At 44.0% G+C, this 284,784-nt stretch overlaps 9 protein-coding genes and 1 long non-coding RNA gene across 80 annotated transcripts; 6 read left to right on the forward strand and 4 right to left on the reverse strand.

The window, feature by feature from the left end:
* The first annotated feature begins 276 nt into the window (after positions 1–276).
* Positions 277–30,231, forward strand: Sp1 (Sp1 transcription factor). Of its 2 annotated transcripts, none has more exons than XM_052749084.1 (6): positions 277–369; positions 1,747–1,907; positions 2,194–3,703; positions 18,268–18,436; positions 23,889–24,088; positions 24,533–30,231. In XM_052749084.1, exons 1-6 carry the CDS (start codon positions 363–365, stop codon positions 24,844–24,846), a joined length of 2,361 nt encoding a protein of 786 aa, XP_052605044.1. In that variant the 5' UTR covers positions 277–362; the 3' UTR covers positions 24,847–30,231. The 2 variants fall into 2 exon arrangements, with proteins under 2 accessions (XP_052605044.1, XP_052605045.1); XM_052749085.1 differs by lacking the exon at positions 277–369 and adding an exon at positions 848–952.
* Positions 30,232–39,200: 8,969 nt separating this feature from the next.
* On the forward strand, positions 39,201–48,976 carry Amhr2 (anti-Mullerian hormone receptor type 2). Of its 3 annotated transcripts, none has more exons than XM_052749086.1 (11): positions 39,213–40,238; positions 40,512–40,694; positions 40,913–41,104; positions 41,352–41,423; positions 41,585–41,697; positions 41,812–42,042; positions 46,672–46,786; positions 46,884–47,056; positions 47,259–47,406; positions 47,551–47,687; positions 48,538–48,976. In XM_052749086.1, exons 1-11 carry the CDS (start codon positions 40,190–40,192, stop codon positions 48,832–48,834), a joined length of 1,710 nt encoding a protein of 569 aa, XP_052605046.1. In that variant the 5' UTR covers positions 39,213–40,189; the 3' UTR covers positions 48,835–48,976. The 3 variants fall into 3 exon arrangements, with proteins under 3 accessions (XP_052605048.1, XP_052605046.1, XP_052605047.1); XM_052749087.1 differs by having other exon boundaries at positions 39,215–40,238; positions 40,913–40,939; XM_052749088.1 differs by lacking the exons at positions 47,259–47,406; positions 47,551–47,687 and having other exon boundaries at positions 39,201–40,238.
* Positions 48,977–56,473: 7,497 nt separating this feature from the next.
* On the forward strand, positions 56,474–59,783 carry Prr13 (proline rich 13). Of its 3 annotated transcripts, none has more exons than XM_052749090.1 (4): positions 56,474–56,559; positions 57,156–57,198; positions 57,602–57,954; positions 59,192–59,783. In XM_052749090.1, exons 2-4 carry the CDS (start codon positions 57,180–57,182, stop codon positions 59,234–59,236), a joined length of 417 nt encoding a protein of 138 aa, XP_052605050.1. In that variant the 5' UTR covers positions 56,474–56,559; positions 57,156–57,179; the 3' UTR covers positions 59,237–59,783. The 3 variants fall into 3 exon arrangements, with proteins under 3 accessions (XP_052605050.1, XP_052605049.1, XP_052605051.1); XM_052749089.1 differs by having other exon boundaries at positions 56,497–56,586; XM_052749091.1 differs by having other exon boundaries at positions 56,554–56,578.
* A 7,626-nt stretch (positions 59,784–67,409) lies between these two features.
* Pcbp2 (poly(rC) binding protein 2) lies at positions 67,410–96,430 on the forward strand. Of its 39 annotated transcripts, none has more exons than XM_052749114.1 (15): positions 67,410–68,602; positions 71,574–71,691; positions 72,276–72,314; positions 72,403–72,435; positions 72,757–72,873; positions 76,227–76,358; positions 80,562–80,689; positions 81,560–81,647; positions 83,365–83,457; positions 84,489–84,530; positions 85,679–85,751; positions 86,253–86,291; positions 87,204–87,259; positions 87,812–87,981; positions 91,151–91,836. In XM_052749114.1, the coding sequence occupies exons 2-15, from the start codon at positions 71,623–71,625 to the stop codon at positions 91,500–91,502; spliced, it is 1,431 nt and encodes a 476-aa protein (XP_052605074.1). In that variant the 5' UTR covers positions 67,410–68,602; positions 71,574–71,622; the 3' UTR covers positions 91,503–91,836. The 39 variants fall into 39 exon arrangements, with proteins under 39 accessions (XP_052605074.1, XP_052605070.1, XP_052605075.1 ...); XM_052749110.1 differs by lacking the exon at positions 67,410–68,602 and adding an exon at positions 68,784–68,909; XM_052749115.1 differs by lacking the exon at positions 67,410–68,602 and adding an exon at positions 68,784–68,909 and having other exon boundaries at positions 87,207–87,259.
* Positions 96,431–97,057: 627 nt separating this feature from the next.
* Map3k12 (mitogen-activated protein kinase kinase kinase 12) lies at positions 97,058–115,082 on the reverse strand. 9 transcript variants are annotated; one of them, XM_052749100.1, is made up of 16 exons: positions 114,194–114,307; positions 107,402–107,490; positions 106,639–106,724; positions 102,698–103,176; positions 102,085–102,268; positions 101,712–101,903; positions 101,328–101,486; positions 101,057–101,215; positions 100,308–100,416; positions 99,997–100,106; positions 99,785–99,901; positions 99,562–99,699; positions 98,818–99,442; positions 98,574–98,644; positions 98,220–98,493; positions 97,058–97,820 (listed from the first exon to the last, which is right to left on the reverse strand). In XM_052749100.1, the coding sequence occupies exons 4-16, from the start codon at positions 103,140–103,142 to the stop codon at positions 97,725–97,727; spliced, it is 2,679 nt and encodes an 892-aa protein (XP_052605060.1). In that variant the 5' UTR covers positions 103,143–103,176; positions 106,639–106,724; positions 107,402–107,490; positions 114,194–114,307; the 3' UTR covers positions 97,058–97,724. The 9 variants fall into 9 exon arrangements, with proteins under 9 accessions (XP_052605060.1, XP_052605061.1, XP_052605058.1 ...); XM_052749101.1 differs by lacking the exon at positions 114,194–114,307 and adding an exon at positions 108,133–108,249; XM_052749098.1 differs by lacking the exon at positions 114,194–114,307 and adding an exon at positions 108,092–108,205.
* Positions 115,083–115,132: 50 nt separating this feature from the next.
* Positions 115,133–120,948, forward strand: Tarbp2 (TARBP2 subunit of RISC loading complex). 2 transcript variants are annotated; one of them, XM_052749151.1, is made up of 10 exons: positions 115,133–115,246; positions 115,427–115,995; positions 116,501–116,670; positions 117,800–117,902; positions 118,405–118,497; positions 118,987–119,059; positions 119,246–119,363; positions 119,667–119,794; positions 120,110–120,311; positions 120,445–120,948. In XM_052749151.1, the coding sequence occupies exons 2-10, from the start codon at positions 115,943–115,945 to the stop codon at positions 120,600–120,602; spliced, it is 1,098 nt and encodes a 365-aa protein (XP_052605111.1). In that variant the 5' UTR covers positions 115,133–115,246; positions 115,427–115,942; the 3' UTR covers positions 120,603–120,948. The 2 variants fall into 2 exon arrangements, with proteins under 2 accessions (XP_052605111.1, XP_052605112.1); XM_052749152.1 differs by lacking the exons at positions 115,133–115,246; positions 115,427–115,995 and adding an exon at positions 116,080–116,237.
* A 160-nt stretch (positions 120,949–121,108) lies between these two features.
* On the reverse strand, positions 121,109–122,909 carry Npff (neuropeptide FF-amide peptide precursor). Its single transcript, XM_052749153.1, has 3 exons — positions 121,718–122,909; positions 121,401–121,522; positions 121,109–121,298 (listed from the first exon to the last, which is right to left on the reverse strand). The coding sequence occupies exons 1-3, from the start codon at positions 121,817–121,819 to the stop codon at positions 121,196–121,198; spliced, it is 327 nt and encodes a 108-aa protein (XP_052605113.1). The 5' UTR covers positions 121,820–122,909; the 3' UTR covers positions 121,109–121,195.
* A 2,481-nt stretch (positions 122,910–125,390) lies between these two features.
* Positions 125,391–231,513, reverse strand: Atf7 (activating transcription factor 7). 8 transcript variants are annotated; one of them, XM_052749103.1, is made up of 12 exons: positions 231,366–231,477; positions 205,840–205,908; positions 159,601–159,697; positions 154,138–154,256; positions 149,830–149,967; positions 145,371–145,528; positions 144,196–144,295; positions 143,397–143,510; positions 142,657–142,809; positions 139,835–140,032; positions 136,059–136,167; positions 125,391–132,245 (listed from the first exon to the last, which is right to left on the reverse strand). In XM_052749103.1, the coding sequence occupies exons 2-12, from the start codon at positions 205,885–205,887 to the stop codon at positions 132,028–132,030; spliced, it is 1,452 nt and encodes a 483-aa protein (XP_052605063.1). In that variant the 5' UTR covers positions 205,888–205,908; positions 231,366–231,477; the 3' UTR covers positions 125,391–132,027. The 8 variants fall into 8 exon arrangements, with proteins under 8 accessions (XP_052605063.1, XP_052605064.1, XP_052605067.1 ...); XM_052749104.1 differs by lacking the exon at positions 231,366–231,477 and adding an exon at positions 231,041–231,351; XM_052749107.1 differs by lacking the exon at positions 231,366–231,477 and adding an exon at positions 230,914–230,936.
* A 37,963-nt stretch (positions 231,514–269,476) lies between these two features.
* Positions 269,477–281,352, reverse strand: Atp5mc2 (ATP synthase membrane subunit c locus 2). Of its 12 annotated transcripts, none has more exons than XM_052749158.1 (5): positions 281,031–281,352; positions 276,625–276,693; positions 273,914–273,991; positions 272,648–272,841; positions 269,477–269,751 (listed from the first exon to the last, which is right to left on the reverse strand). In XM_052749158.1, exons 2-5 carry the CDS (start codon positions 276,661–276,663, stop codon positions 269,637–269,639), a joined length of 426 nt encoding a protein of 141 aa, XP_052605118.1. In that variant the 5' UTR covers positions 276,664–276,693; positions 281,031–281,352; the 3' UTR covers positions 269,477–269,636. The 12 variants fall into 12 exon arrangements, with proteins under 12 accessions (XP_052605118.1, XP_052605120.1, XP_052605115.1 ...); XM_052749160.1 differs by lacking the exon at positions 281,031–281,352 and adding an exon at positions 280,540–280,658 and having other exon boundaries at positions 273,914–273,986; XM_052749155.1 differs by lacking the exon at positions 281,031–281,352 and adding an exon at positions 280,540–280,658.
* Positions 280,984–281,483, forward strand: LOC128117176 (uncharacterized). Its single transcript, XR_008220723.1, has 2 exons — positions 280,984–281,096; positions 281,346–281,483. It is a non-coding gene; the product is annotated as an uncharacterized LOC128117176 (long non-coding RNA).
* Positions 281,484–284,784: the final 3,301 nt, after the last annotated feature.

Here is a 284,784-nt window from a genome sequence, read left to right on the forward strand (position 1 = left end):
GTCCCGCCCACCCTTACTTCCTGAATCTCCCATTGGTTGTTAAAACCGAGGGGGCGGCCTTTCTGGGCGGACACCAGACACGCAACTCGGCCTTACACGCCTTAGCGAGGGAACGGGTCTTCCCATTGGGTAGGCTGCCCGCCTCTCTCCCGCAAGTCCCGCCTTTCTCCCTCCCTCATTGGGCGGGGCAGCAGATAAGGGGCGGGGACTAGGCCGGGCTTGTGGCGCGCTGCTCCCTCCTCCTTACCCCCCCCCTCCCTGTCCGGTCCGGGTTCGCTTGCCTCGTCAGCGTCCGCGTTTTTCCCGGCCCCCCCCAACCCCCCCGGACAGGACCCCCTTGAGCTCGCCCCTCAGCGGCCACCATGAGCGGTAAGGAGGAGTCCACTCCGAGTCGAGGGGTGGGACGGGAGTGAGGGGGCGCGCGCGAGGGCCGACCGGGCGGTCCCCGCTGTGAGGGGGGGCGGGCGGGAGGCGGCGGCGGCGGCCTTGGTCCCGCCCGGGGCGGAGGGAAGGGAGGGAGAAGGGGCAGTGGCGGGGCCTCGGAGGAGGAGGGGGATGGGCCACCCGCCCCGGGGGAGGGGGCAGCGTGGCCTCGCCCGCCCCCTGCCCGCCCCGGCCACGGGGGACGGGCCTTACCCCCCACTCCTCGGCCGGCCGCCGGAGGCTCCTCCCGTCGGGGGCCGGCGCCGCGGGGGCGGCCCGACCAGTGCAGGCCCCGCCTGGGCCAACCGCCTCCCCGGTCCGCCCTCCGGTCGCCGCCTGCCCCGGGCCCTCCCCCGCACCCCCGTACACTTCCCTTCCCCCATCTGACCCGCCCTTTCCACGCCCCTCACCCCGATACCGCCCCTTCCTCCTAGGGCCCGCCCTCTCAGACCCAAACCTGGATTCTGAGCCTAGACCACTTTAGACCCTTACCTGTGTTCTCAGATGTCTCCCCATCGGCACTGACGGGGTACTCTTTTCCTCTCCCTTCCTGTTTTGTTATTTTTTTTACACTTGCTCTTTCCCCATCTCTCTTAATCCTAATTTTAGCACATTTTCCATCCACCCACATGTTGGGTCTCCTCTTCCTCCCAGAATGCTTTTTTTCCCTTTTGAGACAGGGTCTGTGTGGTACTCGTTGGCTTGGAAGTTACTATGAAGATCAGACTTGTCTCAAACTTTTAGCTATCCTCCTGCCTCTTCTTCCTGAGTGATGGGATTACAGAGTGTCCCATCACTAAGGGCAACTTTTTATTATTCCTGAGACACTGCCCTCAAGTTCCCTTTCTCAGAAGTGTTATTAGTCTTGTTTAAGAGCAGGTCTCACTTTGTAACCTAGACAGACCTAGAACTGCTGAACCACCTACCTCATCCTTCCAAGTGCTGGGATTACAGGTGTGAGTCACCATGCCCGGCTCCTGAAGCCCTTTTTGAGTGATTTCTGGCTTTAATTTTGTGCATGGGAAAATAGTGACCCATCTTGGACACCATTGAGCCATGTGCCTGTCCTGCATGCCTAGGGCACTGGCATCCCAATATGTAGCTGAAAATTACTTTGAACTCTTGCTTCTGTTAATCTCCACTTCCAAATTCTGGGATTTCAGGCCTACCACCATATCCAGCCCTATTTTCTGTGATCTGCTTTTAACCATTCTATTAGTCATTGCTGCTTGTCAAAGCTGTATTTGAAACCTTAGGGAGGTGTTTTGTTGTTGTTGTTTTTTTTCCTCCCAACTTAAATTACTGTTTTATAATTATTTTTAGACCAAGATCACTCCATGGATGAAGTTACAGCCGTGGTGAAGATTGAAAAAGGTGTTGGTGGCAATAATGGGGGTAACGGTAATGGTGGTGGTGCGGCCTTTTCTCAGACTCGAAGCAGCAGCACAGGCAGTAGCAGCAGCAGTGGAGGCGGAGGAGGGCAGGTGAGTGATCAATCAAAGATGGGGAAGGTGTTGAGAGGGTCTAAATATCCTTAGAAAATTCCTTAATCAAATACACTGGGAAAAAAATACCGTAGAGAAGTACACACAGAAAGATAGGTGATCTAGAGGGTCCCCAAATATGAAAGTTGGAACAATACACAAAAGTCAGCATTTTGTTTCTGGATTTTGCTCTTTATATGCCTGCATTGTTGCTGTCTGTCTGTTGAATACTGCCCCCTAGGCCGGCTATTGGGTGCCACTAACTCCTTTCCTCTCTTCTGGCCAGGAATCCCAGCCATCTCCTTTGGCTCTGCTGGCAGCAACCTGCAGCAGAATTGAGTCACCCAATGAGAACAGCAACTCCCAGGGTCCGAGTCAGTCAGGGGGCACAGGTGAACTTGACCTCACAGCCACACAACTTTCACAGGGTGCCAATGGCTGGCAGATCATCTCTTCCTCCTCTGGGGCTACCCCTACCTCAAAGGAACAGAGTGGCAACAGTACCAATGGCAGCAATGGCAGTGAGTCTTCCAAGAATCGCACAGTCTCTGGTGGGCAGTATGTTGTGGCTGCTACCCCCAACTTACAAAACCAGCAAGTTCTGACAGGTCTACCTGGAGTAATGCCTAACATTCAGTATCAAGTAATCCCACAGTTCCAGACTGTTGATGGGCAGCAGCTGCAGTTTGCTGCCACTGGGGCCCAAGTGCAGCAGGATGGTTCTGGTCAAATACAGATCATACCGGGTGCAAACCAACAGATCATCACAAACAGAGGAAGTGGGGGCAACATAATTGCTGCTATGCCAAATCTACTCCAGCAGGCTGTCCCCCTCCAAGGCCTTGCTAATAATGTGCTCTCAGGACAGACTCAGTATGTGACCAATGTACCAGTGGCCCTGAATGGGAACATCACCTTGCTACCTGTCAACAGCGTTTCTGCAGCTACCTTGACTCCCAGCTCTCAGGCAGTCACGATCAGCAGTTCTGGATCCCAGGAGAGCGGCTCACAGCCTGTCACCTCAGGGACTGCCATCAGTTCTGCCAGCTTGGTGTCATCACAAGCTAGTTCCAGCTCCTTTTTCACCAATGCCAATAGCTACTCAACAACTACTACCACCAGCAACATGGGAATTATGAACTTTACCACCAGCGGATCATCAGGGACCAGTTCTCAAGGCCAGACACCCCAGAGGGTTGGTGGGCTGCAAGGGTCTGATTCTCTCAACATCCAGCAGAACCAGACATCAGGAGGCTCCCTGCAAGGAAGTCAGCAAAAAGAGGGGGAGCAGAGTCAGCAGACACAGCAACAACAAATTCTTATTCAGCCTCAGCTAGTTCAAGGGGGACAAGCTCTTCAGGCCCTCCAAGCAGCACCATTGTCAGGGCAGACTTTCACAACTCAAGCTATCTCCCAGGAAACCCTTCAGAACCTCCAGCTTCAGGCTGTGCAAAACTCTGGTCCCATCATCATTCGGACACCAACAGTGGGACCCAATGGACAGGTCAGCTGGCAGACCCTTCAGCTGCAGAATCTTCAAGTTCAGAATCCACAAGCCCAGACAATCACCTTGGCCCCTATGCAGGGCGTTTCATTGGGGCAGACTAGCAGCAGCAATACCACCCTTACACCCATTGCCTCAGCTTCCTCCATTCCTGCTGGCACAGTCACTGTGAATGCTGCTCAACTTTCCTCCATGCCAGGCCTCCAGACCATTAACCTCAGTGCATTGGGTACTTCAGGGATCCAGGTGCACCAGCTTCCAGGCCTGCCTTTGGCTATAGCAAATGCCCCAGGTAAGATATCCATTCTTCTGTATTTATTACAAACTAACTCTAATACTTCCCTGAAACTGTTGAATCTGAAGGAGGAAGTAGAGCTTTCTGAGATGTTTCCTCAAGGACTAATCAGTCAGGCAAGTGTAAAATGTTTCGTTCAAGACATTTTGAGCTGATTCAATAGCATTTTTTTTTTTCAGTTGATCTGATGAGAAAGGAGCATTTCTGAGTAGTGTCCTGTGGTCTCTACTTCCCAGTGTCTTGGTACCACAAAATAAAGTTTGGCGAGCTTTCTGTTTAGGGTCAGGTAGTAAACATTTTAGGCCTTGAGATCCACATATATTCTCAGTCATATTTCATATTCTTTTGGGTTTTCCCCTTACCCAGCAGTGATAGGGATTGCAAATAGGGCCTTCTGACTCTCCTGCATACTAGCCTGATATACCCCCAGCCACATGGTTTGCAATTTATTTTTCAAAAATACCCTTTGAAGAACTGAGGCAGTCGGATGGTGGTGGCTTATGTCTTTAATCCCAGCATTCGGGAGGCAGAGGCAGGCAGAGCTCCTCATTTACAAAGTGAGTTCCAGGACAGCCAGAGCTGTTACACAGAGAAACTCTGTCTCAAAAACAAACAAAAAAGAATGTAAAACTGGATCCTGGCCTGAAGGTGTTCACTTTTAATCCCAGCACTCAGGAGGGAGAGGCAGGTGGATCTTTGTGAGCTCAAAGCCAACCTGATCTACACAGTTCCAGGGCTATGTAGAGAGACCCTGTCTCAAAACAAACAAAGATTGTAAAACTGGGATTGGAGAGAAGGATGGTTCAGCAATTAAAAGCCCTGGCTACTGTTACAAAGGACCTGAGTTCAGTTCCCGGCATCCATGAGATGACTGACAACTCTGACTCCAGTCCCCGGGGATCCAACGCCCCCTCCTCTGGCCTACTTCTAGCACTGTAGAATGTGGAGTACAGACATTCAGGCAAACGCTAACACACCAAATAAAATTTAAACTAAATAGAATGTGAAAGACTAAATTTGCTAAGTAGTAAAGTGCTTGTTAGCAAGTGTCTGAACTCTGGATTCATCTCAGGACCATACCAATTTTTTGGGGGGGTTTTTGTGTAGCTTTGCGCCTTACCTGGATCTCTCTCTGTAGACCAGGCTGGCCTCAGTTTTTTGATTTTGTTTTCATTTTGTGAGTATGGGTGTTTCGCATGCATGTCCGTGGACCACGTAAGTTTGTGGTGCTCTTGGAGGCCAGAAAAGGGAGTCATCAAATACTCTGGAATTAGAGTTAGCCTGCCAGGTGGGTTCTGGGAGTCAAACCTGGTTCCTCTGAAAAAGCAGCCAGTGCTTTTTTTTTTGGCTGTCCTGGAACTCACCATGTAGAGCAGGCTGACCTTGAACTCACGAAGATCTGCCTGCCTCCATCCTTTAAAGAAGAGGTTTATTTTGACTGACAGTTTTGGTGATTAAATGTGTTGAATATACTACATTTTGGTGGAAAAGGCATGGTAACTGGGTTAGTACCTCCTTCCTTTAGTGACAAGAGCAGGAGGCAAGCAGCTCCCTCACATCTTGGTTCAGGAAACTAACTCAATAGCCTTCTTTTGGTCTGTGGATCTCATAGATTCCAGATTGTGATGATTCAACTTGAACAGTTTTCTCATGGGTTGTAACTCATAATTGAGGGGAAAATTACTTAATGGATTCCAGAAAGATTTTTCTTTTCTTTCTTTCTTTCTTTCTTTTTTTTTTTTTAAATTTTTACTTATGTATATGTGTTTCCGTCTGTCTGTATGTTTATGCAGTTTGAATGGGTGGGTGCCCCAGGAAGCTGGCAGGGGTCCTCAGATTCCCTAGAACTGGAATTCCAGGTATTTGTGAGCCACCTGGTGTGGGTGCTGGGATCCAAACACTTGTCCTCTGGAAGAGCAGCCAGTGCTCTTAACCACTGAGCCATCTCTCCAGCCCCTAGAAAATTTTCCACCAAGAAGAGTTTCTTGGTTTTGGTATTTTTTTTGTATTGTTTTGTTTTGTTTGTTCATTTGTTTGAGGCAGGATCTTACTAAGTAACCTTGGCTGTCCTGGAACTCTATGTAGACCAGGCTGACCTTGAACTCTGCCTCCTAGTGTTGGGATTAGCAGTGTGCACCAGCATACCTGACTTTCCTAGTTAGTCTTTAACACCCTGCCTTCTGTGCAAACTGAGTAATCATTGGCCATATAGTTATGGTGACCCATTCTTTTTTTTTTTTTTTTTGGTTTTTCGAGACAGGGTTTCTCTGTGTAGCTTTGCGCCTCTCCTGGAACTCACTTGGTAGCCCAGGCTGGCCTCGAACTCACAGAGATCCGCCTGGCTCTGCCTCCCGAGTGCTGGGATTAAAGGCGTGCGCCACCACCGCCCGGCTGGTGACCCATTCTTGTAATTTCACTACTTGGGAGACTGAGTAGGAGAATCCTGAGTTCAAAGACCAGACAGTTGCCAAGCAGTGGTAGCACATGCCTTTCTTTATTCCCAGCACTTGGGAGGCAGAGGCAGGTGAATCTCTTGAGTTTGAGGCTAGCCTCGTTTACAGAATGAGTTCCAGAACAGCCAGGGTTACACAGAAAAATCCTGCCTCAACAACACTTCCCTGACAAATCGAACAAAACAAAACACACACACACACAATCAATCAATCAATCAAATCAGTCATTCAAAGACTATGGGCTGCTGGCTATATAGAGAGGCCCTGTCTCAAAAAAGCAGTACAAAAAAAAAAAACTATGAAAAACAACAAAATGATTTTAGAAAGCCAAAAATCAGAACCACTAAATAAAAATGAAGCCTTTTTAGAATTTGTTATTTTACAATACATTGTGAGTCTGGTGTGTATCCTTGTCAGGGGAGGTTGAGGCAAGAGGATCAGTGCCAATTCGAGCTACATAGTGATTCCTTGTCTCCCTCCAAAGTAGTTTTGTTTGTTTGTGTTTTCTTCAAGACAGGGTTTCTCTGTGTAGCTTTGGAGCCTGTCCTGGATCTCACTATGTAGACCAGGCTGGCCTCGAACTCACAGAGATCCACCTGGCTCTGCCTCCTGAGTGCTGGGATTAAAGGCATGCGCCACCACTGCCTGGCCCAAAATAAGTTTTTAAAAAGTTATCATGTAGATCAACATGGAGGTAATACATTTTGGGGAAATTGGAATCGAGGTCTTTGGGGTTTTTTTTTTTTTTTTTTTTTTTTTTGGTTTTTCGAGACAGGGTTTCTCTGTGTAGCTTTGCGCCTTTCCTGGAACTCACTTGGTAGCCCAGGCTGGCCTCGAACTCACAGAGATCCTCCTGGCTCTGCCTCCCGAGTGCTGGGATTAAAGGCGTGCGCCACCACTGCCCAGCCTTGTTTGTTTGTTTTTGTTTTGTTTGTTTTTTCGAGACAGGGTTTTTCTGTGTAGCTCTGGCTGTCCTGGAACTTCCTTTGTAGAGGAGGCTGATCTCCAACTCACAGAGCTCTGCCTGCCTCTTGCTCCATGGTGTTGGGATTAAAAGAGTGTGCCACCACCACTCAGCATGGCACAGGGTCTTACTCTGTAGCCCAGACTAACATCATTCATTTATATGTGTGAGCCACTAACACTTAGAACTAATTTATAATAAAATACACACACACAAAAAAGCCGGGCTGTGGTAGTGAACACCTTTAATCCCAGCACTTCGGGAGGCAGAGGCAGGCGGATCTCTGTGATTTCTAGGCCAGCCTGATTTACAGTGTTCCAAGACAGCTAGAGCTACACAGAGAAACCTTGTCTTGAGAAACCAAAATGAAAAACAGAAACATTAATAAATAAGAAGATCATACCCCCCCCCCCAAGATAGGCGTTTCACTGTTACATTTCTTGGGGTGGCCTCAAATATTAGGCTCAAGTGATTCACCTGCTTCAACTTTCCTTAACTCCTGAATAGTTAGGACTATAGGTGCCACTGTTATATTTTTGAGACAGGGTTTTCCTATGTAGATCAGGCTGGCCTTGAACTCAAAAGGCTCCTCCTGTCTCTGCATCCAGAGTGTTGGGATTAAAGGCATGTGCTACCATGAACTGCTAGGCTAAAAATTTATGAGGGTAAGTTTTACAAAAGCTGACTTGAACAGCCTGGAAAATGAGACTCTCAGTAGGTAATCCATACCAGCATGCTTGTTTTCTCTTGTTTTTGAGCTTTATTTAGGAATTTCAATATTTAGAGGAGAGCAAGATCATGGAATTGTTCCAGCTAGTTTGTAGTTCCAGCTAGTTGAATCTCTGCAGTTTCTAAAAGGTTTGTTGTATTTTAGACTCTAGAGAGCAGTTATGAGGCATTTCCATTGCTCAATCATGCTTTGGGGGAACTTCGCCATTTAATATGTCAATAGGTTACAGCTACCTAGTTTATCGATGATCTTGAACTCTAGAAAATGCATGGTATATGCAATCTATCAGCAGTTTGACGGATGTGAGACACGGCCGGGCGGTGGTGGTGCACGCCTTTAATCCCAGCACTGGGGGGCAGAGCCAGGTGAATCTCTGTGAGTTCGAGGCCAGCCTGGTCTGCAGAGCGAGTTCCAGGAAAGGCGCAAAGCTACACAGAGAAACCCTGTCTCGAAAAACAAAAAAAAAAAAAAAAAAAAAGAGAATGAGATACTGAAACCTTAAAAAAAGAGAAATGTGAGCCGGGCGGTGGTGGCACACGCCTTTAATCCCAGCACTCGGGAGGCAGAGCCAGGCGGATCTCTGTGAGTTCGAGGCCAGCCTGGGCTACCAAGTGAGTCCCAGGAAAGGCGCAAAGCTACACAGAGAAACCCTGTCTCGAAAAACCGAAAAAGAAAAAAAAAAAAAAAAAGAGAAATGTGTGTGTGCAGATGACTGTGGAGTCAGGACAGCTTCATGGAATTGATTCTTTTTCACCTTTAAGTAAGCTCCAGGTGTTGAACTCAGATGGCTAGGCTTTTGCTTCACAAGCACCTTTACTGAGGAGCCATCTGGTTGAACTGGAAAAGTCGTTTTTTAAATTAAGATTGTTTTCTTCATTAACATGCATTTGAAGACACTTGATTTTTTTTTTTCCCCCTAAGACCTGATCTCTTGCAGTGTGTCTGAGGGGCTCCTTGAACTTGTGGTCTCCTTAACTTGCACCTCCAGGTGTGTACTACTGTACCTGGTTTTACTAGGTGCTGCCAGCCTTGAACCCAGAGTCTCATGAGTGCTAGGCAGGCACTCTACCAACTGAGCTACATTCCTAGTTTATAACTTAACTTTTTTATTTGTTGTTAAACTGGGCATAATTTTGTAGTACCCCCTTCCTTCCTTCCTTCTTTTTTTTTTTTTTTTTTTTTTTTTGCTTTTTGAGACAGGGTTTCACTGTGTAGCTTTGGAGCCTTTCCTAGAACTCACTCTGTAACCCAGGCTGGCCTCGAACTCACAGAGATCTGCCTGCCTCTGCCTCCTGAGTGCTGGGATTAAAGGGGTGCACTACCATGGCTGGCTCTTTTTTCTTTTTAATTGCATAGGTTTTATTTATTTATTTTTTGTTTGTTTTTGTTTTTTGAAACAGGCTTTCTCTGTGTAACATTCCTGGCTGTCCTGGAACATCCTCTCTAGACCAGGCTGACCTCAAACTCACAGAGGTCCTCCTGCCTCTGCCTCACAAGTGCTGGGATTAAAGTGGTACACCACCACTGCTTGGCTAGATTTTGTTTTGTTTTTTTTTTTTTTGTTTTTTTCGAGACAGGGTTTCTCTGTGTAGCTTTGCGCCTCTCCTGGAACTCACTTGGTAGCCTAGGCTGGCCTCGAACTCACAGAGATCTGCCTGGCTCTGCCTCCCGAGTGCTGGGATTAAAGGCGTGCATCACCACCGCCCGGCTAGATTTTATCTTTAATTAAAGATATAGTTCCCTGGAGACTTAGACTTCTAGCTGTTTAGTTGTTACAAAATTTTTTTTTTTTTTTTTTTTTTTTGGTTTTTCGAGACAGGGTTTCTCTGTGTAGCTTTGCACCTTTCCTGGAACTCACTTGGTAGTCTAGGCTGGCCTCGAACTCACAGAGATCCGCCTGGCTCTGCCTCCCGAGTGCTGGGATTAAAGGCGTGCATCACCACCGCCCGGCAGTTACAAAATATTTTACCCTCTTTTCTGATACAGTATTACTTATGTACTGGAAAATTCAAACATTAACAATACTTAAACCTGTGAAACAATCTTAATGTTCTAAGATGAAGTAGCCTTAGAAACTACAGCTTTGGGCCAAGTTTGGTGACTCAGACCTTTAATTACAGTTCTCTGGACTCATAGGCAGGCTAATCTTGCAGTTGGAGGTTAAGCTGGAGCTATATGCCCCAAGCTAGCCAGGGCACCAAACTGTTCTTAAAAGAGAAAAAGCCGGCCGCATGCCTTTAATCCTAGCATTTGGAAGGCAGAGGCAGGTGAATCTCTGTGAGTTTGAGGCCAGCCTAGGCTATAGAGTGAGTTCCAGGACAGCCAAAGCTACATACACAGAGAAACCCTGTCTCGGAAACCCACCCCCCCAAAAAAAAAGAAAAGAAAAAGAAAAAGCCAGACTGTGGTGGCACTCCTTTAGTCCCGGCACTGGGGAGGCAGAGGCAGGCAATCTCTGTGAGTTCGAAACCAGCCTGGTCTACAGAGTGAATTCCAGGACAGCCAAAGCAACACAGAGAAACCCTGTCTTGAACAACAAAACAAGTGAGAGACAGACTATTTACTATAGTGTTCTTCATGCTCATTCATTTAGTCTGTTTACATTGAACGTAAAAGATATTTTTAAAATGCTTGCTTAAGGTTTCTTGTTGATTTTTACTCTTTACTTTTGTGCTGAATACACAAGCAAAGGCATAAATCTAGAACCAAGATAAACCCCATATTTCTGTGTCCCATGTTTTTCAGGCTTTGCTCCTGGTGGGTGGTAGTGAGGGAGGGGACCACCCTGCTAACTGAGGTTAGTTTCCAAAAGTGAAATGATACTTAAGTTCCTAGAGTTGTTTTTTTTTTTTTTTTTACTTGTTTTTAAATAATCCATATCCTCTTTGTATTTTAATCAACACCTTTGTCTTTTTAGCAGTAACCTTTTCTCTCATTTTGTAGTCTTAATTTTCAAATCTCTCCCCTCTCGGCCTCTGTCAAACACTGAAAACTTGCCTTCTTGGGTGTGCATGGGGGCAGCTTTGAACAATTGAGTTTGGTTGACTCCTTGGGAGTTCTAATAGAGAATGCAGGGCTGGGCTTTGGCATGAGAATAGAACAGATTATCTTGATGTCTATAATTCACTCATGAAGAAAATTTCAGGCACTAAAAATAAAAATTCTACATCTGCTAAGTTTTATTGGGGTCAGGAAAATGTTTTGTCTTACAGTTCGGTTGAATGTGATACTGGGATTGGTTTACCAGCAGTCTCACTAAAGTTGGGGTCAGATTGCCGAGACCTAATATGTTTAAAAAAAAAAAAAAGTTGTGTTTTCGCCTAGTGCATGTGAACATTAGAATTCATTGTTTAGATTGGAAAAATGTCTTAAAAAATTAGCATTTTCTGCAAAAAGTCATGAGAAATATTTCTTTTTTTTTTTTGGTTTTTTGAGACAGGGCTTCTCTGTGTAGCTTTGCGCCTTTCCTGGGACTCACTTGGTAGTCCAGGCTGGCCTCGAACTTACAGAGATCCGCCTGGCTCTGCCTCCCGAGTGCTGGGATTAAAGGCGTGCGCCACCACCGCCCGGCCCGAAATATTTCTATTTTAAGATAATATAGTTTATGAAATGAAACATGTTTCTGAATCTTTTCCACTAATAGTACACTTTGGTTTTTTTCGAGACAGGGTTTCTTTTTGTAGTTTTGGTGCCTGTCCTGGATCTCGCTCTGTAGCCCAGGCTGGCCTCGAACTCACAGAGATCCGCCTGGCTCTGCCTCCCGAGTGCTGGGATTAAAGGCGTGCGCCACCACCGCCCGGCCCAATGGCTTTTTCTAAATGACAACATTGTTAAGTCATGCTGCCTTATGCATTCAGTGTGGCCATTTTAACTCAAGTAACTGAGTAGGGATATGGTAGCACCAGCCTTAAATCCAAAGCACTTGGGAGGCAGGAGGATTTGGAGTTTAAAATCGTCTTCAGCTGAGTTGTTAGAGACCAGCCCGTTTTCAACAACAACAAAACTAAACAAAACCTTGTATAGAATTTTCCCCTTTGAAGACCAGAAAATGTTCTTTCTGTTCTCTCCTCTCCCCTTCTAGTTCCAGGGTGTTATGTAACACAGGTTGGCCTCTAGCTGTGTAGTGAGAGGCTGAACTTCAAAGCCTGATCCTACAGCCTCTACTTCTCAAGTTTCTGTGATTATGGGTGTGGCCTCAACACCCAATGAAAACTGTTTCTGTGTAAAGCTTTTTCTTCTTTTTTTTACTTTATGTGCACAAGTGTTTTGTCTGTCTGTGTGAGGGTGTCAGATTCCCCAGAACTGGAGTTGCAGGGTTGTGAGTTGCTATGTGGGTGCTGAGAACCCAGATCCTCTAAAAGTACTTAGATTTTAAGACAGCTCTTAACCATGGAGCTGTCTCTCCATCCCCCTTGTAGAAAGTTTTTAAGTGAACTTGGAGAATTGGTTGCAAATCTGGATTTTAACTTGTTTTTTTACATGTGCATTCCTGTTTTTTAGGCTGGGTGGTATTACTTGTTATACAAGTTTGGATTTGCATATCTAATTTTTGTGTGCTTACCTTCTTACCTGTGTGCAAAAGAAATGATAGCTGAACTACTTTGAAGTTGTTTTTTAAAACAGGAAATACCTAGGTAACTTTTATAAGATTTATTTTTATTATTTTATGTGTATGAGTGTTTTGCCTGCATGTGTGCCTATGTGCCACATACGTGTTTGGAACTCACTCTGTAGACCAGGCTGGCCTCTAACTCAGTGATCCGCTTGCCTTTGTCTCCTGAGTGTTGCTTTGTTTTTTTAATGTGTATGGGTGTGTTTTGCCTGCATGTATATCTGTGCACTTACATGCCTGGTGTACACAGAAGTCAAAAGAAGATGTCAGATCCTTCAGAACTGGAGTTTCAGATGGTTGTGAGCTGCCATGTGGGAGTTGGGAGTTGAATCCAGGTCTTCTGGAAGAGCAGCCAGTATTCTTAACTACTGAGCCATCTCTCTTGCCTTTGACTTTTTGTGTTATTTTATTTTATTTCTTTCATGTAGTCCAGACTAGCCTTAAACTCACTGTGTAGCTGATAAAGACCTTGAACTTTGTGTGTGTGTTAAGTGAACCTACACTCACGTGCCTGCATGCAGAGGTCCTAATAAGACCTCAGGTGTCTTTATCTCTGTCAGCTCTATTGTCTTGAGACAGGGTCTCTCTCTGAACTAGAAGTTCATATTTTCAGCTAAGCTGGCTGGCTGGCCATTTTGTTTCTAGGATCTGCCTGCCTCTGCCCACCTCCCTCATTGCTGGGGCTACACAAATATTGTGTAGTCATGCACAGCTGTCATATGGGTACTGGAGATTTGAACTCAGTTACTTAGGTTTATATAACAATCATTCTTACCTAATGAGCTATCTTTCTAGCACCAGAACCTTAAATTTCTGATATTCTTCTATTATCTACCCAGTGCTGAGTTTATAAATACCTACTGCTGTACCCAATTTATGCAGTACTGAGGATCAAACGCAGGACTTAATGTATGCTAGGTAAGCACTCTGCATTCCAACCTCTGACTGCCTTTCTTATTTTTTCTCTGAGAAGCTATTGTTAACAACAAACTTACCTTATTGTTCTTAATCTGTTCCATGTGATTCTGGATATTGCCTTCAGGTCTCCTTTTTCCTAATTTTTGAGGCTATATAGTAAAGGATGACCTTGAATTCTTGATCTGCCTGCTCTTATCTCCCAGGTATATATCTCCACAAGTTATAGGTATATATCACCACACTGAGTGTTTATTGTTGTTTTTGAGACTGATATTATGCTATAGCCCAGACTAACTTAGAACTAACTAGAGCCTGGCCTGAAACTAGCTCTGTAGACCAGGCTGGCCTCAAACTCACAGAGATCCACCTGCCTCTGCCTCCTGAGTGCTGGGATTAAAGGCGTGCACCACTACCACACGGCAAAAAAGTTTTTAAAAATAATTTAAAAACGATTTCATTTTTTAAAAAATTTTTATGTATGCCTCTGTACTGTGTGCTTATGTCCACAGAAGCCATAAGAGGTTGGCAGATCCCCTAAACTGGAGTTAAAAGATAGTTATGAGAGACCGTGTAGGTGCTTGGAATCTAGACTGAGTCCTCTGGAAGGAAAGTCAGTGTTCTTAACCATCTCCCTAGATTTTGATTCTGCAAGCCTACATGCTATAGCTACTATCTGACATGCTGGAGGTTATGAATGAAACCTAGAGTACTTGGCTTGAATGGTTTTATTTCTGTATTTACTTATTTATTTATTTATTTATATTTACTTATTTTAAATTTTTTATTTATTTGTATTTTATGTATGAGTGCTCTGCATGCCAGAAGAGGGCATCAGATCCTATTATAGATAGTTGTGAGCCACCATGTGGTTGTTGGGAATTGAACTCAAGACCTCTAGAAGAGCAGCCAGTGCTCTTAACCGCTGAGCCATCTCTCCAGCCTCTTGTTTATTTACTTATTTGGGTTTTTGAGACAGGGTTTCTCTGTGTAGCTTTGGTGCCTGTCCTGGATCTCTCTCTGTAGACCAGGCTGACCTCTAATTCACAGAGATCCGCTCTGCCTCCCAAGTGCTGGGATTAAAGGCGTGCGCCACCACCGCCCAGCTTTATTTTATTTTTTTAAAATGTTTTTATTTTTATTTTATGTGCATTAGTGTTTTGCTTGCATGTATGTCTGGGTGAGGGTGATAGGTCCCCTGGAACTGGAGTTACAGACAACTGTGAGCCGTTATGTGGGTACTGGGAATTGAACTTGGGATCCTCTGGAAGGACAGTCAGTGCTAGAGCCATCTCTGAGCCATCTCTCCAGCTCCTGTGTATTTAATTTTGAGGCAGGATTTTATTATGTAGCCCAGACTGGCTTCAATGTTTATCCTCTTGCTCTATCTCTTCAGTAATGAAAATGGTTTGGTTTTTATTGTTATTATTATTATTGTTGTTGTTATTATTTTTTTAGGTTTTTTTTGTTTTTTAAGATTTATTATTATGTATACAGTGTTCTGCCTGTATGCCAAAAGAGGGTGTCAGATCTCATTACAGATGGTTGTGAGCTACCATGTGGTTGATGGGAATAGAACTCAGGTCCTCTGCAAGAACAGCCAGTGCTCTTAACCTCTGAGCCATCTCTCCAGCCCCCTTTTTAGTTTTGGTTTTTTTTTGTTTTTTTTTTTTTTTTGGTTTTTCGAGACAGGGTTTCTCTGTGTAGCTTTGCGCCTTTCCTGGAACTCACTTGGTAGCCCAGGCTGGCCTCGAACTCACAGAGATCCGCCTGGCTCTGCCTCCCGAGTGCTGGGATTAAAGGCGTGCGCCACCACCGCCCGGCCCCTTTTTAGTTTTTTGAGACAGGATTTCTCTGTTTAGTTTTCGAGCTGTCTTGTATCTTGCTGTGTACACCAGGCTGGTTTGTTTTTGAGGCAGGGTTTCTTTGGAGCACTGGCTGTCCCAGAACTTGCTATGTAGACAAGAGTGGTCTTGAACTCACAGAGATCCCACCTGCCTCTGCCTCTTGAGTGCTGGGAGTAAAGGCGAGTGTCACCACACCTGGCTTTGATACTATTGTGCTGCTGTTGTGATTGAGAATGAATTGATGCTGAAAGTACACAATAGCCAGGAATGGTGGCTTGTGTCTATAATCCTAGCAGTTGGGAAGTTGAGTCAGGTTGTTGCTTTGTTTTATTTTGTTTTGTTATGACACAATCTGTGTAGCTCAGGCTGTCATTGAATTCATTATGCAACAGAGACCTGAAGACTGGCCATGTTCCTGCCACTGCACTGTCTTGAGTGCTGGAATTATAGGCATTCAGCATCATGACTTGCCCTACCCTTTGATTCTTGATGAATGAGAAAATTCAAGCCTTAGTTGGGAACATAACCAAAATTGAAATTATTATTTAGATTTGATGGAGAGACTTCCAAAATTCCTTCTATATTCCTAAAATTTGTGCAGGCCCTTTCTCTTTTCTCCTTTTTGTCTTAAGCCTGTAGAGAAGGGTAGTATAATAGTCACAGTGACATCTAGTGGGGATAGCCATTAACACCGTTTTACTGATTGCTTAGCTCTATGGAAAACTACCCATTTTCTGGGGCAGTTTTAAATCTCTGTGGGGTGGGGAAGAAATGATAATATACTGAAGAGAGAGTTACACAGTCTAAACTTTTGGTTCTGTAGATATTTTCACTGATAAAAAATTTTAACTACATACAGAAATCAGAAAATATAAAGGGGAGGGGAAAAGTAAGGCTTCCCATCACAGTCACCGATTAGACTATGTTTATAGCCCAGGCTGGTCTCGGTTTCCCCCGTCGTCCTGCATCTGCCTGCTGGTGCTGAGATTACTGCCATGCTCCACTATTCTGTTCCCGGTGTGAATGGTCAGAGGTTTTCTTGTGTAATTGGATAATTGGATTTTCTTTTTCTTTATATGTTTTTTGGGTCCGGGTTTCTCTCTCTAGTCCTGGCTGTCTTGGAACTTGCTTTGTAGACTAGGTGAAAAGCTCAGAGATTCGCCTGCCTCTGCCTCCAAAGCGCTGTAATTAAAGGCATTCCCCACCACACCTGGCCAAGAGAACCAGTTTTAAGTAGATGTAAAATACATTTAAGTCTGTGCATCACATGCATGCCTAAGGCCTATAGAGATCAGAAGACAATGTCAAATGCCCTGGAACTGGAGTTACAGACAATGGTGAGCACTCATTACACTTATCTGCTGAGCCATCTTTCCAGCATCCATGCCTAGCTTTTTTCTTCCTAGGATGCCCAGGGTTTTCTTCTTTGCTTTTCCTAGTGCTCTGTGCTTGATCTGCCATATATCTTCAGCCCTCTTCACATTTTGGGGTTGGGGGGAGGGGAGAGGAGGTTCTCATTAAGTTGCCCATGTTATCTTCTGATTTCTCAGGCACCCCAAATGCATGCAATACACTTCTACACATAAATGAATCTAAAATAAAAATAACCTTCATCAGATTGCTTGTAGATAAGTCTGTAGGCCATTTTCCTGATTAATTGTTTCATAGGAGGACCCAGCACACGGAGGGCTGGGTCTCTCTGAGGTAGGTTGTCCTAGATGGTATAAGAAACCAGGATAAGCAAGTCTTGGAGATTAAGCCAATTCTGCCCCTTGATTCTTGCCTCAAGTTCCTGCTCTGATTTCCCTCATGATGGAGTATAACTGAAGAGTTGTAAGATGAAATAAACACTTTGCTTCTCAAGTTGGTTATTTTTATGCTTATCACAGCAAGATGACAGATAGGAAACCAAAAGCCCAAGCAGAGTCTTTGGAAATCTATAGAAACTAGCCTTTGGACTGGTAGAACGTTTGTCTACTGTTTAGAAGCCCTGGGCTCAGTCCCTAGAATGGTGATTTGTTTTGTTTTAGTTGCTGACATTTTAATTTCATCATGCTTTAGTAATTCCCAAGGTTTTGACTCTTTGTGATCTTCTTGGAAGGTCATGGCTTTAGCCACACTTCTTTACTTTGAAGAAACTGAAAAGATTTAACATTTATAGTTGTTTCAGAAATTGATGCTAGAGGCAACAACTGGGTTTGCCCGAGACTGTCATTAAACTATGCCTCTGGTTTCCTAGTTATTTTCATCATAGGAAGGCCAATCTCTAATTTATCTCAGTGCATAACTATACCATGTTTTAAGATTAAACTGTTCTTTTCTAAAACTGTTAGTTACTAAAGGGGGTAGGGCACAAATTCCAATATGATGGTGATGTCATGTTGGCCTTTGTATTTGACATGGTCTTAACTCTTTAGCCAAGGTTAACTTGGAACTACTGTATAAACTTGAACCTGTAGTCCTTTGGAAGTCCCTCAGGTACTTATTTGAGAGGTTGAGTCAGAAGATTGCTTGAGCCTAGGAGTTCAAGGCCAACCTGGGCAAATACAGCAAGACCTTACGTCAGAATTAAAAAAAGAGATCTTGAAGAAATCTTGCCACATGAGTTAGTGAGATGACATTGTATGTAAAGGCACTCACTGTCAAGGCTGACAGCCTGAGATTAATTCCTGGAACCCATGTGGTGGAAGAGAACTGATTTCTAAAGGTTGTCCTCTGGCTTGGACAAGCATACTACACATTCCGCTCATGGAAGAAAGAACTGTAAATAAAAGTTGGTACTGTGAATGTGATCTGTCAGTGAGTTTTCTTTTCTTTCTGTTTTTGTTTTTTTCTTTCAAGACAGGGTTTCTCTGTCTACCAGCCCTGGCTGTCCTGGATCTCACTCTGTAGACCAGGCTGGCCTCACAGAGATCCACTTGCCTCTGCCTCCCGAGTGCTGGGATTGCAGGTGTGCACCACGACCGCCCAGCTTCAGTGCGGTTTCTAGAGCTGCTCTGTCCTACTCACTGCCACCATTCTCCTTTTCTTTTTCTTTTAGGTGATCATGGAGCTCAGCTTGGCCTCCATGGATCTGGTGGTGATGGGATGCATGATGAGACAGCAGGTGGAGAAGAAGGAGAGAACAGCCCTGATCCCCAACCCCAAGCTGGTCGGAGGACTCGGCGGGAAGCATGTACATGCCCCTACTGTAAAGACAGTGAAGGAAGGTGAGTTCATTTTCTTGGCTATAGGATTTGTTTTGTTTTTTGAATATAAATAAGTAATGGACTTAGAAGTAAGAAGAAAAGGGTATATTTTTATTATTTAAGACAGGAGGGAGCCAAGCATGGTGGCTGACGCCTTTAGTTCTAGCACTTGGAAGGCAGAGGCAGGTTTAGTCTACAAAGTGAGTTCTGGGATAGCCAGCGCTTTACACAGAGAAACACTGTTTATGAAGCAACAACAACAAAAAAAAATCAAACAAACATAGAAGGGGCTGGGTGTATAGCTCAATTGGTAAAGGGTTTACCTAGCATTTATGGAGTCCCGAGTTTGAATCCCAGCACTACATAAAGCAGTTGTGGTCACACATGCCTATAATCCCATGTTGTGTGACAGACTCTTCCTGTCTGTCATGCAACACATAACACATACCTACTTAACCCCAGAATGTGTAGAGTGTATAAAGTGAGGGTTTTGACACCAGATGTATTAAGTGAGGACATGACCCCTCCAAGGTATGGTTGAGGGGAAGTTTTTATTGTAGATGTAAGGGAGAATACACCCAGAGTCCAGAGCAGGGAGAGAAAGTAAACATGGCCAGCAGATTGGACCCAGCCATGAGAGGAGAGCGAAGGGGGAAGAGAGTGAGAGAGGAGGACAAAGAGGGGAAGATGAAACGTGAGAGGCAAGAGAGTGTCTGTTGAAAATGGCAGGGTTGTGTGGAAATGAGAAGCTGGTGAGGAAAGCCTCTGATCTGGAGAAGTGTAGGGTAGGGGTGGGGTGAGAAGAGCCAGGATGAACTCTGTAACAGGTATTTGCTATGTTGAGAGAGCCTGGAGGCCAGCATGTGCTTTGGTGTGCTAATAGGCACCACAGTTAGCCATTTGTACCTAACAAGGATCCCATGACAGAACAAATATGGTACCAACAAAGCCCAACTCAGTAAACCAGGGAGTTTTATTGGGGTTAGTTAAAGGAATACGGGGCGAGGAGTAACTTACAGAGAAGGAGCAGAAGTGACTCAAAGACAACCGAATCCCCAAAGCCTACCCAGCGTGGACGACAGCTTAGAAAAGCTGGAGATCTGGAGCACACTACACTGCACAGCACGCAGGCAGCCCAGTGGGTGACGTGTACCCCTTCCATGCAGAGCAGTTGGTCTAAGCCCCTTCAAGGCAGCTCTCTGGGCTCTTGAGAGTCTTCTCTTTTGCAGCTTGGCTTGTCTGAGAGTAACTCTCAGCAGTATCTTTTACTCTTGGAAGGGGCCTTGTGAGTGTGATCAGTTTCAGGGGCTTTCTGAAACTTTTTTGAGTTGTTCATCCTCTGAGAGATAGTGTTTTAACCCCGAGGATATTGATTCCTACACCACATCCCAGCATTTGGGAGGTGGGATCAGAAATATATTTTACATCTGGTTCTCTGGCCAGGTGTGCTGGTTTATGCCTTTCATCTCAGCACTTGGAGACAGAGACAGGCCAGTCTCTAAGTTTAAGGCCAGTCTGGTCTACAGAGTGAGTTTTATGAGACAAGGTCTCACTATTCGACCTCATAGAGATCTTTTTGATTTTTCAAGACAGAGTTTCTCTCTGTAACAGTCCTGGCTGTCCTGAAACTCTGGCTTTGTAGACCAGGCTAGCCTTGAGATTCACCTGCCTCTGCCTCCCAAGTGCTGGGATTAAAGGCTATTGTAGAGATCTCTTACTTCTGCCTCCCAAGTATTGGAATGAAAGACATGTGTAACCACACTCAGTAGCCCTTATTTTATTTATTTATTTTTTTGAGACAAGGTCTTTATATAGCCCTGGCTGTTCTAGAACTCTATTCAGACCTGACTGGCCTCGAATTCGCAGAGATACTCCTGCCCCTGCCTCCCCAGTGTTTGTATTAAAGATGTGAGACACCCCACCCAGCTCCTTGTTTTATTTTACATGGACTCAGGGTCTTGCTACATATCCTTGCTTGACCTTGAATTTTTGGTTCTTGTGTCTTAGTCTCCCAAGTAGCTGAGATTATAAGGATGAACCTCCATTCCTTTCTTTTACCCTTAAGATTTAGGCCTGGAGTAATGGCTTAGGTTTTTTTGTTTTGTCTGAAGTTTGGTTTTTTTGAGATAGGATTTCTCTATGTAGTTTTGACTATCCTGGAACTTGTTCTTGCACATAAAAATAAATAAAAAGAGAGCAAGTGCTGTGGGATAATGCTCTTGTACAAATAAAAGCTCTTGTTAATAACATGCTGATTGGCCAGTAGCCAGGTAGGAAGTAGAGGTGGGGCAAACAGAAGAGGAGAAGGCTGGGAAGAGGAAGAGCAAAGTTAGGAGTCACCAGCCAGACACAGAGGAAGCAAGATGACAAGGCAGAACTGAGAAAAGGTACCAAGCCACGTGGCTAAACATAGATAAGAATTATAGGTTAATTTAAGTGTAAGAGCTGGTCAGTAATAAGCCTGAGCTAATGGCTGAGCAGTTATAATTAATATATGCTTCTGAATGGTTATTTTATTTTATTTTTTGGTTTTTCGAGACAGGGTATCTCTCTGTAGTTTTGGTGCCTGTCCTGGATCTCGCTCTGTAGACCAGGCTGGCCTCAGACTCACGGAGATCAACCTGGCTCTGCCTCCCGAGTGGTGGGATTAAAGGCATGCACCACCGCCACTCAGCTGAAGTTTCCACAGGGGGGCCAGGTGAGACCCGAGAAACATTCCAGCTGCAAACAAGGACTAGTAAGGTATAGCTTCATGGTACAACACTTGCATTTCAAAAAAGTATGTAAGAGAGTCAGTGAAGCCAGGTTTGTTAGTGATACACACCTGCTACCCTCGCACTTGCAAGGTATAGGTAGAAAATTGCAAATTTGAGGCCAATTTAGTGTAAAAGCCAGGCAGCTCAGTGGGTAAGAGTACTTGCTATGAAAATAAGAGGACCTGAGTTCAAGTCTTAGTACCTCTCACTCACCCTTTTGGAGGAGTAGGACAGGGTTTCTCTATGTAGCCCTGCCTGTCCTGCAACTTACTATGTTGACCAGACTAGCCTAGAACTGCACCACTACAAACTGGCTAGTCCCCAGTTTTTTTTTTTTTCCTTCAAGACAGGATTTCTCTATGTAGCTTTTCACCTTTCCTGGAACTCACTATGTAGCCCAGGTTGGCCTCGAACTCACAAAGATACACGCCTGTCTCTGCCTCCCGAGTGCTGGGATTAAAGGCGTGCACCACCACTGCCTGACTAGCCCCCATTTTTAAAAACATCTCTGAGGAAGGTAATCTATAAGTTGGATTTTGGAAGCTAAGAACTACAATCAGCTGAAGATTTATCATTGATGCCAAGTGTGGTGGTGGCTCATACCTATATAATTCCCGTGCTTGGAAGGTAGAAAAAAGAAGACCAAGAGATCAAAGTTAGTCTTGGCTATCTATATAGTAAGTTTGAGGCCAGCCTAAGCTATATGAGATCCAGCCTCAAAGCTCTTTTCCATCCGCCGCCCCCCCCCCCAAAAAAAAAGCGTGTACAGGGTTGGAGGGAATGCAGATTATAACTTAGTATAAGAGATCCTGGGATGGAAAGATGGCTCGGTGTTTAAGAGCACTGACTGCTCTTCCAGAGGACCCAGGTTCAATTCCTAGTACCCACATGGCAGCACACAACTGTCTGTAACTCCAGTTCCAGGGGACCTGAAACCCATGGCAAGACACTAATGCACATAAAATAAAATAATAATAAAAAGAGCTTGCCTAGCCTGCTTAATCAAGATTTCAAAGGCAGCCTGTGTGTTACATAAGATATTTTCAAAAAACAAACAAAACAAAACAAAACCACAAAGAAATAGGGGCGCGCAGAGATGGCAATAGTTAAGAACTTGCTACCTAAGCCGGGCGGTGGTGGCGCACGCCTTTAATCCCAGCACTTGGGAGGCAGAGCCAGGTGGATCTCTGTGAGTTCGAGGCCAGCCTGGGCTACCAAGTGAGTTCCAGGAAAGGCGCAAAGCTACACAGAGAAACCCTGTCTCGAGAAAGAAAAAAAAAAAAAAAGAACTTGCTACCTGAGTTCAGTTCCTGGCACCCTGCCTACGACTCCAGCTACAGGGATCTGATGCCTCTGGCTTCTTCAGGCACCTGTACTCACATGCACACACCCACACACAGACAAATACTTTCTTTCTTTTTTTTTTTTAAAGAACATTACGATTTATTTATTTATTATGTATACAGTATTCTGCCTGCATGTGTCCCTGCAGGCCAGAAGAGGGTACCAGATCTCATTACAGATGGTTGTGAGCCACCATGTGGTTGCTGGGAATTGAACTCAGGACCTCTGGAAGAGCAGTCAGTGCTCTTAACCACTGAACCATCTCTCCAGCCCTTTTCTTTCTTTTTTTAAAAGGTTTATTTGTGTATGTCCCTGCAGCTAATAGGCCAGAAGAGGGCTTTAGATTCTCTGAATCTGGAGGTGTGAGCTACCCGGTGTAGTTTCTAAGAATCAAACCTCAGTTCTCTGGAAGAGCAAAAGCACCACTGGACCATCTTCCAGCTCCCAATGAAAATAAATGTCTAAGCCGGCCAGTGGTGGCACATGCCTTTAATCCCAGCACTCAGAAGGCACAGCCAGGAGGATCTCTGTGAGTTCGAGGTCAGCCTGGTCTACAAAGTGAGATCCAGGACAGGCACCAAAACTATATGGAGAAACCCTATCTTGGAAAAGCAAAAAAAAAAAGAAGCACAAGCTGGATGTGGTAGTGCACACCTTTAATCCTAGTACTGAGGCAGAGAGCTCTCTGAGTTCTAGGATAGCCAGGGCTCCACAGAGAAACCCTGTCTAAAAACAAACAAACAAACAAAACTATAGGGTCTAGAGCAATGGCTCATTGGCTAAGAGCACTGGCTGTTCTTCCAGAGGATTGGTTTCAATTCCCAGCACCCACATGGTAGCTCACAACCATCTCTAACTACAGTTCCAGGAGATCTCACATTTTCTTCTAACCTCCTTCGGTACCAGGCCTGCTGTGGTGCACATACATATGTGCAGACAAAATACTCATAAAATAAATAAAGGTTAAAAAATATTTTTTAAAAAAGTAAATCTTAGTGGCAGGTATGGTGGCACACACACTTTTTTGGTTTTTGTTTTTTTTTTTTCAAGACAGAGTTTCTCTGTGTAGCTTTGGAGCCTGTCCTGGAACGAACTCTGTAGACCAGGCTGGCCTCGAACTCAGAGAGATCTGCCTGCTTCTGCCTCCCGAGTGTTGGGATTAAAGGTGGGTGGCACAGCAAGCAGAGGCAGGTGAATTTGAGAGTTCAAAGGCAGCCTGGTCAACTTAATGGAGTTCCAGGACAGCCAGAGCTACATAGAGACCCTGTATCCAAAACAAACAAAAGAAGAATGGGTTAGGTAATGCTGCTGACACTTCTTGGTTCCTTAATGTCTGTCTCCAGAGTGATCAATCACTATGTTCTCATTCTTAGAGCCTCTGGAGATCCTGGTAAAAAGAAACAGCACATTTGTCACATCCAAGGATGTGGCAAAGTATATGGCAAGACCTCACATCTCCGTGCACACTTGCGCTGGCATACAGGGGAGAGGCCGTTCATGTGTAACTGGTCATACTGTGGGAAGCGCTTCACACGTTCAGATGAGCTTCAGAGACATAAACGCACACATACAGGTGAGTAAGACCCAAGGAAGAGAAGAAGAGAAATAGACAAAAAGGGAAGACAGGATACGCCTATGAAGTGAATGCAAATCCTGAACAACTTACATGTGAAACTGAGTGTGTCTCAAAGAGCACTTGGATTAATCTGGGAGGTTTTAAGAAGAAGCTCCATTTTAACTGGGATTTTTTTAAAGATTTATCTATTTATTATGTATACAGTGTTCTGCCTGCATGTATACATGCATGACAGAAGAGGGCACCAGATCTCATTACAGGTGGTTGTGAGCCATCATGTAGGTGCTAGAAATTGAACTCAGGACCTCTGGAAGAGCAGCCTGTGCTCTTAACCACTGAGCCATCCCTCCAGTCCCCCTTAAGTGAGATTTTGAAGGACATATCAACCCCATCTTTGTTCTGACTGTTTTTGGGTTAAGTTATCTTTTGCTTTTTATCTAGGTGAGAAGAAATTTGCCTGCCCTGAGTGCCCTAAGCGTTTCATGAGGAGTGATCACCTGTCAAAGCATATCAAGACCCACCAGAACAAAAAGGGAGGCCCAGGGGTCGCCCTGAGTGTGGGCACTTTGCCCCTGGACAGTGGGGCAGGTTCGGAAGGCAGTGGCACTGCCACTCCTTCAGCCCTTATTACCACCAATATGGTAGCCATGGAGGCCATCTGTCCAGAGGGTATTGCCCGTCTTGCCAATAGTGGCATCAACGTCATGCAGGTGACAGAGCTACAGTCCATTAATATCAGTGGCAATGGTTTCTGAGATTAGACACCTAGGGCCAGAGACATATGGGCCAATACTCACCAAGCCTGGGATGCAAGATAGCATGGGTCCAAGAGACATGTGGAGGAGAGAGCCATGAGGCATTAATGTGCTTGGTGGTGGGAAGAATTGGGGGAGGGTACAAGAGAAGAGATGGGATTGTGGCACCCATCTGTCACTGGTGACTCCTTGAAAATGGAAAATATTAGTGAAAATTCTGTTGGTGCCACCCTTTGATAAGCATTTATTTCATCCCAGGTTCTTCTTATACTTCTTACCCCAGCCTCCCCTTCCTGCGTTTCCCCTCTGAGCTCTCCCATGATGGATCCCCACCCCACCCCCAAAGCCATCATGCCTTGATAAATATATATGATCATTGAAATACTTTTTAACAAAAACAGATTCTATATTATATATATATATATAAAAATATATAGAGATGCTTTCACAGGGGTTGGCTGGGAGGAGGAAAAAGACCATTCTGTGACCAAAAATACCCTGGTCATTGTCTTTTTTTTTTTTTTTTAAATATTGCCTTATTTCTCAATGGCTGAGCCTTATCATGACACATCAAGCTTTTCTATAAATGTTGTCCTGGCATCCCACCAGAGTAAGCATCGATATGCTCTGCTTTTAGTTCATATATACATATATAATGTGTCTTCTTTCTTAATTTTGTTGTTTTATTTGGGATCAGCTTCTTGCGCTCCTTTCCTGACTCTTTTTTTTCTCCCCTTCTCTCACATGATCACTTCCTGTGTTGTTTTTGACAGTGATCCCCGGATTAGGCACTTTGGTCAATATTTTAAAGAGCTTAGTTTCAACAGCAGAATGGTAAAGCCTTGAAGTGCAGTCTGATGCTTGAAGTAGCTATGGAGGGAGTTTCAAATTACTACTGACGCAGGCACCTTCTCAGTGCTGGAGAGTCAAAATCATCTCCCTCTATTAGTAGCTCTAAACATCAGGAGTCAGAAGTCTCTCTGTGGAATTGGATAAGAGACCCTTTGAGGGAGATAATCTGGGATTGTTGTATATAAACTGTCAAAAAATGGTCAAATAGTAGGCAGCAGCTTTCAGTTGGAAGAAGATGTTCTCAGAAAAGGAAATAGCTCATAGTCTCGGTTAGTGGAATCATTTGGATTTCAGTTATCGTCTTCCAAATAGCTTTAAGCCTTAATGTATGGGCTTCTGAGTTCACACACTGAAAGGAAGTACACTTCCTCTTTTGAACATTTCTGTAGTTCCTTCCTGTTAATGTTTTAATGTTAAGGAGCATCAGCCAGTGAATCTGTTCTGACTTTTCATTCTGTAGAATGCAAAATTTGTGCCAGTGGCAAAAGAGTAGTTCTTAAAAAAAAAAATTCCCCTTAACTCTTCCTTGTATGTACTTGGGTGGTTCCTAAGGGAAAAGGAAGCACACAATCATGGGGACTATAGCCCAGAACAAAAAGAAATCTTGTCTTACCACTGTGGATTATAGGAGAGATTGGGAGAAATTATCCTGCTTTTTCCACGGCCTGATTCCAGAAGAGACTGATCCAAACATTATATCGGCAGGGAAACTCAGTGCCTTTGACACTGAGACTTAAATGCAACCAGAATTGTCCTCAAGGCCCAGCCATTAAAGCATTGTCTCTCTTGACCTTCTGGTATCTTGTCAGAGAGCTTTTCACTGTGAGGAAGTATGGAAGTGGTTGTGTGTATGTGTGTAATCTATTAGGTTGGGGATAGGTTTTCTGTTAGCCAATATTTAAAGAGATCTGCAATAAAAAAAATTACCCTGATCTGATAGAGAAAGTAAACTGTTTGTGTATGACTGTGCGTGTGCATGGGTGTTTGTGCCTGTATATATCTACGTGCAGATGAGAACTTATATTTGAAATTGTTGGAAAATAAATTCAGATTAAAATGCCTTTCAGGCCTGTTACCTAGAAATTGGTTATAAAACTTGGGTATGTTCCTGAGGTCAGTTCTCTGCTTATGCTAAATCAGTTACAATTATGAATGGGGTGGGGGGATATCCTAGTGCACTTTCTAAAGAAGAAACTATTTTTGTGTTTGAAAATGAAATCAACATCCAAATCTATAGCGGAGTCCTTGTTCTAAACTTTCTTTATCTTGGCTACAAATAGATTATACTATTATACATTTTATGTAAATTCCATCTAAACTAGATTCTTGGTAAGTTTGTGGAGGTATTAGTCTGAAATACAAGAGCCTTTAATTCTCTAACATTAGTCTATTCCATTTGGTCCTTTCTGTGCTGACTTAATTCTGTTATCAAGACTCAGGAAATATTTCAAGGGATTTTCCCCAGATCACGTTATTAATGTTGAAGTAAAAGTTATCCGTCCTCAGTCACCATGACACCTTTTATTCTCACAGAAAAGCAGAACTTAAACCTTGTTACTTTATGTCTATAATCATGTACTATGGCATCTCTGGAGGAAGGGGCAGGATAACTCACTGGAATGTGCAGTATTTTGCTAGATCATTTCAAGGAATAGAATCTTCTTCAGTATGAGGTGATTAGATACAAGCTGACATAATGATGCCAAGGACTATAAGCTTTTAGATAAGTTATTTGTTGTTTTCTCTCTTGGGTGAAAAGCTGATGATTTACCCTCAACATCTGCTTCATTAACATTACCATGAATTCTTTCTGCTTTTCCTGTTTCCTTCTCCAGTGTCTTATTTGACCCTAAAATGGAAGCAGTTTCTGTTTCTGTCTTCCTGTCTAGGAGCCACTTGGCCTTCACAGATAGTTAAGAGACTACATTCCTCCAGTCAGGGTCTCATTACTGAAAAATAACCTTTCCCCAAACTTTTGGCCATCAGAATTTAACATAATTGACCTGTGCATTGATTCTGAAATTCTTTTTTTTTTTTTTTTCCTGAAATTCTTTTCATTACCTTTTTGTTGTTTGGTTTGGAATTTTTTTGTCTGTTTTCTTTTTTTGAGACAGGGTTTTTTTCTGTAGCTCAGGCTAGCCTGGAACTCACTATGTAACTCAGACTGGCCTTGAATTTTGGATAATTTTTCTGCCTCCTTAGTGCTGGGATTACAGGTATATGTCACCATGCCCAGCCTTCATGATCTTTTACTTCTTTTTTTTTTTTTTTTAAATGACTATACCTTGCAGGGTGGTGGGTGACCACATCTGTAGTAATCTTGTTAGGTCTGTCTGTATAATCTTGGCTGGTCTGAACTTATTACATCCAGGCTGACCTTGAACTCAGATCTACCCACCTCTGCCTTTCAAGTGCTGGGGTTACAGATGTGTGCCACCATGCCCAGCAGAAATAGTAAAGTATTCATCCCCTTTTTCTGGGTTGCCCATTCATATTCATCTGCATAATATTTTTCCTAGAAAGGACCAACCCACCATCTTGCTTTGGGGACCTCCTAGCAGGCACTCTTTTTGGGGGTGCTATTCAAAATGCAATATAATGGATATTTCTCAGTCTGGTTTCAGAATAAATAGAACCTTTAATTGCAGAAAGTATAGACTGAAGTATGGGGTGAAGGTGTTATAATTTGGGGAGGGTTGGAGACTAAAGCTGTAAATTACTATGGCTGATTTATTTCTACTATATACATATATATTTTTTGCTTTTGTATATCCTATATAGAAAACTAAGCATTGTATTTTTTTAACAAATCTGAGGAAGCACTATGAACTGCAGGTGTTTGACTTTCAGGATATATTTTGTATTGTTAATACTTCACATTATGTGAATACTGGAAGCTGCAGATCTTTGTTAGGCCGCAATAAATTTGGATACTTTTTGAGGGGTTCTTTTGGGGGTGCTAATCAGGCCTCTGTTATACTTTGAGGGAGCCCTGGTGCTACATGATTCAAGTTTTCATTCAGTTTTAAGTGCCCTAATGTCTTTTGGACCTTGGGATTAGATCAGAATTGGTTTAGAGATCAGGTACCAAGGAAAGGAGGATAGTGTAGCTGCCTCAGTCTTTGCCTGGTTTTGCTTTCTCGATACAAAGTTGGGTAGCCTCTTGGGGTTGGAAGGAGAAATGTTTGAAATCTCAGAGTTTCGACTTCTCTTAGAAGAGCCAATAACTTACAAGGATAACGGTAGCAGCAGTTGCTTTGGGGAGAGGAGGGTATGGCACTTTTCCAATCCCGGAAAACACTGCTTTGAAAGCTGCTGATAAAACATGGGCAGGTTATTACTTTGGTGTAGAAGACTGTTCTCTTTAGTTCCTCTCTTGGCTCTGCTCCGGGGGTACAGATCTCATCTAGGAGGATGAGTAGCCCAGCTTTGAGGTTGACCTGTTTCTTTTCTTTGTCTGCCTTCCCTAAACACCATCCCCCAGAAAGACATTAAGCAGCCTTTAGCTTAAGTTCTTACTCCCTCTTCCAGACTTGGCTCATGTGCTATAGATGGAAGACTGGGAAAGGGAGAAGAAGGGCAGTCCTTGGCTCCATTCCTTCCCTGAGTCATTTCTGCTCTGACTTCCTAAACCCAAAAGGATTTCTCCACAGAGCTCATCTGAAAAAGTCAAGTATTTTTTTCTCATCTGCCCCTTCCTTATCAAACAGCCCAACCTTCCTTCTCTTGGCTAAGAAAATACAGGGACTCATCTGTTCTTCAGCTCCTCTTAAGTCCCAGCTCATGGGGATTGAGCGTGACAAATTAGGCTGGGGCTTCAGGTAGAGAAGACTGTTGGTACATCTGCTTGGTTGTGTGCTTTCCTATTTCTTGCCTTCAGGAATCACACTGTGCCTTCTCCACTAGGGAATTGATTTTATCTACCTAGCTTTTCCAGTAACTGCGCTTAAAAAATGCAGATAATGGCAGTTCTTCATATTTCTGATGATTCATTTCTCCCAGTAACATCCTAACAGCCCTTACCTAGCTAACGACTAGGCATGAAGTCTGAAGAGAATATGCTGAAACTGATCTGAGGAAACCAAAGGCAGCTGTCCTAGGGCCTGCTTCCCTCTCCCAAGTCTGTCATCCCAGGGCAGAGGAGTAGTGCTCCAATTTGGTGCCTAAAACAAATTTATCTTTCTTAATACTGGCAATAACCAGTCTCCATACCACTGTTGCCTTTAAACCTTAAGCTGTGTTTGTTGTGGGTTCCAATCCAATTACCACCAGGGCTGTGGGTAAATACTTCTGAACAGTCACTCACCTTGTTCTCTACCCTCACTCTTGTGTATGTACGATGTTAATATCTTGTCTTCCTGCTCCTTTTGTATCTTCCTTATCTCTCCCCCTAACTTTGTCCCTGGGTGTTTTGGGGAATCTCAATATCTTTTTCTCTATATCTCTATCTTAATCTCTCTGCCTTTTGTACAAAGATTAGTTTCAATGTAGTCTGTAGCTCCTTTGTAAACCAATTAAAATTTTTTTAATAAATCATGTCTCTGGTGTATTGAGAGGGTTGGGAATGGGGAGTATGTGGTAAACTTCCTATTTTGAATTCAACTAATGTTGTAGCTCTACTACATTATGCTCCCATACATTTTCATCAGTGTATTTACTCTACATTTTAATCTTAGATGAGGTTTCATGAGCAGATCAGTGTGCTTTGACTATCTAGAAATGTGGGAGACTTCCAGGTTTGGTAGTTCATGCCTATAATCCCAGCACTGGGAAAGCTGAGTAGGTTGGGTTAGTGTGAACTTGAGAGGCCAGACTGGTCTACATAGGGAGTTCCAGGTCAGGTTGGAAATCTGTCTCAAAAAATTAAAAAATGGGGTTAGGGAGTTGACAACAATGGTTAGGCTTCATAGCTCAATGATGAAGTACTTTCATACCATGCATGATGCTCTGAGTTTGATTCCCAGCACCCCTCAAAAGATGACTGAAGACCATGAGGAATAGGGGCCGCCCCAACTTCTGTGATTTTTTTCCTGCACTTGTGTTAGGTGTGGTACATGTTTGCCACAGTGCATGTAGAGGTCAGAGGGCAATTTGCAGGAGTTGATTCTTCTACCAGGTGGTACCAGGGCTTAGACTCAGCACAAGCCATATCAACACCACCCTTTTGTTTTTTGAGAAGAGTGGGTCTATGTAGCCTTGGCTGTTTGGAACTCACTGTGTAGACCAGGCAGAGCTGTAAGGGATAGAGATCTACCTGCCTTCTGCTGGCCACTGCCTCCTCCAGGTGCTGGTACTTAAGATTTATTTTTATTTTAACATGTATGGGTGTTTCGTCTGCATCCATGTCTGTACATTACTTCATGGAGGCTGGAGGGTCAGATTTTCCTGGAACTGGAGTTTCAGATGGTTGTAAGCTGCCATGTGTGTGCTGGGAAACAAACCTGGGTCCTGTGGACCAGAAGTCAGTGCTCTTAACTGCTGGCTGAACCATCCCTCCAGCTCCCAATGTGCCCACCACTACCACCGCACCCTGCATTTTAGATAGTCTCTAGCAGAGAGGATGGGCTTCCAACCCCAGATGTCGCTCAGGATCCTGAACTTTCGTATTTTTGCTTCCACTTCTTAGTGCGAGGTTTGCAAGTATGTACCTGTGGCCCTATGTGTAGGTAGGAAAGCACACTACCAACTGAACTATATATCTACCCACCTTTGAAATAAGCTGTTTATTTTGGAATAGTGTCTTTTAGGGGGAAAAGATAATTTTAGATTTATAGAAAAGTTGCAAAGGATTTTTAGATAGCTCAGTTCGCCCCTCATTTTTCTTTTCTTTTTTACATAAAGTCTCTAGCCCAGGTTGGCCTTGAACTCAAGGCAATCTTCCTGCCTGATTCCCAAGTACTCTCATTACAGGTATGTACTTAGAAATCCATCTAAACAACTCTGCATGTGAATGCAGGTGCTCATGTGTCAGTGCACGTGGAGGTCATAGGACAACCTTGGTTGTCCAATTCTCTTCCACCTTGTTTTGAGATGTGCACACATATTTAACGAAATGCTTGGTGGTGGTGCATGCCTTTAATCCCAGCACTTGGGAGGCAGAGGCCTGTAGATCACCAAGTTCAAGGCCAGCCTGGTCTATAGAGCCGAGTTTCAGGATAGCCAGGGCTACACAGAGAAACTCTGTCTCGAGAAACAAAACAAAAAATGAAAAAAAAGTTAATACATTTATTTGTGTATGTGTGTGTGTGGGTGAGTGAATATGCCATAGTGTGAACGTGGAGATCAGAGAACAACTTGTAGAAGTCTGTTCTCTTACCTGTGTATCCCCAGGGATTGAACTGGGGTTGTCAGGCCTGGTGGCAAGTGCCTATACCCACTAAGGCATCTCAGCAGCCTGCCATAACATTTTACATTTATGTAACACTAGCCTGTATCTAACATTAAATGTGGACTGTGTGTCTTTCTGAATAGATGTTATCTCCTTAATATTCTAACCCACTGGTTTTATTTCCTCTTAAAACTTTCAAAGAAATCTTTGGTCAGCTGTTTATACTATAGTTAACAGCTTTCTAGTTATCCTTCTTACTTCTTGTACCCACCTGCTTATCAATACTTAATCATGGGTTAACTCAGTCATTTTTATTGCCTCGTGTAGCCATTAAAATATAACATTTTAACATTTGGCTTTATTGAAAGTTCACCCCTCTGGGTATGCATGATACCTGTGTGCAGTGAATGCAGGGTACACAACCATTTTTATTTTTGAAGATAGGGTTGCTGGACCTCAGTAACTCAGCAAGACTAGATGATAGAGCTCCAGATACCCTCCTGCCTCTCCAGCTTTTACATTTACATTACAGCATGGATTACAAGCACATGCTACCACATCCAGCTTTTTTTTTTTTTTTTTTTTTTTTTTTTTTTTTGGTTTTTCGAGACAGGGTTTCTCTGTGTAGCTTTGCGCCTTTCCTGGAACTCGCTTTGGAGACCAGGCTGGCCTCGAACTCACAGAGATCCGCCTGGCTCTGCCTCCCAAGTGCTGGGATTAAAGGCGTGCGCCACCACCGCCCGGCTCACATCCAGCTTTTTAACTGGATGCTGAAGAATTTTAAGTCAGTTCCTCATGCTATTGTGGTGAGCATGTTAGTGACCAAGCCATCTTCTCAGATGTGTGCTCTATTTATTTATTTATTTATTTACTTTATCATTTTTGAGGCAAGGTCTCCCTGTATAGCCCTGCCTAGCCTGGAACTCTCTGTAGACTAGGATAGTATCAACTCTCAGAGATCTGCCTGCCTCTGCCTCCACAGTGCTGAGATTTAAGGCGAGTGCCACCACTACCCAGCCAGATGTGTGTTTTGACAGCCTGAAAACTGAGCTTAGAGTAGTGTCATCTGTTCATTCAATAAATGTTTTTTGAGCCTTTACTGTTTATCTGGTACTAAAGCTAAGGCAAAGGGCCTTCCTGCCAAGGCCTCTGTGGTGGGGCACGTGAGACAGATGCCACCAGTTGCTGTTTCTTCCCTCTTGACCTCATTTTCAGCTTTGTGCTTCATGGAGAAAATGGAAGCTGAAATTTCTTCAAACTGACCCTCACCTCATCACAAATGTATTTTTCCACCAGTTTGCCTCATCTCGTCTTTCTAGGAAAGAAATGCTGTTTTTTTTTTTTTTTTCTCCGTTTGAGGAACACCCATTTTGCTCCCATTCGACTGCTCTTTGTTCTTTGTTTTGATGATTTTCTCCTTTCATCTTCAGGCTCCCTTTGGTTCCCTCCTTAGCTTATGAGCATGTTCCTGATCTCCCTCTCCCCCAGCCCCGTTCTGAAAAAAATCTGCTTCCTTTTCAGGTTGCTGATCTAATTATTATCATTCCCAAAGTTAGTGGAAGCAATTTACACCCATTTTCCTCTTCTTTATTCACCTCAGACCATTTTGTTAGCACCCATCCTTTCAGAAATTTTCAGGTTACTGTCAGCCACCTGGTTGCCGCACCAGTGACCTCTCTCTGCAGCAGTGTGCTCCTGATTGGTGACTGCTGCATCATTCAATGTTCTTGTGGCAGAGTGTGATGCTGATGGGTCAGTGAGATGCCTCAAGGGGTGAAGGTCCTCGCTGCAGAGCATGACAGCTTGAGTTCAACCCATGGGACCCGTGTGGTTGAAGGAGAGAACAGACTCCCTGCAAGTGGTTCTCTGACCTCCACAAATGCAATACATCAGTAGAATGCATATCAAACAAACAAACAAACAAACAAAACAGTACTTTAATTCCAGCACTCAGGAGGTAGAGCCAAGTGGATCTCTGTGAGTTCGAGGCCAGCCTGGTCTACAAACTACACAGAAACCCTCTCGAAAAACCAAAAAAAAAAAGAGCCAAAGGTTTCAGTGAGGGATGAGGGATGAATGTGGACATGCACACCTTAATCACAGCACTCCGGAGGCAAAGGTAGGTAGATATTTGTGAATTCAAAGGCAGCTAGGGCTACACAGTGAGACCTTGCTTCAAACAGAACAAGCCACAAGAGGCCAGGGAGACAGTAGTTAAGAATGCTTGCTGCTCTTTCAGAGGACCCAAGTTTAGTTCCCAGCATCCACATCTGGCAGCTCACAACTGCCTGTAACTCCAGCTCCAGATCAGTGCCCTCTTCTGGCCTCTGAAGACCCTGTGCACAGGAGGACATACACATATAAACATAATTTAAAAATGATATCTAAGGCTACATAGTGAGACTGTCTCTAAATTTTAAAAAGTAAATAAAATGTAAAAAGGGGCTGGCTAGCAGGGCCAAGGACACCATGGGAAAACGTCAACTGACCTGGGTTCATGTGGCTCATGAAGGCCGGATTGCCAACCAGAGAACTTGCATGGGGTCTCTGCACATGAGTTACAGTTGTGTGACTTGGTCTTCTTGTAGGACTTCTGGCAGAGTGATGTGTGGGCAGCTGTTGCCTGCTCTTAGGACCCTTTTCTGCTGGGTTGCCTCACCCAGCCTTACAGGAGAGGAGGTGGCTAGTCTTGCTGCAACTTGGTATGCCATGGCTGGCTCATACACACGGGGAGGCCTGAATTTTTCCCAAGGGAAGGGAGGAGTGAATGAGGTGGGGGAAGAGGGGGTTGGGAGAAGGAAGGAGGGTAAACTGATCGGGCTGGGAAGAAGTTAATTGGTTAATAAAGTCAAAAAGACTTTCTGTTGGCTTAAAAAAGGGTGTGTATGTGGCTAGATACCTTAACAAATAAAGGTGCTTTAGGGGGACCTGTAGGGCCCTGGTCCCCGTTTTGGGTAACTGTTGCCTTGCTTGCTGACCTTGACCTTGATATCCTCCCTATGCTAATTCCCTGCCGGGTTCCACCCTCCTGAATGCTCAAGGGAAGTTCCTTATCTGTGTATCCTGCATAATGGGTGTTAACAGCTTAGATGCAAGATTGTAAAACATCAGTAGCGAACTGCCCTCTGGGGTTCTCCCATTGTGCTGTAAGCCTGTATTTAAGACCTCTTCCCTCCTTCAATCAACAGCATTCAGCATAAATAAATAAATAGATAGATAGATAGACAAATAGATAAATAAATAAAAATTAAAAATAAATAAAGGTGCTTTCCCCACAGCCTGACAGCCGAGTTTGAAACTGGGATCCAAGTGGTGGAAAGAGAACCAGCTCCTGAGGGTTGGCGTCTGACTTCCACATGTGTGCTCACCACAACACTCAAATAGGTGTAAAGAATAAATATAAGACAAGTGTGACTGGGCAGTGGTGGCACACGCCTTTAATCCCAGCACTGAGGAGGCAGAGGCAGGCAGATCTCTGAGTTCCAGGACAGCTGGGACTACACAAATAAAGCCCGTCTCAAAAAAATAAACAAAAAAAGACAAATGTGTTGGCTTCCGTTTGTAATCTCGGCACTCGGGGCAGAGGCAGGCGGACCTCTGTTAGAGGGCAACCTGGTCTACATAGTGTTTGCTCGCTCGCTCTCTCTCTCTCTCTCTCTCTCTCTCTCTCTCTCTCTCTCTCTCTCTCTCTCTCTTCTCTCTCTCTCTGTATCATGGTGAAAAATTAAGGAAGTCAGCCAACACTGGAAAAACAAAGTGACACTGAGACACTCTTGTGTCTTCTCCAGCCTTTCTAGGCTCCGTCAGAGACACTGCTTGGACGCTTAAGCATTGTGTTCCGTTTTAGGCCCTTTCCATCTGTCTCCCCCATCCACCCACACACCTGTCTGTCTCCACAGGTAAATACACCCTTACTGCCTGTGCCTCCTAAATCCTGGGATTACTGGTGTGTGCCACCATACCTGACTGCCCACTAGCTATTTTCGTACATACTGATGACCCCCAAATATTTTGTGTGGGGGGAGGGCTGTATACATGCATATGGATGTGGAGAACAGAGGAGGACATCAGGTATATTTCTCTATCACACTCTGCCTTATTCTCTTAAGAATCTCGCAAAGCTGGAGAGCTGGAGAGATGGCTCAGCAGTTAAAAACACTGGCTGCTCGTCCAGCTGACCCAGGTTGAATTCCCAGCACCCACATGGCAGCTCTCAATTGTCTGTAACTCCAGTTTCAGGGGATCTCACAACCTAACACAGGCCATCTAGACAAAACACCAATGCATATAAAATAAGTAAATCATTAAAAATAAAAGAGTCTCCCACTGACCCAGAAGCTTACCATTTCAGTTGTGCAGGGCCAGTGAGCTTCCAGATTCTGCCTGAGGGAGTGGAGCTCCCACAGTGCTGGGATTACAGGTGCAAACAGCCATGTTCAGCTTTTTACATGCATGTTGCAGATTTAAAAGTCATGCTTGCACATCTTCAGCCTGAACTTTTCTTTTGACCTGGAATCCTCTATGCTGGACAGTTATATCTAAGTGTTCTGTAGATAAAGGGGAAATAACCCTTTGTGTTCTCTCTCTTTTCTTTTTTGTTTGGTTTTGGTTTTTTGAGACAGGGTTTCTTGTAGCTTTGGAGCCTGTCCTGGAACTCTGTACACCAGGCTGGTCTCGCACTCACAGAGATTTCCCCTGCCTCTCCCTGCCTCCTGAGTGCTGGAATCAAAGGTGTGTGCTACTGTATCTGGTTTGTTTGTTTGTTTCCTAAATTGTATAGGATGGCCTTGAACTCTCTGTATCCCAGCAGACCTTGAGATTGTAATCCTCCTGCCTCAGCCAAGTAACTGAGATTACAGGCCTGTGTCACCAGCCCAGACTCTTTACACACACACACACACACACACACACACACACACACGTATATGTGTGTGTGCATGTGTGCATGCACAGGCATGCAGGTGTCTAAGGAGGCCAGAAGAAAGTGTTGGCTCCTTTGGAGCTATAGTTACAGGTGTTTGTGAACTGGAAACTGAACTGGGATCCTCTATAAAAGCAGTAAGCACCCTTAATAAGCCTGGGTTCTGTGTGTTCACAGCCACACACAGTTTTCTCTGTCAGTGCTTGGGATTCCAACTCAGGCATCAGATTCTGTCTCTCCAGCCGGCTGGGGTGGGGGTGGGGCTTTCTCTTTGAGACAGTGTCTCACTCTGGTCCGTGATGGCCTGGGATTGACCATATAGCCCAAGATGGCCTCAGACTTGCAGCAGACTTCCTGCCTCAGACTTCCAAATGCTGAGCCTACAGGAATGAGCCATACCTGACTTTTGGGTTGTTTCTGTCTCTGAAAGAAGTAGTGACCCAAGGCTTTGGCTGAGGAGATGGCCTTGCTGCTGCATCCCTACCCTGCTCCCAGTCTGGAGGAAAGGGTCTCCAGAGACATTGCAGACAGAGAAGCCATTTGTTCTTCAACTACACAGATGCCCACTTACCTGGTCTGGAAGCTGGTGAAGGCAGAACCGGGAACTGAACAGTACCCCACCTTGCTAGCACAGCCTGCAGACTTCCAGAAGGGCCCAAGGAAGGGTGTGGGTGGGCTCTAGCCCTGTCTTTTCTCCAGCTGCTGTTTTGCAGCGATTGTCTCCTTTCATGTATGCTCCCCGGGAGAAAGACCCTCCACGAGCTGGTACCGTCATGTCTGATCTAAGATTGGTCGTTCTGAGCAAAGGTTTCCAGTCAGCTATCACAGGGACAGAAACTAGGGGACCAGGGGGACCAGTCCCCTTTGACCAGTTCTCTTTGAAGCCAGCGGCTCACAGGTGCAGAATGAAATGATTATTAAGACTGGTTTCCTACTCTGGGAAAAATGATGTTGCATTCCTGTCTCTATTGCAACACAAGCCACAGACCTCTTTGTTTACACAGACATGGCCTCTACACACCCGATGGGCCTCCCCTTATACTTTATAGTATTGAAGCTTAGGACATTCTGGAGTGTACTGTGATTATTAGTCATCTGAGGAGGCCCTCTTGACAGGGACCGATTCCTCCTATGTCTGCTGACCCCTGTTGGTGAGATTTTGAACTGTACTCTCCCTTCCCAGTTGGTAGCCTGCTGACATGTTAGGCTGGTCCACACTTTTCAGCAATCCAAATTCAAATATTGAAATATTGTAAACAGTATATATATTTTGTGACACAGTCTATATAACCATGACTATCCTGGAACTGGCTGGCCTTGAACTCACAGAGATCCACCTGCCTCTGCCTCCTGAGTGCTGGGATTAAAGGTTTGTGCCACCATGCCCAGTATGGAAACATTTCTCCAATTGCTGAAGTTTGGATTTGTTTTAAGGCAACATTGTATAATGCAGAGAAGAGAGCCCCTGCTTTGGAGTCATACATACCTAGGTTCAAATCTCAGCTCTGCTCTATTTTTAATTTTATTTTTTACATCAGAATAACCACAGACAGCTCATCTATGCTGAATTTTCTTACCTATAAAGTGGAGATAATAATAAATATCTCAGCAAAAAAAATTAGATGGCTTAAAGTGCATAGCTCTAGCTTTTCTCTATGTCATAGTAGATGCTCAGTAGAAGTTATCTTCTCTGGGCTGGAGAGACGGCTCAGAGTTTAGAGCACTGGCTGCTCTTCCAGAGGACCTGAGTTCAATTCCCAGCTACCACATGGTGGCTCACAACCATCTATAATGGGATCTGGTGCCCTCTTCTGGCCTGCAGTCATACATGCAGGCAGAACACTATGCATAATAAATAAATAAATCTTTAAAAAAAAGTTATCTTCTCAATGGTAATTTCCTTAGTGTTTGAATCCTTAGGAGTGTGTGCATGTGTTCTTTGTATTCCTTATGCTAGGGCTCTCTGTATACTCCAGGCAGCTGTCCACTACCGCTATGTTATCTGTTTTCTTGCTTCGTTATGGCAAAATACAGAACAAAATTACCATTCTAACAATTTCTTCTTCTTTTTTGAGACAGGGTCTCTGGCTAACCAGGCTGTCCTCAGACTCATAGATCCACCTGCTTCTGCCTCCTGAGTGCTGGAATTCTAAAAATTTTCTTTTTTTTTTTTCTTGAGGCAGGGTTTCTCTGTGTAACAACTCTGGCTGTCCTGGAACTCCCTTTGTAGCCCAGGCTGGCCTCGAACTCACAGAGATCCGCCTGCTTCTGCCTCCTGAGTGCTAGGATCAAAGGCCGCCACCACTGCCTGGCTACCGTTTTCAATTTTAAAGCTTTATTTTGGATGGCTGGAGAGATGGCTCAGCAGTTAGGAGCGCTTGCTGTTCTTGTTTTATTTTGTCTGCCTGGGTGTTCTGGCTGCATGTGTGTCTGCACCATGTGCGTGCCTGGTGTCCATGGAAGACAGAAAAGGGCGTCGGATCTTCTGGAACTAGTTACAGTTGTGAGCTACCATGTGGGTGCTGGTAACCAAACCTGGGCCTTCTACAAGAACGGGAAGTATTTTTGACCCCTGTGCCATCTCACCAACCCTACAATGTGATTTTGTTGTTGTTACTTGTTTGTTTTTCGAGACAGGGTTTCTCTGTGTAAGCCTCTGCCTCCAGAGTGCTGGGATCAAAGGTGTGTGCCACCACCACCCAGCCTGAGATTTTTTTTTTAACTCTGAAATTTTTTATATCCTTTCTGATTCTCAAGTTTGGAAAATGAGAGCAACTGTGGTATGGACTGTGGAATCTTCCTCTGTTCAGAATGCTACCGATCTGAGCTCCCAATAGTAGATTAGGAAGGATCTTGGGCATAGTGGAGTAGCTCTAAACACTTGACCTCTGTCTGAGAAAGGCTGAAGGTCCCACACCTTCTCCCAAGGTCAGCGAAGGGTAGAGATTTTGAAGTTAGTTATCACAGGGTTCTCAGCCAGGCAGCCAAGGTCCCTTCCTCCCACTCTGCAGAGAAAAGAGGAGGTGGTTGAAGAAAGGATATGAGATTGGTTCTCTGCTCCTCCCTTTCTCTCGTTTTCTCCCCCACAGCAGCCTTCTCCCCCACAGAGCCTGGGATAGGATGGAGGGGGGCGGAGTTGGGGATTGAGGGCTTGGAAGCCCTACGGTGCCCTGTATCTGTAGGAAGCCTTGGCTGGGATAGCTGTGCTGGTTTATGCTGTCCTGCTGCCATCCTTTGGCAGGATGCTGGGGACACTGGGGCTTTGGACACTGCTTCCTGCAGTTACACAAGGTAAGTGTCTACAGGTAGGGCTTTACACTGCCCAGGAAGGGAAAAGGCGTACCTGAAGCAGCAGCTACCCATTTGGAAGAGGAAGAGGTGAGTGAGCTGGATGAATGAAGATGAAGGGCAGAGCCACATGTTCCCAGGATGGGGATCCGACCTCAGACCTCTGCTGACCCTCTGCCATGCTGACCCTGGGGTCATAATTGGCTTCTCGTTTGGCGGCTGTGTGTCCTGCCTTCCCTCCCTTCTTGACTCCCCTTTCTTCACCTTGGACTCCAGTGTCCCCAGACAGGAGGACCTGTGTGTTCTTTGAGGCTCCTGGAGTTCGGGGAAGCACAAAGACTCTGGGGGAAGTGCTGGATACAAGACCAGGCCCCCCCAAGAGCATCCGCTGCCTCTATAGTCATTGCTGCTTTGCCATCTGGAATCTGACCCGTGGCCGGGCACACGTGGAGATGCAAGGTGAATGGCAAAATACATGGTGTGTGAGAGCTCGGGTAGGGGAGAGGCATGTCCAGGGAGACAGCCAAGAGGGAAAGGGAGAAGTGGAATGTGTAGAGGAGAAAGAAAGCATGTCAGATGGACGGGATGCCTTTGATAGAGAAGGGATTTGTTCTCTGGCCCCAAACCTCATTGTGCTCTCTCTCCTTTCTCTCCTTCCCCTAATCCCATCCTCTCAGGATGCCGGGACAGTGATGAGCCAGGCTGTGAGTCCCTGCACTGTGACCCAATGCCCCGAGCCCACCCAAGCCCCAGCTCCACTCTCTTCACGTGCTCCTGTAGCACTGACTTCTGCAATGCCAATTACAGCCTTCTGCCTCCTTCAGGGAACCAAGGGGCTCCTGGCCCCCAGGGTCCCCAGCCTACCCCAGGTAGTTGCCTTCTCCAGGATACTAGAGCCCAGAGGGGGCAGGAGCATAGGTCAGGATGAGAACCAGGGCCAGTTCTCAACCCACCCCCACCCAAAGTTTTCCTCCTCCTGGCCTTGGGAAGTTGGTTGCCCTGGTGACTGGGAGATAAGGGGGCTTGTGACCAGCATGGGGGTGGTTTGGAAAGAATCTCTTGGAAGAGGGGAGAGGCTCAGTGCTCACCCACATGTCTTCTTGCCTTGCTGTCCAGGTGGGCCCATCTGGATGGCGCTGCTGCTGCTGGGGATGTTCCTTGTGCTGCTGCTGGGCAGCATCATCTTGGGTACTAATCTCTCCCACTCCTCCCTGTGATAGCAAGATGCTTCCCCAAAGCCCCAAGCCTTCTCTAGGCTCCGTTGACCTCCCCAGTTCTGGGATCCCCACATAGGCCCCTCGGCTGCCTCCATCCTGTGCGCCCTACCCTAAGGTTCTTCCCTGCTTCAGCCCTGCTACAACGAAAGACCTATGGAGTACGTAGTGGGTCAGACCCGGAGCCAGACTCAGGAGGAGACTGCAGTGAGGACCTGCCGGAGCTGGCCGAGCTATGCTTCTCCCAGGTGCTTCAGGGAAGGAGGGTGGGTTCCTCTGGTACTCCTGGAGGTTCCGCTGGGAAGGAAGCCTGGCTCTGAGGCTAGCTCAGGGGTTCACACTCAGTGCAGTGTTTCCACCAGGTCATCCAAGAAGGAGGTCACGCAGTCGTGTGGGCCGGGAGGCTTCAGGGTGAGATGGTAGCCATCAAGGCCTTTCCCAAAAGGGCTGTGGCCCAGTTCCGAGCTGAGAGAGCTGTGTACCAGCTGCCGGGCCTGCAGCATGATCACATTGTGCGCTTTATCACTGCTGGCCAGGGGGGCCCTGGCCCCCTGCCCTCTGTGCCTTTACTGGTACTGGAACTGTACCCTAAGGTGAGCACCAAGAAATGTCCATAATGTGTACTATGCCTGTGTGTGTGCTCATGGAGGTGCTATGTAGTAGTGGGACCTCACCCATGCCTACTCTCCTGCTTCATACTTTCCTTAAAGCACTTTTTTTTCTTTTCTTTTCTTTCTTTCTTTTTTTTTGTGTGTGTGGGACTTTTTTTTTTTTTTTTTTTTTTTTTTTTGATTTTTTGAGACAGAGTTTCTCTGTGTAGCTTTGTTGCGCCTTTCCTGGAACTCACTCGGTAGCCCAGGCTGGCCTCGAACTCAAAGAGATCTGCCTGCCTCTGCCTCCCGAGTGCTGGGATTAAAGGCATGTGCCACCACCGCCCGGCTGTGGGGGCTTTTTGAGACAGTTTCTCTGTGTGTCCCTGGCTGTCCTGGAACTTACTCTGTAGAGCAGGCTGGCCTCAAACTTAGGAAGATCTGCCTGATCCTCTGCCTCCTGAGTGCTGGGACTAAAGGTGTGCACCACCACCACCCAGCTGGAAGCGAGCCATTGTTCAATACGTATCCAGGCATAGCTGTCCACTTCATTCACCTGTTCCTTCAGCCAATATTTATAAACAGTATGGCAAGCACTGCTACATGCTGAAAAAGCACACATGGTCCCTAATTTTGCAGACTTTATAGACTAACGGGTGGGTCTCAGAAACGGGTAAACACAAAAAGAAGTACCGCATGCCGAGTGTGCTAGACTGAAAGGAAAGGGCACTGGAAACTATAAGAAATAATAATCCGATTTGACCCGAGGGGAAGGTGCGATGGCTCAGCTGTAAAGATGCTTGCTGTGCAAGCCTTGGGGACCTGAGTTCAGTCCCCACCCCACCAAGTTGACCTCTGACCTCCACATATGCAGCATGGCCTGTGCTCCCAAACTAACAATAAAAAATATGTATACATTTGTTTGGCCTGCATGTATGTCTGTACACCAAGTGTATGCCTGGTGCCTGTGGAAGCCAGGAGAGGGCACTGGATCTCCTGGGGCTGGAGTTTCAGAGGAGCTGCTGTGTGGGTACTGGGAATTAAACCCCAGTCCTCCGGAAGGGCAGGCAGTGTATCTGCTGAGCCATTGCTCCAGTCCCTTAGATTTTTTATTTTAATAAAAAGAAAGGATGGGCCGGGCGGTGGTGGCGCACGCCTTTAATCCCAGCACTCGGGAGGCAGAGCCAGGCGGATCTCTGTGAGTTCGAGGCCAGCCTGGGCTACCAAGTGAGTTCCAGGAAAAGGCGCAAAGCTACACAGAGAAACCCTGTCTCGAAAAACCAAAAAAAAAAAAAAAAAAAAAAAAAAAAGAAAGGATGTGTGTGGCCTGAGGTAGGAAACAAACAGAGTGGAGAGAAGAAAGCTGGAGGGAGTGGTGCTTGACTGCTGTCCCAGCACTCGGGAGGCTGAAACAGGGGGACAGAAGTGAATTCCAGGCTAGCCTGGGCTACAAAACCCTGACTCAAGAAAATAAAACAAGCCTGAGTGCAGTGGTACAACCCTAAACCCCAGTATCTGGGAGTCGGAGGCAGGTAGATCTATATGAGTTCGAGGCCAGCCAAGGTTACATAGTAAGACCCTATCCAAAAACAAACAAAAAACCAAAACAGCCCCCCTCAAAAGAAAACAAACCCCAAAAATAGTGAAGAGGAAGAATTAGGCAAAGGTGAGGGCACCTGGAGCCTGGGCCTGTGGAAGACATTTTAAATTCTATGCACTGCTCTAGGCACTTTGAACACATTTGCATGCTTTATCTTTACGAGCATACTGTGAGGTAGAAATTACTATCCACAGATGAGAAAAGGAAAGCCGTTTGCCCAAGATCTGTGACTCGAGAGTCTGGCTCCTCACTGCAGCTACTGTCTCCTGTTTATCCCCTGTCAGCACTGTCAGTCCGTCTCTTTAGGTGAGACCCCTTCCCACTCCTTTGCCCTAATTGTACTTCAGCTCCTAACCTGCTACAGCGCTTAAATCCAGCAATTTTTCCCCCAGATTTTATCAACCTTTACAACTCAGTGCTGAGTCCTTGAGGTCTGGAAAGTTCCCTTTTTTTTATTTTTTATTTTTATTTTTTGTTTATTTCTAGCCAGGCCGTGGTGGCTTATGCCTTTAATTCTAGCACTTGGGAGGCAGAGGTAGGTAGATCTCTGAGTTCAAGATCATCCTGGTCTACAGAGCTAGCTCCAGAACAGTCAGGGCTACACAGAGAAACCCTGTCTTTTTTGTTTGTTTGTTTGTTTGTTTGTTTGTTTTTCGAGATAGGGTTTCTCTGTATAGTCCTGGCTGTCCTGGAATTCGCTTCATAGACCAGGCTGGCCTCGAAATCACAGAGATCCATCTGCTTCTGCCTCTCAAGTGCTGGGACTAAAGGTGTGCACCACCACTGCCTGTCGAAACCCTGTCTTGAAAAACAAAAACAAAATTATTTTTATTTATGGGTTTGTGTTCCTGTCTGCATGTGGGTACTCTCAGAGATTAAAGGCATCAGATCCCCTGGAGCTGGAGTTATAGGCAGTTAACTGACTGATGTTGGTGCTGATTGAACTCAGGCTCACTAAAAGAGCAGTCACTCTAGCCCAAAAGTAAAATACATTTTTGTTTGTTCCTTTGAGACAGGGTCTCTCTATGAAGCCCTGGCTGTCCTGGAACTCACTCTGTAGACCAGGCTGGCTTCAGACTCACAGAGATCCACCTGACTCTGCCTCCAGAGTGCTGGAATTAAAGGCATGTGCCACCATGTCTGGCTGAAAGTAAAATAAATGTTAAAAAAGAAAGAAAAAGACAAAAGGGACAAAAATAAATGTTAAAAAGGAAAGAAAAAGACAAAAGAGAGCCAGGTGTGGTGCACACCTGTAATGCCAAGAAAAAGAAAAAGAAGAAGAAGAAAAATCCTGGCATGGTGGTTTGTGTGTGTAATCACAGTACAACAGAGATGGAGATAGACAGGTCTCTGGGGCTTATTATGGCCAGCCTGGCCTATTGAGTGAGCTCCAGTTAGTAAGAGAACCTGTCTCAAAAATACGTGTACAGATATGCAATTCCTTCTTGTTTGCTTAGCTTCCTCTGACTTCACGAGCACTGCAGTCATGGCTGCTTTACAGCCATGGCATTTAGCTCATCGTTATATTGCGGCCTTTATTGTATTCTCTGCTTATATCATAATCTCACTCCTGAGGCACGGAGCTGCCTGGGCACAGCTGTTGGCACACCCAAAGACGCTCAGCATGTTAATGAATGGCCTGTTCCCTGTTGTTCCTCCTCCATTAGCTCTACCCACCCATGCCTATGCAGGCCTGATACCCTAGGCAGGAGGTTTGAGGGACGCCCTTAACTACCTTTGTCCTGAACCCTCTGAGTCACCCTGTGATGGTGACTCCTGACTCAGACTGCTTGGATGTGATCTCCACTCCTGTCTTATCATTTGACCTCAAGCAAGCTTAGTCAGCACCCTCTAAAGCTCCGACTCTAACCAGGTGTGGTAGTTTGTGCCTGTAATGCTGGCACTCGGGAGGTAGAGGCAGGAGGATCACTGCAAGCTCGATGGCAGCCTCATCCTCATCGTGACTTCCATGTCAGCCAGGGTTACAGACATACATAGTGAGACCCTGCCAAAAACAAAGTGGCTTGTAAGGGTGCGGGGCTGGCTGGGAGGGACTGAGGGAAAGAAGGTAAAAGGTCCAGCAAGATGGTTCGGTGGGTAAAGGCGCTTCCACCAAACCTGAAGACCCGAGTTCAATCCCTGGAGCCCATGAAGTGAAAGGAGAGAACCAACTCCAGGACGTTGTCTTCCACCCCCCGACATGTAGCATGTGGGTACCCACATACAGACACATACACCACACACAAATAAGAAAGTGTCCTAATATTTTAAAGAAAGGCAAGAAAGAGAGCAAAAGAGAAAAAAATACCCACAAAAATCAGGGTGATCAGAATTGCTTTGCGCTGGCGTCCTCATGAGGACTATAGAAAACCCTGTTCAAAGGGCCCGTGTCATTGTAAGTATTCAGTACCCCTGAATTAAGCCACACACCCTGCCCCAAATTGGGCCTTAAATGTAGGAGCTTCCTGCTTTAGCCTCTTGAGTGCTGAGATTACATGCACACGCTACCATATCTGGCTCAAATTATTAGTGTGTGTGTGTGTGTGTGTGTGTGTGTGTGTGTGTGTGTGTGTGCTTTCAGGCAGGGTCTCCTGTAACCCAGACTGGCTTGTTGTGTGTGTGTGTGTGTGTGTGTGTGTGTGTGTGTGTGTGCTTTCAGGCAGGGTCTCCTGTAACCCAGAATGGCTTGTTGTGTGTGTGTGTGTGTGTGTGTGTGTGTGTGTGTGTGTGTGTGTGTGCTTTCAGGCAGGGTCTCCTGTAACCCAGACTGGCTTGTTCCTGATCCTCCTCCTCCTACTTCCCAGGCGCTGGGGCGGCAGGCGTACAGTATCACATGCTACTGGAGCTGCTTTTTTCCCTTGTCACTTTGACTGATGCATACTCTCATGCCTCTACGGTCTGCAGTGTCTGACCTGGTTCTGTCAGGGTGTCTCCGTCTGCTGGGGAGGTGCGGGCTGGTGTGTGTGGGGTCTGTGAGTAGATCGCTGCCTCCCCTAGTTCCCTGTGCTCTGCTCTCCGTGGCTTTTCTGCAGGGCTCCCTGCGTCACTACTTGACGCAGTATACCAGCGATTGGGGAAGTTCCCTGAGGATGGCTCTGTCCCTGGCTGAGGGCCTGGCGTTCCTCCATGAAGAGCGCTGGCGGGATGGTGAGTGAGCCGGCCACAGGGAGGCAGGACAGTCAGAAGGACTGCGTCAAGGGAAACTAGAAGACCTGTGTTCCTCAAGCCTTGGATTTCTCCACAGGCCAATATAAACCAGGTATTGCTCACCGAGACCTGAGCAGCCAGAATGTGCTCATTCGGGAAGACAGGTCATGTGCCATTGGAGACCTGGGCCTTGCCTTGGTGCTCCCTGGCCTTGCTCGGCCCCCTGCCTCAGCACCCACTCAACCCCGAGGCCCAGCTGCCATTTTGGAGGTGAGTGTTTTTTGGTAAGTGTGAGGCCTGAGATGATGGTGGTGCCGATGAGCACACAACCATTGCTGTGGTAACATCCCAGCTTTGCCGGTCGGTGGGACATGGCTGAGTCTGTAATTGGGGGCACTGTGGGCCAGAGCTCAGAGCCGTAGGGCCAGTTTCCATAGAGGTAATTCTTGGCATTCCACTTCTTATTCTCCAGGCTGGCACCCAGAGGTACATGGCTCCAGAGCTCTTGGACAAGACTCTAGACCTACAGGACTGGGGCACAGCCCTCCAGAGAGCAGACATTTACTCCCTGGCTCTGCTCCTGTGGGAGATCCTGAGCCGCTGTTCAGATTTGAGGCCTGGTAAGGTCTCCACCCCAGTGTCCCACCTGCCAAAGGCTGACCTCCCTCCTGGCCTGACTGTAGAAGGCTATGGCTGTCCCTAGTTTTTCTACCTGGGAGCCCCCTAACCAGGCCAGGTTGACATAGTGCCTATACTTTTCCCAGACCGCAGACCGCCACCTTTTCAATTGGCCTATGAGGCAGAACTGGGCAGCAATCCCAGTGCCTGTGAGCTCTGGGCCTTGGCAGTAGAGGAGAGGAGGCGCCCCAACATCCCACCCTCCTGGAGCGACTCTGCCACAGTAAGAAGCCACAGGCTCCCCAACTGGGGACCAGGAGAGGGGGCTGGGTATGGATTTCAAGGACTTGCCTGCTACAACCAGACCTTTTACTCCTGTACTTGCCCTCAGTTTACCTTTTCTTCTCTAAGTCTCACACAACTGACTCAACCCACCTGAGACACATGCCTGCCTACCCCCTCATCCCCCCAGTTAGCTCTTTGTTCAATACCCCCCTCCAGGAAGTCCTCTCTGGCTTTTCTCCCACTTGGAGCTCTGCCCCTGTGACAGTGCCTCTTCCAGTACCATGGGCCCCAAATTCAATCCAGTGACCCGTCATTTTGTACTATACAGCTGTGTTTCTGCTGTGGACCAATTAAAGCCAATTCTAGGTGTAACAAGGTTCTAGGTGTAACAAGGTTCTAGGTGTAACAAGGTCAGAAGAGTTGCCTGACAGGGAAAGTGCAGAGCTCTTCACAAATGATTTCCTGAGATGCCCTTTCTCCTGCTGTCCTGCCTGAAATTTCTATCATACAGATGTCTGTTGGGTTAGCCAACGGAAGCCACACTGGCTGACTGAGAGGGAGGAGAGTAACTTTCGATTAGCATGCAAGTTGTCAGCCTGAATTATCCTCAGAGGAAAAGGTAGACCCTTTGGAAGGTATCCAGGGATTCTGTCATAGGGAACAAACCTCTTGGGCCTGGACTTTGGGGGATGGGCCTGGGGGTGCTCCACAAGTGGAGTGTGGAGTCAGGGGTGGTGGAGCTTGGCAAGGGCTCTGTGCCAGTGAGGCGGGGGAGAAGTGGGAGAAGTGAACACTGAAGACGTCCACTCTGGGGTTGGGTCAGGCCTGCCACTAGTCTTTCTCTCCAGGACCCCAGGGGGCTGAAGGAGCTCCTGGAAGACTGCTGGGATGCAGACCCAGAAGCACGGCTCACGGCTGAGTGTGTGCAGCAGCGCCTGGCAGCCCTGGCTTACCCTCAGGGGGCTTCCTCCTTTCCAGAGAGCTGTCCACAGGCCTGCACACCTCTCTGCCCAGAAAACTCTCCTTCAGCAACTGCCTCTCCCACTGTCCCCTGCAGGCCTCAGCAGGGTTCCTGCTACCTCAGTGTTCAACAAGGCCCTGGCTCTAGGAGTCCTCAGCCTGTCAGTACCAGTGTTCATGTATAAACGAGCAGTTTGTGTGAACTCTCTATACAGTTAACATACATGTGGCGATCACATGCCTGTTGCTGTCCTTCTCTGTGGGGTTCTATCCCAAGGGGTACATTTGCTCAGGAAAGAGAGTAAAGATTTCCCACTGTTGGCCTTGGGCTTGTCTCCTTTATTTTCTTATTTTTCACTAATGTGTTTGTATGAATGTATGTATGTATGTATGTATGTATGTATGTATGTATGTATGTATGTATTCTTTGGTTTTTCCAGACAGGGTTTCTCTATGTAACAGTCCTGGTTGTCCTGGAACTCACTCTGTAGACCAGGCTGGCCTCAGACTCAGAGATCCACCTGCCTCTGCCTCCTTAGTGCTGGGATTAAAGGTGTGTGCCACCACCACCCAGCTTATTTATTTATTTTAAGATCTGTTTATTTGTAGTATGTGTGTCTGTAAGTTTATGTGTACCACATGCATGCATGAGCCCATGGAGGCCAGAAGAGGGCATCAGATCCCCTGGGACTGGAGTTACAGGTAGGTAGTTGTGAGGCACCATGTGGATGCTGGGAACAGATCCTTTGTGAAAGCAGTAATTGTTCTAAGCCCCTAAGCCATCTCTTTAGCCCTTTATTTATTGGGTTGCCTTGGCTGACCTACTACTCAATATGTAGCCCAGGCTAGTCTCAAACTTGCAACTATCCTCTTGCCTCAGTATCTCAAGTATTGGGATTACAGGTTTGAGGCACTAGCATTTATGTATATATATACATACACACATAATATAATATATATATATATATACACACACACATACATGCACACATATATATTAGACAAGGTCTCACTATGTAGCCCTGGCTGGCCTGGAACTCACTTTGTAGACCAAGTTGACCTTGAACTTACAGAAGTCTACTGCCTCTCTCTCTCAAGTGCTAGGATGAAGGGTGTGTGCCACCATGCCAGGCACCAACATACAGACACACAAAGAGCACATATAGCTGCTTCAGCCGCACATACACCAAAATTACAGTGATACCAAGATCACCATGGTCTTTGTGCAAGGATGACACACGAATTTGTGGAGCATTCCATATATTTTCAAAAGGGCCTCTTTTAAAATATACACGTTTTCCTTCAGATTCTGTACATTAAGAGTAAAATTTCCGCCGGGCGGTGGTGGCACACGCCTTTAATCCCAGCACTCGGGAGGCAGAGCCAGGCGGATCTCTGTGAGTTTGAGGCCAGCCTGGGCTACAGAGTGAGTTCCAGAACAGCCAGGGATACACAGAGAAACCCTGTCTCAAAAAAGAAAGAAAAAGAAAAAGAAAAGAAAAGATAAAATTTCCTTTTACCCTAGTGTATTAGTCAAGGTTCTGTAGTGTAGTAGGACTTATAGAAAGAAGTCATCCATCCATCCATCCATCTCTCTCTTTTTTTTTTAAGATTTATTTATTTATTGTGTATACAGTGTTCTGCCTGCACATATTCCTGCAGGCCAGAAGAGGGCACCAGATCTCATTACAGATGGTTGTGAGCCACCATGTGGTTGCTGGGAATTGAACTCAGGTCCTCTGGAAGAGCAGCCAGTGCCCTTAATCACTGAGCCATCTCTCCAGCCCTCTCTCTCTCTTTTTGTTTTGGGTTTTTTTTTTTTTTTTTTTTTTTGAGACAGAGTTTCACTGTGTAGCTTTGCGCCTTTCCTGGATCTCACTCTGTAGACCAGGCTGGCCTCCAACTCACAGAGATCCGCCTGCCTCTGCCTCCCGAGTGCTGGGATTAAAGGCGTGCGCCGCTGCCACCACCGCCCGACCTCTCTCTCTCCTCTCTCTCTCTCTCTCTCTCTCTCTCTCTCTCTCTCTCTCTCTCTCTATATATATATATATATATATATATATATATAAAAGAAAATTTATTACAATGACTTACAGGCTACTGTCCAGCTAATCCAACAATGGCTGGCTGTGAACAGAGAGTCTAAGAATCTAGTAGTTGCTCAGTCCACAAGGCTGGATGTCTCCACTGGTCTTCAGTACACACTGGAGTCCTGAAGAACTAGGCTGTAATGCCAGGAAGGAATGGACTTGCTGGCAAGGTGAGGGCAAACAGGCAAAGATCAAGAGCTCCCTTCCTTCTCCCATGTCCTTACCTGTTTCCAGCAGGTGTGGCCCAGATTCAAGGTGTGTCTTCCCACCTCAAGATCTGGATTAGACATGGATCTACCTAATTCAAATGAAGCAAAACTCTCTCATAGGTGTGCCCACCATTTTTGGATTTTAGATAATTCCAGATGTAGTCGTTGACAACCAAGAATAGTCATCACACCTAATAAAATTCATTTTAAATATTTATAAAAGTTCAAGATCTCCAGGACAGGCACCAAAACTACAAAGGTTAAACCTGTCTCAAAAACAAACAAACAAAATAAATAATAATAATAATAATAATAATAATAATAATAATAATAATAAGGCCGGGCAGTGTTGGCACATGCCTTTAATCCCAGCACTTGGGAGGCAGAGCCAGGCAGATCTCTGTGAGTGTGAGGCCAGCCTGGTCTACAAGAGCGAGATCCAGGACAGGCACCAAAACTACAAAGGGAAACCCTGTTTCAAAAAACAATAAATAAACAAATAAATGAATAAAAGTTCAAGGTCACCTTGGCTTCATAACAAGCTTGAAGCCATTATTGTGAGAAATCCAAGGGAGTCTGCTTAAGGGATATAGCGAGTGTATTAGAACATAAATTAGAGAAAACAGCTCATTAGACAGATAGGCAAATCCTTGCAGGGTCCTGGAAGGCTGATGTCCAGTCCCATGCTGCTCCTGCTGCCTGAGTCAGTCAGCACCATCCAAGCCCAGATGGGAGAGAAGAGGCCAGGTGTACATGCCCCTCAGCTTAAGCTAGCTCCAAGGCCACACCCTAGGGGCTGGTGCTTCAAGGCCATAGGTGGAACAGGTACCCACTACAGGGCATCCTAGGCTAAGTGTAAGGCCCTGTCTCAAAAAAAGAGTGTAGAAGGGGTAAGGTGACAGGGGGAGGGGGTATGGAGAACCGAGGGCCAGGCCTTGTGCGCCTTGCTGTGAAGTTCTTCATTTATTTATCATTTTATTTATGGACAGGGTTTCATGATGTAGTCCAGGGTGGCCTCAGACTCCCTGTGTAGTCAAAGATGACTTTGAACTCCTCCTGATTCTTCAGCCTTTACCTCCAAAGTGCTGGGATTACAGGCTTGAGTCACCATACCTACTTTCTTCTTCTTCTCCTTCTCCCTCTCCTTCTCCTTCTCCTCCTCCTCCTCCTCTTTCTCCTCCCTCCTCTTTCTCCTACTTTTTGGTGATAGCTAGATAAATCCCTTTATTTCACGATTTTTCCTTCCCTAAGTTAAACACCACTTGTTTTTTATTTATTTATTTATTGTGAAACAAAAATCTCACTCTGTAGCCTGGATTGCTTCGTGGCTCAGTAGTCCAGGTTGACCTCAATTTCAGTTCCTCCTGCCTTGGCCTTTCAAGTGCAAGAATTATAGGTGTGAGCATGTCAGAGGAGAATTTTCAGGAGTCTGTTCTCTCCATTCCTGTGGGTCCTGGTGATTGGACTGAGGTAGGTTGTCTGGCTTGGTAGTATGTGCCTTTACCTGCTAGGCCACCTTGCCAGTCCCTTTCAGGATAATCTTTAAAATCTCATTGTACCATGCATCTGCTCAGTCTGCTTCTGTTTCCCATCACACTTCTCTTGCCCCCTGTACACAGGAGGAAACCAGACCGGAAAAGTTCAGAATGTGTGTAAAGTTGAATAGCTTTTAAATAATGATGAAAGGTTTCCAGTCATTGAAAGTGTTTATGGAGACTGGAGTGATGATTCAGCAGTTAAGAGCAACAGTTGCTCTTCCAGAAGACCAGAAGACCCAGGTTTAATTCCAGTACCCACATGGCAACTCACAATTCCTGTCCCAGGGGAATCTGATGCCCTCTTTTGACTAGTAGAAATACTACAGTGTGGTGGCCCACGCCTTTAGTTCCAGCTCTAAGCAGAGGCAGGTGGATCTCGGTGAGTTCAAGGCCAGCGTGGTCTAGGAGCGTGTTCCAGGACAGCTAGGGATACACAGAGAAACTTCTCTCGAAAAACCAAAACAATAAAATAAACAATTCCTTCCTCTTTCCAGGCCCTAGTACTACTCTAGCCCAGGGTCAAAACCACAGGGATTCTATTCCCAGGGCCCCTCCCACTTTCTCTACCTCAAGTCACACCTGGAGGCGGCTAACTCTCCCCATCACTCATTTCCCTCTGCCTGGACAGGAACTGGAGGTCTTTAACATCCGCAGAGCCAGAGGGAACCTATAAACCACCTAAACTCTCCACAGCCCCAGGACACCCGGGGCACCCCACACCCGGACCTTAGAAAAGGACCCCGCCCTGGAGCAGCAAGAAGAAGGAAGCTCCAGTTCCTCAAACTCTTAGATAAGGACACACTCACACACACAGTTACAAACAGTCCCCTGGCCCCAGCTAAGAGGAAAGGAGGGAATTAGGGAGGCAGGTACCCTGTCACCTTCCAAAGACCGCCGGACCTGCTGCCATCCTCCTTTCCAGTCTGAATTCACAAATGAAATGATTTACATTGCTATGGATTTTAGTTTATTGATACAAATTTAAAGTTAATTTTGTTATACTGTATGTATATTTCTACTCTTGTTTAAGATATTGTTTGTACAACTTATTTGAAATTGTAATGTATAATTAGGAAATACAGATTAATAATTAGTCTTCTATGATAGTCAAACTTATAGTCATGTTAGTTAAGTTTTCTAGATATACATAGATATATTTCAATTAGGTAGGTAATCTTCAAACACTTCAAAGACCTACAGAATATGGCATTTAAAATTTTTTTAAAAGATTTATTATTTATTTATTATGTATACAGTATTCTGCTTGCATGTATCCCTTCAGGCCAGAAGAGGGAGCCAGACCTCATTACAGATGGTTGTGAGCCACCATGTGGTTGCTGAGAATTGAACTCAGATCCTCTGGAATAACAGCCAGTGCTCTTAACCTCTGAGCCATCTCTCCAGCCCTAAAATGTTTTCAAAACTTAAAACTTTCTGGACAGTGAGACACGTCTGCTCCTGGCAGCACTGATTTACTTCAAAGAGAAAGATGGGTGTTGAAGACACTCTATATGGAGTTTATCTTCTTCTTGGCAATAATAGCCATTTGGGCAAGAAACTGCTCTTGCCTGGACTGCTGATAATATGTTTTATAAACTGGACAAGCGGGACCCATAGGAAGGTGACCACTGAACTTTGCAAGGCAAAATGGTTCTTCAGGTTCCTGTTTCACAGAGGAGAATGCCAAATATTTTACAGGACACAGGGAGAAGCTACTAAAAAACTTTAGGCCTAGAGGCTGAAGAAGGATGCCCCATGTTGCAGAGGAATTTTGGATGACTGTCCAGGCAGCCAGCTGTCTCTATCATTCTAGATTTTTGGAAGTTGCTTACAATGCATTTCCTGTTTACTTAGGTAATATTATATCCTTCTGGAGTTTTTGATGTAGTGAAGACTAGATAGTTATAATTTTCCTTGGTTATGATAAAAGATAAATTAGATATGAAACTTTAGACTCACAAATATAGAACAGATGATAGAAGATTTTCTTTAATTTTGCCAAATACAAATAGACTAGATATTGTAACTGTAATTCTTGCCCGTTAACTGTTCTAGTATATGTAATTTTACTACATTAAAGTTAAAACTTTTTGATTAGACAGAAAAGGGGAAATGCTTTGGGATAATGCTCTTGTACACTGGCTTAATAAAACGCTGATTGGCCAGTAGCCAGGCAGGAAGTATAGGTGGGGTGAGCAGACTAAAAGAATTCTGGGAAGAGGAAGAGCAGAGTCAGAAGTCGCCAGCCATACATAGAGGAAGCAAGATGACGAGGCAGAACTGAGAAAAGGTACCAAGCCACGTGGTTAAACACAGTTAAGAATGATGGGTTAATTTAAGTGTAAGAGCTAGCCAGTAATAAGCCTGAGCTAATGCCCAAGCAGTTATAAATAATATTAAGCCTCTGAGTGATTATTTTATAAGTGGCTGCGGGTCCACAGGGGGCCAGGTGGGACCTGAGAAACCTTCGACTTCATCTCCCCTCCCCTATAAGGTCTCATATAGCCCAGGCCAATCTTGAACTTGAAGTGAGTAGTAGACAGGTGACTTTGAACTCCACATCCCTCTACCTACACCTGCTTAACCCCTGTTAAGGTTACTGGGAAGTGCCACCATGTATGGCTCCATAACTCATCTTAGAAACATTCCCAATATGCTTAAGAAAAATGAGCGATCCTTAAATGTTGTGTGCTGCACAGGGCTAACCCAAACGAATCAGACAACAAAACAACCACCAAACAAGAACGGGGCAATGGTGGCAATCCAGGGGCTTACAGCAGGCTGGGCAGGGAAGACAGAAGTGGAGGAATTCCAGATGTATCCAGGATACCAAAAGAGAGCGTGTGTTGCATTGGGGTTAGGGTGAAAGGGCAGGGTGTAAGGGGCATGGTGGGTGACCTAGAGCATAATGGGGTGGCTGAGTGAGGAGAGTTTGAGGCTGGCTGGCCTGGGCTACAGAGTGAAACCCAATCTCAACAACAACAACAAGACAACAAAAGGAAGACCTAGGTTTTTGTTTCAAACCACCCCACAGATGAAAGCATAATGAAGCAGCAAGGAGAGGAGTTTTGTGAGAGACTAGGGCATCTGTCTTTCCCTCAAGAATGTGTCTTTGCTTTTCACAGGCTGGGAATATTGAGGCTTGGGGCTGGGACACAGCAGCACTCTACCCCCACCCGTCCCTGAAGGAGTTTCTTTGTGTAACCTGGGTCATCCTAGAACTTGAACTCTGAGATCTGCCTGCCTCTGCCTCCAGATTAAAGGTGTGGGCCACCACTGCTCCGCTTCCCTCTGTGGTTTCATGCAGGATTGGCTGGCCTCAGACTCCACCAGAAGCTACCCTTGGCCTTGAATTATGACTCTCCTCCTCCACTTTCCAAGCGCTAGGTTACAGACAAGTGCCACTAGGCTAGGCTTGCACCAACTTTTTTTATTTTTTTATTTTTATTTTTTAACAACACCTAATATACTCACTGACTTGTAACCTCAAACCAATGACAGGGACTGGAGAGATGGCTCAACAGTTAAGAGCACTTGCTTCTCATTCATACATAGTACCTGGGTTCAGTTCCCAACACCCACGTAGCCGCTCACAACCATCAGCAGTTCCAGGGAATTTGGTGACCTCTTCTGACCTCCGCTGTCATCAAGCAGGCACTTGGTGCACATACATACATTCAGGCAAAATACTCATACGCATGAAAAAATAAATTAAAAAAATTTAAAACAAATCAGTAACCCAATGAGAGTTTATCTTGGTGGTTCCGGGTCTTTGTTGGCCGCTGGCCCTGCCCGGGCTCCGCCCTAAGGAGCGTTTCTGCTGTGTTTGTGTATTTCACCTGCGTGTCTGTATTTCATCACGCAATGCTTCCCCCAAAGGCTCCGCCTCGCGGCTAGAGCAGCCCTTTCCTCCCAGTTTAGTTGGACCACAGCGATTGACAAGTCAGTTCTCCAATCATCACGCCGAGGGACCACACACTTGTCGACTAGGTCACAGGGGCGGTGCGGAAGCGTAGAATGAATAGGGGTGACCAGGAAGTGCGAACTCAGACTGGAAAGGAGGACGGCAGCAGGTCCGGCGGTCTTTGGGAGGTGACAGGGTACCTGCCTCCCTAATTCCCTCCTTTCCTCTTAGCTGGGGCCAGGGGACTGTTTGTAACTGTGTGTGTGTGTGAGTGTGTCCTTATCTAAGAGTTTGAGGAACTGGAGCTTCCTTCTTCTTGCTGCTCCAGGGCGGGGTCCTTTTCTAAGGTCCGGGTGTGGGGTGCCCCGGGTGTCCTGGGGCTGTGGAGAGTTTAGGTGGTTTATAGGTTCCCTCTGGCTCTGCGGATGTTAAAGACCTCCAGTTCCTGTCCAGGCAGAGGGAAATGAGTGATGGGGAGAGTTAGCCGCCTCCAGGTGTGACTTGAGGTAGAGAAAGTGGGAGGGGCCCTGGGAATAGAATCCCTGTGGTTTTGACCCTGGGCTAGAGTAGTACTAGGGCCTGGAAAGAGGAAGGAATTATTTATTTCATTGTTTTGTTTTTTTTCGCGACTAAAGGCGTGGGCCACCCTAGTAGTTCTATTAGTCAGAACCTTTGTAAGGCAGAGGTTAGAGGGTGGGGCTCAGACTCTAGAAAGTCCTCTTCCTCTCCTGGGACCTTCAGATTTTTGCCTCTTTTCCTTCTTAGGCTGGAGCTAACTAACATCTAGACATGTGGAATCCTAATGCTGGTAAGTTACCTGGGGGCTCTCCTCTGCCCCACCCAGCCCATTTTGCAATGGAACAGTCAGTTTCTGTATCTACAACGCCCCTCCCTCCCCCACAAGCAAAAGCGAAGTCTTGGACCACTGCTACCAAGTTTTCCCTTTCCCCAAGTGTTAATAAAAGCAGCAAGGCTGGGTGGCGGTGGCGCACGCCTTTAATCCCAGCACTCGGGAGGCAGAGCTAGGCGGATATCTGTGAGTTCGAGGCCAGCCTGGCTACAGAGTGAGTTCCAGGACAGGCCAAAACTACACGGAGAAACGTTGTCTCGAAAAACCAAAAAAAAAAAAAAAAAAAAGAAAAAGAAAAGCAGCAATTTTTGTTATTTGTTGACAGAGGTTTCTAATCTTTATTTGCTGGTTCTTTTTCCAGGGCCTAATCCATATCCACCCCATGTCGTATGCCCAGGAGGTCCCAATCCTGCCTGTCCACCACCTGTCAATCATCCTGCCTTTCCTCCTGGCCCCTGTCCTCCAGGAGTTCCCCAGGGAAACCCAGCTTTCCCTCCATGTCGACCCCCTTATCCTGTACCACAACCAGGATGTCCAGGATACCCACCCTCAGGTCCCTACCCTCCCCCATGCCCACCACCTGCTCCTGGCATGTGCCCTGTGAATCCTTTGGCTCCTGGCGTGGTATGCCCGGGAACAGTGGTAGACAAGAAAATGCGGAAGAAGATGAAGAAAGCTCATAAAAAGATGCACAAACACCACAAGCATGGAAAGGTCTGTGTCCTCTGGAGCCCGGCTGGGGAAGGAGTGTCCATCAGAGGGACTGGGGGCAGGGGCGGGGAGGGGCTCATGGTTTGTGGGAGTGGGAGATGGCAATCACGTTATTTTGGCAGATGACTTTTCCTTTATGTGAAGGAATCCTTCTGAGAGGAATTTAATAATATTGAGGCATCAGATTTCTCCTCTTTTCTGAAAAGGAAAAGTGAAGTATTGGAGGGTATCAGAACCCAAAGCCCCCTCCTTTCTCTGCCTAATTCTTTCTCAGACCGCCCCCCAACTCGAGCCCTGCAGGTGTATCCTTTGGCAAGTTGGACACACCCCCTGAGGTTGTCTAATTGTCAACTGAGTCAGTCTTTTACCAAAACCACATATAATAATTAACAGAATGGTAAACATGGCCTTAGTCCCAGGGTTTCCTTTATCTCCTTCAGCATTCCCAGGATGCTGTTAGTTACCTAGGAGTTCCTTCTGTGACTCAGCCTCCAGCAGAGCCTGGGGTAAAAGGGGATTTTTAATCTTCCTTCCACCGGAATGCTAATTATTATTAGGGAGGGTGGGAGTTTCCTTGAGGATCTAGGTCTCCAAGCTTCAGTTAGATTTCTATGCCTAATGTTGTGGATTCAGGCTCCAGTTCCTGATTCTAGGTCTTCGGTAGAAATGTGAGGAGTAAAGAAGGAAAAGGAGAGACTGAATGAAGGAGAGAACCCTGGAGAGTCTAAAAGTGTTTTTAGTGGTAGTTGGTGGAGGTGTGTCTGTATGGATCCTTGGATGGGATTCCTCCAGCCATCTGCATCTCCACCTTTCCCACTTTTCCCCCTGGTGGGGCTTAGAGGTACCGCATCACCCACACAGGGGCCCTGAGGTACTTAGATTCTAATTTGTGATTGTCCTTACTTGCAGCTAATAAACAGGGATTTATACAGCAGCAGCTGTTTTCCAAAGCTGTGCTGTGTTTATGTATTCAATATTCCTGGCCTTGCCTAGGTGAGGGTAGTGAGAAACTCGATCTGAAGAAAACATGTTCAGTTCTGTGCAGTGGTTGAGGACAATTTAATCCATTCCTGTATGCTCACTGCTGAAGGAGACCCTTGATTTTGTTGGTTATGAAGCAGGAGGGGATAAGACCCCTGCCCAAACCAGATCCTTGGGGTGGAAGGGTGGGGCATCAAGAATGGCCCTTGGAGTGATCGAAGGTCGTTTGGAGCTGATGCTATGTCCTTTCCCCTTGCAGCATTCTTCCTCTTCCTCCTCCTCTTCCAGCAGTGACTCTGACTGAATGCAGGGCCCGACCCGCCTCCCCTCAAGTCTCACCAGCTCCGCCCTCCCATCAAGCTCCAGCTGTCATCTGAGGGCGCTTAGCCCTCTGCCCCCACTCCTGCCTGTGCCTCCCCTGCTCTTTAGCCCTGGCTGTCTAGGGAGAATGGGAAGAAGATTGCCATGGGCTAAGCAAACGCTGCCCTTCTCCCTGTGAGATACGGTCCTAGTTGATGAGGTCAGCAGGGGAAATGTCTTTCGAAGATGGTGAGACTTCTGGGCTCAGTGGTGAAGACAGTTTTAAGATCTGCACCAAGCCATCTCTTTCATTTTCTTTTGTGATGCTGGTGACTAGGGTCTGTGAAAATTTATGGTGAAAGACTGTACTTTTGTAATGGTGGCATGTTAGGGTGATTCAGTGGCGACTGTGTTCCCGGCAGGCCTCTTATTGATCGCAGTAACTGCTAAGCTGCTGGGAAGTAGGGTCCCCGTACTTGATGAGCTCTTTTGGAACCTTAAATCAAAATGTTATCTCATGGCTCTAAATCCAAATAAAAGCTACTCTCCCAGCCTCTGCTCACCTGTGCCATGACCTTGATTGGGCTCAGGACCTTGGGTGGCTTTTGCTGCTCTTGGTCACATCCTTTGAAGTGTGTCGCTTTTTTTTTCCTTCCTCAGAGTCTCACACCACCCAGGCTTCGCTATGTAGTCAAAGATCACCTTGATGTACCGATCCTCCTGTTTCTAACTTTGGAGTGCTAGGATCACAAGCTTGAGCCCCCATGCCCTGCTTATGGGCTTCAGTTCAGCCTGTGCCTGCTGGGCAGGCGCTTTACCAACTGGGTTACATCCCCAGCTTGGTGCCATTTTAGGAAGGAGCCAGCACACAAGTGGGGAGGACACTACACTCATCTTTTATTTTGAGACATGGTTTCTCTATGTAGCCCTGACTGTCTTGGAACTTGCCCTGTACCACCAGGCTGGCCTCAGATTGAGGGATTTGCCTGCCTCTGCCTACTCAGTGCTGGGATCACAGGTGTGTCCCACTACCGCCCAACAATAGCATATATTTTCATTTGCTACAGAGGTTTTCTTCAAGACAGGGTCTCAGTATGTATCCATGGCTGGCCTGAACTCAACAATGCGTATACCAGGCTAGACTTGAACACACAGAGATCTACCTGTCTCTGCCGCCCGAGGCTGGGATTAAAGGAGTATGCCACCATGCCCAGACTGCTACAGAGGTCTTCAATCTTTGGCTGCTCATCAACTTTAAGGGAACAATTTGGAATTCTGCTCTTGATCTACTGAATCAGAAACTTTAAAAATTATATGTATATAAATTTAATGTGTACAGGTGTTGGGTCTTCATGTATGTGTGTGTGTGTGTGTGTGTGTGTGTGTTTGTGTACCATGTGCATGCAGTTCCGCTGGTGGCCAGAAGAGGGCATGGGCTCCCCTGATACTGGAGTTACAGATCATTGTGAGTCTCTGGGAATGAAATTTAGACCCTTTGGAAGAGCAGCCTGTGCTCTTAACCACAGAGCCATCTCTCCATCACCACACTTTTTGTTTGGTTTTTGAGACGGGTTTCTCTGTGTAGCCCTGGCTCTTGGAACTTGTTCTATAGACCAGATTCAGAGATTCACCTGCCTCTGCCTCCTGAGTGGTGGGATTAGAGGCGTGCATCACCACTGCCTGGCTTAATTTTCAACAACAACAACAAAAACTAGTTTATAGTCCCATGTAGCCCAGACCTCAAACTCACTATGTAGCTAGACTGACATCTTCCTGACCTTCCTATGTCCACGCAGGGCTGGGATTACAGATATATGCCAGCATGCCTGGTTTTATATAGTGCTGGGGCCTAAACCCAGGGCCTTGTGCATGGTAGGTAAACATTCTAATAACTGGGCTACATGCTCAGTCTAGGTTTGTTTGTTTGTTTTCTTTTTGTTTAGAAAATAATTTATAGAGAGGAGAGAGATGTCTCAGTGGTTAAGAGCACTGACTGATGTTCCAGAGGACCCAGGTACAATTCCCAGGTCGTCCGGTGTCTGATCACGCCAGGATATAGAAAAAGAAGAAGAAAGTATTTTATTAGTGTATTAGTCAGGGTTCGCTAGACGAACAGAACTTACAGAAAAAAAATATGACATATATGGGATTTATTAGAATGGCTTACAGGCTGTGGTCCAGCTAGTCTGTAGCCCAACAATGGCTGTCTACCAACAGAAGATCCCAAGAATCCAGTAGTTGTTCAGTCCATGAGGCTGCATGGTCTTCAGTATACACCAAAATCCCTAAGAAGTAGGCTCTAATGCCAGTGAAGGTATGGACTTGACGGAGGGCAACCAGGCAGAGAGTGAGACCTTCCTTGTTCCATGTCCTGTATAGAGGCCACTACCAGAAGGTGTGACCCGGATTAAAAGTGGATCTTTCTGCCTCAAAAGATCTAGATTAGGGGTTGGGGATTTAGCTCCGTGGTAGAGTGCTTGCCTAGCAAGCACAAGGCCCTGGGTTCAGTCCTCAGCTCCAGGGGAGAAAAAAAAAGATGTAGATTAAAAGTGGGTCTTGCTGGGTATGGAGCTGGTAACACAGAGCTTTTATCCCAGCACTTGGGAGGCAGAGGCAGGTTGGATCTCTGAGTTTGAGGCCATCCTGGGGCAGAAAAAAAAATAAGTCTTCCCATTTCCAATGATTTAATTAAGAAAAAAAATCCCTTACAGGTGTACCCAACTGCTTGGGTTTTAGTTAATCCCAGACGTAGTAAAGTTGACAACCAATAGGCATCACATACAAGGAGCTTAAGAGAGAGAAGGCATCTGGGTGGTGGTGGCTCACGCCTTTAATCCCAGCACTCTGGATCTCTGTGAGTTCGAGGTCAGCCTAGGCTACAGAGTGAGAGCCAGGACAGGCACCAAAACTACATAGAGAAATCCTGTCTCGAAAAAGCAAAATAAAAAAAAAAAGAAAGAAAAAGAGAGAGAGAAGGCAGTGTTCCTGTTTGGCAGGAAATGAGGCTACTTGTTTTTATTTTTCTAATGGTCTATGTAGCTCTTGATGGCCTTGAACTCACTATGTAGGCCAGGCAGGTCTCAAACAGATCTGCCTGCCACTGTCTCCAGAGTGCTGGAATTACAGGCATGGGTTATCATGCCTGGCTGCGGGGTTGGTTTTTTGGGACAAGGTATTCTTATATAATCTAGGCTGACCTTGAACTCGTGCTCTGTCTCCGCTCCTTGGATGCAGGGACTAAAGTGAAACGCTGCTACAGTCAGTTCAACCGATCTCTCTTTGTAAACTGCGTTTATTTATCTTTATGTGGCTTTGGCCTTCTGGCTTACACGTGCATGTAGTGCCCTCGTAGTCTCTGTGTGTGTGTATGTGTGTGTACATCTGGACTTCAGGTGTCTTCCTCTAATACTCTCTGTCTTATTCCCTTGAAAATGTCTCACTGACCCTGAAGCCCACATTGTGGCTAGGTTGGCCCGCTATTGAGCTGTCGGGATCCAATTGTTTTTTGTTTTTTGTTTTTTGTTTTTGTTTTTTTTTTTTTTTTGCTTGTTTGTTTTTGTTTGTCGAGACAGGGTTTCTCTGTGTAGCTTTGCGCCTTTCCTGGAACTCACTCTGTAGCCCAGGCTGGCCTCGAACTCACAGAGATCCGAGTGCTGGGACTAAAGGCATGCGCTACTATTGCCTGGCATGTTTTCATTTTTTAAAAATAAGATTTCAGTTTCAAATCGTGTGTGTGTATGTGTGTGTGTGTGTGTGTGTGTGTGTGTGTGTGTGTGTGTGTGTATGAATTCAGGTGCCCTTGGCATCAGATCCCCTGGAGCTGGAGCTACAGGTAATTGTGAATCACCTGATGTGGGTGCTGAGAATTGAACTCTGATCCTCTGCAGAAACAGTATGAGCTCTTAACTGCTGAGCCATCTCTAGCTTCTGAACTTGTATTTTTTTTTTAAAGGTTTATTTATTATGTACAGTGTTCTGCCTGCATGTATCCCTGCAGGCCAGAAGAGGGCACCAGATCTCGTTATGGATGGTTGTGAGCCACCATGTGGTTGCTGGGAATTGAACTCAGGACCTCTGGAAGAGCAGCTGATGCTCTTAACCTTTGAGCCATCTCTCCAGCCCCCTGAACTTGTATTTTTAGATCTTGTGAGTTTCTTATCCTTTTTCATACTCATTTAGTGTAAATCTTACTATACCTACTGTCTAGTAAGAAGACTATAGCAAGACCTTTTTTTAAAACCAGCACACTGTAGGCAGAGGCAGGTAGATCTCTGTGAGTTCGAGGCCAGCCTGGTCTACAGTGTGAGTTCCAGGACAGCCAGGGCTACACTATCCTGTCTCAAAACAAACAATAAAATCAATATCAGAGTCTCTGATGGTCTTGTAGACACAAGGCATGAAGTACACACACACATAACCCCCCCCCATAAAGATTAATTTACATAAAAGAAAATCAAATCTTAAAAATGATACAAGATGACAATTTAGTTTTTTTTTTGTTTGTTTGTTTTTTTTTTGTTTTGTTTTTTTGAGACAGGGTTTCTCTGTGTAGCTTTGCACCTTTCCTGGAACTCACTTGGTAGTCCAGGCTGGCCTCGAACTCACAGAGATCCGCCTGGCTCTGCCTCCCGAGTGCTGGGATTAAAGGCGTGCGCCACCACCGCCCGGCTGACAATTTAGTTTTAGGGACCATGAGTAATGGTATAAATCTTCAGTTTGCTAGCTTATTGAAATTTCCATAGATAAAAATGTTTTGTGATTCTAGGCAAATTCATTCATTTCTTCTTTGGGGAATTTCTTGATCCATAATCAGATACTGCTATTAGATTCTCTTTTCTCTTGCTCCCTCTCTTTATCACCTGTCCCTCCTTATCTCTCTTACTTTAAATGTATTTTGTTTATGTGCCTGCATAAATTTATGTACACCCCTTGCATGCTGTGAAGGCCAAAAGGCATTAGATCCCCTAGAACTGAATTGCAGGTGATTTGTAGCCTGCCTGATGTCTAAGAACAGAAACTGGGACCTGTGCAAGAGTAGTAAGTACTCTTTCAAAAGAAAAAAAAAACACTTTTTATTATTTTGTTTGTATGGGTGTTTTGCCTGCATGTATTTCTGTGTACCGTATACATCCTTGGTGCCTACAGAGTCCAGAAAACCGTGTATGATCCTCTGATACTGTAGTTACAGATGATTATGAGCCTCCATGTTGGTGCTGGGGATGGAAACCTGGTCCTCTGGAAGATCAGCCAGTGCTTTTAACGATGGAACTACCTTTCCATCCCATTCCTCTCTTTAAAAAATTACATTTATTTTTATTTTATTATTGTGTGTGTATGCATGCCGTGGTACAAGTGTGGCCGTCAGGATAATAAGTGATGGTTGGTTCTCTCATTCTACCATGTAGGACCCAGGAATCAAACCTAAGCATGCTAAGCAAGGTTCTTCCTCCAACCCCAGGCCTCCACCTCAAAGCCCTGATTCAACTATTTGATCTTTGTTTTGCCCTATGCAAGGCCGATGTCCTCATGGACAGCACTGGAGTTGTTGGACTCACCAGGTTGACTGGTCCACCTGCAAAATCTTGAGGCTAAGCTTCCAGTTTAGGTCTGACAGTAAACTTGCTCCTTAATTGACCTTTTTTTTCTGGGGTTTTTAATATTTCCCTGATTCCCTTCTGCGCTTAACCCTTGGCCAAATGGCAAGTTTTCATTTATTTATTTAATTATTTATTCTGTTTGTTTTGAGACAGGGTCTCTCCCTACAGAGCTCTGTTCTGGAACTATAGACAAAGCTGGTCTTGAACTCACAGAGATCTACCTGCCTCTGCCTCCTGAGTGCTGGGATTAAAGGTATGCACCACCATGTCTGACTTTCATTTATTTGTTATTTAATGTGCATTGGTGTTTTGCTGTGGATGTCAGGTCCCCTGGAACTGGAATTACAGACCGTTGTGAGCTGCCCTGTGGGTGGTGGGACTTGAACCTGAGTCCTCCAGAAGAGCAGTCAGTGCTCTTAACCACTGAGCCATCTCTCCAGCCCCTTATTTATTTTTTTAAAAACAGTGTTTCACTATATAGCCCTGGCTGGCCTGGAACTCCATGTGTAGACCACACTGGCCTTGAACTCACAGATCTGCCTTCCTCTGCCTCGAAAGTGCTGGGACTAAAAGCCACTTTAGAAATGACAAAAGCCAGGGGCAGGAGAGATGGCTCAGCAGTTAAGAGCACTGGCTGCTCTTCCAGAGGACCTGAGTTCAATTCTCAGCTACTACAGGGTGGCTCATAGCCATCTATTAATGAGATCTGGTGCCCTCTTCAGGCATGCAGGCAGAACAACACTGTATACATTAAAAAAAAAAAAGGGTTGGGCATTTAGCTCAGTGGTAGAGCGCTTGAGAAGAAGAAGAAGAAGAAGAAGAAGAAGAAGAAGAAGAAGAAGAAGAAGAAGAAGAAGAAGAACAAGAAGAAGAACAAGAAGAAGAACAAGAAGAAGAACAAGAAGAAGAAGAAGAACCAGCAGCAGCAGCATAGGGTCGCGGTCCAGGTTTGAACCTGAAAATTAAAAAAAAAAAAAAGTTGATCTCAGCACTCGGGAGGCAGAGGCAGGTGAATCTCTGAGTTTGAGGCCAGCCTGGTCTACAGGATGAGTTTCAGGACAGCCAGGGCTACACAGAGAAACCTGCCTCAAAAAAAGAAAGAAAAAGATATTCAAATTTATGTGCGTGTGTGTGTGTGTGTGTGTGTGTGTGCGTGTATGTGTGTGTGTGCGTGTGTGTGTGTGTGTGTGTGTGTGTGTGTGTGTGTGTGTGTGCGTGTGTGTGTGTGTGCGTGCGTGTGTGTGTCTGTATGGTGGTTAGAGTATTAGGTGCCCGAGGAGTCCAGAAGAGGGTGTCAGAACCCTGAAGTTGGGAGTTTCAGGGAATCGTGAGCCATCTACTGGGAACTCGAACTTATTTTTGTTTGTTTGTTTGTTTTGGTTTTTCGAGACAGGGTTTCTCTGTGTAGCTTTGCGCCTCTCCTGGAACTCACCTGGTAGCCCAGGCTGGCCTTGAACTCACAGAGATCCACCTGGCTCTGCCTCCCGAGTGCTGGGATTAAAGGCGTGCGCCACCACTGCCAGGCTCTTGTTTGTTTTTTGAGAGTGGATCTCACTATGTACCTCTGACTGTCCTCAAACTTGCTATGTAGACCAGGCTGACTTCAATCAGATCTGCCTGCCTCTGCCTCCAGAGTGCTGAATTAAAGGCGTGTGCCTGCACTCTTGACAGATTTATCTTTTTTTTTTTTCATTGTGTATGTTTTTTGCCTGCCTTGTTTGTGTATCACTTGCATGTGGTGCCTGTGGGGTCCAGAAGAGGGCGATATATCCTATGTAACTGGAGTTCTAGACAGTGTTGATTTTGGAGATGGATCCCTGATCCTGTGGAAGAGCAGTCAGTGCTTTTAACTACTGAGGTATCTCTCCAGCCCTAAGTGCCAATGAGATGCCTCATCAACATTTGTCATTAAGCCAGATGTCTTGAATCTGATCTCCAGGACCCACCTGGTTGAAGGGGAACCAACTCTTCCTGAAAGTCACCCTTTGACTCCCTCATGCCTGCTGTGGTGGACACACAAACACACACACATTCAGTTTGTATGTACACATACAAGGTAATGTTCTTTAGTAAAATAATTTATTTAACTTTATTTTATGTGTATTGGTGTGAAGGGGTCAGATCTCCTGGAACTGGAATTACAGACAGTTGTCAGCTGCCATGTGGGTGCTGGGAATTGAACCCGGGTCCTCTGGAAGAGCAGTCAGTGCTCCTAACCCCTGAGCCATCTCTCTAGCCCCCCATACAAGGGTATATTAAAAAAAGTTTATTGTGGGCTGGAAAGATGGCTCAGGGGTTAAGAGCACTGGCTGCTCTTGCAGAGGACCCAAGTTCAGTTCCCAGCACCCACAGGACAACTCACGCTGATCTGTAACTCCAGTGCTGGGGCTTTGACTCCCTCCTCTAGAACGCACATATGTGGTATGCAGACAAAAATCCATACATATGAGTTAAAATAAACACTTAAAAGCATTTTTAAAAGTTTATTGCCTTTTTAAGGAAACCAGGGTAGTTGTCTTGTGGAGTGTGCAACAATATGGGTTTTCAAAAAACAAAAGTAAAGCAACAACAATAAAACAGTATTGCCATGCATTCTAGGATGTCCTGGGGGTCACCACTGTCTTCCTACCTTCCCCAGCTAGGATTATGGGCTTTCAATACTTACTGTGCTTCTTCTTCTTCTTCTTCGTCTTCTACTTCTTCTTCTGGAGACATGGTTTGGGCCTCCGACTCACAGATATCCCCCTACCTCTGCCTCACAAATTCTGGGATTAAAGGCGTGTGCAATGCCACTCGGCCAGAATATCTTCTTGTACTGATGTTTAACTTGTTCCTTTGTCCCTGCAAATGGCTAATTAGATCTAAACCGAAACGATCCTTTTTGGCAGGAATTTTATTCAAGAAGTATAGTGTAATAGTTACTTCTTTTATTTCATCAAGGATCTCATGTTATCAAAGTTGACGTAATACTAGTGATGAATTTTGATTGCTTAACTTGGTAACTTGTTAGATCTCTCCATTTAAAGTTACTTTATTGTAGAGTTTGAAAATAATCTTTGTGGTGACATTTAGCACTACCATCACACTCTATTCCCGAAGAACATCCAAGAACCTCCTCCTCCTCTTCTTTTTTTCTCTTCTTTTTAAAGACAGGGTTTCTGTGTAGCCCTGGCTGTCCTGGAACTTGCTCTGCAGTCCAGGCTGGCCTCGAACTCAAGAGGTCGGCCTGCCTCTGCCTCTCCAGTGCTGGGATCAAATGCGTGCACCACCACTGCCTGGTTTAAGAACATTCATCTTAAGTCCAATTCTTCACTATAATTTTTATTGCCTGATTCAGTATTCTGGGCTGCAGAATAGTGATGTTTTCATTTCTTCTGCACTTATTAAACGGGATCATTGTTTTTAGAGTAAGAAATCTGTGTGATACTTTCAGTCTGGCGATTAGTGTTTTCAGACAACTTGATTTTCCTTTCTTTCCCTCCCATCCCTTTTCCTCCTCTGTTCATGATCCATGGCGATGGCCACTTCAATTCGTACTTAGGCCTGAGCTTTCCAGCTCGCCCGCTAGAGGCCACTAGCTTTCTCCGCACTCCTACGCTGCCGCTCTATCACAGACTTCACCGTTGGTTACCGGCCGTTGTCTCGCTGGTGCCGACGCTGTCCAAGGAGCCGCTCTAGGCTCTGGGAAGGCCGTCCGCATTGCGTGGGGAAAGTGTGGACGACGCAGTCGACTCGCCGGCCCCCGGGGCGGTTAGCGCTTCCGGGGTCGAAGGGTGCGCGGGGTTGAAAGCGGCCCGCTCCGCCCCGTCCCCCTCCCAGACCAGCAGAGGCAGCAGCCGGAGCAGCCGCAGCCTGCGCCCTCTCCCGCCCGCCCGCCCTCCGCCCGCCCGCCCGCCCTCCGCCGCCCTCCACCCGCCCCGGGGTCTCTTTCCCCTCTCCTCCTCCTCCACCCCCCCCTCCTCCGCCCGCTAGCGGGGCCCCCCTCGCCTTCCCGCCCGCCCCTATTGTTCCGCCCCCGGCCTCCCGCCCTTCCCCTTCCCGCCCGCTCCCCTTTTCCCCTCAGTCGACTCGCGCCTCCAGGTAAGCTTAAAAATTTCTCCTCCGCCCCCGACCGTAGCTTCTGTTTCCACTCATGTCATCTTTCTTGGAGCACTCCGGTCGTAGTCTGGGGCCTCGGCCTTTCGTAGTCCCGCCTGAGCGTCCACTACTTCTCTCTTCCTGGCCGTCCATTCACGCGAGGCCCTGGCTCTGGCGCGGCCTAGTAGGCCTCGCGCACAGCCTGCCCCCCTCCCCCCGCCTCTTCCCGGTGGCGGCTGCGCAGGAGTCAGGGAGGGCGCGCGCGCGGCAGGGGGGGCGGCGGTGGATTTGTTGGTTGAGGGGGGTGGGGGAGGCGATGGCCGGCTTGCTGGCCGGGCGGGTGAGCGCGGCTCCCCGCGGGGGTCAGGCGCTGGCGCAGCCACACGAGGAGGCGCTACTTGTCCGGCCCCTCCCCCTGGGTCGCAGCGCCCCCCCCCGACCGAACCGTTTATTTCCTCCCCCTTCTAGTCAAGGGAAGGGGGGGGGCTTTTTTTTTTTTTTTTTAAAGTGGAAAATGCTTGGATGACCGGGGCGGGGGAGGGGAGTAGGGGGCTGCAGAGTTAAAGGGTAGGCGGACTCCCAGTTACCGAGTTACTCTGACGTTCTCTCGGGTAACGAATTTTGAAATTACAAAATGCCTGCCGCTATAAACCAGACCGAGCTATTTATAGAGGGGTAATTGACTGCAGGATTAGCAGCTGGATTCTCGGGATGGGGTACACTTAGCTTGACCTACTCAGGAGAGGAAGAGACAGAGGTTTCTCGGATTAGAGGGCTTGGAGTTTAAAAAAAAAAATGCATCTTCGTGTTTTACTTAAATGATTTTGTAGATAGGTTTTCGGTTTTCTTGTCCCTTTGAACTTCTATTACTGTATTTGAAAAATGATTAATATATTTGAATAGGGATACGGAGTTAAAGCTACCAGGTTTATACCGTATATTTGAGGGGAAAAAATTAGTTTTACAGACCTAATCGGTAAGCATTGTTTTCCCATAAATGAGATGTTGATTTGTGAGGTTTTTGACAGCAAGTAACTGGAAGTAGGGAACTGCTGTGCTTTGGGATACATTTATATAATCAGTTAACATGGTAAAGTAACTAGAAGACACTTAGCATGTACAGAGTGGTGTGACAGCTACTTTTTAAAGTGCTTTAAAAATGTTTAGGACTTGAGATGCAGAGGCAGATCTTTGAGTTTTGGAGGCCAACATGGTGTTAATAGACAGTTCCATTCGGTCTTGAGCTACATAGTGAGAACCTGTCTCAAAAAAAAGACCCCCCCCCAAAAAAAAAAAAAACTTAAGGTTATGGGGGATTGTGTACAGCAAAGTGAAAACTGGTGTTTTGAAGGGACAAAATTAAGAGAAATCATAGATACTGATTTGAAGGGATGAATACTTGACATGCTATTGGAGAAATTTCAGTACTATTGAAAACTTGAGACTCTTGAAACTATTAGTGTTTGGTGCTAAATGAGAAGGTTATTAAAAGCAAAAACATCAAATCCCAATTTTCAAAGTTGTTTCAGAGGATGAGTACACAGGCCATTCTGGTAATCTGTCACTGATTCTTTAAAGCAAATATGAAGTAAAATTTTACTACTATCAGTTTCATTTTTATTGTTGTATTTGAAAGAATATTTGAGTTTTAAAAGATTTTAGAAGTTTGTGAGTCGCACGCCTTTAATCCCAGCACTCGAGAGGCAGAGCCAGGTGGATCTTTGTGAGTTCGAGGCCAGCCTGGTCTACAGAGCGAGATCCAGGACAGGCCCCAAAGCTACACAGAAATAATGTCTCAAAAAAAAAAAAAAAAAAAGAAAAGGAAAAAAAGTGTGTGGTAGTCATAGTTTCAAAGTTAACATTCAAGGACAAGGAACATTTCTCAAATTGATTAGAGAGAAAGAATAAAGAGTTGAGATGTGCAGAATCAAATTTCAAAGGAAGAATATGGAATCCCATCAGTTGTGGAATGTATCTTGTATATGCTTTTTTTCAGTGAGACTCCTGGACTAAATTATTTTTCTTGTTATTTTGTGATTGTCTCAATGTGTAGTCCTGGCAGCTGACTTGGCTCTCAATACCTTGCTCAAGGTGGCCTTGAATTTACAGCAATCTTGTCAGAACCCCGAAAGTGCTGAGATTATACAGTAATCACCATACGCAGATCTGAACTAAATCATTTTAAAATCATTTGGTATCATCCATCAATATTTGAGATTGAGAAATTGTCAACACTAAGGAAATTTACATATATACTCTACCTTCACTTTCAACTGCTGCCCAGTAGGAAGCAAGTTGAATTTGCCCTCACTGTAGTAAAGTTTGTCCAGCTGTTCTTGAATCCGTTTCAAAACGTACTCAGCTAAAGTACAACTTAAGCAGTTCTCTTAGAACCATTGCCAGTGGAAGGAATGAATCTTTCTCATCCCAATCATCAGTGGAAACCCTATCATTAATGAGCAAACTGGAAACAAAACCTGATCTGTAAGTGTTATGTAGTTGTGCTGGATGTGTTTACAAGTCTGATAGGCTAACACTTAAGGAAAAGAGTCAGATAAAAGTGGAAATGTCAAAGTGAAAATAACTGGAAAAGAATTACTTTTTATTCCTCCCCCCTTCTTATTTTGGACATTCTTACATTTCAGTTTTGGCTTTCACTCCCACCAGTGACCAAAGACTTGACCACTCAAAGTCCAGCTCCCTGTAACTACTAGACATGGACACCGGTGTGATTGAAGGTGGATTAAATGTCACTCTCACCATCAGGCTACTTATGCATGGAAAGGTATGCACCAGCTTGAAAAATTGGGTCATAGTAGCTGCTACTGGAGGGGCCAGGAAAAGCAGACAAGCATCTTGGAGCTCATCAGATTAGCACTGTGGGACATCTGGCTTTAGCACTCTTCTCTAATGGAGTGTGGTGAAAAAATGGACAGCTTTTACTAGGAAGCCTCAGTGAGCAAGAAAGATTTAAGCAGTTGAAGCCAAAAAACAGTCCTCGCTGACTGGTAAATCATTCTGATGTATGTTGTAGCCTATAATTTCAGGAAGGAAGATTTTTTTGTTTTTTATTTGGTGGTATGGGAGATTGAACTGAGGGCCTCTAGATAAACACTACCATTGAGTTATATCCTCAGGCCCTATTTTGCATATTACACAGGTGTGGTATTTAATCACTCTGATGATTCTCAATTCTTTGGTAGCTTCAATATGAAATTTTGTGCAAGGAAATGAATAAGTGCTTCCCCCCCATGAATTTTAAGATCTTTTTATTTCTTTGGGTTGGTAATTACCATAGTTAGCAGTTGGTTAGCTTAGAATTTTCTTTTTATAATGATGAACTCTGAATTTCCCGTTACCAATACTTAGTTTTCTTCATTGCAGGAAGTTGGCAGTATCATTGGAAAGGTAAGATTGTTCCATTTCAACGCTAATTACTATTTAGTCAGTCTGGGCTGAAATAGTTGGAGCTCATGCTTGACTTTTCCTCTTACAGAAAGGAGAATCTGTTAAGAAGATGCGCGAGGAGGTGAGTTACAAGGAACATTGGGATTTGCTAACCTTGGAAAACCCTGAAAAAGTTCTGTATGAGAGAAGCAGGATAGAGCTCAAAGGGGGAAACATTTTCTGGTTAATTTGTAATGACAAATAGTATGATAGGAAATGGGTTTTGTGAAAAGTCCCCAAAACATAAGATACAGTAAGTTGTTTGAAGACAAGTGGATTAGTATTTCAAATTGTGTTATGTAGGCAGCTTCTTGCCTGTGTTATCTAGGACAGGCTATCCTGTACAATTTCAGTTCTTTTTATCTTTTAAAACTACTTGTTTCTTTTTTCTTTTTTTATCCAGAGTGGTGCACGTATCAACATCTCAGAAGGGAATTGTCCTGAGAGAATTATCACTTTGGCTGGACCGACTAATGCCATCTTCAAAGCCTTTGCTATGATCATTGACAAACTGGAAGAGGTTTGTTGTTCATTTAAGATTGCCCCATACCAGACATAAAGCAAAACCAAGGTCAAAACCTTGTTAAATAATTGAACTATACCCTCAGCCACTGCCGGTTTTTTTATGTATAATTTTTTATGTTCATTGATGTTTTGCCCAAGTTTACATCTGTTTGAGGGTGTCAGAAGCCTTGTAGCTGGAGTTACAGATAGGTGTGAGCTGTCAATGTGGGCTCTGGGCAATTGAACTAGGGTCCTCTGGAAGAGCAGCCAGTGCTCTTAACTGCTGAGCCATCTCTCCAGCCTCCCTTCCCCTTTGGAGGTTTTTATTTTGGTATTTTTATTTATTGAGAAAGTGTCTAGTTTTGTAAGTCTGGCACTACTAGTAGTCCAAGATGCCGTTCAGCACTGAGTCACCTTCCTGAGTGTTGGGATTGCATAGAAATGTGTATCACCCTTTCCACCTCTGTCATTTAAAATTTTCTCACTGATTGTTTTGAAGGTGTGCCTTTGCTTCCTTGATAGTTTCACAGCTGAATGAACTTAATGTGGTTTTTATTAGGGTCCTGCCAAACACCGGTACATTTTGATTTTAAACAGGCAGATACTGATAATATTGTATTAAAAGTTAGAGGTAAAGCCCTCGGTTTCTTTTTTTCCCTCCTTGGTTTTTCAAGACAGGGTTTCTCTGTGTAGTTTTGGTGCCTGTCCTGGATCTCACTCTGTAGACCAGGCTGGCCTCGAACTCACAGACATATACCTGACTCTGTCTCCTGAGTGCTGGGTTAAAGGCGTGTGCCACCACTGCCCAGCCAAGCCCTGGGTTTCTAAAAGCAAAATAAGAATTACTGATTTTGTTGGAAGGAAGTTCTTTTTTCTTACCAACATTCAGGGGCTGAACAACTGCTATCCTAGGTCATGTGTTCAGTTTCCTCCTTCTCCTTGGCAGTAATGCCACTTCATTGTGCATTTGATGCCATAGGCAGAAGAGTGCTGTTTGGTTGGTACTTACTGCTCCTTGAAATCTTACCCTTGCCTGGGTCAGAAATGTTACATTTTGAACTGCAGGACCCTGTTCTGTTACTGCAGAGTTTGCAGCTTAAAAGAATGTTTAGAAATACATGCTATTATTCTTAAAGTAATAAGCTCTTAGCTTGGTGTGGTGATATACACCTTTAATTCTACCAGTACTGGGAAGGCAAATGACCAGCTCTGACTTCATATTTGAGACCCTGTGTCAAAAGGAAAAAAAAAAAGATTCTTGACTTCATAGGCTTGTATAAAAATAAGCAATATATACAACTCATTGGTTGGTACATGTAGATTAGACAGAGAAGGCCTTTTTAAAAAAATTTTATTTATATTTTACGCATGAGTGCTCTGCATGTATACTTGCATGCCAGAAGAGAGCATCTGATCCTATTGTAGATGGCTGTGAGTCACTGTAGTTGCTGGAATTGAACTCGGGACCTTTGGAAGAGCAGCCAGTGACCGCTGAGATTTAGAGCCCCTGCTTAGTGTCTTAACTCACTGATTTCATCAGAAAGCTAAACTGCCTTATGTACATAGTGAGTTCTAGGCCAGTCTGGACTACATAGTGAGACCCTGTCTTTATAGAAATTTTGAAGCTAGGTGGTGGTGGTGCACCTTTAATCCCAGCACAGGAGGCAGAAGCAGGCGAATCTCTTGAGTTTGAGGCCAGCCTCAGAGTGACAGGATAGCCAGGGCTACACAGAAAAACTCTCAAAAATATTTTTAAAAGTGAATAAATTAAAATAAATAAATTAAAATTTTTTTGGAGGGGCTGGTGAGCTGGCTCAGCAGGTAAAGGCACTTGCCCCCACACCTGATAGTATTGGTTTAGTCCTTGGGACCCACATTGTGGAAGGAGAGAACCAATTTCCACAAACTGTTTTCTGACCTGCACATATACACTGTAAGCTAAAGGTGATAACAATAGACAATCGTGTGGTTTTGGATACAGTGTATTAGGAAGCCTTTGATCAATACAGGGTTTTTGTTTGTTTTGTTTTGCTTTGTTTGCTTGAGTAGAACCATGCTTATTGTGGACAGCTTCTTTTTTCTTTGCTTTTGAGGCAGAGTTTTTTCTCTGTGTAGCCCTGGCTGTCCTGGAACTTGCTCTGTAAACCAGGCTGGCCTCAAACTCAAGAGATCTGCTGCCTCTGTCCCCCAGCGCTGGGATTAAAGGGTGCACCACAGTGCCTGGCATGGACTCCTCCTATAATTGGTCTCTTGCCAACCCCTCAATGCCATTTCAAAGCATTTTAGATATAATACTTGGTTTCATTGTTTTTATAGTGCTTTATATTTATATTTTCAATAAAATGGCTATGGGAGAAGTTGAAATCTTGAGATTGAGTGTAGCTCATGGCAGAGTGTTTGGTAAGCATATAGGAGTTCTAGCTCTGAAAAAACAAAATACAGACATTAACTCATTTTAACTTTCTAGTATTGATTTTGTAAGAGGACATTCAGGTTGAATTTGGTTGCATTGTTTCGTGTATTCATATTTGATTTAATTTTGACAATTTCCCCCTCTTGCTTTTTTGGGTATATGTAGATGCATGTGAGTGTGATTGTGCATGCTGCAGGGCCAAAGAGAGGATATCAGATATCTTCTATTGCATTCTTCCTTACAGCTTTGATACCTGTCTCTCACTGAACTGGAATCTTGTCAGCTTTCCAGTTTCTTGGGTACTTCTGTTTCCAAACCCAATGGTGGGATTATAGGCATGCACAGCCATACCCAGCATTTTATGTGGGTGCTGGGGATCTGAACTGATTCAGGTCCTTATTGATCATATAGCAAGCTTTCTTTACCCGATGAGCCATCGCCCCAGTCCTTTTGGTTTCATGCATACTAGACAGATGCTTTCCCACTAAATTACATTTGTAATCCAAATGGAAGGAAGGTCAGCTTGGCTTGTTAGAAGTGTTGCTTTTCTCTGTACTGTTGTGGTAAAGAAAAATAGGGCTATGGTTGCTTCTGCAGTTCTTTTTCTGTTTTGTGTTGCTGCAAGGGATCCATACCAGGGTAAGCATTCTGTCCATGACAAGTTCCTCAGTCCTGTTAGATTTGGAAAGATGGGTGAACATGTTGTGGTTTTGTGTCTCCTGCTGGCCTGTAACTCTGGCTCTTACTTACCTTTTCTTTCTGAGTGCTGGATTATAGGCAGTGCTACCACATTGGGCTCAGAAATTGTAATCTTCACTTAGTTTGGTATAGTTAGGATACATGTATGTCCATTACAAGTCCAGGAGTGATTCTTCTATGTACTTTGAACTGTGTTTATATGCTTATTTATCTTTTTGGTGTTCTGAGCAATTTTCTTTTTTTTTTTTCTTTTACAGGACATAAGCAGCTCTATGACCAATAGCACAGCTGCCAGTAGACCTCCAGTCACCTTACGGCTGGTGGTCCCTGCTAGTCAGTGTGGCTCTCTCATTGGAAAAGGGGGGTGCAAGATCAAGGAAATAAGAGAGGTTGGTGCCCCTCCCCCCATGTCTGTTAAGTCTGTTAAGAACTTCTTTCTTTTTTTTTTTTTTTTAAAGTCTTGTTTGGCCTATTTAGACCAGGATCTCTGAGAGCCTCCAGCCTCTGTCTCCTGAATGGGTGCATCATCATACCCATACCAGATTGTGTTATAACTAGAAAAGGTTAGCATTTGATATAAAGGTTTAAGCTGGGCTTGGTGGTGGTTCAGGTCTGTAATCTCAGCTACATAGGAGACTGCAAGTTCAGGTCTTGTCTTTGCTGTAAAGTCCAAGGCCAGCTTACTGGGGCAATTTAGGAGAGATCTAAAAAATACAAGATGGAGCCAGGTGTGGTGGTGCTTGCCTTTAATCCCAGCATTTGGGAATCAGGCAAAAGGGTCTTCTTGAAGTCAGCATGATCTACATAATAAGTTCCAGGCCAGCCTGGGATACATGGTGAGACTCAGTTTTTTTTTTTTTTTTTTTTTTTTTTTAAAAGTGGGATTAAAAAGGGGTATTTGGATTTGGGTCTAGTGTTTAGTAGTTGCTTAGCATGTCTGTGGCCCTAGGTTTAACCTCTGATTACAGTCCATGAAGACTGTAATGTGATGATAATTTTTTAAAAATTCAATTCTTATATTTCATTTTTGTGGTGTCCAAGGTAGATACCCAGGGCCTCACAAATGCTAGGTGGATGCTGTTCCATTGAGCTACATCCTAGTGCACTATTCCCTACTCTCCTTACTTTTTATGTTTTTTTGATTTTTGTTTTGTTTTTTCAAGACAGGCTTTCTTTGTGTAGCTTTGGAGCCTGTCCTGGAACTCACTCTGTAGACCAGACTGGCGTCGAACTCACAGAGATCCTTCTGCCTCTGCCTCCCAAGTACTGGGATCAAAGGGATGTGCCACCATCAGCTGACATCCCCTTTATTTTTAACATAGTAACTCCTGTGTTACTAGCCTGGAACTTCTAAATTTATTAGTAATCTTGCCTCAGCCTCCCAAGTACCTTGGACTACCATACAGCCTTTGCCTGGTTCAGTAATGAGAATATGAGAGTGTTAATTAGAATTTCTAGCTTTTTGCATATAGTTACCATTTTATTTTTTGGGGATTTTTTTTGGGGGGAGGGGGCTTTGAGATAGTGTTTCTCTGTATAGCCCTGGCTGTCCTGAAACTTTATCTGTAGACCAGGCTAGCTTCAAATTCAAGGAGATCTGTCTGTCACTGCCTCCCGAGTGCTGGGATTAAAGGCATGTGCCACCAAGCATGGCTCATTCATTATTTTTTGAGATAAGGTCTGTCTAGCTGTGATTGGTCTGGAATCGAGGGATCTGTCTGTTTCTGTTTTTTGATTGCTGGGATTAAAAATGGGTGTCACCGCAGGGCACTGGTGGTGCACACCTTAATACCAGCACTCGGGAGGCAGAGCGAGATCCAGGATAGGCACCAAAGCTACACAGAGAAACCCGTCTCAACCCCCCCCCCAAAAAAAAATGGGTTTTACCACATCCCATTTAGTGTGCCACTACCCCCCCCCTCCGCCCCCCACTTTTTCCCATGAGACAGATTTTTCTGGCCCAGCTGTTAAGTTAAGCCTCCAAGGATTCTCCTGTCCCATCTCCCTAGCTTTTTTTATACATGTTCTTGGGGTTCCCCCCCCAAGACAGTGTTTCTGTGTAGCTTTGGAACCTGTCCTGGATCTCGCACTGTAGACCAGGCTGGTCACGAACTCACAGAGATCCTCCAGCCTCTGCCTCTCGAGTACTGAGATTAAAGGCGTGTGCCACCACTGCCCAGCATGTTCTTGGTTTTGTGCTGGAAAGCACTGTTATAGACTGAGCCATTTTCCTTAGGCTACCCCCCCACCTCCATTAATTGTATTTAGTACATAAGTTCACATGCATGCATACTCGTCAGAGGACATGAGGTGAGGGGGTCACTTCTTTATATTCTGCCGTGTGGGTTCACTGGGATAGGTTGGTAGATTTAGTGGCAATTGCCTTTACCTACTGAACCACTAAACTTTTTTTTTTGTAATTATTTATTTTGATTTTTTTGAGGCAAGGTTCCTGGAACTCACTCTGTAGACAAGGCTGACCTCGAATTTAGACCCTCCTGCCTCTGTCTCCTGAGTGTTGGGATTAAAGTCACAAGCCGCTGAGCCTGGGTTGTAGATTTATTTTAATTATGTATACGTCTCTGTGTGACTGTTTGCATGAAAGTGAAGGTGCCCTGGAGCCTAGAAGACAGTTCTGCATTCCCTGGGGCTGGAGTTTCATTTGGTTGTGAACAGACTTACGTGGGTGCTAGGAACTGAATTCAGATTATCTGTAAAAACAATAGAAGCTGTAAACAGCAGAGCCATTTCTCTAGTCCTGAAATAATAATAAAAAAAGATTTATATGTATGAGGTTTTTGTTTGCATGTATGTATGTACACCACATATATGGCAGTTGTCAGCGGAATTCAGAAGAGAGTAGAATCTCTTAAAATGGAGTTACAGAGAGTTGTGACTGACATGATGATGGGAACTAAATCCAGGTCCTCAGCAAGAGCAATAGATGCTCTTAACTATTCAGCCATTTTTCTTTTTTTTTTTTTTTTTGGTTTTTTCGAGACAGGGTTTCTCTGTGTAGCTTTGCGCCTTTCCTGGATCTCGCGCTGTAGACCAGGCTGGCTTCGAACTCACAGAGATCCGCCTGCCTCTGCCTCCCGAGTGCTGGGATTAAAGGCGTGCGCCACCACCGCCCAGCTCAACTATTCAGCCATTTTTCTAATAAGAGTTTTTCAGACTAGGTCTTGCTGTGTAGCTCTGGCTGTCCTGGAAACTCACTCTGTAGACAAGGCTGGTCTTGAACTCAGAGATCCCCCTGCCTCTCGTAACTAAAGGTATGCACAACTATACCTGGCTGAAACAATTTTTAAATCACATTTTATCTATTTGTGTTTGTGTATGTTCATGTGTGCTTTCAGAGGACAACTTGTAGGTCTCGGTTCTCTTTTTCTACCAAGTGAGTCCCCCAGGGATTGACTTTAGGTTGTTAGGCTTGGCAGCAGGCATTTTTGCCTCCTGAGCCATCTTGCTGGCCTCTAGTTTTTTTTTGTTTTTTTTTTAAAAAACAGTCTCTTTCCCATTTCTTTATCAACTTTTTCTTTCTTTTTGTTGGGGAGGGGGATGCTCTTGAGACAGAATTTCTCTGTGTATCTGGCTCTGCTGAAACTCTGTAGATCAGTCTGGTCTTGAACTCACAGAGATCTACCTACCTCTGCCTCCCAAGTACTGGGTTTAAAGGGATATACCACCAACATCTGGCTTTTTTTTTCTTTAATTCCCCCCCAAAATAATTTATTTATTATTATTTATGTGTATTGGTGTTTTGCCTGCAGGTATGTCTGTATGAGGGAGCCAGATCCCCTAGAATGGAGTTACAGACAGTTGTGAGCTGCCATGTGGGTGCTGGGACTTGAACCCGGTTCCAGTAGAAGTGCCGCCAAGTGCTCTCAATGTCTAAGCCATCTCCTCAGTCCCCACCCAACTTCTTTGTCAACTTTTCATGAAGTTTTTTCATGTCTAAACAAAATGTTACTAAATAGTTCCAAAAGGGAAACTAGTTTGAATTTTTTGAGTCTTTATACAGGATGGTTAGGAGTTTTAGGTGCAGGAGCATGTGTTTTTGTAGGTCATGGGAAGTGGTTTTGGTTTAAGTTTTTTTGTGACAGTGTCTTGCTGTATCCCAGGCTGGCCACAAACGTGTCAGATGGTTCTCCTGGTTTAGCTTCAGAGACTAGGTATGAGCAGCCAATTTCAGGGTTTGTTTTGATGATATATTTTAAGTACTTGGAATGGTGCCTGACACGGAATAGGATTGATGAAAATACTTGTTCAATAAGAATATGAAAGGTGAGTGTATTTATGAGAATTTTGTTTGGCCCACAAAGTTGTCATTATTAGGTAAGAGGAAATTGTTTCAAAGGGACTTTTTCCTGAGTGCAGGTTAAATGTAGGCCATTACTCAGTTTTATTCTTGTCTTTAGAGGTAATTTATTTTTAACTTTAGTAAGCAATTGTGTCTGGAATAAGGGAAGAAAGGGAAAAGAGAAAGAAAGGGGATAATAAGTATTGACTGAACATCACATTCTAAAGTTGCTGTTGTGAAGGTTTTAAGAACATAGTTTTTCTCTGATTTTTAATTTCCTTTTACCTTAAAGAGTACAGGGGCTCAGGTCCAGGTGGCAGGGGATATGCTCCCCAACTCAACTGAGCGGGCAATCACTATTGCTGGCATTCCGCAATCCATCATTGAGTGTGTCAAACAGATCTGCGTGGTCATGTTGGAGGTAAGCCCTCAGGCTCATGCTGGAGGTGGGGCTGATTGTGGGAACGGAGGAACTGATCTATATTTAGTGAGACTAGAATTAGGTGAAGCTGGGAGGCTATCAGTGGGGGTGGGTAAGAAGTTCTCTTGAGTTCATACTTGCCTTTTCCCAGTTTTGACTTATCTGTGGGCAAAAACAGGATCTATTAAGTAGTCTTGTGGTTCAGAACAATTCTAGTATCATGGATAGGATAAGATAGACTACAAGGACTTCAGATTTCTGAAACACTAACTGACCTTTTTAATTGCCTGACATTGACACGTTCTTTTATTTTTCATTTTGAAACAGGATATAGTCAAAACAATAGTTATGTGTCATAGAAAAAGTATCAATGGTGGTGTTTCTGAGTGAATTATGAAGTCCTGCTATATATTCTGTTGCAAAAAAAATGGAAATTAAATTTCTTTTGAGTTACATGGAGTTGAATCAAAAGAAAATGATCTTGCTTGTGTCTTTGAAACATATATAACATTTAGAAATTTCATATCCAACTTTGGTTTTTATTATTTATAAAAAAATGTGAGATCCTAAATATTATCAGCTAAAGTATATCTACAGATTGTGTGTGAGTTAAATTTATTTACAAGTGTGGAAATCATGACTAAAATTATTTCAGGACATCTTTGGTGAGAATTAGTATGAGCCATAATGCATGAAGTTTTTTGTTGCTTTAAAGACAAATAACGTCAGATATTTGAGATTATGTCTAATCAAGTACAACTTGATAATGGAGGGGATGGAAATATTTTTATTTAACTGACCTGTGTGTGCTATAGCCACACAGCTGAAGCAGCTTTGAAACCTTATCTCTTTTTGTTTTTTTCCCCTCTGACTCTCTCCCAGTCCCCCCCGAAGGGCGTGACCATCCCGTACCGGCCCAAGCCCTCGAGTTCTCCAGTCATCTTTGCAGGTGGTCAGGTAAGAGAATTCTTATTGGTGGGCTATAATGAACGAAGATTATATTTTAAATATCTACTTTGCCAGCAGCACACCAAGCTACTTTGCATGCTTGCTGAAAACCTGTACTTTTGGCCATAGTTTGATTTGCTTTTTTTTTTTTTTTTTTTTTGTACTGGAGAAAAATTTGAATGCCAAGACCTTTTTTTTTAGCAGGCAGTGGAAGTTTTGTAGACACTCAGAAGAGTAATTTAATTGATTTGGTAATTTAAGGTGGTTTGGGTTAGAGTTAAATTCCTTCAGTGTCATTATTTCTCTCCCTATGTCACCCTCCCATCCATGCTTTTTGTATGTGTGGGATGTTAGAGGTCTGAGTAATGATAGCAAAGAAGTTGGACCTCTGGAGATTCTGGAGGGTAGTCTCCAGTGGCATTGGGGGCATGAGGTGGCAGGGTCCTGAATTTGAGTGTCCTACAAACTTTCCCTCCCCTTCACCTCACCTCCCCTACTCCTACCCTTTCACCCCCAAACTCCAGTGTGTTATCCCCCAGACTCTTAACCTCATAAACACTGGTTTGAAACCCCATGGCATAATTGAAATCAACTGGAGTAAGAGGAGCATACAAGGATAGGATGGGGAGAGCATGCCGGACTCAAGTCTGAGAACACAACCAGAGCATTCTCTTGGTGCCTCTTCCTCACCAACCTAAACCTTTGACACATGGTTTATTCTAAAGTTAGGGCTGTGTGAGAAGACCACTGATAATGTCATGGTACTAGTGTATTTTGATGGTTAGTGTTTACTTTGAGTAATAATAGGCTTTTAGAATACTAGAATTCAGGTTGAAATAGTCACCTTCATTTTGGCAGGTGAAGGTACGTTGCTTAAAGTACCTTTCCCACTTGGAGCTGTCCTATTTAAAAACATCTATATTACACTATTACATTTATGTGTATTTGGTCTGAAAGTCATTTGAGAGGGGAAGTATCAACTTGGAGTCCATCTCATGTTTTATTGTTAATGTCTTGCTGAGAGCTTTCACAGGTAGTTACATTTCAGTCTTGTCTTGATGTGTTAGAACTTTGTTTAAACAGGTTTGTCACAGGGCTTTGACTACAAATAGTTGGCAGGATAAGCAGCAGCTCAGTCATTGTAGCCAGAGGGTTAGTCTCAGGAGGTCTCCCTTTTCCTGTGGGTGCTAGGCTGTGTCACCAGTCCTCTATTGCAATGTCTCCTTCCTCGTCACTCCTCTCCCTTTGGACCTCTCTGATTCCTTTCCCTCCCTCCCTCCCCTTACTCAGTTAACTGCCATCTAAAAGCTTGCAGCTTCTTCCATGAGTTGCCCTGTCATGGGTCATTCCCAAGGGCCTTTTTATAAACGGACAGTTCATACAGTGTCCACAGATGAACCTCTGTCTTTTGTGGCAAAGTGGGCTCTGTAGGGTTCAACTTCATCCTACAGTGACCACGACCTGGCATCAGCTGTTTCCTCACCCCTCACCTTACTGAAAAGAATCCAATTGTGCAGTGTCATCTGCCACTAGGTAACCTTTTTTTTTTTTTTAAATTCACTGATTACAGCTCGTTTCAAATCTGTGTTGTGAGCTCCCTTTTAAGGAAAAAAGAAAAAAAATAAACAACTTTTTTTTTTTTTTTTTTTTTTGGTGTGAATTTCATGCTGGTGACAAGGTGCCGGATTGACAGCCCTGGAGACTGAAACCCTCTATTTATCCACAGGACAGGTACAGCACAGGCAGCGACAGTGCGAGCTTTCCCCACACCACCCCGTCCATGTGCCTCAACCCTGACCTGGAGGGACCACCTCTAGAGGTGAGAGGGGATGTTCAGTCTCCAAGGCTCACTCAATCCTTCCGCCTCAGCCGAGACTGCCAACACACGGGGGGCCAGTGGCGCTGGTGATTTTTGTGCTGTGGACACCACCTGTCCACGGGGACCTGGACTGACCTCCCCACCTCATTTCACACAGGCCGCGTAGCCCACCAGATGGTAACACCAACTTTTTTTTTTTTTTTTCATTTTTTTTTTTTTTTTTTTTGTTGTTGTTCAATCCCTCTTTTCCCTCTCCCACTCCTCCCATCCCATTTTCACCTTCCCACCCCCACCTGGATGTGCTTTTGGGGGAATTAGCCCCTGTGACTGATGTGAGAAACTTCACATTCTATTAAGTAACCAGCCACTCCTTCCTTCCATCCCTTCTTTTTTTCCTTTCCTCCTTGTCCCCCCTCCCCCTCCCCATTACCTTGAAGACCCAGCTCCCTTTTGGGAGGATATGGTGTGGGGAGGAGGGCATAGTGGGGGCTGCAAGTGCCTTCATGCAGGGTGGGGGAGGGGAGACAGGACTAGTAAATTGATACCCCTCCACCCCCCAGTGCTTCTGTGGTCAGATCCCTAGTGTTAGAGACCTAGCTAGCTTCTAGTGAACTTAAGGTCTGAGGCAGTGTTTGAATACATGTGGTGCAGGTTTGTGTAGATACAAATCCTTCATATTAGCCAGTTTATCTTGAATTGAATACATGGGTGGGAAATTGGTCAGTTGAGTCATTGCTTTTATTTCATTTTCCATATTTTTGTTAAAAAACAGATATGTATATTTTGCCTTAATCAAAGAAAACTTGTATACCCTTTTAAGAGGATCCCTGGAATAAAGTTACTATATTTAGGGTTCAAAGAAGGCCAGGTCAGGTCTGACCATTTGTGAGATTCCCTCTACTGCCTCAATCTCCCTCCCCTTGTCTAGTTCAACTCTGGCTTCCTGGCTAGTTGAAAACTTGTCATCCCCACCACACTGGGTGGCTGTCCGTGATTGGTTTTTAATAGGAATTGTTTTCCTCCTTTTGTAGGCCTATACCATTCAAGGACAGTATGCCATTCCACAGCCAGATGTAAGTTTTGATTTTATTTCTTGTTTGAAAAACTCCCTCTCCATCCAAAATTGTCTTGATTCCTTTCTCCCTAGTAGACAGGAGTAAGTTGGGTCTTGAACATTTGCAGTGTTGTTACGGCTTACAAGGTGAACCACACATTATCAACTTGTTTGCCTTTGACTGTAACCCCTAGAAATGATCAGTTTATTAGTTTCTTTACCGTATTTCAGATTACTCTAAAAGAAATGTTCCATGGTGCACTACAATATCTTGGACCAATTCAAACTGTCAGTAAAGTGTGCTTCCCATTGCAGGATCGGGAGGTTGGGTTTGCCTTTCAACACTCCTCAGTCTGAGGTTACAAATTAGAAAAAGCATTGAGGGTTTATTTACATAGGGAAGCTAGAAAACTGATTGTTGGAATTCAACTCAAACTTTACTAAGAATCTCCTACTTAAAAGTACTGGTATTTAGATTTTTGTCCAATGACATTTTTTTCTGTATGCTTTCATCCTTACAAAATCCTTTCAGGTGCTGAGATTAGACTTGGAAAGTTGAGTTTGGTTCTTGGTTAGTGGTAGCCCCTAGGAGAGGTGTGAAGTAGACTGGAAGAGGGATTATTTTGTTACCAGCTAGGACAATTATCTATGTGTATTACAAATAAGATAGTTGGGAAAATATTTGTTGGGGATGAAGCCCAGTTTGGTTTCTTGTTAAGCTTCTCTCCTCCTTGCAGTCTCCCTGCCCCCCTCGTCTCCTTCCCTTTTCCCAGTTCTGGTGGACCCTGCATGGTGTGTTTCCCTTAGCACCACTGCACAGCTTGTTTATCTAGCCTGTCTGTGCTTGTCCCTGGGGGAACCGTTGGCAATGGCTGCGTACACCTTCATTAAACAGTCCACAGGGGATGGTCATTGGGGTGGTGTTACTGCTTTCCTTTTCATATACCCCAAATGCATTCATTCTTGTATACTGACATCCTTTCTATTTCTAACCCTTACCTATCATACTCTGCCTCTCCTTTGGATTGTACTGTAAGCCCCAATCTTACTCTGTGTTACAGTTGGAGTAGTAGAGTCAACTTTGGGGGTCAGGAGCTGTGTACATTTCACGTCTGGATGTGCTTAAGTTACCCTTCTAATGCTCCTCTCCTGTTTTCCTTCCTGTAGTTGACCAAGCTGCACCAGTTGGCAATGCAACAGTCTCATTTTCCCATGACCCATGGCAACACTGGATTCAGTGGTATGGACATCTCAGTGTTTATTTTTGTAAGGTGTAGTACAAGATAGAGGCCAGTGCCAAGGTCTCAGCTTGACAAGTGTTTAAAACAAACTTCATTGTCATCCAGCATCTGCTGGTATAAACTTGACCTACTATGGCTAAAGGAGGTAATGTGTTTGTTAACAAGATTTTCATTTGGGGTGAGTTAATTACAAAAGAATAAAAAGCCCTGGAAGATTTGGGGTGAGGTCTGGGGATGCTAGTGAGGAAAGGGGTAGGCTGATATTTCTAGTAACCCTTCCTTATAGTGGCCACCTTGATCTGATTAGCATCCCCTTTCTCTCCACCAGGTGTTCATAAGACTTGGGTAGAGACAATCCATTTGTTCCAAATTATGTAGTGTATTTTTGTTTTTGTTTTTGTTTTGTTTTGGGGCTTTTTTTTTTTTTCTGTATAAGGAATAACTTGTCCGATAGGGTTAGAATGAGACCACCAAACTCATTTTCACTTGTATCTTAACAGGCATTGAATCCAGCTCTCCAGAGGTGAAAGGCTATTGGGGTAATGATTAAAAAAAAAAATCTGTAGTATTCTACTGTTATATTAATAAACTGGTGGGAGTCATGTTTCACTGCCCATAAACCATACCAGCAACATGCACATGGCAGAGAGGAGCTGAGATAGCAAAGGGGTGGGCATGGTGCCCCTGAGGGTCCCTTGATGGATCTGGCCAACCACCTTCTAAAATGTAGTTGAGAGCAGGACTAGAATTGTTAAGGGTTAGCCAGTTGGAATGGCCCAATCCTGATGTTCTTATGGATGGGTAGGGGTGTTTATGGTGGGATTTTTTTTCTTTTTCTTTTTTTCTTTGGAAAACCAAATAAAAGCCAGAACAATTAGAACAAAAGACAGAATAAATCTGGAGAAATAAACTTCCCTCAAACTGATTGCCATTTTATCTATTTGATCTTTAAGTCTAGCTTGGTAGGATAGAGGTGGAGGGTGTTACTCTGATACAGGTATAATTAAAGCAACTCAGTGTATGTGCCAAGAGTCTATGATACCCGGTAACAGGAATGAAACTGGCACTGATTCTAGTGAGCATTGGATGAAGTAAAATCAGGACACAGCAGTAATCTTAATCAGAACAGGGGTAGATGTATAGAAGCTTTGGTGTTTAGATTTTGCTCCTGTTTAAGAATACCACTCTTTGCCCCTTGTTGTCTCCCTACCTGTTAGTCTGGGCTTTGCAGGAAATGGCATGAAATCAGCTCTTCTGATTGTGTAGAAGAATCTTTCCAGCATTATTCCAATACCCGCTCCCATCTTTCCTCCTTGGAGGCTTCAGAGTTAGTGATGAAACCCAACAGCCAATGCTGTGTTTCCAGTTTATTTCCTTCTGTTAGTTTAATGTGCAAATCACTGATTCTGAATTCTGTGCATTAAACTTTCTTGCTCTTTTCTGTCTTTTAGCAGGTTTGGATGCATCTGCTCAAACTACTTCTCATGAACTCACCATTCCAAACGATGTAAGTATGAAGTATGTTAGAATTCTGAGGAAATCCTTGCTAGAGAGAATTGATAGAATTAACTGTTACACTTTTCAAACACAGAACCTCCTACTATCCTGTAGAAATTATTTGCCTTTCTCTTAAAGCATCTAGAGACCTGTTTCCCCCAAAAGAGCATCCAACTTAACCGTGCTTTGGGAGCAGAGATGATGTCGGGATGAATTTTCATGACCCAACACTTTTATTTATTCCTAGCTATCTCGTTAGATTCATTATCAGTATTGTTCTGGTTAATTTTTCTTTGGAGTGGAGGCAGTACTATGGGAATAGAAACAAAAACTAATGGGCTGAGAAATTGGCTTGGAGTTGACCTTGATTTGTAGTTAATCACATGAATGGTTCAGGAATTGAAGTGGGAACCCATAATTGAAGGTTTTGATAGCAGTATATCAGAAGATCACAGAGTGCAATTTAGGTACAAAGTGTAGAAATTGGTTGGTGTGTATGTAGACTTGTGTGTACCTGTTCAACTCTTAATTTGGTGTGCTTTTTTGTTGTTTGTTTCTCAAGTTAATTGGCTGCATAATCGGGCGTCAGGGCGCCAAAATCAATGAGATCCGTCAGATGTCTGGGGCGCAGATCAAAATTGCAAACCCAGTGGAAGGATCTACTGATAGGCAGGTCACCATCACTGGATCTGCTGCCAGCATTAGCCTGGCTCAGTATCTAATCAATGTCAGGTAAGCTAGACCTGTCTTTACCTTCATTAATGTCAACACAGTAGTGAGGGAGGTTGTTGCCATCTAGAAATAAGTGTGGGTTTACTTGAGGTGGATACAGATTGCAAAAGTTACCCGCCCCCCCTTTTTTTTTTCTCTTGAGCTCTGCTTCTGTCTTTAGCAGAGAAAAATAGCCAGATTGGGGTTTTATAGATTGCTTGCTTTTTGCTTTTGATGTTTTGGACAGTGGAAAGGGTGGCAGTATATGTTTTTGCTGAACAGGACAGTGCCCTAGCAATAGCAGATACACTGAAACACAGTTGTATTTATTTTACTCGTTTCACAAATCTTGTAGACAGGTCATTTCAGTTCAAAGCACCTTGAATTTTAGGGATAATGAGACATCTAAATAGCTTCTTGGAGGTAGCTGTTACCATTTACTCTGCAAACATTTCTCAGGTGACAAGTGTGTCCCTTCATTTGTGGGGAAACAAGAAGTGCAGGCTCCAGATACTGCAGGCATATTTTTATCTCCTGTTCCTCACCCCATTCTCATACATCTGCAAGTGACTTCCTAAGGTTTTATCTCCCTATCCGTGGGTACTGTTGCTGCACTTTCAGTTGTAGGGCAATTGTGTGTAGTCAAATGAGCATCCTATTGGGTGTTTGCTTTCCTAGCTCTGCCTCAGTCACATTGTTGATAGCAGTCCATTTGCAAAGGGACTCAGTCTATCTTTTTATGGGAAGAAGGCTTTCTCTGTCTTGTATTTATTCTCTTGCACATTAAAATTAACAATTCTTGAATCTAGTACTTAAGAAAGGAATTCATGAATATGAAGTCTATATTCATGTTATACATGTACCTATGTATTTATACCAACCAGAGTTTTCAACCCTAGTTGAAAACATTGTCAATTCCCCTTGAGCTACTGCAGTTCTTCATATAGAAAGGACTGTATCTAGACATTTTTGTTTTACTACTACACCAAGTTTTTATGTTGAGTAAAATAGTAGTTAATCTTATAGACCCTGTTAGTTAAAGACTTTTGTTTCTAGTTCCTATTGGAGGGAAATTTTATATGGCAGAAACAATGCTCTTGGAATCTAGAAGTTGTTAGCTTCTGCTTGGGGTAAGGTTACCTTGAATGAGATAGTTCAAATTACAACTTTAAATTTGAACTTCCTGACTGGTGTTTTTAATAAATTCATGTCTACATTGTAAGGAAGCAGAACTTCACTACTTGAAGTAACTGCAGAATTGTTTTAAATTAAACTGGTGAGTGAAACTATCTGAACTATGGATTTGGATCAGAACTTTTTTTTTATTAATAAAGCAGAGCTTTATTAACCAATCATAGCAACACATATTCACAGTGCATAGAAAGATATCCCACAGCACTTCCGCTTTTCTGTCTAATCAAAAAGGAAGGTTTCAACTTTAGCATAGTAAAATTACATATAACAAAACAGTTATCAAGCAAAAATTACAATTACAGTATCTAGTCTATTTGTATTTGGCAAAATTAAAGAAAATATTTTTGGATCAGAACTTTTTGTTTTTTTTTTTTTTGGTTTTTTTTTTTTTTTTGTTTTTTTTTCGAGACAGGGTTTCTCTGTGTAGCTTTGGAGACCAGGCTGGCCTCGAACTCACAGAGATCCGCCTGGCTCTGCCTCCCGAGTGCTGGGATTAAAGGCGTGCGCCACCACGGCCCGGCTGGATCAGAACTTTTTAAAGCCTTATCACCAGTGCCAGGATATGTACAAATTTTATTTATTTATTTATTTATTTAACCTTCTCTTCTTGGCTCAGTTTGAATGAAAAAAACCAAACTGATTTTGTTTTCATTATTGGCTCCAAAGCATTTCTGCTGGGCCGGCTGAGCTTTTTTCATAGGGTTCTTTGTCTTTGTGGCTCATTGCTGTGGTAATTCCTTACGGACTGAAATGGCCCTGAACAAGCTAGACAAAATGGAGTTAGGAGGAGTTTCCTGCCCTTGGAAGTGGCCATGCGGGAGTTTGTCTCATCTCAGTAAATATCTGATCCTGGCTTAGATAAGGAGGGGGGGAGCACTGTAGGAATAGCAGTGCATTATTTTTGTTTTTAAACACAAAGGATAGTAGTACTTGAGTTTTTACAACTTTAAAGACTAGGAATGATCATTTAAAATGAGACAACTCCCCACCAGGAAAGTTTCCCTGAGTCTTATCCACATTTGTTTTTAGCATTTTTTTGAAAATGCTACATTCTTTCAGTTTGTCTAGGCAGTGACCTGCTTTGGACTCTGCCTCCTTCCATTGTAATATTTTGGTTCATTTGCTGTGAAGATATAAATAGACTTTAATATTTAATAACTACAGGAAAAAATGCTCTTTTTAGGCATGCATGGTGATTCTTAACAGTAATCCTAGCACTGAGGAGGCTGAGGCAAGAGGCTCTAGTTCCAAGCCAGTCTGAGCTACACAGGAAGACCCTGTTTGAAATTTTTTCAATAGCTACAATGTAACATGTAATGTTTCTTAAGTAATTGTTGAATAATTGATCCTTCATTTAAACTGAAAACTAGTAATTTGGTTGTATGAAATTTTTTTGTTTACAAGGTTAACTCTTTGAAATTACAAGTTTTTTTTTCTTTTACTTTTTCTTTTTTTCTTTCTTTTTTTTTTTTTTTTTTTAATAAAACACTTATAGGGGCTGAACTAAAAGTTCTTTGTGTATGTTAGGTAATTCCCAGCCATCTTGGTCTTCTTTTCTTTTGAAAGAGGATCTTAAAGTTGCCCTTTAAACTCTCTATGTAGCCCAGGCAGGCTGTGGACTTCTGATGGTTTCCCCCAGCCTCCATAGTTAGCTGGGCCACCAGGCCTGGCCTCTTGATTCTGGTTTCTGGGTTGGGTCAGTAGATGACACTTGGAAGTATGTGCTCTATATGATTCCTTTCCTCAGTCTTGCCAGCTGGGTCTTTACCAAAGTAGTTTTAAATAGCAGTGTATGTGGGAGGGAAGGTGATAGACAGATATTTAGAGGGGTGGGCCACAAACTAAAAGAGTTTGTTTAAATTGATATTAGAGTTCCTAGTTGGCAAACAAAGGCACTTACTGATAGAACTGAAGCGGATTTGTCCTGTACTTTGTCCCTATTGTGGTCTTCCCTTCCACCCACCCTTTTTTTTGTTCCTTTTTTCCTCTGTTACAGTTTAGAAAACGCTAAACCCTCCTCCCAGGCAGCCTCCGTCACGATCCCTGATCACCTCAGCATCAACCTCTCTCAACCCTCCACCCCTTCTTCTTCTTCTTCCTCCTCCACCACCACCCCCTCGCTCGCCACAGCGGGGACTTCCGACGCACCCTCCAGCCTCCCCAACCCTCTTCCGACCGCCCCTTGTGTCTCCAGTCTGCTTGGCATGAAACCCATCCCTCTCCTGGCTCTAAATGTTGTGTCTGCTGCTAAGGGTACCGGGGCTTCAGCTACCACCACCACCACCTCTACTGTGCCATGTGTAACTAACAAACTGAAAGGGGAGAAACAGAGATTCTCTCCCTACTGAGTGCATATCTTGGCACCTCCTCAAATGTTGGTTCATTTTGTTTTTCTTTGTTAACATTGATGAGAACCAAACTATTGTGAGCTTGTGACCATTTTCTTTTTACTACTTTGGGGGATGACTGGGTGGGGGTGGGGATGGGTAATTCTTGTTTAGGTTTAGGTCTTTACAGCTCAGTGCCTGTTTCAGAGTCTGACCTGTTGATTGAAATCTTTATCTAGAGCCACAGTTCTTTCTCTCTCTCATTCTGTTATACTTTTTTGTAGCTTTATTCTGCCTTGCAATATATAAACAATGTGTTAGGCTCTGTGTTGATGAATAAAAGCTTCTCCGTTAAGCCTTTCTTTTTTTTTTTAACCTTTAAATTACTTAATGGTTAAGCTGTCAGCTGGCCTTCTTGGCCAGATCTGTGTCTCTAGTTATAATAAAGTTGCCACAGTAAGAACCGTAGCTCACCGTGTGATGTGACGGGAGAAGGGGTGTGGGGACTTGTGATCTGTGCCTTGTAGGCTTGGATGGCTGTACAGCCTACTTGGGCCTTTTTGTATCCCACATGAATTTTGTAACCCTTTGTCCATATTCCCAAATAGAAGGAAGGTCCTTCAGTAGTTTCAGTACTGATGAGTCTTCATGATTACCCAGAAGCTTTTAGTCTAGCACAGCTTTCTTTATATTAACACCAGTCAGGAACAAGGGTGTCCTTGTCTAGCTCTTTTCCCCTGGTGAGAGTGGTTATTTCACAGGCAGACATAGAATTGACTTCTGTACCCATAATAATGGGCAATGGTCAGTGTCAAAAGTTAGGTAACTTTTGTCTATTTCTTTAATGGGTTCATTAAATATCCTTCTGTGATATTAGGAAGGACTAATAGATCTGAGTGTGTTGAATCAACTACTAATTGATTGGGCAAGTTTGCTTATCTTCTATTTCCGGCCTACCCTTCTCTCTCACTAGCAACACTATCACGAGTGAGGGGTAATATGCTTAGATTTGAATGATAAAACTGTTCTGTATCAGGAAAGAAAAAAGAAGCCCCAAGAGAATATAAACTTTATGACGTGGGTGATTAGCTGTGCTGTGCTTTTACACAGTGGTGTGCTTAGTTCCTGATGTTTACCTTTTTCTTTTTTACTGGGGCTTGATCCCAGGACCTTGTATGGTGGGGTTTACCAGAGGTAAATCCCAACCATTTGTTTTTTGTTTTGTTTTTTAATCAAAATGAGCTACAGGTCTTTTCCACAAAAGAGAGAAATGATGTGCTAGGGCTGAGGATTCCAGCTTAGGCAGTGGTAAGATATTTGCTGCACCCTACCACTAAAGAACAAAAGGGAAGAGAAATGTATTTCATATAGTGAAATCATATTTGATTTTTTCCCAGTCAACCAAGGTTCATATCTTCACTGGTGGCAGTGGCGATTTTAGATATATTTTTTTTCCCTTGATGGCCTTTCCCAACATCCTTAGAGTGAAATTGAACAACATCAACATCATCAGAAAGACATTGCTGCTCGTGCTTATTACATTACCTTTCAGTCTCTAGTGTTATTGTGGCTGCTTTATTCCAGATTGGCCTTACACATTTGTGTTCACCATACCCAGATCTGGGTCTGGATGTTAGCTATGTCCTATGTTGTGTGGTTCAACTCTTTCTATAGTTGAAATTTACCATGCTGATAATTGTCTCCATTGGGATTTTATTTTATTTTATTTTTATTTTTATTTTTTTTTTGGTTTTTCGAGACAGGGTTTCTCTGTGTAGCTTTGCGCCTTTCCTGGAACTCACTTGGTAGCCCAGGCTGGCCTCGAACTCACAGAGATCCGCCTGGCTCTGCCTCCCGAGTGCTGGGATTAAAGGCGTGCGCCACCACCGCCCGGCGGGATTTTATTTTTAACTTGATCTTGTCTGTTGGAAGGCCTCTTTTTGAGACAGGGTTTCTCTCTGTAACAGCCCCTGGCTGGCCTGGAACTAGCTCACACTCTGTAGATCAGGCTGGCCTTGAACTCACAGACATCCGCCTGCATCTGAGTGCTGGGATTAAAGGCATGTGCCACCACCACTGGACTGGAAGGCCCTTTAATCTAACAAATATCTCTGATAAAGAATTGCTGGGAAGGAATCCAGATGTTCAAGGGGCTTGACTACCATGAGTTAGATGTGTTTGTGTTCAGATTTCCCTTCTGTGCCTCATTCACTGCATCTTGCCCTTTAAAGTCTTGCTTAGGCTTTAGAGTGAATATTGGACAGTTCTTAAGCTGTTTATATGGCCACAGTGCTGCCACCATATATGGTAGGGTTTTTTTTTGTTGTTGCTGTTTAAGATACTAGACTTAAACTAACCACTTCCTTTGAACCTTTGTTTCTACTGAGTACTATCATTCAGAGTTTATTGTTTTACTTGTTTGTGTGAGTGTTTTGTGTGTGTATGCCTGTGCACCATGTTTGTGCAGGGCCCTCGGAGGTGTGAAAATGTCATATTCCATGAAACTGGTGTCACAGACATTTGTGGACCAAATCCACGTTCCCTGCAAGAGTAGCAAGCACTTCTACCCGTGGGCCGTCTCGAGTCCCTACAGCTCGTTGTTTACCTTACCCTAGGGTCATCCTATTTTGAGATTGTCAAGAATCTGTGTGTGTGTGTGTCTGTATCTGTGTGTCTGTGTGTGTCTGTCTGTCGGTCTGTCTGTCTTTGTGTCCGTCCATTGGTCCTTGTGGTGTGCGCAGGTGCATGTGTACCATAGTGGGCAGGTGCAGGTTATTGTCTTCCACCCTGTTTCAGATGATATTGTTGATTCTTGCTAAGAGCTGCCTTTCCAGCTTCTAGGGATTCTTTCTTGCTTCTCATCTGTAGGTGTGCTGGGACTACATAGAGATGCACTGGACTGTCTGCTGTGTCTGTTTTAACATGGCTGCAGAGGCCAGGGGCATTAAAGTCAGGTCTTTATGCTTGTATGACAAACGCTGTATCCACTGAGCCATCTCCACAGCCCATGTGTTCCTGTTTTGTGTGTGTACATCATGTGAATGCATGTGGACATGTGCAGGTATATGGAGGCCAAAACATGTTTGTTTTCCTCATTCTCCAACTTATGTTTTGAGATGAGATCTTTGACTGAACCTGGCTCACTGATTTGGCTAGACTGTCTACCTAGAGAGCATCACAGATGTGTCCTCCTCTAACTCCACAGCACTGGTATTACAGGTGTGCACTGCCACTTCTGGCATTTGTTTTCATGGGAGCTAGGTTCTCACTGCTTGATCAGGGAACACACTTGGCCATCTCTAGCCCCTTTCTTTTTACTTTTTCAAGACGGGGTTTCTCTGTGTAGTTTTGGTGCCTGGCTGATCTTGCTCTGTGGACCAGGCTGGCCTCGAACTCCACAGAGATCCGCCTGGCTCTGCCTCCTGAGCGCTGGGATTAAAGGCGTGTGCCACCGCCACTCTGCTCTTTTTTTCAAAGAATGCAATATTCCCCTTCATGCTGAATTTTCACCTATGAGCGCACTAAGCAGGCCTGACTCTAGCTTCAGAGATCTCACATTGTAATGTTTAGGCATATTCGGGGTAGTAAAGTAGACAGAGAAATCATTTCTCACTTTAAAGAAAACATAATCTAAAGGATGACCTTTCTGATTTCTGGGAAAACCCCTCCCTCCCTCTATGATATTCGTATGTTAGTGCACACAGTGTTACTCAAACACCACAAGTGGATGTCAGTGAGCTCCTTTTAAAAGAAGTGAAGCTTATGATGTGGAACTGACACTAAACCATTAGTTATCTTCAAAATGAGGTATTTTGCTACCTACCTAATTTCAGTGAAGTGTACTGTGGATGCCTTTCCCTCAAAGTTTAATTGGTCCCAGGACCTCAGATGACCCATTTATGACAGAAGTATAAAGGCTCTGAGCTCGGTATGGTTACAAGGAGGATTTGGCACAGAGTAAGAAGGCTTTGGGTTTTGAAGAGTGAGCTAAAGAACTGAAGCCTGCTGCCTGTTTTCTTGTTCATTTTTGTACTGAAATGTGAGCTTTAAAACAATAATTGAATTCTTCACTGCAGTTTCTATAGTTGGTTCCTCCCTTTAACATCCGTTAATATTTAAAATTACTTTGTAATTCCTTCACATTGATAGAGCTACATAGGCTGTAAACACATGATAGTATTAACTTTCTGAAGGCTGGTGTTCTCCCCAGACTTGTATTTGTATCTGAAGGAGCTAAGGGAAACAATAAAGCAGCAGCTTGTCCTCCCAACAAGTGTTGTGACCTCACAATGGTGAATGGTGTATCTCTAGAAACACTTCAGTTTCCAAAGTATAAAACATGAAGAGACAGTGTCACCAGCATGACATGCTTTGTTAAACCTCTCCTGAGAATGCTTCAGGAAGCTTGGTTGTACTGGTATTACACACCCACACCCACATAACAGATTATAATACTAGTTAATTTAGAAACCTTGAAATGCCCTGCTAGTAAACTTCCGGTGTAACTGGGTAAACTGACTTACTCTTGTTTCTGTTTTACAGGCTTTCCTCGGAGACAGGTGGCATGGGGAGCAGCTAGAACAGTGCAGATTCATCCATAATCCCTTTCTGCTGTTCACCACCACCCATGATCCATCTGTGTAGTTTCTGAACAGTCAGCGATTCCAGGTTTTAAATAGTTTGTAAATTTTCAGTTTCTACACACTTTATCATCCACTCATGATTTTTTAATTAAAAGCGTTTTAATTCCTTTCTCTGTTCAGCAGTTACGCTGAGATATCCATATTTAGTTTTATAAGCTTCTCCCCTTTTTTCCATTTTTTTGGGTTTTTTTTTGGCTCATGAATTTTTGTTTGTCATGGAAATGTAAGAGTGGAATATTAATACATTTCAGTTTAGTTCTGTAATGTCAGGAATTTTTCAAAAAAAAAATTAAAAGATGGACTGGAGCTTTTTCTTTGTGAATAGAAACTGGATGCCACAGTGACTTATGTGGGTGTTATTCCTGTCTTGATGTTATTTTTATACCTTTAAACCTTCACATAGCCCTGGTTGGGTTTCAATAGAATTAAGATATTTTCTTCTGTTTTACCACTCCATATTTTTTTCTGTTGTTTTGCTTTTTTAATTGCCCTTGATCTTTCCCCGCCATGATTTTGGGTGGCCTTTAGAAAATTTGTTCGTGAAGAATGGCAATTACACCGCACTAGGATTGTAGAGCAACAGATGTGTCTATGGAGCTGGGTCAGGAAGATGTGTGTACATGTATTTTACACACACATACACACACATATATCTGGTGATAGTAAGTTTGGGAGTGACTGCCCCTTATTCTCTAGCTCATACTTTAATCTTATGTTCTAGTGACTGTTTACTGATAGTCTTTTCCCTGGATGTTTTGAAACCCATTGATATTCTCGTCCTGAAATAATTTAGAAAAGTTAACTTAGAAACTTGGAGTTTGACATGTTTAGAAAAAGTAGAAAGTAACCTGTCCAAATCCCTCAAACTCTTAAAACCAAGGTTGTGAACCGTGTATTCCACTCCATTCATTCACCAAGAAAACCCTCGACAGCTGGGCCTGCATGGAGTGGTTATATTTCAAGGTTGTTCACAGGGGTTACAATATGACAGTCCCCACCCCTACCAGGCACCAGGATAACAGTAGGGACTTAAACAGCACCCCAGTTCTCCAGCTCTTCAGCCTGAGCCATCACATGCTATCAGTCTTCTAACTTGCCTCTGGGCCCTAAGCCAGGGCTTGGGCAGAAAGACAGAGGAACAAAGAAATGGGTTACATTGCCACCTGAGAAACCTCAGAGGGGAGGACCCAGCCCCAGTTTCCCTCCTCTCAAGTGCAAAATGTGTAAACAGTAAACGGAAAATAAAAGTGCAGTCTTAAGTGGATCCTCTCCTGCCCCCCAGTGTTCAGGGGTAGACAGTGCAGAGACAAGCCTGGCTTTTCTATTGCCTAGTTGCTTGCTGAACATAAGGAATGGGGTGAAGCAAGAAGGGACCAATTTCCTTTCCTCATAGCTCTAGGGTAGTACTTGGAATCATTTGTTTCCACAGCTGCCAGTGCCCCTAGAACTTATTCGGTAATTGGTCGGGGGGGGGGGGGGGGGGTCCTTCACTCTCAAGCCTGACTTAAGGCTAAGAAAGCCCCATCTATCTGTTGATTATGTGGCGCATATATATTATTTATATAAATATTTCTCTATGTACAAGGAATAAGAGTGTCTTTCATGGAGGAAGGAAGGCTGGGGGCCGCAAGGCATCAATGCTGTTGGAGTTGTCCAATTCAGTGCTGTCACAGTCTGAGTCCTCAGGATTGAGGCCCTGTGAGGAAGAGTAGAAATGCAGTGAGGTGAGGGAGCTCAGCATCTCAGCATTACAGATTCCTTCAGGGCCCCTCAGTGGGGTGCTTTTTATCAGGTCATGCTCCAAGGCACTACTATCCAGACAGGCTCTTTTGAGATACTTTGCTGACAGGAGTTCATAGCTGCCTTAAAGTTGAACATCAGGTACAATGTTGGATGCTCTGGAACTGTAGGCCTCAAATTCCATTTCCATGGATATCTCTTTTCATTGCTATGGAAGAAACTGGCTTTGAAACTTGAGTGGCTTGAAGGCTAAATACTAAATGTGTCTTGCAAGCCTGTCTTCCTAACAGATTTTCAAATGACTGAGTATTTGTTCCCAGTTTGTGTCAGTGTCTGGCAGCTTTGCTTCACTCACCTGCTCCCCTCTAAGTAGATCCTGGTGTTGCATGGGCAAGGAGCTGGTTTCAGGGTCAGGACCCACCTCTGAAGCAGGTGGGTCCAGTGGGATCTCTGAGCCCTGGGAGCACATGTCATCAGACCTTTCATCTGGCCGCTCATCAGTGTTGGTACTGCCAACTTCTGGTGTGCCACTGGGGGAAGGCTCACTAGCTGTACCTTCCTCCACGTCTGATGGGTTCTCTGAGCTGAAGGTAGATAGTGACTGACGCATGTTCGGGCCCTGAGGCCACCTAAACGTTGAGGCATGGTTACAGCTTGTGTGGTCCTTTACAGTTCCCAAAGCAAAAGATGCCATTATCCCACCACTTACCTCTGACTTGGGGGCAGCTCTACTTCACTATCAACCTCTCCTTCCTCCTCTTCAGATGAGATACCACGTTTCTACAGTAGAGATGGGTGTGTGTATGTGTGTGTGTGTAAACCAGTCAAAAATGGCAAGAAGTCATTAAGAATTGGGGAGGGGTTCATGGTTGGGTGGGTTATAGCACTCAGACCCCCTAGGGAGATTAAGGAGAAGGGGAAAGGAGAGAGGACCCCCCACCCCCATACTTTACCTGACTCCGAGTCACAGCAGCCCTGTACAGCAGTGCAGCTGGGGTCAAATGCTGGGACCCAGCCCGACTTCCTCCCCGGCCTGCAGTCCCTTCCCTTCCAGTTCCCAGCAGCCCCGCGCCTTCACCAGGTCCTACTGGTGGAGGTGGTTCCCCTTTGGCCCCCCCAGGTGAATCTGGGCTGGTGGAACCAGGAGCTGATCCCTCACTTGGAGGAGTATCGCCCTGGGGTGGAGGAGGTGAGCCAGGATCCCGAACTCCCCCAGTGGCCCCTCGGCCTCTGGCTCCCAATGCTGCTGATAGTAGATCCGGGGAGGACGATGACATCTTTCGCAGTAGAAGGTCATGGTGGAGTCCACGGAGAGCAGGGGGGCAGGCCTCCCAAGCTGAAGGGCCCACTCCCAGGCCTCCTGGGCTTCCTAGTCCTCCAGGCTCATGGGGTGGTAATGCTGCTCGAAGCCCAGGCAGGTCTCCACAGCTGCCCTTGGCACTGGCCTTTCGGTGACGGGTCTTGCCACGACGACTCCTTCCTGGTGAGGGGGGGCCCTTAGGACACCCAGGAAGCCCTACCCCACTTAGGGCTGCATCTAGTTTAGGTAGCAAAGACTCTGTCTTGAGAATATCTGGCCTGGTAGGGGAGGGAAAGTACAAGGTTGAGATGAGTGTTACAAACCGTCCCCCACTAAAGACACATGTCTTGCCAGTGTCCCTCCTGCTATAGGCAGGCCTCAGCCCTCGGAACCCCACCTTTTGCTGTGGGGTGACAGTTTCTGTGGCACATTCCTTTTCTTGATGAGCTTCTCCATGGTGTTTCCGTGTAGGAGGCCGCGGGAAGGGTGTGACTTCAGGAGACCCGGGCACCTCCTTTCTAAAGCCTGCTCTCGCCTAAAAATCGGGACACTTTGTTGGGTCTCCCAAGTTGGGTAGCTTCATGACAAGCAGGGATGTAGTGTTGAAGGGAGTTAGTTACCTGAGCAGTTCCCGCTCTTTGAGTTCTAGCTGCAGCATGAGGGCGTTCAGTTCCATGTACAGGTTGTTGGCTCTCTCCAGCTTCCGTTCATAGTGCTCCCTGATGTCCAGGGCATGTCTGAAAGAACAGATGGTTTTCGCACTTTGAACTGGGTTCACCTGCTGCCGGATGGACCCTGCTGTTTAGAGGCTCCCTCCTGAGTGGGCACACACCTGAGCTCCTCCCTTCTCCGCATCACCAGCTCCTCCTCCAGGCGGTGCAGACAGGTCCCTTCTGACTTTATCTTTTCAAAGTGCAGTTTTACTTCTTCCCGCCACTCTGCCTAGGGATGGAGAGACATGGGGTGAGCACCATGTCCCCGTCACCTCACAGACCTGTGCTCTTGGAAGGTTGCCTGTGCCACTGTTAGGAGTTGGAGTAAGAGGGAATGGGATACATCTATTCAGTCAACATTTTCTGGCCTCATCAAAGGCTCTGCCATGTCTAAGGGTCAAGGATTCATTGTTTTCCACCCACAGCACACCTGGGACTTAAAGTAAGTCTCCTGGGGTGTGGAGAGCACGTCAGCTGAGGCAATGTCCAGGTGCAGCAAGATCTGTCGGAATGATGGACGGTTTCGTGGTTTGCTGTTCCTATAAGGAATGGAGTTGGTAAAATTTCAGGGGTGGAGAGGGATTAGAAAGGAACTAAAGCTCCTTTCCCAGTGAGTCATGTCACCACCTGTCAACATCAAAATACTACCTAAGGGAACTATTTGACCTAATATTTTCTGTATGCCCAAATAAAACCTTTTGATGACAGAGGGTGGTGGCATACATCTTTAATTCTGGTCTATATAGCAACTTCCAGACCAGCAAGTATGCACCTCCAAAAATAAGCCCACAAGTTTTAAATTATCCCATCAAAGCAAACATTTTGGGAATGGCACTGGCAGTTCAGTCTTCCTTGCTATCCCAAGCTAGTTCTGCTCAGTGATGATGCCTTTCTGCTTTGCAGCAACCTGGTATAATAGATACTGTTCATATTTTATCAGCTAGGAAACAAGGTTCAAAGAGGACACCATGATGCAACTCTTTGAATCTGAGGTTTCGTGTTTGTCCATGGATCCTGTTCTCACTTGTAGTTCCCTTGGAACACATCCTGGATCCTGGACCTTGGAGACACTGGGGAGCTTTTGCAGTGGGTTTCAAGCCTAGATATCTGGGTTCTTTGTAGGTGCTGGCTTTCCTTCAGTTGCTAGCTCCTTGAGTTTGTCAGCCAGGCCATCCTTACCAGCACTGGCGAAGCAGAATTTTAAAGCCATCTGGGCAGCTGGAGGGCACAGGCAGGTGGAGACTGTTGCTTCCTACACCCCAGATGATGGCTGAGGAATCTACGTCTTTGTAGGGAATTTCGCCAGTCAGTAGTTCCCATAGCACCACCCCAAAGGACCTGAGGACAAAAGAGGACATCATTTGGGAGGGTTCCCACCAGAGGTCCTGGTTGCTGCAGACCTGTATGACCTCTGTCATAAAAGTCCTAAAAGTACCACCCAGGTGCTTACCAGATGTCGACCTTCTCAGACACAGGCTCATTGCGTATCACCTCAGGGGCCATCCAGGCCACTGTCCCTGCAAAGGACATCTTGGTGCTCTTGTCACTCAGCTCCTTGGAAGTGCCAAAATCTGATATCTTCACCACATCGTCATATGTGATTAGCATGCTGGTAAAGAATGCAGTCAGCCAGGATCCATACCCCTCCACACCCCACTTCACTGCTGTCATTGTCTTTAGGATACTGTTGGGGATACCTCATGTTGAGAGGCTCACCACAGCCCTCCAAAGGACTGTCAGATGGACTTAGGGTGGGACCTAAAAATGCAGGGATGTGCTCCTCACTGCCACGGGTAGGTCACCTGCATGCACATCAGCTTGCTTGCCTACTCACTTGGGAGATTTAAGGTCTCTGTGGATGATCTTGTGCAGGTGCAGGTAATTCATGCCACCAGCAATGCCCATGGACCAGTCAACCAGCAAGGAAGGGGTGACAGGACGGCCAGCTCTAAGCACCTCGTATAGCTGGCCTTGGGCGCAGAATTCCATAAGGATGCAGTAGCAGGGAGCCTGTGTGCAAACACCCCTGGGGGCCAGAAAGGGGTAAAGCCTTTGATTAGTTTAACATCTACCTTAACGTACCTGGGACCTACATTCCCACCCAGACCATTGGGGGTCTCCTTTGAGAAAGAATGGGAGATCTATTCCCAGGTGAGTGGAGTCCTGGGGCTTAGCATGGTGTTCCCAGCCCCTGCCCTGGACCTCACTTGAAAGTGATGATGTTGGGGTGCTTCAGCTTTCGCAGATGCTTGATGTCGGTTTCCTTGAGGTCTCGAACCTTCTTCACAGCTACTTCCTCCCCATGGAAGCGTCCCAGGAAAACAGCACCCTGAGCCCCTGAGCCTACCCACTGCAGGTCCAGGATTTCCTCAAAGGGGACTTCCCAAAGGTCTGTAGGTAGGAGGCATAGTGCCACAGGTTCAGAAAGGTCTGCACTGAAGGCCCTGTGAGACACTCAAGGGTTGGGTGGATATGTCAGTGATGAGACAATGTAGGCCAGAAAGGAAATAATTGGGGTGGCCTTGTAGGAAGCTGGGTGGACCTAGGGGTGTAGCTCATTTGTAGAGCTAGCATGTTTTGTAAAACCTAAATTCCTGGGTTCAATTTCTCAGCACTGTGGGAGAAAATAATGTACTGAGGATTCAGCTGTGCAGTAAAGCACTTGTCTAGCATGTAGTGTTCGTTTAATCACAGCACTGGAAAAAAATGGGAAGGGAAATAAAGCTGGTTAGGTGGGTAGGGGAGAAGGTAAGGGTGGTTGGTAAGTTTGGTAGTTCTGTTGAAGGAAATAGAGGGTGTTCCTACAGGGATCTGGCCTACCTTCCTGCTGTTGCTTATGTTCTGTGGAGTAGGCTTTGCCAATCATTGTCCAGACAGGGCGCAGGCAGCCAAAGAGACCTTCCAGGAAGCCACTGCCACTCTGGCACTGCAGTCGTACCTCATCGGCCCGAACTCTGGATGCTCGACTCTCCGGTGACCCAGTGGCTCCCCCTGGCCCACCGGTGTCCGGCTCATGTAGCTGCAGGACACTATTGGCAAAAGGCTCTGGGGGAGGCTCTCCACCTGGGGAGGGGCTGGGTCCTCCCCCGCCCTGCCCACCCAGAGGCACAACATCTCGAAGTACACATTGGGTAGGTGTTAGGTCCTTCTCAGGGGTGCAGTCTGAAGTGTCTGGATCCAGCTTTCGCATGGAAGCCTCACTTAGAGTAGACACAAAACCCCCAAAGGAAGGGGAGGGTGTTCGGGTCTCATGGAGGCAAGCCATGGCCTCTGGAGCCAGGTGTGCTGAGCAGCGGGCCCTGTGGGGAATTAAGGAGGGAGGGGCCATCAGCCACAGTCACTGCAAAGAGCTCACAGTACCTAGCTGGAGTTGGTCTGAGTGTCACTCAGTACCCTATGGGAAACCTGATTCAGCTGAGCTTCCTCTTGGTATCTATTAGTGATGCAAGCAATACTCTGGTATACAAGTAATATACTTGAGTATCATCAGGCAAAGAGAAGTAATAAACCCACTCAGGTGCTGGTTAAAGAAATGGTTCAGTAGGAAAAAATATTTGCTGTGCAAGCCTGGAGACCTAAGATAAATCACTGAATTCCTCAGTGGAAGGAGACAACTCCCAAAAGTTGACCTGGCTTCCACTTTAAGTATTAAACTCAAGTACAAAGGCTACAGTAATAGAATATAAAGATCTCAGCATGTGCAAGGTACTAGACCCAGCTCACTACTGTGAGAAAAGGTGGTGGTGGTGGTGGTGGAATCCAGGTTTCATCATACAAAATTTAACTATGTACTTGAATCCCTGGGGTTCATGCCCAGCATGGCAAAATCAAAAACAAAAGCAAGGGTTGGAGAGATGGCTCAGCAGTTAAGAACACGTGCTGGTTTTTTTTTTTTTTTTTTTGGTTTTTTTCAAGACAGGGTTTCTCTGTGTAGCTTTGCGCCTTTCCTGGGACTCACTTGGTAGCCCAGGCTGGCCTCGAACTCACAGAGATCTGCCTGCCTCTGCCTCCCGAGTGCTGGGATTAAAGGCGTGCACCACCACCGCCCGGCGGTGCTGGTCTTATAGAGGACCTGCCTTTCGTTCTTAGAACCTACTCCATGGCTCACAATCATCTGAAATTCCAGTTCCAGGGGATCCAACACCCTCTTGTGGCCTCTCTAGTCATTCACTGTACATACATGGTGCACTCACATATATGCACACACTACATCAATACAATAATTAAAATTAATGAAAAAAACGGGCCTGGTGTGGTGGTGCACACCTTTATCCCAGCACTGGGGAGGTGAGGCTGGTGGGTCTGAGCACCCGGTTTGTACAGTGAGACCTTGCCTAAAGCAGCTGCTTTAAGGGTTCCTCTTTGTTGTGTGACTGCTGTCATTAACCCCTGCAGCACCCATTCTTGTCAGCTGAGGTTCAGTCACACATGTCCTATGAGTCACTTTTTTTCCCACTGCTTTTGGATACAGTGTCTCTCAATGTAGGTCTGGCTGTCCTGGAACTTACAGAGATATGCCCACCTCTGTCTCCCTAGTGTTAAGATTAAAGGTGTGCACTACTAAAACCAGCCTGGGTATCAGACACTTTTACCTGGATCTCAATCTCAGAACACACCTAGACCTCCCTCATGTTGAATCATACATGGTACTAGCGGGCTTTTCCACTCAGACACTCAGATAATGTTCCTGGGCTTCCCCAGTTAAAAGTCACTGAAGCCTTCTCAGGAACAGTCAATTCAGGACTTACATCTGGGCCCTTCTCTCTTCTCTGCGTATGTGATCATGTCCAGAACCATAACCACAGAGCTGTGCTATCCCCTCATCATAGTTGGCAAAAGGGGCCGGGGCTTATCCAATGGGGTTGGTGTGAAGCTCTGACCATCAGCTTTATTCTCCTGAGGTCTCCCTTCATCTTCTGCTTTCTGGAGGTCAAAAGAGGACTCATCTCTTTTTTTCTTTTCCTTATCATCCCACTCCTAGCTCCCCAAACCAAGATTCAGCTTTCCAGGCAATAGAAATATGTCCCAGTTCATAGCTGTGTGCTATTTAAAGATCACTATTAAAATGACAAGTCTAGGCCAGGTGATGGCGCACACCTTTAGTCTCAGCACTTGGGAGGCAGAGGCAGGTGGATCTCTGTGAGTTCAAGGCCAGCCTGGCCTACAGAGTGAGTTCCACGACAGCCAGGGCTGCACAGAGAAATCCTGTCTCAAAAAAGCAAACAAACAAATGTATTGAGGATGTGACTTAGTGTGGTAGAGTGCTTGCCTATATGCAAAAGACTCTGGATTGCATAACCCTGGGCATGGTACACAGGCCTGGAACTCTAGTACTTGGTGGGTAGAGGCAATAGATCAGACATTCAAGGTCATCCTTGGCTAAGTAGTGAATCTGAGGCCAGCCTAAGCTACATAAGACTCTGTCTCCAAAAATAAATAACCACAAATCCAGCTGGGCCTAGTAGTACATACCCCATATTCCAGCAGTTGAGAGGCAGAGGCAACAGGATCCTGAACTTGAAGCCAACATGGGCGACACTAGAGCCTACCTCAGAGAAAGAAAGAAACAAACCAAAAAATGCCATATAAATAGGCACAGGTCCTGGGTCTGGTCCCTAGCTGGCACTATGAAAGCAATAGCAACAAACTCTAAAGTTTACATTTGATTCAGGCAAATTATAGCTGAGTGCCAATTTCCCCAGAAAGAGCGGACTAGTCAGCATTCAGGCACAGCAAACTCTCCCAACTCTTCAGACTTAACTTCAGAACTTGACATCAAGAGTCATACTATTCTCCCAGCCCCATGTTTTGTTGGGTACCAAAGGATAAGATATGGTGTTTCCTGATAATGATCCCTGTGAGGCAAGTCCTTCTTCAGCCCCTGAAGTCATCTGGGAATGAACTACAGTGTGTAGGGGATGCTGTGGAGGTTTATGCTCAGAGCATGATGTAGAAATAAAGGACATTTGGGAAACTGACAATCTCAGCTCGCTTAATACCATTTGCAGCCCTTTTTCTTGAAGACTGTCACTGTGTATGGGATAGGTTCAGGATCTGCATAGGTAACAAGCACTTCCGTTTATCCTGTGACTAGCACATCTGAAAATCCTACCTACTGGGCTGGGCTCAGTGGTTAAGAGTTGCTAGTCGCTCTTGCAGAGGATCTGGGTTCAATTCCCACATCCACATGGTGGCTCACAACCATCTGTAACCCCAGTTCCAGGGAATCCAACAGGCACCCACATAGTGAACAGCCATGTATGTAGGTAAAACATTCATACACATGAAGTACAATAAATGCAAAAATAAAATTTTAAATTAAATATTACACATTATCATTCTGTTTTCTCTAGTCCTGTCACTGCTTTAGCTGAAGCTTCACTAGCTGTCACAACCTGGCCTAGGACAAATGCCTCTTAAGGTCTCTTAATTTTCCATTCAGCTTCTGAAAGATCCAAAACATAAAACTCACCAGCCCTCTTTGCTTCAGATCCCTTGTGGTTCCCTTAAGAGGATAGCTAGGCCACCCTGGGCACCAAGCTATATCAAGGTTCTGAATTAGGATGTCCACAATGTGAGCCTTTCCAAAGGTTATTCTGTATGTCAGCCTTTAGTATAAATGTACTGCTGCCATGAACCCTGAATACAATGTAACACTGTAAGGAAGGAGGGCTGGGGAATACAGCTGGAGTGCATGCACAGCAAGGAAGAGGCCGAGTCCAGTCTCCAACAGCACATAAACTGGGCATAACAACACATACCAGTAGTCCTAGCATGGAATGGAGGTGACAGGGTCAGAGGTTCAAGGTCATCTCTGGCTTCACAGTGAGTTTCAGGCCAGCTTGGGCTACAGAGTGAAACTTTGTCTTAAACCAACAGCTGGGCATGGTGGCATACTCCTTTAATGCCAGCACTTGGGAGGCAGAGGCGGGCAGTTATCTGTGATTTTGAGGCCAGCCTGGTCTACAAACTGAGTTCCAGGGCAGCCAGGACTGTTACACAGAGAAACCTTCTGTCTGGAAAAACAAAACCCAAAACAAAAGCAAACAAACAAAACCCCCCATAAACTATAGGGATATTGTGATTGATTATTAGCATAAGACCAGCACAATATTGGATATGTCAACATGCAGTCTTAGGGTATGGAGGGCTCACCACACCACCCTTTCCTTCCCTCTAGCCCTCTTTTACTGAGACTACAAATGCAGCTAGTGGGAAAGGAAGGACCTTTTCTTTGATGGTACAGCCACTGATAAGGTGCTCGTGCTACTGTAAATTAACTCGAATTCAGGCTCCTATTAGCAAACCTAATTAAACTCTGTGGGTCACAAAAAAATGTGACAATGGGTATTGGTTGGGAAGGGGATAAGTGGATGTGGGGGGAAATGTGACCAGGGTTATGGGGAATATGAGTGATCAAATACATTATATACAAATATTAAAATGTCATAATGAAACCCATTATTATGTATAATTAATATATGCCAAGGGGCTGGAGAGATGGCTGGGGTTAAGAGTGCTTACTGTTGTTGTAGACGATTGACGTTCCGTTCCCAGCATCCACATGGTGGCTCACAACCCCCTGTAACTCCAGTTCCAGGGGATCCAAGGCCCTGCACACGCGAAGTGCCATAAGCTCATGCAGGCTCCCACACACACATTAAAAAATATGAAATTAAGAAACTAAAAATTATACAAATACAGTTGGCATTATTAGCCCTACAAAAGCACAGATGCAGATGCATTAACCTATTGGTGGTGCCACAGCCACCAAGGTTACCCCTAGGTGTGCTGTTTATCCCTTCTTGTCATCCAAGACTCACTTCTACCGTCAGTCAGTCTTCGGTGAAGTACCAACCCTGTCTGGTTAATGCCCTTCTAAGTGGACAGGCCCTGAGCTTCCAGGTGGCTCGGAGCCACCTGAGTTGGAAACACTGCTCTACCCACCCAGGGCCGCACATGCCCCGTGCATCTCTCAGTTCCCTGAATCCTCAGAACAGCCTAGCAAATAAGGCATTATTGGTCCTCTTATGGTCTAGAGAAAACCGAGGTCAAGAAATCAGGAACCACAGCCTCTGAATTGCCAACACATCCCACGAAATCCGCGGCTTCGAGAGCGAAGGTGTCTATGATAACGTAAATTAACAACACAGACCAGCCTGCCAACACAGGAGAATTTCCTGCAAACGACCCCAAGGCTTCCGCCTCCCTCACCGCGGCCTCAAGGCTGGGGCGCTCGCACGCTCTCGGCCCACCTGCTGGACCGCCCGGCCACCACGGCCGCACGGCCGCAGGCGGAGTGGAAGGGGTTACGGCCACAGCTCCCTCCCCTGCCGACCTCCTTCCCGACAGTCACGTGGTGCGGGGCTGGGGGCGCGGCTGTGGGAGGGGTCCAGGAGGGGAGAAGAGAGCAGAGCCGGCGGGGGGAGGGCTGGGCGCTGCGGCGTAACCATGACGACTGGGCCCGTGAAGTCACCGGGACAAGATTAGCCTAGGGTCACGTGAACGCGAGGCGGGGGCGGGGCTCCACCGGAGCCCGCCTCTGACCTGGGCGGGCTCAGGCGTGGAGGCTCTCCCTGTAGGCTGCCCGCAGGCAGGTGCGGACCCCGCGGAGGGTCCCGCCCGGGTCCCCGAGGCCCACCTTCCTCCGACCCCCGCATGCCAGATACTTGGGCTGGGCATCTGGTGGAGGGAAAGGGAACGGGCGGGAGGACTCGCAGGGTTGCCTGGGGTGCAGTACCACACAGAAGTTAAGAAATGGAGATGGGGACTGGGTGAAGAGACTGGACAACCAGCGCCAAACCTGGAGGATGGCCTGAAAAGATGGTTCTGAAAAACAGAGAACCCTGGGAAGATGGAGACGAAAGGGAATGAAAAACACAGACCACCTTTCCCTTTCCTAGTTTGTTTCCTATCTAGAAGCTGAGTTTTAGGTATCAAACCACACACCATCAGGTTTTTAAAATGGTTTTGGCATCATCCGGCCTGCAAACCAGGTACAGTCATCCTCAGAACCAGTTTGCAGTTCTTCCTCCCTCGGATCGCACAGGCAGCCCCAGAGGGCCCTGTGGTATCCAGGGCCAGCAGCTGGGGAGAGCCGAGAATCCATATTCCACCTGCTCGCCTTTCAGGGCAGTGGGAACAGCTGGGAAAGCAGGAGATGAGACCCAGGGAAAGGTAGGGCATTTAGCCATGCTCTGGGTGCTCTACCACCCCTCAGGCTAATGACAGCTCTTCTAGACTGACCTGAAAGAACACAGGGAGAGTTGAGGGTCCCCAGGGAGCCATGGTAAACTGGAGAGTCCTCTTTCCCAGCAAATGTCCCCCTTTCTGCTTCCTTTATTCCTGCCCACCAGCTGAGTCTCACGGTCCCCCCAGCTGGGTCTTGGCGCCGGAGCTTTGGGGGTGGTAGACTAGAAGCCCCAAGCCCAGACATTCGGTCACCCTGGGGGAGGGGACCTGTCTCCCTGGCCATCAATTATGCAGTGCCTGGGGGGGCACAGAGGAGGGGTTTCTGTCAGTCACTGTAAACCACAGGACCAAAGGTGGACTGTGCATGTGTTCAGTTCATTCAGGGCTCCACAGGAAGGCTCTAGAGTTGGGACCTGGAAGTTGCCTTCACTGATTCCTCATTCTTCCTAGGCTTTCCTGCATGAGGAGACTGTAAGGCTGTGGTCAGTGAACTCTAGTTCTTTCTAGCTCCCTCCTGCTCTAACAGCAGAATCCAGTGGCTTGTCTGGTGGCCAGTCCTGGAGATTCTGCTCAGAGGTGTGGCCATCTGTCTCTGCCTTGAGTTCTCACACTGAACTCTCTCTTCCTGCCTGACCCTCATTTTCCTCGGAAGCTGAGAGGTTACACTTTTGAGGAGAGGAGCTGCAGAGGGAAGGCTTTGAGACCCTTGAAGGATGGATGTTTTTGATGGAGTGCAGCTGTGCCTCTGCTCGGCCTACAGTTTACTTTTCCTTTTGACAGGACCCACGGCCCCTACCTCAGAGTCCTTCCAAGATGGAAAGGATTCCCACTCTTTTAGGATCCTTGAAAAGGGAGATGCCTTTTGAGAACTGGGGGATCACAGACCCTCAGGTTCTTGCCAGTCAGGCCCTGAGGCCCCCTTTTATCATCCTTTTGCTGGTAAGGTAGGAAGTGAAGGGTCTGGCTTCAGTAGGGAAAGAGTAATTTGTGGATTTAGAGGGAAAAGAGTCACTGTAACAGCCTTGCCCTGGGCCCTTGAAGGTTGAGTCTCACAGATTCCTACCTGGCGTTAAGGGCTGAGGAGGGTAGGAAGAGGAGGTAGGGGGACAGTGAGCCATGCCTACCACTTTCCTGGCTCTACTGTCTTCCACCTAGCTAAACACCAGGTCTGTCTTTGTGGATTCCAGGGAGGCCAGCTCTCCTCTCCAACCAGAAAAAACTTGGTCTCGGATCTTCTGCTACCCCAGGACCAATGATGATTTCAGGTTTCAGTGGCCACATGACAGTGGCCATTCTGGAGGCTCCAGACCTGCTGTCTTGCATCTGCAAACTTCAGGGAAGGCCTGGAGCCCTGCACCTCATCCTTATCCTCTAGCTGGTTCCCGCTGGGGTCTGCTCAACTAAGTAGTGATCTCTCTCCTGATCGGCCTTGCTCAGGAAGATCACAGAAGCAGGAGCAGCATGGCATGGGTCACAGGGTCCCCTACAGTGAGTCAGGCCTGAAAGAAGCTGCATGTGATGATATATAGCACCAAGGCTGAATTTGCATTTTTAAAATATCTGAAAGGAACTATGTGAGCTGTAAACTCAGAGGCTAAGACCAACCTAAGCTACACAATGAGACCCTGTCTTAAAAAAAGGTGACAGGTGAAAGTATGGATATTTCAACTTTTTTCTTTTTTAAAAAAGGCAAGGTCTCATATAGCCCAAGCTGGACTTGAATTCCTGTCTCTCCCAAGTGCTGAGATTATAGGCATGCATCAGCACACATAGTATATCACTCTTCTTTTGGCTTATCTATATTATTTCAGTAATAATTTTGAGTTTTCTTAATATAAAACGTGATGGTTTTGTTTTTACATGGTTTTTTTTTTAATTTATTTATTTTTATTTTATGTGAATTGGTGTTTTGTCTGCATGTATGTCTGTGTGAGGGTTCTCTGGAACTGGAGTTACAGACAGTTGTGAGCTGCTATGTGGGTGCTGGGAATTGAACCCAGGTCCTCTGGAAGAGCAGTCAATGCTCTTAACCGCTGAGCCATCTCTCCAGCCCCTTACATGGTTTTTTAAATTGCAAAAAAGAAATAAAACTTGTGTAATGCCTATCCATCGCTGTCCCCGGCCTAGGCATGGGGGACTCACAGGCCTCAGGGACAGCAGAGGTTGGGATGCCATTTCTGCTTCTGATCGACTGGGTGACCTACAGTGTGAGATCTGCTAACAAAGCTGTTTCTGTATCTAAGGGGCAGTGGCACCCATGTCAGTCTTACAAGGTGTGTGGGTAAGACACAGGCCAGTTGTTGTTGTTGTTTTCTGAGAGAGAGAGAGAGGCTCTCACTATGTAGCCCTGGCTAGCCTGGAGCTCTCTGTGTAGACCAGGCTATTCATAAACTTAGAGATCTGCCAACCTCTGCATCCTGAGTCCTAGGATTAACGGTGTTTGCGTTCATGCTGTACTTGGCCTCAAACTCTCAATCTTCCTTGCACTATTGATTATTTGGCTCATTGATTACTGAAATGTGCCACCAAGACTGGCCAACTGGTCTTGAATACCTAACTCATTGCAGTCTCCTCATACCTAAAGCTGAGATGATGATAAAGTAACTTAATGATGCTATACGAATTACTGAGGTAACTAAAAGTTCTTGGCCCAGTACCTGGTACACAGGATGCTCTCTATAAACAGCAGTCATGATGTTTCACACAAAGTACCAAGAAAAATTTTTTCTTATGTCACCCAGACTAGCCTTGAACTTGCTATGTAGTTAAATATGACTATGAACTCCTGATACTCCTGCCTCTGCTACCCCAGTGTAAGATAAGAGACGTGAACCACCACATCAAGCTTTATACAGCGACAGGCACCAAACCCAGGGCTCTGTTCATGGCTTCTTGCATGCATGTTTGTTAGGCACTGTACCAACTGAGCCACACCCTCAGACAAAGTTGTTTTTTCTTTTTAGTTTTTTGAGACAGACTCTATATGTAGCCCCGGCTGCCCTGAAACTTGCTATGTAGACCAGGCTGGTTTTGAACTGACCAAGATCCACTTGTCTCCACCTGCCTCCACTGTGCTGAGATTAAAGGCTTGCACCAGCCACTATACTTGCTTCTTGCTTCCTTTACCTCCTCAAAATGAGAGGCAATACTGAGACACAGGGAGAAAGGGAGGTGGAGAAAAGGAGCTGAAAAAAAAATAGCACAAGAAAACGCAGCCTGCCAGGCCTCCTGGCACAGGCCTCAAAGGTCCAGCTATTTAGGAGGCCTAGGCAGGAGGATTTAAAGTTCAAGCCCTGCCTGGGCAACTTAGTGGTACTGTGTCTCAAAATAAAATTTGTAAAAAAAGAAGTTGAAGCTGGGCGGTGGTGGCGCACGCCTTTGATCCCAGCACTTGGGAGGCAGAGGCAGGTGGATCTCTGTGAGTTCGAGGCCAGCCTGGGCTACAGAGTAAGTTCTAGGAAAGGTGCAAAGCTACAAGAGAAACCCTGTCTCGAAAAACCAAAAATAAATAAAATAAATAAAAAAAAAAAAAGTTGATGATGTAGTTTGGTGGTAGAGAGCTTGCCCAGTATAAGGCCCTGGGATCAATTCCTAATACCATAAATAAATAAAACGAAGAGCAGGGGTTCTTCCCTGGAGCTCCTCAGAACAGTGTTGCCATTCTCCTAATGCACACATGACCAGGCTTTCTCGGGGCAAGTGGACAGACTCTCCTAAAGCCACCATGTCCTCTGCTGGCATCCTGTCAACAGATTACTTGCACCCATTCAAGGACTCCCAGAAAAGCTGCACCCCCAATTCTCTTACTCTTTAGGCATGGACAGGAAAGAAGCAGAAGTGGATGCTAGAATTTAGGGTCCTCTATCACCTTACCACTACCCCTCCCCCGGAATCTCAGAGCAGTAACTGCCATTTAGAGGGTTTTCGATATTGTGAAGACGTCTAGGAAATCCTGACCCACACCTTCCACCTCTGTCCACCAATGATGGGGGATTTCATGAGTGTTGGACCTTGGGGTCTTCCTGAAGCCAACAGTTGGCTGTGGCTTAGCTTGAGGCCCAGATCCATTCCTCTCCTTAAATGTGAGACAAGAGGGGGCAGGGCTCTTGAACCTGGAAACTCCAGTGTCTGGACAGCAAGACCCAGAGGGCACTTGGGCTCTTTCTTTCCCAAATGCTTGCTGCTGGTGAGCTTGGGTGACCCTTTGGCTGGAAATCAAAGCTCCCAGAACCACGGAGGCAACCCGGAGGACTGGAAGAGAGGAGGTTTAGAGTGAGACACCCACTGTGGGTGCGGGGCCTGTGGTGTGTGAGACCTCATGTGCATGCTCTCCTGGTTGAAAGCCAAGAGGCAACGAACAGAGAGCGGCAAGGCTCCTCCCTCCACTCCTACCACTGCCCATGGAGCCCACCATCAGCCAAAGCCTTGACTATCAAGGTTGTAAGCCAAGGAGTTTGGTGAGTGTGTGAGAAAAGGGAGGGGTTTTCTGAAGCGCCTGACCTGGGAAATGGGTTAGGGAAGCCAGAGGAGAGAGGGCTGGAGAGAGAGAAAGCCACATACTAATGGGGGAAGGGTGCAACAGCTGGATGATAGGGAATGCCACAGCTGGAGATTATAGGCATTACAGATGGAGGGGAGAGGAACCCCGCCAGGGCATGCAGGAATAGGTGCAGCCTAATTTTCAGGTGGAGCCTGATAGGTGCAGGTGTGGGGGAGGGGGGCAGTGGGTACATTAGGCCTTGCCCTTCCTTCCCTTCCCTGGAGAGGGCCACAACTCTCCCTTCTCCTCTCTTGGTCTTGAGGGTGAGGAGAAAAGAGGACGCGCTCTTGCCCGCTGTCCTTTAGTCTTTCCCTGGCCACCTGCACCCCCACATAATCCACCACAGCTCTGGAGGCTTTTGGTCTCCAAGCTTGGCCGCCGCATCCCTCAGCTTCGCCCCGCTCCTTCCTATCTCCAGGCGTCGGGTCCAGGTCCCCAGTTCCTCCATCCCACGTCCTCAGCATCCTCGAGTCACCTCCTCCCCCACCACGGAAAAATTGTATCCCGACCCTCCCTCCACACCAGGATCCCAGGACCCGAACCCATTTCTGCCCCCCACCCCCACAACTCGCCCAGGCTCTCACCTCGGGGGCTCCGCGGCCGCAGCACAAAAGGCGGCGCTGCTGCAGCTCCGCTCCGGATGCTGCTCCCGCCTCCTCCTCCTCCTTCCCTCCTCCCCCCGTTGCCCTCCACCGGACCCGGGGCGCTGTCACCGGCGACGCTCGTGCGGAGCTCAGGTGCACCGGTGTCAGCCCCAGCTTTGGGCCCCCACCCCCTACGCTAAGCCCCGTCCCCACTCGACTTGAACTCCCGCTCCTTCCAAGGCCCCCGCCCCTGGCCCCCCGGGACGGACACGCCCTGAGCGGAGGATGCTGCGCTGGAGCCGCCGGCCTCTTAAAGGAGCCCGCGGCTGCCATCCGGCGCGCTCCAGCTCGTTCCTGGCTCGCCCAGGCTCTGCCTCCTTCGTGGAGGTGTCCTACGGCAGCCCCACTTTGGGCCTCATGCGGATTCTGTAGGAGCCCCTGTGACCTGTCTACAGACTCTTTTCTATACCCCGAGAGGGCAGCTCCTCAGATCGCACACACGCTCTGGCGTTGGCCCCTTCTCATACCAGTCTCGCCAGCTGGTCTTCTCGTCACTGCTCCAGTTTCACCCAATTGGAATCCACCCTGTCGGAGGTCCTTTCCCACTTCAGAGCTCCTGGGTGACCCCTCGCTATCATTCCAGGATTCCTCTACCTCCACCCTCATTCCCTTCTTGGCAAGACATCGCTTCCCAGACCCATTCTTAAAACACTCTTTGAATCACGTTTTTCGGGGTGTCTCTTTCTTCCTCTGTCCAAGGTCACAAGATCTCCCCTACATCCTTCACTCTGGTGGTGTCAAGACGTTGGGGATCCGAAAGAACTTGTTCAGGCCTGCGGGCATTTTAGTTCGTCAATTACTCTCGTGCTTTGTTTTCGTTTTCAGTCGAGACTAAAGAAGACTAGAGCAGAAGGTCCATCTAATGATTCTCGGGCCAGATTCCCGGACAGTTAAAGGAAGGTTCACTGGGACCTATCCAAAGAGTCGCCAACCCTGCCAGGCTGCTGCGTGCCGCTAATGAAGAGAGGCAAAGGACAAGCCGCAAAAAAGCAGGTTTTAGACACGGAGGCCCGGGGCGCTAAGGGACGTATACTGGTGGCTGGGGAGGCAGTTCCTGAAAAAACTTACAACCCCAGAGCTCCCGGGTGGAGGCGGCCGGGGAAGGCCCACCCTTTGGGGCAGCAAAAGAACCACGCCAGCGGCCTCCCCGGCCAATCACAACCCTCCCTACAGGTGACCAATCGGCACGCGCCTAGAAGAGGTCGCTCTCAACGTAGCCAATGAGGCCGCGAAGCCTGCCGTGGCGGCCGGATGACGCGCGGGCACCTGGGCTCTGTAGTTCCGTGAGTGATGCGTCCCTTACCGCCCCGCCCCCAGCCGCCTTCACCCCGCTAGTGCGCATGCTCACAGTCTCGGCCTGGGAGGAGGCCGTGCGCAAGGAAGAAGGCGGGACGACAGTAGAAAACAAAAACCGCTGGTAGGTTGGGGAGCTTCCGTGGAGGGCCCGCTCCTCCCAGAGGGCGGCGCAGGCGCCCGGGCGAGCCACGCGGAGAGTTGTGGGGCGGGTAGCTCGACTCCTGATGAAGACACAAGGAGTCGGATGGGTGGGGGACTCCAGATCCCAGCATGCCCCGCGGCGGGCCCTACCGGCCGCGACTCCGGGCTTGGCCCCGGCCCTAGCTCGTCGGCGGTGTACTGGGGCGCGTGGAGGCTGTAGTCACGGTGGCGCCCGCGGGGACGGAGGAGGGAATGAGTGAAGAGGAGCAGGGCTCCGGCACTACCACAGGCTGCGGGCTGCCCAGGTGAGCTGCCTCATTTCGATCCCTGCAGGACGAAAAGTGCGAGGCGGTGCGGAGGGATAGCGGCGCAGCCCCAGCATGCACCTGGCCTGAGGGTTGTTCCCAGCAAGCACTGGGGTAGTGGGCAGAGGTTCCCGGCATGCACTGGGTCAGTGGCCACCGCCTCCAGCTCTAGTTTGGGGTTGGCTTGATTCCCAGACTGCACTGGAGCCTTAGGCTTTATGCCCCGATGTTCAGTGCTTTTGGTGGGTACTGGGTTCCCGAATTGAGTTGTGCCAGGGGGTAATGCACGTCCAACCAGCACTACGGCACAGTACATCCTCCACCTGCCTTGGGATAGAGGACCTTGCTTTCCCTCCTGCACCTTAACTCTTAACCCAGTCAATGGATGCTATACTGCCTGGGGATCCATGGACTCTGTAATGTGGCTAGGTCTAATGTGACAGTGCTTGGTCAGGTGGGTGCCGAAAGGGGAAGTGTGATATTGGTCTGTGCCCCTCCCTCCCAGCATAGAGCAAATGCTGGCCGCCAACCCGGGCAAGACCCCGATCAGCCTTCTTCAGGAGTATGGGACCAGAATAGGAAAGACGCCCGTGTACGACCTTCTCAAAGCCGAGGGCCAAGCCCATCAGCCCAATTTCACCTTCCGGGTCACCGTTGGCGACACCAGCTGCACTGGTGAGGAAGGCTTGGGCAGCCTGGCTGGGGTGTGCATTCACAGGGCCTGTGGTTTAATATCGTGAAATCGCTTCACAGTCCTCTTCCTTAAGGCCAGGGAGGGATGGAGAGATTTCAAGGGGAAAGCCATCGTCTGGATTGGAAGAACAGGACTGTGAGAAGGTGGATAGGACTTGAGAGACTCACTAGTGAGAACAAGAAGTGTCACAGAGATCTGCTGCTCTTATCACCTTGGAGGAAAAGTAGATGAGACACTAAACTCCCTGCGGGAGCAAGCACACACTCTGCTGGCCTTCATGTCCCATGTTGAACATGAAGAGCTTAGTATCAGAAATTAAACGTCTGGCACACGATCACATGCCTAGTAAGTGGCAAAGGAGAGCTTTGACTTCGAACCAATCCTTTGTTGTCTCTATTGACTATTTATTGAGGGAAAAGGAAGTGCTTTTGCAGAGGAAAGGAAACCCCTGCCCAATGTTGGAGCTCAGAAGTCCTGCCTGGCATGGCTTAATTATGGGAGCTAATTGAAAGATACGGGCTGTTCTAGGCCTATTTATATTGTTGTGATAAAACTCCTTAACTAAAAGCAGCTTAGGGGAGGAAAGGGTTGGTTTATAGTCATCATTGTGGGGAAGGTAGAAACTCACATCCACAGTCAAGAGCAAAAAGAATGAACTCATCCTTGCTGCCTGCTTGCTGTTCTACACCATTACATCTGACCAAGGAACTCACTCCAAAGCCACAGAAGCACAGCAGGAACCATGGCAGAAACTCCATGTTCCACATTCAGGACCACCTGCCTAGGGATGGTACCACAGAAGTGGGCTGGGCATTTCTACCTCAGTTAGCAAAAAAGACCCTCCCCTTCCATGTCCACAGGCCAGTCTGATCTAGGCAGTTCCTCAAGTAAGGCTCTTCCTTTAGATGATCCTAGGTTGTGCCAAGTTGACAGTTAAAGCTAACTAGGACAAAGACTACTCCAGCAATCATCAGAACCCTTCCAGTCTTGGCAGGGAGGTTGGTCAGAGGGTTGTTCGCTCCCTCTGGCTGTGAGGAGAGAGGCCGTGGGAGCTGGTTTCTCTGCTGTCCTGCTGGTGACCTCCAGTATTGCCCACACCCCTTTTCTTAGGTCAGGGCCCCAGCAAGAAGGCAGCCAAGCACAAGGCAGCTGAGGTGGCCCTCAGACACCTCAAAGGGGGGAGCGTGCTGGAGCCAGCCCTGGAGGACAGCAGGTGAGGGCGGAGCAGCCAAGGCACACTGGACACCCTGCTGAGAACGCAGCCCCGCACTACCTGCTTCTCTCCCTGAGCCCAGCCTGGTGACTCTGGTGACCTTGACCTGGCCCCTTCCTGAGAATTTCCTCTAGAGCATTGGAACAGGGTGTTTCTAGGGTGCCTCAGGGTAACAACCCCTTTGATGGGTGGTGGCTGCTCTGGGGCGGGGGTAGGGCATGGGGTGGAGGCTAAGGCTGGTAAGTTGGTCACAACATGCCCCTCTCTAGCAGCATGACTTGACCTCTTCCACACTCAGGCTGCAGCTGCTTGTTGGGTAGGAAGAGACTCTCTTCTGAGCCCCCTACCCCAGCCTCAGTGCTCTTGAGCCATTGTGGGTCAGCAGAGGACCTCTGGATTAGGGGGAAGGAATTCTCTCAGGGGATGGAAAGGTCAGAAGGACCTCTCACCCCCGTTCCCTTCTACATGGGTGTGAATCCAAGGCTCCCTTCCCCTCGGGAAGTTCTTTCTCTCTCCTAGACTCTTCACTGCCTGAGGACTCGCCTGTCATTGCTGCAGAAGCTGCTGCCCCTGTCCCATCTGCTATACTAACCAGGTATCTTGAGTTTCCTGACATCTCAGAGAGAGGGAAGGTGTTAGCTGCTTAGCCCTGTACCCAGGCAGGTTCAGTAAATACATAATGGAATAATTGAAAAATTTGCACCAGCTCGTAGGTAAGCTTGAGATAGGAGGTTAATTTATGATGTTTAAATAGCATGTAAAGGATCTTAGATTTTACAGGCTCCATTTTCTGAGGTGGCCACAGCAGGTACGTACCATGTTTGAGACCCAGAAGGACTGGCTGTATGGCCCCTTTACCTCCGTCATAAGGTTGCTGCTGAAGTATTTCCATATTGAAATGCTCCTGGGAATTAGCAGGGGCTAGCGTGATGGGGGTGGGTGGGAAGCAAGGCTGGATGTTTGGACAGATAGCTGCATGCTTGATGAGAAACTGGGAGATGGCAGCAGTGGCTGATACTGAGCCCATGACCAGCCCAGAAGGAACCATTTTCCTCAGCATTGGCCTGGGCCCTTTTTCCTTCAGGAGCCCTCCCATGGAGATGCAGCCCCCTGTCTCCCCTCCGCAGTCTGAGTGCAACCCTGTTGGAGCTCTGCAGGTGTGGCCCATCTTCATTTTCACATGTGCTGTCTTCTCTGCACTAGGGCTGTGAGGCAGGGGTGTGTGTACTGTGGGAAGGGTGGTTATCCTTCTCACCCAAAGGCTGAGGCTCCTGGGTAGAAGGCCACGTGGCTAAGGGGCCTCTCCTCACTCATCCTTGGGCTCCCTGTGTCTCCTTTTCAAGGAACTTGTGGTGCAAAAAGGCTGGCGTTTGCCAGAATACATGGTGACCCAGGAGTCTGGGCCTGCTCATCGCAAAGAATTCACCATGACATGCCGGGTGGAGCGCTTCATTGAGATTGGTAACTAGGGAAGGGGGTTCACTCATCCTCTGATTCTGCCCCATTCTGACCCTGGGCACAGGTGGCTCTTTGCCTGGCTGTGCTCTCTCCTGGCTTGATTTGCTTTTGGCTCCTTGCTCAGCTCTTACCCGTGCAGTCCTTGCCCCTGCCCATCTTTCTCCCTCTCTTCTGGTACACCAGCTGCTCAGTTACAAGGACAGACCTTCAGCTCCTCTTTGCAGTGACGTCCCATTGAGGGACCCTCAATCCAAGTATAATCTGGAGGGAAATCCCCAAATCCAGGAATCTCTTCCCCACACTCAGGCAGTGGCACTTCCAAAAAGCTGGCAAAGCGTAATGCAGCAGCTAAAATGCTGCTTCGAGTGCACACAGTTCCTCTGGATGCCCGGGATGGCAACGAGGCAGAACCTGATGACGATCATTTCTCCATTGTAAGTAGTCTGTGTGGGCTTGCCATGTGGTTCTCACTGCAGGATACGCTGGGGAATTGGGTTGGAAGTGAGTCTGGACCTGCTTCTCTTCCAGTTTTCTTACCAAACCCCAGGGCTTCTTGAACTTGTGAGCCCAGCAGCCCCTCAGCCTGTGCTGTGCTCACTGGTGAAAGCTCACCTAGGGAAAAGCCCTGTAGGCAGCTTTTACTGGGGTGAGGAAGGCTGCCTGGCCACCAGACCAGGTTCCAGAAGTTAGGGCATGCCAGAGGCTTAGGTCCCACAGTCATTAGGGCTTTCTCACTCTCATCTCATTAGGGTGTGAGCTCCCGCCTCGATGGACTTCGGAACCGGGGGCCAGGCTGCACCTGGGATTCCCTGCGCAATTCTGTGGGAGAAAAGATCCTGTCCCTTCGAAGTTGCTCCGTGGGTTCTCTGGGGACTCTCGGCTCTGCCTGCTGCAATGTCCTCAGTGAGCTCTCTGAGGAGCAGGCTTTCCATGTCAGCTACCTGGACATTGGTATGGCCAGCTAAGGGAATGGGGGTGGAGGGGACAGGACCAGAGCAAGTATAAAGGGGTTAGGAGATGGGTGACATACACCCTCTTTGGTACCCTCCCTGCCACTGCCTCCCTTCTCTTTTTTGGTTTCTAGAAGAACTGAGCCTGAGTGGGCTCTGCCAGTGCCTAGTGGAACTGTCCACCCAGCCAGCCACTGTGTGTCATGGTTCTGCAACTACCAGGGAGGCAGCCCGAGGTGAGGCTGCTCGCCGCGCCCTGCAGTACCTCAGGATCATGGCGGGTAGCAAGTAGTGCCCTGGCTGCAGCGATGGATGTCACATTTTACTTCTTGCTCCTCCTGACCCTGGGCCTATGCATCAACCTAGCTCTGGAACCCTCCAGAGGTGCCATCTCTACCTCTGACACAGACTGCCTGCCTTGAGACTGAGGAAGGCATAGGCAAGCAAGGAGCCATGAACCACAGGGCCCCACCCAGCACAGGATTTGTTCTCATTCTGTGGATGATGAATGAAAAGGAAATTGGAATTCTATTGGAATCCAGAATGAATGCTGCTGCTCTTTGGCTCCCGAAACCCTGCTTTCTTTGGCCAGGGGTCATGTGGCTGTCAGAGGAATAAACGTGGTGTGTTGACTCTTCTGCTGAACTCCTGTTGTTTTTGCTGCAGGCAGGAGGCTAGGTGCAGTTAGCTGGGGACCCTTCAGCAGAATGGCTGGCGTCTGATTGAGTGGAGGTGAAGGGGCTCTGCTTTTCGTCCTTGCTCCACCCATTCCCTGAAAGTCTTGTCCAAACACATGGATTCAGAAGCGAGACCATTTTATTTGGGGGCACATGTGGCACATGGGGGTGGTGATTTTGCATGCAGACATCACAGGGGATGATGCTGTTACTTCTTCCCAAAGCGCTGAGGGGCAGCCAAGCTCCAGAACTCTCTAGCCCGGGGACTTAGCTGCTCTTTGCTCCAGGACCCCCAGGCATTTCGGCCAAACCTTTGGAGAGATTCATCTTCCATTGAAGCTCCCTCTGTCTTACCTTCCTTCACCTCTTCCTCTGCCCTCCACCCTTCCCAGCCTCTGCCTGCTGAAACTCACCTTTGGGGATGAAATAGGAAGGCTGGGCTCCTGCCAGGTCTCTCCATGGCCTGGAGCAGAAAACGCAAGAGGGACCCAGGAGTCTGGGTATACTGTGCTGGGTGGGGTCCCCCATCTTCTTCCTGTGATGAGAGGGTGACAGGGAGGGAAAAAAGCAATGTCCTTCTGGACACTGAAGACACAGGAAAAAAATGGCTTCTAGGGGCAACTTGCATAGGCTAAGGAGCCATTTCCCTTAGAAGACCTTAGCAGCCTGGGAGCATCAAACCCTAGTTTCAGCTGAGGGGGAAATGGTTCGGAGAAAGGTGCTTACTCACTGCAAAGACTTGGTCTCCGTCCCGGCTCCCTGGTTCTTGAGTGTGGCCCCAGTCCACCAGCAGCAGCAGCAGCAGCAGCACAGCAGCCCGCTTGGAGTCCATGCTGCCATCCACCTCCCCACTGGCACACCATCCTCTTATACCTGCTGTCCCCACCCCCACCTCAGCAGCAGCCTGAGGGGAAATCTAGACAGGCAATAGAAATGCATGGCTCTATTAAGAGCCACCTGGGACCCCCTCCCATACCCCCCCTGGGGACTTTCTGCTCTCAGCTTCCTACCCCCAGCCTAAGCCTGGAGTTATAGACTTTATTAGATGCATAAATCCTGTCTCCAGAGCTCAGGAAGCATCATTAATTGCAGATGGTTTGTCAGAGCTAGGCCCTGGGGGAGTCTTATAAGAACCCCTAATCCTTCAACAGGTTGGAGAGCTTCAATTGATCATCTTGGTCCTGACTGGAGAAACTCCTGTCAGGACTGAGTGTTATTTCCTAGATGGGAAGGAACTAGGGTTAACAGTAGGCTAGGATGATGACCCAGCTTGGTCCCTCCCCATGCCCAAGATGGGCAGTCAGGATCGAAGCCCATTCCAATCCCCCCACTCCTTCTTAAGAGGTTAAATGAGGAATCCCTACTTTTAAGATTTACCTATGGACAGTAAAGTGAGATGATACAGGTGGTTTTTGGAGTCTTACTGAGTATAGGTGGCTGGTAAATTCTGTCGACCCGCCTGCCCATCTTTCCTAGAGAACCGGGGAATGGGATGCCACAGCTGAAGCTCTGCTGCCACCTTGTGGCCTCTAATCTTTACTGTCAGGTCCAGCCATTTCCTTTTACAAGCCTATCTAGGAGGATTTAAGGACAGTTCTTTCGGGCTGGATTGTTATGTTGTTCCACTCTCCTCTGGTCAGCACCACCTCTGCCTGGCTCTGGTTCTAATGTACTACTGGAGCTAGTGACTAGGGTCCTGCTTCAGGGAAAGACAGAACCACTCCAGGCCAGAGACGGGCCCTGCAAAGGAGCTAGTCCTAGCCTAGGGTGCCACATCTCCAGCCTAAACCAAAGAAGGCCCATGTCACGGTTCTGACTTAGCCATGAGCAAAGCAAGCCACCCACACTCAGCCTCACTTTCCTCACTTACATACGGGCAAAATAAAATGAATTACTTCCTAGGAGTAGCATTATTTGGGATGCCTTTTTTTTTTTTTTTTTTTTTTTTGGTTTTTCGAGACAGGGTTTCTCTGTGTAGCTTTGCACCTTTCCTGGGACTCACTTGGTAGTCCAGGCTGGCCTCGAACTCACAGAGATCCACCTGGCTCTGCCTCCCGAGTGCTGGGATTAAAGGCGTGCGCCACCACCGCCCTTGGGATGCCTTTTATAGCAAAGCACAGAGCTGGTATTTTCCAAATGTCAACTGTGATTACCTTTGCCTTCCTCCCCACACCAGTCCTGGGGAACTTACCATCTCCAGAGACTTTCTTTGGACACACTTCTCCCTGTGCTGAGCTTGGTGGCCTCCATCAGAGGTCTTTGCTTGTTCCATGAAGTCTCAGAACATCTCTCATCCCATATGTAAAAGCCCTTTATACATTCCATTCATCCTGTCTTTTTTGCTCAAGGGGAAGTACTTTATTGTAACTAACTTACATTTAGGCTTGCAGATAAGGTTTTTTTTTTTTTTGATTAGTTAGTTAGTTTTGGGGTGTTGGGGATCAAATCCAAATCCAGGGCCTTGTATGTGCTAGGCAAGTGCTCTACTGCAAAGGGGGCACCCTCAGTTCTAGACTGGGTTTCCATCTGGATGTTCTCTGTATCAGTGCAGCCTAGGCTCGAGAACCTTCTGTAAGCTGTCTCAGTTTCCCACAGAGCCTGTCACATTCATTACAGTCTTAACAGCTCACGCTGCTTTTTGTTTTGGGTTTTCATCTGTCTGTCTGTGTGTTTGAAACAGGGTCTCACTATTTAGCCTTGGCTGGCCTAGACCTTGCTATGTGGACCTGCCTGTCACTGCCTCCCTCATACTGGGACTGCAGGTGTGTGCCACCACACCCAGCTTGTTGTGGTTTCCTAAGATTGGGACACTGTATGTAGCCTAGTAGGCTGGCCTCTGTTCTCAGCTCCCAAGTGCTGGGATTACAGTTGGGCACCACCAACCCCTGGCAGGAGTTCAGGTTCTGTTTTTTGTTTTGTTTTCCTCGGGACAGGATCTCACTATGTATCCCTGGCTGTCTTGGAACTCATTATGTAGACCAGGCTGAACTTGAACTTGCAGAGATTGGCCTGCCTCTATCTCCCCAGTGCTGGGATTACAGGTGTGTGCCACCACAGCCAAACAGGAATTCAGTATTTTTCTCTTTGCTCTTGTAATTCCTCTGTAACTTCTGTAAACATCAATTCATCCTCAATAAAACGAACAGCTTGCATGCTGGAGGCCTGAAGTACAGTCTCCAGCCCTCAACAACAGACAACGGCTTCTGTCATTGAGAAGCTGCTGTGAACAGTAAATGGAGCGAATGCACAGCAATCCCATTGGACCACAACAGAGAAGGCACTCTGTCTACCACACTGCTGGAGTACAGAGTAGGAAGCTGCATTCAGAAAGCTCGCTGACTTCTAACTGGAGCACGCACCTCCACTACAACATAAGTTAATCCTTCTACCCTGTTACACTGTCTTGCCTTAGGATTCCCAACTCCCAGGCTTGCTTGCTTGCTTATTTAAATACAGGGTCTCAGCTGGGCAGTGGTGGCACACGCCTTCAGTCCCAGCACTGAGGAGGCAGAGGCAGGCAGATCTCTGAGTTTGAGGTCAGCCTGGTCTACAGAGTGAGTTCCAAGGCAGCCAGGGATACACAGAGAAACCCTGCCTGGAAAAACCAACCAACAATCAAACAAATAAATAAACACAGGGTCTCGCTTTGTAGCTCTGGCCTGGAACTTAATATGTAGACCAGACTGGCTTATGGCTTTTTTCAAAGACTTATTTTTATTTTTAGTTGTGTGGATGTCTGCATTCATGTATGTGAGTGCAGGTATCTGGGGAGTCCAGTCCAGAATCAGATCCCCTGGACTAGGAGTTCCAGACAGTTGTGAGCCGCCCGAGTCCTCTAAAAGAGCAGCACCTAACCACTGAGCCATCTCTTGAGCTCCTCTTCCAAACGTTCTTGAACCCCTACATGCTCCCTCCCCCCCCTTTTTTTCCATTTATTCATTTACCTGGGTGGGTTGGGGAGACACATGCCCCGAACACCTTGTCCTCTCCTTCTACCACATGGGTCCAGAGATCAAACTCAGGTCTTAAGGCTTGGCAGTAAGTACCTTTACTGCTGACCACCTTGCTAGCCCTACACAGTGAAGGCCAACAAGACTGTTTCCACTTTCCAAAGGAGGCTCCGAGTCCCTCACCAAACACCAACCTGGTGGATCTGTCCTACCAGGAGCCTCAGAGGTTCCTGCTCTGTCTTTTGTCAAGTTCTTCAGTCTGTCTCACCGTCCTCACTTTCAGTGGTAATTATAAAGGAATATATAGACACAAGAATCAGTGGCTCACCTGTCTCTCTGCTTCACCCTTGAGCATTGCTTGTTTTCCTATCAACTTTTACCTGCTTCTAAACAAAGTCTGCCTCATAGTTCCAGGCTTTTTCCTCTTTTTCATTTTTTTCTTTTCTTTTTAATTTTGTGTGTGTGTGTGTGTGTGTGTGTGTGTGTGTGTGTGTGTGTGTTGGGGAGGGGGTTGTGCAGGTGAGTGCAGTGCTTGTGGAGGCCAGAAGAGGGCATCAGATCCCCTGGTGCTGGAGTTATAGGTAGCTGTGAGGCAACCAACGTGGATGTGGGACCCAAACTCGGATCCTCTGCAAGTGCAGTGTGTGTTCCTAACCATTGAATCATCTCTCCAGCTCTCTCTCCCTCTACAGAAAGCTTGACATTGTCTGTCTCTGTGGACACTCCCTGTCTCTTTCTTTTCAATTGTTGGAAGGGAATGAGGACAAAACACTGAAAGAGAAGAGATTCCTGGTCTTCAGGCAACCCCACTTCCCATTTAAATGAAGCACACATTAAGTTCTCCAGTCAGTATTCTGGTGATGCCTTGTCTCTGAGGCAGTTCAAAGATCTGAACTCTGTGCCTTTTGTAACGCCATGTTACCTACAGAAGGCAGAGAGGAGAGCCCTGCTCTTTCTGCCCTAAGAAATGGAAGGGAGAGGATGATCAAACATCAAAGTCCAGTGGGTCTCGTGGGTCTGAGTAGGGAAGCACCAAACATACCCGTGATTCTCTTGATAGTTTAATGTTATATTTGCAGCATAAATAAGGCACAGTATATGTCAGGGCAAAGGACGGAGCGAGAAGGCAAGGCTGGGTGATAACTACTAAATGGCATGGGGGAAATAAGAAGGGACGGTTAGGGAAATGAGCTCAAAGCCCCTGCCTCAGCCCCGCCCCAGGAGATTGTGAGAGCCTGCTCACAGGGGTCATGCTGAATTGGGTGGAGGGAAAAGAGAAAAGACAGTTTTGTAACAAAACATCCCATAGCACTGTATCCTCCCACCTGTCAGGGTCTACCACTGGAGCCTGGGGAGACCCAGGCTGGGTTGAGTTCCTTGAGGATGGAGAGGTATTGCTACATGTCAAAAATATATAGGTGAACAGAGATATATTCATAGATACACATTTCTTTCTTCTCAACAGATACTCTATCAGGATGTAGCAGGCTCCACTGTGGGAGTGGAGGCTAATCTCCCTGCCTGCAAGAGGTGTGTGTCTGTGCACAAGGAGAAACTGGACAACTATGGCTCCTGATGATTTGCTTGGTTGGTTGTTTTGAGACAGGGTCTCACTGTGTAGCTTTGAACTCCCTATGTAGACCAGGTTGGCCCTGAACTCACAGAGATCTGCCTGCCTTTGCCTCCCAAGTGCTGGGATCAAAGGCGTGCGCCACCACTGCCCGGCTTTCCTGCTGGTTCTTAATGTCACCAAAAATGCAGAGTGAGAAGCCTGCAAGGAAATACGGGTAAGTCCTGCCCAGAACAATACAGGAAAAGGTTTTAGAACTAAGACTAGAAGGAAGAGAAACCTAGAATTTGAGATGAGTGATGTGGTGGTGGCTATTTTAATGGGAGTGGAGGAAGGGACTGGGGGAAATAAAAAAGTCAATGCTAAGGCAGAGTACACATTTAAAGTAATCCTTGTCATCCCAGAGCTAAGATGCTCCCAGCCTGTCCCCCAGGGACTCATGCATTAGTGTGTACTAGAAGCACAGAGTGCTTCTTAACGCTCACCTTCAGGGTGTCCAACTCGGGGGGTTGGAATGGTCAAGAGCGTGCATTTTCAGCAAGCTCCAGATGATGGTGCTGCTGACGCTGCTCTTGAACCATGTTCTGAGAACCACTGCCCTAAGGTAAGTCAATGAAACTAGTGCTCACAGCCACTTACCAGCTAAACCCTTACTCTCCAGTAGCTGGGGTATAGGGTAGCCTACCAGGTCCACATTAAAAAACAATAAAAAACCAAAGAAAACACCTAGTAGCTAAAATAGAAACTTGCATCTACAAGGACATAAGCTGCCTTAACCTGCCCTACTCTCACCAGCCTTGTTCATTCTGGAGTAGGATTTTACCTCAAAGGAACAGTGCAGAAGGTGGGAATGTTGGCCAGTAGGCACTGTGCTGTGGGGTCACCACTCCGGTCAGAGTAGGAGGATTTGTCTATGTACACGCATGCGTACTGAGAGAAACAGCATTTGTAAGAAGAATGTCTAGCTGGACTGTAGTGGGGTGGGGTCTTCTAATAGGCCTTAGGGTCCTCATCTGTCCTGCTCCTCCACACCTCTAACTCCGGACAGACACGTCTAAAGAAAGTAGGAGGAGCTCATCAACAAAGGCACGTGTGACACAGCAGGAAGATTGGAGTGTAAACAGACTGACTAGAACGTATTTATTTTTTTGTGGATATAATAGATAATATTAATGAAAATGTGATCTGGGGATGGGAAGAAAGTTATAAAAGGGACAAACTGGGAAGAGCAATCTCAGGAGTTAGCACCTTTAAGGAGCCTCTCAGGAGCCAGAGGAAGAATTCTGTGTGTGTGTGTGTGTGTGTGTGTGTGTGTGTGTGTGTGTGTGTGTGTGTGTCTGTCTTTCTCGTGGTTCAGGCTGTCAATAGGACAGGTTACAGTAAAGCACTCCATCTCTCAGGATGATGGTGCTGGAGGGCAGGTCCCTGAGGAGATGGGAGAAGTGAATCAAGAAAAGGAGTCCAGAGCTACAGAATGGAGAGGGAAGGCAGGCAGCAAGGCAAGGTTCACCAGCACAGCTCCCTTTAGTGTGTGGTCTGGTGCTTACAGCATGGACAGGAGTGGAGGAAGGAGGCAGGCCGACTTAGGGTGTTCAACCAACAGAAAAGGAGTAAGGAGCCATGTCTTTTGTAGTTCTCTTGGGTGCTGGGAGGCTTCTCAGCCTTCCCAACTCTGAACAAGCTTTGTTATATGGGAGTGGGACAGCTAGAGCACAGAGCAGGTTGTGATCGCTCAGAAGAGTCCTCAGACATCACATTCTCAGCTCCTTTCTGATAGGTTCTTAAGAAGGGCTCAGTGGACTTATGTAAAACAAAACAGAGTTGGAAAAAGATGAGTTAAAACCAGAGGACATATCCATCTTGACTGATGCATAAAATGCCACAGAGAAACACAAAGATTATGAGACAACAACCCACCAGGACACACTCCAAACCTCTCCTTAATGGAAACCAAAGGTACTGAGATGGCTGAAATGTCTGAGAAAGAATTCAGAGTCTCATTTTAAAAAAGGATACATGACTGTATAGAAATCTCAAATACACATGAATGAACTAAGGAATTACATACAAAACCTCCAAAGTGAACTAAATAGTGGGTAAGCTGGAGGAGAAAGTCAGAAATGGAGGGAAATTTTAGTGAGGGCATTCAAACATGGAAAAGGAACCAAACAGAAATTAACATGAAAGAAACAATCAAGTAAAAAAACCTCACCAGAAAGCATCACCAAGAGATAAGATCAAGCAGTTTGGGAATGGAGGACAAAGTTGAGACAATAATAATACTCAGACACAGACACACACACACACACACACACATAAATTAACATGAGCAGCATTTCCAAAAAGCTTGGGATATACTTAAAAGATCAAACAAACCTCAGAACCCATGGGGTAGAAGGAGGACCTGAGATAAATTCAAAAGTAATAGTCAAATTATTTAATGAAATTTTAGCACAAAATTTCCTAAACCTAGAGACAGAAATTGATATCCAAATACAAGAAGCATTCAGAATCCCAAATAGCCATGACCAGAGACTCCTCTATGGCACATCATAGGATGCTCAGGGTGGTGACCACTGGGAGCGATAATGTAGGACTATAAGAGAAGTGTTATTGTAAGCAGTTGCTCTGCTTTCTTTTTTTTTTTTTTTTTTTTTTTTTTTTTTTTTTTTTTTTTTTGGTTTTTCGAGACAGGGTTTCTCTGTGTAGCTTTGCGCCTTTCCTGGAACTCACTTGGTAGCCCAGGCTGGCCTCGAACTCACAGAGATTCGCCTGGCTCTGCCTCCCGAGTGCTGGGATTAAAGGCGTGCGCCACCACCGCCCGGCTTGCTCTGCTTTCTTAGAGCAGAACTGAGAACCAACTACAGAGGTATCTGGGGTTGTCCTGCCCCTAATTTCAGTGCTGCTTCCCTGCTACCATTCTGATGGTGCCCTGCATCACTCAGGTCCCCAGCACTAACTTCCTGCTAGGAAAACAAAGACTCAAGAGAAGCGGACATGAGAGTCAGGAAAGTGACAAAGAACCTCCACATACACTAGACATCCACACAGGGGCAGACTGTTCGGTACATATGAAGTGACACTGACCGATTCGCAACTTTAAAAACCCTCGACTGATGGAGGAAGAAAAATAGCCAAGGGTCTGTGAGGGCTCCTCAGGAGCCATAAACTCTTTCATGCTTTAGTGCAGGGCTGCTAGTGGGAAGTCAAGACAAAAAAAAAAAAAAAGATGCCTGGCGGTGGTGGCTCGCACTTTTAATCCTAGCACTCGGGGAGGCAGAGGCAGGTGGCTCTCTATGAGTTCAAGGCCAGCCTGGTCTACAGAGTGAGTTCAGGACAGCCAGGGCTATACAGAGAAATCCTGTCTTGAAAAGCCATTAAAAAAAAGAAAAAAGAAAAAAAAGAAAGAAAAGAAACAAAATTTATAAACAGGAAAAAAAAAAAAAAGTCCAGGAAGCAGCCATCTGAGTAAGTCCTGAGCACAAACTATGGCTGTGAGGTTCTAAAGCCAAGTGAAATCCCTGGAGATGGTGGCCTGCTCTGACCGTCTGGTGACATCTGCTAGCCTTGTCACCTCAGGGGCCGTTCCTGGTGAGACCCTGGTGGTAGAGGTTGAGGAAACCATTTTGTTTGTTCACTGGGTGTGGCCTGTTCAGCACTGATGATAGAGGAGGAGGGAACATAAAATGCGGGAGGACATGTCACAGGATGGGCTCCTCGTCTAAACTGAAGAATAATCATGTAAGACAGAACATTTTCTCATTCCTCCATGACAACGAGTTTTGGAAGATAAAATAAAAAAGAAAGCAAGCAGTTACTCTGTACATTTAAGATGGAGGCAGAAAAGAAGACTCCTGGCTTGAGCAGATGGCAGAAGGTGGCTCTGGGACAACTGGGACGGCTTTCTACTCAGAGCTGTTAAAGCTGACCTATCTATCCACAGGCCTCTGGCTCTGGAAGAGACTGCAGTGTTCAGAGCCAAGGAGAGACGAGGAAGAGGAGGGGTGTTATTTCTTTCCCTGTATCCCACCAAATAAGGGAGCCAATAGCCACAGTCAGCAATCTCCCAGACAAACAGGCCATATCCTGAGCACTATGTTGAGTTTATACATTTTCTTCTTCTCTCTCCACTCACTCATACTCAAAAGCCACTCAGGACCTTGACCACAATGTTTCAGAGTCCTGGAGCCTGTTCCTTGGACAAGCACAACATTTGTGGGGCTCAGAACAAAAAAAAAAAAAAGAGTTCAAAGAAATTTCAGAACTAGAGACACCTAGTGGCTGCTAGGCTAGGAACCTGGTGAGAGAAAGAAGGTTTCCAGAGAAGGGGATGGACACTGGCAGGAACAAGACATACCTCAGAAGAGAAGGGAGGCTGAGAGCTGTAGGAGGAACACAGAACAAGAGAACCTCCAGGAGGGCTGATTTAAAGCAGTGATGGTGGGAAAGGCAGTGATGTGGAGAGGGGAACAAAGTGGAGAGGAGGGAGCACACAGATGACCAAAGATGACAGTATGTAGACTTCAGCCAGTAAACTATTGTAAAACACCAAAGAATTAGATAATCCAGTAACCTGATGGAACGAGTTTTAAATTACACTGTTCCTGTCTGCCCTGATGATTAGAACTGGAGGGTGGGGAAGGAGACAGGGAAGCCCAGTTAGATCCCAGGCTCTCTCCCTTTTCATTGCCACTAACAATAAGGCCACAAGATGAGGTTCCCAAGCCATAGTGGGGTGGTAGGAAAGACCCCACCACTAGACTAAGGAAAGTCAAGAGACAAAATGAGGTACCCAATAGATTTGGAAATGAAAATGATTCAAACTCTCAGAGTTTTGCTTTTTTTTTTTGTTTGTGTCTGTTTTTGGTAGCAGATGGGAATAAGGAATAAAGCACAGGGAAGAGGTGGAAAATACTGCTACTTCATACATCAAAGGTATTACATTCTCAATAAGTGAATGTTTTCACTGCAATTAGGAAGAGGAGGGGGAAAGAGATAAATAAGCAGCTATTGGGAGACAAAGTCCTGAGTGCATGGGGTGGCTGGGGTCGAGACAGCAAGTAACATGCCATCAAATCTAGTCTCCCTCTATCTGGCAGGAAGTGGCATGCTAGTAAGGAATAAGAAGATAACAGCCACAGCTCAATTGGGAGGAGAGGACACTGAAAAACCCCAAACCTACAAGCGCAAGGGTTAGTGTTAAGAGACAGGTACACATGCATCAGGGCCAGGGATGACTGCTCGGACCATATGCAAAGGCCTTTGGCTGTAGGTACATAAGAAACCCCACTCTTGGGGGATGATCTGTGTGGCTTTGGGGCCAGAAGCCCCTAGCACAGGTGTCAAGCGTACATGATCATGTGGCTAAAGAGAAAAGCCCCACATCTGTCCATACTCACAACACACAATTTCCTCCTCTCCCATACTGCCACATCCAAGGCAGATGGGAGGGGTAAGTTGATCTCTCTCTTGGCTCAGGCGGGCGAGCTCTGGCTGGGGATCTCTCCATCATGGGAGGCATCATCTGCCCGCAGACTGCGACTGTGGGGTCATGATCACATGTGACTGTATGGGCATGCTCAGTTCTGTCCTTTGGCTGGCCATCTGTGTGAGGACCGAGGTGGCCACAGCTTCAGCTGCAGAGCGAACACTGAGGCCGTTGCTAGGGGCTGTTGCAGAGCTGTGCTGAATCACTGGGGCTGGAGAACCCGTCGGCTCCGAGCTTTCCTTGGGACTCTCTGCCAGGAAGGAGGGCAAACAGTAGAGAGCAAGTGGTCAGAACACAGGACAGAGGGACAGAAAGGACCATCTTTTGTCATAATTACAAATACAAAAGAAAATGAATCTTATATTTCTTCTTGGAGAATCCTGACCTCAAGTCATGAATGACTCGGAGAACAAGAAGACACAAGAAGCAAGAACTGAGCCAAAGCTGGACACAGCATCACATTTAATAGGCTCCGATAGAGGAGGTTTCTGTGTTTTCATTCCTAGGTGGGTAAAAGCTCCTTTCTAAAGCCTGTCCTCGATCTATTATCACAGTGAAAGCCACTTGTTTCCTCCAAGAAAAACTTTTAAAGGGATGTGGATTCACTGGCTACAGAAATCAACAAATCGGGGTTGGGGATTTAGCTCAGTGGCAGAGCGCTTGCCTAGCAAGCACAAGGCCCTGGGTTCGGTCCTCAGCTGCAAAAAAATTAAAAAAAAAAAAAAAAATCAACAAATCACAGGGTTTCTCTGTGTATCCCTGGCTGTCCTGGAAATTGTTCTGTAGACTAGGCTGGCCTCAAACTAGGAGATTCGCCAGCTTCTGCCACCTGAGTGCTGGGATTAAAGGTGTGCACCACCACTGCCAGATTAACAAATCACTTTTAGTGAGGAGAAGCTAAAGGTATTCTGAATTATCTAAAATTATCTTTGAACTTGTTCTGTTTATAGAAGAAAATGAATCTCTCTTCCATTACTTTTTAAAATTTTACATTTATTTTGTGTATATACATGTTTGTTATGAGTATGGTCACACACATGCCAAAGCATACATGTGGACGTCAAAGGACAACTGTCAGGAGTCTGTTCTCTCCTTCTACCACGTGGGTCCCTGAGATCAGACTCAGGTCTTCAGGCTAGGCATTGAGTGCCTTCACCTGCTGAGCCGTCTCACCAGCCGCAAAAGCAATTTAAAATAGGTTCCTTAATCTGCTCTTATTAATTCTCAAAGGAATTAAATCATTTCATTTTAAAAAATGTTCCTCTAGCATGTAGTTGGCACCACATCTAAGCCTGCTAAGTACCAATTTACAATCAAATGATGCTATAAATAGCCAAGATTAAGTTAACAGGTAAAGTACAGAAAGTCTGTCAGAGTCTCCTATCAATTAGCTATACACTGATGACGTAAAATATTTATTATGGACTATACCATTCCATCTGAAGTGGCAGTGTACATAATATCTGAGCTACATACAGAGGTATGGTAACTAGTCAAAGAGTTTTATTAAATGCTAGTTTAATATTTTAATAATTAAATTATTAAATCTCTATAGCTGACTAAACAGATATATGAAATTACAGAAAATTTCCAATTTTTTTTTTTTTTTAGTGACATTGTCTCATGTAGCTCAAGATGGCTCAAACTCTCAATCTTGCTTCTGCCTCCCAAGAGCTCTAATTATCGTTGTGTACCACCATGTCTGTGTTTGGTGTGTCTCTGACCTCTGGACGAATGCCTGAGTCATTGTTCAAATGGATTCAAGGGGATCCAACACCGCTTCTTCTGTCAACACTTCCTTGTTATCCCCAGGAGACTGTCCTGTCTTCAGCGCACACATTCATTTACTTATCAGGCATTTCCTGAGCATCATCCACATGGGAGGGCACTGGAGTATACACAGAAGCTCCAATCTAGGAGCCCATATACTGGGGTATCTGTCCTCATCTCATGCATAGGTTCACAGTGACTCATGAGTCTCTGAGAAGTAAGTACCTATATAATGTGGATGCTACAAAGTAATAATTAAACACATCTTTGTTGTAATAAATAAGTAGTTTAGTGGACTAACTACCAGTCAGAGTTACTACAGGGATTGTATAGAAAACTACGTATTGACTACATACAGAAGAACACTCAGTCTTTATCCTCTTTAGCCCATGAAGAGGATCTGAAATAGTTGATCTAGGTAGACAGCCTGTGCACCCCTGATGTCTCTAGTAGAGTATCAGATCTCTCATGTTGCACTTTCACTGTCTGCAATATAAAAGCTGAAGCCCTTTGTTATCACCAAGACGGAATGTGAAATGCTCCTGATGTTTCTCCATCTCATTCCAATGACACTGTCCCCATCCAGTCACACTAGCCCCTTTGTCTGTATTTGAGGCAGGTTCATCTGTATTCAAACCTCTGGCTGACCTGGCATTCATGGTGAGGATCAGGTTGGCCCTGAACTTGTAGTAGCGGTCTTCCCATCTCTGCCTCCTGAGTACTGGGACTACAGGTGTGGACCACAATGCCTGACCCTTCCATCCCATCTTTCTTTGTGTTTTTGAGACAAGGTCTCTCACTGTGTCGCTCAGGATGGCCTTGACTTTATGACCCTCTTGTCACAGCTTCCTCGGTGGTGGGATTACATTCTTGTAGCACCATTTCCAGCTATATTATTAAACTGATAAGACACTTGATCTTAGCCAAAAGGCCGAGAAGCGATCCAGCTATATTATTATTGTTATTATTATTCTAAGATGCTGGGTATGGCGATGTATGCTTTTAATCCCAGCACTTTGGAGGCAGAGGCAGGCAGATCTCTGTGAGTTCAAGGGCAGCCTGGTCTACGTAGAGTTTTCAAGGGCAATCAGAGATACACATACATCCATAAACCATGTATCTGCTTGGTGTCTGAGGCATCCAAAAGAAGGCATCAGATCAACTGGAAATGGAGTAACAAGCAGTTATGAGCTGCCACACTGAGTGTTGGAAACTGAACCCAGGTCTTCAGCAAGAGCAGAAATGCTCTACCCACTGAGCAACCTCTCCAGTCCCCAGCTGTATTATTTTTTGTTTTTACATTTACTACAGACCACATATTTCACTTACTTCTTTTACTTGTCTTACCTACTAAATACAAGTTTTTCAAGGACAGGATCTAACCTGATCGGTTTGGTTCCTGTTATTCCCAGTATGTGCCTGGCACAGAACAGGAACTTAGTTAGTACTTGCTTAATAAATCAATGCACCCTGGAGTACATAATAAAATTTAAATAAATAATTCAATAAAGATTCTTAAAATTTTTCTCAGAATACATTTCTGAAATGATAAAGACAATCAGTGGAAAAACTATTTGCTATATCCAACATTTCTAAGCATTTATTTAATCTATAAAGGAAAATTAGCAATTTTTAGTTTTTGTTATCTATAACAAACTGTTCATTATAATATTTACTTTAAATAGCGCTAATGCTGAACATAATTCTGTGGATATCTCTGATTACAAACTGAAACCATGATCATTATAAAGATGAAATCTGCCCTAAGTCCCTATTCTTCAATTCCTAGGCACTGTCAGCTGTTCATCTTTTCTCCAGGCCAAGACTATATTTGGGACCAGAAGACCTCTACCACTTTCCTACTGTGTGTGACTTCTGGTAAATGATCTGAGTTTTCTCACTTACAAATGGAATGGCTGCTTCAAGGGAGAACTGTGAGGATGGTCGAGTGCTTAGATAAAACAGGCCCAGGAAATACTGCTACTCCTTCTCTCCACTATTATAGATGATTATGATAACTCTGCATTACTGTCAAAGTTTTTTTTTTTTAATTTGTTTATCTGAAAGAAAGTTTCATGTAGCTCAGGCTTGCCTCAGACTTTGGCTATAATTGAGAACCTTGAACTGATCCTCTTGCTTGCTAAGATTACAGATAAGGAAAAAAATTTTTTACTTATTTATTTATTTTTTGGTAGGACTGATATGCCACAAAGAATGGCATTGTAAGGAGCCAATACACTCAATTCCTGTGGTTATCAACTGACTGGTTTTGCTTAGGTTGTGAACCACTCACCTAGGTAGCCTTGAGTTTTTTTCTGTAGTGCAGTGACAGGGCAGTCTTTATGAGCTAACAGCAGCTGTTTCAACTGAGCCACCTCATTTCGTAGTAATGTGACTTCATTCTGAAGCGGGCGGGGGGGGGGGGGAGGGGAGAAAAGATTATTAAAAATATTCATCTTCTAGTCTTAAACTCCTCAAACATTACAGCAAACATTTGGATGGACTTACTAGATTTTTTTGGTGTCTATAGCAAACCATTTATTGTAATATTAACTTTAGAACTATTCTTCTGTTGAGCATAATATTGTGACTATCTTAGTGTAAGGGCAGAATGTTGTCTAGATATTCTTCTCCAAACTGGGACATGATCTGGCAAGTCTTCAGAAAGCTCTGGGCCAGGATAGTCATGAAGTCAATGACAGAAACTGTCTACAATGAAAAGTAAGGACTCATAACAGGAAAAGAAAAATGACTGTTAATAACCTATGTAGACCAGGCTGGTTTGGAACTCACAGAGCTCCGCCTGCCTCTGCCTCCTTAGTGCTGGGATTAAAGGAATGAATCACTAAGCTGGCCTTAGAAATCTCTCTCTCTCTCTGGTTTTTTCAAGACAAGGATTCTCTGTATAGCCCTGGCTGTCCTGGAACACTCTCGGTTAGACGAGGCTGGCCTCCAACTCACAGAAATCTCCCTGCCTCTGCCTCCCAAGTGCTGGGATTAAAGGTGTGCACCACCACCACCAGACTAGAAAGCTCTTCAATGAAACTATTTACTCAAGTGCATGCAATGTCTACTGGAGCACTACTGTTCTAACGAACAATTACAACAGTGTTAGTGTCCACTGACCCATAAAACCTAACACACTCAGAATGTAATAATATATAGCTGTTTAAAAAAAAAAAAAGTAGAGGTTGGGGAATTTAGCTCAGTGGTAGAGCGCTTGCCTAGCAAGTGCAAGGCCCTGGGTTTGGTCCTCAGCTCCAAAAAAGAAAAACAAAACAAAACAAACAAACAAAAAACCAAAAAAAACAAACAAAAAAGAAAACAAGGTAAATCCTTCATCTCCTTTGCTAGGTTTCCATGAAATACTGTTAAATCAATCATGTTTGGGGGCTGGAGAGATGACTCAGAGGTTAAGAGCACTCTTCCAGAGGTCCTGAGTTCAACTCCCAGCAACCACATGGTGGCTCATAACCATCTGTAATGAGATCTGGTGCCCTCTTCTGGTCATACATGCTGTATACAAAATATATAAATCTTTAAAAAAAAAATCATTCATGTTTAAACCAACCTACAATCCCTCCAACTCTACCACAAAAACCAGAAATAAAAAAATATGTAGCCTGGGCAGTGGTTGCCTCACCCCTTTAATCCCAGCACTCGGGAGGCAGAGGTGGTGGATCTTTGTGAGTTCAAAGCCAGCCTGCTCTACAGACCTAGTTCCAGAACAGTCAGGGCTACACAGAGAAACTCTGTCTCGGGGGAAGGGAGAACCTGTAGATGTATCCAACCTTCCCATCAAACAATAAACACAGAACCAATGCAAAGAAGAAAGCCAAGAGGTCAGAGCCAAGAGCCAAAACCTTACCCTTCCTCCTGCAGTGGTCCTACCTCTCCGAACCAGAGCTACCCCTGTGTTAAAGTCTTTATATAGAGTTCCTGTCCTGCCTTCTCATTGGTTGTAAACCCAACCACATGACCGCCTCCTCACAGCCTGTCTGTATAGGCCTCCAGGTTTTCCATGATTGGTATTAAGATTAAAGGCATGTGTATCCAATAATGGCTGTATCCCTGAACACACAGAGACTTACCCAGCTCTGCCTACTAAGTGCTGGAATTACAAGCGTACGCTACCACTGCCCTGCTTTCCTATGGCTTGCTAATAGCTCTGACCCCCGGGCAACTTTATTTATTAACATACAAATAACATTTTAATACAAATAAAATATCACCATATTTCCCCTTTTCTATTTTAATAAAAAGGAAAAACTATCACCCACTATGGTGATATTTTATTTGTACTGAAATGTGATTTTAATTGTATGTTAATAAATAAAGTTGCCTGGGGGTCAGAGCTAATAGCAAGCCATAGCAGAAGCCAGGCGGTGGTGGTGCACACCTTTAATCCAGATCACATGACAGACAGATCTCTGTGTGTTCAAGGATACAGCCAGCATGGAGACACTCGCCTTTAATCTCAATACCAACCATAGAAGACCTAGAGGTCTGTATAGACAAGCAGTGATGAGAAGGACATGTGGTTGGGTTTACAACCAATGAGAAGGCAGAACAGAAAGTCAATAAAAAGACAGACACACAGGAAGTAAGTCTCTTTCTGAGGGGAAGGACGATAGTGGGAGCGAAGGGTAAGAAAGGCAGTTTTAAGTCTCAGCTCTCAGCTACTGCTCTGACCTCTTGGGCTTTTAACTCTGTATTTGGCTCTGTGTTTATTTAATAAGACAGTTACATCTATAACCCACACACACACACAAAAAAAACCCAAACCAAAACCCAAACAAAAAACCCACTATATACATGTATGAAATTGTCATACATGTATAAGATATAAGATATAAGATATCTTTTTTAAACATAGTTTACTTTGTGTGTATGTGTGTAGACGAGTGCATATCACAGAGTGTATATGTGTGTGTGAGTCTGAGGACAAGCAGTGCGATCTGAAAATCACATTCAAGTCATCAGACCTGGTGATAAGCACTTTACCACTGAGCATCCCACTGACCCCTTCTTAAATTTATTTTTTTAATGTGTAAATGTATATGGGTGGGCATGTGTGAAGATCAAAGGACAACGTTTGGGGGTAGGCTCTCTCATTTTACTATGTGAGTCCCAAGGGCAGAACTTGGGCTGTAGGCTTGATGGGAGGCAGTGACATTATCTACTGAGTCACCTCACTGGCCCATAGAAGACACTTTAAAAACAGAACCAAAGGAGGGAGAATAGTAAGAGAATGCTTGGAGTATAATTATTCTGTTTGTGTTCAAGTTTTTTTTTTTTCTCTTTTCTTTTATTAACTAACCTATTGTGGTAGTCTGAATAAAAATGGACCCCACAAGCCCACAGGGAGTGGCACCATTAGAAGGTGTGGTCTTGTTGGAAGAAGTGTGTCCGTGGGGGTGGGCTTTGAGGTTCAAAAGTTCAAGCCAGGCCTAGTGGCTCTCACTCTCTTCCTCCTGCCTGCCAATCCAGATGCAGAACTCTTGGCTCCTTCTCAGCACCATGTCTGCCTGGGTGCTGCCACGCTTCCCACCATGACAATAATAGGCTAAATCTCTGAAACCTATAAGCCAGCCCCAATTAAATGTTTTCCTTTATGAGTTGCTGTGGTCATGGTGTCTCTTCACAGCAATAGAAACGCTAAGACACCTACAATAGCTGAAGTAAATACATTTCTCATTAGGTAGTCTCTAACTCCAGTCAGGTTCTACTTATGATAGAGAACACAACATGGGGTGCTTAACCTGACTTCCTTCATCCAGATGGGTCTGTCTCCACTCCTGCCTTCTCTCCATTCTGACTGCTGAGCATTTTGTCTGGGCTATATCCCCAGCCTCCAAATGGGTCTCTGAATGACTTGTGCTAGTGGAAGATCTGGAAGGAGATAGTCTCATTCTCAATTGCTAGGAGAAGGGTTTCAATTCTGACTGTTACGGGACTCTTTACAATTCCCATCACACTTCTAGATCTAACCTAATTAAATAATACCCATCCTCTGTTCTACTGCTGCACTGTCTCCAGACTCTACAATCCTAACAGTCACCCACTCACACTCAGCTGAATGTTCTGAGAAGTAAGTTCTTCTGCCTTCTTTTCCAGGGAGGACACCCACAGCTTCCGCTTTTGGCGGCATCGGGAGGCTGCAGCTCGGTTTCGCTCTAAAAATCGCTGCCGTCGCTCATCTGGGTCTTCATCTACTGTGCGCCGCCGCCGTCCCCCAGTGCTAGGGGTGGGCTGGGCTGGAGAGACCTGTTGCCCAGAAAAGAAGAAGAATACTTTTTTCCTTTTTCTGGTCTGTCTTTGAACAGCCCAGACAGACCCTGAATTTTGGTCTTTCTGCTTAGGCACCCAGAGTGTTGGGATTCACAGGCACCAATTTCTAACTTGTCACTTGGCAGAGCAGAGAAGCACTTGATGGGAAAATAATTTTTTCTTTCCAAATCAAAGCTGAGTTAGGTAGATAAGTAAGGTCTGGTAGCTACACCAAGTCTCACCACTGTGTCTCCTAGCTTCCCGCCCTGCCTTTCATCTCCCAGTCCTCTCAGGACACATAGAGAAAAGCCACAGTTCTTATGGAGACTGACTATTTCTGAGACAGAGATGAAACTAGGATCACTAGGAGTTTGTTTGGATCTGTTTTCTTCTTTGGGGTCTGGGAACTGAACCGAGGGTTTGAGCTGCAATGCTACTCCTCTTTCTGTTGGCTGACACATGGCCTTCCACAGTCCATGCTGGCCTCCGCTCACTATGGAGCCCTGGAAAACCTTGAACTCCTGCTCCTCCTGGCTCTATCCCCAAATGCTGGAACTCTTGAGATTACCCTAAGCAGTCTGGATGACAGTGCTGTGCCACGAGGCCCACTTGCTCTCTCTTCCCTCCCTCTTTCCCTTCTTTCCTTTTTTAACACAGCATCTTTTTTTGTTTTTGTTTTTTGAGACAGGGTTTCTCTGTGTAGCCTTGGCTGTCCTGGAACTCACTCTGTAGACCAGGCTGGCCTTGAATTTACAGAGATCCACCTGCTTCTTTCTCCCAAGTGCTGGGATTAAAGGTGTGTGCCGCCGCCACAGCCACCGCCACCACCAACTGCCACCATCACCACTGGGTGGTCTTTTGTTTTTTAAGCTCCAAGTGAAATCCTTTGCACTAAAGCACTTTGGATTATCTTTCCATTCTATTAGTTGACATATATACAGAGAAGGTACATCAACTTCATGCCAAAAGTAAATTCTTTTTTAAAATTAAAAATCATACTGTTATTATCACATGTGTGTGCATGTGTGTATGCCATGGTGTCTGCAGAGGTCAGAGTACAAGTTCAAGTAGAGTCAGTTCTCTCCTTTCACCTTCATATGAGTTCAGAAGATGGAACTCAGGTTGTTAGCCTTGGTGGTAAGCATCTCTATTCACTGATCCATCTTGCTGGCCCCTAAACTAATTTTTAGTTTGAATATCTATATTAGTATTTTTCCAATGCTAGTAATCAGCTGCATAAAGATAAGCTGGAGCTACAACAACAACAAGAAAGGTGCATGACTTTAATCCCAGCACTTGGGAGGCAGAGGCAGGCGGATATCTGTGAGTTCGAGGCCAGCCTGGTCTACATAGTGAGTTATAGGACTCAGTTACATAGTGAGACCCTCCCTGTTTCAAAAAACCAAAAACCAACAAAAGGAAATCTACTTTAGGCTCTACTGAATTATGTTCTCCAGAATATCAGTAATTAAGGCTGAGGCAGGTCAGGCAGTGGATTAGCACACCTTTAATCCTAGCATTTAGGAGGCAGGGCAGGTGGATCTCTTAAGGTCGAGGCTGAGGGTAGCCTGGTTCTACAAAGTGATTTCCAGGACAGCTAGGGAAACACAGAGAAATCTTGTCTTAGATATAAAAAAGGAGAAAGAGAACTCAGCAGTGACTGACAAGAAGCCACATCCTTTCTCCAAGAGGAGAAGTCTAGCTCAGGTAAGGGTTACTACTTTATCTCCAGGACTGGCTGGCTTTGGGGAGTGAGGGGTCAGAATGGTGGGAAGCCTTAGCTTTTAAGAAGAAAACACAAATGAAAGCTCGTGTTGTTGGCCAAGGTTTGAGGCAGCATATGGCCATGAAATGTCTGGACATGTGGCAGTACTGATGAAGCAGGTGGTGACATCAGTAAAAGAGAGACTGGGCAATGAATGTAACTTCAGAAACCAATCCCAGGTCATTGTCACCTGTCCAGTGCAGACAATTATGAAAACTAAAGCAATTCAGTTCCTAAAGAATTGCATTAAAATGGAGACCTCTTTGAGAAGAGATCGGGCAACTAAATGGGACCTTCTCCTGGCTTGTAAATTTTTTTTTAAATTTTCATTTCTTTGTGGTAAAAAGGTACTATTGGATTGGTAATGAGGTTTTCTCTGTGTTTTCTTACTTTTGATGAACTATATTTTACTACTATAACATCATATTGTGTTAATATATTTTTATAATATGCTTTGTGTTGTAAAATCTAGTCAGGTAACTGCTAACTTTTTTTGGTTAAGACTTAACAGATATGCAAGAGATACAGAGGCCTCCTTTGTTTAGTGCATGATGTGGCTTAATGCGAGTCCCCATCAGCTCAGAATCTACATTAAGCTATCATTCATATATGGGAAAAAATCGAGGCTTTCTCTGCAACAGCTCTGTATACTTCATGCTGCTTGCATTTACGTCTGACACAAAGGTAGATAAAAAAATAGTCTGTTTCACTGCAGTCAACCTACCAAAAACATCCAAGGTAGCAGGACAGCCAGAAAGTTAAATTTATAAAGTTCAGTTCATGCTTCTTGAAAGACAGATATAATATAAAGAATAAGGGCAACACATCTCTTCTCTCATCCAAGGACGCAACTGACCTGTGGCTGGGCAGGGGATGGGGTATCAGGGTGCTGGATGAGGATCTGGTTCTGCTCTGGACGGGCTGTCACCATGGTGCTGGCAGTACCCACCACCATTCCACAACCTCCATTGACTGAAGAGACTTGGTGGGTCAGAGTGGCTTTTAGTCTCTGTGTGGAAAGATTGTTTAAGGGTGAGAATCTGTCAAGGATAGAAAGGATGAACTTGTATTTTATTACTGACCTTATTCTTAAAATTCTCACTCTAATTCTCTTTTAACAGAGGAACTAAAAGACAATGACAGGGAGAGAAAGTGTGCACCTGGAAGTTTGAAATGCCTGCTCCGTCCCCTGGCTACTATCCTGGGCACAGCTGGGGATGGGGGCTTGTAGAAGCAATAGGACCCAGATGAAAGCTCTCTCTTGGAACCTGGCCAGATGCTGGTTACACAGCTATTCACCACTTGGCCAGCTCCCCTGCCCACTCACCCCCTCCATCTGTCACCCTGGAACTGAAATGACAAGTGTTCCATTCCAAACAATCTGTGCTGCTTCTTCCTGTGCCATGACCTGTGCCAAGCTGCATGGGTGGGGACAGGAGACTTAGGAATCGGGGTCTTTTCTTTTCCAAGCCCCACAGCAGGATGTCTTTAGGTATGCAGCTTCAGAAGGCTCCTTTGCTCAGTTCACTTGAAAAATCCAGACTGATACTACTTCTTTTAGAAGGCCAACATTGCTCTGGGCTGGGATGTACTCACCATCTTGGCTTCTGATGGCATAGGGTGACCAGATGGAGAAATGGAGCCACTACTGTTAACTGGTGGGCCAGGTATACCAGGAATGTTGGGTACCATGGACACAGGTCTGGCCAGCTAAATCAAGAGAAGGAGACATGGTAGTATTGGTTTTCCCCAAATGAAGTTTTTTGTTTTTTGCTTTTTTTGTTTTTTGAGACAGGGTTTCTCTGTGTAGCTTTGTGCCTTTCCTGGAACTCACTCTGTAGCCCAGACTGGCCTCAAACTCACAGAGATCCACCTGGCTCTGCCTCCCCAGTGCTGGGATTAAAGGCGTGCGCCACCACCGCCCGGCTGGTTTTCCCCAAATGAAGTGTTTTTGAGATTGGCATGTCAGGGTCTGTCCTATGTAATCTGCTCACAGGTCTGCAGAACAGCCTGGGAAATACCTTCCCTAAGGAGTGTAACAGAGTAAAGAGTCTCATTCTTTAGCGTGGAGACATTTTCTGTGGGAAAGGCTGGGGGTGTATCTTCAGGAAAGTGGTGAGCAATGCTGGAGAAACTATGTGCCAAGTGAAATCAGCCAGTCCGCATGTTGGCAGGATTAGCTCCTTGACTGGAAGCCAATTGTCCAGATGAGTCTTTGTCTAGTGTTTCACAGTGTTGGACTGGCAGAGTGTAGTGAAGAGTTTGGGCAGACTGCCATACACAACTGATACAGTCCAGGCCCACATTTCCCTGGGGGTCCTCTGGTTATGACCATTCATGTGAAGGGAGGGATCAGTGTGCTGGTAGGTTTGGCTACCCCAACTACAAAGCTTACCGAAATAACAGAAGGCATCTGTACTGGAGGCCCTGGCAGCACAGGCATGGTCTGTCCATTAGCAAGATGCATGACAAGAGGGAGGGAGCCAGTAGGAGATCTGTAGGGACAGGAAGAGAAATGTCACAATCTTGACCTTTTGCCTATTGGTCTTCCTCCTATAATTAGAAGATTTTTTTTATAGTCTTCTCATTAGGGAAGGTATAGAGCAGCACTATAAAATTTTGACATCCTATTGAACATAGGAAAAACAGAGAAAAATGGCAGTGTGGTTTTTTTTTTCCCCGCTAGGGTTTTAACAAAAGTACCTTAGAACACGTCAGGCAAGTCCTAGTCTACTTGCCTTAGCCTGCAAAGATTTGGTGGTTTTTTTGGTGCTGGGATGAATAGGGCCTTAGACATGCTGAGGAAGTGCTCTACTACTGAGCTACATTTCCAGTCCCACAGTCTGGCGGAAACCTTAAACCTTTCAAATTAATCACATTTATTGGCTGGGAGGTAACTCGATTAGGAATTTGGGAAGATTAAACAAACATCTGCTCCAGCAAATAAGTTTTTTGAAAATGTTTTATTTTTGGAAACAATCTTAATAACTCATTTTCTTGGACATGTAAAAATAAATTCCTGGAGCCAGCTTCAGTAGCATATACCTATAATCCTTGCAATCAGGAGGCAGAAGTAGGATGATTGGCTACTTAGAAAGACTGTCTCAAAAAATCTGATAACAACAATAGAACAGTTTCTATTTTTATCAAAATATTTCAAAACATAGAGATTCAGAAGGGCTGGAGATGGTTCTTCATATATTACAAAAGAGATAAGTTCAGTTTACAGCATCCACATCGGGCAGCTCACAACTCCAGCTCCTAGGGATCTGACAGTGCCTCTGGTCTCTGTGGGACACCTGTAATTATGTGAACATACCCAGAGGAAGTCATACACATCTACACACAATTTTAAAAGATAATTAAAAATAAATCTTAAAAAAAAGGCCAAGTGGTGGTGGCACACACTTTAATTTCAGCACTCGGGAGGCTGAGGCGGGCGGATCTCTGAGTTCAAAGCCAGGTCAGTCTACAGAGCCAGTTTCAGGAAAGCCAGGGCTACACAGAAAAATTGTTTCCAAACACCAAAGGAAATCCAGGTTCCACAGTTTCTCTTTTTCTCCTACTTACCCCATTTGCCTGTTAGATGGTGGAGCCTGTGTGATGACAGAGGTTGGGGAAGGAAGAGTTGGATGAAGTGGATCATAACCTAAGTGGAGAGGCAAGGAGCCAGGACGTACAATGGTGGGTGTAGGGGTAGAAATCACAACAGGTTTTGTGGCAACTTCCTAGGGAGGAGAAAAGAAATTTCAAAATGCTTTAAGAACTGTGTATAGGGAAACACACAGTGGGTACTTTCATTGAAAGGGCATTAGTTATAAATAAACATGACCCAATTCCATCACAGTCAGGTACCCATACCTCACCCACTCAGGAACGATGATTTAAGATCATTTGAAATCTTTGAAGAAATGTTATATTATATAACACTATAGTATCATGTAAATCGTAGGGATTTTCTACACTATAAATACTCTCATTTTAAATAGTGCTGAAGTGTCCTGTGACCTCCAGTGAGAAAAGAAGGTATACTGGTGGTGGGACAATCCAGTGTTTCCAACAGACTTCATTAAACAAGGTCTTGAGAAGCTTACACAGCGATCAGACTGAAATAAAACACAATGCTTCTCACTGTTAACCAGTTAGGATCTTAAGACTGTCAGTGGCCATACTGGTCTTGAAAGCATTTCTAGATAGTCTCCAGAAATTAGCTGCCTATAGAAAGGGGAGGGAGAGGGAGCCGGGCGGTGGTGGCGCACGCCTTTAATCCCAGCACTCGGGAGGCAGAGCCAGGCGGATCTCTGTGAGTTCGAGGCCAGCCTGGGCTACCAAGTGAGTTCCAGGAAAGGTGCAAAGCTACACAGAGAAACCCTGTCTCGGAAAAAAAAAAAAAAAAAAAAAAAAAGAAAGGGGAGGGAGGGAGATGGCTAATGTTTATGGAGAAGGTAGCTTTGAGAACTTAAGTCAAATTTGAAGACAAGCAAGACAATGTATAGATATTCTGTATGGTGGTGCATGCCTGTAATCCCAGTAGAGGCAGAGGCAGGCAAATCTCTGAGTTTGAGGCCAGCCTGGTCTACAGAGTGAGTTCTAGGACAGCCAGGGTTACACAGAGAAACTAAACCAAACCAAAACAAAATGAGCCAGGTGTGGTGGAGGACGCCTGTATTGCAGCACTTGGAAAGCTGAGGCAGGAGCATTATTGTGAGTTGAAGTGCAGCCTGGGCTACATTATGAGACTATCTCAAAAAAAAAAAAAAGTTTAAAACAAAACAACAACCAAAAGTAAATACTCTAACAAATAATCCCTTTAAGTTATTTCCCTCTGGGAGGATTTTTTTCCTAATAGTTTAATGTCTTGTGCTGGATACTTTTATGTCAACTTGACACAAGCTAGAGTTATTTGAAAGGAGGGAATGCCTCCCTAAGATCTGGTTATAGGCAAGCCTGCACAGCATTTTTTTAAAATTAGTGATTGATGGGGGAGGGTCCGTTCCATTGTGGGTGGGGTCATCCCTGGGCTGGTGGTCCTGGGTTCTACAAGAAAGCAGGCTGAGTAAGTCATGAGGAGCAAGCCAGTGAGCAGCACTCCCCCATGGCTTCTGCATCAGTTCCTGCCTCCAGGTTCCTGCCCTGTGTGAGTTCCTGTCCTGACTTCCTTTGATGATGAACTGTGGTGTGGAGTGAAAGCCAAACACACCCTTTCCTCCCTAAGTTGCTTTGGTCGTGGTGCTTCCTCACAGCAATAGTCACCCTAACTAAATGATTAACATGTGTAACCAATGAATTACACGGTTTTATCTTTTTTTTTTTTTTTTTTTTTTTCGAGACAGGGTTTCTCTGTGTAGCTTTGTGCCTTTCCTGGAACTCGCTTTGTAGACCAGGCTGGCCTCGAACTCACAGAGATCCGCCTGGCTCTGCCTCCCGAGTGCTGGGATTAAAGACGTGCGCCACCACCGCCCGGCTGGTTTTATCTTTTTCTACTAAAAAATACATTTACTTATTTATTTGTGGTTGGAGGCTTGTGGAAATTAGAGGACAACTTACAGAAGTTAGTTCTTTCCTTGCATCATGCAGGTACTGGGGCTCAAACTCAAGTTGTCAGAAGATACCTTTACCTGCTGAGCCATCTTTGCTGGCCTTTTTATTTTTTCTTTGAGACAAGCTCTTCTGCAGCCCAATTTAGGCTGGCTTTGAACTCACCAAGAAACCAAAAATAACCCAGAACTCCTGATCTTTCTGTCTCCACCTCCCAAGTGTTGGGATGTTAGGTGTGTATCACCATGCCTAGTTTCTCTTTCTTTATTTTCTTTCTTTCTTTTTAAAAAACAAAAATGCAGGTTCTTACTACATAGCCCTGACTCAGAATTCACTATATAAAACAGGCTGGCCTTAAACTCACAGAGGTCCACCTACCTTTGACCCCCAAGTGCTGTAATTAAAAGCATGTGCAACCATACCTGACTTCTTTTTTACTTACTGAAGTACAACTACTCTAAAGTCATTACAATGAAATTACTTTTGCACAAGCAAAATCAAGATGGAGACCATTTCCAGCACCCAAGAAGACGTCCCTGTGTCTTTTCCTAATTCACACTCTTCCATCATGAGAGGTGCTCACTATTCTATTTATCCTCTTTCTCTTTTTGTCCCCTTCATGGGATCCTCTTTGTGATAGCATCTTGCTGTGTTCCCCAGGCTGGTCTCAAATTCCTGAGGCTCAAGTGATCCTCCCATCTCACCCTTGCTAGCAGTGGGCACTGCAGGTGTACACCACCACACTATTCTGAGATCTTCCATCAAATAATTTTACATCTTCTTGGACCTCCTGTAAATGGAACCATGCAGTATGTACTTTTGTGTCTTTTTTGTTATTCAATGTTTGTGAAATTTATGTATATTGCTATGTATTCCTTCCAACCATCTATCTACCCACCTTTCCTTCATTCCTCCCCGCCCCTCTCTCCTCTTTCTTTTTGTGGTACTCAGGATTGGGCCCATAACCTTACATAGGATAGGCAGATGCTCTACCACTAAATTTCATCCTCAGCCTAGTTCATCCAATGCCACATATATCATATTCCACTTTAGAAATATATCGCTATTTGTTTGTTACTGGGATAGAATCCAGGCCATTGTAAACACTAAGCAAGTGCCATCCCTGAGCTATACCATCAGCCTCTATTATTCATTGTTTTGGTTGATTGATACTTGGAATGTTCTCATCTCCCTTCTAATCTTAGTATGTACTGTGAAATATTCCTTTACACTGTGTGAATATATGTCACTGTGATTGGTTTAATAAAGAAGCTGACTGGGCCGGGCGGTGGTGGCGCACGCCTTTAATCCCAGCACTTGGGAGGCAGAGCCAGGCAGATCTCTGTGAGTTCGAGGCCAGCCTGGGCTACCAAGTGAGTTCCAGGAAAGGCGCAAAGCTACACAGAGAAACCCTGTCTCGAAAAACCAAAAAAAAAAAAAAAAAAAAAAAAGAGCTGACTGGCCAATAGCTGAACAAAATAAGTTTAGGCAGGAGAGCCAGACTAGGAGAATTCTGGGATGAAGAAGGGTGGAGTCAGGGGAGTCGCCAGAGATGCAGAGAGAGAAACAAGATGGGCATGCCACACTGAAAAAAGGTACCAAGCCATGTGGCAAAGCATAGATAAGAAATATGGGTTAACATAACTGTAAGAGCTAGCTAGTAACAAGCTTGAGCTATTAGCTGAACATTTGTAATTAATATTAAGTCTCCATGTTGGTTATTTGGGAAGTGGTGGGACAGAAACTTCTACCTACAAGTATGTATGTGGTATATGTATGTTTGTGTGTGAATGTGGTCATGTGGAGGTCAGGGGACAACTACTGGGTCTGGTCCTCCCCTTCACTCTTATTTTGAGACAGGGGCTCTTCTTTTACCACTATAAACACCAGACTAGGTAGCTTCCAGGGGTATTTTTCCATCTGTCTGTACCTGCCATCTCACACCAGGAGCACTTGAATTATAGGCACATACTACTGTACCTGGGTAGTATGTTTACCTGGATGTTCTGGATCTGAACTTGAGTTCACATGCTTGTATAACAAGCACTTTTACCTACTAAGCTCTCTCTCCAGCTCCCAGACACTTTAAAAAAAAAAATGAATAAAATTTCTATGAACATTCTTACTTATTTCTATTAGTACACATACAAACTAAACTCTTTTCAATTTAGAGTTGGAAGTATAATTGATGGATGACTGAATAGGTGTAATTTATTTACACAGCTTAACTATTTAAGATTCTTTTCAAACTATGTATAGAAATACACATCCATAATCCTAGCACTTTGAAGACTAGGGCAGGAGGTTAAGTTCACATCCAGCCTGGGCTACATCAATGAGATGCTGTTAAAAAATGGCAGGGGTAAGGGGGAGAGAAGAAACTAAAAGAGGAAAGAAAAGAACATTCATTCTTTTGAATCCAATCAGTCCTTCTCATACCATTTATAGATCAAAATGAACATTGGGGATGACTTCTGGGAGACAATTTTACCTTCTCCTTCAGTGGTGGGGAACAGGGGCTGGAGGCAGGACTGTCGGGGGGCGATGAGTCCACCTCCACCGGCTCCTCCTCCTTGATTTTGATGTCTGGGGTAGAAGGCAGAGACATGTCAAGAGGCCCAGCAGCACCCTGTTGGGAAAACAGTAAATGGGATTCAGTTTCACGATGCTTGTGAACAGATAAGGGCATTTGCCTCACCGAGTTCAGCTCTTGGTCAAAGCACTGAACTGCAAATGCCAAAGAAATGTGGACTCGTGCTTCATGTAGACTGGCCGAGTCACAAAACTACCTGACTTAACTGGAGCTATAAACGGCTTTGCAGGGGATAGTATACCATCTGAGATAACAACCCTGACGTTGTACCATGACAAAAAGGTTGGCCTTGCAGTTCAGTTTCATGTCAAAGTAGAGTCTTTGTTCTCTTCTTCCTGTATCCTAGGCTTTTTGGTTAAAGGGGAGTTTGTTCCTACCCCTTCCTTACCCAACCCCAGACATGGTCCCAACTAGGTAGCTTAGGCTAGCCTTGAACTTATGATCTCTCTACCTCCATGTCCCAAGTGCTAGGATAACAGGTGTGCACCATCACTTGCTACCTTAACCTCTGGAAGCCTCGACAGCAAACTAATTCAGTGTATTGTGCTGTGGGATGGTCTGTATGTCAAATTACTCTGATTGGTCAATAAATAAAACACTGATTGGCCAGTGGCTAGGCAGGAAGTATAGGCGGGACTAACAGAGAGGAGAAAAGAACAGGAAGGCGGAAGGAGTCACTGCCAGCTGCCGCCATGACAAGCAGCATGTGAAGATGCCGGTAAGCCACAAGCCACATGGCAAGGTATAGATTTATGGAAATGGATTAATTTAAGCTGTAAGAACAGTTAGCAAGAGGCCTGCCACGGCCATACAGTTTGTAAGCAATATAAGTCTCTGTGTTTACTTGGTTGGATCTGAGCAGCTGTGGGACTGGTGGGTGACAAAGATTTGTCCTGACTGTGGGCAAGGCAGAAAAACTCTAGCTACACAGTATTGTAATAAAGAGGTAGCAATGGTTCTGCTCCACTTGATAAGAGTGAGAAACACCAAAGAATTTTATTTCTGCTTCACTTTTTCTACATTGCTATATGTCAGAGCCAATTCAGCTCATTCTGAGAAACAATGATGGGAAGGGAAGCTGCTAAGAAAAAACAACTTTCCTTTAGAATTCCCAAGAGGCAGCCGGGCGGTGGTGGCGCACGCCTTTAATCCCAGCACTCGGGAGGCAGAGCCAGGTGGATCTCTGTGAGTTTGAGGCCAGCCTGGTCTACAAAGTGAGTTCCAGGAAAGGCGCAAAGCTACACAGAGAAACCCTGTCTCGAAAAACCAAAAAAAAAAAAAAAAAAAAAAAAAAAGAATTCCCAGGAGGCATCTCTTATAAAAATTGTGGTTCAGGCAAGTTTCAGGATCATTAAATACCCCTGGAGATAATATTCCACTACATCTGTGCTTCTCATCAAGGGGAAGTAAAGACCACCCCTGAACAGACAGAGAGAAACACCAAAGGACACTAAGGAAAGTGTCAAGTGAACTGAAAATGTCAGCAGGAAAGATAAAGCAGTGAAGCAGGAAAACTTCAAAATTTTTAAATTCTATTTCTTTCTTCATCTTATTTATTTAGTGTGTGTACAGGTCTGTGATCACGTGTGTGCTACGGTGTGCATGTGAAAGTTGTAAGACAACTTTTGAGAGTCAGTTCTCTCCTTCGTTTCTTATTTTATGTGTATGTATGTTTTGCTTGCATGCATGTTTGTGAACCATTTGTGTGCCTGGTGCCCAAGGAGGCCAGAAGAGGGTGTTGGATCCCCTGGAACTGGAGTTACAGATGGTTTTAAGCCACCAGGTGGGTGCTGGGAATCAAACCCAGCAGCAAGTGCTTTTACCTGCTAAGTCATCTCTCTACTTCCAATTATCCCCTTTCACCGTGTGGGTCTTGAGATCAAACTCAGATCATCGGTTTGGTAGTGAGTGCTTGATCTGCATCTTGCCAACCCAGGGAAGTTATTTTTCTTGAGTGTGCCTATTGAGTTTGATACGCCAGGTGTGGTGTATAAATGTAATCCCGGCACTTGGAAGGCTGACATACAAAGACCAGGAGTTGAGACAGGGTTTCTCTGTGTAGCCTTGGCTGTCCTGGAACTTGCTCTGTAGTCCAGGCTGTCCTCAAAATCACAGAGATCCGCCTGCCTCTGCCTCTCGAGTGCTGGGATTAAAGGCGTGCGCCACCACTGCCCAGCATAGAACAACCTTATTTTATTTTGAGATAGTCTCAAACTTGTGGTGATCCTCCTGCCTCAGCCTCTTCAGTGTGGCAAATATATATGTGTGCCATCACACTCAGCTAAAAACATTTTTCTTTAATGCACTAGGTCAGTGGTTCTCAACCTGTGGATCATTTGGGGATTGACAACCCTTTCACAGGAGTTGAATATTCAGACATCCTGCATACTAGATATTTACATTACATTTCACAATAGTAGCAAAATTACAGTTATGAAGTAGCAATGGAAATAGTTTTATGGCTGGGGGTCACCACAACACAAGGAACTGTACTAAAGGGTCACAGCATTAGGAAGGTTGAGAACCACTGCTCTAGGTATTATCAAGTAGCACTAGGAAGCTACTTGAATGCAAAACCACACATAGGGAAACAAAAAAGAGAGGAAATTGAACACATTAGTTGGCTGGAAAACTGAATAAAAATAACACAAGTGAGTCTTTAATCCCAGCACTCAAGAGGCAGAGGCAGGTAGATGTCTATGAATTTGAGGCCAGCCAGGGCTACATAGCAGTGAGACTCTGTCTCAAAAAAAGTGAATGGATGAATGAATGAATGAACTGTAGTGGGTAGCCATTCCAGCTTTGATCTGGAAGTTCCAACCCCCATTGAGACTTCGGCAACTGTCACGCCTATAAGGCGGGGACAAGGGAGGCGCCTGGAGACCCGAGATCTGAATGGGCCAGCGCTCTGTCTGTTCCGGGACCCTGAACGGTGGAGGTGGACCGAGCAGAGCTCCAGAGAATACCGCTGGACCGCGATACACCTTCCCCAGACCCCTCGATCTACCTATCCCTTAATTTGTAAGTTACGCCATTAAATAATCTCCTTTTAACTCTGTGGAGTGGCCTTAATAATTTCACCAATAATGAATGAATAAAAAACTGCCCAGCCGGGCGGTGGTGGCGCACGCCTTTAATCCCAGCACTGGGGAGGCAGAGCCAGGCAGATCTCTGTGAGTTCGAGGCCAGCCTGGGCTACCAAGTGAGTTCCAGGAAAAGGCGCAAAGCTACACAGAGAAACACTGTCTCGAAAAAACCAAAACCAAAAACAAACAAACAAAAAAAACAAAAAACTGCCCAATCAGTTTATAAACAGTGGTACTTGTTTTCTTAAACTGGGGTGGGGGTGTGTGAGCTCAGGCCTTTGCATGTGTTAGCACTCTACCACTGAGCTATATCTCTAGCCACCCCCAAAGAAAATTGGCAAAAAAAAAAATTACCTAATAAAATCTGAGTAACTCATACTTTTGTTTGGTTGTTTGAGTCAGTGTCTCTGTAGTTTAAGCTGACCTGGAACTTACTATATAGCACGGTCTGACTTTGAATCTTTCATAATCCTCTCTCAACCTCCCAATTCATATTCTTCAAAACTTTTGTTATTATTTATGTGTACAATATGTGTATATTCATGCTACAGGAAGCCAGAAGTGTGTGCCAGACTTCCTGGAGTGGTTGTGAGCTGCCAGCATGGCTGTTGGGAACTGAATTTGGTTCCTCTGTAAGAGCAACAAGCACTTTTAACCACTGAGCCATCTCTCTAGTCCTGTCATATTCTTTTAACATCTTCCACATACTGACAAGGGAAACAAATAGATTACTAAGGGGACTGTCAGAAAAGTAATTATGATCTGAGTTAAGACCCCAGCACCCACAACTGATGGTAGATGTTAGCATCTCCCTGATGTTAAATGTGATAGCACATGCTTGTCAGCCCAGGCCTTGATAAAATGAAGCAAGGGGATCACCATGAGCTTGAGGTCTTCCTGGACTACAAAGTGACATAGAGGCTATCCCCAATTCCATGGTGAGACCTGTCTTACCTTTGCCCCTAAGACCTGGATGAGTGGCTAGGCTTACTGAGTACTATCTAATTTTATAGAACTAATTCCATGATTTGGGATTTTAACCAGTCAAGCAAATTATCTCAAGGCACAATGAAAACAGCCTGAGTCTAACCACGACCAATATTTTTTTAGTCACACTTACCTTTTTTTCATCTTCATCTGCAGCTTTCTTAAATTCATGTTCAAAGGAACTAGCCAGTTCATTGAAGAGCCCCACCTCCTCACAGTTCTTCAGGAATCTAGTCGGAGTAGGCGTTTGATCTGTAGACATAAAAAGAAAAGGAAATGTGTTTTAGTTTTAATACAAGATTAAAATGAGAGTGCACAGAGATTGTACTTTTATTCTTCTGTTTGGAGATGAAGAGTCTATGTTGGGGTAAATGGGCTTTTTTGAGTTTTAGTGGATGGATGGTGGTTCTAAGCTACCAGAGAGTGTCTGTGTTGTGTTGTCTCGGGGCCAGCTGGGGAAAAACAGGACAATGTTCTGTGTGACTAGCCACATGCTCACCTTCTCTTAATGCTGGATTTATATCTTTCACCCCCAGTGAAAACACAACCCCAATAAAACAAAGCACTCATGAAAGTAAAGATTCGGGCCAGGCGCTGGTGGCGCACACCTTTAATCCCAACACTCGGGAGGCAGAGGCAGGCAGATCTCTGTGAGTTCGAGGCCAGCCTGGGCTACCAAGTGAGTTCCAGGAAAGGCGCAAAGCTACACAGAGAAACCCTGTCTCGAAAAAAAAAAAAAAAAAAAAAAAAAAAAATGTAAAGATTCATGAAACCTCTAGATTTGAAAATTAAAGTTAAGCAAAGTTAAGCACTGTTTCCCTTCTCAACACACACCCTGCCAGGTCTGCTGTGAGTATATAGAATCAGATGGGTGTTAAAATCTGACAGAGAGAACAAACTGAGGATTAGACTGCTGAGTTTGCTCACTAAAGCTACCGAATAAGGAACGGTGTCTGCCTTTCACTGAGGTCTGTTCCTTTCTGAAGCCATTCTAAGCAGATCTAGGGACTAGGGAGCAAGACAGTAATATCACGAGTCACAAAAGGAAACTACAAACAATAGGGCTTATTTCAGAGACACTGGCCCAGAGCAAATCCCGGAAACCGGGCTATTTGGTTTAGATTTGCTGGTCAAAATATCCCCACAGGGGCTGTGCAAAACTTTTCCTCAACACACTGCCTCTGCTTTTTCTTTTCTTTTTTTGGAGAAAAGCCCAGGTTATCCTGGAATTTACAGTCTTCTTGCCTCTACCTCCCAAGTGCTGGGATTACAGGAATGTGCCACAAAGACTGGCTTCACTGCTCTTAAGGAGGTGAAACCTCTTTATGAACTACAGGAATTTTTCAAGTAACTCAAACTTCAGATCTTAGCTTGTCTCTCTCTCCCCTGCTTTGATAAAGTTAAGCCTTGTTCCCTGGGCCCCTAATTCGATTATGATGGTTTTCTTTGATGTGTTTATTACCTTAAGAATTCATCTATTCCAAACAACTAGACTGACTGATGGAATAATGTTTCAGTTATATTTTAAGGAAAGACCTAGGGGTTAAAACTGTTCCTTTTAGCATGATTAATTGGAAATAGTCCAGTGTGATTTTTCCATGGAAACATTTTTCTTTTTAAAAACTTAAATAAAACCTCTTCTGAATCAGAGTGTTTAGAAATATTACCACTACCACCTAAAATAGTTTTAAAAGGTTCTTTGGCCACTTTGGTTGGCTAAAGATAAAGCCACTTTCCACATCAGAGTGAGGAGAGGTGGTATCCTCAGTAAGGGCACACACATATAGCACAACTCACGTGGAACACAAGGGGCAACTCGAAGTAGAGTGCTGACAGAAGAAGAACTCTGACACTTCTGGTTTGAGTCACACAAACTTCTCTTATATCCTGCTGCCCAGGCTCATTTCTTGGCTTAATTTTAAAATCTCCCCTGGCTGGGCAGTGGTGGCACACACCTTTAATCCCAGCACTTGGGAAGCAGAGACAGGTGAATCTCTGTGAGTTTGAGGCTAGCTTGGTCTACATAGTGAGTTCCAGGACAGCCAAAGCTACACAGAGAAACCCTGTCTTGAAAAACAAAACAAACAAACAAACAAAAAAAGAAATCTCCTGTGCACTAAACCTAATTCTTCATCTTCCAGGTGGCTTCTAACCTTCAACTGCTTCTGGTTCCTAAACAATCTAAAAATATATAAATAAACCTAGTCTGTTCTGATGATTCTTAAGTGTTTACTGACCACTTATGTATGTTTTAGTGTTATATCCATAAACTTGGATGCATATTTGGAGGAGATAAGGGTATAGACCAAACATAAGACATGGATCTTTCTATAGAGAATTAAGAGAATGCTTCTTAGTTAAGGAAACAAAACTAATATATGTAGCTAGCACTACACTATTTGAGATGCAGAATGAAATTATTATAAAAACAAATACACATTAACTACTAGGGTTGTTAGGAAAGATTTCAAGCAAGATTTGAGATAAGCCTTGGAAATGGTTTTGGAACTATAGAGGGAAGAGAAATTTTAAGAGCGAAGAGGAATAATGCTGGTGAGGGCATAGAGAAAGTCAAGAAATGGTCATGACACATGATTAGGAGAAAACAATATGTTCAGGTGTAAAGATCATATATATATTTTTTTTTTTCGAGACAGGGTTTCTCTATGTAACTCTGGAGCCTGTCCTGGAACTTGCTCTGTAGACCAGGCTGACCTCAAATTAACAGAGATCTGCTTGCCCCTGACTCCTTAGTGCTGGGATTAAAGGCATGTGCCATCATCATCATCTGGCTCAAGACTGTCTTTTTATGCATATAACTTGCATATGAAACTGGGTAAGTACACCAGGTGGTGGTGGCGCACGCCTTTGATCCCAGCACTCGGGAGGCAGAGCCAGGCAGATCTCTACGAGTTTGAGGCCAGTCTGGGCTACAGAGTGAGTTCCAGGAAAGGCTCCAAAGCTACACAGAGAAACCCTGTCTCTGAAAAAAAAAAAAAAATTGGGTAAGTTCCATGGGGCTAGGTTATAGAAATACTGGAAAGCCAGGTAGGTATAAGTTAACCTTAAAGAGAAAGAGAAAGCATAATGATAGATTGTGACCATAAGAACAGAATGTAAAGATTAGCTTTTTAAAAGCTTGCCAGATGGAGAAGAATGAGACCATTAAGGCCAGTGAAGCAACATCAAAGGAATACAAGCATAATGGGATTGGTGTTAGGAAGAAGAGGACTACTATGGTTTGTATGCCGCCCAAATATCCATGCGTAAACTGCTGGGTCTCAAGTCCTTGGTGGTATGGGACCTGTAAGAGATAGAATCCAATGGGAAACTTTAGGTCATTAGGAGCATTCCCTTGAAGGGAACTGTGGGCTTCTGTTCTCTTTTGTCTCTTTGATGACCTAGCCGAAAGAACAGCTTTTTCTTTCACATACTCAACAATGTAATGTGCCAACTGACCACGGACAGAAGCCTCCAAAACTGAGCCAAAGTAATCTCCCATCTCTCTGTCTCTCATTTTCTTTTTCTCTCTCCTTTTTGATATAGCCCAGGCTAGCCTTTAACTTGCTATGTAGCTGAGTATGGTCTTCAACTTCAGCTTTTCTTGCTTCTACTTCCCAAGTGCTTAAGATTGCAGGCACAGCCGGGCGGTGGTGGCGCACGCCTTTAATCCCAGCACTCGGGAGGCAGAGTCAGGCGGATCTCTGTGAGTTCGAGGCCAGCCTGGGCTACCAAGTGAGTTCCAGGAAAGGCGCAAAGCTACACAGAGAAACCCTGTCTCGAAAAACAAAAAAACAAAAAAACAAAAAAAACAAAAAAAAAAAAGATTGCAGGCATATACCACCACACCCTGCTCAAACTTTTTTTACTTACAAGATGATTTTTCTCAAGTTTTGCTCAGTGATAGGATGCTGGCTGATAAATGGAAGGACTAGAACAGAGAAGACTGAGAGAAAAAAATAAAACAACTCAGCACTGAGAACACTGGTACCAGTGAGTACCAGAGAAGGGGCTGCTTTAGGAGACATGCTCAGTCACTGCAATGAAGATATGAGTTACAGCCAACTCATGGTGTCTAATAAGGAGTTGGAATATATACGGCATACCTATACTGTGTCTTAACAGGAGATACAATCACCTGCCTACACAGGAAAGTTGAAGTCCCATGCATTGGTTTGAGCACCCCAGAACTGAATGCAAAGAGTAGAAAACATTTTCTCTGTCAAATACAGTGGCTTACACTGATAATCCCAGCTTCCAGGAAGTAAATGAAAGACAATTTCAAATTCCAGTTGAGCCTGGGCTACACAGTGAGATCCAGTTTCAAAAAGGGGTGGATGGCTAGGTGACTCAGTAGTTAAGAGTGCATACTGTTCTTCAAAAAGACCCCAGTTTGGTTCCCTATACCCACAGCAGACAGCTCACAAACAACTGTAACTCCAGCTCCAGGGGATCTGATTCCCTCTCTAGCTTCCACAGGTACCTACTCACATTCACTCCCCTTCCTCATAATATAAAATAAATACAGCAGGGTGTGGTGGCGCACGCCTTTAACCCCAGCACTCAGGAGGCAGAGGCAAGTGGTTCTCTATGAGTTCCAGGCCAACTTCATCTGCATACTGAATTCCAGGCTAGCCAAAGCTATATAGTGAGACTCTGCCTTTTAAAAAATCATTGATATTGTTCCTGCTCATATCCTTTTCCCAGGGATTACAAATCACAAATCTATAAGCTCCTAGGAAAGTAACTAGCCCATATAGCAGATGAGTAGCTATTCAATATGTGCTGAATTAATAAGGAGCTGGAGATGTAAAAGGGCAAGTCTTTGTCTAAGGTAACATTTTTGCGAGTAGTAAGTATTAAAATAATTTAACTAGTTTATTAACTGATGTAATAACCATCAACTAAATACACTACTGATTAAATATTAAGCTAAATCTGTTTGGCACAGGTTAAATTAGAAGCTCCTACAGCAGCAAGAAAAAGAGCCGACTGCACTTTGCACACTAGCTGCAAACCATACAAAAGAACTACTACAGCGCTAAGAATGCCCCTGAGTATGGTGCAAACAATATCTGCAACTGGAAAGAGGTTCCAGGTCATCCAAACTGGTTTAGGAAAGTCCCAGTGACTAAATGTCTTATTTGGGTTTTGGAAATATGCCCTCAATGGTGTCTGAGTTCACAAGGGAAGTTGATTTCTGAACTGATAATCTGCCTGCGAGAGGAAAACTGATATCCAGTGGAAGAGAAGCCGCCAGGCTAAAGCAGCTTTTTTGCCTTCTTTTGTTCACCTCTTCCACTGTGCGTAAGAAGATATGTCAATGGTGTCTTTTGTCTGTAGCTCTTCCAAACTCTTCATAAATAGAAGGCAAGGGGAGAATAGACTGAAAAGAAGTGAAGACAAAAATCTCAAAACACCTATCCTCGAAAATCACAGAACACAAGCATACTATTAAAAATAGGATGAAGGTGTAGTAGGAACCAGGGATCTGTTAGTGAGAAAGGGAGTGCGGCCCCCAGGACGTCTGGGCCCTGGAATTCATCTCAACTGTTGGGTGACAGCAAAGCATGTGACTTTCGAGGGCAGCAAATACCTGCAATAATGACTGAGTCAGTCCGGGCTGGGCCAAATTTCAGGGTCATCTCATGCTTGTGTTTATGAACTGCCAGGTGGTCCTCGTTTGTAAATCTCTGAAATGAAACAGAAATGGAGATGTGAAAAAAGGAAGGGGGAAAAACAACAATAACAAAACAAACCAACCCCTCCTCCATTCAGTGCTCTCTCAAAAGGGCCTACCAGCCGGGCGGTGGTGGCGCACGCCTTTAATCCCAGCACTCGGGAGGCAGAGCCAGGCGGATCTCTGTGAGTTCGAGGCCAGCCTGGTCTCCAAAGCGAGTTCCAGGAAAGGCCCAAAGCTACACAGAGAAACCCTGTCTCGAAAAACCAAAAAAAAAAAAAAAAAAAAAAAAGGGCCTACCAAACAGAAACATGTTACAATGACACTGGTCCCTGGAAAGAGCGAATGGAAAAAGAATACAAAGAGGAAAGATGATGGAAATGATAGAAGAGATGAAAAATAATGGCACTGAAGGCAGGGAGGAGCAGAGAGAGATCACAGCATCAACTGCTTTCTCTCCTCAGGCACAAACAAGGAGGGTGGGCAGACTGTTGCGGAGGTGCAGTCTAAGTATGGAAACATTAAGGTAAACTTGTGAACAAGGGCAAAAATGTTAATAATAACAATAAAGAGAGAAGAAGAGAAAGACTGGGAACTTGGTGGTCATCACAAAAACAGGAAATTTCAGAACGAAGCTCTCTGTGGTGGAGCTGAATTGTAGTATTTTACGAGGGGAGTAACAGGGAGATAAATTATGCAGGATTAGGAGAACCATTTAACTTCCTGGCCCCCACAGTGCTGCAGCAGGCGCCTTTGTGGCTATTTGGCTCACAGTTTTAATGAGCCAGGACGGAACTGGAGATGACAGAGGCCCAATGGCCAGCAATAATGGCACACACCAGCCCCATTGGCCAAATGCTGTCTTCCTTCATCAGGCAGTCTGCCTGGGCTCCAGAAGCCATAAAGGGGCCAGTACAATGCTGCTGGCTGTATAATGACAAAATAAAAGTGCAAGCAAAGAAGAAAAAAAATTAAGGGTAGAGAGGAGCCTGTAGGCAGGATGAAAGAGAAGGAGACATTACACTGATTTTTGTGTAGAGGTTTCAGTGACAGAACAATGAAGAGGTAAGGCAAAGTCTACCCCTGTTTATGACTAAGGCAAGGTTATTGGACAATAATTTGTGTTGCTACTCTTTTAAAGGAGGAGGTAAAGGGAACAGATGAACAGCAGTAATTCAAAGTCCCTTTGAGGCCACTGGCTCTGTTCTTTCATTAGAACATCCATGCCACAGAAACCGCCTGGACGCTGCAGGTTTCCGCAGCCCCTTAACAGAAAGGCTCTGAAAGATGGTTCTAGTTGTCTTGTTTCTAAAAATAGTGACTGCTTAGTCTCTTGTTTTTACTTTTTTCATTAGACATATAACTTAACACTATATAGCACACCTATAGCCCTTTTCCCACGGCCCTTTACAAACAGAAAGGAGCTGGTCCCATCCTAGCTCCCATGTGGTCAGGTGACAACATCAAACTGGTCTTGGCTTCCTCATTTTACCCAAATTTTAAAATTTTATTTTGTGTGTGTGTGTGTGTGTGTGTGTGTGTGTGTGTGTGTGTACACACACACACACACACACACACACACATATATATTGCATACAAGTCTGTATATCATGCATATGCCTGGTGCCCACAGAGGTCAGAAGAGGGTGAAGGGACTTTGAATTACTGCTGTTCATCTGTTCCCTTTACCTCCTCCTTTAAAAGAGTAGCAACATAAATTATTGTCAGATCTTCTGGAACAGGAGTTAACAGACAGTTGTGAACTGCCATGGGAGTGCTGAGAATTGAATTGGGGTCCTCTGGAAAAACAGCCAGTGCTCTTAACCTCTGAGCCTGCCCCTTTACCCAATTTATACCTAAATCCAGCATTAACAACTAAGATCCTTTTCCAGGTAAAGCATATCAGCCTAAGGAGCATGGTTCAAGTAAAAGAGATCTAGGACAAAATGGACATAGAAAGTTCCCTAGAGAAGCTCTGTGACCAGCCTTTTCATTATAGATTTGCCCCTAGGGGATAGGGGAGGAGAGAAATAGTTTGTTAACTGGGTTAGAAAAGTCACTGTAAGGATTTGGGCCTGCCACGTATTTGAAAAAGGAAATCAGTCTAATTTAGTTGGCAATAGAGAAAACAGCATTCTTTTATGGTGGGTATGAAGGATAACATTAAATAGGCTTGTAGGTACTAGTAATGTTATACTATAGTAATCATTTAAAAAGTATTTTTATAAGCTGGGTGTGGTAGTGCAGGCCTTTGATCAAAACACTCAGGAGGTAATAAAGGCATACATATCTCTGTGAGATGGAGGCCAGTCTGGTCTACATGCAAGTTCCAGGCTAGTCAGGGATACATAGTGAGACCCTGAATAAAAAAGTATTTTTAGAGGCACTTAAGGAAATTTCATGTATGCTGCTTGAAAAAATTGCACAATGTTCTAGAACCTGGAGGAGTAACTTTTAACCAAGAAGACCTCTTCCATTAGAAATCCTCCTCCTCTCCACTCCAAAGAAGTTGAAACATTTTAAATTTCTTTCAGATTTTGTTTTTGGTTAAGAATTTTCAGTTCTCTCCCTTATTCTCCCCTGCTTCTCCTACCCCTTTGTGTGTGTGTGTGTGTGTGTGTGTGTGTGTGTGTGTGTGTGTATGTGTTGGATTGGAGGTGAAACTCAGAGCCTTATGTAAGCTAGGAAAAGCACTTTACAGTGCTATACAGCCCTCTATGTATTTTATTCTATGGATTTAAAAACATTACTCTAAGCTCAGTGTGGTGGTGTTCGAGTTTAGTAGCAGCACTTCAGAGGCAAAGGCAGATGGATTGCCAAGTTCAAGGCCAGCCAGGTCTACATAGTGAGATGCCATCTTGAAAAAAGCAGAAGCAAACAAACAAAACATTCTTCTGTGTATAGTTTGGATATGAAGTATCCCCCAGCAGGCTCATGAATGCAGTAAAGGGAGAGGCTCTGGCTTAATCAGTGAATTAATCCACTGACAGATTCATAATTTGATGGCATTTTCTGAGAAGTGGCTGAAACGTCCAGCAGTAAGACATCACTGGAGAAAGGAGGTATGTTACTGGACTCTTTACCGTGTCACACACCTCTCCATCTTTCTGTCTCCCAGCCACGGTTGAGGTGAGCAGCTCTACTCTACGGTGCCCTGCACTATGTGTTCTTGGCCATGATTCTCTGCCTCACTACAGACCCACAGTGATGAGATCAGCTGACCAAGGACTGGAAACTCCGACACTGCAAGCCAAAACAGATCCCACTGCTCTGATGAAAACACTTAACTTACGTACTCTGAGAGACAGTTTGTAGTCTTCACCAAACTACTGAAAGATATTTAAAAAAAAAAAGCGAAACCCTGAGACATAACAAAATATAGTACACTTCAGGAAAAGGAATCTATGGGGTTAATTTTAAGAAGCAGAACTAGCTTGATGTTGACTCTGATTACCTACCTTCTTTTTTTTTTTTTTTTTTAAGACAGGGTTTCACCGTGCAGTTTTGGTGCCTGTCCTGGATCTCGCTCTGTAAACCAGGCTGGCCTCGAACTTACAGAGATTCACCTGGCTCTGCTTCCCAGTGCTGGGACTACAGGCATGCACCACCACCACCCGGCTGATTAACCTACCTTCTGCTGTTTCTGATACAGTTCTTGTCAATTATGGTAAAAGAAAGAGCAGCAGCTGACTGAAGCTTCTTGAAAGTGAGTGTCAATCTGGCTATTGTTTTATTTTATTTATTTATTTATTTTTTGAGACAGGTTCTTACTGTGTACTTTTGGCTGCTCTGGAACTTGTGATGAGACCAGCTGGCCTCCATCTCATGGAGATTTGCTCACCTTTGCCTCCCCAGTGCTGGGATTAAAGGCGTGGGCCACCGCTGCCTGGCCTGGATATTGTTTTAAATATTCTTTAACTGAGCACAGTGGTACATGCCTTTAATCCCAGCACCTGGGAATCAAAGGAGGACAGATCTCTGAAGCCAGCCTGGTTTATTTATCGAGTTCCAGGCCAGCTAGGGCTGCACAGTGAGACCCTGTCTCCACCATCATCGTTCTTTTATTTTCTCTTACTTCTAATTACTTAATTTTTATGAATATGGGTATTTCGCCTCCATGTATGTCTGTGCATCATATGTATGGGTGATGCCTGCAGAGGCCAGAAAATGGCATTATGTGCCCTGGGACTGAAATTACAGATGGTTGTAAATTGCCATCTGAGTTCTGGGAACTGAACCTGAATCCTTTGCAAGAGCAGCCACTGCTCTTAACCACTGAGCCATCTCTCCAGGCCCTCTCACTTTCCCAAAAAGTTTAAATGTTTCTATTTTATGTGTGTAAGCAATTGGCTGTGTGTGTGTGTGTGTGTGTGTGTGTGTGTGTGTGTGTGTGTGTGTGTGTGTGTGTGTGTGAGACCTGTGTCTCTGGTGCTCCTGGGGGTCAGAAGAAGGCTTCTCTGAAACTGGAGTTACAGATGGCTGTGAACTGCCACATGGGGGGTGGGAATGGAAATCCTCTGCAAGAGCAGCCAGTGTTCTTAACCACTGAAACTTCTTTCTAGCTCTATTTCCTTTCATTTATTACAAGTTAATACTTTAACAATTCTTTAGACCACAGGCTAGAGGATATAGCTTGTGGTAGAGTATTTGCCTAGAATGCATGAATCCTTGGGTTTTCTCCACCAATGAAAAAAATTCTAGGTCAGTTTGTCAACCAAAGTCCACTCCTGTCCCAGGGATTGAATTCTGAACTTCATACTTAGGAAACAATCTTTCTGAAAGCAATTTCTCAAATAGAATAGTAAAAACTATTGAGTGATTAAAAAAAATTGAGATTAATGAAAATGCTGATTATTCCACTGAATTTAAAACGAGTTGACAGGTTCCCCAAAAGATTTTCTTTTAAAATTATTTAAAAATCTACTCCCTATTCCTATTGTTAATACTCTTAGTAGTCTTCCTTTGTTCCTTTGATTAAGGTTTCAGTAAATAGCTACTCAGGAAACACTCTGACTATAGGATAATTATTTTCAATAAATGTACTATAAGTATCTCCTAGGCAGTAGAGAGCTGATATTGTTCAAAATGGGGTCTGAAGAATTTGAATCATGCTGGATTAGAAAGGCAATTTATTTGCTTAGTATATGATTTGTGTGAAAGTATAGACTTAAGTCTTACCTGCTTAAGTAATGAATGAGAGTAGTTTCTGGGCAAAAACAAGAAGGGTATTATATGCTAATTTGCACCCCATCCAGAGACCAAGATCCTTTAGATCTGATATGTACTATGCAATATAATACATGGTTACTGAACACTTGCAATGTGACTTAATTTCTGATTTTTTTTTTTTTTTTTTTAAGAAAATGTCTCATTGTGTAGCACAGGCTGGCTTCAAATTCCCAAGCCCTCTGCCTCAGAATCCTGAGTGCTGGGACCACAGGTGTATGCCAGCACACCTGGCTTTGCAATGTTGCTGATCTGAATTAAATGTACTGTTATTCAATATATAATGCCACAGTATTGTGATTTTTTTTTTTTTTTTTTTTTTTTGAGACAGGGTTTCTCTGTGTAGCTTTGGCGTCTTTCCTGGAACTCACTCTGTAGCCCATAATTTTTATACTGGTTACATGGGTGCTGGGAACTCAACTCAGGTCCTTTGCAAGAGCAGTATGTACCCTTAACACTGAGCCACCTCTATAGCCCCTTAATTACATGTTGAAATTATACTCTTTTAAATTTTTTAAGACTATATTTATTCTTATTTTATGTGTATAGTTATTTTGCCTGCATATATGTATGTCTGTGTATCATATACATGCAGTGAGTGCCCTTGGAGGCCAGAAGACATTGGATCCTCTAGAATGGGAGTTAAAGATGGTTGTAACTGGTTATGAGCTGCCATGGGGGTACTAGGAATTCAACCCTGGTCCTCTAGAAGAACAGCCAGTGGTCTTAATATGGAGCCTTCTCTCCAGTCCCTGAAATGATACTCTTTTGTATATAATGGGTTAAAAACTACATTAAAATTAATTTTACTTGCATTTCTTTCTTTTTAAAACAATATACATATATATTTATTTTTATTATTTTTAACTACATATATGTGTGTATGCCTGTGTGTGGGTATGTGTATGTGAGTACAGGTGTCTGAGGAAGCCAGAAGCTGGAGTTACACGTGGTTGGGATCTGGCTGAAGTGGATCTTGGGAACCAAACTAGGGACCTCTACAAGAGCAGCATGTGCTCTTCACTGCTGAGTCACCATCAGTTCACTGTACTTTCTGACAGTTCTGCTTTAGATAATATGCCCAAAGACACCATGACAAGACGGCATACTCCTGTAGTCCCAGCTAGCAGGGAGGCTGTAGTAGGAGGACTGTGTGGTGATATACTATGCACCCCAATAAGACTTATCTGGGGATCAGAGGACAGAGCCAGCCACTAGATTAGACAGAGGCCAGACAGTGATGGCACACACCCTTAATCCTATCCATCTGCATCTCTGTGAGTTCAAGGCCACAGAGCCAGGTATGGTGGCACACACCTTTAATCCCAACACATGAGATCTCATGCCTTTGCTTGGGAAGCACACACACCTTTAAGCCCAGGAAGTAAGATGCAAGGGCAGAGAAAGGTATATAAAGGCGTGAGGAGACAGGAACTAAGCAGCAGTTCAACTGAGACACTCAGGGTGAGGACTCAGAGGCTTTTAGTCTAAGGATTCGTAGAAACAGGATCGGCTGAGGAGTTGGAGAGGTGATGTTGGCTGTGGCTTGTTCTGCTTCTCTGATCTTTCTGCTTTCACCACAATATCCAGCTCCGTGTTTTTGTTTTTTGTTTTTTTGTTTTTTTTAATTAATAAGACCATTTAGCAATTTGTGTTACATGACTGCATGCGACCAGGATTTGATGCTAGTCCAGGCAGCACAGTGAAAACCCTTGTACACACTAGACCTTGGGTTCAAACCCCAGCACTGCAAAAACCAACCAACCAACCATAGGAATTCTAATTACATGCCAATCTTCACTCTTTTCTTTTAAAGCCTTTTTCTCTAAATGTAGCTTATATATTACAATGCTTCTCTATCAGCAACAACTGATTATGCTTCCTAGAAAAAAAAAGTAATGTTTGGAGACATATTTGCTTGTCACAACTTACAGGATGCAATTAGCTCTAAAGGATAGAGGTCTGGGATGTTGACATATACTGTATACTGTATACTGCACAAGACAGCATCCCAAAGAATTATCTAGCTTCAGATGTCTTGTGTCTCTGTTGAAAAATTCGAGGGCTAACCAGGCTGTGGCGGTGCATGCCTTTGATCCCAGCACTCAGGAGGCAAAGGCAGGGAGATCTCTGTGAGTTCCAGGCCAGCCTGGTCTACAGAGAGAGTTCTCCAGAATAGCCAGAGCTACACAGAGAAACCTTGTCTTGAAAACAAAACAAAATAAAAACAAAAAGAAAGGAAGGAAGAGAGAAAGGAAGAAATGAAGAAAAGAAAAGGAAGGAAGAAAGAAAGCAAGAAAGCAAGAGAGAAATGTTTGTGGTACAAAGACATACATGAGGCAAAACACTCATAAACACAAAATAATAAATTAAAAAAAATTCTACTCCAAAGTAATAAAGAAAGAGAGGAAGAAGAAAAAAAGGCTATTTTTTAGTTTGTCTTAACAAACTGCCAATATATATTTTTGGATATGAAACTTAGAAGAAAAAAAGTATATGCAAAAACCTCCCAAATTAATTTTGTAATCTTTAAACACTTAGGGTAGAGAAACTGGGAAGATGGATATAGAAGGGATAGTAATTAGGAAAACAGATTAAATGGGATTCTCATTCATGGCCTTGTTAGTAACAGAGATAACACAAAGTCAAAACAGTTTTGGCTGCTTTTGATTTTTTTCCCTCTCTAATGGATTTTTTTTTTTTTTTTTTTTTGGTTTTTCGAGACAGGGTTTCTCTGTGTAGCTTTGCGCCTTTCCTGGAACTCGCTTTGGAGATCAGGCTGGTCTCTAATGGATTTTAAAAAATAAAAAGCAAAAGAGAAGTTTTTTTTCTTAGTTTAAGAAATATTAGGGATGAAGAGATGGCCAGTTTTTAAGGATACTTGTTGCTCTTGTAGAGGACCCAGTTTTAGTTCCTAGTATCCACATATTGGATCCTATCCATCCCTAATTTCTCTTCTTAACTCTGCAGGCACATACATGTCAGCAAAACATTCATGCACATAAAATAAAATGTATAAATCTTAATTTTAAACAAAACTATTGTTAAAAAGTAATAGGCAGCTGGGCAGTGGTGGTGCACGCCTTTAATCCAGCGCTTGGGAGGCAGAGGCAGAGGCAGGTGGATCACAGTGAGTTCAAGGGCAGCCTGGTCTCCAAAGCAAGTTCTAAGACAGTCAGGGCTGTTACACAGAGAAACCTGAGTCTTGAAAAAAAAAATAGTAATAGGCATAAAATACAAAGTCAAGACACACTGTCATGAGGCCAATCTTAAAACTGATAGTAGACACAGAATAGACAAGGAAAACTGTTTCTTCCCTTTTTTGTCTTTCTCTTTTCTTCTTTTGAAACAAGGACTATGTAGTTCAGGCTGGCTTTGAACTCGTGATTTTTTTGTCTTAGCATTCTGAATCCTGGAACTGCAGGTGTGTGCTGCCACTATACCTGGTTGTTTCTTTTTTCTTCCCCCCAGCACCCTCCCATCTTTTTGAGACAGTGTCTTATTCTTTAGATCAGACTGGTCTTGAACTATGTAGCCAAGGCTGGCCTTGAACTAGTAGCAATCATCCTCCTTAGCTTCCAAAGTGCTGGGACTACAAGCTTACACCACCTAAACAGCTTTGGCTGGTTTCTGCTTGTTTGTTTTGAGACAGGGTCTCTCTACATAGCCCTGGCTGACCTGGAACTTGCTCTATATATCAGGCTGGACTTGAACCTATAGAGATTTGCCTGCCTCTGTCTCCCAAGTGTTGGGATTAAGGGTTAATTAATGCCAGTCCAGCTCTGACTGTTGTTCTTTTCTTGGGAAAAAAAAAAAAAAGCGTGTGTGTGTGTGTGTGTGTGTGTGTGTGTGTGTGTGTGTGTGTGTGTGTTCAGAAGAAAGCACTGGATTTCTTGAAGCTGGTGATTATAGATTATAGGAACTTAACTCTGGTCTTCTATGAGAAGAGCTAACTGCTGAGCCATTTTTCCAGTCCTGTCATGTTTTATTTCTTATTTTATTTATCTATTTATTTGTGTGTATGCAGGTGCACTCACTCACTTCTTTGTGGAAGTCAGAGGCTAACTTCAGGTATCTTTCTCTATTACTCTCCTCCTTCTTTTTGAGAAAAGAGCTCTCCATAAACCTGAAGCCCGCTGTTTCAAATAGAATGGCTGGACAGTGACATCCTGGGCTCCTCCTGTTCCTATCCCTCCAGCACTGGGTTTAAAGGCCTGTGCAACCACACCCTCCTTCTGTGTGAATACCTCAGGCTTGAGTAAAAGCACCTTTACCCACCAAGCCATCTCTTTACTCCTTGGATGTCCCTTAGGAACAGTTGTCAGGACGACAAAATGACTCCGTTGGTAAAAGTGCTTGCCATTAACCCTGACAGTCTGAGTTTGATCCCCAGATCCACATAGTAGAAGCAGGTAACTGACTCCTGAAAGTTGTCCTCTGACCTCCATGCACACACCCCCAAATAAATAAAATATAATTAATAATTTTCCATGGCACATTTTTGGTTAAAAACCTTGTGCATTTCTAGTAAGATTCCTAGTCCCCTATCTTGTAACAGGAGAATCTGAACTCTCTCTCTTAGGAAACTCAGTGAATGAAGCAGAGTGTGAAATGGCCTGAAGAACAAAGATGGTGGGAACTGTAAGGGATAATTTCAATGAATAGTCTTAAGATTTTTGTCTTGTTTGTAGCCCTGGATGGAATTTGCCATGCAGACTAGAACAGCTTTGAACTTGCAGTGATCCTCCTGCTTGTGTCTCCTGAGGGCTATGATTACATGTCTGCATCAACAAGCCAGGCTTAAGTGTACTATATAGAAAAAGCACAAGTCTTTTTTTTTTGGAACTCACTCTGTAGACCAGGCTGGCCTTGAACTCAGAGATCTACCTGCCTCTGCCTCCCAAGTGCTGGGATTAAATTCGTGCACCATCATTGCCCAGCACAAGTCTTTTTTGTTGGGAACAAATGAAGTCCTGAGTGAATGTGTATTATTGACATGAACACAACCATGCCAAGGACCCCAAGGCTCAGACTCATGGAAATGGCAAAACCTCTTCTGGGTCAGGCTCAGAGGAATAGCAAAGCACCATTCCCTGGTCCTAGTACAAATGCTGACATGTTTGCAGAAAGTACCAATCATAGCCTTCTTGGGGCAGATGACTACAACCTGAGACGATCTCCTTCAGGGAACTGTGGAGACTGGCTGACCCACAGCCCCCTCCTTAGTGTTGTACATGATGAACATGCTGCTGCGTCTCCTCAGAGGACACAGCCAGCTCTTCTATACGTGTGTCTGCTGTCTCTTCAATCTCAGAGTTGTGCAGGTCATGTAGTTTTTAAAATTATTATTATTTATTATATTGTGAGGGAGGGTGACGTGTGCACCACAGAGTGTGTATGAGGGTCAACTTTGTGAAGTTGGTTTCTCTCTTTCCATCAATTCTTGGAACCAAATTCAGGTTGCCAGGCTTTTGTAGTAAGGGCCTTTCCCCACTGAGCCATCTCTCAGGTTTGAAAAGGCATACACTGAGACAAGTGGTGTCTCAATGAAATTGTATATAAATAAACGCCTGTGTAAACACTACTCAGATCGAGATATAAAAACTTCCTTATGCTCTTCTTTACTTATGGGAAGTCACGAGAGTCTTAAAGGATCTCAAGAATTTATTAAGGTATAAAATGGTGATAATATACTGATACAGAATAAGGAAGATGCCATTGCTCATCCTGCTGGTCTGGCTGCTGCTCTCCTGTCCTTTTGCCCCAGGGGGGATGGGGATCAACTGCAAGTTGCTTCGTGACACTTGACCCGGTCCTGGCTACCCATGAGAGGGCATGACTCCTCTCTCTCCACTCTAAAGGGGTCACATATGCAGACAAAGCCACACCCTAGGGTTTGAACACCAAAGCCATTGGCTGAATGGAATGAATTCACACAACATCCTTACTTTTTTTTTCTTTTGAGACAGGGTCTCACTATGTAGCTCTGGCTGTCCTATAACTCTCTCTATGTAGACCAGGCTAGCCTCAAACTCACAGAGATCTCCTGTTTTTGCCTCCCCAGATTAAAGGGAGATTATGCTGGGATTAAAGGCATATATCATTATGCCTGGCTCCCTTACATTTTTAAGTGAAATAATTAAACAAGGTAGTGTACAGTACCTGTATGAAGCATATATTCAGTTAGTCCTCCCTTCCCTTTTCACATCTCAAGATATACATTATACTAAAAAAAAAAGTAACTTATTTGCAGAATAATTCTAAGTAAATTAGTGTTTAGCATCTGTTTCCTAATGCATTTTTTTTTAGTTTCCTCAAAGTATTTTTTAATAATTTATTTAATTTTGTTTTGTGTACATTGGTGTGAGGATGTCAGATCCTCTGGAACTGGAGTTACAGACAGTTGTGAGCTGCCATGTGGTTTCTGGGAATTAAACCTAGGTAGTCTGGAAGAGCAGCCAGTGCTCTTAACCACTTGAAGCATTTCTCCAGCCCCTCCTCAAAGTATTTTGAGTAGCATCCCTGAACAGAACTAAAACAAGGCTAACACAAGAGACATAGGCCAAACTAAAGCTAATTTTTTTGTTGTATGGCTGAGCCAGAGAAACGTATACTGGAATTAGGATTAAGAAGTCCCATGATAAATGATAAATCCTTGGTAAAGCACTTTGATTAATGAAATGCAATATTTGTGGATTTGCCAAATGGTCATATGTTTTCTTGTGTGTGTTCATGCTTGCTCTCTGTCTGTGTGACATGCTGAGAAGCACTCGCTCACATTGTGGTTGTGAGCCTAGCCTTTAGTGGCTGAGGTGAGCCTAGCCTTTAGTGGCTGAGCCGTCTCTCCAGCCCAAGAAGCACTTTCTTAATGAGCCTCATTCCTAGCCCTCATTTTACCTTTCTTTTTTTTTTTTTTTTTGGCTTATTTTTTAATTTTTAAGAACTCCTTCATCTAATCCATCTAACTAAAACTGGCAATCCTCTGACTCTTGAATAGATGGGGTTTGACACCAGGTCTACATTCTGCCTAATTTTGGAAAAGTAGACTGAAGGGAGAAGACAATCACAGCTCTTTAGTAATTAGGAAATGAGTCCTGAATACATAAACCATCAAGAAATAATGCAATGAATTGAGTTTACATTTGTAATGATCTGAAAAGCCACTTGTACTAAAATCTAACTACCTGGACAGAACAGCTCTGTTTTATTATTTTATTACAGTATCTGCACATGGGCTTATTTCGGTAAAAGAAAGTGGTAAGAAAAGCTTTGGAGACCCTGAGCAACTGGAGAACAAGTACTGAGCAAGCAGCAGAAAGCACACTACTCTCTTTTAGAGCATGATTTTGACAGGGCTTTTCACTCTTGCTGAAGTGCTTCATTTCCCAATGCACACTGACAGTGTGTGAAGTATGGAAAGGAAGAGACGGGAAGGGTCTGAACACACACACAGACACCTTGAAGCCAGAATGGCTTTCATTTTCACCTCAGTCACTCTGAGGTGCTGCTTTCTCCTTCAAGATGCTGCTATTTGCAAAGTGAGTCACACATCCTGCTCTGAATGCTTCATGGCTTTTGAATGAATCATTTCAAAGGACAGGACTGTTCAAAAAATAAATACAACCACAGCAGCAGCTGCTCACATGTGGCTTTGTAAGCAAGTAATTTATAGAGGAAAAATAAGGACAGGAAACTCCTTCCCAAAATACCCAAAGAGAAAATGGCATCAGAGACATGAAGGGGAAAAAAACCAGAGAGAATAACCCCACGAAACTGTACCTATGGCAAATTCGTTTGTCTGTGGGTGGAAGGTTACATGACAATAAGAAGGAAAAGCTAAGAGAACCTTTGCTTTGGTGACTGAGGGCAGGTTTTTTGTGGTTGTTATTGTTGGTTGGTTTTTTTTTTTTAAAGATAAGGTTTCTCTATGTACTAAGATTAAAGGTGTGTGCTACCATGCCCGGCTCTCCATTCTCCTTTTAATAACGTTATATTTTTCAGTAAGACCTAAGCTAAGCTATGTGCCCAATGAAAAGACTACTTACTGTCAAACAATGCTTTGCATAACTGGATTGCTTGGGGGTATGGCAGAGTGAGACAACAGGTTTGAGAAAAATATAATTGGTCTCTTGACCCCTTCTGAACCTTTCTTTCTTGTTTGCCGCTTCTGTAAAGGTTGAAAAGCTAGATACTCACTTTCCCAGTCTCCCACACAGAACTTCAGTGGGGGTGGGATGGAAGATAGTATTTCTGGGCAAGACTTTGTCTCCCTCATAAACAGGCAGTCCTGAGACCACACTTTCCCATTCTCTGACAGTGAAGCAATAAGCAAGAGTACTAACAAGTAAATGTTAGAAATTATTCATCAGAGAGGGGAAAGAATGGAAACTCTTGATACTTGCTTAGGTGCTCAAACTCCTATTTCTGGATTTATTGTGTTATAAATACTCACACAATTTTAAGCTATTGTTAAGTTCTTACAGGTAAAAATAATCCCTAACCAATACAAAGTAATTCTCAGGATGTACAGAGTCTTCTTCATTTTCTATTTAAAGAACTTGGAAATGAGATGTGCCAGGAAGTATATTATTTTACATCTTCATGAGTATCAACTTTATACTAATGGAAATTACATTTTCACATCTATATAACACACCGAAGACACCATCTCATCATCACTTATGACCCCAAGGTTCGTTGGAAACAATGGCTATAAACTGTTTAGACTTTGGGGAAGAACAAAACGGTGGGGGGGGGGGGGGAGAGAGAGAGAGAGAGAGAGAGAGAGAGAGAGAGAGAGAGAGAGAGAGAGAGAGAGAGACCTAATGATGTTGCTCTTAAAACTGAGGCTGTTACAGATCACTCTACACTAAAGATGGAGTTTTAAATTAGAACCCTTTTCTTATCCTTGGCCATTCCTCTCCCTTAATTTGGTTTTCTTCTCTTCTCTCTTCCTACTCCTAGAACTACGTAGCCTAGGCTGGCCTTGAACTTGAAATTCTTCCTGAGTCAGCCTCCCAAGGGCTAGGATTACAAGCATTAACTACAGCATCTGGCTGTGTCTTTTTCGTTCTTTATTAAGCTACCGAGCCTTCTTAGGAACTACACTTAAGAATTAATAAAGACAGATCCATATCTATTCTTTTTTTAAAAGAGATTTATTTATTTATTATCTATTCTTAGATGGTAGCAGTTATATGAAGAGATGAATTAGATGCTCAATCAACTTTAAAGGACCAGTTCCTAGCAGTGGAGAAATCCCTGAAGTAATTCAGTAGGGCCTGGTCCTGTGTCAGTTACATGGTTAATTGCATTCTGCACAGTTATGACAGACCTTTTAGTGTTCTACTTTCCAGATGCAGCCACTTAGTTGGGATACTATTAGAGTCCCCAAAAGGATAACTTTAGTTTTAACAAACCAAAAAAAACCCTTTTTTTGGAATCAAATTAGTCAGAGTACTATAAAAGTTCTTACTGACATTATTCAAACTATTTTCAATCTTATCTAATCCCAAATTTTTATTAGGATGTTATAAAGTCCACAGTTCTTGGAAGGTCCATCAAATACTTTACTTTTTGTCACATAGTGTGTGTTACAATCCCTGTACCTCACAAATGGACAGATAGGACAGAGATAAAGTGCTATTTTAACATTAGAGCTTGGAAAGTCTAGTACACCGTGCTTAGCCTAAGCTGATGAAAGCCGCACTATGGAGAAACAATACTGTAAGCACTTCTTCAAAATACAGGCGCTTGCAATATGCTCAGCAGAGAACAAAGTCAGTAGAAAGCCGATAATAACCAGAACTGCCTGATCTTTGAGTGTTCATACAACTAAACAAACAAACAAACAAATAAATAAGAAACTAGGAAAAGGAGAGAAAGATTATGGTGGTCTGAATGTGAATGCCCCCCACAGGCTCATATGTTTGAATATATGGCGCCACTGATGGAACTATTTGGGAAGGATTAGGAGGTGTAGCTTTGTTGGAGGAGGTGTATCACTGGGGCCCACACTAGTCCCATTCCATTTCTGTACTCTCTCTGCCTCCCGCTTATGAGGTCAAGGTGTGGGCACTCAGCTGTTTCTGCTGCCATGTCTTCATTCCACCATTAAGGATTAATCCTCTGAAACTACAAGTCCAATAAATGCTTTCTTTTATAAGCTGCCTTGATCATGGTGTTCTATCACAGTAATTGAAAAGTAACTAAGACAAAGATCCTATTCTCTACAGCCAGTCTTTAGATGGCTTTCTCAAGTTTACAAAGACCACCCCCAACTCCCTCTACACACAAAATCAGTCTCTCAGTTCCAAATGCAGCAATTTTTTTAATGTAACTTAATTGATTGAACTTGTACCTATCACATAAAGTTCTGAATTCAATCTCCAGCACCACATAAACAGGTGTGATGGGTGGTTTATTTCTGTAATCCTAGGACTCAGGAAGATGGAGGAAAAAGGGGCAGAAAATTGAAGGCCTACTAGCTATTAAGCAAGATGTGTCACTGGTTTAGCAGTGGTGTGACTACTACGGGAATAACCAGTCATTTCTGATTGGATTTGAGGTTTATTCTACAAAAGGGAATTTATGCTTGGTACTGTAAACCTGGACAAATCTGGGGAGTCTTAAGTCCTGAAGGGTAGCGTACTTCTTGTTTTGTTAAATGGACATAAGAGGAAATTGTTTTATAAATATTTATGTTTGTACCCTTAGATTAATGCTGCTCTCAACCTTTATCAGAGAAGCTTCTGTCTGTAGTATGCAGCAGTTAATGCAGACTCATAACTGGTCAATGTGCTAAGAATAAGTGACTGCTGGGTAGTCAGCCCTAAATGGGATATTTATAACACACACACACACACACACACACACACACACACACACCAAGACTCAGGGCACATCAAAGAAGACAGGGCAGAAAGGATGTAAGAGCCAGAGAAAGGGGAGGAGTACTGGAAATGTCTCCTGGATAGGACATATCCATTGTTCTCATGAACTCATAGCAGTTGTGGTTACCTGTACAAGTGTGAGTTCCTCAACATTCCAGCGTGGATGAGAGAGGAGCTCATGAGGCCCTAGCTGTGTGGTTCCTGCCAGGTAATGCCTGCTGAAGGAGGGGTCATTTTGCTTCAGCGGCCACTGGGAAATTGGCCATGCTCAAGTAAATAACTTCACACACATGCAAGCACCCTAATTAGACTCAGTGGGTTATTCAAAAGCAAACATGGAAGTAGGGGGGCACTTGCTGAGAAGAAGGGGTTCAGAGGGAGTAGGAAGTAAAAGAAATAGGACGTGTATAAATATAAAATGTATTATGTATAAAATGTATGACACTGTCAAATTTTAAAATTTAAAAATTTTTTATTTTTATGTATGTCTGTGCACCATTTGTATTTCCTGCCAGTGGAGGCCACTGGAGTCACAAATGGTTGTGAGCCACCATATGGGTGCTAAGCACTGGACTAGGGTCCTAGAAGAGCAGCCAGTGCTCTTACTTCTGAGCCATCAGTCCAGTCCAAAGAATTAAAAAAAAAAAAAAAAAAGCTAAAGTTCATCATCAGACACTTAGGGAGTCTGAGGCCAAGTAAGCTACAAGAGACTCTGTCAGACAGACAGACAGACAGATAACTCAGAGTTTAAGTGCCCAGAGATTCGGTAACCACAGAAGAGGTTGCAGGCCTAGTTTTTGTTTGTTTGTTTGTCTATAAAGCTAAAGAAAAAGATGCTCAAATAGTTCAGCAGGTTTTCAAATAAACCACAAGTATGGCAGTATAATTCTCCTTTGCCACTTTAATTACACGGAGAAAAAGAGTTACTTTGATTTACTGACATATTCATCTCATTATTTTTTGTGTTTAACCCAGGAAGGTTTTTTTTTAATTTTTAAAAATTTGGCTTTATTTATTTATTCATTCATTTATTCATTCATTCATTTTTTTGAGACAGGGTCTCACTGTATAGCTCTGGCTGTCCTAAAACTCTCTCTGTAGACCAGGCTAGCCTTGAACTCAGAGATCCACCTGCCTCTGCCTCCCAAGTGCTGGGGTTAAAGGCGTGTGCCGCCGCCACCGCCACCACCACAACCCCCCAGCTTCAAACTTCTTTTTAAAATTATTTTTATTTTGTTTTACATATGTTTTGCCTGTATGCACGTCTGTACACCGCTTGAGTGCCAGGTGCTGGTGGAGGCCAGAAGAGGGCACTGGATCCCCTGGAACTGGAGTTGCGCAGTTGTAAGCCACCATGTGGGTGCTGGGAGTCAACCCTGGGTCCTCTGGAAGAGCAGCCAGTGCTCACTGAATCATCTTTTCAGTCCTCAACAGAGAATTCTTATTTTCTGTTGTTTTGACATCAACTCTTGACTAGCCTGACACACTCTAATGTAGACTAGGCTGGCCTTAAACTCAAAGAAATTTGTCTGCCTTTGCTTTCTGAGTGCTGGAATTAAAGGCTATTGCCATCACACCAGGCTCAAATTTTCTATTTACATTTTTTTTTTTTTTTTTTTTTTTTTTTTTTTGGTTTTTCGAGACAGGGTTTCTCTGTGTAGCTTTTCGCCTTTCCTGGATCTCACTTGGTAGCCCAGGCTGGCCTCGAACTCACAGAGATCCACCTGGCTCTGCCTCCCGAGTGCTGGGATTAAAGGCGTGTGCCACCACCGCCCGGCCTATTTATCTTTCAAAAGTATCATTTTGTCCATGAAGTCTTCCCTGATATCTGCCAGACCTCCCAGGACTTGCAAATATATTACTACATTTATTATATTATGATGTAATTACATTATGGGTCTGACTATCCTGAGATAGTAAATAGGTTGATATTTTATACACCTTTCTAACTTTACTGCCTACCATAGTGCTTGGCACATTGTAGATATTCAAACTTTAGCACTGCATGAAACCAAACATGGTAGCCATCCCTGTAATCACAACACTCAGAGTAGAGGCAAGATGATTAGAAGTTTAAGGTTATCCTCGGCTATACAGTGAGTTTAAGGCCAGCCTGGGCTGCAGGAGAATTTGTCTGAAAAAACAAGAGAGAAAATTTATTTATGAGTCAGTTTCAAGAAGTCTATACCCAGGTTTCCTCAAGTTTAGGTCAGTTTCAAGAAGTCTATACCCAGGTTTCCTCAAGTTTAGAGATATCTAAAAGACTGCATTGGGCCCCTCTTTTGTCAGAGACATTGTCAAAAACCCACATTCAATTTGAAAAAAAAAAATTTTTTTTTTAAATTAAGCCAGGCATGGTAGCACACTAGAGGTAGATGCAGGTGAATCTCTGAGTTCAAGACCAGCTTGGTCTACTGATCAAGTTCCAGGACAGCCAGGACAACATGGAGATACCCTGTTTAAAAAAATTTTTTTTAAAATTATGTCATGGGGGGGTGATATGTGCATGTGAGTGCAGCTGCTCTTGGAGATCAGAAGTATTGGATCTCCCTGGAGCCTGAGTTATAGGCAGTTTTAAACTGCCAGAAGAGTGTGCTGGGAACCACACTTTGTTCCTCTGAAAGAGTTGTATGTGCTCTTTCCAATTCAATCCCATACTGAATGAAAGATTCTTTTGGATATTTATTCATTCATTTTTGCTTTATGTGTATGAATGTTTTGTCTGCATGTATATCCATCCATCACATGCATGTCTGGTACCCAGGGAGGTCAAAAGAAGGCACTGGGTCTTCTGGAACCAGAGTCACAGATATTCATGAGCTGCCATGTGGGTGCTAGGAATAGAACCCAGTTTCTCTGGAAAAGCAGCAAGTGCTCTTAATCACTGAGCTATCTCTCCAGTACCCCCATATTCAAGTTTTGGCTATGGTCTAAAGTAATAAGTTGTTTCAATTATGTAAACGATCTCATCCTATCATACTGGAATGTAGACAAACCAGGAAGTGCTAACTGCATCCTATTAACCTCTATATTACACTACCAGAACCTCCTCTGTTAGGGGAAGAAAGAAGAGGAAAGAATAAATACTAATGTCATTAAACACACTGTTGAGAATCAGAATTAAAGGGTTTGGAATTCCTAGCCATTGCTTCTGGGTAACAATATAGCAGATTGCAGATTTCACCTGTATCGTGGTAGGCTGATAAAAGCTCCCATTTGTTTGTTCGAGTTGCCCTCCCAAAGTATCATGACATGGGTGGTTTAAACAACAGTTTTATTATATCACAGTTCTAGAGGCTAGAAGTCTGAAATTAAAGTGTGTTAAACAGGTTGCTCCTTTCTGGTTTTGTTGTTGTTTTTGTTTGTTCTGTTCTGAAGTAACCCAGGCTTACTTCAATTTATAGTAATCCTATTGCTTCAGTCCCCCAAGTCCTGGATTATAGGCATGTGCCACCATACCCAGTTGGTTGCTCCCTTCCAAAGGAAGGCTCAGTGGTTAAGAGTTCTTCAGCTCTTATAGAGGACTTGAGTTCAGTTCTCAGCACTTATGTTGTTTGGCTCACAACCACCTTATAACTCCAGCTCCAGAGGATCCCATGCCACCTGCTGGCCTCTGAGGGCACTGTACTCACACCCATACACATATAAATGTAATTTAGAAAAATGTTTAAGGATGTCAAGAATATCTTTCAAGCTTCTCTTGTTGGGTTTCTGGTGGTTTGCTGGCAATGTGACTGACATGCCTTAGCTGCGGCAGCATAAACCCAACCTTCCCATGGTGTTCTCCCTGACTGCATCTGTGTCCAATTTTCTCTTTCATACAGATACCGATCATACTGGATTTGAGGCCCACTCTACTCTAATAGGACCTCATATTAATTACATCTACAATGAGGATGCTCTTGAACTTCTGGTCTTCCTTCCTCCACCTCCCTGAGTGCTGTGATTATAAGCATGCACAGCCGACACCCAGTTTATGTAGTGTTCGGAAATAAACCTAGGACTTCAAGCATACTAGGTAAGCATTCTTACAACTGAGCTATATCACCAGTTCTGACTTATTTTCTTTTTGATAGGAAGTCTTGTTGTGTTGCCCAAGCTGCTCTGGAAATGGTAAAATCCAGTGATCCTGTTGATTCAGTCTTCCAGCATCTGGGATCACAGGCATGTGCTAGGTCTAAACTGTATTTCTTCCATTCACAAACCAAAAGGATTGAAATTTCTGGATTGTAATCTAACATCTAAGGAGTTCAGATCATCATTCAATCCTAACAAGTAAAAAGCTGAACAAGTGAAAACTCAACAACTCTTAGGTCTATCCGAGAAGTAGAATCATAAGGCAAACTGCTATCCCCTGTCCCCCCAAGGCTGGCAAACACAGAAAAACACAAATTAAACATTAACCCACAAACTGAAACCTACCAGCTAAATAGCAGAAACCCATTGGCTGAAAGCCCATGAGAATCACTGCCAGGGTAGGAAAACCTGAGCTGTAACTGATGAAGCTTGGGGCTCAGTATGAACCAGCGATTCCAGGAGGACCCAGTAACAGGAGGGAGCTCTACTAGGCCCTTTCACTGAGCACCAGAGAATAATGCCCAGCTTCTGACAGGTTGGATGAGGGGAAAGTAGTAGTCTATACGTCCTCATTTTATTTAATAAAAGACTTACTTATTCATATTTTATCTATATAAGTGTTTTGCACAGTATATATGAGCACCACATAGATGTCCGGTATCTTGAGAGGCCAGAATAGGGACATCAGATACCCTGGAACTAGTGTTACAAATAGTTATAAGTTGCCACAGGGGTCCTGGGAACCAAATTAGGATCCTCTAGAGCAGCAAGTGCCCTTAATGGCTAAGCCATCTCTCCAGCCCCATGCACTTAATTTTTTAATTATATTTATTTATTGTATATGTATATGCAATATTGTGCATGTGGATGTCAAGGACAATTTGTGGGAGTTTATTCTTTTCTTTTGCCATGGGGTCCTCAAGGATTGAACACAAATTGTCAGGCCTGACTGAACTATCTCTTGGGAGAAGGGTAATACTCAACTTCAGCCCTTTCTAATCCATCCTGTCCCATCTAATGTGGCAAAACAAAACAAAACTGAGTACTAGTAACATTAATATCCCGGGGGTCTGGGTTCACCCGAAGACTGAGATCTAATCATAGTGATGCAGAACACCCCACCCCCAAATCAATGTATTTTTTTGTTTGTATTTTGGGACAGGGTTTCTCTGTGTAGTTTTGGTGCCTGTCTTGGATCTCACTCTGTAGACCAGGCTGGCCTTGAACTCACAAAGATCCACCTGACTCTGCCTCCCAAGTGCTGGGATTAAAGGCGTGTGCCACCACTGCCCGGCCCTCACTGTATTACTAAAGGCATGTTTTGTTACAGCTCCTTTTATCTAAAACATTATATCTACTTTTTGCTTTAAAAATTATTTACTTCTGGTTGAAGAGATGGCTCAATGGTTAAGAGCACTAACTGCTCTTCCTGAGGACCTGGGTTCAATTCCCAGCACCCACATGGCAGCTAACAACTGTCTGTAACTCCAAGATCTGACACCCTCACACAGACATACATGTAGGCAAAACACCAATGCAAATAAAAATAACTAAATTATTTAAAAATTATTTGTGTGTGTGTGTGTGTGTGTGTGTGTGTGTGTGTGTGTGTGTGTATGAGCAAATCATGGTCTTCATGTGGAGGTCAGAGAACAACTTGTGGGGTTCTTTCTTATTATGTGGTTCCGGGAAACAAACTCAGTATTAGGCTTGGTGGTGAGTGCCTTTACCCACTCAACCGCCTTGCAAGCCCTATGTCTACCCTTCAGTAAAGTCACAAAGCATACTAAAAGGCCAAAGCAAACAAAAAGAACACTTTAAACGCTGACTAGGTCAATAAGACAGCTCAGGGGGACAAAGCATTTGCTATCTAAGCCTGAGGAGCCTAAGTTCAGTTCTCAGAAACCACAGTTAAAGGAGAGACTGACTCTTGAAAGCTCTTCTCTGATCTCCACACACATGCTATGACATGAGTGCCCACATTCATAGACATCACACACATACAATTAAAAGAATAACAACAACAACAACAAACCCAAAACGACCAACTTACTAAGATCTTTAACAAAAAAATAAACAAAATTAATAATTAAAAAGAGAAAAGAATCAAAAAGAAATGCTTGGATATCTGCTTTGGTACAGGCCTACAATAAAGTCCAAGGTCAGCCTCAGCTATGTAGCAAATTTGAGGTCAGTATGAAGCTCAACTGAAAAAAAAAAAATCCTGGGGCTGGAGAGATGGTTCAGAGGTTAAGAGCATTGGCTCCTTGTCCAAAGGTCCTGAGTTCAGTTCCCAGCAACCACATGGTGGCTCACAACCATCTGTAATGAGATCTGGTGCCCTCTTCTGGCCTGCAGGGATACATGAAAACAGAATACTGTATGCATAATAAATAAATAATCTTAAAAAAAATATACTGGACTGCAAATTAGAAGGGGAAAAAAAAAGACAAAAGAAATTACCAGTGTGGGAAAGGAAGAACCTTCTTCACTGATGAGGAGTGTAAACTGATCCAGAAACTATGAAGATGGTATGGTGGTATGCCATGGTTTTGCTTTGTTTAAAGACAGCAGGCTCATTTTCTGCTTCTTTTTAAAGATTTATTATGTATACATTGTTTTGCCCGCATGTTTGCTGCTGTGATAAAATATCCTGACAAAAATTAATTTAGGGGATAAAGGCTTGATTTTTGCTTACAATTTTGGCTTATATCCCCTCAGTGTGGGAAATCACAGCAGCTGGAGCTTGAACCAGATACTCACATCCCACCCAGAGTCAAAAGCAGAGAAAACAAGTGCATGCAGGTTCAGTGCTCAGCTAGGTCTCTCTCCACTCTTACACAGTTCAGGGCCCATAACCTAGGAATGGTGCTATTGCTCTCAGGCTGGGTCGTGCATCATAAAGGTAACCAAGACAATACCCATAGGCCAGTTGAGACTCCCTCCCCAAGTGATCCTATTGTGTCAAGCCAACATTTAAAACTAACCATCATAGCCCTAATGTATGACCTTGCTATACCACTCCCTAAGGATTCTAGGTCCTACCACAAAGATACCTGCACATGCTCGTTTTGTTTTGTTTAAAGATAACAGGCTCATTTTGTTTGTTTTTTTAAATATTTATTTATTATGTTAATAAATATAACTCTGCTCTGCCTGCATGTATTCCTGCACACCAGAAGAGGGCACCAGATCTCATTATAGATGGCTGTGAGCCACCTTGTTGCTGGGAAATGAACTCAGGACCTCTGGAAGGACAGCCTGTGCTCTTAACCTCTGAGCCATCGCTCTAGGCCCCATTTTAAAAAATGTATTATTTTATATTTTATGTGTATATTGGTGTTTTGCTTACATGTATATATGTGCATCGCATGTATGCTGTGGAGGCCAAAAGATGTTGGATCCTTCAGGACTGGAGCTACAGGTGACTGTGAGATGCAATGTGAGTGCTGAGAAGAACCCTGGGTCCTCTGGAAGAGCAGCCAATGCTGTTTACCACTGACCCATCTCTCCAGCCCCAATGAAAAATCCTTGTTTATCGCTGTTCTATTCAGCATAGCCAGGAAATGGAATCAGTGGTCAGCCTAGGTGACCATCAACCAATAAACAGATAATGAAAATACAGTACATATAGACAATGGGATTTTATTGTTATAAAGAAAAATGAAGTTTGCCTGAAAGTAGACTAATCTGGAAATTATTTTATTAAGTAAGTATGATGTTTGATATTATCAATTTGCTGAGGCTTCGAATCATCATGGGGAAAAAAATCTTAGGCCATGTTTGTAAGGGATTATCTAGATTAGGTAAATTGAAATGGAATGATCCACTAAAGTCAAGGTACCTTTAAAATATACATTTTGGCATAACTCAACAGCTTTCGTAATCAAATGTTTTTTTTCAGTTACGAATATCAAAGAGAACATAATCCAGATTCTCTGTGTGGTAGCCATCTTTACGTGGCTTATTTTTTTTATATTGGCTTGAGCCTATTGCTTTAAACTGCAGCCTTCTAAGCCTGAAACGGCGCTGGCGCTATGGCTGCTGGCTCCGCCCACTTCAGCTTCCCAACATGGCGGTGGTACGTTTTCCGCCAGCTCTGGGAGCCATCAACTCTCAGAAATAGTGGGTCTCTATCAAAGCAGCATGTAGCCCAGAAACCTCTTTTTTTTTTTTTTGGTACTAGCAAAGGTTAAATCCACCACACAGCTTAATGTGCCACTTGCAGAGGCCTCATTCCCGCCATACTGCAGGTCGAGCATGCACGCCAGGAACCTGCCATAGTAGCTCAAACACGCAGGCTGCCGCTAGCTTAAAAGAGACAACTAGGAGCTGTTTTTAGCTCCGTTTTAGAATCTTTTTATTCAGGTTTTAGGTGGAAACTCATGCCCCACATTGGGCGCCATTTGTAGCAGAGATTTGTCCTGACTGTGGGCCAGGCAGGAAAACTCAAGCTACAATCCACTCTAAATATGGTTGGTACTAGTTGATGGGCTGAGATCCTGGACCAAATAAAAAGAGAAAGTCAGCTGAGTAATAGTACTGATCAGCTCTGCTTCCAGACTGGATACAATGTGACCAGACACCTGTCTCCATGACTCACTCCTGCTGTGACAGACTCCAGAATTGTAATCCAAAACAAATTCTTTCTTCCTTAAATTGCTTTTGTTAAGGTATCTGCCACAGCAACAAGACAAGCAACTAATATATTGAGGTAACCTAGACTTGAGAAGACAAATACTGTATGTTCTCTCTCATATACAGATCCTAACTTTTAATTTATATATTTATATGTATATATGTAGATATGAGTGTGGGTACATGTCATGAAACTAGAAAAGGGACCACAAAACAGAAGAAAGGTTTTGAGGAAAAGGAGAAAGGCAATAGAACATTAAAACAGACTACTGGGTATAAAAAGACTATAAGGGAAGGGTACAGGGATGGGGGAAAGAGATAGGGAGGAGGATCAACAAAAAAAAAATTACACATGAAAATTACATAATGAAATATTACTTTGCATGCTAACTTACAAAATAAAAAAGATACAAACAAATACATACCACAAAAAAAATCACTGGAAAAATGAGAAAGTATTTTGAGGCTCAGTAGTAAAGAGGTGCTTGCCACTAAGCTTGATGATCAGAGTTTAATTTTTTTTAAAGATTTATTTTATTTATTTATTATGTATACAATGTTCTGTCTGCATGTCACGTCAGAAGAGGGCATCGGATCTCATTATAGATGGTTGAGAGCCATCATGTGGTTGCTGGGAATTGGACTCAGGATTTCTGGAAGAGCAGTTAATGCTCTTAACCTCTGAGCCATCTCTCCAGCCCGAGTCTAACATTTGAGTTACGGCTTGAGTGACAGCTCAGCTGACAAAGTGCCTGCCCTGCAAGGGTGAGGACTCCAGCCTGGAACCCAGCACCCACGTGAAAACCAGGTGTGCAGCACCTGGCTGTGACCTCGGAGCTCGGAGGCAGTGACAGGTAGATCACTAGAACTTGCTGGCCAGTAAGTCTAGCCAAATTAGTGAGATCCAAATTGGGTGAGAGACCATCTCAGGTATTACTTCCATGGAGCCCTTCCCACTCTCAGGAGTTTGTTTTTTTTTTAATTATCTTTCCTTAATAAATATATGTTTTGGGAGAGAGGAAGAAAAGAGAAGAAGGGAGGGAGAGACAGAGAGAAAGAGTCTCAAGCACAACTCAAAAAATAAGGTGAAGTAGAAAAGAGGAAGCTACCTGATTTCAACCTCTGGCTGCTATGTACATATGTGCACACACATAAACACACAGATATACTACATATGTACACATATACACACAAAAAGGACAATACAGGATAGTGTAAGTATATTCACAAACTTGATCATCTAAATGAAATGGACCAATTAATTTCTTGAGAGATACAATCTGATAAAACTCACACAAGAAGAAATGGACATGACACTGAACAGTTCCAAAGCAGAAAGTACCAGGCCTAGAGGGCACAAAGGTAAACTCCACTAAATACTGAAGGAAGAAATCATAATAGTTTTTTACAATCTCTTCCAGAAGATAGAAGCAAAAGAAACACCGGTTAACTCATTCCATGGCACCAGAATTGTCCTAATGCCAAAATCAGACAAAAGCATTGCAAGAAAACTATAGACCAGTATCTCTCATGAACAAAAATTCAAAAGGCCACAAAACTATTAGCAAGTTGAATCCAATAGCTCATAAAAAGATGACTAAATGGAATTTATCCCAAGTATAAGGGACTGACAAGGCTGACTCAACACTTGAATATAATCTAGCATACCAATAATTTAAGGAAGAAAATTCATATCATATCAACAGATGCATAAAAAGCATTTGATCAATGCCTTTTAATAATAAAAAAAATACTTAGTACACTCAGGCTAAGGAAACAGGCTTGACGTGGAGTGTATGTTTAGCACATACTTAGCTCTAAGTTTTATACCTGGCACATATACACATGATTAACACACATGCATGCATCACACACACACACACACACACACACACACACACACACAGAGTAAGCTAAAAAAAATGGAACTTCCTTAATTTGATTATTTTTCTTTTTTCTTTCTTTTTTTTGGGGGGTGGGTGTTTCAAGACAGGGTTTCTCTGTGTAGCTTTGGAGCCTGTCCTGGATCTCGCTCTGTAGAACAGGCTGGCCTCGAACTCACAGAGATCCACCTGCTTCTGACTCCCAAGTGCTGGGATTAAAGGCATGGGCCACCACGGCCAGGCCTGATTTTTTTTAAAAAAATCTATTTAGCTAGACATGGTGATATATGCTTGTAATTCCTGCATTTAGAAGGTTGAGACAGGAGGATCATAAGTTCAATACTAGCCTGAGCTACATAGTTCAAGAACAACCACAGTAACAAAACAGAACCCTCTTTCTTTTTTTTTTTTTTTTTTTTTTTTGGTTTTTCGAGACAGGGTTTCTCTGTGTAGCTTTGCGCCTTTCCTGGAACTCACTCGGTAGCCCAGGCTGGCCTCGAACTCACAGAGATCCGCCTGGCTCTGCCTCCCGAGTGCTGGGATTAAAGGCGTGCGCCACCACCGCCCGGCAGAACTCTCTTTCAAAACAAAAACATAAGTAAAATTTTTTTAAATCTACCCAAACCCTATAATTAACATCATACTGAGTGTTAAGCAACTTGAAGTTTTCCTACTAAGATTGAGAAAAGTAGACAGCAACTGAGGAATGACACCCAAGGCTGTCCTCTGGCCTCTACACATGTGCACACACACACTAAATACACAAAAGCTCAGGAATAAATCTCACAAAATATGTACACTATCTATATGAGGAAAACTACAAAACTAATGAATAACATTTTAAAAAACTAAATGAACAAAGAGACAGTCTCTGTCTATTCACAGGAAGACTCAATACTGTTAGGCTAGTTCATCCCAACTTGATCTACAGGTTCAACACAACCTACTCAAAATCTCAGCTAGTCATCTAGTGACTGTAGATGAACTGGGCCTCAAGTTTAGAAGGACCCGATCAGATAGCTATCCAAAGAAAACAAGCATATAAAAAGATGTCCAACATCAAGTTGGAAGTGCCACATCTATATTCCTAGCACTCTAGAGGTACAGGCAAGAGGATCAAGAATTCAAGGTTATCCTCAGATATATACCAGATCAGCCTGGGCTACAAGAAATTATCTCAAAAACTGTAACAGGGGCTAGGGATAGATGGCTCAGTAATTAAGAACTCTCACTGGGAACTTGAGTTCAGTCCCTGGTACCCATGTTGGGGGCTCACAACTGCCCATAACTTCAACTTCAGGAGATCAAACACCTCTTGCCTCTGCAGGCACATGAACTCACACATAACCACATACACACAGACACACACAACACAAAGAGACACATACACATACATACAATTAAAAATAAAGTAAGTCTTAAAAACAAAACAAGCCAGGCAGTGGTGACGCATACCTTTAATCCCAGCACTTGGGAGGCTGAGGCAGGTAGATCTCTGTGAGTTCGAAGCCAGCCTGGTCTACAGATCGAGTTCCAGGACAGGCACCAAAGCTACACAGAGAAACCCTGTCTTGAAAAACCAAAAAAAAAAAAAAAAAAAAAAGCCAAAAAAAAAAAACAACAAAAAAAAGAAAAGAAAAAAAAAAACAACCTAGCATTTTGGAGGTAGAGGTAGGTGGATCTGTGAGTTCAAGGCCAGTCTTGGTCTACATATTGAGTTTCAGGCTAGCCGGAGCTATATAGTGAGACCTTGTCTCAAAAACAACAAAAGGAAGGAAAGAAGAAAAGAAGGGTGGGGGGAGAAAAAAAAAAAGAAAAAAGATGTTCAACATTGTATGCTATCAGTGAACATAAAGTTAAAAACAGGGGCTGGAGAGATGGTTCAGTTGTTAAGAATACTGGCTGCTCTTCCAGAGGACCTGGTTTCAATTCCCAGCACCTACACAGCAGCTCACAACTGTCTGTAACTCCAGTTCCAGGGGATCTGACACCCTCACACAGGCATACATGCAGGTAAAACACCAATACACATAAAATAAAAATTAGTAAATCATTAAAAATAAAAAAATAAAAAATAGAAAATTAAAAGCAACAATGAAATACTAACACACACACACACATTAGACAGGCCAAAAATCAAAAACACTCAACAATAACAAATACTGATGAAGTTGAGCATCAGGAACTCTCACTCTTTGCAAGCAGGATTGCAATATGGTACTTTGAGGACAGTTTGGCTGCTTTTTTTATGTGTGTGTATGTGACTGCGTGGTGTGTGTGTGTGTAGGCACACACATGCTATGGTATGTCAAAGTTAGAGGACAACTTTAGGGAGCCCATTTTTTCTCCTATCATGTGGGACTCAGATTATCAGGCTTAGAAGCAAGCACCTTTAACCTGCTGAGCCTTCTTGAAGGCTCCAGTTTGGCTATTTCTCAGAAATCTAAACATAATCTTTCCAAATGATCTCATGATTGTGCTCTTGAGTATATACCTAATATATATATATATATATATATATATATTATATATATGCCCATAAAAAGCCTTCACATGTTAGAAATCATAATTACACAAACCTGGAAGCAACCAAGATGTTCTTCATTAGATGAATGGATAAATAAGCTGTTACATCCCCAAACTGGGAAACTACCCAGTACTACAAAGAAAGGAGCTACCCAAGACAAGAATTGCTACAGAGGAAACATAAATGTATATTGGTAAGTAAAAGAAACTAATCTGGGGTTGGGGATTTAGCTCAGTGGTAGAGCGCTTGCCTAGCAAGCTCAAGGCCCTGGGTTCGATCCACAGATAAAAAAAAGAAAGAAAGAAACTAATCTGAAAAGGTTACAGGCTGTATGACTCCAACTATATGATGATGAAAAAGATAAAACCATGAAGATAATAAAGAACAGTGGTAGCCAGGAGAGGGAGGGGTGAACAAGCACAGCACAGAGGATTTTTAGGACAGTGAAATGAAACTATTCCATGTGATATGACGATGACATACACAAGTCATTATACATTTGTTAAAACCTATAGGATGTGCAATATCAAGCGTGAACTCTAATGTAAATTACAGACTGTGATAATGTGTCAGTGAAGGTTAATCAAATGTAGCAATGTTCCAGTGCTTCAGTGTGCTGACAGTGAGGAAGGCTGTACACTGTGCTGACAGGGGGGATATGAGGACTCTACTTCCTACTAAATTTTGTATGAACCTAAAATTGTCTTTAAATTTTTTATTAATAGGGCTGAAGATTTAGCTCAAATGGTACAGTGTTTGCTTGGCACGCAGGAGGCTCTATGTTCAATCTCCAGAACAGCATAAACTGAACATGGCGTCTCATACCTGTCATTGTTTGAGACAGGGTTTCCCTGTGTAGCTCTGGCTGTCCTAGAAACTCACTCTGTAGGCCAGGCTGGCCTTGAACTAACAGATCAGCCTATCTCTCCTCCCAGTGCAGGGATTAAAGGAATGCAACACATGCCTGGCTAGCACACTTATAATCCTAAATGGAGGTAGGAGGATCAGAAGTTCAAGGTCATCGTTAACTACGTCATGAGTTCAAAGCCAGCCTAGGCTACAGGAGACCCTATCTCAAAGTACAAAATAAAAGAAAGAAAGAAAGAAAGAAAGAAAAAAAAAAAAGAAAGAAAGAAAGAAAGAAAGAAAGAAAGAAAGAAAGAAAGAAAGAAAGAAAGAAAGAAAGAAAAGAAAAGAAAAGTATGTAGCTGAAGTTTTCCTGTGTCCCACCTGGCCCATGGTCAGGACAATCTCTCTCACCCGCCAGTCCTGCAGCCACTTGGACCCAAGTAAACACACAGAGGCTTATATTAACTAAAACTGCTCAGCCATTAGCTCAGGCTAACTATTGACTTGCTCTTACAATTAAATTAACCCATAATTCTTATTTATGTTTAGCCACGTGGCTTGGTACCTTTTCTCAGTTCTGCCTTCACATCTTGTTTCCTTTGTGTCTGGCTGGCGACTCCTGATTCTTCCCAGAATTCTCTTCTCTGCTTGTCCCGCCTATACTTCCTGCTTGGCTACTGGCCAATCAGCATTTTATTTGTTAATGATTCACAGCAACACATTCACAGCATACAGAACGATATTCACAGCAAAAGTAAAATAAACACACACACACACACACACACACACACCACCAAACCAAACTAAACCAAACCAAAAAACCTAATACAAGTTAATATAAGTTCAGAAAAATATATATATAGTGGCATACTCTTATAATCCCAGTTATTCAGGAAACTGAGGCAGAAAGAACAAAATCAGGGTCTACCTGGGTTACATATCCAGTTCAAAGCCAGCCCAGATAATTTAGTGAGATTCTGTCTCAAAATAAAAACTAAACAGGACTGGAGATATAGTTCAGTAGTAGAGTGCTTGGTCTCATATATCCAAGGTTTTGGATTTGACCCCTAGCACTATCAAAACCCCAACTAAATAGAGGTGAATAAATTGTTGTATATTTATTCTCATAGAGTACCAGAAAAGTGAAAATTAAGCTTGAAGGGGCTAGGCAAAATGGCACAAGGCCATAATCCAATAATTTGGAAGCTGAGGCAAGTAGACCAAGAGTTCAAGCCAGCCTAGATTATATGAGACCTTGGTTCAGGAATAAACAAACAGGCCAGGCAGTAGTGGTGCATGCCTTTAATCCCAGCACTCGGGAGGCAGAGGCAGGCGGATCTCTGTGAGTTCGAGGCCAGCCTGGTCTACAGAGCAGGATCCAGGACAGGCACCAAAACTACACAGAGAAACCCTGTCTCGAAAAAACTAAAAAAAAAAAAAAAAAAAAAAAAAAAAGCCGGGCGGTGGTGGCGCACGCCTTTAATCCCAGCACTCGGGAGGCAGAGCCAGGCGGATCTCTGTGAGTTCGAGGCCAGCCTGGGCTACCGAGTGAGTTCCAGGAAAAGGCGCAAAGCTACACGGAGAAACCCTGTCTCGGAAAAAAAAAAAAAAAAAAAAAAAAAAAAGCTGGTTGCAATAGTACACACTGCAATCCTAGCACCCCTACCACAAGATGGGAGGCAGAGACAGAAGAATCACCCAGAAGCTCACGAGCCAGCTAGCCTAGAATACGCAGCACAGCAGCAGAAACAATCAGAAATATACACCCTGCCTCAACAATGCAGAAAATGAGAGCTGACTCCCCAAACTGTTCTCTGACATCTACAGGTGTGCAATGGCATGTATGCACCACACTTACATGAAAACATACCCAAAAATAATTAAAAAGATAATGAAGCTCTTGCCATGTGTAGTAGGACCCACCTGTAATCCCAGCACTTGAAGGACTGAGGCCGAAGTCTCACTGCGAATCTGAAGTTAGCCTGGGATACCTGGGTATAGGAAACCCTATCTCAAAAACAAATAGGACAACAATAGGAAGGATGGATGAATGGACAGATAGACGAAAGGAAGGTAGGTAGGTTGGTCAGTCAATATCTGGGTTACACAGTGAATTGCAGGTCAGCCAGGGCTATATAGCAAGACCCTGGCTCAAAAATAAACAAACAAAGTAAAGCACATCAGAAAAACCAGTTTCTAAGAAAGAACTGTTTTTTCCTTGATAGAGCTCCAAATCAAATCATACTGTAGCCACTGATTTTTCTATCACTGTTTCTCCTTTGTTTCAGAGACAGTATTCACAGCCTTCTGTCTATGTGGTGGGAAGAAATGGCTTCCCAGAAAGGCTTATCCCACTGCATTTTATTAGATAAAAGAAAAACAAAAAGCCATTCAACCCTGACAAGCCTGGTTATTGTCTATAGAACAGCAAAATGTGTCCCTGAGGACTACAAGAATAGTCAACAAGATACAATATGTTCAAACCTTTAACCACTGCTCTGTCAAGAGCTGCTGGGTATATGTATACACAGTCCTTTCTTCCAGGCAGTCATGTGTGTAACAGAAAGCAGCCTCCATAAGGCCCTCTTTAGCTATAGTTTCAAATTCACGTGAAGAGAAAGAAGGCTAAACAAAGCCTCCCCTCTACTACTACAACTGCCTAGTAAACTTAAAGGAAGGACTGAAGATAAGAGCTGAACTGCTGAATCTAATGTGGTCTTCTACAAACATAATCAAGCATCCAGATCCCAGGAAAATGCTAAGTAAAGACTTTCATCTTCCTTTTTCAAAACAGCTTAAGGGAACTATAGTCTCTCCCTTAACTGTAAGAAGCCCACAGGAAACTGAAGTAAAATGGCAAAGGTCTGAAGTTATGAACATATCCAGTGAAAAGATTAATATACACTGATTATCACTGTGTAAAAAATGACCTCACTGGAGTGACAGACACAATTTGCCCACTTTCGCATTAGATTACCAACTACGAGTATATACCACAATCAAGATCTTTAAAACTATCCCACTTCTTTTCACTGGGTTCCAGTAACTACACACACACACACAAAAAGCCTTTTTTTTTTTTTTTTTTTTTTTTTTTTTTTTTTTGTGAGGAAGTGAGTTTGAGAGCAAAGACACAGAAAGGTAACTATGGCTTAGCATTAAAATGGAGCCTTTTGGTCTGGGGAGAGAGTTTAGCTCAGCTTTCTATAACTCCTCCAGGGGATACAGAGCCCTCTCTGCATGTGGTACACAGACCCACATACAGACAAAATACCCATAAATATAAAAATAAAAATAGGGGTTGGGGATTTAGCTCAGTGGTAGAGCGCTTGCCTAGCCAGCGCAAGGCCCTATTTTGGTCCTCAGCTCCAGGAAAAAAAAAAAAAAAAAGACAAAATAAAAATAAAAATAAACAAATTTTTAAAATACAGCCTTCAGGCCAGGCGGCGGTGGCACACACCTTTAATCCCAGCACTCAGGAGGCAGTGCCAGGTGGATCTCTGTGAGTTCAAGGCCAGCCTGGTCTACAGAGCTACAGAGCAAGATCCAGCACAGGCACCAAAACTACATGGAGAAACCCTGTTTCAAAAAACCAAAACTGGGGCTGGAGAGATGGCTCAGAGGTTAAGAGCACCAACTGCTCTTCCAGAGGTCCTGAGTTCAATTCCCAGCAACCACATGGTGGCTCACAACCATCTGTAATGAGATCTGGAATCCCTCTTCTGTATACATAATAAATAAATCTTTAAAAAAAAAAAAAACCAAACAAACAAAAAATACCCCTTCAGGAACAAGTAAGATGGCTCACTGGGTAAGGGCACTTGCTGCCAACCTCCATAATCTGAGTTCAATCTCCAGGCCCCACAAGGTGGAAGGAGAGAACTAACTCCTACAAATTATTCTCTGACCTTCATGTGCACTGTGGTTTACACACACATGCACACACAGAGTAAATAAAAAATGTTAAAAAATTTAAATAAACAAAGTAAATTGTAGTGTTCAGGTCAGCCAAATGGCTCAGCAGGCAAAGTGCTTGCTACACAAGTCTGAGTACGTCCTCAGAACCCAAAAGTTGGAAAAAAGAGAACTGGTTCCATAAAGTTCGCCTGTACTTACATATACATAGCGCGCACACACACACACACACACACACACACACACACACACACACACACACACACACATCAATAAATACATAAATAATCTTTCTTTTTCTCTGTAATCCTGGCTGTCCTCTGTACACCAGGCTGGCCTTGAACTCAGAAATCCACCTGCCTCTGCCTCCTGAGTGCTGGGATTAAAGGCATGTGCCACCTGGCTCATAAATAATCTTTCTAAATAGCCTTCAAATATCCGATTAGATGACCACTGTCTACCTGATTAACTTCTTAGGAGACAAGTTTGTAGGTTTGTTTTTTAAGTTGTTTCTCTGATTATCTTTTCTTTGTATTTAGCTTTTTTCTTTCTTTCTTTCTTTCTTTCTTTCTTTCTTTCTTTCTTTCTTTCTTTCTTTCTTTCTTTCTTTCTTTTTTTAAGATAGGGTCTCCTACAGCCGAGGATGACCTTGAATTCCTGAGGATGACTGAGTTTCTGTACTCCTGCCTCCACCTCTTAAGTGCTGAGACCTTAAGAGTGTGCCACCATGCCTGTATATGTAGTACTGCAATGCTGAGGGTCACATCCAGGGCTTCATGATGCTACATAAGCACTCTACTAATTCAGCTACAACCTTAGCTCCTTTCCTGTTTTTGAGACTTGCTATGCAGTCCAGGCCTCGAACTCACAGAGATCCACCTGCCTCTGCCTTCCAAGTGCTGGGATCAAAGGTTTGTGCCACTATGCCTGGCTCAGCTTGGCAGTCTTTAGAACAAAACTCCACCATTACTTAGTATTACACAAAGGCAAGTACCCAGATACCTTTTTTTTTTTTTTTTTTGCCTTTTGGGATCGTACAGGCTTAAAAATCAAGATAAGAAAGAAGAGAATATGAATAAGGGAGTAACCAGACCTAGCGTTCACAAAGGTGACACTACAATGTTTCTTTGGTCCTACTGACAAAGGATGGTGAAGCCCTGAACAAGACTGGTTTCACACTGTAAGCCACCATTTCCTCCCCTGTGTGTGTGTGTGTGTGTGCGCGCGCGCGTGCATGTGATAAACGTGTGTATGCATGTGTGTAGGCCAATGGACAACCTTGGGTATCACTCCTTTGCTGTGGAATAATCCTTTTGTACACTGTAAAGATTTGTCACAAATATTGGTTTAATAAAATGCTGACTGGCCAGTAGCCAGGCAGGAAGTAGTGAGGAGTTGCCAGCCAGATGCAGCGGGAGCAAGAGATGACGGTGCCATGCTAATAAAGGTACCACCATGTGGCAGAGCTTAAATAAGGAATATGGGTGAACTGAAAATGTAAGAGCTAGTTATTAATAAGCCTGAGCTATTGGCTGAGCATTTAAAATTCATATTCAGCCTCTGAGTCAGTTATTTGGGACTAGGTGGTTGGGACAGGAAACATCTGTTTACATTCCTTAGGTCTGATGCCTTTTACTCCCCCTTGTGACAAGAGTATCCCACTGGCCTAGAATTCACCAAGCAGGGTATAGTGGCTGACTAGTAAGACCAGAAATCTGCCTGTCTCCACTTCTCTTAACACTGGGATTGGATTACAAGTGCATACTATCATACCAGGCATCTAACTCAGGTCCTTAAGTACGCACACACGCACGCACGCACGCACGCACGCAAGCAATGACTGGTTATTAGGGGTACCGGAGGAGTGAGGGGGAGAATGGCGAATAGGGGATGAATGGGAGCTGGGGGTGAATTGGTGAAACAAAAGGGATTTTTTTAGGGCAGGGAAACCATTTGGTATGATATTGTAATGGAAGATATACATCCTTATACATTTGTCAAAATCCACAGAAGGTACACAGAAAGAATGAACCCTAATGAAATCCATAGACTTTCGTCAGTAACAATATATAACTATTTTCTAACCAGTTATCACAAATGTGACATATTAATTTAAGATTCTAACAAGAAACTGTGGGGAAGAGGAAGAGGAAAAAGACATATGGGAATTCTTTAAACACATTTACTGTTTCTACACACGTAGAAAATGCCCTAAAAAATAAAATCTATTAATTTAAAAAAAGGAAACACTAGTTAATAATGTCCACCCAGTACAGGGGCTAATAAGAACCAAGAAAAGAGGAATGCAAAAAAAGAAAAACTACAGCTTGTCCTCAACCTGGAAAGGACAACAACCAGAGACAAGGAATGAAGCTTGAAGAAAGGAGGAATGTGAGGGGAGCGCCTCTCACAATGACATCTTACAGTGACTAATGGGTAAACATCGAAAACTTAATTCCCTCTAAGGAAAAAAAAAGCCAAGAGGCTTACAAGGGAGACTGAGATTCTCAGCAGAAAAATCACCACCATTAAGCCTCTGGTGCCACCCTGATGCCTCTCCACGTGGCTAAGAAATCAGCTTGTCATTGTAACTTGTGCTGGTGCCAATCTCTACGGCAGATTGAGCTATTTTTCAGGAAAATCAAGGGATAATTGCTTAGTATCAAAAGATCTGGCCCTTGGGAGGATAAGGAGCTCTTCCTTTTGCCACGGTATGGTTTTTTTTTCTAGAATAGTATAAATGACTCTTCAAGACACCATGTTTTTCATAAGCAGAGCTGCAATTCTGACCGTCAATCTGCTGAAATCCGAATGGAGCACTCAGTTTTCTACAATGACTCGAAGGACAAAGCAAAACCAGGTTTACTCTGCAGAGCCACTCGGGTTTTTCAAAGGCAAAAAGGGAAAACTCCTTCCTTCTAATCTAGGGAATTATAAATTCTTCCTGGTATCTAAAGACAGCTATGCTTGCTCAAAATCTGGCATCATAGATGTGAACAAGATTTAAAAGCTGGAATGATGGCTGGCAATTTGAGCAGTTAGAACAGAAGTCGGTTCAGCACTTCAATCTGCCGGCAAAATTAGCAGCCACACAAAGCACATGGAGATGCCAGACTGAGAGCGAGCTAATCTCACAAAACTCATTTTCATTTCTCTGTACTTCATACAACTACCAACCGGCAATCCAGATTCTTATCCAAGCAGAATCTTACATAGCAAATTTTGCTGTACAAAGAAATTCTAAGTCAAAACACAAATGATGCTGTTCTCAATTTTTTTTCTTCATGATAATTTCCTTCTTAAAATTCTATCCTTAAACATGAAAATTTTGTTTGAGAAAATTAAAAAGCAAAATCTCACTAGAATAAGATATTAACAACATTTTCCCTCACAATTTCTATCATCTCTTCAGGATGAGAATTCAAGGGGGAGAAAAGCTTCCTTTCAAACACCCTAATTAGAAAATAATAGCCATGTGCTACAATTTAAAGCACAGTATACCTCTTTGGTTAAACAGATCCAACTATCAAAAGAGGAAAGAAAGTGAGGATTTAGAGGGAAGATATTCAATTTTTGATTAAAAATATTTTGATTATGTATAACATACAGACACAGAAAAATAGAACCATAAATGTAGTAATAATGAAATCTATTTTAAATTTGTAAATGTGCATTACTGTGCTGAAAACTATTCTGTAACAGTCACAGAAGCAAAGGGATCAGTAATAATGAAACACTGCACAGAAATGCAGGACAAGACTACCCCAACAAAATACAAAATATTTCCATAAAAATTAGTGGAAAGAGGATCAAAATAAAGATGTTTTGTTTTATAAATAATATTAGCAAAACAATACAAGTCTTAAGTTTAAGGCCTGAAACCAAGCTAAATCTCTATAATATTGGCCACTGTAACTCTTTCAAAAAGGTTTGTCATTTGCTGATGAAACCTCAATTAAGATCAAAACCAGGATCTAACGAAACTCCTCTTGAATGAGCTTTTCTCAAAGTATTAGAAAGTTCAATTAAAACAAAACAACAGTGTTATCAAAGTCACCGGCTAAAAAGCTTAAATCAGCCGGATTACAATCCTGTGAGCAGAATGTTGACATTTTCTTTTTTCTCTTAAGAAAGATCTTCCAGAAAGCACCTCTCACATTTGTTCATAATGCATAGTTTATCGACATTTCTTTTCCTCTCTAAATGGCCGGGAGGGAAGAAGAGCTCCACAGTCACTGTGTGTGGTTAGTAATGGCACTTTTACTTGTCATTGTACAAAGCCTGTTAAATATTTACAACACAGACAGCAATATCTAGTCCTAAACACCCAGTTGTGAGTTTGAATTTTTTTAGAAATAAATCTATGACAAGTTTTCGCCAGCAAAATGCCAGAAGACTTTACTAACAGCTTCAAGAGACCCAGCGGGTCCAGAGGAGCAGTTACAGGCCATCTGGTGATTACTTATTATTATTTATACAGCACAGTTGATGTACACACAGATGTGTTATGAATCCACATACAGAGAAGACCTAACAAGGACTTCTGATAGAATGTTGACTACTGTGCAAGTCAATATGCATTAGAAATGCATTAACCAGAAAGAGAGAAAACACCAGCTTTTTCTTTTTTAATATGACAAATTAGCTGGAATATTATTTGATTAAAGAACAATGAGTTCCACATAGTGACAGCATCCTACCAGTCAAAAACCTAGGTATATGTGGTTTTGCAATGGTGAAGGGACTATCAGATCCAGCTTGTTAAAAAAGTAATAAATAAACAAATAGTAAAAATAAATGGTTGTTGGGGAGGAGTTTAAGCTTGGAAAGAACTACTGAGATAAGAAGATACAGGACTTCATTTTATTTTATTCTACCAGGAATATGCTGAGAACAATTCCAACACTCCCATTTTGTAATATTCAGTTGTATGCAGGAAAAACAAGAGTGAATAAATGAAAATTTCACTTTAATTTCCTCATTATAGCTACAATTAGATGCATATAGCAATCTTTTGGTTTTTGTTTGTTTGTTTGGCGGGGGAACAGACTAAAGCAAGGACACTTTAATATATTCCTTTAATAAACAGCATAATAAATAATAACACAAAGAGCTAAATTAACCAATCACATGTGTTTAAGGCAAGTGTCAAGAGATCAGATCTGACATTAAGAAACCTGAGTTTTATTCCTTGTTCTTAACTCCTCTGGACATTTTTTAAATCCTAGTCCCAATTTATGTATATAATATATAACTGTGCCCTAGTTCCATTACAAGTTACATAAAACCACAGAATTCTCAAAGCGGACTGTAAGTTATTATAAAATCAACATTTTACAAAAAATAAGGTTAACACTTGGCCTAATTGTGCATAATGCAGTATATTTTCAGCTGCGTGACAGCATGCAGTCACTCTTACCAGATGGGAACTAGATGAATTATTGAATGAAATATGAATTATTAAATGAAAATTTGAGTTTTTAAAAAACTCTTAGCAGGGAGTAAGGAAAAAAGCTTATTTGTTTGCCTGAAACTGCCTTCACCTGCCGTAGCATGTAAACACAGGATACACCACCACAATGGCATTTGACTACCTGATCCATTTCTTTCCTGGTTATTTGCTCCCTAACGTAAAGCATGAGTAATCAACATCAAGTCATTCTACTTTGCTTTTCTTTTGTGTTTACGCCAGATAACAGGGAAACTTGCCAAAGGGACATAGGATGAAAGATCCGGAGTTTCATAGTACCAGTATGGCCCTTTTAATGGGAAAGCTAGGATAATAGAAATAATCTCTATAGACTTGTGTTATATAGACAATAAAACATATACCTTTGTAGTATGCCAGCATTTAACCAATCATAGGAGCTATTTGTTGCCTCATCTATTACAGAGCAATAGAGATTTAAGGGATAATGCTCATGGAGGCAAAGGACACAAAGCAATAAACAGCTTTGGAGGCTGGTTAAATGCCAAGTGAAGCCAGGACTACAACACCATAAACATCACTCCTGCTATGACAAGATATGGAGGTACGAGAAGCTGCCCTCAATCCCGCTACAACTGGAATGCCACTGTTACTTTTTTTTTTTTTTCTTCAAGATGAGCTCTCATTTAACCCAGGCTGATCTCAAACTTTCTATACAGCTGAGGCCCTGGAGGTCTGTGTACTCTAGGAGAAAAAAAGATCTTGAGAGTAGATATCTGGGGTCACAATGGACAGAGAAATGTTCATTTCCCTTAAGGACAGGACTGATAAGCATAGTTACAACAGAAACTTTCCTCGGTGGTTGACAATGAAATACTGTCCTCAGAGGAAGTGTCCTCTTCTTCAGAAACAAGCTACACAATAAACAGATATGACCAGCTTCTACTTGAAAACTTGATGATGATATCCAGAAATTCTACTTAAATCTGCATAATTTGTTCTGCAAACCAGCATACATTTCTGAGAGGGTGACATAACAGTACAAATCTGTTGATCCCTTAGGAATGAAAGTTGGGGAGACAGCTCCATTGGTAAAGTGCTTGTCATGATGGCATGAGGTTCTGAGTTTGATCCCCAGCACCCATATGAAGAGCCAGGTGTGGTGGCTCTTACTTGTAATTCCAGAGCTGAGGAAACAGAGAAATGCAGATTCCTAGGTTTTCTGGTCAGCTAACCAGTCTGGCCTAACCAGCAAGCTTTAGGTCCCAGTGAAAGATGATCCTGCATCAAGCTGTTGAACACACACTGCAGGCTTAAGATCTGCACAGGATTAAGCCACCCAACGCTCCAGCCTGGACAGGGAGGGACTCATCAAGTTCCACCCCTTGCTGAGGAGCTATTGGCAGCTGATGGCTGTCGGGGTTGAGAATCAGTGTTTGGGGAATGTGGCCCTGAAGGCTACCTGTGCTCTAGTAGATGGTCCTACACCCAAGAATACAGAGAGCAGTAAGTAAGCAGATTCAGTGGATTTAAGGGGGGGAAAAGGGCACTTGAAGTTAGGAGGGTAGAGGGGGGCAGAGAAGGAAAAGAAGGGAAGGGAAATGAAGGACAGATTTGATCAAAACACAGTACATGTATTATGAAATTATCAACAAAACAAGATGGATCATGGATCCTGATGAATGACACCCAAGGCTGATCTCTTGCCTCTACATGCAAATATACACACATGCAAGCACACACACATATATATACACAACTTACACACACACACACACACACACACACACACACCAAAATGGGCAGAAGCAACCCAAAGTAAGTTATCTATTCACACATGAAATAACATCTCAAATTCAGGATTTCTGACAATGACCTAGTATGAATAGTTGCTTCCATTCTATGGGATTTATTATAGACTTTGAAGTAAAAGTAGCACCCCAAAATATTAAAAACTTACAGGAAATAAGCAGGATAAGATGGTATATAAATGTACTCCCAGCTACTTGGGAGGCCGAGGCAAGATGATCACTTGAGCCCAGAAGTTTTAGATTAGCCTGGGCAATATAATGAAGACCCACATTTTTGTTTGTTTGTTTGTTTTTGAGACAGGGTTTCTCTGTAAAGTTTTGGTGTCTGTCCTGTATTTCATTCTGTAGACCAGGCTGGCCTCAAACTCACAGAGATGTTCCTGGCTCTACCTCCCAAGTGCTGGGATTAAAGGCATGCACCAATACCACCTGGCTAATTAGAGTGTTTTTAAACAGAAGTTTCTTTTCTTTTTTTCTGTGTCGGGGATTGAACCAGGGTCTCATTTTTTTTTCATATTTTTTTAAGATTTAGTCAGGCAGTGGTGACACATGCCTTTAATCTCAGAACTCAGGAGGCAGAGGCAAGTGGATCTTTGAGTTCGAGGCCGGCCTGATCTACAGAGTGAGTTCCAGGACAGCCAGGGTTACACAGAGAAAGAAACCCTGTCTCAAAACAAACAAACAAACAAAATTTAATTTAATTTAATTTACATGCATATATATGTATATGAATATGTTAGATTCCCTAGAGTTGGACTTATAAGTGCTTGTGAGCCACCATGTGGGTGCTGGGAACCAAACTCAGGTCCTCTGCAAGAGAAGTACATGCTCTTAACTCCTGAACCATTTCTCCAACCCCTAAACTAGAGCCTCAAGAACACTAGGCGGCCAAGCAGCGGTGGCGCACACCTTTAATCCCAGCACTCGGGAGGCAGAGCCAGGTGGATCTCTGTGAGTTCAAGCCTGGTCTACAGAGTGAGATCCAGGACAGGCACCAAAACTACACAGAGAAACCCTGTCTCGAAAAACCAGAAAAAAAAAAAAAAACAAAGCAAAAACAAACAAACAAAACACAAGGCAAGCACTCCGATACAGAGCTACATCATCTGAGGGCTTTTAGTTTTTGAGACAGGTTCTCAGAAAGTTGCTTAGGTTGTCCTTGAACTTGTGATCCTCTTTCCTTAGTGTAATAATGGCTGGGATTACAGGTATGTTTAAGTGCACAGAGCTCTTAAATAGATGCTACCTCATAATTGCTTCAAAAGCCCACACAACTCCATTCAACTAGGCCTCTGTCAAAGGGGTATCTGGGGGATTGTTGCCTTAACAACACTAACCCATTCTCAGGAGGCAGCTCAGTTCTATTAATGACTGCTTGCACCACATTCCATAGAGAGGTTTTAGCAAGAATATTGTTTTCCCCAAGTTCTTCATGAGGGTGATGAGGCCTCAGAAGAAACAGTCTCAATAGGCCAATAGGAATAAGGGGACTAAAAATCTTATCATCTGTCTTTTTACACAGGAATGCAGACAGCACAATCTTCAGTAGCCATTTTTTTTTTAAGTACATGTAGTGTATTTAGAATTCAGCTGTGTCACATCAGACTGTTGGGAAGTAGATCATGAACACAATCCAAAAATAACAGCCATTAAAAACCTAGCAACCAAAACATGTTTATGGATCCATTGAGAGGCTGGTGGTTTTGATTATATAGTGGAGGGTATAATCTACTAGTCTATTTTAGGTAAATTTTCCTTTCACCTTCCCTTAATATTAAACTACATGGTGATTTCTGAGTTTAAAGATGTATATGGTACAGTCTGCAAAAGGAACAGATACAGAAACAAAGTAGAACTCCTTTAGTTCTCTTTGCTTTTTTTCCCCAGAGCTGGACTGAACCTAGAGCCTTGCACAAATTCGTGCACATTTACCTCTATTGAGCTAAACCTCCAACCCCACAATAAAAAAGGTTTTCGTTTGTTTGTTTCTTTGTTGCCTGTGCTCTGTGTACATGCAGTTTCCATGAAGGTCAGAAGAGGGTGTTGGATCCCCTGGAATTGGAGTTACACGTGTTTGTGAGCGGCCATATAGATGCTCAGAATCAAACCTGGGTCCTCTGCAAGATCAACAGTGCTCTTAACTTCTGAGCCAACTCTTTCTCCTTACTACTGTTTTTGAGACTTCTCTAAGATTATCACAGTTTCTTCCTGGGATTTACATAGACTTTTTGTTTCTACTACACTTGGAATAAATAATTTGAGTTAATAACAAGTAGATTACAAGTAACTTAAAGTCCTGTGGGGAGTTCCAAAATGAAACTGTTCTCAAGATTTAAGGAAGTTCGGGCTGGAGAGATAGCTCAGAGGTTAAGAGCACTGACTGCTCTTCCAGAGGTCCTGAGTTCAATTCCCAGCAACCACATGGTGGCCCACAACCATCTGTAACGAGATCTGGTGCCCTCTTCTGGCCTGCAGGCATACATGCTGTATACATAATAAATAAATCTTTGAAAAAAAAAAAAAAGATTTAAGGAAGTTCAATGGCATGCCAAATGGTAGTTTGCTTTACCAAATTTGCATCTTTTGCCACACTCTCTCTATTTCACATAGCATGAGGTGATCACATGCATCTGCTGAAATCTTATTCTGGAGCTATTTGTTACCAGATCTCAGAAGAAATATGAAGAAAGGACTAACTATAAGTGGAGAACTATAATCTTACTTGAATGAACAGTTTCTGATATGCAAAGGGGGTAAAGGGATGAGTCACATCGCCACCAAACTCTTAGGATGGAGCTTTCTAACCTATTTATTAAAGAAGTGATGATGTCCTCAAGTTCCAAACTCCATATCCAACTTCCCACTAGGGGGAAAAGCTATCCAAATCTAAAGACTTTACAGTGAATCATAAATATCGACACACAATTTGTAAATGTGGGAAAAGGCTCACAAGCAAAGCCCAACAAAACAGAGAAGCCAAAGTAAAAAGTCCTTACTATTTTCCTTTTTTTTTTTTTTTTGATATAGGGTTTCTCTGTGTAACTCTGGTTGTCTTGGAACTCACTCTGTAGACCAGGCTGGCCTCGAACTCAGAGATCTGCCTGCCTCAGCCTCACAAGTATTGGGAATAAAGGAATGAGCCATGACACCAGGCATTTTAAAGCTTTTTAAATTTTTTATTTTTATTTATTAGTAGTGTGTGTGTGTGTAAGTGCAGGTGTACACATGCCAGAGTGCACATGTGGAGGTCAGAGGATAATTTCAAGACTCCACTCTTTCTTTTCACCCTTCCCCACGGGATCCGATATAAATTTAGATTGTCAGGTTTGTTCAGCAAATACTTTTATCCTTTCAACCATTTTGGCCTCACCCTTAAAAGATCACTTTTTTCTCTGCCTCTGAGTGCTGTTATTAAAAGTGTGTACCCTCATGTCTGGATCACAAAAAATTTTTTTTTGTTTGTGAGGCAAGGTCTCATGTAGCCTGGGCTGGCCAGGAATGGTGGCACAAACCTTTAACGTAGATCTTTGTGAATTTGAGGCCGCCCTGGTCTACATAGAGAGTTCCAGGGCAGCCGGGGCTACACAGTGAGATTTTGTCTTTAAAAAAAAAAAAAAGGTCACATATGAGGAAAATAAACTCACCCAAAAATTCAGATTTTTCAAATAGTACAGGGGATTACTATGTATCAGCTGCAGGAGTCACAGCAAACAGCATTATTAAATTCCCACACATAAATTTAGAGGGATCATTTTACATTTTCTACCTTAATAATGCTATTTGAAAATAGAAGCACACCTACACATTTTTAAAAATTGTAAAAAAGGAAGAAAATACACTCTAGGACGCTTAATACTGTACAACACAATGGTTTGGTTTAAGTATCTTACCAGAACATTTCAGCCTCTTATGAAATCTGGAATCTTCTTTCTATGTCTTGTCACATCATCATCTCATCTACCTTTCAAATCCCAATTCTTAGAAATGCTTAGGACTTAGCTCTCTTTTTTTTTTTTTAAAGTATTTGCAATGTGTAATGAAACCGGTCTGTGATCTCATATACCACCAGTAAGTGTCACTGGACAGTTACATGACATATTTCTAACTGAATATAGTAGAGATTCTACAAAACGAAGGCAAGTAAAACTTTTATCCATTTTTTCATCATTTGTAGAAGCATTAGAAAAAGATCTAGGGGAAAAAGTTAATATACAAAATGAGAAACAAGGCAATTTCAACAGAATTATTTTATAGGAAGTGTAGGAAACACACCTGACAGAGGAGGCACACACACACAAACCATCAGGTGGGAGCCGACCTACAGAACCACACACGTGATGGTGTCAGACAGGGACACGTGTGAGGACACTGGGTGAGGCTCCAGTCTATGGTGGGTTTGTCTGTTCCTGATGGACTGACACCTGCCGCCTTAGCTGTTAACTTGACTTTTCTGATCAGCAATCAAAAGAAACATTTCTGTTTCCTATTTGAGAAATCCACAGAGACTCAGGAATTGGAGGCTTACAATAAATGGAAACCTTAGCTGACTGTCTAAATATGTTAAGCAGACTTTTATATACCTGAAGGTCAAGAAGAAGATATTTTTAAACCTGCTTTGTGTTTAGATGGATAGCTTTAGAAAGGAAGAGCAAGTAACACATATTCTTTAACACTGTGTGTTGGAAAACAAACATCAGTAGAATAACAAGATGGAAGAAAGCAAGGCAGATTTCATTACGGTGGAGTGCCTACACTTCCTCATAACTTGGATTTACACACTGCAAATCCTCTGATCTGATTACCTCCAGTGATCACGTAAAATACCAGCTTTAAACTCTTTGCCTTAGTGATAAAACAGCCACTTTGATTCACAACAAGACATTCACAATAAAGTATATTGTAAACGTACCTGTCCACAGCCCGGGGCATTGCACACAAACGGTCTGTCGTCTCCCATATTTCATAAAGCAGAGCAGAGCTGAGCGGGGGAAGGAGTAGGGGAAAAGTTATGTTAAATACGCTGGAGAAAAAAAATGGGCTTCAAAAATATCAAGCCTAGAAACAGGTGTTCCAAGAATGCCATCTATCAAAGCTGTAAACACAGGCTACTTTGGGGAGAATCATTAGACAGGTGGCATATGATCTACTGTGCCTCAATTGAAACTTTTAATTAGGAAAATTCAGACTCAAATAGTCCAGGAATTTTAAGCCTTTGCTGGGTTTTCCCTCTTTCTGTTACAGTATATAACACATTTCTCCAGTATACTGAATTACAACCAGTGCGGCTCTCTGTGTCAATAAATTCACTGAACGCTCGATGCGGAAGCCATATTTCTGAACTAGAGAAGACCAAAATTTGTCATTTAATTAATTAAGGGATTATAGGAGGGGTGCTCCATTTTACAGGGCTATAATCTGGCTCCCTGGTGTATAAACTATGAGACTGTTGGCAAGGGTCGTTTATCCCAGATTATTGCCAAAGAAAACAAAGCACCCATCCTATTGGACTACATGGGAAATTATTTTCATTAATAAAAAAATAAAAATAAAAACTTCCCCTCCCCACTGGGAGCCTCCTCTTCCTCCCCCACCACCAATCGTCTGTGGCAAATGAAGAAATATCAGTGCCCTTCCCCCCTCTGATTCTATTTATGGCTAGGTTTTTAAAAGCAGCAATAAAACAAATGTCGACTCTTTGGGGGTTTACTGGGTGAATATGTTCCGGCTGTTTGTGCTGCTCTCAGCCAGAGTTCTTGGGCTGCTCTGTTGCAGCCAACAGATGTGTGTTGCTGCAGGGGATAAAAGAAATGCACCACCATCCATCCCCTCTATTTCTCTGAAGAATTTAACAGAATTTATACTGTTTTTTTAAACGACTAAAGCTAATCTCTTGAACTGTCTATCAAAATTCTTTGTCAAACAACAAATGCAATCTGAATGCGTCGGGGAAATTTCTCATATTCCAACTAAGAATAAAAACCAGGCAGAGATGAATAATGACTAGAAATGCAAATCACAGTAAAAATATCCCAAAATATATAAACAATACTTTGGAAGGGTCAAAGAGAAAAGTGAGAGGAAGGATAAAAGTAGTCTTATAGAACAAGGTTCTAAGGACATTTCACACAACACAGAACAATACATAAAAGAATGTGGACAAGGGAAGATCAGTGAGGGATGATTGTTGAACTACATCTGGAAATAACTTCAGAACTGTAACCAAATCTCAAATTTCATACTGGAGATAAACCAAAATGTCAGGTCAATCTCAGTCAGGCCTGCATTAAAATAAAATGCTAACATGCTAGAATGAATCTAGTAACAGAAAACCAGGCTTAAAATAGAGGGCAATAAGGTAATATCTTTCCTATTCTCTTAGGAATTACTTTTGGGTTAGAAACCAGTATTTCTGGTTGTCTAATCAGTAATTCCACAACTAATCGGTGTTTAAAAGTGTGAGGTGCCTCATAAAATAGAAGGGGCTGCTTGGTCATCTTTCAATGTGATAGGAACATGGTCTAACTATGAAGGAAACTGATGCTTCAGTCCTGCTGTAATGGAATAGACTCTGTATGTACATACGTATACACAGATTTATATCACATTTAGCCAGGATAAATTGCTTCAATAAATTCTGCTCCTAGGAGAGGCCAGCTCAAGCCGATGATTGGGTACTGGGAAATGAGAGCTTCATTCTTCCTCACATAGCCCCAGGACAACAAGGTTTTCTGGTTGGTTGGTTTGTTTTAAACACATTTAAAAAACAAAAATAATTTATTTTTTAGTACTTTCTAGAACAATAACACATTATCAAAAAATAAGTAAATAAAAGCAAATAAATATAAAAACTATGGTCATTATGGCTGAAAACGCAGATCATCTTTGGAAAGCAAATCATTGCTATATGGGAATCCCTAACTGCTGTGCTGTAGATAATTTCACTCCTACCTCCAGAGCTTGTTTTCCTAACACAACCACAGATCAGAACTTGGCTTGAAAGGTTCCTTGTGTCTACTTCTATCAAGGTAGAAGTGGACAAAAGAATTAGGCAGAAGTCCTTACTTTTATATTGATTCTGGTACTTGGAGCCAAATTTTCTCTTTTATTGATTATTAGAAGGAAAAGGTTCTTTCTGGTAAGGAGTAGAAAGTGATTACATAAATTCTGAAACAATTTTCATCAAGCCACAAATTTCAAACCTTCAAAAAATGAGGATGATTATAATTTGGAATCTTTATTAAGAATTGTATAAAAACAAAATTGTGCCTTGCTAAAAAAGAAAAAGAAAGACTTTGGGAGAAAAAGCATTAAAATCTAACAGAAGTAAGCTTTTCTTTGGTCTTGAATGTTAAACTGGCAGCCACTAATAGGATTTCCTGCTTCTGTCCCAATTTGTAAGCCTTTGTTTTACCATTTTTACCAAACAGAGATCACAATGGGAGGAAGAAGTCTTTCTTTAAATGCCTAGTTATTCTTAAATCATCTCCTATTCTCAGGTCCCTTGTCATTTCCATCATTTTTGCATCCAAGAAAATTTAAATATTTAAGAATAATAATCTCTCTCCCCATTTAAAAATTTCCACTCACACCTTTTTAATTCTTCCTTCATTCTCCATCTGCTACATCAGTTGTGACACGCAAAGAATGCTTTTGGTTATTTCTATATGACAAACAAAAAACAACACATTTCTATAGTATGAACAGATGGAGACAAAAAGTGAAATCTTGAATGATGCTGCTGCCACTCAATGTGAACTTAACTCACAGCTCATCTGTAATTCTACCGCTTGACAAGCAGATCATGTGTCTAGGCATGACACTCACAGCGTATTGTCTCCTTCCTGATCTATTTTTTAGGATGAAATGTAAGAACTTTATAGGACTAAACGATAAATGATGAGAGGAATATACAAACTGAGAGATACTACCAAGAGTAAGTGAGATGCTTAAGACAAGAAAACAAAGATGCATTAAAAGGCTGTCCTTAGATGCCCAGGTCTACAGGGAAAAAGGCTCACGTACTCAGAGCAACCAAAATGCATAAATGATACAATTAGGATTTGCCTAAAAGTGAAACTCACCTGAATGCTGAAGACTAATTAAGAAAAATCAAGGTTTAGGGCCAGTGAGATGGTCCAGCAAGTAGAAGTACTTAATCTTAACTCAATCCCTAAAACCCAAAGGTAGATGGAAAGAATCAACTCCTGAAAGTTGTCCTCTGACCACCATATGCACACCATGGACATCCATACTCAATTACACAAGTTAGTAAAAAAAAAAAAAAAAAAAAATTTAAAGCCAATGTTTAAAGAATTAAATTTTTATAATAGTGTGTGTGTGTGTGTGTGTGTGTGTGTGTGTATTTGCATGTTAGTACAGGTGTCCTCAGAGACCAGAGGTGTTAGATCCCACTGCAGGTAGAGGAATGGACAGTTATAAGCCACCCAACATGGGTGCTGGAATATTTACATACTAAATGTTTGTCATAATAATATTTATGACTAACAAAGAATAGGAATTAAATGCTGAAATTAAGATACTATGTTACAACAGACTATATTGAAGACGTTAAGAATAACATTTTGACACTATTTAATGACATGAGAAAAAAGTAGTATTTAATGACATGAGAAAGTAGTGCTCATTTAATGAAAAACAATAATATAAAATCATGGGGCCAGGGAGATGGCTTGCAGCAGGTAAAAGTATTTGGCACACAAGCCTGACAATTTGAGTTCAATCCCTAGAACTCATGTAAAAAGAGGGGGGTGGCACACATCCATAATCCCATCCTATCATAGGATGGAAAGCGGTAATAGAAAAATCTACCAGAAGCTCAAAGGTCAACTAGCCTGGAGGACACCTATACAACAGAAGAGAACAGCCTCAACAAGGTTGAAGGTGAACTCTGACTTCCACGGTGTGCTGTGACATGCAAGTGCCAGCACTCACACATATACACAAAATGAATAAATGAATAAAAATTTAGATAAATAAAATTTCATATGAATTGTGATTCTAAATGCATAAAAAGAAGTAAGCAAAAAATAATGATTAAAAAAAGATAAAGGATGGGGACTTGTTTGCAGAGGTCCCAGCATCCACATGGTACCTCACAACCATCCATAACTCTAGTTCCAATAGTCTGACACCTTTAGAACTCCTCAGGCACTAGGCATGCATGTACATGGTACACAAACATACACATAGGGAAAACATTCATATATATAAAATAAATAATACTTTTAAAAAACAGATGAAGGCCAGGCGGTGGTAGTGCACGCCTTTAATCCCAGAACTCGGGAGGCAGAGGCAGGCAGATCTCTGTGAGTTCGAGGCCAGCCTGGGCTACAGAGTGAATTCCAGGACAGGCTCCAAAGCTATACAGAGAAACCCTGTCTTGAAAAACCAAAAAAGAAATAAACACAAAATTAAATACAAAATGAATAATCATTATGTCTAAGATAACTGTTTTCTAGATTACTTTATTTTCTTCTTTGTACTATTAGTATTCCAAGTCTATAATGATCAGAAATTGCTTTTAATAAATAAAAAAAATGGGCTAACAGGTAAACTGCTTGCCATACAAGCCTGAAACTTGAATTTGAATCCTGGAACCCATGTAAAGGCAGAAGGAGAAAACCAACTTTATAGTTGTTCTCAGACCTCCACATGTGTACCATGGCACATGGGCCCCCTCAACACGTATCATACATACACATAATAATGATAAGTGAAATAGAAATAAAATTACAAATGTATAATGTAATCTAATAATAAAAAAATGCTGATATGCATGACTGAGTAAAAAATATGTCTTTGAGTTAAAAAGAAAAAAAGGTCTGTTACCTTATAAACTATTCTAAAGCACTGAAGAGTAAATTAAAGAGTCATATAAAGTTCTATAAAGCATCAGTTTCAACTGGAACAATATGTTCAAAAGGACCATAAAAAAGTTTAAAATTATATACTACCAGTTTCATACAGAAATCAACCAAGCAGTTCCAGGTAGCTCTTCCCTTTATTACCTATTTTCAGAATCCCTGGCAAGAAATATTATTTATAGTAATAACTAATAAGAAATGATTAGAAACTGTCCCTAACATGCATCTCTAAGGGAATGAAGGGAGCTAAAACTAAGCCTAACAGGTACTGAGTGAGCACCATTTAGTTTAGTTTTAAACAAGATGGAAATTTTAAAACAGGCTCCAACTCTGCACCTCCATTCCTTTATGACATTAATACAGAAAAGTATATATGCAAACAGTTATCTGAAAAAATACAACAGTATACTACGTTTCAGACAATAGAGAATTTAGCTGTTAGTAAACAGAGCATACAACACTGACATTCTTAACCTGTCTCAACAGTCTTTTTTAAATTACATATATATGCCACAATGCATGTGGGGTGGTTAGAGGACAACTTTTGGGAGTAGGTTCTCTCCTCCTTCCACGTGCATTTGTATGTATGTATGTATGTATGTATGTATGTATGTATGTATATGGCAGTTGTGTATGTCTTCTTGTGGGGTGTGTGCGTGCATGTGTGCGTGCATGTGGAAGCCAGATTTCAGTGCCAGTGAACACCAGGGATCTGCCAGTTCCCTCTGTCCCTTTCCTCCCCGACACCCTCATCCAGGTTACAGATGTGTGCCCCTTGCCTGACTTTTCAGTTTCTGGGTACACAGCGGGCACTTCACCAAATGAGGCATCTCCCCAGCCTTGTATTTGTTTGAGATAGGGTCTCCCCATTTGGCCCCAAACTTGCAATCTGTCCTGTCTCTGCCTCCCATTCACTGGGATTACAGGCTTGCACCACCACATCCTTCCTATATCAGGGTTTTGTGAAATTCTTTCCTAAGGGGGGAAGCAGAGTTATAAAAGAAATTGGCAAATAAGGAACAAAGATGTTGAGGCTAGTATGAATTCTAGTTATTTGTTTGCACACACTCCAAACAAGAACAGAATTACTTATACCTTCTGAAAGTTATATAAAACATGCATGGTATACAACTACTTACAGTTGAATTGTGTATTTCATCAATGTAGCACCTAACGGGTTTCTTATATGCTTGGTATACAAAGTGAATATCCAGAAACATGAATTTGAGGACAAGTTCTTAGATTTTTTTTTTTTCTCTACCTCCTGTCTTTTCTTTTTTGACAGGATATCATTGTGTAGCCCAAGCTGGTCTGGACTTACTCTGAAGCCCAGGCTCAGCTCAAACTCTTGTTACTCCTGCCTCAGCCTCACCAAGTGCTAGGATAACAATCATGCCCCACTACCACCAAACACCTTGAAGTATTAAGAAAATTAAATACAACAGTTCTCCCTTATAGGAAAAGATTCCAAGACTTACAGTGGAGGATGCCCAACTATAACAGCACCAAATGCTGCATACATTGCTTTTCTGTATGTTCCGCAGCATGGCCAGAGGACCAGAGGCAGCCTTTTCTTCCATGTTTTTACTGGGTTTCTTTTTTTGGGAGGGGGGTACACAGGGTCGGGGTGGGGCATGTCTGGTGGTGGTAGTGGTTGGTTTTTGAGACAGGGTCTCATTACAGTCTTGGCTGGCCTGGAACTCACTATGTAGATCAGTTTGGTCTTGAACCCATATCTTCCTGACTCTTCCTTGAGTGCTGGGGATTAAAGTCAAAGGTGTGCGCCATTACACCTGGCCTTGAGTTTTCTTTTGAGACAAGGTCTCAAGTATTCCAGGCTGGCCTCAAATTTGCTATGTAGCCAAGGATGACCTTGAACTTCTCATCCTCCTGCTTCTGCCTTCGGAGTAGTTTGATGTGGTGCTGGGGATGGAAACCAGGACTTACTAGGCAAGTATTCTACCAAGTGAGCTTCATCCTTGGCCTCAGCCCACTCTTCAGTGGGTAATGTCCTGCCGAAGTTTTTTCAAACCTCTTGCACTTTGAGACTATTATTAAGTAAAATAAGGCTTACTTAATTTAAATTTACATTTACATTGCAATAGCATGGCAATGTAAATACAATATTTAAGGCTACTGACTGGCCAACAGGCAGCATACAATATGGGTTTGAGGACTGGGTAACCAAAGGGATAATTCACATCCCAGGGTCCTAAACAGGAATGGAGTAGGACAGGCACAGATTTCCTCACACTATTAATAATAGCATGTGATTTAAAATTAATGAATTATTTCTGGAATTTTTCTTAATATATTCAAATCTCAGTTGACAGAGGTAACTGAAACAGCAAAAATCAAAATTATGAATAAGGAAACAGATACCATAATGTTCCACTTTAAGATTAAGCATAATATTTTCTTGTAATGATTTTTAAATTCAAAATCCAGCTATAGTATATATTAAATATCAGGAAATTTCAGCTCATGGACCAAATATTTCAGTTTGCCAACTACCTTTGTATGGTCTGTAAGCCAAGAATAATTTTTAAATGGCTGAAAAATCAGAAAGACTGTTTTATGACACATGAAATTTATATGAAATTCAATTTTAGTGCCTATAAAAAAGTCATAGAGCTGGGGACATATCTTAGTGGTAGAAAATTGCCCAGCCTACATAATGCTCTATATTTGATCCCTAGAAGCCCCTCCCACAAATTATATTAGAACATATCTGTGCTTATCATCAATATATCATCCATGTCTACTTTGTGTTAGAATGGCAGAGTTGAGTAAGTATAACACAGACCTCATGCCACAAAGTCTACCATATTCATTGTCTGACCTTTGTCATTCAATCCCAAATATATGGTTAAATAACATATTCTAACTAGGGAGAATATCAGAATCTATGTTAATTATTAATATATAAATACTAAGTCATTTATAATTTATCTAAGTTCTGTAAGGTTAAGGGGGCTGGAATATGGCTCAGCAGTTAAGAGCATTTGTTGCTCTTGCAGAGGTCCTAGGTTCAGTTCCCAGCACCCACATGGTGGCTCACAACCATCTGTGACTCAGTGCCATAAGATGACACCATTTTCTGAACTCCATGGGCTAGACATGCACATGTGCACATATATACATGCGGGGAAAATACTCAAATATATAAAATAAATCTAAAAATAACTAGATAAATAAAGTTACAGTAGCACAATCGCTTTTAAGCCTTGCAGAATCACTTGAGCACCTTGTAAAGAAATACAGATTCCTAGGCTTCCTGAATTGCTCTTAGCACTGAAGCCCAAGAACTTACATGGCAATTCCAACATTTAGGAGGGAACCTGAGGCGGGAGAATTAAAAGTTTGAGGCCAGTCTGCATTACAAAGTAAGACTTCAGGGCCCATGAGATGCTTCTGTGGGCAAAGGCACTTGACAGGTATTCATTCTGGTTAGTTTTAACTGTGAACTGGACAGAACCTAAAAAAATCTGAAAAGACAGTTTTAACTGAGGAATTGAATAGATCAGAATGGCCTTTGGGTATGTCTGGAGTGAGGGTTATCTCAACTGTTAATTGAATAGCTCATTGTGGGCTGTGTCATCCCTTGGCAAGTAGTCCTGAACTATGTAAGAAAATTACCTGAGTGTAAGCTGACCTGCAAGCCAGATAGCAAGCAGTGTTCTCCATGGTTCCTGCTTCACTTCTTTGGCTGTGAAATAAGTTGCTTGACTAGAGATAATGCTCTGTGAAACAGCAAACAGGCCTGCCTTCAAGTTCCTGCCTTGACTTACCTCAGCGAGTGACTATGTTATCTCCCCCTAAGTAGCTTGCAGTCAAAGTATCTATCACAGCAACAGAAATTAAACTAAAACACAGAGTAAGTTTGACAACCTGAATTCAATCCCTAGAACACATAACAGAGAGAACCAACTCCCCAAAGTTGTCCACTGACCTTCATAAATGCACTCTAGTAATGCATGTACATACACAGCATCATAATAAATACACCTTCATATCCAAAACCAAAACTGGTGAGTCTGTCTGTCTCTCTCACATGCACACACACAGTGAGGAATGTTGTTGAGAAATGTGACTCAGTTGTACTTGCCTAGCACTTATAAGGTGCTGAATTCAATCACCAATAACATACAAATTAAAATAAAATCATGTATGATTTCAATGTGGCTAATGAGCTCTAATTAGGATGGGCCCTAGCTCATTAAACCCTGTCTTGAAAAAGACCCAACTCCACTCCCACCCCACCCCCCCCCACCCCCGCCCCCAAAAAAAGATGAAACAGGGATAGTCAACTGGCAAAGTGCTTGCCTAGCATACCAAAAGCCCTGGATTCGATCCCCATAAAACCACAAACCAGATGTGGTGGCACAGCCCTGAGAGTTGGAGGCAGGAGGAACAGAAAGTTCAAATTCATCCTCAACTACATACGGGGACTTGAGGATGGCCTGGGACTACCTAAAAACAAAAATTAATTCATTAGAATAAAAATAAAAAATACTTTGGGAAATTCTGATGACCACCATTTGAGAATCATTAAGCAAGTTGGAAAGCTTCTAACTTTTCCATTTAGAAAGCAGCTATATTCTCAAATCCATACAGCAGCAATTCTCTAAGAGGCTCCAGGGTCACTTATAGATCTCCAAGACCCTTTCAGAGGGCTCATGGAAGTAAAAAAAAAAAAAAAAAAAAACTTAGAAGTAAAAGATCTACTTACAGACCAACACATTTCAGTGCAACAGTATTAGAAGTTCACAAAAGTGGTCTCAGGTCACACACTGTAACTTTTAAGAAATTTAAGAAACCAGTTTCTAGACTTTGGTACCATATCAAAGGAGGTTACAACTACCTAAAAATAATCTTTCCTTTTTCTGTCACACAAATGTATGATCATGTCCTTCATATACTTAAAGCAAAACAACATATCTTTAACAGACTGAATGCACTGTTTTCTGTGAAGCTAGATATTAAAGCAACTTGAAGGTTCTCTCTTAGATGTTTCTTTTTGTGTATGGGTGTATGGCGTATGCATGTGCCACAGCAGCAGGTGGAGGTTGGAGGACAATCTTCTACCATGTGGGCACCAGGAATCAAACTCAGGTCATCAAGCTTCTGTGGTAGGCACCTTTACCAGACGAACCATCCTCTGCCTCGCTCCCTTTTTTGGAAACAGGGTCTCTCTATGTAGCCTTGGCTGACCTGGAATTCACTATGTAGACCAGGCTAACCTTGAACTCACAGAGATCCACCTTCCTCTACCTCCCAAGTGCTGGAATTAAAGATGTGTGATACCATGCCCAGCTTTTTCTTTTTTTTTTTGAGACAGAGTCTCTAGGCCAGGTTGGCACCTCTCAAGTGCAGATTACAGGTATATGCCATCAACTTGGTTTATGCAGTGCTATGGAACTAACCTAGGGCCTAGTGTATGCTAGGCAAGCACTTTATTGAGTTTCATCTCCAGCCTTATTTTTTTTTTCTGGCAATACAGATGCAATTATTTTTGTTATAATGAGTTTGCTATTATTTTTAAAAATTATATTTTAATCTCTAATAAGGTAAACATTAATAGATATTAATTCAGATAAACCAAAGTTGTTTAAAATCCTCAATAACTCTTTTTTTGGGAGGGCAGGGACAGGGACGGGGACATGACTAAGACAAAGTCTCACTCTGTAGCCCATGATGGCCTGGAACTTACTGCATATCTCATGCTAGCCTTCAGCTCTTTTTTTTTTTTTTTTTTTTTTTTTTTTGGAAGGGGGGGTTCTTCAAGACAGGGCTTCTCTGTGTAGTACTGGCTGTCCTAGAATTCACTATGTAGACCAGGCTGGCCTGGAACCTGAGATCTGACTGCCTCTGCCTCCCAAGTGCTGGGATTTAAGGCATGCACCATCACTGAGAGCCTTTAGTTCTTGAGGCTTATCTTGCCTCAGTCTCCCAAGTGCTGGCATTATAGGCATGTACCACCATGCCCAAGTGAAGAACCATTAGTAACTTTTGAGAGTTTACCAGACAGTGCTGAGACCAAAAAAAAAAAAGTTGCAGATACACTGCTATACAAAATACAGAAGTCTCCCAAGGAGGCTCAACAGGAAACGGTACTTGTCACCAAGCCTGACAAGCTGAGTTCCATCCCCAGGACCCGCAAGGTGGAAGAAGAGAATTCCCCCAAGCTGTCCTTTGACCTCCACACTTGTGCCACGGCACATACACACTCAATAAATTAACATGTGATTTTAAAACGGAAGAGCAGTGCAGTACTGACAGACTCAACAGAATGTTTAAGTTAATGTCCGCATTTGGTTTTCAGACATGAAGGGCAGGTTTCAACAACAGCCAGCTAAGTGGACCAAACAGTTTTGTAGCAAATGACAGAAAACAGAAGCCCCCAAGAACAAGGCTGAATCAGAAGTTATATAATTCATGGCCGATGCTTACTGATCTGGAAGCAGTTTATAAAAGTCAACAACCTGAATCAAGGTTTTTTTTTTTTTGTTTTTTTTAAGTTTTCAAATTTAATCTTTAAAAACACATTTATTTTACGTATATGAGTATTTTGTCTGAGTGTATATGTCTGTGCACCATGTGTCTTTGGTATCTGCAAAGACCAGAAGAGGTCACTGTACTCCCTGGAACCGGTGTTATGGATGGTTGTGAACCAGTGCTCTTAACCTCCAAGCCATTTCTCTAGCCCTAACTGGAATCTTCAAAGATTCAAGAAACCACTTTGAGCTATTCTCAGAAATGATAATGGGAGCAGGGCTACATCTTGTTAAAATGACAGCAGGGCCTGGTGACACATATGTGGTCTACATAGCAATAGCAAGTTCCAGACCATATAGTGAGACTCTGTCTCAAAAATAGTAGTAATAATAATTAAAAAATAACAGCAAGAAGTGAAAGTAGAAATAAACATGATGTGGTGGCACACACTTTAATTCCAGCACTTGGAAGGCAGAAAAAGGCAAATCTCTTTGAGTTCAAGGCCATCTTTGTCTACATAGTAAGTTCCAGGCCAGCCAGGGTTATATGGTCATATCTTTGATTTCAATGTATATTTTAGTGTTTTGGGTTTGTTTTTTAAAATTGGTTTGACTTTTTTTTTTTAATGCATATAGGTATTTTGTATGCATGTACATTTAGTGCACCATGTACATGCCTGGTGCCTTCAGAAGCCAGAAGAGGGCATCAGCTTCCCTGGACCTAGAGTTACAGATGGTTGTGAGCCACCATGCTAGTGCTGGAAACCAAACCCAGGTCTGCCAGAAGAGGAACTAGTGCTCTTAACCACCAAGCCATCTCTCCAGTTCCCAGTTTTAATTTCTAATTTTTTTTCAGTGCTGAAGTACAAACCCAGGGTCTCAAGCATACTCAGCAAGTGCCCATTGTTTAGCTATACTTCTAGTTCTCTCAATGTGCATTGAGAAGTAGAAGAATTCCTGGAAACTGGTAAAATGTTAATAAAGGAAATACAAAGCCAAGTGTGATGGCGCAAGCCTACAATCCTAAATGGAGGTGGAGGCAAGAGGATCATAAGTTCAATGCAAGACTGGGCTACATAGTGAAATCCTTTCTCAAAAACAAACAGGCTGGGGAGATGGCTCAGTTGGTAAGGTACATGCTGGGCAAGTGTGTGGACTTGAGTGCAGATCCCCAGCGCCCACATAAAAGCAGGATGAGGCCAGGCGGTGGTGGCGCACGCCTTTAATCCCAGTACTCGGGAGGCAGAGGCAGGCGGATCTCTGTGAGTTCGAGGCCAGCCTGGGCTACCAAGTGAGTTCCAGGAAAGGCGCAAAGCTACACAGAGAAACCCTGTCTTGAAAAACCAAAAAAAAAAAAAAAAAAAAAAGCAGGATGAGGCAGTACGTGTCTGTAACCAGAGTTCTGGGAACATGGGAGAAGGGGTAACTGGGGACAACAGATTCCTGGAGCTCACTGGCCAGCCAGTCTAGACAACTGTCGAGCTCCAGTTTCAGTGAGACACATTCTTCCTCAAAATATAAAGTGGAGGGCAATAAAGGACATTGACTTTTGACCTCCACATGCACATATCCAAACATAGGAACATAAACATACACCACATATACAGACAAAACACAAATAAAAACCATACAGAAGCTTTGTCCTGTCCAGGTATGGCAGAACATGACTAACCCCAGCACTAGGGAGACAAAAGCAGAAGGATCCCAATTGAAGAGTCCAGCCTGGAATACATAGGAGGTTCCAGACTAGCTTGAGCTGGCTCCACAACATGATCCTATTTAAATAAATACTAAACAAGTAAAATTTATTTTGCTGCCCATTTTCAGATAAAGTATGATCCCTAAAACAATGATCAACACAGATTTTTTTTTCCTTTTTAGTTATTTAGTAGTTTATCTGTTCATGACAGGGTCATGTATCCCATGCTGGCCTCAAATTCATTACAAAGCCCAGGGTGGCCTCAAACCTGCCTCTACCACCTGAGATCACAGGCATCACTACCACTCCATGTTGGAGACCAAACCCAGGGCTGTTAAGCATGATAAACCATCACTCCACCAACTAAGCTACATTCCTAATGCCTCCCTCCATTCCCTTTTTTAGACTGGGTTTTGCTATATTTTCTAGACTAGTCTTGAACTTCCATTCCTCTTGAAGCATCAGCCTCCCAAGTAGCTGGGATTATATGCATGGACCACTGTGCCAGGCTCAAAACATTGATCTTTAAGGACCAATTTAAAATTCTTACGATTTAGAAAAAACAAACAGACGCACGCCTTTAATCCCAGCACTTGGGAGGCAGAGGCAGGTGGATCTCTGTGAGTTTGAGATCAGTCTGGTCTACACAGCGAGTTCCAGGACAGGCACCAAAACCACACAGAGAAACCCAGACTTGAAAAACCACAACAAACAAAACAGTTTTTGGTTTGTTTTATGTAGGGGTTGTTTTATAGAGTTTTTTTGTTTGTTTTGCTTTCTTTTCAGTTTTTTTAAGACAGGATTTTTCTGTGTAGCCCTGACTGTTCTGGAACTCACACTGTAGACTAGGCCAGCTTCAAACTCATAGCGATCCACCTGCCTCTGCTTCCCAAGTGCTGAGATTAAAGGCATGCATCACCACTGCCAGATGTAGGTTTTTTTTAAAAGATTTATTATTATGTATATATGTTTTTCTTAATTTCTATTTATTTAGTGTATGTGCGTTTTGCATGCATGTATGTACACCATATGTATTCCTGGTGTCCAGAGGGGCCCATTGGATCCCCTAAAACTGGAGTTACATTTGGTTGTAAGCCCAAGTGCTAGGAATCAAATCCAGGTTCTCTGCAAGAGCAAGTGCTCCTAACTGATGAGCCATCTCTTTAGCCCCATGTGGGTGTTTTTCCTACATGTAAGTAAGTGTACTATATGTGTGCCTGGTGTCAACAGAGGCCAAAACAGGACATCAGATCCCCTGAAACTAGAGTTACAGATTGTTTTAAGTTGCCATGTGGGTGCTAGGAATCAAACTTGGGTATTCTGGAAGTGTAGCCAATGCTCTTAATCGCTTACCATCTTTCTAGCCCTTTGTGAGTTGTTGTTTTTTTTTTTTGAGGGGGGGGGCTTTTTTTTTTTTTTTTGACAAGGTCCCAATCTGTAACACAGGATGATTTTGCACTCACTACACAGCTAGCCCAGGCTGCCTCAAAACCCACAGAATTCTTCCTGTCTGTTTCCTGAGTTAAAATTACAGGCTAAAATTACAGGCTTGAGCCATTGTGCTGGCCTGGACTTTAAGACCTCAGTATAAGTTTTGTTCTGGGTAGGAAAAAGTCGTAATATTGCACAATGAATAATTATGGGGAAGATCAGAAGTTCTAGAGAAAATGATCTAATAATATTCTCTAAGTCTACACACTCATTTGTAGCACAGGGTCTATCTGGGGGTATTCCAATATTCACTGACTGGCATGTACAAGTTTCACACAGTATTAGCAAACCACTCCTTGAGCAAAACTTTAAAAAGTAAGTTCATTAAAAATGGTGTTATTGAATCTATGTTAGTACCAGCAATTTATTAAAGTAAAACCAATGAAATATTACTCCAGTTTGATGGTTTAATAAATAATAGTGGCAGGAAATCTGGTTTCAACATAAAACCATTTTTAGCAACCCTATGTTTTATTCAATAAAGCTTGATTTTATATAGTCAAGCACGTTCTTGTTCCAAAAAGAAAGATTGTTAAGCTGAGGAGAAGCTTCAGTGGATAAGAACTGTATAATTGGGGGCTGAAGACATGGCTCAGCGGTTAAGAGCACTGACTGCTCTTCCACAGGACCCAGGTTGAATTCTCAGCACCCACATGGCAGCTCACAACTGTCTGCAACTCCAAGAGATGACACCTTCACACCAATGCACATAAAATAAAATTAAATTATATGTGTATATATATATATATATATATATATATATATATATATATATATATTTTTTTTTTTTTTTAAAGAAGAGACTGGAAAGATGGCTCATTGGTTAAGGGCATTGGCTGCTCCTAGGTTCAATTCCCAGCACCTATATGGCAACTCACAACTGTCTGTAATTCCAGATCCAGGGGACCTGGCACCTCCACACAAACATGCATGCAGGCAAAACACCGATGGACATAAAATAAAAGAATAAATCTTTAGTCAGGTGGTGGTGGCACACACCTTTGATCCCAGCACTTGGGAGGCAGAGGCAGGTGGATCTCTGTGAGTTCAAGGCCAGCCTGGTCTACAGAGTGAGTTCCAGGACAGGCTCCAAGCTACACAGAGAAACACTGTCTCAAAAAAACAAAACAAACAAACAAAAAAACAAAGAAGAGGAAGAAGGAGGACAAGGAGGAGGACGACGAGGAGGAAGAAAGAAAAACTGCCTAAGCATGAGGACCTAAGTTTGGATCTTTGGCACCCAGGCAAAAAGCTGGGTATGGCCATGAGCCTGTAACTCCTATACAAAGAGAGTGGTGAGGAGACAAACTAAGCTGGGAGAAGGGAGAGACAGGGAGATACCCAAGGCTTGCTGGTGAGCTCCTAGTACAGTGAGGCTCTGTCTGAAGGGAATAAGTCAAAGTGCCATAGAGGAGGATATCTACTGTTTACACACATACATCATGCACACACAACTTCTTAAAAGATGGCTTGTGGTGGTGGTGGTAGTTTTTGGTGCTAGAGATTGGGGCCTTGTATATGCCAAGCAATGGGTTCTTCTATTAAGATACATTCCCAGCCTTTTCTTTTTTTGTTTAATCTGAAAAAAAAAAAAATGCACTGTTTCTACTGTATCATATATTCCAAATAAAATCTGACCAGCCTAGCATATAAACCTTATTTGTCTACCTCAGAAAGAAGCACTGAGCCTAAAGAAGATCACAGCAAGCAATTCACCTCAAAGGCAAGTTAGGTTTTGTGAGGAGACACTATGGAAGAACATTGTTATCACAGAGGCCCAAATCACAAGCTCAACAACTAACTTTTAGCTTTTTAAGCTAAATCTTGGCTTCTATTAGAGTTTCATAAAAAGGCACTTATTAGGAGGAAATGCAATACTGAAGAAAAAAAAAAATTCTCCAAAGTCTGCTTTCAAATATATGATAACATGTAGGGTTGAAGTTGCCAAAAGATGGGGCTGGAGAGATGGCTCAGAGGTTAAGAGCACTGACTGCTCTTCCAGAGGTCCTGAGTTCAATTCCCAGCACCCACATGGTGGCTCACAACCATCTATAATGAGATCTGGTGCCCTCTTCTGGCCTGCAGTCATACATGCTGTATACATAATAAATACATTTAAAAAAAAAAAAAAAAAAAAAAAAAGAAGTTGCCAAAAGATGAGAAAAAGCAACAGAATTGTAAATTTGTAGTGAGTTTTGTCCTAAATACAACATTTTATAAGACTAGTATACTGACCTTGGGTTTAGTCAGAAACCTTTTCTAAATGTCAGCTTACAAAGCTTTCTCTCTTTTTTTTTTTAAATTAATTATTTTTATGTGCATTGGTGTTTGTTTTGCTTGTGGAAGGCTGTTGTGTCCCCTGGAACTGTACTTACAGACAGTTATGAGCTGCTATGTGGGTGCTGGGAATTGAACCTGGGTCCTCTCCAAGAGTAGTCAGTGCTCTTAACCAGTTGAGCCATCGCTCCAGCCCCAGCTTACAAAGTTTTAAGAATAAAATGATAACCTTCTCATATAGCAATTCTGTTTTTTTTTTAATTTGTATTTTTATTTTGCAATACAATTCAGTTCTACATATCAGCCACGGATTCCCTTGTTCTCTCCCCTATGTCTGTTTTGTTTTGACATAGGGTCTCATTTAGCCCAGGATGTACTCTCTAAGAATGACCTTGATCTTCTGACTACACCTCTCAAATTCAGGGATTATGGCATGAGTACCTTGCAGTGCTGAAGATGGAACTCAGGGCTTCGTGCATGCATGTAAGCACTCTACTAACTGAACATCCCCAGCCCTATACAACCTTCTCGAATTTTTAACATTCATCAAATCCCTCCCTAAGGATGCAAGATAGCAAATGTTTACTTTCAAAACTGAACTGGTTTTTGCTTTATCATATACAGGCAGTCATTATATATATAATGTTTGTAAATAAAAGAACAAGTAAGGGAAAGAAACAAAATACCATTTAACAGGAAAATAAAACCACCAAACATCCTTTCAAAATAAAAATGTCCACCAGGGAAATACTGAAGAGAAAATATCATGATGAAATATTTTTAAGACATGAAATGATCCAATGCAAAATCTCTGTTGTTTGTTTTGTTTTTAGTTCAAAGACACAATTATTCCTTATTATTTATGTTCCTTTTTTTTAACCACTCCCACTGGGTTAGCAGAACCATGTCAATTTCATTTTCTTTACAATCTATTTTTCTTCCTGATTCTTCAACAGTTCTTTGATCTGAGCTTCTATTTCTATGTCTGGATTAGAGAAGACCTGAAGGGTGATCGAGATCACCATGTTTTCCAGGAGAATCCAGAACTAACTGTATCCAAAGGATGAAAAGGAAGCTTATTTTCTGAAAACTTTCCCATCCCTTGTGGTATGCTATTTTAATTAGCACAAACATTTCAGTTCACTTTTTTTTTTTTTTTTTTTAAAGACAAGGTCTTACCTAGCCCAGGCTGGCCTGGAACTTGATATGTAAGCTAAGATAACCTTGAATTTCAGATCTTCCTGCTCCACCTCGAGTGCTAGGATCATAGGTGTGTACCACCATACTCTCAGTTCATGAGGTGTGGGGAAGTTAACTCAGGGATTCCTGCATGCTAGGCAAGCACTCTACCAACTGTGCTATATCCCCAGTACAATCTGCAATTTTAAATAATGAAAGTGAAAATTAAAACCCCAAAAGAGGAAGGTACTTTAAAAATATATTCATCAACTAAAATTGCTCAAACATAAATTCAACTGTCAAATCTAAAATTAACAAGCAGAAAAGTTGTTGGCTGCCAATATAAAGACTTTATTCTCTAGGTAGCCTCTGACAACACAGCTGGTGTGTAGCACCATTTCTCCTCTAGAACTCGAACTACCACACCTTGAAACTTTAACTGTGAATGGAAACTATGTATGTTTGTGCACATAGTTGGTGTTAGTTTATATTCCAAACAAAAGATGACAAGAGGTCTAAACTAGAAATTGCAAGTAACTAACTGTTCCATAGACAAAGAGTTTTAATTTTCTGCTTTCTAACTTAAAATGTCTGGGGAAATCTTTGCTTCAAGAGTTACATTTAATGACAAGGGGGGGATTTTAAAAGCTACTATAATTAACACTTTCAGACATTACACAATCAAAAAGAAACTGACACAAGGGAGGTAGAATAAAGAAACTGCAGACTGATGGAATAGGTACTATTTCCCAGGGAGAGTCTAACAAGAACTGAACAGATTGTTTGCGATCTATCAGCAAGTCATACAGTAATCTATGGACACTAGCTAGTATAAAGCCAGGCATGGTGGCACATAGACACCTTTAATTCTAGTACTCAGTAGACAGAGGCAGGTGGATCTCTATGAGTTCCAGGCCAGCCAGAACTACATCTTGAGACCCTGTCTCAAAAAAAGAAAAAAGGAAGACATTAATATAAGATAGTTAAAATCAGGAGTGATGGCTGGTATATCTGCCTGTAATCCCAGCAGTTAGAAGGCAAAGGCAGGAGGATTGTGAGTTGGGAGGCCAAAGGTCAGACTGGGCAGCATAGCCAAATCCTGCCTCAAAAGACCAAAAAGAGAGTGGGTGGGTGGGTGGAAGCAAAACCAACTAACAAACAAAAGTAAACAATAATTACAATATCTAACTTTATATTCTCATTCTCTACCTCCATCCAACGGTCATTAGCCTAGGAATTCAAGGATGTCTGAGACAGAACATATTTGAATTTCAACAAGACATTTCTTGATATTTCATAGAACATAAAGGTTATGAAGTGGGATGTTAACTCAGTGGTTTCATGGGGATATTACTCACTTGCCTACCATATCGGAGGCTCTAGATTCACTCTCCAGTCAGAAAGGGAAAGGAGGAAGGGAGGGAGAGAAAGAGAGGGGGGAAAAAAGGAAAGAAGAGAAAAGAAGGAAGAGGGGAAAAGAGAAAAGGGTAGGTTGGATCACCTAATACAGCCCTATCCTTATACATTTTAACAGTGACCTAAAATGAAAATAGTCATGATGTTTATCAAATTTATCAATAATATGAAAATGAGTAGTGGCGGCTGGTGAGATGGCTCAGTGGTTAAGAACACTGGCTGCTTTTCTAGAGGTTCTGAGTTCAATTCATAGGAACCACATGGTTGTTCACAGCAATCTCTAATAGGATCTGTACATGCAGACAGCACACACACACACACACACACACACAAGTAATGGCCAAGAAGTTAAAACATATTATCAAGCTATTAAATAAAAAGTCATAACCAGCAGGATGATAGCTAAAAAAAAAAACCAAAAAAAAAAAAAACAAAACAAAACAAAAAAAAAACGTAAAGTTTTCATTTACATTAAAAAAAAAAATCAACTCAAGAGGTCTAAGGCTATTTACATAGCTCAGTGGTAAAATGCTTTCATTTGCCCTAGGTTCAATTCCCAGTGCTGGGGAAGAGAGGAAGTCAACTACACCTTAGACTTTAAGAATACTGGCTGGGCTGGAGAGATGGTGCAGTGGTTAAGAGCACTGGCTGCTCTTCCAGAGGACCTGGGTTCAATTCCCAACACCCACATGGCAGCTCACAACTGTCTGCAATCCACTTGCAGGGGATCTGACACCCCCACACAGACAAATGTACACATAAGTAAATAAATAAAATATTAAAAAAAAAAAAAGAATACTGGCTGAGAGCTGGCAGTAGTGGCTCACGCCTTTAATCTCAGTTCTCCAGAGGCAGAGACAGAGGAATTCAAGGCCAGCCTGGTCTACAAAGTGAATTCCAAGACAACCAAGGTTATTGCACAGAGAAACCCTGTCTCAGAAAACCAAAAACCAAACAAACAAACAAACAAACAAACAAACAAATAAGTAAGCCTGAGTTGAGATTCTCAGCACCCCTTTAACAGGCCTGATATGGAATCATGTCTCTATAATCCCAGCACTGAGAAGAGTCAGATTCCTGGAGCTCACTGGCCACTCAGCCTAGCCAATGGGTGATCTCCAGACTCAGAGGACCCAGTCTAAGGGAACAAAGAAGAGTGATAGAACAAACACCCAGTGCCCTTCTCTGGCCTTGTGCACACCCCCCACCACATACACACATGCATCACACATATACACAAAAAATTAAAAATTAAAAAATGACCACCTATTAAGGATTTCTAATATGAGGTATTTTCACATATGAATACATTACCAAACAAGTCTATTAAGGAGAAGGCAACATTTGAAAATAAGGACATATCAGAGAATCTTACAAACTGTTGCTTTGGGGCTGGAAAGATGGCTCAGCAGTTAAGAGCACTGGCTGCTCTTCCAGAGGACCTAGGTTCAATTCTTAAGACCCACATAGCAGCTCACAAGTGTCTGTAACTCCAGTTCTGGAGGATCCAACACCCTCACACAGACATACATGCAGGCAAAACACCAACGCATATGAAACAGAAATAAATACTTTTTAAAATTTATAAAAAATAAAAATAAATCTTCAAGAAGAATTGTTGCTTTGGTATTTTATATGTATTTATTATTATTGTGTATCTGGATGTGTGAGGCGTATGCACAGGCACAAGTGCCACAGCGCACACACAGAGATCAGAGGACAACTATCTTAAGGTGAGGTCTGAGAACTGGTATAACTTAGGCCATCGGGCTTGCATGGTTAGACAGCAAGCACCTTTACCCTCTGAAGACATTTCACTAGCCCATCTTCAGCATGTTTTTAAATTAAAAGGACTTTTCATGAACTCCAATATCAAAGAAACATTAAAAAAAAATCTAAAGAAGTTAACATTTAAAGAATGATTAAGCATTTTTCTGTTTTAGCAAATGTCTCATTTGTTTTTCTCAAAGAAACAAAATATGCACTTTCGTGTCAGCACCTTCAACAAGGAACAGGTGCAGTTAGATTCTAGGCTGTCCCCAGAAAAGAGCTGTCTGGTTAAACACTTGAAACATAGTGCTATTTGCTCCGCCTAAAACTTCCTTGTAAGGAAAGGTCCTCCTTACCAGGCCTGGATAGGAGACAGTGGCAACACTGACTCTCCCTCCACAGTCCAGGAAAAACTCAGTCTTAACATTCACAAAACAATCTGCTGAGAGCTTCAGAGTAGCTGCATTCAGGCAGAGCCAGGGACTTTACTCAAGGCAAAAGAGTAGTCTAAGAATTGATTGAAAAAAATAACTTTTGCTTTGAAGTTAGGCAAGGAACAGCAAGTGGTGGGTCACGCCTTTAATCCCAGCACTTGGGAGGCAGAAGCAGGCAGATCTCTGTGAGTTTGTGGTCTACAAAGCAAGTTCCAGGACAGCCAGGGCTACACAGAGAAACCCTGTCTTGAAAAAAACAAAAACCAACAACAATTAAAAAAAAAGAATAAGTTAGGAAAGGAAAAAGGGCAAGATACAACATTAATGTTTTATCCCTTGTAAGCAAAAGTATTTTAAAAAATTCTATAAATTATAAAAATTTAAGATACACTATAAAGTTCAAGATATTGTTGACTTCCTCTGCCTCTATCCAATTTTCCGGGCCAAAAAAAAAAAAAAAAAAAAAGCCATTTAAATCCAACAATTCGTCTTCTCTACACACCTATACCTGCTCAGTTCAATACTAAGGGGAAAAAAAAACAACTCAATTTTGCTGACTAGTGTGACTTTAAATTTAAAAGTCATAACTTAACAATTTATTATCAATTAACAAATTATTGTCAATTAATTTTTTCTTCTTTTTCTTTTCTTTGAGACAGGGTCTCATGTTGCCCAAGCTAGACTTACACTGGTCACACAGACAAGAATGATTCTGGCTCCTGCCTTCACTTCTTGTGATGGGATTACAGGTGCTCACTACCATGCCCAGTTTTATGTAGTAACAGGGCTCACACATGCTACGCAAGCATTCTACCTACTGAGCTGCATATCTAGGCCCCAAAGTCTATCTTTCTCCCAGGTGAGAACACTGCCCAAGGGAGAAAAAACAAATCTTGCACTTAAGAGTATTCAAGTTAAAGCCATCACAAATTCTAGATTGGAAGACTGGGACTTAGCTTTCTCACTGGATTTTTTTTTGAGGGGGAAGGGGAAGACTACTGCTTGAAAAATTCTTCTGAATGTCCAGTAGCAAATGCTCCCAGTTGGAACCCAATTCAGTCCCTATTCAGTAGTTAATACTAAAGGGTCGCTAACTGATTGGTCTCAATGTTTTTATTGGGACAATTTCTAACCAGGGAAAATGCCTCAACTGTTTGCTAGAAAACAAAGGTCAATACAAAAGCACATGGTCTGGGTTTTCTTCATCAGTAGTACTTCAATTCCCAAAAGTAAAAGAGGCACTGGGCAGTGTCAGTGCGCACCTTTAATCCCAGCACTTGGGAGGCAGAGGCAGGCCAATCTGGTCTACAGAGTGAGTTCCAGGACAGGCTCTAAAGTTACACAGAGAAACTTTGTCTCCAAAAACCAAAAAAAAAAAAAAAAAAAAAAAGTCTGGGTTATAACTCAGTGGTAGAGTACTTGCCTGGCACGCACAAAGCCCAAGTCAAAGTTCCAACTCCAGCACCCTCACAACCCCCCAACACACACACACACACACACACACACACACACACACACAATTTTTGAGCACATGCCAAAAATGGAGGGGGGACGGACAGACAGAAGGAATGTAATCTGTGCATTAGCAAAGAAGTTATTGATTAACTATATGAGTCTAACTCATTATAAATGATATACAATTACTAAACAAAGGGCAATGTCCTGTCCCTTTTCTGTACAGAATTAAGAACAAACTGGTAAGACGACTTCATACAGCTGCCAAACTTTTCTTTAGCTTCTTTTCTTACAGTCATGTTAAATTTCGCAATAGCTTCCACTTACTTTACATCCCCCATGTTTAAAAACAAATTGTGTTTGAGTTCCTCAACTCTTGCCTTAAAATATTATGATAGTTCTTTAGTTTCTAAGTCTGGATGCAAAGAAAGCATAGGAAAATGTTCAATTTCCTAAACACTATGCGTCTATTTTATTTACACCATTTAAAATATTAAGAGGGAACTGGGGATGTAGCTCAGTTAGTACAGTGTTTACCTAGCATGCTCAAAGAAAGCCTTGGGTTCAATCCCCAGCACCACATAAACTGATAAACTGGGCATAGGAGTGAATGCCTGTAATTCCCGCACATGGGAGGTAGAGACAGAAGGATCAGAAAGTCAAGGTTATGAGTTCAAAGCCAGTATGGGCTACTTAACACACACACACACACACACACAGCGGCTAAGCATGTAGCCTAGATGGTAGAGTGCTTACCTAGCATGTATAAGACCCTGAGTATTCAGTCCCTAGTACCATATACAATGTATGTGGTGGCACACACCTATAATCCCAGCACTTGGGAGATGGACAAGGGAGGATCAGGAGTTCAAGGTCATCCTCAGTTACCTCAGTTTGAGGTGTACCTGGGCTGCATGAGACCCTAATCTCAATTAATAAATAACAATATATACAAGATAATTAAGACCAAGTTCAATCATCCATTAAATAACTCTTAATGAATGAAAGGGAAAAGCCACATTTAAGGAAACAAACTTTATTTGTTAGTGTTTAGAGATCTATACAGGTTCTACAGAAATCATACTGCTGAAAAATTTTAAACATAGGAAACAAGTTTTCTGAGAAAAAAATCTGCACATCTCCACAAATCTATACTTCATATGAACCCTGAGAGATATTAAAACACCCTCTGCTAAGCAGAAAACAAAGTTAGGAAAGTAGTAACACGGGACTCTGGGTAGGAGGTGCCTGGGTAGTAAACACCCCAGTGAGAGAACATAACAAGCATTTCAGAGCAACATATAAGTCCCTACGGGTCTCCAACTTGGGCGGCCAAAGTCCCAGGCCCACATCCCTGTGTTTTGAAAGAAATAAAACTTGGAAAGGGGAATGCTGGAAAAAGGAAATAAGAGCAGTGTACTACTTTCTTCTTCTCAACCCCTAAGCCAGCATTCTGACTGGCTGGTCACTAGTCTAGGTGCCATATCCACCAAAAACACCAAGCAGTATCCCGACCGACTAAAGACCCAGCCGCTGTCTCTTCTCCAAACATCCCCCTTACCTCTGGACTTCCAGACTATTACCGGGGCGACGCCTTCCAGCAACCCAACCCACCCGCACTGCCTTCCTAAACTCATCCGCTCAGTCTCGCTGAACTCATACTTTCGGAGACCATGTCTCTGCTAAGTCTTAGGAACTCCACCGAAACGCCAGGACCCCCGGCTCCAGTGCTCCACCTCGCCGTGCTTTCCGGCCAAACAACGCATGCTTTCACCTGAGCAGGGCTCTCCTTGTCACCCGGACCTACCTACTGCCCATTACCTCTGCCTTTCGCAGTGCCAAGCCCTAACCCCACTTTTAGGGAAATCTCGAGTCTTCAACCTAGTTGAGCGGTCCTCCTCTTCCTTCCATTCCAGGATCCTTCCCTCGGACTTCCACTAGACTCCGCTTCCCCCAGGATTCAACCCCCCTTTCCTCGCCACGCCCTGCGCCCCCCGGGGCTACTTACCCCAAGTTCTCCCCACACTTCAGTCCTCTGGCCCCGCCTTCCTCCAAAAGGAAGGAGGCGGGAGAAGAGAAGAGGGCGGCACTCCACAAGGCAAAGGCGATCTCCCATTAGCGCTCATGGCCGCCAATTGTGGCTTCCTTCTCTCTTATTGGCTGTCCTTAGACTACGCCCCACCCTCTTCCTCAGACAGGCCCGGCCACCGCCTCAGCGCCCCCGTCCAACACAGACTGGGAGGGGAGACCCCGGCCCGGGACGCTGGGACGGGCCGGAGCGGAAGGGGAGCCTCCTGTCAGACCACGGACCGGCTAAGGTTCACAGGACTCACCCGCTGGCAGCTCCGGCGCCTCCCGCCCGCCCGCGCTCGGTCCCACAATCTGCCTCCTGCTCCTCCTTTCCCCCCTCGGCCGAGAAGACACTTTCCTCCCGTCCGGCCAGGCGTGCTCACTTCTCGCGAGAAGCGGGGGTGAGGGCGCGATTCGTGGGGGCTGAGTTGGACCGGGACCCGGGGGCGGGGCCTGCTGCGAGCGCGGCGTGAGTGGAAGGCTGGGCGAGGGCTGTACACACGACCCGCACGTGTTCGCCCGCGGCATCGGGGCCGGTGGTGAGGGGGAGGGAGGCCGCGTCCGGGAGATCGGCCTAGGGTGTGGAGGTCCGGCGGCGAAGCCGAGGAAGGGGGCGAGGCCGCCTCCGGCGCCCTGCTACAGGAGCGCGCCGGGGCCAAGCAAACCCAGGGTCGGTCTGCAGGGCTCCAGGCCGGTGACTCAGTTGTCTGGAGCGAGTTAACCCGGGTGCCAGCGCTCCAAGCAGGTGGCTACTTCGTATCTTCTTCACGTTTCACGGAATCATCACCGGCCCTGACTTCGGTCCGGCGTCTGGCTGTATGCCGTAGGATGGGAGTATGAGGGGGAGCTGGCGATAAGAGTTCAACTCCAGAGACCACTTTAAAAATAAATATAATTCTTTCCTTACGCTTGTCCATTAGCAGGGGTGGAGTGGGGCGCCTGTGAAGGTCAGAGGACGGGAGGGCTCTCTTCCCCCTGTTGTGTGTTCAGGAGATTGAATGTAGGTCGTCCAGCTAAGACTGGTATGTTATGAGCCATCTCGTAAGGTCAGAAACAGTACACCTTTTTTCTTTTTAAAGTACCAGTTGATACTACTAGTCTTCAGGGTCAGTATTTCCTTAACATCAAAGTAGTTTTAAATGCCCTTAGCCCTGAAACTGGAGGGAATCCATTGGAAAAAGGCAATCCACCTGCTCCACACTGTCAGCGCTGCTTCTCTTCTACAAATCCAATGCCTATGGTGAGATATTTCTCTGAGCCTATACAATGGGCTAGCAACCCCATTTTACTCATATGTGTAATGACACAAAGCAAAGACTGAAAAGATAGCTGAACCGGTGGAGTGCTTATTCCAAAAGCATAAGATCTAAATTCCGTCTCCAGAACCCATGTTAAAAACATGGGTGCTCACCAGCCTAGCGCACTTGGGGCCGGCCAGTGAGAAATCCTGTGTTGAACAAATGAACAACAAAGATAAGGGGGAGAGCTCTGAGGAACCACACCTGAAGTTGTCCTCTGGTCTCTTGGACAACCACACACACATGGATCTATGAACATCACACACACACATACACACAAAGCACTGTAGGATTCTTAGTGTAGCTCAGTGGGAAGTCTTAGGTTGGAGTTTGCACAGAATGGCAGATACTTTTTTAAATCTGTGTTTATTAACCAGCAAGTATTTTTACTAAGACACCAACAGCACATACTATTGTGCGTGTGTATAAAATATAAATTTTAAATATATGTATTTAAATTAAATGTAAATAAATATATATATATATAAACACACAAAACACTCCCAGTCATGTGGAGAAGTGTAGACAGACCTGGTCCTTCTCTGACAGAATTTTTACTTCAGAAAGTGAAGAGTGCTTCAGCGTAGTAGGCAGAAGCAGCTCCAAGAGGGGAAGAAGCTACTGCTAGTTTTAAGAGAAGGCCTCTTGAGAAAGCAGGGTTGTTGTTTTTTTCTTTTATTTTGTTTCTGTTTTTTGAGATGGGTTTTACAAGCTGTCCTGGAACTCATTTTCCTGCTTCCGCCTCCTCCTAAGTACTTGAATTAATTACTGAGCTACATGTTTTGTCTGTGCACTATGTACATACATGGCACATGCCTGTGGAGGCTTCAATAGAAACAAGGTGGAAGAACAGCCAGTCCTCTTAACTGCTGAGCCATCTCTCCAGCCTGAGGAGTTTAATTAAGAGAAAACCTTGAGGAGATTTTTAGGAAAATATCAAATGTAAAAAGCTACATTAAGAAATTATCATAGCCAGGCAGTGGTGGTGGACGCCTTTAACCCCAGCACTCAGGGAGCAGAGGCAGGAGGATCTCTGAGTTTGAGGTCAGCCCTGGTCTACAGAGAGAGTTCCAGGACAGCAAGGACTACACAGAGAAACCCTGTCTGGACAAATAAATAAATAAATAAATAAAATAAATTATCATGAGGAAGAGGCAAACGGATCTCTGTGAGTTTGAGACCAGTCTGGAATAGACATAAACACACACACACACACACACACACACACACAATTATATGGTTAAGATGATAATTTTTTGTGTGTTTTACTGTGGATAAAAACTTAAGAATTGAACAGATTGTAAGTAGAGTTGACAAGTGAAGGGATTCCAGGGCTCCAGACAGATGACTAGTTGTGTTTTCTTCCTTATAGTCAACAGTACCATCGTCATGGCCATAGTCTGCTCAGCATGTGGCTAGAGTAGGGCAGAAGAATCAGGTGGTGGTGGACTCTGTTCTCCCTTTGATGCTTTCCCCCCACTTAGTGCTAGGCACTGCACCAGGGCACATCATACCACGGAGCTGAATCCTGACATCTACCCACTGCCCGCCCCCCTGTTTTTTGAGACAGGGTCTGGCTATCTAGGTGATCTAGAATGTGTGCTCCTCATGCCTCTGTCCAGAGTGCTAGGATTACAGGCACTCCTCACCAGACCTGCCCCGCCTTGCAGTTTTTTGTTACTCAGCTTTCTGAACTTCCTGTCTGTGATCTTATCTAGCCTCTTAGCATCCCCTGAACGGTAGAATAATCCAGGTGATCTCCCTAGACAGCAAAAGCAGGGAAGTAGTTTTTAAAAATACTATTATTCGTGTAAATTGAGAAACGAGAGATTGTTAGCTTCTAAACTGTCTTCTCCTAATCTTCAGATTACAGAATGCTCATTAGATAAGGAAAATTGTGTATAGCAGAGATGGCATCACAAATCAGAAGGGAAGGGATTTTACAAGTTGTACTCAAACACTTGGACATATAATAGCTAACGTTTATGAATACTATTTTCCATGTCCTATTCTAAATGTTTTATGTGTATTCATTTCCCTCCAATTTTATATCATCAATCTATAGCTCTCCTTTGAACTGCAGACTGATATCTCCAATTGCCCACTTAACAAACCCGTGAAGATGTCCACAATTATGTCACACTTACTATGTCTAAAACAAAACCCCTACTTTCTCTCCCACACATGCCCTTTTCCCAATGTTGGTGTAAAAATAAATCACTGTTCTTTTTAAATTTTATTATTAGTGGATGTGATGTGCATATGTGCTGGCAGGTTTATGCATGCCACTACATGCATGTGACATCAGAGGACATCTAATCAATTTTATCCTTCTTCCATGTGGGTCTTGGAGCTCAAAATGAAGTGATTAGGCTTGGCAGCCAGCATACTTACCTAACAAGCCATTTTATTTGCTCTCTTTCTTTGTTTTTAAGACAGAATCTTGTTTTTTGTTTTGTGTTTTTCAAGACAAGTTTTCTCTGTGTATCCCTGGCTATCCTGGAGCTCACTCAGTAGAACAGCCTGGCCTCTGACTCAGAGATCCACCTGCCTCTGCCTTCCAAGTACTGGGATTAAAGGAACGTGCCACCACCACCTGGCTGAAACAGAGTCTTATGTATCCCAGGCTGGCCCCAAACTCACTATGTGTCCAAGGAGGGCCTTGAGTATCTGATCCTCCTGTCTCTGTCTTTGGAGTGCTGTGAGAACACTGCCATTCTCTGCATCAGAAGATGGAGTGGGATGAAGTCTTCCAAGACACTTTCTTTCTAGTATTAGACTCCAGAGTGCCATGGAACTAACTGATAGCAATCATTTTTACCCTGAGGAAACTTCACTGACTGATGGCCCCAGGAATCCTTGCAGTAAGCTTGGGGCCTCCCAAACTAACCTTGACAACCAAGAACACCTACCTCTCAGGTAGACCCTCATTTTAAAGTAGCCAATTACTTATGACACGTTCTCATTCCAAAATATTTTCATTGCCCAAAAGGAAACCCTTAGTGACCTAATAGTCACTTCCTATTTAGCCCCATCAACTCCAGGCCACCACTAGTCTACTTTCTGTCTCTGTTTACCTTTTAAGCACTTTTTATATATGAATTAAATCTTGTAATATGTGGCCTTTTGAAGTTGACTTCTCTTGACATAATATTTGAAAGTTCATATGATAGTGTGTCTTGGTATCTCATTTATTTAATGACTGAATAATATTCCACTGAATGGATATGCCATAGTCTGATTATTCATTCATTCACTAGATGATAGACTTTTAGATTGCTCCCACTTCTGGCCTATTATGAACATTGCTTTGAACATTCATGTGCAACTTACTATGTTTGCTTCTAATACCTAGGAGTATAGTTGCTGGGTCATATAATAAATCTGTACTTGCAGTGGTTTAAATGGGAATGTTCCTCCACCCCCATTTTGAATACCTGATCCCCACTTGGTGGAACTGTTTGGAAAGGATTAGGAGGTATGGCCTTGTCAGAGAAGATGTGTCCCTGGAGGCAGGCCAGGTTTCAGAAGCCCATACCATTCCCAGTTAGCTTTTTCTGCCTGGTACTTGTGGACCAAGATGAAACCCCAAAGTCCACCCCCAGTGACACTTCCTCCAACAATGCCACACCTCCTAATCTATCTCAAGTAGCACCACTCCCTAATGACCAAGCATTCAAATATTTGAGCCTATGGGGGCCATTCCTTTTGTTTGTTTGTTTGTTTTTGTTTGTTTTTGAGACAGGGTTTCTCCATGTAGTTTTGATGCCTGTCCTGGATCTTGCTCTGTAGACCAGGCTGGCCTCGAACTCACAGAGATCCACCTGGCTCTGCCTCCCCAGTGCTGAGATTAAAGACGTATGCCACTACCGCCCAGCGGCCATTTCTATTCTAACCACCGCAGACGGCAAAGTACCTTTTTTTATATTTTATTCGTGTGTGTGTGTGTGTGTGTGTGTGTGTGTGTGTGTGTGAACATGAGCACCACAGCCTTCATGGAGGTCAGCGGACAAGATATAGGAGTTGTATCTCTGTGAGTGGCCACAAACTCCTGGACTCATGGCATCTTGCTTCTTCAGCTTTCCAAGTAGTTACAAGCTGAATCAACTAAAAAGCCAATCTCTGCTTTTTTAATGTCATTGGCATTTAATTGAAGGTAAGACAGTATTTTATATCTATGGTCCTGCTATGTCTTCGCTGTTTCTTGTATTTTTCTTCACATTTAGTCCACCATTCTGTTGTCTTTTGTACTAGATTTTTTTTCTATTTATCTTTAAACTCTTTTGTCATTTCTGTTTACTATGAGATTTTTTTTCTATTTATCTTTAAACTCTTTTGTCATTTCTGTTTACTATGTACTCTTTTTTAAGATTTACTTTTACTTAGCTGGGCATGGTGGCACATGCCTTTACTCTGAACACTCGGAAGGCAGAGGCAGACGGATCTCTGTGAGTTCGAGGCCAGCCTGAGCTATAGAGTGAGTTCTAGGACAGCCAGGGCTACACAGAGAAACTCTGTCTTGAAAAAAAAAAGTTATTTTTACTTATGTCTGTGTGAATAAAGAACACATATATAAGGGTGTCTGCAGAGGTCAGAAGAAGGCATCAGATCCCCTATAGCTGGAGTCAAGGGCAGTTGATATGAGTTCTGGAAAACAAATTTGAATCCTTTGGAAGAGAAGAAAGCATTCTTAACTACTGAGTGATCTCTCCAGCTCCTGTGGACTCTTTTTATTGTGGTTTTTGAGACAAGGTCCCTTGGTTATCCCAGGATAGCCTTGAACACTATCTGTAGCAGAGAATGACCTTGAATTCTTGGTCCTCTTACATCTCCTCCCCAAGAGCTAAGATTACAGTCATGTGCTCCACTCCTGACTCTTGTGTTTCTTTTTTGAGATAGGCAATGTTGCCCAGGGTGGCCACAAACTCCTGGACTCATGGCATCTTGCTTCTTCAGCTTTCCAAGTAGTTACAAGACTATAGGCATACATAACTACACATGGACACAATATACTCTTTTCAATTACCTTCCTAGTTTCCATTCATGGTTGTGATTATTTCTCTGGGTTTTTCATAAAGGGTTTCACTATATAGCCCAGGATGACCTCAAATTTATGATCCTCCCACCTTAATGTCCTAAGTATCTAAATAACAGCATTGTGTCCTAGCCTCCAACTATTCATATCCTTCACAAAATTACTCAATTCAAATCATGACTCGTTTCTGCATTTATTCAAAAATTCCAAGTTCAGAGTCTCATCTGAATCATGTAGACATATACTTCAATGTGGACAATCTCTGTAATGCTCATGTGTTGAAAGCTTGGTCCCCAGTACAGCAGTGTTGAGAGGTAGGAAGTCAAAACAAACTACTCCTTCCTTACATTGTCTACCTCAGGCACCCTGTCATGGCAACAGAAACATGACCAACCCAAAGGATGAGAACCTTTGGAATGTACATCATATCAAGTCAAATTCTTTCCCAGCTATGACCCTGACTTTTCCAAGATGGAGCTTTTAAATTAATTTAACCTAATTTTTGGTTTTTTGAGACAGGGTTTCTCTGTGAAGCAGTCCTGGCTGCCCTGGAACTCACTCTGTAGACCAGGCTGGCCTTGAACTCACAGAGACCTGCCTGCCTCTGCCTCCTGAGTGCTGAGATTAAAGGCATGTGCCACCACACACTGGATGTTCCACTGCAGCTTTTTCATACACGTGTATCATTGTCTGTTCGTGTCTCCCCTCCGGCCCCCAATAGTGCCCACCCCGTTCTGCTGCCATGTCATATGTATATCAGTGTGTTTGTAGTTAAATCTAGGTTCTGCGTATGAAAGAAACATTTGATTTTTGTCTTTCTTTCCCCGTTACCCTCTTTTGTCGCCTCCTCCTCCTCTTCTGTTCCCTTGCTTCCTGCAGTGAGTCTCCTGCCTGCCTTCATGTCATACATACATTTAAGCCCGGATTCTACAAATGAAAGGAAATGTGATCTCTTCTTTCTGAGTCTGGCATATTTTGTTTAATATGATGATCTCCAGTTCTACCCATTTTTTTTCCTGAAAATCACATAGTTTCATTCTTCTTTATGGCAGATTAGAACTCCATCATGTATGTATACCACATTTTCTTTATCCATTCATTTCTTATGTGCATCTAAATTAATTTAATATTTCAGGCTATTATAAACAGTTCCCCCAGGTCTGGAGAAATGGCTCAGCAATATAAGAGCACTGCTTGTTCTTCTAGAGGACCTGGACTTGATTTCCAGCCCACACACAGTAGCTCACAATCATCTGAAACTCCAGTTCCAGGAGATCCGATGTCCTCTTCTGCAGGCATTCCCTCTGAGGACTGGAGTTTGAACAGTAAGCCAAGAGACTTGGGTCTAGCAACAAGTACCATCAGAAGCTGTGCTACTGTCACACTTCAGGTCCCCAGTGTGCATCACGCTTACACTTATGTCTGGGAAGGAATGGTGTTGAGAGAAGGCATTCTTCAGGACATTCCTGTTTGCACACCCACAGTACTTCTGTCCCCTTTATTCCTTTGATCCTGCAGCTCTTGTTTTACACAGCGGGTGAGGAACTGTCCGCTTAGGATGAGCTGTTTCCAACAGCAGGTGCCTTTCTGCACATCTCCCTTGAAGTCTGTTCTCAAGGAGTTCACTGTACTGACCCCTGGCAGCTTTGCTTTGCACAGTCTCTGCAAAGACCTTCACTGCTTCAGTGTGTTACTTATTTTTTTTGGCATTGTGACAAGATTTGTGTCTTAACTTAAAGCAGGAAGGATTCATTCTCGTTCATGATCTCAGGGATGTCAGTTCATCATAGTTGGGAGGGCATAACAGAGCAGAACAGTTCACATTATACAGTTCACATCTCTGCCAGAAGGCAGAGAAAAGGCCCTTTAATGATTTGCTAGTGAAAAGTTGTTTCATTTTTCATTTATTTATTTATTTATTTATTTATTTATTTATTTATTTTTTCGAGACAGGGTTTCTCTGTGTAGCTTTGCGCCTTTCCTGGAACTCGCTTTGGAGACCAGGTTGGCCTCGAACTCACAGAGATCCTCCTGCCTCTGCCTCCCAAGTGCTGGGATTAAAGGTGTGCGCCATCACCGCCTGACTCATTTTTCATTTATTTAAAAATGTCTTTGGGCTCAGTTGGTCAAGTGCTTGCCCTACAAGCACAAGAACCTAAGGTCCCTATGGCCCATGTAAAAAAGTCAGGTGTGTGTCCTGCTTACAGTCTCCACACCAGAGAGTGACAGACAGGAGTCCTGGACTTGCTGGCTAACCATTGTTGTCTACTGGTGAGTTTCAACCAGTCAGAGGTCATGTCTCAAAAAACAAGGTGGAAGGCTCCTGAGGAACAACAGGCACACGCCTTTATCCCAGCACCTGGGAGGCAGAGGCAGGATTTCTGTGAGTTTGAGGCCAGCCTGATCTACAGATCTACTTCCAGGACAGTCAAGGTGTGATGATATTTTGTTTGTGCTCTAACAAATAAATCTTGCCTGGAGATCAGAGTGTGGACCTAGCCATTAGTAACCTTAGAGGCCAGGCAGTGGTGGCACACACCTTTAATCCCAGCACTTGGGAGGAAGAAGCAGAAGATCAGGAGTTCAAGGCTACCCTGGGCTACATGAGATTGATCCAGTCTAAAAGAGAAACAGAGTCAGGCAGTGGTGGCACACACCTTTGATCCCAGCACTTGGGAGGTGGAGACCAGAAGTGATAGGAAGTGATAGGAAGACTAGAGAGGAATATAAGGCAGGTAGAAACAGGAGGCGGGGCTCTTTCAGGCTGAGGAATTGGTGAGGTAAGAGGTGGTGGCTGTGGCTTGCTCTTTTGTCTCTCTGATCTTTCAGTATCTACCCCTATATCTGACTCTGGGTTTTTATTATTAAGACCAGTTAGGATTTGTGCTACACCAAGGCTATACAAAGAAAAAAAAGTCCTGTCTCAAAAAAAAAAAAAATCTACTTTAAAGACTTTGGGATTAAAATCATGTGCCACCATGCCTGGCTAATGTTTTTAATTTTTTTTAATTATGTGGGATCTACATTTTCTTTGCATGAATGTTTTCAAACATTCTATATTATTTCATGTTTATGCCCATTGAAGTCTCTGCTCAGTGAGCTTGGTGGTCAATGACTTATTTCACAGAGATTTCCTTAAATGCCTAGAACCAAAAAGTCACGCAGTCTTCGCCAAGGGACTCAGTACTTGTTGAGGCATGCTTTCAGCTTCCAGCCAGGTAGTTTATACTACTTCACTTCCTGCCTGGATAGAGCCTCATGTTTGATCAATGGTAAGAAAGTAAGAATTCCTCCTGTCTTTCCTGCCCCCACACACAGCCCTGAGGATGCACATACCTAATGTGTATGTTCTAGATTCCCAGGAACACCCAAAAACTCTCCAAAGCCCCATAAAGACACCACACTCCCTAACTCTTCCTTGTAAGCATTTTAGTTAACTAAGCCTTTGTCCCAGTTGTTATCTACCACCACAGAATGCCAACACGTTAAACAGTGGCCTCTCATGGTTTAGACAAATGTCCCTGCCATGTCCAGCGTGCCATGTCCAGGTCAGTGAGGGAATGAAAACAAGGCAGCACACACTTGGAAAATCTGGAAGCCGGTGGGTTGGGTTCTCTGACGCAAGAAGCTCAACGTGTTTATTACATACAGTTGAACAGAGGGGCGTACACAACTGAACAAGGAAGCAGAGTATCACCTGCAGATAAACAAGGAGGCAGGGTTTATGGTATACAGCTGGATCCAGGAGGAAGGTTTAGCTAATCTCTGTAGTAGCAATTTCTACAGGGAGCCGTCTTTAGGAGTTAAGTCTTGCAGGGGTTGTGAATCTAGAGTGGACATTTTCTGCAACACTGTCAGCATATACATATGGACCAGAGGAAGGCTTCCCATTCTTCTGAGCCGGGATGGGGGAGATTTTACCACGGGTGTGAGGCTATGGGGTCCTTGACATGGCTGTGCCTCATGTCAGTAACACACTCAGGACTTCCTCCACTCCCCACAGTCCCTAAACAAAATCTTTTCTCTGCAAGCTGCAAGTCAGATAAAATAAAAATGCCCTTCTCTTTTTTAGACTTCACGTGTACTCTTTTCTTTGGCTTGTTGTATTTGGATGGAGGGTACGCAGGGTTGTTGGCATGAACTGGCATGATCCTGAGTTGGTTTTGAAAGAGTTACTTCAGCAGCTGGCATGGTTACTGATCTCTGCATTCTTTTGGAACAGCTCTGCCAGCAGGGCCGGGTTCTGCCCCCATTCCAGTTTGTATTACTGTTGCCGTCCATATGGCAAGAAGAGGAAGAAAGCAATTCCACTCTAACATAGGATTGCTGGAGTTGTTATTGGAAATCAGGTGTGTATTTCTGGTGACTCTGCATTGCCACCATTTGCCAAATGCTTCCAAGTTGGAGGTAAGTGACTCAGTGCATTTTTAGCCAGTGCAAACAGCATGGAGCTGAAGACAGAAATGTGGCAGTTGAAGCTGCTGGTTTGTTGAAAAACTGTTTCAGGGCTCCATGCAAGGAACACTGAAAGGTAGCCTTATGTACGATCTTCCAAGAAGCCACTAAATGGATCAAATAATGAGTTTGCTGTGAAGGTGGCTTTGAAGGAACTTTGAGCCCATTCTATCCCTCTCAGAGCTGCCAAGCTGCTGGCTTTCATTGTATCTTCCACAGGATGTTGGTTTCCAAGGCTCCTACAGAACTTGGGAGGAAGGAAGAGGAAAGGATGTTAACCGAGCACATGCCTAATCCCAGCACTCGGGAGACAGAGCCAGGTGGATCTCAGTGAGTTCAAGGCCAGCCTGGTCTACAGAACAGATCCAGAACAGGCACCAAAACTACACAGAGACCCCAGTCTTGAAAAACCAAAAAAATAAAAAAAAAATTAAAAAGTGAAAGAGATGTTAACCTTGGCCGGTCTTCAGAATAACTTGGAATCCTGAAGAAGTAGGATTCTTCCCTCAGGAGCAGGATAAACTTGCCTTTGAGAGTGAGGGGCAAGCAATTAAAAAGAAAAAGCTTCTGTCTTAGTTAGGTTTCTATTGCTGTGAAGAGACACCATGACCACAGCAACTCTGATAAAGGAAGACATTTGACTGAGGTGCTGGCTTATAGTTCAGAGGTTTAGTCCATTATCGTCATGGTAGGGAGCAAGGCAGACATGATGCTGGCTACATCTCGATCAGAAGGCAACAGGAAATAGACTGGAACACTGGGATTGGGGAACTCTGAGACCTCAAAGCCCATCCCCACAGTGACACATTTCCTCCAACAAGGCCACACCTACTTCAAGGCCACACCTCTTATTAGTGGCACTCTCTCTGAGATTATGGGGGCCAATTTACATTCAAACTACTACACCTTCCTTTTCCTTGTCCTTTATATTGTCTGCCACCAGAAAGTGTGGCCCAGATTAAAGATTGGTCTCCTCCCCTCAAATGAGCCAATCAAGAAAAATCCCTCACAGAAGTGTCCAGATGATTGGGTTTTAGTTAATTCTAGATGTAGTCAAGTTGATAACCAAAAATGGCCATCATACCACCTCACCAAACCCTACCATTTGTTTTTAGGCTAAATCTTTTATTATCATCACCAGTGTCTATCTTTCTCAAACACTCACCATCAGCAATCTTGTAGAGGTTAGCGAACCTTTTACCCGTGGAACGTATCCAGGATCACCAGCTCGTCACTCGTCACCAGTCCTCACCACTGGTGTTGCCACCATCCTCACCTACACCACAGTTCTCTAGTCACTTAGCATTTTCAAAAGAAACCTTCCCTTCCCTCAGACTGCCCTCCGTGGTCCTTGTTATGGTTCAGTGTGGTTTGAGTACATCACAAAAAAGGTTCATGTACTAAAATCTTGGTACTTAGGGGATGTGAAGATGGTGGAAGCTTTGAGAGGAGGGGCCTTAAAGGAAGGTAATTAGGTCCTTGGGGGCATCACATCACCCTTGCAAGAGACTGATATAATGATCACGGGCTCCTTGCTAGACAGAACCTGTCTAAGCCTGACTTCCCTTCAGGTCACTGCTCTGACCTGAATGGCATTCCCTGACCACCCTACACTTCACATCTCACCACTCCATTTTCTTCATCGTGCCTCGTTATTTCCCAGCACTCACGCTATCCAACATGTTGTGTTTGCTAATGTCCATCTGTCTCCTCACGTCATAATGTAAGCTCATGAAGACACTCTGCGGTTTTATTTGTATCTACCTGGAATTCTGCCCCAGGATAGGAAAAACTGTGCCATTATCATCCCAGGTTCTCCTTAAAGACCACCCTTATATCTTTGTAAATGTATCCTTCCTGCTTGATCCTAACTTGAGAGTGACATCTATTCATTTTGAAATCTTACTTAGCATAAACAAGTAACTTTTTTTTTCTTTTTGGTTTCTCGAGACAGGCTTTCTCCATGTCGTTTTGGTGCCTGTCCTGGATCTCACTCTGCAGACCAGGCTGGCCTGGAACTCACAGAGATCCACCTGGCTCTGCCTCCTGAGTGCTGGGATTAAAGGCGTGTGCCACTGCTGCCCGGCTAAACAAATAACTTTAACATTAGCTTTGTGAGGCAACACTGTGACCATCTTTATTTTATAGAAGAGAACACTGAGGCCCAGAAAGATTGAGACATTTGCCTGAGATTGAACAGCACCTAGTTACTAACAGAGCCAAAGTTTTACCTTAAGAAAAAAAAAAAATATGTGGTAGAATATTTTAATGATAGTAGGATAGAGAAGGATCCTAAAACAAGAATAAAAAATAATATTCATGGACTGGGGCATCTAGCTCAGAGCACTAGCCTGGCATTCATGTGGACAGAGTTCCCCAGAACTACTTTTAAAAGTCATAAAGGAAAAGATGGAAAGGGTGAAGTTCTTTGCATCAAAAGGTACCAAAGGACCCCAAAGATAACTCAGTTGGTAAATACCCACCACACACGCAAGAGAGCCTGTTTCACCTAACACCTGCAGTAGTCACATAAAATAGGCATGGTGGCACATGCTTATAACACCACTGCTGGGGGCGGAGACAGGTGATACCCGGGGCAAGCCCAGGTCCCAGTCAGAAACTCTGCTTCAAAGGTGGGGGTTGGGGGAGTCAGTCGGGAGGCAGAAGACGGCTCCGTGGGTCAAGGCGCTTGCCACCAAGCCCGATGGCCTGAGTCTGTTGGAGGTCCCACAAGGGGAAAGGAGAGAACGAACTCTTGAGGGTTGTCTTCTGACCACTATGTGTGTGCTCGGTCACATGTGCACCCAAGTGCTTACACACAGACAAGTCAACGTAAAAAAGGAGGTGTGACGAGATGGCTTGTTGCCAAGCCAGAGGATGGGAATTCAAACCCCAGGAACCACCTGGTGGAACGAGAGAACTGATTCCCACAAGTTGTCCCTTAGCCTTTGCATGTATGCCATGCATGTGCAAGGGGGCTGAACATGCATGTACACCCATACACACACACACACACACACACACACACCAAACAAATGTAAAATCAAGCTTTTTTTTTGTTTGTTTTGTTTGTTTTGTTTTTCAAGACAGGGTTTCTCTGTGTAGCTTTGCGCCTTTCCTGGAACTCACTTGGTAGCCCAGGCTGGCCTCGAACTCACAGAGATCCGCCTGGCTCTGCCTCCCGAGTGCTGGGATTAAAGGCGTGCGCCACCACAGCCCGGCGTAAAATCAAGCTTTAAAGAGAGGGGAGGGGCTGGCTAGATAGTACAAGAAGAACCTGCCACTCAAGCCTGACAACCTGAGTTTGATCCCGAGGACCCACACAAAGATGAAAGGAGAGAACAACCCCCCCCAAAGTTGTCCTCTCACCTCCACTTATGTGCACAGTATGTGTGCACTTGCGCTTGTATAGACATACGCATGCTAATAGTACATAAATATATATTTTTTGAAAACCTAGATGGATGGATCCTGAACATGAGGTTGACCTCTGACCTCCACATGCCTGTCCCAACATAAGATAGAGAATTTACAGAGGAAGAAATTCATGTGGTTATATATAAAAGCTGCCTAGAGATGAATGTTTTCCACAGTACATGGTAGTAGAGTACTTGCTTGGGCATGTGCCCAGGTTCTGGGTTGGGTTCCCAGAAACCCCTAGAACTCAGTGATTAGGAAAGTGGAAGTTTAAGTACGAGATCCTACAATGTAATATTTGGTAATAAAAACTGTCAGGTATAGTAAGTGTTAGAAGGATGCAGCTAGAGGAATTATTGGTTCAGCTACTTTGTTGCTACAGAAATTAACGACAGCCCATAAAACCAATGCTACACAAACCACACATCATATTACCTAGTTATTTTCCATGGAGGAATCCTCCCCTGAGAAACATTCATATGTTCACAATCAGACATGTAGACAATGTTCATTGCTTCATTTCAGTATAATAAAGGAAATAAGAAACCATCCAATGTTTCTCACTAGGAAAATGGTCTCCCTTACATTTGCATTTATCTACTTGGATCCATCTCAAAAAAACAGCATTGAGTCAAAAAAGCAAGTTGATAAAAAACAAAATATTGGTGCTTGGTGTGCTTGGTGGGACACTTGTAGTCTCAGGTACTGGGGAGACTGAGTTGGGAGAATAATATGAACTGTGAGGTGTTGTGAACTAGAATATTTTTTTTAACTATGTAAAGATGTGTTACTGTTTCACCTTGCCTGCCTAAGGCACCTAATTGGTCTAATGAAAAGCTGAATGGTCAATAGCAAGGCAGGAGAAAGGATAGGCGGGGCTGGCAGGCAGAGAGTATAAATAGAAGGAGAATTCTGGGAAGAGAGAATTGAAAAGAAGAAGCCAGAGAAGGAGGACCCCAGTGGCCAGCCACCCAGCTACACAGCAAGCCACGGAGTAAGATTAAGATTTACAGAAGTGGGCTGGAGAGATGGCTCAGAGGTTAAGAGCACTGACTGCTCTTCCAGAGGTCCTGAGTTCAATTCCCAGCAACCACATGGTGGCTCACAACCATCTGTAATGAGATCTGGCGCCCTCTTCTGTATACATAATAAATAAATAAATCTTTAAAAAAATGCAGATTTTAAAAAAAAAAAAAAAAAAAAAAAGATTTACAGAAGTAAGAGAATGGGGAAAGCCCAGAGGCAAAAGTTAGATGGGGATAATTTAAGTAGCTGACTAGAAACAAATCAAGCTAAGGTCAGGCTGTCATAATTAAGAATAAGCCTCGCCGGGCGGTGGTGGCGCATGCCTTTAATCCCAGCACTCAGGAGGCAGAGCCAGGCGGATCTCTGTGAGTTCGAGGCCAGCCTGGGCTACCAAGTGAGTTCCAGGAAAGGCACAAAGCTACACAGAGGAACCCTGTCTCGAAAAAACAAAAACAAAAAAAAAAAAAAAAAAAAGAATAAGCCTCCATGTGTGATATATTTGGGAGCTTGGTGGCCCACCACCCCCAAAAAAAAGAGAACCAAATCCACCAACAACACAGTAAGGGTTTTTTGTTTTGTTTTGTTTTTCTCAAGAAGGGTTTCTCTGTGTACCTCTAGTTGTCCTGGAACTCCATCTGTAGACCAGGCTGACCTTCAACTCACAGAGGTCTGCCTGTCTCTGCTTCCCTAATGCTGGGATCAAAGGTGTGTGCCACCACCACCTGGCTGAGCTGTGAGCTTGAGACTAGCTTGAGACTAGTCTGAGAAAATAGCAAGACTCAAAGCAAAACAAAAATGGTATAGTTATAATTATTGAATAAATTATGCATAGTGATATGTACTTTACAGAATGGTAGTTTATGGGATTTATATATGTTGTAAAAATTGCAAAACATGCACAGCAATGGTAAACTTTAGATGTCAAAAGGAGGGGAATGATTAGTGGATAAGGCTGTGCCTAAATCTAATTAAAATTATTTATTAATATTTTTATTTTATATCCATTTAAATCCTAATCAAAGTGTAGTTTTTAGATCTGTTGAGGTGTAATTGATGTAAATTAAACCAATCTGATAGGTTTAAAAAAATTTTTAGGTTTTGAGATTATATCATTATCCTCTTCCTTTTCCTCCCTTGAAACCCTCCCATGTCTCTCTCCTTCCAAACTCATGGCCTCTTTCTCTTTCATTGTTGTTACACATATATCTTCCTAAATACATAAACATAGCCTGCTCAGCCTGTATGATGTTACCTGTATGAATGTTTACAGGGCTGACCATTTGATCTTGGATAACTATTGGTGTGCTCTTCTCTGGGGAAGACTGTCCTGCTCTCAGCTTTCCTTAGTTGCCTATAATTCTTCGTCTATGATTGACGCATCCTGGGCTCTCCCCACTTCCACTTTAGCATATTTATTGGTGTTGTCCTTGTTCAGGTCTTGTTTAGACAGCCATGTTGGTGAGTTTCTGAGATTTCTAGGAGAGACACTCTCACAGTAAACTCACTGTTCCTCTGTCTCCTTACAATTTTTCCACCCCCTCTTCTGCAATGATCCCTGACCCTCTGGAGCAGGAGCCGTGTTGTCTTAGCTGGGGCTGGGCCCCACAGCTCTTCATTTTGATCTGTTGTGGTTTGGTAGGTTTTTATGTGTGTACACTCATGGAACTTTGTTGACCATTATTTCTAGAAGTGAAATAGATAGGAAGTCTACAAAAATATCTTTTTCCATTTTATTTGTGTGTACCATGGCACACATATGGAGGTCTGAGGACAACTTTTGGAAGTTGGTTCTCTTTCTACCATGTAGGGCTGTGAGATCTCATAAGATCTAGTAGCCTACACTTCTATTTGCTAAGCCATCTTGCCAGCCTCCAAAATCCAGATCTGTATAGGTAGAAATGTTCTAGATCAAATGAACAAAAGTCTAGCCTGAGTCATTAAAAAGTCACAGCCCCCCAATTAATTCCCAGACCTGAGCCAGTTGATAGACCCAGAACCCCTTGAATGATGGAGGGTCCCCTGACACTAACAAAAATCTATGCTTTTGATTTTTTCCAGTTTTCATTAGAAAAACCTATGACCTTTGACCAGGGTAACTATATGTGGAGGAAAGGGGAATAAGAAGACCGGTAGAGAACTCTGCACACTGTTTCTGAGCTGACACTGATTGTAGGAGGACCAAATGTCACTGTGGCCCAGCAGTCAGAGTTAGGGCTTATGGAAGTCAGGTGGTCAATGGAGCTCTAGAACAGAGGTCTCATGTGTACCTAGGGTCGTTAGGCTTGGCAGCCAGCATACTTACCTAACAAGCCATTTTATTTGCTCTCTTTCTTTGTTTTTGAGACAGTCTTATTTGTTTGTTTTGTTTTGTTTTTTCAAGACAAGTTTTCTCTGTGTAGCCCTGGCTATCCTGGAGCTCACTCAGTAGAACAGACTGGTCTCTGACTCAGAGATCCACCTGCCTCTGCCTCCCAAGTACTGGGATTAAAGGACTGTGCCACCATCACTTGGCTGAGACAGAGTCTTATGTATCCCAGGCTGGCCCCAAACTCAATATGTGTCCAAGGAGGGCCTTGAGTATCTGATCCTCCTGTCTCTGTCTTTGGAGTGCTGTGAGAACACTGCCATTCTCTGCATCAGAAGATGGAGTGGGATGAAGTCTTCCAAGACACTTTCTTTCTAGTACTAGACTCCAGAGTGGGTCTCTAAAATGGTCTTCTGGTTATTTTCCCCCATTTTGAGGCTGTGTAATTAGAGCAGATATTCTTAGCAGCTGGCAGGTCAGGTTTCCTGACCTGTGAAGTGAGGACTGTTATGGTGGGAAAGGTGGAGTGGAAAAGCCGGGGATGTAGTCCAGTGATAAATCACACACTCAGAGACCCAAATTCAAACCCCAGAACACACACACACACACACACACACACACACACACACACACACACACCAAATAGAAGTCACAAGAACACAAGAACTGCTTTTGTTCTGAAAAAAATCACAAATCAAATGTAGCACCATACTTCTAGAAGGATTATAGAGATTGGTGCTGCCAATCAAAACCAGTTGGCCTCTCAGAAGAGAGTGGATGATCTTGCAGAAGGACAATGGATGGCTGCAAGTTTAACCAGGTGTTGATGCCAGTTGTAGCTGCTATACCAAATACAACTTCATTGTCTGGGAAAATGAAAACTTATCTGGAACCTGTGCAGCTACTGGCTTAGAAAGAGGATTGATTACAAGATTCGTAATATTCTCTCACTGTGCTTCCTCGGGGGTATATTGTAGGGAGCAAGTGGAGTCCTGAGTGAATGTGTGTTGTTGACATGGGCACAGTCATGTCAAGGGCTCCATTGCCTCAGCCCCATGGGAGTGGCAAATCCTTTCCCTGGGTGAACTTCAGAAAGATGGCAATGCCTTCTGGTCTGAGTGCAAATATTGACAGTGTGTGCAAAAAATGTTCACTGTAGCTTTCTCTGCCTGGATATTTGTGTCCAGAAGACTGCTGCCCTTCTGAGATTAGCTAAACCCACATCTTTGATTTCGCTGTGTACCTGAAAACCTGTCTCTTTGTTCAGCTGTATTCAATAACCCCACCTCCCTGTTTCAACTAACTGTATATGATAAGCACACCATGCTCCAGAGGGCTGCAGCTTCTCTATCAGAGAGCCTACTCCACCAGATCCCAGCTTGTCTGTATGTCCCTATGTTTTCTTTATTCCCTCATTGCCCTAGTCAGGTCCATCCCTGGAGTGCAGCAGGATGTGGTAGTAGTGTATGAACTTGTGTACTAGCTTATCGTCAGACTTTCTTTGGAGCACCAGCTACCAAATAATGACATGGAGGCTTCTTATTAAGTATGAAAGCTTGGGCTGGAGAGATGGCTCAGTGGTTAAGAGCACTGGCTGCTCTTCCAGAGGTCCTGAGTTCAATTCCCAGCAACCACATGGTGGCTCACAACCATCTGTAATGAGATCTGACACGCGGTATACATAATAAATAAATAAATCTTTAAAAAAAAAGTATGAAAGCTTGGCCTTAGCTTAGGTTTGTTCCCAAATAGCTCTTATAACTTAACCCATTTATATCAATCTACGTTCTGCTACATGGCTCCTTACTGCTCCTCTATACTGTAGGTCGGATTCCCTCTGCATTTTGCTGGCAAATTCTCTACCTCTCTTCTACCCAGAGTTCCTCTCTCTCCCCAGAATTCCAGCCTAGCCTCTCCTGCCTAGCTATTGGCTATTCAGCTCTTTATTACAGTCTCGACAATGTTTAAAAGTCCAAAGTTCAAAGTCTCTTCTGAGATTCATGCAATCTATTATGGAATAAAAATTTAAAAGCATATCAGATACTTCCAACATATAATGGCACAGGATATACATTACTGTTCCAAAATATAGGGAAGGGAGCATAGTGAAGAAATACTGTACTAAAGCAAGACCAAAAACCAGCGGGGCAAACACAAAACTCTGCATCTCCATATCTGATGTTAAAACGCTCTTCAGACCTCCAACTCCTTTCAGCTTTGTGGACTGCAACACACTTCTTTCTCTTGGGCTGGCTCCACTCCCTGTTAGCAGCTTTCCTTAGCAGATATCCCACGACTCCAGCATCTCTAACACCTTGGGGTCTCTAAGGCAATCCAGACTTCAACTTCAGAGCTTCAGGAAATGACCTCCCTAGACCTCCATTCAGGGACACCCTTGACACATGCCTGGCCTCAGGGGCTTTCCTTAGTCACAGAGGTAAATTCCATAGCCTCTTTCTTTTATCCTTAACTCCAGAACCATGTGGCCAATGCTGCCAAGTTCTGCTTCTTACTGGAGCTGTAACATGGTCCCCTTGTTCAACTACATCTTCACCAGCTTTCTGTCCTTCACTGCCTAAACTTGGCTGTCCTGAAACTGGATCTCTAGACCAGGCTGGCCTCAAACTCAGAGATCCACCAGCCTTCCAAGTGCTGGGATTAAAGGCATGCACCACTGTACCCAGCTCTAAGCTTTTCTTTAGCTCCTTTTCACAAGTTGGAAACTTAGCTGGGTGGGATCTTGCCTTGAGATCACCACTCCCTTTATTCCATTTCTTAATCCGTTTATCTCCTTGACCACAGGATTTAGCTCTATTCTACTTCCTGGTGCCCCTTTTCTCAATCTGTACATTTTGTATTTTTATTTGCTCAGCTTGCTCCTACATCTTTCAGGCAACAGGAAATGGTCTGAGGATCACACTTTGTTAAGCTTGAACAAAAGAGACCTCAAAGTCCGATCCCAAAGTGACACACTTCCTCCAACAAGGCCACACCCACTTCAACAAGGCTACACCTCCTAATAGTGCTACTCCCTGTGAGCTTATGGGGGCCAATTGCATTTATACTACCACAGGGGCCTTTTTTAAAAAATGAAGTAGAGCTAAAGGTTTAAAGGTATTTTAATATAGGCTTAAGCCTGAGGGTTACGACAAAGAGAAGTGCTGAGAAGAAAGTGAGACGTACCAGAGAGCATGGGTGTGGATTTCTCTGAGAAAGAGTCACAGAAAGTCAGACATACCCAAACGGAGGTACTGGCTCTTTAAGGGAGAGTCATCAGTCCTCAAGAATGATACCACCAACTTCCCTGGGGCTCCAAGTTGCAGATGGCAGATTGTAGGACTTCTCCGTCTCTATAATTGCATAACCTACAGCTTATTGTGTTATATTGCACAAGCTCTTGCTGGGGAGATGAGCAAATGCCTATTCACATGCCGTGACAGAGCACCAATGACAGACCAAAGAAATGATTCCACTCAAGGGTGGCTTGGTGAACCTGCGAGTTTAACCAAGGTTACTTACAGGAGCATGAGGGGTTAACCTACAAGGTGGGTATGGTGACACCACTGAAGGAGAAAGTGTCTCTGCCCTCCGGCACGTGAACTACCTCAGGAGCCCTTCTCTGCCATAAGACTTTAGAGGACTCAGCCTTGTCCAGGGGCGAGGACAGCTGTTCCACACATGCTGGGTACCTTCCTTGTTGCTGTGTTCAAACACCTGACAAAAAGTAGCTCAAGGGTGGAAGGATTCCTTTTGACTCACACTGCAGGGAAGTGAGGTCCACCTGTGTCTCAGTTAGGGTTTCTATTGCTGTAGAGACACCATGACCACGACAACACTTATAAAGAAAACACTGAATTGGGGCAGCTTGCTTACAATTCAGAGGTTCAGTTCATTATCATCATGAGCAGCATGCAGGCAGACATGGTGCTGTAGCTGTAGCTGAGAGTCCTACATCTTGCAGGCAACAGGAAGTCAACTGAGACACTGGGTGGAATCCTGAGCATAGAAAACCTCAAAGTCTGCCCTCATAGTGACACACTTCCTCCTACAAGGCCAAACCCTATGCCAACAAAGCCACACCTCCTAATAGTGCCACTCCCTATGAGATGATGGGGGCCAATGGCATTCAAACTACCACAACCTGGAAGGGAAGGCATGGCGCCAGGAGTGGGAAGTGGATCAGTACATTGTGTCTTATAGTCAGGAAACAGACGAATGCTGCTGCTCTCCGGCTTCCTTTCTTCCCTTTTTATTCAGTCTGATACCAGCTCTACTGTAGTGCCACCTACATAAGGGTGGGTCTCCCTCCTCAGATGGTTGTGAGCTGCCCGACATGAGTGCTGGGAACTGAGCCTGGGTCCTCTGCAAGAACAGCAGTTGCTCTGCTAAGCCAACCCTCCAGCCCTTTTTATCTATTATTTTTAACTATGTATGTGTATGTGGAGGGCGGGGTATGCACATGTGTGTGAGGGTGACCAAGAGGGCTAGCAGCATCAGATTCCTGGAGCTGGAGTTACAGGCAGTTGTGAGCTTCGTGACTTGGGGGTTGGAACCCAAGCTTGGGTCCTTGGCAAGAGAAGTATGTTGCTGTGGGATGTTCTGTATGGCAAATGTGTTGCTCTGATTGGTCAATAAATAAATCACTGATTGGCCAATGGCTAGGCAGGAAGTATAGGCGGGACAAGGAGGAGAATAAAGCTGGGAAGTGGAAGGCTGAGTCAGAGAGACACTGCCAGCTGCCATCATGACAAGCAGCATGTGAAGATGCCGGTAAGCCATGAGCCACGTGGCAAGGTACAGATTTATAGAAATAGATTAGTTTAAGATATAAGAACAGTGCCGGGCGGTGGTGGCGCACGCCTTTAATCCCAGCACTCGGGAGGCAGAGGCAGGCGGATCTCTGTGAGTTCGAGGCCAGCCTGGAAAGGCACAAAGCTACACAGAGAGACCCTGTCTCGAAAAACCAAAAAAAAAAAAAAAAAAAAAAAAAAAAAGATATAAGAACAGTTAGCAAGAAGCCTGCCACGGCCATACAGTTTGTAAACAATATAAGTCTCTGTGTTTACTTGGTTGGGTCTGAGCGGCAGTGGGGCTGGCGGGTGAGAGAGATTTGTCCTGACTGTGGGCCAGGCAGGAAAACTCTAGCTACAGTATGTATGCTTAACTGCTGAATCTTTTCTTGACCTTGTTTTTTGAGATAGGTTCTCTCACGGATTGGTTAGGCTGGCTAGCCATCCAGTCCAAGGACCCTCCTGTCTTTGCCTCCCCAGATCTGGGATTTAATGCATGAGTGTGCCTGGCTTTTTCTGTGGGTACAGGGGATCTGAACTTGGGTCCTTAAGTTTGTGTCACAACCACTTACTAATTGAATCATCTCCGTAGTCCTCTTGGTGTTCTCTTTAAGAGATCTTTGCCAGGGTCAGCAGTGTGGCTCAGCCATAAAGGCCCTTGATGCCAAGATGATGCCCTCTGATGACCTGAGTTATATCCCACATGGTGGAAGGAGATAACTGACTTTATAAAGTTGTCCTCTGACACTCACACATGTGCCAAATGTGTGCACATGTGTGCACACAAGCACACCTCTTCACACAAATAAATAAATAACATTACCAAACCCAGAGTTACTGAAAGTTTCAATGTTCTAGCATCTTTACAATTTAATTTTTACCTGTATTTGTGTTTAATCATTTTTGTTGTTTTGGGGGAAGGTGTGACAGTTTTTCTATGAAGCCCTGGCTGTCCTGAAACCATAACAGAGCAGGTTGGCTTTGAACTTTCAGGGATCCTGCCTCTGCCACCTAGGTCTAGGATTACAGGCATGTGCCACTGTGCCTGCACAGTCTCTTTCTTTCTCTTTCTTTTTTTTTCTCTTTTTCTTCATCTTTTAGACAGAGTCTTGATATATAGCTTAGGAAGGCCTTGAATTCAGGATCTTCCTGCCTCAGCCTCCCAAGTGCTGGGATTACAGGCATCTGTTACCACACCTGGCCCCATCTTGACACTTTGAAATAACTTTTGTATATATCATGAGTCAAACAGCAAGGTGATTTCATTTCACATATTGCTCCAGAACCATTTGTTGAGAAGTACATTCTTTGTTCTATTTTGGACAGCTCTACCCACATATAATCAATTATATTTCATCAAAGGCAATTTAAACAGAAGAAAGAGAGGGTTAGAGATGTATTATTGTTAAACACTTACCCAGCACGTGTGAGACCTTGGATTGGCTTCCCAATACCACACACACACCAGTCCAAAATAGTGTTGAATTCAGGGCTTGCTCAGCAAGTGCCTTTACCCGCTGAGTCACCTCACCAGCCTGTATTTAGGCCTTTAATGAATTACCAAGTCTTTATATATTTCATTGTGTTTTTGGTTTTTTTTTTTTTTTTTTGTCAAATTCAGTCCTAAGTACTTTGAGACAGAGTCTCATGTAGCCCCAGGGTGGCCTCAAACTGAATATGTAGCTGTTTAAGGATGACCTTTTAAGCATGACCTTAAACTCCTGGTCCTTCTGCCTCTATCTCCCAAGTGATTGGATTATAGGTAGGTAGTACCACCAGTTTGTGCCTGGTTAATTCAGTGCTGGAGACCAAACACAGACTTTGTACAAGCTAACCACACCTAGCTCAGAAGTGATGTTCTGATTATATCCTTAACACTATAAATGATTTTGATAGCTGGGCAGTGGTCACACATGCCTTTAATCCCAGCACTCTGGAGGTAGAAACAGGCAGATTTCTGTGACTTCGAAGCCAGCCTGGTCTACAGAGCGAGTTCCAGGACAGTCAGGGCTGTTACATAGAGAAACTCTGTCTCAAAAAACAAAAATAAATAAATAAATAAATTAATTAATTAAAAAAATTGATGTGTCCCGTTACTGACTTTGATCTACAAATCATGTCCAACAAGTTTCTCTGCTATAAAATTACTTTTTCCTTGGTAATCAATGAATACTTTATGATAAAGTGCTTTGAGACCCAGGTATATCCAATTTGCCATCACATTTTCACTTACTTGGTTTAATATTTGTAGGTTCTTGTGGCTTCCAAGATTATGTTATTACTATGATTATTACTAAATGATGTATCTGTGGGTAACTATGTGCCTGATGCCCACACAGGCCAAAAGTAGGCATTAGATCCCCTGGAAATGGAATTACAGCTCATGGTGAGCCGCCATGTGGTGCTGGGAATGGAACCTGGGTCCTCTGCAAGAGCACACAGTGCTCTTAACCACTGACCATCTGTCCGTCCCCTAAACGCTGTATTTGAACTCCACCGTCTCCAGTATATTATTGATTAGTTGTCACTTTAGAGGGGAAGCTTTATCTCCTTCAGTTTATCACTGTTAGAATGACTTACAGATTCCTGTGACGTCCTGTGGGTTATTATTGCTGACTGCCATTATCCCACTTGATGTTTGGATCATTCCAGGTTTGGTCAGCCCTCAGTCTGGCTCCTGTCTGGACATCACCGTTACTTTTTAAGTAAGTACTACACTGTGTGGCTCAATCAGGTGTTCCAGGTTCACCTTGTATTTCCCGCCCCCCCCCCCCGCCCCCCCACCCGTCTTGGAATCAATCTCTTTCAAGGGGCAATGTTTCTTTTTAATGGAGTAAGTTGTTTAGAAACAATACCAGGTGTGATTGATAATATTAAGGTGTTAGGATTCTTAAGCCCTCAGTAAACAGAATTAGAGGGAGGAAGTGTATATTACATAGTATATTCATTATATATCACATTGGCATTTCCAATTCTATTCTGACCTAAGAGTACATAGTTCATTCCAATTTTTTTCAATAGTTGAGACCTTTGGCAGGAAGAAATCTTATTTATTTGATCTTCAGTGTATTCAGTACCCTCTCCTGTGCAAATAGTCTCTTGATGCTCTTACTGTTGTCCCTACCCTTGCCGTAGATGTCTTTCTTTATCTCTATCTACAAAGCCACACGACCCCTACAACCCCCACATGCTGGAGCTAACCCCATAAATATTTAGAAGCCTTGCAGTCCTTCTCTGTCTCTGGTACCCACACAAGTGAGCTACTGTTGCTGCTCATCTCACTGGGCTCCTAGATCCCTGAATTTCTAATAGCTCTGTGTGTGTGTGTGTGTGTGTGTGTGTGTGTGTGTGTTACTAGGGTTTGAACCCAGAGCTTTGTACATGCTAGGCAAACACTCTACTGTGGAGCTATATCCCAGATCAACCTGACAGCTTTTAAACTGAATTATTCAGGAGGGACAAAAATAGGAGGGGATGAAAGGAAGGAGGGAAGAAAGACTAGCAGATATGTTTGAAACTATTCCTTGGTCAAAAATAAAAAAAGCCATGGCTGGCTGGAGAAATGATTCAGTGGCTAAGAGCACACGATCTTTCAGAGAATCTGGGTTCAGTTCCCAGCACCCATGTCAGGGCTGACATCTCTAACTCCAGTTCTAGAAGATGCCCTCTTCCACCCTCCTCAGGTACTGCATGAACATGGGAAAGACAACAGATCCATACACATAAAATAAAAATAAACAAATCTAAGCCAAGCGTGTTGGTGTGAGCCTGTCATCCAGTATTTGTGATGCTAAAACAGAGGGTCATGAGTTGGAGACCACTCTAGGTCCTGGGTCACACAGTGAGTTCATGCCAGCCTCAGCTGTGTAGCAAGACCATGACTTAAAACAAGAAAAAAACATCCTTTTCTTTCTTCTTCTAGGCTGGCCCTCCAAGGGCTAGGATTGAAGGCGTGTGCCACCATAGCCGGCCTCTTTTTTTTTTTTTTTTTTCTTCTTTTGAAATCTATCTGTTCAGTTCATTTGCCTAAAACACCCACTTTTTCTTTGCGATTGCCATTCATACAGTATTGTTGGCTACTGTTTTGCTTATGGAGGGGTAGAAGATCAGGGTTCATCATTAGAGCAGGTGTGGCCAATCTGTGTCCATGATAATATTTCTAGTAGCATACAGATTTGATAGAGAATAGTCAGACAAGACTGGCCTTTCATGAGGCCTACATTGAGCATGAAGTAGGGTGATGTGACCAAGTTTATATCAGTGTCTGTGTGAGAAGGCAAACCCAGGGCTTTGTGCATAATAGGAATGATATCACTGAGCTACATCCCAAGCCCCTTGTATGCTCATCCTTTCTGATTTTTCATCTGCTTGTTTTGTGGTGCTGGGGATTGAGTAGAGAGCCTTGTCCATGCCAGGCAAGCATTCCTGAGTTGCAGCCCCAGCCCTGTGTGTATCCATGCTAAACTAAATGGTAAGAGGAAGCCTTTTCTTCCTCCTTCCTTCCTTCCTTCCTTCCTTCCTTCCTTCCTTCCTTCCTTCCTTCCTTCCTTCCTCCCTCCCTCTCTTCCTCCCTCCCTCCCTCCCTCTCTTCCTCCCTCCCTCCCTCCTTCCCTCTCTTCCTCCCTCCCTCCCTCCCTCTCTTCCTCCCTCCCTCCCTCCTTCCCTCTCTTCCTCCCTCCCTCCCTCCCTCCCTCCCTCCCTCCCTCCCTTCCTTCCTTCCTTCCTTCCTTCCTTCCTTTTTTCTTATTTATTTTGTGTGCATAGGTAGGTGTGTGAGCATGTATGTACCAATGGTGCACATGGGGAAGGCAGAGGACAACTTCTTTCACTATAGGAGGACTGAGAATTGAACTCAGTCAGGCTTGGTAACAGGCATCACTGAGCCATCACTATGATCCAAAAGTCTTTCTTTTCTTTCTTAAAATTAAGTATTATTGTGAATCTGTGGATGGTATGTGTGGAGATCAACCCAAGGCCTTGTGCATGCTAGGAAAGTACTCTGTCAACTGAGGTGCATCCCTAGTTCCTCAAAATAGTTTCTAAAAAGACATGTCTTGCCGGGCGGTGGTGGCGCACGCCTTTAATCCCAGCACTCGGGAGGCAGAGGCAGGCGGATCTCTGTGAGTTCGAGGCCAGCCTGGTCTACAGCGCGAGATCCAGGAAAGGCGCAAAGCTACACAGAGAAACCCTGTCTCGAAAAACCAAAAAAAAAAAAAAAAAAGACATGTCTTAGGCCAGCAAGATGAGTCAGCAGGAAAAGGCACCCACCACCAAGTCTGGGGACCCAAACGCAATCTCTGGAACCCACACGGTGGAAGGAGAGGACCAGCTCCTGCAAGTTGCCCTGTGACATGTACACCATAGTACTCACACCTTCCCTTAACACAAAATAAACATAAGAAAAAGAAGAGTCTTGGTGGAGTCACATTACCTGATTTCAAGATTTAGAACAAAGTTATAAAAACAAAGTCAGTGTGGTGTGGGCACAGGATAAACATTTATATCAATGGATGCATGTGGAGACTTGCATCTCGACAGAGTTATCAAACTAATTCAATGGGAAAAAGACAATCTTGGCAAAAAATAGTGAAATAATTACATAACTGAACGCAAAGAAAATCTCAATTCATACTTTGTTCAACATAAAAAAGGCAACTTGAAAGTGATGATAGACTTACATATGAAATCCAAAACTACAAAACCTTTAGAAGAAAATAGAACTTAACTCTTTTTTTTTTAAAAAAAAAACTTTTGTTTTGTTTGAAACAGAGTCTCAGTAGTAGCCTTTGCTGGCCTAGAACTGTATATAGACCAGGCTTGCCCTGAACTCATAGAGATCCACCTGCCCCTGCCTCCCTAGTGCTGGGATTAAAGACATGTACTATTATGCCCAACCAAAACTAAAAATCTTTGTAATCTCCAATAAAAGAGAAATTTCTTAGAACACAAGAACATAAACCATTTTAAGAAATAGATATACATATGAAATTACTGCGCTTGAGAGACTAGGAATAACCTGGTCTACATAGTGTGTCAGACCTGTCACAAACAAACAAACAAAAAAACTATCATTACTTAATGATAAGAAGACTAGCCTTAAGTATCAACAAAAAGATTTGAATAGACACTTCACCAAATTTAAAAAAAAACAGAGTTGATAATTATCTAAGAGGCTTAGAATGGCTAAAATTTAAAATATAGACCATCTAAAGAAGTGCTAAGGAAGGACCCAGAGCAGATGGAGCTCTCACATACCAGTGGTAGGAACGCAAAGTGATATACCCCTTTTGGAAAATAGTTTGGCAATCTTTTGTAAAGGTCCACCTACACTTACCACATAAGCCAGAAATCCCAAGGGAAATAAAAACATATCCACACAAAGACTTGCACATGAATACTCATAGCAGTATTGTAACAGCTTTGAATTGTAACCTGCCTGAATACTTATCAACTGATGACCAGAACAGGCGTTATAGAGGATGGACGGTCCAGTGAGAGCATTTGTAATAAGGAGCAATGCATGCAAAAACACGGATGCATTACCTTTCCATGTATGACTTTCAAAAGCCTTTAAGAAAGCAAACGTCAGGGACAGAAATCAATCGGTGGCTACTGAAGGCTGTGATGGGTAGGCTGGGACTACTACAAAGGGCTTCAAGGGAACTTGTTGGAATAAAAATGTCTAAATCGGGGCTGGAGAGATGGCTCAGAGGTTAAGAGCACTGGCTGCTCTTCCAGAGGTCCTGAGTTCAATTTCCAGCAACCACATGGTGGCTCACAACCATCTATAATGACAGCCAGGGCTGCACAGAAAAATCCTGTTTCAAAAAGAAAACAAAATAAACAAAAAAGTCTAAATCACACAGTTGTGATGGTAATAAGACCTATGTGTATGTGTGTGTGAGTGAATGTGTGAGTGTGTACACACAGCTCTTGGATTATAGATGTGAACTGCTACCTGTCTGTCCAAAAGCAACTACCTTTGCTTATACTGTAAGCATCTTACCAAATGAGCATCTCCCCAGCCCTGTCATTGGTAGCTTTATTCTGAATAACACAATTTTGCTATAAGTGATGGTTATACTGGTGAGTAGAAATGGACAGAAGCAGGGAGACCAGGAGGGAGGTTCTTACAGAACCATGTAAGTGGGAGACGACAGTGGCTGGTAATCCACGTGGCTGGGTAGAGTGGAGGAACCAAGGGTGCCTGCCAGATTTCATTTGAATCTCTGGACTGAGATAAGTATAAGAGGAACTGACCGGGAGAAGTCATGGAGGGAAATGAGACCTGAAGGAGCATGTGGGTACAATGTGGAGGAAGGCAAGGGACTTGGGTTTTGTGGTGACTGGACAAGGGAGTGATATGAAGTAGACAGAAAAGTAGCAAGAAAGAAATCCCTTGGAACACCACTATTTCCCACTAAAAGGTATCTGGACTTTGTAGTCTATTTTGTCACTGAAACTCATTAAATGATTTTTCAGTAGGAGGGTAATTGATCAAGTTCATGTTTCCAAAGATAATTAGAAGCAGTAATATGGAGTGTGGATTGAAGAAGGGAGGCCTTAGAAGTCAGAAGACCCTGCATAGCTGTCTGGTTTTAGGAGATGGTGTAGTACAGTGGATTCAGCTAAGCTTAGACCTTCTCATAGCAGATTACCACTCATTATGGATTGAACTGCACACACTTCACAACTCATATGTTGAAGCATTAACCCTTTGTGCCTCCAAATATAAGTGTACATAGATAAGCACTCAGGAATGATCTATGCCAGACGAAGGCGTAGACCTACTTGCCAGTGTCAAGGGTGATAGCACCTAAAAATCACAGGGTGGACAAGATGATCCAGGAATCCCCCTCTTTTGTTCTTAGTTTTTTTGTGTCATGGTCTCATGGAGTCCAGGCTGGCCTCACATTCGCAATGTGAACTCCTCTTCCTTCTGTCTCTACCTCTAGTGCTAGGTATGTGACACCATGATCAGCTTAGAATTCCCTTTTATTGGTAGACTCCTTAGGGGAACCCTGACATCATTTGCTCTATCAACAGTTAGTGTTGTTTTTTGGGGGGGCAGTAGTGAGGTGGTGATGTTTGAGGCAGGGTCTCTTGCAGCTAGGCTGGCTTCAAACTCTCTAGGTAGCCAGGCCTGGCCTTGAACCTCTGATCTTCTTGCTTCTACCTCCTAAAAGCTGGGATTGCAGCCACCGTGCCCAGCAAAAACATAATTTCTTTTGGGATTGAACATTAGTAAAAGAACCAAAAGCACCCTCAAAGACAGGAAGATGGAAGTCAACTAAACTAACACACTGTACTGGGAGGAGGGTCAGAAGGACGGCAGTGGACAAAGCTGGAGAATATGCCGGAAGCCTCGGCAGGCCTCTCCCCAGCTACTTCCTTAGGTAGAGGCTTTAAATCGGGGATTGTCTTCTTCCCAGGACCACAAGGAAACCCGACAGAGGCCTCACCAGTCCTTCCAGGCAGGGAGTCCCTTGCCAAAGCAAACAATCCCAGCTCTCCGATTGTGCTCCGCCTGGGGTAGGGGAGAACAAAGATCCCTTTCTTTTCTTCTCCAGTGCTATGGCTGCAGCCAAAGGCGCTGTTTACACAATCTTCCCTGGTGAAGAATTTGTTCCCTTTCTCTCTAAGTTGCAGCTGGAAAAGATTGAGTTCCTCCCTGCCTGTTCCTTATTCCCGTGTCCCTGGGCAGGAAAAGTGCCCACACTTGACCTTTCCACCCCTAGAGATGTCAGCACGCTCAGGAATAACTCTAGGTCTTTTATGATATGATGGGGAGTTCAGTTCTAGTGGCAGAAAGCTTATCTGGCTGGAAAAGGGGGTGGGGGGAAGTCGGAGGACTCAGAAGCCCAGCTTCCTTCCCGGCATTCAGATTCTCTTTATTCCATCCTCTTCCATTCCCTAGGTTTTCTCAGGCACATTTCTACAAGAGGTCAAATCATCAAAACCCAGGGCAGATTTGGATTATTTTGAAAAGATGATTGCAGGTTGGATAAAGTGTTTTCTAGAACATTTTCTTTAGTCTGCAGCATATTACTAACTAGATCTGGGAGGGCAGATGTCTCTCCCACATCCCCTAAACAAAAGCAAGAAGGGGAAAGAGGAGTGCTCCAGTCTAATTTTAGTATTGGCAGAGAATCCTGGTGTTAAGTTACTCTTGGTAAATTGGTAACTAAGAAACAGCAGAGAGAGAGAATTTACAGTCTAGCTTTCCAACAAGTCATTTTAAAACCTAAATTTGTGCTGGGGCTGTAGCTCAGTGGTAGGACATATGCTTAGCATGGGATGCCCTGGGTTCAAGCTCCAGAACAAAAAATTAAAACAAAGCAAAATGAAAAACAGATTTAAGAAAAAAGTACTAATTTCACTTATTTCTGTGGTATCACGGGGAGGCAGATGCAACCTCATTTTACTAGGAAAGGAACACACAGCACATAAAGTTAACCAAAGCTCAGTGAGTAACCTGAACCCAGGATTCTGGAACTTTCTATCCAGACTATTCCACAGGGTCAAGCTATTTTCTGAAAATAGCGTGAGTCTTTTATGGTTTTAGTTTTCTGCATTTCTGGGGACTGAACCCAGGACCTAGTTCATGCTATATAAGCGTTCTGCTACTAGAGAACATCCCCTAGCCCTTGAGTCTTTTATCCTGAGTAAACTTCCTCGGCTGTAAACTTTCTCCCTCCCTCAAATCCCTATTGACTGTTCCCCTGTTGCTAAGGGAGCCAGGGCTAGCTGTTTGTTCCTTTGCAGCTATGTTTTGGAAACTTGAAGTTCCTGCTCCAGGTGTTGGAGATGTGGATAGAGAAGCCATAGGGAGTGTAGAGGGGCCACAGGTTGGCCTAACTCAGAAACCATCCCTTCACAGTATACAACACCTCACTCCAGCCAACCCCCTGCCTCCACCCCGCCCCCACCCCACCTCAGCAAGATGTGCAGAGTGACTGCTGTAAACGCAGCTTTGCAGTTCCTGGAAGGCCATAATCCACGAAGGTTAAAAATATCTATCACAGGGTCAGAACTGTGCCAGCTGAACTGAGCCTGTGTGGCAAAACGGATCCAGGAGCAGGAAAAATGTACCTGTTTGCAAGATAGCAGCAGGGACAGCAGTTTAAGAAAAGTTTTCACTGAGAAGCCTCAGAAACTACCCAGATTTCTCTTCCTTGCCTCCAATGACAACCGAGAGGCAGAGTTGTATAACGCAAAGACAGGCGTGTGCCATCAAGCCTAGACAAGTCTTGATTCTTGAACACCAAAGAAAAAGTACCTATGTCACACAAATGAAAAGGCTCTGAAGCATGCATGCCCCTCTGGGTTAAATGTCATTTCTGTTTGGCTTTCCTGAGCTCCATCAGATTCGATGAAGTTGGACGGACGGCAGCTTGCTGTCTGGGCTGGGCCCTTCTCTGGAGATTCTGAGAAGCAGGAATTTGATTGACGTGTTGACAGAGTCTCTTCTTGAAGTCGTGAAATGAGTTCTCTGCTTCTTCCATCTGCTAGTTAGGATGTCAGTCTAAGCAGAGACTACTTTCTGTCTTTGCAAATGACTCTCTCTAGCTACAAAGCAGCAACAGTCCATTAAATCTGTTCTCAAATCTCATTTCCTCTAACGCTCACAATATGAGAAAGCTCTCTGCTGCTGATGCCATTGGATGTGGCCCATCCAGTCTCCAGGGAGTGTCGGGTCTTACAGCAGGGCATATCTTAAGGAGTTGTTATTTATTTTGAGGTACTGGAGACTGGAACAAGGGGCCCTACATTACACACGCTGTATACTTATTCCACCTCAGAGCTCCATTTCTGAAGCAGGGTCATACTGTATACCCTAGGCAGACCTCAAACTCAAGATCCTTCCATTTCAGCCTCCCAGTGTGTGCCAGGACGCCTGGCTTAGCTCTTTTTAAAGGTTCATTTAGAAGAATTTTGCTTAGGGCCCACAAGATGACTCAGTGGTTAACCGAACACCTTTGATCCCCAGAACCCATGAGAAACAGCTGGATTCAGGAAGATGGCTCAGGGATAAAGACGCTTGCTGCCAAACAAACTTGATGACCTAAATTCCATTCTAAGGCATCACATGGTAGAAGGAGAGAACCGACCCCTTCAAGTTGTCCTCTGACTTCCACATTGGTACTATGGTACACACTTCTTCCTCACCACCGCATTAAAAAAACAAACAAACTAGTAGTAGCATGCATCTGTAATCCCAGCTCTTCTACAGCCTGGAAGCTTGAGGGCCAACCAGACTGGAGTGCAGCAGACAGAGCAGAAAAACAAAAGATATGCTGCCTCAACAAGGCGGAGGGAGAGAACCGACTCCACATGCGTGCTACAACAGCGCCTAAGTGCACATCCACACCATAAAAAATGTAAAATTTCTGCCTACCAAAGCAGTTATTCAAAAGATGAGAGAAGCAGGACAGCGGTGGCGCACGCCTTTAATCCCAGCACTCAGGAGGCAGAGGCAGGCAGAAGAGCGCTGTGCGTTCTGGCCAGCCTGGTCTACAAAGTGAGTTCCAGGACAGGCAGGGCTGTTGCACCGAGAAACCTGTCTCGAAAAACAAAACAACAACAACAACAACAAAAAGAAATGGCAAAAGCCATTTAGAATCCTAGGCATGAGGCAGGACTTGTTTGGTCTTAGTATTCTAAAATGAGTTAGAGATGCTTCATTCCCATTTCTTCCTTTCCCACAGGGATCATTCTCTCTCTTTGCCATTTCTTTTGTGGCCACTAGATCACAATGTACTAATATCCACAGTGTTTTGAAGTAAATGTTCAAAAAAATAAGGAAATTTTAAGGAATGCCTGGAAACTAAAAGGTTTTCTCAGACTTTAGTTTTCTCATACCAAATGGTGAGAATACCAGGTAAACGGACCAGTGATGTGTACTCAGAACACAGATTGGGAAAAGGCAAGGTATTTTGAGATATGGCTCAATAAAAAGTTTTATTGCTCAAAACTTGGAGGACTACAGTGAAATTCCCTAACCACAGCTGTTCTTTCCTCTTGCAGAATTCAACTAGAATGTTCTTCCTCTCAGCTCCCTGACGGAAGGCCACACACAGCTGCCCTAGCTTCCTAGCTATCAACTCAAGCTAAATCACAAGTGGTGTTAGTTGGTAGTTTTCTCATGCTGCCTACCTTGACAGGGTCTTACACTAATAAAGCCATTCTGAGAGGGGTTGGGTAGGGCTCCTCCTTACTGCTATGTAGCATTTGGATGGTTTATTACTTTCTCTCTCTTTCTCTTTCTTTCTTTTTCAAGACAGGTTTCTCTGTGTAGTCCTTGCTGTCCTGGAACTCACTCTGTAGACCGTGCTGACCTCAAACTCAGGGATCTGCTGGTCTCTGCCTACTGAGTGCTGGGATTAAAGGCATGCATCACCACAACCCAGCTTAACATTTAGGTGAGTTTCAAAGGGCATCATTTACTTCCAATTAGGAGGGCATAAAACTATGATCCTCCTCCCCTGGTGCTGAGGAAACACAACTGACTCTTGGAAAAAACAAGGCTTTAAGAACAGAAAAGCAGGTCTCTGCCTACAGCATCTCTGGGTTCACTCCAGAAGCTTTTTTGGCCAGATTAAAAATTCCCTTCCTTATGCCAACCAAAAGGGAAAACTGCTAGAAAATGGCTTAAATAGACGGAGGCCTGTGAAGAATGAGAAAACAAATTAAAATCAACATATATTGTATTTTGACAATGATGTCCTTTCTGAATACTCTGAGTATCTTTATATGTCCTTGCATAATTTCCCAGATGAGAACGGCTACTCCTGTCTACAGATGGGAAAAACAGAGTCCTGGAAAGTTACTGGTTAGAAATGGTTAAGTGTTGCAGAAAAATCGGAGTTTCTGAAGCTTCTTGATTTCAAATCATGGGCGATTTTAAAAACCAGGCCAAGCAGAAACCAAGGTTGGAAAGATCTTCAGAAAATCTGCTATTAAATGTTTCTCTACTAAGCACAACATGCCTTCACCCCAAGTTGTTGGCAAATTGGGGCGCAGATCAGTATCTCTTGGGGCCTCAGCTGAGAGGACCCCGTTGCCTTGACTCCTCCTGAATAAATCTGCTTCCAGGCGTCTTACAGAACCTTCGAAAAGCACGCATGGGCCACAAAGCTTTGCTCTCTCCAAATGGTCAGCTCAGCTCAGTTCCAGGATCAAGAAGGGAAAAAACCATATACTCAACGACCCCAAAGGGAAGGTAGGACAGGAGCTCCTCCCACCAGGGTTCTAGTTCCAGTGACCAGAGCAAAGGGAGGGCTCTTGCTCACTTCTAAATATGCAGATACTACCAGTCAACTTTTGGTTGGAGACAAAAGTCAGGTCCTATAGTGGTTTGAAAGAAAATGCCCCCCCCCCAAATGGCACTATTAGGAGGTGTGGCCTTGTTGAAGTAGGTGTGGTCTTGTTGGAGGAAGTGTGTCACTGTGGAGGCAGGCTTTGAGGTCTCATGTATGTTTAAACTATGCCCAGTGAGTCAGTCCACTTCCTGTTGCCTGAAAATCAAGATGTAGGACTCTCAGCTCCAACTCCAGCACTATGCCTGTATGCATGCCACCATGTTTCTCTGCCGTGGTGATAATGATCTAAACCTCTGAAACTCTAATCCATCCAATTAAATGTTTTCTTTTATAAGAGTTGCCAAGGGCTGGGTGGTGGTGGCGGCGGCGCCGCCGCCGCCGCACGGCGCACGCCTTTAATCCCAGTACTAGGGAGGAAGAGGCAGGCGGATCTCTGTGAGTTCGAGGCCAGCCTGGGCAACAGAGCGAGATCCAGGACAGGCTCCTGCTGTGGGATGGTCTGTATGTCAAGTGTGTTGCTGATTGGTCAATAAATAAATCACTGATCGGCCAGTGGCTAGGCAGGAAGTATAGGCAGGACAAGGAGGAGAATAAAGCTGGGAAGTGGAAGGCTGAGTCAGAGAGACACTGCCAGCCGCCATGATGACAAACAGCATGTAAAGATGCCGGTAAGCCATGAGCCATGTGGCAAGGTATAGATTTATAGAAATGGATTAATTTAAGCTGTAAGAACAGTTAGCAAGAAGCCTGCCACGGCCATACAGTTTGTAACCAATATAAGTCTCTGTGTTTACTTGGTCGGGTCTGAGCGGCTGTGGGAGAGAGATTTGTCCTGACTGTGGGCCAGGCAGGAAAACTCTAGCTACAGGCTCCAAAGCTACACAGAGAAACCCTGTCTCGAAAAAAACAAAACAAACAAACAAACAAAAAAAGAGTTGCCAAGGTCATGGTGTCTCGTCACAGCAATAGAAACCCTAAGACAGGTCCATAGCCCAGAAAATAGTCACCTGCAGTGTAGTACTCTGGAACCAATCCTGGGATAGATTGCCCTCAACTCTTGAACACAGTATCAAAGTCAAGGATGATGGGAAAGGATCTGCTGGTAGCCTTTTTGAGTACACTTGTATGTTCAAGCATGTAGAGGCCAGAAGACAACATCAAGGACTGCCCACCTTAGTTTCTGATACAGGTCTTATGTAGCTCAGGCTAACCTCAAACTCCCCACATAGCTGAAGATGGCCTTGAACTTCTGATTTTCCTACCTCAACCTTCTGAGTGCTGGGATTATGGACCTACAATACCATGCCTGGCTTTCTGCTTGTAGGGTTTAAACCAGACTAAAAAGTAAAAGCATTGTGGTCAACTAGGTTAGCATTCCTATTAAAAAATTACTTGTGTTGCATGAGCACATATGTAAGGTAAGAGTCCACATGCACACAAATCCACAACTTAGCACATACAAGTATTATAAAGGGGATGTGTGTGTTCTATAGCCCCTTATAGCGGTTCATGCTCATCTGACTAAGGGTAGATGGATAACAGGAAACAACTTCATAGAGAAGGGAGCATTCAAGCCAAGTCTTTCATAACACAGCAAGTTTGAAAAAGAGGAAATTGTGCAAAGATCCAAAAAAGCAGAGATGAGCAGAGCAAGGGCAAGGTGTGGGAAGGCCAGGAAGACATTTTAAAGCACACTTGAGTCTAGTTCAGGGCTAGCTTGGGCAATGTGGCAAGACCCACCATTGCAAAAAACTAAAACTAAAAAAAAAAAAGAGGATGGGGATGGTAGCTCACACCCACAGTCCCAGCACTCATAAGGCAGAAGTAGGACTATTATGAGTTTAAGACTAGCCTAATCTACAAAGAGTTTCAGGCCAGTGGGGTATGTGATGTGTATGAATTTTGAATTGGTTTTTGAACTGGTAAATGACAAAATTGGTCCTGTCCTGAAAGGAAGATCTACATGGTAGTCAGTATAAGTAAATGTTGGAAGAAACTGGAAGCAGGCCACCAGTTAAGAGGCTTTACACCAGGTAGGTGACAAGGAGTGCCTGAGCCAGGACTGTGGCACTGACAGGTAATGAACCCTCTAGTGATCATTTTAAGCACTGACCCCAATCCTCCAAAGTGAGAAGAAGGTTGTATCATGTGATAATTATTGAAAAGTGTACTAGTCTTTTTCTTTTTGGGCCACCAACCAGCTCCCAAATCATGATACAGAGACTTATTATTAGTTTTGAATGCTTGGCCTAGCTTAGGCTCCTTTCTGGCTAGCTCTTTTAACTTGTTTCTCTTTTACACAGTTAAAGTAATATTCGGTAGCATAAACAAATATAACAAATCTTTGCCTAGTTAAAATAATATTCCACAACAGAAAAGCACAGCTATTTTGAACAGAACTTTCCTAAAACAAAGAATTAAAGAATGAACCCAAGGACTGGAGAGATGGCTCAGCAATTAAGATCACTGGCTGCTCTTCCAGAGATCAATTCCCAGCACACACATGGTGGTTCACAAGTCTGTAACTGTAATCTCATGGGATCTCATGCCCTCTTCTGGTGTGCAGATGCACACACAGACAAAACACCCATGCACGTAAAATACATAAATAAATCTTAAAAGAACGAGCCTGTCAGATCCCTGCAGAGTTTAGGCCATTACCACTGGGCCTTGTTCTCTCACCAAGGCACTCAGCCAACTGTGGAAAAGAAATACACACAGGAGACTTAAGAAACATCTTATTAATACAGTATTTATTTGTCTTCTCTCTGTCAAACCCTGAGCCAAGCACTTTCCCCAGACTTCCTGGGGAGGTACAGGAAAAGGAACACACAGGGCAGACGGGACATGAAAGAGCTATGGGAGGTGGAAGTGGAGACAGCTGCTTCACATGGCGAAGAGGATGAGAAAGGCCACCATTAGGCAGAAGAGCCCCATGGCCTCTGAGAGGGCAAAGCCCAGAATCGCGTAGGAGAAGAGCTGTTGCTTCAGAGAAGGGTTCCTGGGGAAAGAGGAGAGAAGTCTGAATTTGTAGTCTACACAAGGAAAAGGCCAAACATCTAAGGTGGACTCTCAGAGAATTCACTTCGAGTTTATGTTATAATAAGGTCCATCTAAGAGACCCCACTGTACCCATCTTCTCCCACTAAGGTTTCAACAGGGGTAAACAAGGTAGAGGTAGACAATCTAAGATGCTCTTATAGGCCCATGTGCAAATATTACCTTCCCAATGGATCTCTCCTACCATCACAGTAACTTAAAACCATAGGCCTGGCTACTTAACATTCAGGGCCAGAAGAGGAAGGAGGGATACTCAAAGCGACAGTCTTTCTCAAGTATCAGAACTCTAACAGGACACAGAAAGCAAAACTGCAGATGTGGGGGCTGGAGAGATGGCTCAGAGGTGAAAAGCACTGGCTGCTCATCCAAAGGTCCTGAGTTCAATTCCCAGCAACCACATGATGGCTCACAACCACCTATAATGAGATCTGGTGCCCTCTTCTGGCCTGCAGGAATATATGCAGACAGAATACTATATATATAATAAATCTTAAAAAAAACAAAACAAAACAAAAAAAAAAAACTGCAGATGGGCTGTGGCTCACACACTCAGGGTCCCAGGACTCTATGGGCATAACACTGTTCCAGAAAGCAGGTATGAATCAAAACAGAACAGCATCCTAACTTTGAAAGTCAACATAAACTTTTAGCAGAATTGTGGACACAAAGTATATCAAGCTTGTTTAAAGCAGATTCTGAAGGGAAAAAAAAAAAACAAAACAAAACCTTATTTCCCCAGACATTAGTATAACTTGCTGGCCTCTAGAGGATTAATTTAGCTCTTCAGTGACTTGTCCACAGGTAGTGGAGACCAAACAGTCCCAGGTGCTCGGGACCAGGAGGGTTGGAAACAGAGGCCACTGTCCCAGGAGCAACAGAGGGAACTCCCAGAGATGGGGGAAAACATCAGTGAAGCTGCCTGAGCTCTAGCCCAGGGATGGCCAGAAGGTTTTCACCTTAGGCTTTTTGGACCACAGAGTCTGTTGTCTTAAATTTATTTGTTCTAGAGTGCAGACATAACTATGCAGACGGTGGAGCACACTGTAAGAACACAGAAAACTTCTTGCTTCTGTGAAAATACTTCTAAAGAATGTAGAAACTAGGTGGTAGTCCCATGTGTAATCCCACCACCAGGAAAGCAGGGGTTCGAGGCACCCAGGCCTATACAGTTAAGATACTGTCTCAAAAAATCAACAACAAAGTAAAAATCATTTTTAACTTAATCACAGAAAACCAGGCTGGGGTCCAAATACAGCCCTCAGGCTTAGACTTGCCAGCCCCTGCTCTGCACTACAGTGACGGGCATGTGCTGTATCTGCACTGTTAACTAAGGTTTCGTCCAGCTTCTAAGCACTAGAAATTGCAAGACAAAGGAACTGAAAACCTCAATTTTATGTTAAGACAGGGTCTCATATAGCCTAGGCTGGCCTGAACTCACCATGTAGCCCAGGCTAACCTGGAACTGATGAGTATTCTGCCTCTGTCTCATAACTGTTCGCATTATAGGTCTGTGTCATCATACCCAGCTTGTATTTTTATTTAAAAAAAAAAAATGTTAAAACAGTGTGTGTCTGTACACGCCTTTAATGTTAGCACTCGGGAGGCAGAGGCAGGCAGAGCTCTGTCCATTCCAGGCCAGCTAGGGTGACATAATGAGGAAAAAAATTAAGTATTTATTTAGGCATGGGTGTGCATGCATGTGTGCCACCTCATGCATGTGGAGGTCAGAGAACACCTTGTAGAAGCTGCTCACTCCTTCACCATGTTGTCAGGTGCCTACACCCACTAAGACATCTTACTGGCCCCAACTTTTTTTCCTTTAGTTTTTCAAGAAAGTGTTTCTCTGTGTTATCTCTGGCATCCTGGAATTAGCTGTATAGACCAGGATAACCTCAAACTCAGAGTCACTTGCCTCTGCCTCCTGGGATTAAAGGAGTGCACCACGAGGCCCAGCTTAGGTTATATATTTTTTTTATTAATTTATTTTTATTTTATTGGTACTTTGCCTGTATGCGTATCTGTGTGAGGGTGTAGGAGCCTGGAGTTATAGACAGTTGTGAGCTGTCATGGATGCTGGGAATTGAACCCCGGTCCTCTGGAAAAGCAGTCAGTGCTCTTAACTGCTAAGCCATCTCTCCAGCCCTTAGCTTGCAATTTTTTTTGTTTGTTTTTTTTTTTAAAGATTTATTTATTTATTATGTATACAGTGTTCTGTCTGCATATACACCTGCAGGTCAGAAGAGGGCGCCAGATCTCATTATGGATGGTTGTGAGCCACCATGTGGTTGCTGGGAATTGAACTCATGACCTCTGGAAGAACAGCCAGTGCTCTTAACCTCTGAGCCATCTCTCCAGCCCCTAGCTTGCATTTTTAATTAATTAAAATTTGAGGCTGGGTAGTAGTGGGGCATGCCTTTAATCCCAGCACTTGGGAGGCAGAGCCAGGCAGATCTCCGTGAGTTTGAGGCCAGCCTGGTCTACAGAGCGAGATCTAGAACAGGCACCAAAGCTACACAGAGAAACCCTGTCTCAAAAAACAAACAATTTTGAAAAAAGCCAAGCATGGTTGTATGCCTTTGATCCCACCACTCAAGAGGTAGAAGAAGCAGGTAGATCCTTGTGAGTTCGAGTCAGCCTGGTCTACACAGTAAGTTCCAGGCTAGCCAGGGCTACTTAATGAGGCTCTCTCTCAAAAAAGAAAAACAAACAAAAATCACAGAAATTTAAGTAAAAAATAACAACACACAGCTAGTGGCCTCTGTATATATAGGACATGCAGTTCTATCCCTGACCTCTGGAACATACAGCAGAACCAACAGAGGCCCAGGTAATCTTACCTGGCATACCCAATGATGAGGCTCCCAAAAACAGTCCCAATGCCAGCCCCCGACCCAGCCACCCCAACTGTGGCGGCCCCAGCCCCAATGAACTTGGCGGCTGTGTCGATGTCCCGGGAAATGACGCTGGTTTGGAAGCTGCGGCTAGGGATGACTGAGGTCAGAGGGTGAGGGATTGCCAAACTGCTGGGGCCCTGTGAAGAGGAGGCAGACAGAAGGCAGGGTTTTTGTTATCAATCTACTGTTTTGCTTTGGAAACATTTGTACTATTTCAAACTGCTGGGCCATCTAATCTGATGTTCCTCCCTCAATATAACATGATTTAATTCCTTGGAAACCTCCTAAAATGCTGGCAAAAGAACTCTTTTTTTTTTTTTGGTTTTTCGAGGCAGGGTTTCTCTGTAGCTTTGCGCCTTTCCTGGGACTCACTTGGTAGCCCAGGCTGGCCTCGAACTCACAGAGATCCGCCTGCCTCTGCCTCCCAAGTACTGGGATTAAAGGCGTGCGCCACCACCGCCCGGCTTTTTTTTTTTTTTTTGGTTTTTCGAGACAGGGTTTCTCTGTGTAGCTTTGCGCCTTTCCTGGAACTCACTTGGTAGCTCAGGCTGGCCTCGAACTCACAGAGATCCGCCTGGCTCTGCCTCCCGAGTGCTGGGATTAAAGGCGTGCGCCACCACCGCCCGGCTTTTTTTTTTTTTTTTTTTTTTTAAAGATTTATTTATTATGTATACAGTGTTCTGCCTGTATGTGTCCCTGCACTCCAGAAGAGGGCACCAGGTCTTACTATAGATGGTTGTGAACCACCATGTGGTTGCTAGGAATTGAACTCAGGTCCTCTAGAAGAGCAGCCAGTGCTCTTAACCACTGAGCCATCTCTCCAGCCCCCAAAAGAACTTTTTTAAATGTAAGAGATGGAGTTCAAATGCCTTCATGATTCAGGTATGGTCTACAAGTGTTAAGTGTGAGACATGAGCCTGTCCTTGACCCCCAACATCTGGACAGCAGACTAGGCCAAGTAAATAAATGGACCAGGATTCTATGCAAGAGCAACAAGTGCTCTTAACTGCTGAGCCAGCGCTTCCGCCCAGGCTGGGTAACGGAAATTAACAGTGGCAATTCCAAACATACAGAGCTTCAATTGCCATCCATCTCTACCTAAAGAATTTCAGTCTGTGGTGATTGTCCTCAGCACTCCCCCTACTGGTTCTGGGAGGCAACCCTCTTTACCCCTTACCAGCAAACCACAGTCCCAACTCCTCAAGGTACCTCATCTGTCCATGTCTGTGGTCGGGTCAACTGCACTGCAGACAGTGGGCGACTCAGCAGCTGAGAGGTGCTCCTGATCTAGTGGAATGACACGGGCAGGAAGGTCAAGGAAAGCTGTGGAGTGACTTTCAGAACCATGCCAAGTCACTGCACACAGCAGGACATTCTCTGATGCTCTTTCCATTCTTTCAAAACTTAGTCAGAACCTTGAATCATTCTTTTAACAAATTTCGTTCGTTTAAGAGACATGAAGAAGGCTGGGTGGTGGTGGCGGCGGCGGCACACGCCTTTGATCCCAGCACTTGGGAGGCAGAGCCAGGCGGATCTCTGTGAGTTCGAGGCCAGCCTGGTCTACAGAGCGAGATCCAAGACAGGCACCAAAACTACACAGAGAAACCCTGTCTTGAAAAACAAAACAAAAGACAGGCAGACACCTCGAATCCCAGCACTCAGGAAGCAGAGGAAGGCAGACCTCTACAAGTTCCTGGCCAGTCAGGGCGACATAGTGAGACTATCTCAAAACAATAGCAACAACAAAATAATAGAGGGACTGGAGAGATACTGCAGTGGTTAAGAACATCTGTAAAGACCTGGTTTCAATTCCCAGTACCCATGTGGTGTCTCACAATCATCCACAACTTCAGTTCCAGAGGATCCAACACCCTCTTCTGACCTCCTTGGGCACAAGGCACACATGTGGTACACATATCATACATGCAGGTAAAAAAAACATAAAATAATTTTCTACAAAAAAAAATCTTTAAAAACCCCAAAAGAAACAAAAATCTTGCTACACTGCCCGAGCTGGTCTTTGAAGTCCCAGGCTCAGCAACCCTACTGCTTTAGCATCTCTAGTCCTGGGACTTCACGCATGCAGCACCATTCCTGACTGCAGCAAGTTCTGAATTCAGGAGCCACGCCATCCTCTCTATAGGTTCTACTTTACGGAAAGACAGTGTCGGGCTGGAGAGACGGCTCAGCTGTTAAAGGCTGGGCTCACAACCACAAATATAAGGAAAGACAGTGTCCTCCCTTGTAGGAGTCCATAGGAGGCCACAACTGCTGTATTCTTTTACCCTCTTGAGAATCAGAAGCAATCTGTGCCCCAGAAGCATCTACTTCACTCAACAAGGAAGATATTTCCTGGTAATAACCAGTTCATAAGAAGAAAGCCAAGGATTAGGATAGTCTTCCCTGAACATATATACCCTTCTCTGGAAATGAACATGAAGAACCATGTTCAAAATTCACCGTATGCAGCAGGGCAGTGGTGGTGCACACCTTTAATCCCTGCACTTGGGAGGCAGAGGCAGGTGGATCTCTACGAGTTTGAGGCCAGCCTGGTCTACAAAGTGAGTTCCAGGACAGCCATGGCTGTTACATAGAGAAACACTGTTTAAAACAATTAACAACAATAAATTCACCTCCTCCTGGTAACCTTTTCTGACCAGCCCCAAGACAGTGTCTCCAAGATACATGATAGCTAACAGCCAGGCCTTTACAGACAGAATTAAGAGGCATACATACTTTTTCTTTTGACAGGATCTCACTGCAGCCCCAGATGATCTTAAATTTGTGCCAACTAGTGTTCCTGCTTCATACTCCCAGGTTCTAGATTACAGACATGTACCACTATGTCTGATTTTTTTTTTCTTTTCTTTTTTGTACTAGGGACTGAACCCTGGGCTTTGTACAGGTTAGGCAAGCATTCTCCACTGAGCTATATCCTTAGCCTTCTAACGTTAACTTTCTTTTGTATGTATTAGTGTTTTGTCTACTTGTATGTATGTATACCTGTGGGTGCCTGGTACTCAGAGGCCAGAAGACACTGGATCCCCGAAACTGGAATTATGATGTTGTGAGTTGCCACATGGATGCCAGGAACCAAACCCACGTGTTTTTGCAAGAGCAACAGTGCTCATAACTGCTGAGCCACGTTAAGCCCCAAATGCTAACTTTCTACCAGGGATGCAATGAGGATTAAGTCACTTCAAGGTTCTCAGCCTGTTTCTTCACCTGTCAAATGGGAACAATCTCTCAGGGCTCTGAGGAATAAATGGTAAATGTACAAACTGGTAAACAGTGTTAGGCACACTTTAGTAATTGGCACTTACTAAGAGCATCACACCTTTTCACTTATAGATGAACGAACTGCCTCCACTGTCTTACTAGTTTTAAATTTCTTACATCCTGCTGCTTCTAGGCCCAACACCTTTCCAGAGTGTATTTGAGCTTCTTTCCCAGACTTTTATCCCCAGAATAAAGTCCTACCAAGGCTCACTCAAGATAAGGGCCCATACACAGTGTACACTCTGTCCGAGCTATGTAACACAGTTTGTTTACCATGTCCCACTAGGTTCGAATATCACAAACACACAGTGAAATTACATGACCTAGATGAAAATTAACTGGCCTCCAGAGAATATGGGCCAGGGGAATGCCTAGCAAACATTCACTCCTGCCAGCAACCATAGCAAAAGGTCTTCTCTTCCAGAGACTCACCTTCCTCAACCCATCTGTAAAGAACAAGGTCTAACAGGCATGTCCAACCTATGGCTGGCCACAGGCTGCAGACGCCTCAGGGTAGCTATGAAGGCAGCTGATACATTTACATATGACAATGTCATGTCCCCATATCAAAAGGTTGGTACTCTCCAACACGAAGAAGCAAGGTGCCCTCCTTTTAAGATCCTTCCGTAAAATGTACTCACCAAGGAGCGAGTGGAGATGAACTTGGAGCAGGCATACATTTTCAGGGGTGAGGGGCCAAGGCAGGAGAGCTAGAAATAAGAAGCAGCATTATAAACACACTGAACTTCATCCTTATACCTAAGAAGGAGCTCTAGGAAGCTTAATTAGCTCAAAGAACAGAATGATGGGTTTCAGGCCATCACTACAGGTGATGTCAGAATCTGGAAATGAAGTGACTTTCTCATGGCCTGGACAAGCAGTCCATGCTTTAAGAACCACCATCCAAGCCAGGTGGTAGTGGTGGCGCATGCCTTTAATCTCAGCATTCAGGGGGCAGAAGAAGGCAGATCTCTGAGTTAGAGGCCAGTCTGGCCTACAGAGTAAGTTCCAGGATAGCCGGAGCTATGTAGAGAAACCATTTCAACACTCCCCTGCTTACACCCCCCCAAAAAGAACCACCATCCATTCCCACAGCCTGATGATTTGGGCTTGTCAAAATAATTTTCCCAGTGTCCTTTGCTTATGTTTCCCCCCAACCACCCCCACTCCTTCTAGGTTCAAATTCATCTCTTCCTGGTCTCAGTGTCTGGGCCTAGAAAAGACTGGAGTTCTAGCAGTGTGTGGTGGGTCTAACACCTGTAATTCCAGCGCTCGGGAGGCATGGACAAGACTTTCAAATGTTTGAGGACAGCCTGGGCTACAGAGTAACATCTTAGGCATACTAACCTAGGGCTGGCTATTAATTCCAGCCCCTAAAAACTAGAATCCCATACCTTTGGGAGAATTCTAGAAGACAAAGGCACTGGAAGTTTTCCAACAATCTTTTTATTGATTATCTGAAGGCTCTGACTGCTTAAAATACTTCTATATTAACAAGATGCAGCCAATCAATGAGGAACACTGGCATTACTCTATGAGCATCAACTATAAACTCATTTCACCACTCCATTAAGGGGTATTAAATTTTGCACCCTCAAGATCCAAAGAAAGAATAGGTGAGTTAAAGATATAGGACAATGTTTTTCCCCAAACGAAGTAAGAAGCCCACTTGAACCAGAATTACCGGAGAGGTGGTATATATATTAAAAATGCATGTCACTGGGCCAGCAAGACGGCTCAGAGGGTAAAAGCACTTGCCCTGTCAAACCTGACAAGTGTGATTCCTGGAGTACACGTGGAAGAAGGTACTTCTAAGAGCCGCCTTCGATCGCCACAAGTGCACCACAGTGCACGCTCACACACAACGAAACAGTTTAAGACTTTTTAGATTTGTAGGTATGAGTGATTTGCCTGAACGCATGTATGTGCACCACATGTATGCTTAGTGCCCAAGAAGATCAGATGAAGGGCCTAGACTCCCCAGAACTGTGGGCCTCTGGAAGAACAACAGATGCTCTTAACTGTAGAACCATCTCCCCAGCCCCTAAAAACAATTTAAAAAAAAAGTGTATTCTTGGCTCCCCCTTAGATCTCTGGTACCAATGTTTTAAACAAGTTTTCCGATCATCGTTCTATTTAAGGTATACAATGGCGTGGTCTCAACAACATTGAAGGGGCGTCAGTGGCAAAGCAAGGACTGTAACTCTGTAATTTCACGTTTGGGGAGGGCACACTGGAGGGAGAACTCAGAACCTGAGTGTACTAGGTAAGATAGTCTACCCCTGAGCTACATCCCCAGCTCTTTTTCTCAAGTTTCTTAAGTTTGAGTATTCCACAAACTGAGATACTCAGTCAAAGTATAGAGAGGCCTGTTAAACACTACTCCCTTAAGTAAACTGGACTCAACCTGTCCAAGGGTAGGTGCACTACGTACAAATCCTGAATCATATTTGTAATGTTTATCAGTCTTGTTCTACCTAAAACTTTGCTTTTTGTTGGACATGGTGGAACACACCTGTGATCCCAGCACTCAGATCTCTATTAATCCTAGGCCAGCCTGGTGTACATAGGGAATTCCAGGCTAGCTACATAGTGCGACCCTGTAACAAATAAAAAAATTTGCCTTTTGCTTTTATGCAACCTAAACCCAAATTTACTGCCCAACTATTCAGGTTCTATTGAGTCAAAACACGAGTCTTCTTTAAAGCTTTTAGAATACAGGGAAGCTTGAGCTGGGGTGATGGCTCAGTTGATATCGTCTGCCACACTAGACTGCACGTTCAAAGCAGGGGTTAGTTCATATCAATGAGCCCCAGAGCTGGGTGTACATAAACAGGTAGATACCTGGAGCTCATTGGCTTGCAGTCCAGCTGAGTTGAAGAGCTTCAAGATGTCCTGTCTCAAGAAGTGGAGTGGAAATGCCTCTCTATATTGACTTCTCAGCGTGCACACATGCTTACACACACTTGGATAAGGGAGTCTGCAGTTAGGCCTGGTGGTGCACGCATGTTATCCTGGCACTGGGGAGGCCAACGTGGGCTATTTATATAGACAGTCTTCAAGACACCAAAATAAGCCTGGCAGTGGTGGCGCGTGCCTTTAATCCCAGTACTCGGGAGGCAGAGGCAGGGGGATCTCTGTGAATTAGAGGCTAGACTGGTCTACAGATCAAGTTCCAGGGAAGGTTCCAAAGCTATACAGAGAAATGTTATCTTGGAAAAATAAAATTAAATAAAAGGGAAGACTTTTTTTAAAACAAACAAACAAAAACAGTAAAGCCTTAATGTTATTTGCTCCACTCACAACCTTTCAGCAAATACCACTACATGCTATCCCTTACAAAATGTAGCTCTGGCAGTACTCTAGTTACTGTCCAGCCCACTGCCTGCTTGCAGGGTACTCCATAAACTATTCTTTAAAAAAGAGAGAGAAAAGAGCTCTAAGGGGATTAAATTTGACAGTTTACAAATCAACATATGTAAATAGTATCATCTATTGCTGGCATGCACTAAACCCAAGAGTATCTTCAATTGGTGAGCCCTTCCAGTGGTCACCTAACCTGGGCAAGCCCACACTTGGGCAAAGAAATTCTCCACAATCACGACCTTTCAGTTAGAAGGGTAGCCACCTAACTATTCCATACTTTAAACCTTTCTGTCTTACTGGCAAAATCTGAGCGTCATGTGACAGGAAACCTGGCAGGTAGAAACTCTTAAAGGCGCGGACCTCTCCCACCTTCTGGACGGAATGCCTAACAGAAACCTCCATTTCTAACCCAGCATTATGATTTTATCACTAGCATGTCAGGGCTTTCATTAGAGGCAGGTACTGGGTAACAGCCAGTTTCTAAGGAAACAGGCCCCTCTTCTGCCCTGGCTTTCCCAAGTCCGTCCACCGGGCCCTTCTGCCTGCTCTGTTCCTTTCTACCACGTTCAGTTTACTCCAGACTGAAAGTCTGGAGGTGATGGGAGCTTTGAACGATGAACTGGCTTGGCTGCGCCGAGAACCGCAAGTTCTGAGGTTCAAAGTCTGCAGGTTTCTGAAGACGGAGGCTACTTTGATTTCAGGATGACAGAAGGGAGCCGAGAGAGGAGGGGAGACGGTGGGGTTGTGCCAGCGGTGAAAAGGCGTGAGGGTGAGCAAGGCACACCCGCAGAGCCCGGCTCGCGCCCGGCTCGCACACGCGCGCCCGGGATCTGCCGTCCGCCGGCCGCAGGGCCCCCAACCCCCGGGAGACACCCAAGATGGCGCCAGGCCCGTGCGGTTAGAGGTCACGGACACGGGGAAGGGGCCGCTCCCGGGACGGGCGCGCCGGCGGCTGCGCGGGTGCGAGGACCCGGGTGGGAGCTAGCAAGGTCCGGGCGGCCACGCGTCCCGGCGAGGGACCCTGCCGAGCGCGCCTGCGCGCCACAAAGAGGACGCGAGGCCTCAAGGCCTTACCTGCTCCCAGGGCAGAGAAGACAGAGAGGGGCGGGGGCGCGGGAAGCGCGGACAGAGAAGGCTCTACGCATGCGCAGCCGGAGCCAACGAGTTGCCCCCCCCCCCCCCCCACTCACCCACGCCGCGGATAGAGTGAACACCGCCAGCAAGAGGCCGGGTCCCGGCTCCACAGCGCCCCCTGCCAGGTTGGTGGTGCCTTCGGGACGAGCTCTCCCCCTGGCGTTCAACCCGAGAAACTACAAAAGGAGCCCGTCGTGCGCCGGAGAGCGGCCAACTCGGCCCGGAAAGCCGATCCGCAACGTGGCGGACGGTGTCGACTGCACAGCGTTTGGAGTCTTGGACTCCAGTCCCCTTCCCGAGCATGCGCGATCGCATCGGGGGGGGGGGGGGGAACAGCACCCCGAGGCTACTCGGGAATTGCTTGTAGCATACAGTAGGGATTGGGGTTCAGTGCCTAAAATTTAGCAGGGGGCCGCGGGGGGATAAAATCACGGAACTCCTGGCTTCTCGTCGTCCTGGGGACCCTGGCATCACTGGGTGGGAGATGAGAACTGGCCCGATGGACTAATAGCAACATGCCATGGCTGTTCTGCTGGCTTTAACTTACTTTCTGTTTTTCCTATCTCGTGGATGAGCACGATAAAGCCAGCATGAGCGAGTCTGAAGATAAGGGGTAAATATAGCCTGAAGCTCCCTCTTGTGATTCCCGGGGCACACTAGGGGCACCCGTGACCGCGGTAGGGGTGCGAGGTCACCCCAGGTGACCGATTTGCCTCGGCCGGGCTTGCTCGGAGGGGAGCTGGAATGGTCAGTCGTCCTGGAGGTGCTCTCCCCAAGCTCCTGCTTTCTGCCGTGCCCTTTCGCCCGTCCCTCCTCCCCCGGTGGGCCGGGGCTTCCTTAGCAGGCCTTTGTGTCCCCGCAGGAGCAGACAGGCCTAGAGGAGGGCTGCAAGGCCGACCCAGCCCCGAAGCTCAGCTGTCCGGGCAGGGGGCTTGGACGCCGCGCTAGAGAGACGGGAAGAGCTCACCAAACCCACATAAAATAAAAAAAATAAAATAAATAAATAAAAAAAAAAGAGAGCCGCGGCTGTAAATAAAGGCAAATCCGCCACCCTCTGAGGGGCCGTTTGTCCTCCCCTCCTTGGCCCCGTCCTTCCAGCCACCCCCTCCCGGCCCCCGGCCCCGCGGCGCCCCGGCCCCGAGCTCCTCCATTTAATCGGATTTGGGAGAAGGGGAGGATAAATCACGGCAGCAGCTTTACGGTCCCGGAGGAGAGGCGAGCCGCAGCCAGGCACACCCCGGCCGGCGATAAAAACCGCCGCTGAAAGCCCACGGAGCAATTTCCCGGGACCCCGAGCGACGCCATTACAGGAATGTAATTTTGCCCGGATGAGGCCCCGAGTTTAATTATCCTCGCGGAGGAATTTCAATGCGGCCAATCCATCTTGCAGGCGGGCGGCAGAGGGATTTATATGGGCCCGTTATTTCACACCGATCCTCCATCTGCATTTTTATGGCCCTGAGCTCCTGAAAGGGAGGGAACGAGTGGGGAGAAATGGAAGAAGAGGGTGGGGGGGGACTCCCCGCCTTTCCTAAACCCTCCATTTCAGCTGGATTAGGAATCTCACAGGTTCTCCTGAAGCCCCCAAATCTCCCTCCAGTGCCAGCTGTTGACCCGGGCAGGGGCGGGACCGGGATCTTTAGGAATCAACAGGTATTTTCCAAGTACTAAGTAGTGTGAGATGCTTTGTGAGAAAAGGGAGAGAGGCTAGCAAGCGCTTAGGAGTTGATCCCTCGAGGTTCCTCGGACACCCCGCCCTGCTAAAGCTGAATTCCTTTCGGCTCTCAGCTTCATACCCTAAGAGGCACAATCCACAGTTCTTAAAGCCGCCACCGCCAAATGGTGTTGCAGCTGTTGCTTGCGACAATTTAGAGAATCTCCTATATCTCTAACAAACTCTCAGAGGACGATGTATCAGAGAAGGGGCCCGTGAGGGGCTGACCCTGGCTCCTCCGAAAAGTGACTGCAGTCTGCAGTCTGATGTATCCTTACTTAGCCCCAGTGGTGGGCTTCAGACAAACCTGGGTTCCCAAATCGCATGTGACCTTGGGCAAGTTGTTTAACCCTTTTAAATCATTTTTTTCCTTTTAAAATGGAGTATAATAACAGCGTTTACCCTGCAGCCAATATTGAGATAATAATGTACAAGAAGCTTTTAGCAAAGGGCTTGGTACTCAGTAAAAGTTCAATAATCGCCATAATCATTATCGTTAGTATTACAGCTAGGATCATTGCAATTCAATTCTTCCCTGCTCCCGTGAGGCTGTTTATGGTCCTTGCACAGTATCTCCTGAAAGAGAGTCAAGTATCACAAAACTTTTTCAATCACATAAATCATGCAAAACCAGTTAGTTGACATATTGATGGGTGATCTGTGAGGAGGATGAGAATCCTGAAGCCGTCTGCAATTTGAAGCAAGAAATTAGATCATAAAAGAGCAGGGACCTGACAAAAAAGTGGATTGAGGGATGTGAGGGAGGGGTGATCCCAAAGATTAGCTGAGGGTCTAGGGGTTTTCTTAACCCTGTGGTTGGGAAGGGTCGGGCTTCACCACAGCGAGGCACCTGGGGTCCAGGAAGGAAAGGGTGTGGAGCCAGAACCATCCTTTCCAATCAGTCCGGGTCTCTTCCGACCAGGCCATGTAACAAGGTTGGCCTGATTGGCCAGTTTTCCTAATGACTTCTAGTGGCAGATTCTAACTGGTTAGCAGCCTCCCTGCACAAGAGTGACGGAGAAATGAGATTGCTCTTTCCTATCCTCGGATTGGTTAGCCACCCTCAGGGGACAGAGACTCTTTTTAATTGACTGGTAGGCTAGAAGGAGGTTTGGCGTCTCGCACATCGAAATTCCATGAGTTCTTTTCCACAAAGGTCACCAAGAAAGAATCTTGATTGGCTTGAATGTATTTGCCTTTGGCTAGGAGACACCGTAGTTTAGAGAAGAGAAATCAAAATCAAAATCGTACAGGCACGCCACTGTTAAATATGAAACCTCAGACAGAAGGATTCACAAGAAGAAACATAAAAGAGACAGAGGGAAGGAAAATAAGTGTTGTCAAGTGATGAGATGGGGAAAGGTAACATTTTGATCAAAGGATACAAAGTTTCAGTTAGAATGGAGAAATAAGTTTTAGTAATCTATTCCACTTGGTGGTGACTACATTTAATGTGTTGGATATTTCACGGCTGCTGAAATAGATTTTTAAGGTTCTCCCTCTCTCCACACACACACACACACACACACACACACACACACACACACACACACACACACACACACACACCACATTGATTGGATAATGTTTATGTTATTAACTTGCTGGATAGAATCTTTCTATAATGTATATGTAGATCAAAACATCACATTATATTCATAAATATGCACCTTTTTGTTTGTTTTTGTTTTTTTAGACTAGTCTCTATCTAGTCCTGGCTGTCCTGGAACTCACTTTGTAGATCAGGCTGGCCCCAAATTCACAGAGATCCATCTATCTCTGCCTTCTGAGTGATGGGATTAAAGGTGTGCAGCACTGTGTGCTAGGTCCCTGAGGTGTCTAATCCCATCCCAACTGCTCTTTTTGAGACAGGGTCTCTTTTAGCTGAGGTTGGCCTTGAACTCCTGATACCCCTGCTTGCACATTCCAAGTGCTGGGATTACAAGCAAAATCTAATTTGGAGATGTTATTAATTCATTGTGTGACTCTGAGAAAAACACATCTCTGACTTCAGTTTTCTCATTTGTAAAACAGAAAACCAGCAAATGATCACTCAGCTCCTTCTCATCTTTACATGTATGTTATAGAGCACAGGTTTGATTTCTCATTTACCCTTGTCAACTGTGATCTTAAATGACTAACTGACATTTATTGAACACCAACTTTGCAAGGTATTGTTCCACCTATTGTGCATGGATATTTAAAAAAATAAAATGTGCTGGGGGTGGTGGCACATGCCTTTAATCTCAGCATTTGGGAGGCAGAGGCAGGTGGATCTCTGTGAGTTGGAGGCCATTCTGGTTACAGAAGAAGTTCCAGGATAGCCAGGGCTACACAGAAAAACCTTGTCTTGAAAAGGAAGAAAAGAAAGAAAGAAAAGAGAGAGGAATAAATAAATAAAATGGAATACCTTGTCTTTATGGGTTTATAATCATTAGGAATCACTCATTCACATATAATATGTGTAGGATATGCTTATTATGTAAGAGAGTATATAGATAACAGAAGCTGAGAAAGTAGAATGAACTCCAGCCAAGATGACCAAGTGGAAATCATGATTAAAATGGGCTTTTTTTTTTTTTTTTTT

Source organism: Peromyscus californicus, unplaced genomic scaffold, assembly GCF_007827085.1.
Source record: "Peromyscus californicus insignis strain IS unplaced genomic scaffold, ASM782708v3 Scaffold_20__1_contigs__length_68692818, whole genome shotgun sequence".
In the NCBI taxonomy this organism is placed as follows: Eukaryota; Metazoa; Chordata; class Mammalia; order Rodentia; family Cricetidae; genus Peromyscus; species Peromyscus californicus.

Coding starts and splice junctions, on each gene's coding strand:
- Atf7 (XM_052749103.1), bottom strand. CDS start 205,887: ATGGGAGACGACAGACCGTTTGTGTGCAATGCCCCGGGCTGTGGACAG. Junction 136,168..139,834: donor CTCAGAACATTCAGCTGAGT/GTGAGTGGGTGA, acceptor CGCCCGCTTCAG/AATGAAGTCACATTACTACG. Junction 132,246..136,058: donor AAAAACTCAAGGCTACCTAG/GTGAGTGGTTCA, acceptor CCTTCCTGGCAG/AGAGTCCCAAGGAAAGCTCG.
- Amhr2 (XM_052749086.1), top strand. CDS start 40,190: ATGCTGGGGACACTGGGGCTTTGGACACTGCTTCCTGCAGTTACACAA. Junction 46,787..46,883: donor TGAAGAGCGCTGGCGGGATG/GTGAGTGAGCCG, acceptor ATTTCTCCACAG/GCCAATATAAACCAGGTATT. Junction 47,407..47,550: donor CTGTTCAGATTTGAGGCCTG/GTAAGGTCTCCA, acceptor TACTTTTCCCAG/ACCGCAGACCGCCACCTTTT.
- Pcbp2 (XM_052749114.1), top strand. CDS start 71,623: ATGGACACCGGTGTGATTGAAGGTGGATTAAATGTCACTCTCACCATC. Junction 72,874..76,226: donor TCATTGACAAACTGGAAGAG/GTTTGTTGTTCA, acceptor TTTCTTTTACAG/GACATAAGCAGCTCTATGAC. Junction 84,531..85,678: donor ATGCCATTCCACAGCCAGAT/GTAAGTTTTGAT, acceptor TCCTTCCTGTAG/TTGACCAAGCTGCACCAGTT.
- Prr13 (XM_052749090.1), top strand. Junction 57,955..59,191: donor AACACCACAAGCATGGAAAG/GTCTGTGTCCTC, acceptor TTCCCCTTGCAG/CATTCTTCCTCTTCCTCCTC.
- Sp1 (XM_052749084.1), top strand. Junction 3,704..18,267: donor GGCTATAGCAAATGCCCCAG/GTAAGATATCCA, acceptor TTTTTCTTTTAG/GTGATCATGGAGCTCAGCTT. Junction 24,089..24,532: donor ACATAAACGCACACATACAG/GTGAGTAAGACC, acceptor CTTTTTATCTAG/GTGAGAAGAAATTTGCCTGC.
- Atp5mc2 (XM_052749158.1), bottom strand. CDS start 276,663: ATGTATGCCTGCTCCAAGTTCATCTCCACTCGCTCCTTG. Junction 272,842..273,913: donor CACAGACATGGACAGATGAG/GTACCTTGAGGA, acceptor TCCTCTTCACAG/GGCCCCAGCAGTTTGGCAAT. Junction 269,752..272,647: donor CTCATCATTGGGTATGCCAG/GTAAGATTACCT, acceptor CTCTTTCCCCAG/GAACCCTTCTCTGAAGCAAC.
- Npff (XM_052749153.1), bottom strand. CDS start 121,819: ATGGACTCCAAGCGGGCTGCTGTGCTGCTGCTGCTGCTGCTGCTGGTG. Junction 121,523..121,717: donor ACGGAGACCAAGTCTTTGCA/GTGAGTAAGCAC, acceptor CTCTCATCACAG/GAAGAAGATGGGGGACCCCA. Junction 121,299..121,400: donor TTCCTATTTCATCCCCAAAG/GTGAGTTTCAGC, acceptor ATCTCTCCAAAG/GTTTGGCCGAAATGCCTGGG.
- Tarbp2 (XM_052749151.1), top strand. CDS start 115,943: ATGAGTGAAGAGGAGCAGGGCTCCGGCACTACCACAGGCTGCGGGCTG. Junction 116,671..117,799: donor TGGCGACACCAGCTGCACTG/GTGAGGAAGGCT, acceptor CCCTTTTCTTAG/GTCAGGGCCCCAGCAAGAAG. Junction 119,364..119,666: donor GGAGCGCTTCATTGAGATTG/GTAACTAGGGAA, acceptor CCCCACACTCAG/GCAGTGGCACTTCCAAAAAG.
- Map3k12 (XM_052749097.1), bottom strand. CDS start 103,142: ATGGCTTGCCTCCATGAGACCCGAACACCCTCCCCTTCCTTTGGGGGT. Junction 99,443..99,561: donor CTGTCACCCCACAGCAAAAG/GTGGGGTTCCGA, acceptor CTCCCCTACCAG/GCCAGATATTCTCAAGACAG. Junction 98,494..98,573: donor GAGCTGCCCCCAAGTCAGAG/GTAAGTGGTGGG, acceptor CTCAACGTTTAG/GTGGCCTCAGGGCCCGAACA.